This window comes from Taudactylus pleione, unplaced genomic scaffold (genome assembly GCF_031769625.1).
Source record: "Taudactylus pleione unplaced genomic scaffold, aTauple2 ptg000103l, whole genome shotgun sequence".
NCBI lineage: Eukaryota > Metazoa > Chordata > Amphibia > Anura > Myobatrachidae > Taudactylus > Taudactylus pleione.
In genome coordinates this window covers 418,435-684,865 of record NW_028284505.1, presented here as the reverse complement: position 1 = coordinate 684,865, position 266,431 = coordinate 418,435, and the positions used below count along the sequence as shown (strand labels likewise).

Genomic DNA, 266,431 nt, shown 5'->3' with positions numbered 1-266,431 from the left:
TCATATTTTGGTAGCTCTAACCTATATAGGTGACGCTTTATTGGATAGTCTCATATTTCAGCCTTAGCTGTTTCTGCCAGGTGTTCACTTTGGCTTAAAACATGGAAGGCAGACATAGAATTAAAACATGCTATAGAGGCATTGCCTTTTTGAAGGTAGGTCTTTGTTTGGTCCAGAATTAACACAAATTATTTCACAGGTTACAGGCGGTAAGACCTTACCTTCCTGTAACGACACCTAAAACTCCTAGGTTTCGTTCCTTTCAGAATAAAGGCAGGGGAAGTTTTCCAAGGTGCATCTAGAGGTCTCCGAAGAGGGACCTGTAGAGGACTGGGTGGTCCCGGCATCAGTCGACCTGCAGCTACTGTAAGGCAGCAGGTAGATCCACATGACTGTCACTGGTGCGAGGTCACTTACTCAAATTCCGTGAAACTTGGATACAATCCAATCTGGATTTTTGGGTCAGTTGAATAGTCACCAGGGGTTACATTTTGGATCTGGAGGGTCTTGATCCAAGAAGGTTTTTTTGCACTCCTCTCCCTGTTGATGGTTGCAAAAAGACTGCTCTCGTGCAGACCATTTCTGTGCTCACCGAATCTGAAGTAATTATTCCGGTTCCAGTACTACGGGAAGGTCTGGGGTTCTACTCCAATGTTTTTTTTTTTGTTTTTGTTTTTTTTTTAGTAGACAAGCCGGAAGGGTCATTCCGACACATTCTTAACCTCGGGGTTAAATGTGTATATTCACTTGGAGAATTTCAAGATGGAGTCAATAAGGTCAGTCATTTGTTCAATGGAAGAAGAGTTTTTTGGCTTCGATAGATATCAAGGACACCTACCTCCATATTCCTATATGGAGGGGTCATCAGCATCTTCGGTTTGCAGTGGGCCATTGACATTTTCATTTTCAGGCTGACATTCCGTTTGACCACTGCCCCCAGAGTATTTACAAAGGTGATGGCACATGATATTCCTACTCAGGAGAGGGGGGATAAATGTGTTGGGTTATGTGGACGATTTGTTGCTATGGGGCATCCTCAATAGCTCTATTGAAACAACCTATTCATATTACGTTAGACCTGCTCCAGAGATTCGGCTGGATCATCAATTTCCCAAATCAAATTTAATTCTATCTCAGAAGATGGTATTTTTGGGTTTGTTCTGTGACACCCAGTGTCAGTGTTTCTTCAGCAGGCAAAGATTCAGGATCTTCAATCCAGAATAAGGACCATTTTATAGATCTCTTATCTCAGTGGTAAGGGCTATGCAGGTAATGGGGAAAATGGTGGCTTCATTTGAAGCTGTTCCTTTTGCCAGATTTCACGCCTGACCTCTACAGAGCCATTTATTTCATTGGTGGGTAAAACCAGACCCTTGATTAAACAATCAGATGTTCAGATTATCACCACAGACCTGGCGGTCTCTCCGGTGGAGGCTGCAGGATGCAAATCTGAACAAGGGTTGCCAAATATCATTAAAGACTGAATCAGATGCCAGCCTAACAGGCTGGGGGGTGCTGGTTCTGGACAGACCGTTACAGGGTGTTTGGTCTGTCCAGGAAACTGTTCTTCCGATCAATATACTGGAACGAAGGGCAATTCGATATACATTGATTCAGGTTCAATGCGATCTAAAGAATTTACCAGTATGAATCCAATCAGACAATGCCACAGCAGTTGCGTACATAAACAAGCAGGGTGGCACACACAACTGGCAAGCAATGAGGGAGCTTTTTCACATTCTGAAATTGGATTTCAGCAGTTTACATTGCAGGGGTGGACAGCTGGAAGGCAGATTTAAGTCGCCACAGTATGCACCCAGGGGAATAGGAATTACACCAGGGGGTGTTTACGGAAATAGTTGCCAGATGGGGGATCGCCAGAAATAGATCTAATTGTTTCTCATCTCAACGAGAAACTACCAAGCTACAGCTCTCTGTCCTGGGATCCCCAGGCATCTCTGGTGGATGACATGACAGCACCTTGGGTGTTCCAGCTGGGTTACATATTTCCTCATCTGGTAATGTTACCAAGGGTAATTCAGCGGATTCAACAGGTAGGCCGGCCGGTTATTCTGGTGGCTCCAGATTGGACGCACAGTCATTGGTATGCAATTCTTCAGACCATGTTGGCAGATGTTCAGTATCGTCTGCCAGTGCGTCCAGATCTGTTGCTTCAGGGTCCATGCTGTCAACTCAATTTGCATCCCTTGGCTTTGACGGCATCGTTCTTGAATCCAAAATTCTGAGGGCCAAAGGATTTTTGGAATCTGTGGTGAAAACCATGACACAGGCTTGTAAACCAGTTACTTCCCAGATTTATCATCAGATATGGAAGAAGATATATAGTTGTTGGTGTGAGGCCTGAAATATTTCAAGTGTCTCATCTCTTGTCTTTTTTTCTTTTTTACAAGATGGGTTGGGTAAGGGTCTGAGATTGTCCTCCTCAAGGGACAAATTTCGGCCCTGTCAATGCTGTTTCAAAAGAAATTGGCCATCATTCCAGAAGTTCAGACCTTCTTACAAGGGGTTCTTCGCATACAGCCTCCTTATATACCTCCTGTTCCTCCTTGGAATTTGAATTTTGTTTTGGGGGAACTCCAAAAGGCAACATTTGAGCCTTTTGGAGTCTGTAGAATTGCGATCGCTCACTCTGAAGGTTGTTTTCTTTTTTGCCCATTGCCTCGGCCAGAAGAGTATCAGAATTAGTGGCTCTTTCCTGTAAAGATTTTTTTCATGAGGATAGGGTAGTGTTACGCACTAAGGCAGGGCCAGCTCCTGACAGGTTCTCTCAGTGCGGCCGCACACAGGAGCCGAGTCCGGCTGAAAAAAATCCCCGCTCTCCACCCACCTGCTGCAGGTATTATTTTATGGTCAGGAGGACGACACAGGGAAGGAGCGGGCAGAGGGGACGCACGGGATGGCGCTGGGTGCAGATACACCTAGCTCCAGACCTGCAGTAAGGGGCCTATGTATCAAAGCTTGATGAAATATAAACTTGTGAGAGAAAAAGTATTAACCAATCAGCTCCTAACTGTCATTTTTCAAACACAGCCTATAAAATGTAAGTTAGAAGCTGATTGGTGATTTATAGCTCACAATTTTCTCTCCTCAAGCTTTGATCCATAGGAAGGTTTAGGGGCCTTTCTGTCAAAGGTGGTATCTGCTTTCCACATTAACCAAGATATTGTCCTTCCGGCTTTCTGCCAGGACTCAGTGACTAGTGAAGCTTCTGTCTTAGCACTGTTGGATGTGGTACGTGCGTTTACTTGGACCGTATTGCGTCTTTGAGGCGTACAGATTCCTTGTTGGTGTTGATTGATGCACCAAAATGATGCTGGCCTGCCACTAAGGGATCCATCGCTACATGGGTTACTTCTGCCATTAGGCAGGCATATCCTCTAATGTCATGGTTTCGGCCTCAATTTGGGCTCACTTGACGCGTGCTGTCGGATCCTCTTGGGCTGTACGGGATGGTGCCTCAGGTGAACAGCTCTACAAAGCAGCTACCTGGTCATCTGTGCACACTTTCACAAAATGTTACCGCTTCTATACATCCAGTGCAAGGCATGCCAGTGTTGGGTAAAAAATTCTTTGAGTGGTCGGTTCTGATGCTCCCCCTTAATTAACTGGCTTTGGTATATCTCACAGATGTAAGGCATTCCCCAGATGGATGAAAAAGGAAACATGATTTTTGCTTACTGTAAAATCTCTTCCTTGGAGTCCATCTGGGGGATGCCAAAGACCCTCTCTCACTTGTGTGTTTTTTTTTTTCTTTCATACTGGATACCTGTTGGTCTCTAGTTTCTTAAGTTGAATACACCCACGGAACGATCTGTAACACCAACGACTTGAAAGATATCTTTCAGTGAAGTCATCCTGCCACATCTCTGACCAGGCAAAAGTTGACAATATCGTGCAAGTTGGCCTCATGTATGGACGATCATAGATATCGTTATCGTTCATGCGGGAACGCACATCGTTGGTTGTTCACTGCATAAAAATGAGCAATTTCTCGTTCATAGATATCGTACCGTGTACACACACCTATGGGGCACATACACTAGCAGATAGTGGAACGACAGTACGATTACAACATTGTAATTGTACAGTCGTTCCTCTTCCCCTGCAGTTCCTACACTGAATGATACGTCGTTCACTGTAGGCACCCTCCCTCATCCCTGACCATGGTCTATCTGTCGTTGGCAGCAGATTGACCGGCATGTTCAGGCGATGATTAATGTTGGAAACTACCATCAGGAGCGTGCATTGCTGGTAGTTTCTGACATTATAGTACACAATTAATGAGCGATTGAATAATAACGATGTTATCGTTCAATCGCTCATTCATATTGCCTAGTGGATGTGCACCTTTAGTCCTTTCCATGGCACACCTCCAGCTTTGCTGAACATTAGACTGAGCTTACGGTGGAAAGGGAGGAGTGATATAGGGGGGTGGGAGCCAGTTTTCTATTATCTAGTGTCTGACTCCATCCGTCACTATACAGAATCCAGATGTAAGGCATCCCCCAGATAGGACTGCAAGGAAGAGATTTTATGGTAAGTTAAACAGTTTATTTTTCCAGGAGCGTTTGGATATCCTTTAAAATATCACTAGCTCGCTCATTTCTCCTCACACAGTGAAACCAATCTACCTGAAGTGGCTAAAAAGTGTGTGCAATATATATATATATATATATATATATATATATATAAATATATATTTTTTTTTATTTTATTTTTTTTGGCGATATTTGCAAATTTAATAAAAAAACAAAACACTAAAGCTGCATACACACGATTTTTTGAATGATTATCGTTAAATTATATTGTTTAAAAAATTGTTTGAACGATTATCGTTGATGCGCGTTCACGTTTGTAGTTCAGTCAGACTTGTCAACTCAACGATTTTCATTAAGTTAATATGCAAAACTTGTGGTACAAAAACAATCGTTCATTACACTTTAAAAAAATCTGACAGATAATTGTTCATAAAATCGTTGGTAACATAATCGTTGGGTGTGTGTATGCAGCTTTAGAAATCACATGTACATAAGTATTCACGGCCTTTGCCATGAAGCTCAAAATTGAGCTCAGGTGCATCCTGTTTCCACTGATCATCCTTGAGATGTTCCTACAGCTTAATTGGAGTCCACCTGTGGTAAATTCAGTTGATTGGACATGATTTTGAAAGGCATACCCCTGTCTATATAAGGTCCCACACTTGACAGTGCATGTCAGAGCACAAACCCAGCATGAAGTCCAAGGAATTTTCTGTAGACCTCTGAGACAGGAATGTCTCGAAGCACAAATTTGGGGAAGGGTACAAAAAAAAAAATCTGCTGCTTGGAAGGTCCCAATGAGCACAGTGACCTCCATCATCCGTAAATGGAAGAAGTTCGGAACCATCAGGACTCTACCTAGAGTAGGCTGGCCGTCTAAACTGTGCGATCGGGGTAGAAGGGCCATAGTCAGGGAGGTGACCAAGAACCCGATGGTCACTCTGTCAGAGCTACAGCATTCCTCTGTGGAGAGAGGAAAACCTTCCAGAAGGACAACCAACTCTGCAGCAATCCACCAATCAGGTCTATATGGTAGAGTGGCCAGATGAAAGCCACTCCTTAGTAAAAAGCACATGGCAGCCCGCTTGGAGTTTGCCAAAATGCACCTGAAGGACTCTCAGGCGATGATGAGACAAAGATTGAACTCTTTGGCGTGAATGCCAGGCGTTATGTTTGGAAGAAACCAGACACCGCTCATCATCAGGCCAATACCATCCCTACAGTGAAGCATGGTGGTGGCAGTTTCATGCTGTGTGGATGTTTTTCAGCGGCAGGAACTGGGAGACTAGTCAAGATAGAGGGAAAGATGAATGCAGCAATGTACAGAGACATCCTGGATGAAAACCTGCGACAGAGTGCTCTTGACCTCAGACTGGGGTGACGGTTCATCTTTCAGCAGGACAACGACCCTAAGCACACAGCCAAGATATCAAAGGAGTGGCTCCAGGACAACTCTGTGAATGTCCTTGAGTGGCCCAGCCAGAGCTCAGACTTGAATCCAATAGAACATCTCTGGAGAGCTCTGAAAATGGCTGTGCACCGACGCTTCCCATCCATCCAACCTGATGGAGCTTGAGAGGTGCTGCAAAGAGGAATGGGCGAAACTGCCCAAAGATAGTTGTGCCAAGCTTGTGGCATCATATTCAAAAAGACTTGAGGCTGTAATTGCTGCCAAAGGTGCATCAACAAAGTATTGAGCAAAAGCCATGAATACTAAAAAACTTTTTACATGTTGGAATTGTGGGGTATTGTGTGTAGAATTTTGAGGACAAAAATTCATTTATTCCAGTTTGGAATAAGGCTGTAACATAACAAAATGTGGAAAAAGTTAAGCGTAGTGTGTATGTGTGTGTGTGTGTGTGTGTGTATATGTATATGTATATATATGTATATAAATAAAATATGCGTGTGTGTGTGTGTAATATATATATTATGTGTATGTATATCATTTTTTTTTTTTTTTTATTAAATTGGAAGAAACTTTTTCTAACCACCAAACTTTTGGAAATACTTAGTGGTTCTTGCTTCTGCACTATTCCATCTTTCCAAAAATCACACAAAATCCAGATTTAACACACAGGTTTTCATAATAAATTCTACACTTGAAAATGATAACGCAATTTCCCTTTTACGTTTGACTGAACTGCATAAAATGTGTAGGAATAATATGGTAGCCCAACACGACATAACATTTTGAAAACAATAGATAACCTACCACATCAAGGGGTCTATTTACTAAGCAGTGTTAGGAGACAGAGTAAAAAGTGATAAGGTACCAGACAATCAGCTCCTAACTGTCATTTTTCAAACACTGTGAGATGACTGTTAGGAGCTGATTGGCTGGCACCTTATCACTTTTCATTGTCTCCTAATACTGCTTAGTAAATAGACCCCCAAGTGAGGGGGACCCCTGTGTTTGTTGATGCCAGGGCGGAGTAGATGTAGGCAGTAGTGGATTTTATGTAGGGGCTGCAGCCCCCCAAGTAAAATCTGCCTCCCACAGGAACTACCTGGCAGTGGTTTCCCATTGAAAGAGCTTCCTGTTACTCGCCCCCCTCTTCCCCCCCCAAAAAAATCATCTCTGGATTTCCTAACACCTCCTGTAATATATTGGGGGGGTGGTATCTGATTACCAGACCATAACAAAGCAGGGGAGTCTCCCCTCTTTCAAACTAGGGTGCCTCTCTACTAAGTGCCACAATGGGCTACTGTAGTTCGGGAATGTTAAGTGTCTTCCCCTATCCACCGGCTCTTCTAGTATTTCTAAAGTGTAGGTTGTCATGGTCTGGTAATGACCAACTGCTAACCACTTAGCGACCATTGTATTTGAGGAAAGGGACTCTGGGCCTGATTCAGAGCCGGACGCTCTGACCAGAACACTCGCTCTGAATCAGTGCCCTCCTACCTAAAAATGGAGCGGCCTCCTGGCCGCTCGCATAGCTGTGGGTGACCACCCACAGCATATGCGAGCGGCCAAAAAGATGGTCGCGATGGTCAAGACCATCGCGACCATCGGGCTTGCGACGAGACTCTGCGGTAGGGTCTCTGTGACCACAAGCCCTGGAGTGATTTTGGCTCTATCAGAGCCAAAATCACTCCCACTGACATCACTAGTGATGTCAGTGGGGCCGGACCCAGACGGTAGGCGTTCCCATGGGAATGCCTCCGTCTGGCAGCCACGCCCCCTGCACGCCCACCAAAGGGGCGTGCTGTCAGTCACCATCGACAGCACGCCCCCTTTGATGCGAGACCCGGAGCGACTTGGCTGTCGCTGTCCGGGTCTTGCGCATGCGCACGACGGAGCTCCCTCCGTCGTGCGCATGCGCATTGGGGTAACATCGACCCGCTTGCGAGCGTCCTGCGCTCACGAGCGGGTCTGAATGACCCCCACTGCTCCTTAAATGCCCCATCCCCAGACTTCGAGATGATGGCGGCAGTCCCCTGGTGATCACTCGTGGTTGGCTGAAAACAACTTCTCGGAGGTCGCAGTTTGAAAGGGGCAATTCCTTCAATGAGGGCACCCCGAGTCTGTGGCTGCCAAGATGCTTAAGAGCGAGCGTGTGTGTGCGCGCCGTCAATGCTTTTACCCCTATTCCCTGGCTTGTAAAAGTGCTTTGCTTGGAAGGGTGGGCATTACTGATGTCATGATAATGTCCTAAAGCTCCTCCTGTCAGGTCTGAGCCATATCATCAACTAAAAGGGGGTCATTTTAGGTAAGTTCCCTCCCCCATTTCAAGGACCCTGCAATGCTTAGGGTGAGTCCTGCTCGTCCTTATCAGCAAAGGGTTTAAGCTGCTTTGATGTACAATCAGGATCTCTGCATTGACATATATAGGAGAAAAACATTTATATATATATAATTGGGATTGAAACTCTTTCCCTGTCCAGCAAATGCTGCATTCGCCATACACATTACTGGCTCCATTTGGCTGGGCTGCACCTTGGTATCCAACAGTCACTATGCTAAAGAAAACGGGCTGCAGCTCACGTGCTGTGTGCGCAAATGTGGCACGATATTCTCGGCACAGACTCAGCCAGCTCCTCTGTTACTGTGGGAGCAGAGACCGGTAACACGCTAGTACAAGGTATAGGCCTTTATCAGGAAAACCTGGCCTGGGTCTGATGATCTCTAGGACGCCACTCTCAAAACCCGTGGTATGACTGCGCTTACAGTGGAGAACCCTGTGATAACGGTGAAAGCCTTCCATCCTCAGTAGACGTTCCCATGTCATCTATAACCTCAGTGGCTAAGACGAGATAATCTGACGTGTCTTTGTAATGACCTCAGACGGAATGGTTATGAAATACCGCCGGGCGGCAGCCCGACAGGAGCAGAGTGCGACGCAGCGGAAGCCCGACAGCGCTGGAAATCCCGATCGTGGATAGGTAAGTATCCACTAACCTAACAACCCCCCTAACCCTAACTTCCCCCCCAAGTGCCTAACCCTAATCCCCCCTTCCCCGCTACCTAAACCTAAGTCCCCCCCCGGGGGTGCCTAACCCTAACCCTCCCTCCCCCTAGCCTAACCCTAGCCCTCCCAGGGGGGTGCCTAACCCTCCCCCCCCGTGGCTGTCCGCTCGCGGCGCCCGGCATCACTACGATCGTGATGCCGGCCTCCCGGCGTCTGGGAAATGCGGGCGTCTACATCTAGACGCCCGGCATTTCACCCATGCCGGGATAAGACAGTCGGGAAGCCGGCTGCCGGTATATAGGCAGTCGGCTACCCGATTGCTTCCCCCTCAGACATGTTCATACACGGTCATCAGGTCACTTCAAATGTAGGAGGCCGCTAGCTGTTACCATCCTACGCACACACAGGATACACACACGGGTCAGTGCCAGTCACCATCCTCTCCCCCCCACACACACACACACATACAAAGGGGTTAGTGCCAGACCCCCTCACCACATACACATACATAGGGGTTAGTGCCAGCCCACCTCACCACACACACACATACACAGGGGTTAGTGCCAGCCCGCCTCACCTCACACACATACATAGGGGTTAGTGCCAGCCCACCTCACCACACACATACACAGGGGTTAGTGCCAGCCCACCTCACCACACACATACACAGGGGTTAGTGCCAGCCCGCCTCACCTCACACACAAGGGTTAGTGCCATCCCCCTTCACCACACACACACACATACACAGGGGCTAGTGCCATCCCCCCTCACCACACACACACACACACACACAGGGGTTAGTGCCAGCCCCACTTACCCCACATACGCAGGGGTTAGTGCCAGCTCCCCCTCACCCCACACACACACGGGTCAGTGCCAGCCATACTTGCCGACAATCAGCTCCAGCCTTCCGGGAAGGAGCTGATTGTTGGCTAATAGCGGGGGGCGGGGCCGGCCATTGGGGCGGAGCGGCCATTTTGTGTCACACTGGGGGCGGGGCCGCACGATCGCGCCATCGTGACTCCGCCCCCTCTTCGCAATGCCGTGATTTTCGGCATTGTGAAGCAGGGGGCGGGGCCACAATGACGCGATTCTGCGCGAATCGTGTCACCAGGCCCCCCGCTGCGGGTATTTCTGTTTTTTTCAGGGGGGAGGTGGGGAGGGTCGGAGACTTCCGGGAGGCTTGCCTGCCTTTCCGGGGGGCCGGGAGCGGCACCTGAAAATCGGGAGGCTCCCGGCCAAATCGGGAGGGTAGGCAAGCTTGGTGCCAGCTCCCCTCACCCCACACACATACAGGACAGTGCCATGGAGCTGCTGGGGTAGAATCACAAACACTCACCTTGGGACCATGCACTTGTCCTCCTCCAGCCACTCCACTGAGCTCCAGGACCCAGCCGCCACTGCACAGGAATCTTCCCATCAGACAAGAGCTTCTCTCTGCACCCAGCCAGCTCCCCCATCACTCCTTCTCCATGTCTTACTACCCAGGCTCCAAACGTGCAGGGGGGAGGGGGGGAGGGATCCGCCGCCTCTGCTGCCACAGGAGACACACTGCTGCCTTACTTGGGCCACCCACAGGCACAGCTGGTTGGACGGCCAGCGCTGCCTACGGACCTGCGGTGCGTGGCCGACCTATTTTGCATGGTCGCGTCAAGCTCCGCCCCTGTCGACGCTGGGATCAAGCATGCGCGGTCTGGATTTAAGACGGTGCTCAGGGATTCCGGGGGATTGGGAGGGCTTTGCGGGGCAGCGGGAGACTGGTGGGTAAAACAGGAGATTCCCGCAGGATGCGGGAGTGTTGGCATGTATGCTCTGTCTCCTAACACTGCTTAGTAAATAGACCCCTAAGTAACTGTAGTAATGAGGCAAAGACGCACCCATCCAAAACTAATCTTAAATATAAAATTTGGGTAAATAATAGCATTGATTGTGCACTGAAATAATATATAATGCTGGGTACACACTACATAATGTGTGTACCCAATGACCAGTGGCGGGCTGGGCCGGGGGGCAGGGTGCCATGTGCCCCCCGGACCGCAGCGTCATGCGGGCCGCGGGCCGGTACTGTCTGTGTCACTGTGACACAGACTGCCCCGCTTGTGTAGCGCTGACCGGACGGAGTTCGGTCAGCGCTACACAAGTGACAAACACACAGCCGCCGGCTCCGGCAGCTGTGTGTTTGATCAGCAGCCAATGAGAGTCTGTCAGACTCTCATTAGCTGCTGCTGCGCCCACTGCAGGAGCCGCTCCATCTTCCGGCTCCCGCAGTGGGCAATGGGAGAGGCGTCATGACGTCATATGACATCTCTCCCATAATGCAGAGCGGCCCGGCCCGGGAAGGACAGACGGAGGAGTGGATGGCGACGGCGGGAGCGGGGATTCAGGTAAGTGTTTTTTTTTTGTTTTGTTTTTATATTACGTGTGTCTACTGGGGGGGGGGTCTGGCACTACTGGGGGCACTACAAAGTGGGGACTACTACTACTGGGGACACTACAAGGGGGATGGGGGACTACTACTACTGGGGGCACTACAAGTAGGGGACTACTACTACTGGGGGCACTACAAGTGAGGACTACTACTACTGGGGGCACTACAAGGGGGAGGGGACTACTACTGGGGACTACTGATACTGGGGGCACTACAAGGGGACTACTACTACTGGGGGCACTACAAGTGGGGACTACTACTACTGGGGGCACTACAAGGGGCAGGGGACTACTACTACTTGGGACTACTAATACTGGGGGCACTACAAGGGGACTACTACTACTGGGGGCACTACAAGGGGGGTGGAGGACTACTTCTACAGGGGACTACTAATACTGGGGGCACTACAAGGGGACTACTACTACTGGGGGCACTACAAGGGGGGTGGGGGACTACTACTACAGGGGACTACTACTATTGGGGACACTACAAGGGGGGGACTACTACTGGGGGCACTACAAGGGGGGGACTACTACTACTGGGGGCACTACAAAGGGGGGAGACTACTACTGGGGGCACTACAAAGGGGGGGACTACTACTACTAGGGGCACTACAAAGGGGGGGCTACTACTACTGGGGGCACTACAAAGGGGGGGACTACTACTACTGGGGGCACTACAAAGGGGGGGACTACTACTACTGGGGGCACTACAAGGGGGAGCTACTACTACTGGGGGCACTACAAGGGGAGGGGACTACTACTAGGGGCACTGCATAGGGGGGAGGGGACTACTATTGGGGGCACTGCATAGGGGGGAGGGGACTACTCCTAGGGGCACTACGTAGGGGGAGGGGACTACTACTGGGGGCACTGCATCAAGGGACCACTGCTGGGGGCTCTATATAAAGGGCAATACTGGGGGTACTGCATAGGGGGGAGATTACAACTGGGGCCACTATTTAAGGGGTATTGCATAAAGGTTACCACTATTGGGGGTACTGCATGGGGGGTGGACTGCTACTGGGGGCACTATATAAGGGGCACTGCATAGGGGGTACAACTATTAGGGGCACTGCATAAGGGTGTTCTCTCCTGTGGCACACGGGGGCATTGCATATGGGCACTACGACAGGGGGCTGCCCCTGATCTTTATTGTCACCTTACATTAATCCCATATGGACCCGTCTCCTCCCTGGAACACTTGAGGGGGGGCGGCGCCGTAGCACGCATATTCTCCGGACACCCTGGCTACACGCTACTCCTCTGCCAGGGCCGCCTGCATGCATTTGCCCCCCAGGCTAAAAGTTGCCAGCCAGCCCCTGCCAACGACAGCGCGGTGCAGAGGGTGACGGCGCGATGTGTAGTTCTCCTTTGCACGGTGTCGTTCATCGCATCATCCCATCAGCTGTGCTGCACAGCAGATGGGACGATGTGATGAACGATCCACGGGCACGCGCGATCGGGTGTACACACTATGTGATCTGCACGATATATTGCCCCGCGACAGAACAATATATCATGTGATCCGCACGATATATCGCTCCGATCCACGTCGGAAAAATATATTGTGCAATGGACCGCGTAGTGGGCACTCAGCTTAACTCACAGTTCTATCTTATATATCTCCGGTGGATACATGGTTGCTATTGGTGATTTTGTTCTTGAGCAAAGAGCAAAGCAAAAGGTATAAAATGAAGAGGTTGGGGAGAGCTAGAAATAGTTCTAGTTTTTCCATTTAATCAGATTAATAGCTGCCAAACATTAGGGACAAAGGGAAGGGATTCTACAGCAAACCCGTAATGCCCTCACAGCAAAGCAGTAGCAGGGTAAGCTGGAATGTGTAGTTCTACAGCATCTGGCGTGCCATCCGGGTACATCATAAAGATGTATTGTCAGTGTACACATTGATATTTGTGATCACCTTTGTGCTTCTGGATCGTAAGATGGAAATTTAGCTTTTTTCCAATTAGTTTGTCCTAGGCCTTTTGTAGTTTGATGATTGGCAGTCTCCCTGCTGATGGCCTATACGTGCCGGTAGCCTGGTGACTGATGGCGATCTAGAAGTATATATTATTGATCTTTTATGAACAAACTCTGAACGTTTTCATAGCAGATTCCTTTCCCTTAGCGCAGGGTTTACAGAACTCGGTCCTCAAGGCACGGCACCCTAGCATTCCTTGTTTTTAGGATAGCCATGCTTGTGCACATATGGTGTAATCAAAGTGACTGAGGTGCTAATTAAGTCACCTGTGCTTCAGCATGGGATATCCTTACAACCCGGACTGTAGCAGGCCACACATCAAACCAACTTTCTTCCAACCATTCAAATGACCAACCGTCCAACTTGTCTGTCCAACTAAAACGCTTCCCCACACAGCCCAGCATAGGGACACCCACTGCAGCCTCCTCACATCTGAACAGTGTAAGCACAGCCCAGCATAGGGACACCCACTGCAGCCTCCTCACATCTGAACAGTGTAAGCACAGCCCAGCATAGGGACGCCCACTGCTGCCTCCTCATATCCGTACAGTGTAAGCACAGCCCAGCATAGGGACGCCCACTGCTGTCTTCTCATATCCGTACAGAGTAAGCACAGCCCAGCATAGGGACACCCACTGCTGCCTTCTCATATCCGTACAGCGTAAGCACAGCCCAGCATAGGGACGCCCACTGCAGCCTCCTCATATCTGTACAGGGTAAGCACAGCCCAGCATAGGGACGCCCACTGCTGCCTCCTCATATCCGTACAGTGTAAGCACAGCCCAGCATAGGGACGCCCACTGCTGTCTTCTCATATCCGTACAGTGTAAGCACAGCCCAGCATAGGGACGCCCACTGCAGCCTCCTCACATCTGAACAGTGTAAGCACAGCCCAGCATAGGGACACCCACTGCTGCCTTCTCATATCTGTACAGTGTAAGCACAGCCCAGCATAGGGACGCCCACTGCTGCCTCCTCATATCCGTACAGTGTAAGCACAGCCCAGCATAGGGACGCCCACTGCTGCCTTCTCATATCTGTACAGTGTAATCACAGCCCTGCATAGGGACGTCCACTGCTGCCTTCTCATATCCGTACAGTGTAAGCACAGCCCAGCATAGGGACGCCCACTGCTGCCTTCTCATATCTGTACAGTGTAATCACACAGCCCAGCATAGGGACGTCCACTGCAGCCTTCTCATATCTGTACAGTGTAAGCACAGCCCAGCATAGGGACGTCCACTGCTGCCTTCTCATATCCGTACAGTGTAAGCACAGCCCAGCATAGGGACGCCCACTGCTGCCTTCTCATATCTGTACAGTGTAATCACACAGCCCAGCATAGGGACGTCCACTGCTGCCTTCTCATATCTGTACAGCGTAATCACAGCCCAGCATAGGGACGCCCACTGCTGCCTTCTCATATCCGTACAGCGTAACCACAGCCCAGCATAGGGACGCCCACTGCTGCCTCCTCATGTCCGTACAGCGTAAGCACAGCCCAGCATAGGTACACCCACTGCTGCCTTCTCATATCTGTATAGCGTAAGCACAGCCCAGCAGAGGGACGCCCACTGCTGCCTTCTCATATCTGTATAGCGTAAGCGCAGCCCAGCATAGGGACGCCCACTGCTGCCTCCTTATATCCGTACAGTGTAAGCACAGCCAGGCATAGGGACACCCACTGCTGCCTTCTCATATCTGTATAGCGTAAGCACAGCCCAGCATAGGGACACCCACTGCTGCCTTCTCATATCCGTACAGTGTAAGCACAGCCCAGCATAGGGACGCCCACCGCTGCCTTCTCATATCCGTACAGTGTAAGCACAGCCCAGCATAGGGACGCCCACTGCTGTCTTCTCATATCCGTACGACGTCGTCCAACATGGATGCACATCGGGCAGTCACACAGCATGTAAGGTAGGTCTGACCAGCCGCAATCACTGCAGCTCTCATACTGCGCAGGAGAACACAATGGATAATTTATGCACGCACACGAAACAGTGTTTAAATGGTCAGACACACCTGGTCAGTCACAGCGGTCAGGTACTATAAGGGCACACAGCATCACAGGGGTCAGGTACTATGTGGGCACACAGCATCATAGCGGTCAGGTACTATATGGGCACACAGCGTCATAGCGGTCAGGTACTATATGGGCACACAGCGTCACAGCGGTCAGGTACTATAAGGGCACACAGCATCACAGGGGTCAGGTACTATATGGGCACACAGGGTGACAGGGAAGAGGAGTCAGGTACTATATGGGCACACAGTATCATAGCGGTCAGGTACTATATCTGCACACAGCGTCATAGGGGTCAGGTACCATATGGGCACACAGGGTGAGAGGGAAGAGGAGTCAGGTACTATATGGGCACACAGCATCATAGCGGTCAGGTACTATATGGGCACACAGCGTCATAGGGGTCAGGTACTATATGGGCATACAGCGTCATAGGGGTCAGGTACTATATGGGCATACAGCATCATAGGGCTCAGGTACTATATGGGCACACAGGGTGACAGGGAAGAGGAGTTAGGTACTATATGGGCACAAAGCGTCATAGTGGTCAGGTACTATATGGGCACACAGCATCACAGCAGTCAGGTACTATATAAGCACACAGCATCACAGGGGTCTGGTACTATATAGGCACACAGCGCCATAGGGGCCAGGTACTATATGGGCACACAGCGTCATAGGGGCCAGGTACTATATGGGCACACAGCGTCATAGGGGCCAGGTACTATATGGGCACACAGCGTCATAGGGGCCAGGTACTATATGGGCACACAGCGTCATAGGGGCCAGGTACTATATGGGCACACAGCATCACAGCGGTCAGGTGCTATAAGGGCACACAGCATCACAGGGGTCAGGTACTATATGGGCACACAGCGTCATACGGGTCAGGTACTTTATGGGCACACAGTGTCACAGCGGTCAGGTACTATATAGGCACACAGCGTCCTTTTGTCAGGTACTATATGTGAGGAGACAAGGGAAAATGACTTCTAGGACTTGCCTGCATGTTGAAAAGAGTTAACCCAATGACCCAGTTCTGTGTTCTTAAATTGAAGCCCTCAGTCTGCATATTGCTGTCCAGGTAGGGAGGAGATATACAGCAGCTGGAAAAGACTTTGCTGAACCCTGCTGACTGGACTGTAATGATATAACTCTGCTTACTGTTTGCTGGAGTTCTGTGTCTCCATGAATAAAGTTCATCATTCCTTCATTATAACCTGCTCCACTGTGTGATCCCTGAACCCCAGGATACCCAGGTCACCCGGTATCCTCACATTTGGCGGCAGCGGTGGGACGTCACACAGTTACTGCAGTAATTCCAGGGGAGTGAGTAGAAGCAACACTAACACCAGAGAATATCAGCATGGAGAGTCAGTCAGGAGTTGCAACCGGCGGCCAAATTGAAAACGTCATGAGAGAGCAGGAGAAGTTTTACCGGACAGCCCGGAAACCGCACCTGCAAGGATTTTGCAGGATGAAGGGAATTGCTTATAATGGGACTGACACCCGGGAGATGCTGGTACTGCGGTTGTTGGAGTGGGATCGTGCACACCCAGAGGATCCCGACCACCTAAGTGATGATGAAGAAGGACCGACAGGCAGTGGAAGCACTTCTTCCAGTCAGTTACCCGAGTCAACCACCGCTACTCCTGCACTACTACAGAGCTGGCTGGGGGCGCTAGGTGAAAGTGTAACTACACAAGAGAGAGCTGGAGTGATCCAAGCAATATTAGGGGTACAAATCCCTACTAGCAGCGAAACTGTGCTGTCGCCCAGAGGGGCTGAACAAGAGAAGCGGCACTTGGGAATTAAGGATGTTCCCACATTTCGAGAGAATGAAACCTACATTGACACTCACCTCCAGATCTTTGTGAATCTCATGGGAGTGCACGGGATAGAGCCAGCTGAATGGCCCAAGTACTTGGGGCCAAGTCTCACTGGTAGGGCTCTGGAAGCCTACAGGGCTCTAACTCCCCAGGAATGTGGAGTCTACACCTGTATAAAGAAGGCATTGCTGGCTAAGTTCCAGATCACTGCAGAATCTTATCGTCTCAAATTCAGGACACTGAGCAAAAGTGGGACTGCTTCCTACCAAGAGTTTGCCAGTCAGCTACGCCAAGCCTGTGGAAAATGGCTCGAGGGTAGACAGGCCTCTACTGTGGAGCAGATTGTCAACCTAATTGTAGTAGAACAACTAATGATTAAGATGGCACCAGCTGTACAGGAGTGGATCGCAGACCGGAAGCCCAGCACACCTGAACAAGCTGCAGAATGGGCTGATGAATATATAGCTAACCGTCCCGAATGGAGAGTCTTCAATGCAACAGGTGGTACAAGAGCCCCACGAGTGGAGAAGCTCCCCAACAGAGAACCACGCATGAATGATAGTAGCAAAGGAGGCCCTATCAAAAGCATCTCTTATCAACCATCCAGATTCAAAGTGGCTAACCCAGAACCTTGTAAGTGTTATCGCTGCAATCAACCAGGACACTTGTTGAGGGAATGTCCACACACGCGAGGGCCATTCCCTGAGGCTAGACCGGCCCCAGTCTCTGTGGTATGTTACCCCATGGAGGATTATTGCGAGGAGGTCATCCAGTCAGATGCAGCAGAGATGATGGATGGGGTGTATATTGTAGACCTGGTTCTAGGGGAGGAGCAGGCAACTCCTCAGAATATGCAGGGGCACTTACAGCCTGTGTTGGTAGAGGACCAGCGGGTACAGGGCCTTCGAGAGTCTGGGGCCTCACTCATATTGATTGAGCCAGACCTGATTCCCACCTGCCGGGTGATTCCTGGACAGTATGTATGAATTGCCACCCCCGGGGGACAACATACCGATATTCCCGTTGCCAAGATACATCTCAACTGGGGAGCCGATCAAGGAATCGTGGAGGTCGGAGTACTCAAGGGGCTACCAGCCAAGGTCATTCACGGGAATGATCTGGGACAGGGACTGGTGACATGCTTCGTTCAAGTGGTGACCCGGAGCCAAACCCAAAGAGCAGTGACCCAGGTGACAGATACAGAACAGAACCAACCTACCCCGACCACAATGGTGAGTGATTCCAGTCCCTTGTCCAGTACTTCAGAGATAGACTTGGGGGAGGTGGACCAGAGCGAGTTTCGACAGGCCCAATGGACAGATCCTTCCCTAAGTAAATTAAGGAGCGCAGCCGACCTGGGGTTGGAAACAGCCGATGGGAGCAAGATAGTTTGGTAAGAGGAAGTGCTGTACCGAGTGGTCATTCTTCAATCTGGACAGGAAACAGTCATGCCTACTAAACAGTTGGTGGTACCTACACCGTACAGAACACAATTACTAGCCCTTGCTCATGACATTCCAGTGGCTGGGCATTTTGGCACCTGGAAAACACTGGCCCAATTGTTGCAGAATTTCTTCTGGCCACGGATCTCTAGAGACGTTAAGCAGTATCGAGACACCTGCGATACCTGCCAGAGACTGGGGAAGCCCCAGTGAAAAGCTCCTCTGCACCCATTACCTATTATAGGGGAACCCTTTGCCCGTGTTGCCATAGACCTAGTTGGACCATTAGCTAATCCCAGTCATACGGGAAAGAAGTACATCCTAACACTGGTGGACTTTGCTACACGCTATCCTAAGGCTGTGGCCCTATCATCTATTGACACAGAACACATTGTGCAAGCATTGATGGACATTTTCATTCGGCTTGGATACCCGCAGAAAGTTGTCACAGATCAAGGGCCCCAATTCCAAGGTGAACTAATGCAAACCCTGTGGAAAAGTGGGGGGTTCGACCTCTTCGGACCATCTTATCATCCACAGACGAACGGACTCTGAACGTTTCAATGGAACGCTAAAAAGACTTCTACAAGCTTACGTGCAGGTCGAGGGGAGGGACTGGGAGAGAGCCCTTCAACAGCTTCTATTCGCTTATCGGGAAGTCCCACAGGCATCTACTGGATATTCCCCATTTGAACTTTTGTACGGCCGGAAAGTGCGGGGGCCTCTAGGCCTGGTCAAAGAGAGCTGGGAGGGAACTTTCCAAGAACACCAGCAGCCCATTTTACAATATGTAGAGAATATGCGGAAACGCATGAGAAGATTGCTACAGTTAACCCAAGAGCATCTCAGGGAATCACAAGAGAGACAAAAGGAATGGTATGACGCCCACACTTATCCCAGTGTAAAGAAACAAACTGCAGACCACGTGGGAAGGACCGTATACCGTGGTAAGGTGCACCGGACCGGTCAATTACGTGATTGCCCTGGATAAGGGAGGGAAGTACCTACGCACCTTGCATATAAATCGAATTAAGGCCCATGGTGATTGTCAAGTAGTAACAATGGCGGTATGTTGTCCTCCAATGGAGACACCAGAAACTGATCCATTGCTAAAGAGAAGAAAGGAGTGGAATCAGTCCAGGTGGGACAACAGTTGAATGCAGCCCAGCAGCAGGAGATGTGGAGGATCTTAGAGGCTGAACAGGCCCAGTTTTCTTGTCTACCTGGTCGAACTCATCTGACTGCCCACCATGTGGACACTGGGAGTGCTAGGCCCATCCGACAAGTCACTTACCGGATGACTCCGGGTGTTATGAGGCAGGTAAAGGCTGAGATCGAGGAGATGCTAGCTTTGTGGGTTATAGGCCCTCATTCAGAGCCACTCGCTAGCGGCAGTACGCTCGTTCCGAGCGATGTTCTTACATCTGCGCATGCGTACGGATCGTTATACGCATGCGCGAACCAGTCAGTGCGGCCGAAATTCATGTGCTCGCAATATAGCGAATGCCTGCTATTTTGAGTGACAGAATGAGGCGTATGTGGGTGGTAACAGGGGAAGGTGCTTGAAAATGGTGAGTGGAGATCCGAACGCAGGCGTGCTTAAAGGTCAAAACGGGCGTTTTATGGGTGTGCATAATTAATACAGCAGCGTCATTGACCACGTCACTGGGTTATTTTATAGCCAGAACTGCTCGCAAGATTGTGGTAGCAAAAACCAACCACAAGAATAGCGAGCAGTTCATACGCTGGTCGATGTACTCGATTAATCTAATAAATAGCGGACATGACGTATGGTGCGTGCGGCCAGGGGTCGTTTTTAACAAATAAACGAGTGTATGTTTTGCTCGCTCATTCAGACTTAGAGGTGTGAACAGACTGCAATTTGCGAACTGATCATTTGAATAGCCACCCCTTGTTTTTGAACGAACGACCGCAAATAGCGAACGGCTCTGAATCAGGCCCATAGTGCCATCTAAAAGCCCATGGGTTGCTGGGGTTGTGTTGGTTCCCAAGAAAGATGGGACCACATGGTTTTGTGTGGACTATCGCAAATTGAACAAAGTCTCCACCACTGATGCTTACCCTATGCCCCGTGTTGATGAGCTACTGGATTGGATTGGAGGGGCTGAGTTTGTCTCAACACTGGACTTGAGCAAAGGCTACTGGCAAATCCCACTTACCAAAGAGGCACAGGAGCGTTCTGGCTTCATCACACCAGAAGGACTCTTTGAGTGGACTACCATGTCTTTTGGGCTGAAGAACGCCCCTGCCACATTCCAGCGAATGGTTAATGACCTCCTGGAGGGGTGTCAAGACTTTTCCCAAGCCTGCTTAGATGACATTGCCATCTTCAGCCATACCTGGGAGGAGCATTTAATTCAGGTGACAGAAGTGCTGAAGAGGATTAGACAGGTTGGACTCACCATACGCCCAGATAAGTGTCAGATGGGGATGGCTGAGGTTCAGTACCTAGGACATCGGGTCGGAGGAGGTGCTATCAGACCTGATCCGGCAAAGGTGGAGGCTATTGCCAAGTGGCCCCAACCTGTCAACCAAAAACAAGTGCGGGCGTTCCTTGGAGTCGCTGGCTATTAGAGGAAATTTATACCACATTACAGCACCGTGGCCAAGGCTCTGACAGACTTGACCAAAAAGAGATATGCTCGAAATATTGAATGGACTGTTGAATGTGAGCAAGCTTTCAATACCTTAAAAGACTTGCTGACTCGAGCCCCAGTGTTGGCTGCCCCTGACTACAACAGAAAGTTTATTGTGCAGACAGACGCATCAGGGTGTGGACTTGGGGCAGTGTTGAGTCAAGTGGGAGAAGACGGTAGAGAACATCCAATCGTGTATCTATCCCGTAAACTAGCTGACCGAGAGATAGCCTACGCCACTATTGAAAAAGAATGTCTAGCCATAGTCTGGGCCTTAAAGAAGCTACAACCATATCTTTACGGGAAGGAATTTACTGTTGTCACTGACCATAACCCGTTGTATTGGCTAAATAGAACTTCGGGGGAAAATGGTTGATTGTTGAGGTGGAGTCTGGCGTTACAAAGTTTCAACTTTTCCATTTCTCACAAAAAGGGACGAGAACATCACAATGCTGACGGGCTATCCAGATGTGAGGAAACAAATATCAAGCTTCGCAGACCCTTGGGCCGAGTCGACATTCAGGACTCCAACATTGGGACCATGTCTGTCTCCTCGATTTAAGAAGGGGGAGGTATTTGAGGAGACAAGGGAAAGGGACTTCTAGGACTTGCCTGCATGTTGAAAAGAGTTAACCCCATGACCCAGTTCTGTGTTCTTAAATTGAAGCCCTCAGTCTGCATGTCTCATACAGGAAGTTTGCCAGCAGCAGACAGCAAGGGAGTGTTCCTGTTACAAAGCCCTCCTCCTTCCTCTCTGGAAAGACTGACACCAGGGCCCACCAATGAGAGAGAAAGAGGGAAGTAGGGTGGGGCAGTAAGGGGAATTGAGGGTTAGTGTGTGAGTACTGTGTGACTCTGGAGGTTGGGGTGTTGTCCCCTCTCAGTGTCTTTAGATATATAGCAGCTCTGTGTGCCCTGTTACAGCTGCCATTGCTGTCCAGGTAGGGAGGAGATATACAGCAGCTGGAGAAGACTTTGCTGAACCCTGAGTGGACTGTAATGATATAACCCTGCTTACTGTGTGCTGGATTTCTGTGTCTCCATGAATAAAGTTAATCACTCATTCATTATAACTCGCTCCACTGTGTGATCCCTGAACCCCAGGATACCCAGGTCACCCAGTAGCCTCACACTATATGGGAACACAGCATCACAGGGGTCAGGTACTATATGGGCACACAGCATCATAGGGGTCAGGTACTTTATGGGCACACAGCGTCACAGCGGTCAGGTACTATAGGGGCACACAGTGTCACAGGGGTCATTTTTGCGAAAATACCGTGACTAGAGTGCGGAGGGGATTCGCAGGGACAGAGCTTTCTCACAAGCTCTGTCCCTGCAAGGGATTTGTAGTAAATCCCTGTGATATTGCCTGAGTTCGCAATGCGAATTCAGTCAGTAATATCACACTACAATCTGCATTACTAATGCGGATTGTAGTAAATAGAGCCCTAAATCCCAAGGGGAAAAGTCAGTCCATATGCTGGATATACAGCTCGGCAAACACTTTAGGCAGGATATTGTTACAGAATACTGTAGTCCCTTCTTTATAAGGAATGAGACAGCCACCTCCATCTCGGCTCCCGTCACCTCAGAAACAAGGAACGCAGTATCAGGATGATAGGGGGAAACACTGTGTAGCAGTGTTAGGTAAGAGAAGCTTACTTACCAGGGTGTAGTGACTACCGGTCCATCTCCTTACTGCGACCTTCTCTGTCGTGTGTGTGTCTGAGTGTGGGGCCCAAATAGTGAGAAAACTCACTGAGACTTGTAGTTAAAATGGTAAACCGGCTATTTTAATTGCAAGAAGTGATTAAATTTACAAGTACATATGCAGTAAAGGACATAACAATTTTGTCAGCTATGTGCATAAGTTTGTCAGTGGACCCAAAGCGTTTTGTCCCTATATGGGACTTTATCAAGGGCACGGGACACGGACGCACAGGTTTACAGACAGTACAGTGGGGACACATTGGGTAATCAGCTCATTCCCCATCTCTGACCCCAGCTTCCTCCTCACTCCCGGAAAATGGTTTAAACTATAGAAAAAAAAGGCTCATCCATTGCCTGCAACAGGTGCCATTAGAAGGGGAGGTGGGTGAGAATGGGGTACAGGAGGAGTTATTTGCTGCTTGTGGAAAGGGGGGTGGGAGCAGTCCATAGATGAAGCGCCCCTTAGACTGGGGGTGGGGGGAGTTGGGTGTCACCGGAGCTTGTACTGGGGGGGAGCAGGGAGTCAAGGGTCAGTGGGAATTGTATTAGGGGAAGTCGGGGGGAGTGTGATGGTGGGTGGCAGGGGAGAATGCGGAGGGCACCCATCACTGACCAGAGGGGTGTGCTACCCTCCTGGATCCACCTCTGAGGCTGTATGTTGCTGGCTCCTGACCCCCCTGACACAGGACCTGCAGCTGCCAGGTAGTGCCTGCCAACTTATCATTCAGTTGGAGGGGAAGGAAGTTACCCCTACACTAGAACGATTAGTTGGTGAAAATCAAACATGTTTGATTTTCCCAACTAGTTTGGAACAACAGTTTCTGGACGTTTCCCGGTGTGTGTGGGAGAAATCGGCTGATAATCCTTTCCTCCCACACACTAGACGATTATCATTCCTGGTGTGCGGCCAGCTTAACAATCCAGGTTTGTGGCCAGCATATAGTCCAGGTGTGTGGCCAGCGTATAGTCCTAGTGTGTGGCCAGCGTATAGTCCTAGTGTGTGGCCAGCGTATAGTCCTAGTGTGTGGCCAGCGTATAGTCCTAGTGTGTGGCCAGCTTATAGTCCAGGTTTTAAGGATACCCATGCTTAAACACCAGTGACTTAATTAGTACCTCAGTCAGTTTGATTATACATCTATGCACAAGCATGGCTATCCTTAAAACTTGGACTGTTAGGGTGCTGTCGAAGCTGGATAATTGGCTGAGACAGAATATGTTAAACTTAAAATCTGCACGACGCCATTTTGCGAATGGCCGCTCAACGCCATTTTAGCGAATCTCACACATTATAAGTACATACGGCGATGCTATTATTTAGCGTCGTGCGATAGCCACGCAATAGAACGATGTTAAAAGTCCTCATTATACAAATACATACATTTACTGAAACATAGAATATGACCAACCCTGTAAAACACATACCATGGTGTACTCCACAAACACATAGTCGCACAACGCTAACTAGTGTCTTTTATTAATATCCTTACACTTACACACTGCACACTTACATAAAAAGGTTCCCTAGCATAAAGGTTTATATTCAAGGTTTTATTTATTATTAAGTATGTAATAAAGCGACTGTATTTAAGATCTCAGGTTTAGTACATGATAAACAGACCGTGTTTGGTGCTATTCTAAACCACTTTGTACTTGCAGACTTCCGGTTCCATCGGCAAAGAAATCGCAACATGTGTCTGGGAATTATGGATCATAGAGAGATAGGCATTAAAATGTACTATGTAATGCAGCCAGTTTAGACACAAAAAAGCTATTGGAGGCTGAACTATTACAATACAAACTGACCTATGTACTGCATCGTAACAGGAGAACCAAAAAGAAGAACCAATGGGATTATGCCAACTTGTTCTATTGTATTGCCTATCTCTGCAAGGGTTTATATGCAAGCACCCTGAATCTGCCAGTCAGTCATCTTTTCTTTGCTGTTGACGGAGGTTTCATAGTTGATGCCAGGAATCTGGATTCAGAGCGTCTGCGTATGTATTGACTGTACCTTGTGATTGTATAATTTGTTTGCGCTAATTGTATTTAGATCACAGCGGGTAACTATCTGCTTTTTTGTGAATAATATCTTTTTGTGCTTTGGAAACACAATCAAAGTTTGAAGAGCAATTATTTCTGGTGCTACTTATTACGCTAAATAGCGACATTTTAGAATGTATAGATAGGTAGGAATCGATAGTTGGGGGCTCGTAGAGTGAGATCACGCTGCCAGTCACACGGTAACACACGATTATCGATCTCTCAGCAAAGGGTGGAGGCGCCATACGCAGGAAAGAACGTGCATTGTGCCTTTGAATACCTGCTACCACTTTTTTGCTGAGAGACCGCTATCCGTTATTATGTGAGTTCAAGGAGCGCTGATTAGAATCCAGGGACAAGGGAGGAAAAAGTTTGTTTTCCTCCGTTGAGAAAATTTCATGTTAAAAGGGGAAGTCGCACAATAGTGTAAGTGTATTAATACATTTTGTGTAGCGGTCGCACAATAGCGTATACGTATTTCCTGTATTGCTACCGCGTGTTTAAACAAAGCCGTTGAGATCGCATTGTGATATTGATAGGGTGATAACATTGTTGTAAGTATCTTAGTTGGTGCTGCCATAGTCTGGGAAAACGTGTATTTTTCTGCACAGTAAAAAGGTGTGTAACAGTGAACGTGTATTGGTAGGGGTAACATGTTCCCTAGCTAGGGGTATCGTAGGACCCTTAGGGGCTAGGTGCCTGGTGTCGGCCTAGTGGCTCGGTATTAGATACCGAAGTCTATACACATAGGAGGTGCAGTTGTTGTTTGGTGTTAGGTATCGGCTCTCAGTGTGATCGCAGCATCCAGTGATCAGTTAGGGTTATTGGGCATTGTGATTGAACCGCACAGTTGTGGCATATTGTGATTGTGAACTGAGTAGTGGTGGATGAAATCACTGAAAAGGGTAGGCATTATTGGAATGCTTAAATTCTAGCAGTGCAAAGTACTCGAAAAGGGCTTAGGTGCGTGGAAGCAGCCTGGTTATTCTTCCATAGGTGTGTGGGCGCATCCTGTTAATATCGTCCACAGGTAAGTGAAAGTAGACTTGACATTCTTTCACCGATTTAAGTCTCTATTGAAAAGTTTAGTGTTATTTTCCCAAGATGGGAGCCAAGCAAATGGTAGAGATGTTAGATGATGTGCTGCTTTTGGAACCGCCGATCGTGTCGGCACGGCATATTATGCATACTAGGTACGGTGCTTATGCAACTAGGTACTGTGATGTATGGTTTAAAATGACGTGGAAGAGTGTGAAACCGTTTCCCAGAATTAGCAGCTTTGATAAGGACGTATTGAACAATGTCCGAGATAGCATCTGTATGGTGCACTCTCGAAAGAAAAAGATAAAGTATAACGATTGTTTAAAGCTATGGCAGCACAAGGGAGATACGTGGCTTAGGGGTGTGCATGCGACGCAAACCAGCGTCGAGTGCACGATGCAGGGGAGTGCGCACGCATCGCTAAACAGTGCTGCATATGCGCCGCAAAATAGCTCGCACGCACAGCAAGGTAGCATTGCGGAAGGTAATGTCAGTAGTTCACGCGCACCAGCACCGCCCTATGTGGATGGGGGTGGAGGTACAGTCAATGTAAAAACTCACAAGGAAAATATTTCTGATGCGGATGATGAACATGTTATGTCTGCCATTTCCCATGCCGTACAAATGTTAGATGTTCCATTACAACGAGCACAGGAGGTGGCCCCATCCTCATCAGTGGTAGTACAGGAAGTGTTTACATCCGCCGTACCTGTAACGGAAGTTGTTAATCCTGTACTTAGCAGTAATAGACTGAATCTCCAGCCAGGTAACATCCAAAGGTAGCAGTGTGGCCGGTCTCCATCCCGTCTGGGCAATAACTGTTCCCAATGGGAATCCGGATGCGAATGGTGTGGTGCCCACAAGAGATGTAGTGATGCATTGTCCTTGGACAAGAGCTGAGCTAAATTCCATAATGACTGACTTCCCTGACCCTAAGAAGGAATTAGCAAAATGCCAAAGATTTGTGAAAAATTTGGGTAATGCTCACGAGCCAACCAATAAAGATTGGCGAGTGGTGTTAAGGGCCTGTCTTCCGCACAATACCGATGTGAAAAAGTTTATCATGGATTGCGTATTGGAGGGAGATGGTCCCTTAACAGACGGGGATAACCAAGGTAACATTACCCGCATAATAACTCAATTGGGTGTATATTTTCCTGTAGTAGTTAACTGGAGTAAAATTTTCACCATAAAACAAAAAGAGAATGAATCTGCAGAAGATTACTGTACCCGAGCTCTGCAGACTACCGCCCAGTACACTGGGATAGAAGATATTAAAGATAGCACTCACCATAGGGAAATGGTCATCATGGTACTTATGGTCTTAAAGACAATCTGAAGACCCGAGTCCAAACATCTCTACCTGGCTGGAGGGGAGTTACTGTAGACACACTCAGGGAATCTGCTATTTAGCTCCATAAAAACATCCTCAAGAAGAGATAGACCCACAGCGAGAAGCTAATGGCTGTTAGCATTCAAGCTCTAGAAGGAATGAATATACCATCACAGCCACCAGACACTCATGCACCTGCACAGCTACACGCCCTCACCAATCCTACACCACCACAAACACAGCCCTACCCCACTTATCACACACAACCAGCGCTGCATTAAGGTCTGTGGGGGCCCCTATGTACCACCGTCCCCTGTAGTAATGCCCCTTATGCAGTGCCCCCAGTAGTGGTCCCCCTATGCAGTGCCCCCAGTAGTGCCCCTTATATAGTGCCCCCAGACCCAGTAGTGGTCCCCCCTATGCAGTGCCCCTTATATATTGCCCCCAGAAGTAGTTCCCTCTTATACACTGCCCCCCTATGCAGTGCCTCTTATATAATGCCCCAGTAGTGGTCCCCCTATATTGTGCCCCCAAACCCAGTAGAGTCCCTCCCCATGCAGTGCCCCTTATATAATGCCCCAGTAGTGGACCCCCTATACAGTGCCTCCAGTAGTGCCCCCAGACCCAGTAGTGTCCCCCCCTATGCAGTGCCCCTTATATAACTCCCCAGTAGTGGTCCCCCTATACAGTGCCCTCAGTAGTGCCCCTTATATAGTGCCCCTAGACCCAGTAGTGGTCCCCCCCATGCAGTGCCCCTTATATAGTGCCCCCAGAAGTAGTTCTCCCTTATACACTGCCCCCAGTAGTAGCCCACCCCTATTCAGTGCCACCAGTAGTTGTCCTATGCATTGCCCCCATGAAGCGGCCCCCCCTATGCAGTGCCCCTTACACACACACACAAAAAAACACAACTTACCTGAATCCCCGTCCTGACGCGACCGCCGCTGTCCGCTCAAGCTCTTCTCCTGCAGTATGGGAGAGACGGCAGTGTCATGACATCACTCCCATCATCACCCGGGGGGGGAGCCGGAAGACGGAGCTCATGAGTGAGCTCCAGCCGGCTCCCTCCGTTGAAGCAGCAGCCGATGAGAGTCTGAGTGACTCTCATTGGCTGCTGTAACAAACACACAGCTACCGCCGGCGGCTGTGTGTTTGTCACTGTGTAGTGAGGCCGCGCTCACTGCGTGATCTACACTACACTAGCGGAGGGGACACTAGCGGTGGGTGAAGCCACCGGCTGCACTGCTGCTAGTGGGGGCCCCTCTGTGTGTGGGGGCCCAGGGACGACCCCCCCTTAATCCAGCCCTGCACACAACCACAAAACCCATACTACCCTCAGCCACCATATTATCCTCAAAATTCTTACCCACACTCACAATCTTTCTCTACCGCCCAACCTATACAACGACCTTTTCCCCCACCCCACTCACGAAGGCGTTTTAACTGCAAACAAGTGGGACATGTAAGTAGGAACTGTAAGGTGAAGAAAGTAGGACCCCCTAACCAGGGTGTACCTAGATATCCATATAAGGGATATATGCAGAATGCAGGGAATTCTCCACAGTCACCTGCTCCAATTGTGGCCTTAACTGCTGTATTGGAGAGTGAGAGTCAATGATAGGGGTCAAGTCATACCTGTAGTCTACAACTAGTCAGGTTAACTGGAAGTACTAGGGAAGAACCGATGATGATGGTTGATGTAGCTGGTACTAAATATCCTTTTCTTGAAGACACAGGGGCAACTAGATCAGTGATAAAATCTCCAGCTAATTTACATGCAACCAGCGAAACAGTAACAGCAATGGGTGTAACGGGTAAAGTGCAACATTATCCTTTAACCAAATCTGCAGAGGTTACTATCAGGCCATTGCATACCAGGCATTCTTTTCTCCTGGCAACAGCGGCCCCTACTAACCTGCTGGGAAGGGATTTGTTATGTAAGATGGGATGTGTTATATATTGCACCCCTGATGGTATATTCTTAGATATCCCAGAGAGAGTGGCAAACGAAGTGAGGGATATATTGGACACTCCCCAAAGGTTAATGTATCATTCTACTGGTTCAGGTAAAAATCCATCTCAGGTAGATCAAATGTTATCCCAAATACCAGATTCACTTTGGACCAAAGATGGACAGGACAATGGATTGATGGCAAATGTAGCTCCCGTAATGGTAAATCTAAAAAGTGGTAGGCAGGGTCCAAAAATTTCCTAGTACCCGTTAAAACAGGAGGTAGAGATAGGGGTTTATCCCATAATTGAGCGGTTATTACAACAGGGAATTTTAGTCCGTACAGCAAGTGTAGCCAACAGTCCCCTCTTTCCTGTGAAAAAGAGTGGTGGGAGGGGTTATAGGCTGATACAAGACCTTAGAGGGGTTAAAAAGGTGGTAGAGACCCAATTTCCCTAAGTGCCGAATCCAGCTGTCATTCTCATGCAGATCCCACCAAATGCAACCCATTTCACTGTCATTGACCTCTGTTCTGCTTTCTTCTCTGTACCTCTTCATCCTGACTGTCCGTACCTATTCGCTTTTACATATAGGGGTGTACAATACACATGGACACGATTGCCCCAGGGCTTCATAGACAGCCCCAGTATCTTCTCCCAGGCCTTACACGACTGTTTACAATCTTTTCAACCTGCCAATGGATCTGTTCTAATACAATATGTGGACGATTTATTGTTATGTTCTGATTCGATAATGTCATGTTTAAATGATACTAAACTTTTATTGCTTCATCTCTTGCAAACAGGACACAAGGTTGCTAAGGACAAACTATAGCCATGCCAGTCCAGGGTTAAATACTTGGGACATTGCCTAACCCAGGGGTTACGACATCTGACCACTGATAGAATCCAAGCCATACAGACCATGACACTGCAGCAGAACCAACAGCAAATCCGTACCTTCCTGGGAATGTGTGGATACTGCAGAATGTAGATCCCAGGTTTTTCTATTTTGGCCTTACCATTACAGGACTTAGGACCTCACTCATTGTTTGCGCTAATTGTATTTAGATCACAGCGTGTACCTATCTGCTTTTTGGTGAATATCTTTTTGTGCTTTGGAAACACAATCAACGTCTGAAGAGCAATTATTTCTGGTGCGACTTATTACGCTAAATAGCGACATTTTAGAGTGTATAGATAGGTAGGAATCGATAGTGCCTTGAGGACCAGTTTGGGAACCACTACCATTAACTGTTGGTGTGCTGGGAGAGGTTGTGCCTCTCCTGCACTCACGCCCCCCCTTCCTCTCTCAGGGTGTGTGTGTACTGTCACCCATAGATCATTACCTAAAATACAACCCAGGTGTTTTTTTTACATTTTGGAGCAAGCTCTTGGACATTTATATGTGGAGAGAATTCTGTCTAGGTTATGTGCAGCTACTGGTAAGGCACTTAAAACGGGGGAAAGTCCACATTTTACATAAAAAATACACAAAAACCAACGTTCTTGACCCTTTACAAAAAAATATAATATTCTGTATATACAATAGTTGCAGAACCCTGTCACTGCTTGTACTGAGTTTAAACCAACAATCAACAAGCACAGAGTACGAGTATACAATATATAGTGTCTTGACCTGTATGGTTATACAAAACTTTTCAGAGGCCTAGAACCTTTAGCGGTGTCCACCTGGTGTTATACTACAGAGACCATAGAACAATAGCAGCTTCTCCACTACCATGTTATTCTCTTGATCAAGGAAAGTGGGTTCAGCCACCGGTGGGGTTCCTGAAGGTTGTCCGTCTCCGATGTATCAAGTATTTTGTTTTCTGTCCTTCAGCACCACTCTTGGTTACGTGTGCCTATAAGCCTTTGGTATAAAATATACATACAGACGTGTTGTAACATGGGAGTAGACCACGGAGCCATCTCAGCTGTAGATTTGGCCCCCCGGGAGTCACTGCTCTTTTCTTGGGGCATTTTGCTTGTTCAAAATCTTCATCAGTGATTTATTCATAAAAAAGGGTTTTTCAGCGGATCCGTCATTTCGCTCTAGATCTTCCACTAGGAGTAAAAATTGATACGAAGTAAGTGACCCAATGACAAGTAACTTATAGCGAGACCGCCAACGATAATATCAGGATGTGGTGGAGTCTCGTTACAATAATGTTTGTGTCATTTATTGTATTGAAACATTTGTCAGTCATGTAAATACAGTATAATCTAGACATACAGTATCTGATAGTATCCAATCACCACTCTCTGCTGCAACCATTCCCCACACAGAAAATACATCTGGGAATGTTTATAAAGGAGACATCCACTGGATTTACCTCTCTGTCACAATTGGTGCCATCGTCCCTGCAACTTACTTACTGTACTTTGCTGACCCAGGCAACCTGTAACCTGTATAAATTACTTGGTTTCAGAGTCAATGAGACATAACACAGCTGGTGATCTTATTTCATCTGCAAAAGAGTAACAAAACACTCTATCTATCTATCTATCTATCTATCTATCTATCTATCTATCTATCTATCTATCTATCTATCTATCTATCTCTCTTTCATACTCTATCTCAAATCTATCTAATATCTATCATATCTATCTATCTATCTCAAATCTATCTATCTATCATATCTCTCATATCTATCTATCTATCTATCTATCTATCTATCTATCTCATATCTCTCGATCTCATATCTATCTATCTCCCATATCAATCTCTCATATCTATCTATTTATCTCATATCTATCTATCTCTCATACTTTCTCTATCTCATATCTATCTATCCATCTCGCTCATATATATTTCTCTCTCATACTCACTCTATCTCATATCTATCTCATATCTACCTATCTATCATCTATCACATATCTATCTATCTCATATATATTTCTCTCTCTCTCATATCTATCTATCTATCTATCTCATATCTATCTGTCTCATATCTATCTATCTCATATATATTTCTCTCTCACATCTATCTCATATCTATCTATCGCTCATATATATCTATCTATCTTATATCTATCTATCTCATATATACCTTTGTCTCTCATATCTATCTCATATCTATCTTTCTCTCTCATATATATTTCTTTCTCTCATATCTATCTATCTCATATCTATCTTTCTCTTTCATATATATTTCTTTCTCTCATATCTATCTATCTCATATCTATCAATCTATTCTCATATCTATCTATTGCATATCGATCGATCTCATATCTATCGATCTCATATCTATCGATCTCATATCTATCGATCTCATATCTATCTTTCTCTCTCATATATATTTCTCTCTCTCATATCTATCTATCTATCTATCTATCTCATATCTATCTATCTATCTATCTATCTATCTATTTATCTCATATCTATCTCTCATATCTATCTATCTATCTCATATCTATTTCTCTCTCATACTCTCTCTATCTTAAATATATCTCACATCTATCTATCTTTCTCTCTCATATATATTTCTCTCTCTCATATCTATCTATTTATCTCTCATATCTATCTCTCATATCTATCTATCTATCCATCTGTCTAATATCTATCTATCTCATATCTATCGCATATCTATTTCATATCTATCCATCTCTCATATCTATCTAATCTATCTATCTAATATCTATGCCATATCTATCGATCTCATATCTATCTATCTAATCTATCTATCTAATATCTATGCCATATCTATCGATCTCATATCTATCTAATCTATCTATCTAATATCTATGCCATATCTATTGATCTCATATCTATCTATCTATATCTCTCATATCTATCGATCTCATATGTATCTATCTATCTCATATCTATCTATCTATCTCATATCTATCTATCTCATATATCTATCTCTCATATCTATTGATTTATCTAATATCTATCTCTCTATCTATCTATCTATCTCAGTGACAATGTGACATATGTGTGAGAATGGCAATATATAGAATACCTGCATAGATACCAGATAGATACTGGTCCCAGGTACAAATACAAAGTGATCTAGCAGACCCCATGCCTGTAATATAAATGGTGACCTTATGACAGCTTTGCTGCGATCCTCATGCTATAGGGCAGGGGTAAGCAACCTGTGGCATTCTAGCTGTTGTGGAACTATACATCCCAGCATGCCTGGTCACAGTTTTAGCATGCCCTAACAGCAAAACTGTGGCAGGGTAAGCTGGGATGTGTAGTTCCACAGCATGTAGCTTGCCATTGGTTGCCTACTACTGATACAGAACACGTTTAAAGCTATGACCGGAGCAATATATGGTTTCTGAATTGCTTTACAAACCAGATCATTAGGCTTATAACATACGTGGTGGCTGTGGCGCGTTGGTTGGTCCGGTGTATAGAAGGGAACATTTTCCAAATGATGAATCCAGTTCAGGGGTTCTCTACTCCGGTCCTCAGGTACCACCAAGGGGTCATGTTTTGTGGATGTCTCTAATCTCGCACAGGTGATGGATTCTATGTTGCTGGGTCAGTAATTGTCCCACCTGCTCCCACAGGCAGAAATCCTCATAACATGACCTGTTGGAAATACTTGAATCCCTGATCTAGGTAAAATAACTGCACCATGTACTTTCCCAGAACCTGGGAGGTTACAAATGTAATCAGTGCTCTGTCTCTGTCTCAAGGCCCCATTAATCTACCAGCCGTTTCCTTGATCGACTGGAACCAGTGGTTGGAAATGCCGATGGGCAGCCATCGATGATCACCGATCCGTTGGGGAAACAGTGGAATTATTCATGTTAAAAATCCCCAATTTGGTGATACCGTTCATATTTTGGCTTGGGATCGGCAAATCAGTGAAATCCAACTTGCCCTGGCGTCTGGGGATCAGGGAATTGGCCCAATGCATTGCAGATGTTTGGGGGCTGTAACAGTGGTGTAGAGAACAGCAAAGTGACTGCTTAACCCTCCCCTTCCCCCTTTTACAAAGTGGTGCAGAACTGGCTGCAGAAGCATGATCAGGACCCCACAGGACCTCAGGCAAGATACTAGATTGGGCATTATTCAACGGGTTGGGTATGAAATCCCAACTGTTGGGATGCCGCTGGCCAGAATACCAACACCCATAGGGAAGACAGGTAAATGTTGCAAACCAACATACAGGAAAAAGAAAACTGGACACACAAGAAGGGGATGTAGGGGGGTGGGAAAAGCAAGGATTTAACACGGATTACGCCCAACACGTTGGGAGAAGGCATATTCAATTTGAGTAACACCACACTATCCAACGACCATATAAAAATATTGGCCTGAAATTCGCCCCGACAAACAACATGAACAAATTTCAGACCTATGTGGACTTACACAAGTTCACTAGGAAACTTACACTCAAAAAATACTTTGCCACGACAACACCGACAGAGATTAGAAATGCCAATACAGACTATCCCAATAAGTTGACGGAACAGAAACCACATTCCACTTTTTACCCCAGCCTCATGAAAGGGACACACATAGAGACTTTTACCAAATTAGTCAAGAAGGACATAGGAAACATCACTATCTGCAACACAAAACATAACAATTTAACGAGAAAAAGAACGATCAACATTACAAGAACTGCAGGACACCTATTCCATTATCATAAAACCAGCCGATAAGGGAGGAGACATTGTTATCTTGAATAAATCAGACTACTTATAAGAGGCTCACAGAATTTTAGGGGACACAACAACTGTAACCAATGATGCCACCAATTTATTCTAAAAATAACTTATTACCCATCTAAAGAAAGGTAGTTTAACAGGAGTACTAGCCAAACAGGAACACAAATTCATTGAAACACAACATCCCATAATTCCGGTGTTTTATTACTTGCCAAAAATACATAAAAATTCAGTAAAACCACCAGGCAGACCGATCATATCGGGCATTGGATCACTCACCTCCAACCTATCAGCATACTTAGACATAATATTGCAACCCTATGTCTGCAAACAAACGGCATACTTGAAAGACACCACTCAGATCCTCAATATCCTCAAAGATATCCAATGGGATGAGCAATTTTGGCTTGTAACTACAGACATCACCTCATTATATTCAGTAATAGACCACACACAAGGCATTTTAAGCATCAAATACCATCTAGGCAAATATAATTCCATGACAAAGATGCAACGAGATTTCATCATTTATAGCATCAATTTTATACTCAAACATATCTACATGTGGTTTGATAACCAGTTCTACTTGCAATCCAGGGGACCTGCTGTGGGTACGAGATTTGCCCCAAGCTATGCCAACCTATTTATGAATTGGTGGGAGGACCTTAACATCTGGGGTCAGGCGGAGCATGGGGCAAGTCTCGTACTCTGGAGAAGATACTTCGATGATGTGTTCTTCATTTGGCGGGAAGATGAACAATCACTACTCAATTTTCTAACTATGATCAATAACAACGACAATCATTTACACTTTACCGCAAATTACAGCAAGACTAAGGTCGAATTTTTAGATCTAAATATATTTATAGAAGAGGGGAGAATACATACAAGAAAATAGTAGACGTCAATAATTTTATTCTGTCTAGTAGCTGGCACCACCCCAGTTGGCTTGACACCATACCTAAAGGACAGTTTCTCAGAATGAGAAGGAACTGTTCAAAAATAGAAGACTTTCAGACACAAGGGCAGGAACTAGTAACTCAATTTCTGGATAAACAATACGATAAGGAAATAGTAGAACGAGCATTCAAAGAAGCCAAATGCCTAGAAAGAAAAGATTTACTTGATTACAAACATGACAAAAACCAAAAAAACCGCAGAAGAAGTGTTATTCATTACACAATATTCCAGACAAGAAAACAAATACAACAAATCCTAAAAAAACGATGGTCGATCCTACTTGGAGATGACACTTTGGCAGATCTCCTACCAACAAACCCGAGAATTATTTACAGGAAAGCACCTGACCTGAAATGTAAGTTAGTTCACAACCATATTCCACCCAAACAATTAAGACAAACCACCATCGGCAACAACACACCCAATTTAGGATTTTATCACTGTGGTTCATGCATGGGATGCAACAATATGGGACACAGAACAACCAAACCCACCATCACATTTAGATCAAACACCACAGGGAAAGAATATCCCATAAAAATCAGGATTACATGCCACAGCAAAAGGGTAATCTATTTGCTAGAATGTGGATGTCGCAAAATGAACATATTAGGAATATTAAAAAAGGAGTTGAAAAACATAATCTCTCGAACCATTTTAAGGTCTGCCACAATAGCGACCATAAATCACTCATATTCACAGGAATAGAAGAGGTCACACCGAATTGGAGAGGGGACGACTACGAACATAGAATTAACAGAAGGGAGCCGAAATGGATGTACGAACGCAATACATTTGCACCTAAAGGACATAATATGGATAATTAAATAAAATTCATAATCTGCAAAAAATGATCATAGGTTCGCACAGACATTGCACGATTCTGCACCTCAATACGAACGAACCATCTGCGTCAGTCATCTCCACACCATTTACCTCCAATCACCTGTTAGTTATGAGATAAGCTCCCGTTCACAGAACAAACTGTGTCCATTTGTATTCAATGTAATATATTTTATTCCTGTCTTCACTATCAACATTACTAAATTTAAGTTGCATGTATTCATTTTTTCATTTATTTCTATATTTATTTATTTATAATTATATTTATTTTTATCAGCATTAATACTATGTGTATATTGTTTGCAATTCCTTCCATGTATGTACATTTGCATCTATATGTGTGGCTATTATGCCAACTATATATATCCAATAATTTATGTACCACATATAGCTCATTTCCAGCATCTAGTTGGTTATACAGCCATATATACCAACTATAAATATGGGATAACAGAATGACCAATCAGAACACACTTAATTTGCATATGACCAATTCATGAGGAGGAGATCTCCCTTATAATCCCGCAGGAACTGATCCATATCAATCACACCAAACTCTTTGAAAAAGACCAATCTGGCTGAAACGCGTTGGGGACAAAAAACTTCAACATATACCTAAGGAGGAGATCTATATCTATTACCACTGCTATTTCAAACGGACATGTGCAGCTGCGGATGAATCACAACCACGTGATTGAACCCGGAAGCATCAGATGGACCACACACTCAGAGGAGAGGACTCGGACACGTGACTCAGCACAGAAGACCATACGGGAAGGAGGAAGAACACACATCGAAAGATACAACAGCCGGCTGGAGGTAGAAGCGGACAGCGGCGAGGCACAGGAAGGTAAGTATCCAGTGCAGAGGGGGTGCACGGTGAACGGCTTCAGCGAGCCCTAACTGTAACATCCCCCCACTTAGCGAAGCAGCCACTCCATCATGCACTGCTGGCAGACGTCTGGGACCAGATGTACTGCTGGCATATGCATCAGGAGTGAACAGCATGCTTGGGGTTCACCCTTTACCTTCCCAAGTTGGGTCCGTGCTACCTCCTCAAGAAGTTCACCCCGGGCATCCATCCAATAGCACTACATCTGTACTGTTAGCTACCAGCGGGACGCCACTGGTTGTCTTCACCACTTCACTCTGCATTATTGTATCCCGCATCCTCTATCCATTAGCAGTACTCTTCAAGTTTGACTTGGACATATCAGTCACATTATTACAGGACATTGGACAACTTTTCTATTGAGCAGTTTTTGTTTATTGATCTCTCCTTTGCTATTAGATTCAATTGTATACCATTGTATGTACTTACATGTTTTTGAGCATTCATTTTGTGTTACTTTGCCATTTATCTGTGTACCAGTAAACATTTTTTTTTATCCACTACTACAGTTTATATATCCATTATTGATATCAGTTAGATTAGTACCTGTGTTACTAAGATTATCTTAAATATTACCACAATTTCCACCTAATTTCTTTTCCCACTACCTCACCATGATCCACCAGGGATAGCATATTACACATCCTATTACTGCAATATCGTATTGTAGCATCAAGTTGTCATATACTGAACATCTCCCTACATTATTATATACCTACTAGAACGTTTAAGTTTGGAATAGATCCTACTATTAGAACAAATAGATCTAAGCGCAGTATATAATTTCATTTCATTTAAGATACTAGGTTGGTCATTATTCAACGGGTTGGGTATGAAATCCCGGCTGTCGGGATGCCGCTGGCCAGAAGACCGATAGCGACATCCCAACTGCCAGAATTCCGACACCCATAGGGAAGACAAGCAAATGTTTTTCTAACTCCTACCCTAACCCAAACCCTCTTTCCTTGGTGCCTAACCCTAACCTCCCCCTCCCCTCACCCTAAACCCAACACTCCCTCCCCGGTGCCTAACCCTAACCCTCCCCCTAGTGCCTAACCCTAACTCCTCACCCTAACCTCCCCCTAACCCCCCCGATACTTACCTTCGGGATGCCGGCTCCCTCTCCACTATACCTTGCCCCCAGCCACAGGCCAGCCAGTTTAAGTTTGCAAGCCAATGGCAGAAGCGAGCAGAAGAACCGGGAGAAGGAAAACCGTCTCACACTCAGAATCTTCAGAGAAAGGTGTGCCAAGAACCGGCATCAGAGGAAATAAACCACACAAGCCAGGTGCGTCAGGGGCCCCCTATGGAGTCGAAGACAAGGTTTTAACAAGGCAAGACCATGAATCCTCCTTTCTTCTTCCTCCACTTGGGGGCACACGGGTCCTATAGGATGCCCTGCACTGTCCGCTCTTTGTGTAAAGTAAAATAAAATCACCAGGGGGCCATTAAAATGGTGCCCTTGCTCCTTGCTCAGCACCAAACTTAAAAACTGGATGGCCGGTGGCTGAGGGTGGGGTATAGTGGAGAGGGAGCCAGGTGGCTGCTGGGAAGAAAATGATTAACTGTTTGGTGCCCAGATTCTCCCTCTCCAGGCTATACCCAGAGTGATCACTGTGCCCCCTAGTGGAGGAAGAAGAAATGAGGGACGTGCACTGAGAGTAAGGGGCAAATAATTAAAATGGACATTATTGTGTTATTGCTTTGTAGATTATTTTTGCTTTACACCTCTCCTATCATGCATTTGTGGAAGATAGACCCAAAACTTTGTAACTACGCTGGCTCACGGAAGTCCTAAAACCCACGAAAAACTAAAAACTCTCTCTTCAGCTACTGTATCAATATTCAATGTCTAAAAACATTACAGCATTATGGTAATTATATATTACGTACTAAAGCCTCCTATTGTCTTTCCCTCAAATCAGCATCTACAGTAGCTCTAGCACCAATAATTCAGTCAGAACAATACACCCACCGTAAATAACGTACAAATCAATAGGTTTCAATCCCAAACATTCCATACATTGAAATACGATTTTTGTATGTTTTGAAAAATTTAAAAAACATCCAGTATTTTATCAGCCATAAATATTTATTTACACGGTCATGTATAAAATACCCCTTATTCTCGTTACATTTTTTTTTTAACTAGACATTAAAAAACGTACCAATAATTATGAAAATGGTAGTTATCAAGCTTGCATAAAAATTGTTTGGCAGAACTGCGCAGTTAGAAACGATTCCTATAGATCTTTTCATACAATTAAAATTGTCACTTTAAATATCTGACTTTACTTCTAGACAATACAGTGATATCGGCGGTATTGCAGCCCCCTCCATTTCCTAAGTGCACTTATCATTGGCAGATAAAGTTGCTTGTTCTGGTAAACAGAGTTCTCAGGTTTTTACTTTCAATTGAAGAAAAAATAAAAAAGTTCATAATATAAAACGTCCCGGCAAACCTTGGATCCGTGTCAGCCAACCTGCGTCCCTCAATGTAACTATCAGTAAATCATAATCAGTATTTTAATAAGATTATTATTTAGGAGGTAAAAAAAAAAAAACAACTTTAAGGGCTTTACGGAAATATTTTAAATTGTGGATTGACAAATACTATTGTACTAGTAGGAGTGTCAGTTTTTCATACAGATGTGCCCTCGCAGTTAGCGATTAGCGGACTTTCATACTTATTTCTGAATTAAGGGGCCGATTCAGACCCCGGCGCTAAGCTGCGTTCGCTCGATATGGGCGGTTGTCGCCCGTCTGCGCAGGCGTATGCGGAAAAATACGCATGAGCGATCCAAGTCTGTACTATGGGGAAGTGCTCGCTCGAAGCCCGCAGACGGAACGCTCCTTTGAGTGACAGATAGTGCCGCATGTGGGTGGTAACAGGGGAAGGTCCAGGAAAACGGGGGAGTGGATGTGCGAACGCTGGCGCGTCTGAGCGTCAAAACGGAGTTCTTTGGGCATGCATAATTAGTATGGAAGCGTCATTGTACACGTCACCTGGTTGTATTCCAGCCTGCAGTGATCGCAGAGCTTGCGGCGGGGTAGGGTCTACCTTAAGGGCTGCGAGCAGCTCCGATGGCTCTCGATGGTCCTGATATTACATACACTTCCTGGAGATGACTTGTGCTAAGAATGAAAAGTGGGCGTCATTACACCGGCGAGCGTTCACTCTGCCATCGCTCTCTAAGACATAGAGGGCGTCCTTTAGCCTGGGTGTGTGATCGCGGCATTTGCCTATCCGCCCGCTGACGGCTGCGAGAGCGCGCAGCTTAGCCTCCGGGTCTGGATCGGCCCCTAAGTGTCTTATCTGCATTGTAGCTGCATCCACAGTCGCTTGTAGTATCCCGGGTACTTAGGATCAGTATATATGTCACAATGCAGTTGGTATAAAGTTGCAGATTAAGCACAACACTGCGTGGCACCAGGATAGCGTCCGAGTGGCAGCTGCATGGTATGCCAGTGTCCTGGGTACTCATGCATTGTACCTTTGCTGCATTAGTCATGTGAATAAGACACATGTTCCCTATGGCGTAGCTTAGTCGCACGGTCTGTGGGGCTATTTGGCATGATTTGGGGATAGGTGTATGTGGGCACATCTGTAGGTGATTAGAAGATATAAATGTCCCACATGTGGCCACATTCAGATGCTTGGCCGAAGCTACATGTGGGGGCAGTTAGATGAGATCGGATCAGGGAGCGCCCCTGGCTGATAGACATGATCATTATTAAATCTCATTTTCCAGCAGCCCCAAACCAACACTTATAGGAATACCGGGGCCGATAGTAATATTTCACCGTCCTCACCGTGTCATAATGTTCTGCTCCAGTGGTCCCCACTTATTGTCCTGTGCAGAATTAATTGGTGTTTAATACATTTCTTTAAAACAAAGTGGATTAAATCAGCCCAGGATCAGCCCAGTGGATATGGGTTCAGGGCTGTTCTGGAAAGGCAATCACTGTGGACCGTATTCTGTATTGAGGAACAGGTGGTAATAAAGACAGGTTACACTGGGGATCCTGTAGTTGCATCCGGTTTACTATATGCCTCTGTCTGTCCTGATGTCATACATTGGGCCGTGTTCAATTAGATTCGTGTACGTGATAAAGTTTCACCTGCCGTACTTTTCGCCTACATGGCATATTTTAGCTGCGGAAACTTATTGTGCGCGTACCCGCGATTCGCCTTATTCGATTCCAAAAGACGCGAAAACGCAACCCGGCGAATGCAAAACAGGCGAAAAGTGCTGTCAGAATTGGGGAAATCAGCCTGACACCCCCTAAAAGATGCACTAACATTGGGGATCAATGTACATACCCCCGATTAGCCCTAATAAAGCTATTTGGGGTACTTAAGGTGTGTCATTTTCTTCTAATTATCGTCTTTGCACTAGTGGTGAAGAATAGCATTAAGCAGTTTTTTTGGTGTAAATAAGTAGTTCTGTCAAATTTGGGGTACTTAAAAATGGGTGCAAGCATGGTGTAAAGTCGCTAAAGTAGTTTTAAAAAACTTAAAAAACGCACCTGAAGCAAACACCTGCAATCCAAAAAACACCTCCCCCATACTTACAGACCCCCCAAAAGTCTATTTTGCTAGTTTTTAAGTTTGTACCCCCACTTTGCACTTTTTCGCCCCCATTTTAAAAGTGTTTTTTTTTCGGGGGTTCCTCATTTTTTTAGGGTTTTTTTTTTTACGCAGTTATCCTTTGTAGGGCTGTCCCAAGGGTGCTGAGTGGTTTCCCCACCTTTGCACCCCAAAATAGAGATTTTGGACTCCACCTATTCAGAAGCAAATCTTTTTTGCCTATTACATTGCATTGCGTTTTCACGTACGCGAAAAGTGTTTGCAATTGAATGCGCAGATAAGTTTCCGCCTGGCGAAAAGTCGCCATCGGCGATACTTTTTTTGCGGATCTCGGCTTTTCGCTCCAAATTGAATACGGGCCATTGTAGGGGTAACAGTGGTGACAAGTGGACACCGCGCCCTGAGTGCCGGCCCACACTCTGCCATCCGAGGGAAGGTATATCTCTCACCACCTTAGCAGTCTCCTAACATGCACCCAGAAGTTCTGGCTTTGCAGAAGAGTTTTAGCTGTCCACTAGGGTCAGAGGACCTCATTCAGAGTCGGTCGCAAGCGGCCGCTCGGTCGTACACATCCGATGTTTCCAAACCACGCATGCGTACGGTTAGTTGTGTGCATGTGCGTACGAGACCTTGCGATCCAAAATGCTGTCGATCGTACGGCTTACGAGCAGGAAGTGGCTTCCCGAGAGTTGATTGACAGGAAAGGCCGTTTGTGGGTGTTGACGGGGGTGGTGGTCTGAAAATGCAGGCGTTCCTCACCGTTTTCAGGGCGTTTCAGGGGCGTACATAAATTTCCTGCTAAGACCGACATAGAAGGCCGGAAGTAGTAAAACGTCACTCTGCGAGCAGGTTAGAGGCCTGGCTGATCATACAGCTTGAGGTAGGGTAGGAGCTCCTGCAAACCCCACAGTACAATCGATACTTTCGAATGTAACTGATGTTAGGATTGATGTTTCTATTTTGGGCCACACAATTCAAGCAGCTAATAATCGATTGTTGTAGCTAATAACACTGCTAATTGGCTTGTAATTGATTCAGCTGCGTTTGTATTAGCGAATTATAAGAATAAATACATTTCATGGTGATGGCTTATTCTATGCGGTTTTTTTTACATTTTTTATGGGCATCAACACAACACAAGCGGCCGCAACCATCAGAAGAAAATTAACATACGCGACTGACAACGACTGACTAGATCGCTAACTGCTACCACTCGTTAGCTAGAGGAGGTGCATTGTTCACGTATGGGCGTCACTTTGGTTGCAACCGACCGGCCGTGCGATTGCTTCCTTTTTCAGTTTCTCGGTCGATAGGCGTACGACCGAGCGGCCGCTTACGACTGACTCTGAATGAGGTCCAGAGTTTCCGTATCTGGGGGTGTTACCCATGAAACGTCTAGTGCAGTTTGGCCGGATCTAGCGGAGTCCTGGGCAATTCCAGTCATGGCCAATTGCGTCATGATTATCTGCCCAGGGATGTTGGAATGTATGCTATGCGTTTAATGAAAGTAATTGCAGAGTTCCTATAAAAAAATATATATATATATATATATATATATATATTTCACACTAGTTTAATTTGCTTATATAAGACAACAAATGTTACACAGTACCGGTGCCTGCACTATATAAATCAAAATGAGCAGCTGATTGCACTTTTAAAAACTGACCTGCATCCTACATATATATCGGAGTAGCCACTTTGTGAATTGAACCAGCGTTAATTGGAATGCAGTCCGTCAATGCACCAGGGGCGGAGTACGTCACTGAGGGTGGAAGCCCTCTCAATAGTCATTATAATACAACCTGTAAATGTATTAATAAGAAATATTCTCCCGGATATTGGTCCAACCCTACGAAAATCAGTGTATAGGTAAATGGTACACTAAAAAGACATCCTGGGGTGACGACCTGGAGCTACTGTAACACACAACTACAAGGCTGTCATTGCACAATGCTCCACAGCAGGCTCTCTCAGCCTTGGCATCCTACCGGGAGGGATTAATAACTAAATGCTCGATCTGCGAAGTGCAAAAATTCCTTAGCACCAAATGTTCAGATAAGGTCAAGTTTGCGAAGCCAAATCTCTCTTTGTAAAGCAAAATACCAACGAGAAAAGCAAAGAAACCAAGATATGGCTAATATGTACCATTTATGTCAAGTATTTCTTCTATGAAAAGTGAAAGATTGTTAAATATAAAAAAGTGCAGATCCTATTATACAGAAACCAGCTTTACAAAAATATTAAAACCTCAAAAGCAATTTTAGGAAAAGCTATATATTGACATTGTTCCTGTTCATAGGCACTAAAATGTAATCTTCTTTTTGTACGATATACATTTCCAAGCTCAAGGACTCCCTCCACAGGGTCTTCATTCAGTCTTCAACCGGGAGGCTCTCACTTCAACATTCCCATGGGTGGTCCCATGTCAAGGACATCCTCACTGCTCAAAGAAGTCTCCCTGACAAGGTGGTCCTTAGAAACCGATTTACTTGCCATAGGTCTCCCTTACTAGCAGGTCTTTCCTGCATCATTCCTCTAAGGATACGTCCAAACCAAACCACTCTCCATCACCAGTGGCTGCAAGCTCAAGACCTTGGACACCACCAGGTCATTACTCCATGCCCTGACTTGTAAGTCCTTGTATCATTGCCCAAGTAAACCATCCTCATTATGATCTGAAATCACACGGAAACCAAATCTTCTGCCCAACCTTCATGTACCTCTCCGAAGCTTAGTTATTGGGTTAATTAGGCGCGTTTTGTTAGGAAAAGCCAGAGCTATACATTAGCGCTTCGACTTCTTAGAGCCAAGTTCCTTTTTCCTCAGAATCCTATGCAGCTCTGGTGACATGAAGTACGGTTTGGAGGCAGATCCGTTATTCCGCTCCAGATCTTCGCCTGAACGCCATAGTTGCAGTTGCAAGAGGCAAGAGAGAGAGAGAGAGACAGAGAGAGAGAGAGAGAGAGAGAGTGCGAGGGGGAGAGAGAGAAGCAGAAAAATCAGTGGCAGATTTCTACACCCCCTACAGACAGGGACTCAGTGAACCAAAGAACGCTGAGCGTTAATTCGGCGGATACTACACAACTCTTTAGCTGTTAGAACCACATGAAACGCGCCAATGGTCACTGAGTCTGTGTCTGTACATTCATTGTTTGCAAGTAAGAAGAACATAGACACATGCTGGGAGAAAAGTTTAGGAAAACTGGAAATGCAAAACGTAGAAGCAAAACTATCATAGGAATAATTTGCCGTAAACCAGGATGCTTGGTGTCAATATAATAACAAAGCTTCTAATAACGTTTACATATTATTCACCTTGTATTGCATATGTAATATATTACACCTGAAGTTTGAAGCAAAACATATCCCTTCATTTAAATGATAAAATTAGAGCTTTTACATATATATGTCACAGAATATTCCATCTATCAACCCATAAATCCAGGGTAACTATAGAAAGTAATGTTCTGTAATGACATGGGGTTATTGGGAGTGAGGGGTGTTAATCTTGTCAAGTAGAAAGGGGAGTAGGGCTTCCAGCTGAAAACTCAGATCGGAGGACGACACGTGAGGTCAAGGGGCCTGATTCAGAGCCGCTCGTAAGCGGCCGCTCGTTCGCTCTGAGCGATGTTTGCCCAACTGCGCACGCGTATGGATCGTTATACGCATGCGCGAACCAGTCAGTGCGGCCGAAATTCATGTGCTCGCAAAATAGCGAATGACTGATAATTTGAGTGACAGAATGAGGCGTTTGTGGGTGGTAACAGGGGAAGGTGCTTGAAAACGGGGAGTGGAGATCCGATCGCAGGCGTGCTTAAAGGTCAAAACGGGCGTTTTATGGGTGTGCATAATTAAAACAGCAGTGTCATTGACCACGTCACTGGGTTATTTTATAGCCAGAATTGCTCGCAAGATTGTGGTAGCAAAAACCAACCACAAGAATAGCGAGCAGTTCATACCCTGGTCGATGTACTCGATTAAACTAATAAATAGCGGACATGACGTAGGAAGCGAGCGGCCAGGGGGCGTAGTTTCCCAAAAAACAACCGCAAGTTTTGTTCGCTCGTTCAGACCTAGAGGCGTGAACAGACCGCAAAGAGCGAACGGTTCATTTGAATAGCCACCCCTTTTTTTTGAACGAACGACCGCAAATAGCGACCGGCTCTGAATCAGGCCCAATGTGTTTGGGTTGAAGGCACAGAAATAGCCTCAGTGATATCACAGGACGGGGGCTGAGGAGGAGGAGGAGTGATATTACAACATAACCTTGTAAAACTATTCTTAGTGTCAGCCTTTGGGGATCAATGTAAATACATGTGTTTGCATTTATTTCATGTGGATTGTTATATGCAAAGCACTGCGCCTTTTTATAGTAAATCAAACATCTAATGCATGGGTGGGGAACCTTTTTTCTGCAGAGGGCCATTTTGATTTATAAAATATTATTTGCGGGGTCGGTGCAGACCACGCCCCCTCTGTGTGATGTCACACGGGGGCGGGGCCACAATCGCCGGTGATTACAGCAATGGCCAGAGCATCCTGAGAATGCTCCTGGGAGCTGTAAGGGCAGCGATGTGACCGTCTGAAGTGTCCTAACGATACTCCAGGTGGCGCTGCTGCATAGATTCTGGCTGCAGGGGGCCATTCTAGGCACCTGCTAGCCAGATGAGGCTAACAGAATAAAGCTCTGAGGGCCAGACCAAATGATTCCACTGGCCTTATACGTTCCCCGGGCCTCAGGTTCCCTATCCCTGATCTAATGCTTGTCCTTGTGGTGCTAACAATCCATAGAAAAGGAGTTCTGCTTGGACGTGATAGCTATCTGCATGCTAGGGTGTGAAGTCACTTTGATTAATAAAGAGCATAAGCCACTATATATATATATATATATATATATATATATATATATATATACACATATGCGAGCCCTGGAGCGAGTGAGAAATTCACTCGCTCCGGGGCTCACTACAAACGGGGCGGCTGTCGATGTTGATCGACAGCTCGCCCCGTTTTGTAGGTGGGTAGGGGGTGGTGGCTTGCCAAACGGAGGCGTTCCCGAAGGAACGCCTGCCATTTGGGGCCGGCCCTACTGACATCACAAGTGATGTCAGTAGTGAGCTTCCGGCTCTAATACTCACTGGGGCTTGCGGCAGATGAGACCCTACCACAAGGGTCTTGACGCAAGCCCGATGGTCGCAACCACTGCGACCATCACCTGGCCGCTCGCAAAAGCTGTGGGTGGTCACCCACAGCTTAGCGAGCGGCCAGAAGGCTAGACCAAAAAAAAAAAACGCCCTTCAGACCTGCGAGCTGCCACCGGCAGCGAGCGGGTCTGAATCAGGGCCTAAGGCCGCTGACAAGCTGTGAACTGCTCTGGGTAGCCAATTACCTCCTCTGTGTACACAGACATGATATATAACATGCCTTATGATACTGTAGCTAGAATTTGGCATTAACCACAGGAACCGATGAAGTCCATTTTTTTCAAGGCTCTCTTAAAGGCCCTGGATAGTCGGTCCCTCTCCGAGTTCCCTAATGTGACATTGCAGCTGTGATCAGTTCCTACAGAGCATTACATACAGCCTATACCGTGTACTCTATATACCGTTGTTCCTAATAACTTGCTGTATTTGTAACTTGACCAACAAAAATGATTTAAACTCTTCTTGATGAAAAAGGGTGCAAGATATATACTAACTTAAACGGAATAATAATGTTAATAATTAGTGCACAAAACATGATCACGTGTCCACATACAGAGAAATAAAGGCTTTGGAGCACTGAGGGGCACATCCAGTTTCCGGCTGGCAGGCGCACCCCTGCGCTAGCTCACCGCGATGGATCGGTTATTTAATAAAGGCAGACTCTGCAAATGAGGTGAGGACAGTAAACTCGCCGTTACGTCATATACTTACAGAAGCACAGGAACAGGGTATCCACACACATTGCGTAGACACTGAAGAATCCATGGGCTATGAGATAGGATCCTATGATCACCGTCTGTGGATAACAAATAATGGTAATATTGCTAATGTGTTTATGATTCAGACATTATAAAACATTGGTATCAATGGAGATTACTGTGATAATTATCAACACCTCTATAACGCCGGCACATTCAAAGCGTAATAAAGAAAGTCTGGATCAGATGCCCATTATAAACCATTATATAACAGCGGCCAGTTTACGGGCATGTTACAGTCTCCTGTACACCGGTACAACCTGCAAAGTGAGCGGGTGATTCGCTGCGCACTTCTCTCCGCTGGAAAACAAATACACTCTGACAAACAAAAAGTTTCATGGGCATCATAAAAATGCGATCGCAGGGAAATGCTCAACACGTTCAACAGATGGCTGATAACAGAGGACAATAGTCTGCCACCAGCCACCTAACAAGTATATATACACTATAATGACTTAGCTTCAGTTCTGTCAGGTTAACTTAAAGCCGGTACACAATGAGACGACCGATCGATCAGCAGACCGATCCGCGCCAGAACTGCAGATTGGTAAGCTATACACACTTACCAATTGGCCGCTCGATATGTCACGGCTGACATCACAAATGGGCGAGCATTTACATTTGCCCGCACAGTTGTGATGTCAGAGTCGGCGGTCCCTGCAGCCTGTGTACGGGTGGTCAGTGAGTTGCACCGATCACAGACATATAAGGGTGTACACACCCGCCGATGCACTTGCGATATATCGCTTGTACGAACAATATTTAGAGTGTACCCAGCTTATATGTTTATGTTTGAACGTTGCTAAATATTTCCTAGTAAATGGAATTGTGTTATTGGCCCTATAAGGATAATAAGGTTCTATAAAGGAATAGCAAATCCACTAAACATGACCCAATCTAGTATGATTCCCGACAACTATTTACCTAATGCAAATTGATACATAGGCCAGATTTTATGATTTAAAATCAATTTATATTAAATTGTCTAACCTCTTTTATATGATTAATATTTATGGTTTTAGTCTCTAGTGGAATTAACTACTGACATACAGCATTCATGTAATGGATATTTACACCCATATCGTACACATAATGGGAACATCTGCAATTCATACGCCACCTTGTGCTTCACACCAGTACTACATCTTATGGAGCGTACACACGGTCAGATTTGTCAGACTTGTCAGATTTGTCAGATGAACGATTGAACGATTAAACGATCTGAACGATTTGAACGATTTTACCAAAGTTTTGAACGATTTGAACGATTGAACGATTTTTGACTGCATTAAAATGAATGGAATCGTCCAAGTCTGACTGCAAACCCATCAGATGTCAGATATCGTTATCTGACAAACGGGAACGCGCATCGTTGATCGTCCATCGTTCAGGCATGTCAGATATGAACGATTTTCCTTCAGATATGAACGACTGAACGATTTTTAAATCGTTATCGTTCATATCTGAAGGAAAAATCTGATCGTGTGTATGCACCATTAGTCCTATATCTGCTGTGATGCAGGAGAAAGTATTTACCAACACCGCACATTCCAACCAATCACCTTTTATCGATGGCTTTCAGCGACACTCCCATAACACGCCCATAAGACGGACCATCCCTATTACATATTCAAATCTTTTCTGAGACCGCGCGTTTCTTGTGCGCCTCTGCGCGCACGCTATCTTGGCTCATGCGCCGTGCAACATAGACGCATGCGTAAAAATCCATCCACTCCGCCCAACATCGGCAGCGCGCACTACTTACCAGGAGAGGCACCCAGTAGTAATTCAGCGTGGGAGCTTCATCAGTAATATACGGGATTTTTCTCGTGAAGAAGAAGAACGCTAGGACACCTTTATAAGGAAGAGGCCAGTTAGTATGTACGTCAGGGGGAGATCACATTTATTCAGCTTTACTCTACCCCAATTACTCAGCTGCCCCAGACCCATCACATCTGCTCAGAGAAGAGCAAGCTCCCTGTTTTATCTGGCAGAGGAAGGGGAGAGGATTACAGAGAGGAGGAGAACGGTCATTGCTTCCATTTAACATTGTTACAGATATTAACTTAACAATACAGTTGTTCGTGTGCTCGTATATTCATAATGCTTTTGTTTAATGCAGACAATAACTACCAGTCAAAGGCTTTAGAACATCCCCATTTTTACAGTTTCTATTGACATTTACGCAGATGAAAAAAGAACTCATAGAATCATTTTGTTTGATAAAGATTCATCTACAATTTTTTGACTCCTCCAAGCAGCCGCCTTGTGCAGATCTAACCGCGGAACTCACACCCGAGGCCTCTATCTACAATGGAAGTCGCATATTGTTCTACCCAGCTCTGCTGCAGATGTTCCGCACATGTGCTGCACTTGTAGGGTGCTTTCCTCTGACCTCTCTTGTCCAGTTCATCCCAAACCAGCTGATGGGGGTGTAAGCCTGGAGATTGTGCGGCCATTCCAGGATTTGTAGCCTAGTGTCTTGCTCTGTTCCTGGAAGGTAGCCCTGACCCAGCCTGGAGGGAGCTTTGGGTCATTATCTTTCTGTAGGATGAACCCCTTGGTCAACTAGGTGTAGACCTTAGGGTATTGCATGGTGCTGCAGAATGCTGTGGTGCCCTTTTGGTTCATGGTGCCAGTCACTCTGTGCAAGTCACTGACTCGGGATCCAGCAAAAGAGCCCCGGACCATCAGGTTTCCTCCTCCGTGTCTGGCAGTTGGTGTCTTATTGAGCGGCAGTTTGTAAAATCTCTGCTTGTTTCTTTAAGTCCTATATTTAAAAGGATAATGCTTGGGGTGTTTTGCTACTAGAAGGGCTTAAACACACTGGGAACCGGAGGCTTTTATGAGCCGCTGCTTAATAAATAACCCTACACACTTAGGAACCATACTTTTGCTTACTCAAAGGTGGATAAAGAAAACCCGGTGGGATGAACAAAAGATTTCACATTTTGATTCATGGGTCCATGAGACCCTCTTCCAGTCCTCAGTAGCCCAGTGGTGGTGCTTCATGTCCCAGACAGGCCTCGTAGTCATTGCTGCACCCATACTGTACTTTCTCAGCCCATTGCTCTGGAAAAAAAGTACTTTTTTATATAACTCTGACACGGACACTAGTTTTCAGTTATTGCTAAAAAAAAAAAAAAATTCTACGACCTCTAGCAAGGGTGTGAGTACTTCAATACTTGGACTTATTTTATACAATTTTTTACTACATGTTTTTTATCCGGATTTTTTTGTTTTATCGGCTTTTTTATATTTTTTTACTTTGCATGTTTTCTGAATCCTGGAATTTTTACATTCATATATTGGCTTTTGTTTACATTCACCATATGCTGAGGAGAAGCCATGATATAGAATTGATTTGCTTTATGTGTTTTAAATAATATCAAAATAAAAACAACTTTTTCTTTTGGACTGAAATATACGGGTTTGTCTACCTATAGTATCTATTGGAGCAACATTATTGGGGATCAACAAAAAAAAACGTTTGACCACCATCGTAAAGATACCTTTATGAAAGTATCGGCATCAGATACCGTGTGTGTTGGGGTATGCACCCGTATTTACCATATAAAGACACCTTTATGTGAATAATTGCCCATTTTGAAGTATGAGTTTGGAGTGAAACAGAAAGAAACCTTTATATGTTTATATGTGAGTTGGGTACGCAAATCTAAATAAGAAAGATATTCGTATACACTACTGAAATATAAAGATACCTCTTAGACCATCTTTCTCCTATCATTTATGTAAGCAGGGTACGCCACTTTCTGAAAGAATTAACACCTATCTTGCATGTTAGTGGTGTATATAAAATTACTATACATTGGTGCCTTTATACATTTGATATTTCTCCATGTGTCACGACTGAGTGGACATTGACTGCGGACTTCATCCAGAAGACGATCAATCTATGTGACTCTGCTTGAATATAGGACGATACCTTCCATACACAAATAACAAGGGATGTATTATCATTATTTAATGTAACTTTTATGAGCGCCGCAGGTTTTGTGATATATTGTGTTTTGAATTGTGGTGAGATTCTCTCTTAGAACATTGGCCCTCATTCAGACCCACTTGCGAGCGGCTGTACGCTCGCAAGTGGGTCGATGGTCCCCACTGCGCATGCGCACGACGGAGGGAGCTCCGTCGTACGCATGCGCGAGACCTGACGAGCGAAGGACTTTCCTTCGCTCGGAGTGTCTCATCAAAGGGGGCGTGCTGTCGATGGTGACTGACAGCACGCCCCCTTTGGTGGGCGTGCCGGGGGCGTACCTGCCAGACGGAGGCGTTCCCAAGGGAACGTCTACCGTCTGAAGCCGGCCCCACTGACATCACTAGTGATGTCAGTGGGAGTGATTTTGGCTCTGATAGAGCCAAAATCACTCCTGGCCTTGCGGTTAAAAAACTCAACCGCAGGCTTTTACTCGCAGTTCCGATGGTCGCGATGGTCAAGGCCATTGCGACCATCATCCTGCACGCTCGTATATGCTGTGGGTGGTGACCCACAGCTATACGAGCGTCCAGGAGGACGCTCCATATTAATGGAGCTGGGCCCTGATTCAGAGCGAGCGCTCTGGTCAGAGCGTCCGGCTCTGAATCAGGGCCATTGACAGAACCGTATGGCAGCTTTTATCTTTGCTCCCTAATTTGTGATCCATTTATCTTCTAGCAGTGAATGATTACCTCTGGACCATTTCTGGTTATTCCCTGGACTCAAGTGTTTAAAATTGAAAAAAATGGGGGTGTTCTAAAACCTTTGTCAGGTGATAAATACAAACATTAAAGTTACATGTACAGTCCTTGTGTAACACTCCTTTGTTGTATGATGTGTGTACGAGTGTGTCATGCCCTGATGTCTTACCAAAGAAAGAGAGTCAGTGCGGGCCCCCTCCTCTCTCTAGGTGGTCCGCGGCAGGTGTAGCAGAGTAGATTCTGGCTTAGTGCCAGAATCTGCTGCTCATGTGCGGGTCTTTGGAAAAATGACACCCAGCCGTTTTCCCGGGGACAGCAGTCCTGCGCATGCGCGAGTCACTGATAAAATAGCTGCGGCCATTTTCCCAGTGATATTTGCTGCTCTGCATTGCCGGCCTGGACAATGGACAGGTAAGTATAAAGACTATATGGCACCGCACACCCTGCACCCATTATAGATTCACCACTGCAAAGAGGGCATCCTCCAAAGGTGACAAAATGTTTAAACTTGCAGAGATGTTTATGTGTGATGTATGTAATGTGTGTAATACTGAAGTGTGATGTATGTAATGTAATGTATGTAATACTGATGTGTGATGTATGTAATGTAATGTATGTAATACTGATGTGTGATGTATGTAATGTATGTAATACTGATGTGTGATGTATGTAATGTAATGTGTGTGTAATACTGATGTGTGATGTATGTAAAGTAATGTGTGTAATACTGATGTATAATGTATGTAATGTGTGTATGTAATACTGATGTGTGATGTATCTAATGTAATGTATGTAATACTAATGTGTGATGTATCTAATGTAATGTATGTAATAGTGATGTGTGATGTATGTAATGTAATGTGTGTAATACTGATGTATGATGTATGTAATGTAATGTGTGTAATACTGATGTGTGATGTATGTAATGTATGTAATACTGATGTGTGATGTATGTAATGTATGTAATACTGATGTGTGATGTATCTAATGTAATGTGTGTAATACTGATGTATGATGTATGTAATGTAATGTGTGTAATACTGATGTGTGATGTATGTAATGTAATGTGTGTAATACTGATGTGTGATGTATATAATGTAATGTATGTAATACTGATGTGTGATGAATCTAATGTAATGTATGTAATACTGATGTGTGATGTATGTAATGTAATGTATGTAATACTGATGTGTGATGTATCTATGTAATGTATGTAATACTGATGTGTGATGTATCTAATGTAATGTATGTAATACTGATGTGTGATGTATGTAATACTGATGTGTGATGTATCTATGTAATGTATGTAATACTGATGTGTGATGTATCTAATGTAATGTATGTAATACTGATGTGTGATGTATGTAATGTAATGTATATAATACTGATGTGTAATGTAATGTAATGTGTGTAATACTGATGTGTGATGTATGTAATGTAATGTAATGTGTGTAATACTGATGTATGATGTATGTAATGTGTGTTATACTGTGTGATGTATGTAATGTAATGTATATAATACTGATGTGTGATGTATGTAATGTATGTAATACTGATGTGTGATGTATGTAATGTAATGTGTGTGTAATACTGATGTGTGATGTATGTAAAGTAATGTGTGTAATACTGATGTATAATGTATGTAATGTGTGTATGTAATACTGATGTGTGATGTATCTAATGTAATGTATGTAATACTAATGTGTGATGTATCTAATGTAATGTATGTAATACTGATGTGTGATGTATGTAATGTAATGTGTGTAATACTGATGTGTGATGTATGTAATGTAATGTGTGTAATACTGATGTGTGATGTATGTAATCTAATGTATGTAATACTGATGTGTGATGTATGTAATGTAATGTATGTAATACTGATGTGTGATGTATGTAATGTAATGTGTGTAATACTGATGTGTGATGTATGTAATGTAATGTATGTAATACTGATGTGTGATGTATGTAATGTAATGTGTGTAATACTAATGTGTGATGTATGTAATGTAATGTGTGTAATACTAAAGTATGATGTATCTAATGTAATGTATGTAATAGTGATGTGTGATGTATGTAATGTAATGTGTGTAATACTGATGTATGATGTATGTAATGTAATGTGTGTAATACTGATGTGTGATGTATGTAATGTAATGTGTGTGTAATACTGATGTGTGATGTATGTAAAGTAATGTGTGTAATACTGATGTATAATGTATGTAATGTGTGTATGTAATACTGATGTGTGATGTATCTAATGTAATGTATGTAATACTAATGTGTGATGTATCTAATGTAATGTATGTAATAGTGATGTGTGATGTATGTAATGTAATGTGAGTAATACTGATGTATGATGTATGTAATGTAATGTATGTAATACTGATGTGTGATGTATCTAATGTAATGTATGTAATACTGATGTGTGATGTATGTAATGTAATGTATGTAATACTGATGTGTGATGTATCTATGTAATGTATGTAATACTGATGTGTGATGTATCTAATGTAATGTATGTAATACTGATGTGTGATGTATGTAATACTGATGTGTGATGTATCTATGTAATGTATGTAATACTGATGTGTGATGTATCTAATGTAATGTATGTAATACTGATGTGTGATGTATGTAATGTAATGTATATAATACTGATGTGTAATGTAATGTAATGTGTGTAATACTGATGTGTGATGTATGTAATGTAATGTGTGTAATACTGATGTGTGATGTATGTAATGTAATGTATGTAATACTGATGTGTGATGTATGTAATGTAATGTGTGGAATACTGATGTGTGATGTATCTAATGTAATGTATGTACTACTGATGTGTGATGTATGTAATGTAATGTATGTAATACTGATGTGTGATCTATCTAATGTAATACTGATGTGTGATGTATGTAATGTAATGTATGTAATACTGATGTGTGATGTATGTAATGTAATGTGTTTAATTCTGATGTGTGATGTATGTAATGTAATGTATGTAATACTGATGTGTGATGTATGTAATGTATGTAATACTGATGTGTGATGTATGTAATGTAATACTGATGTGTGATGTATGTAATGTAATGTATGTAATACTGATGTGTGATATATGTAATGTAATGTATGTAATACTGATGTGTGATGTATGTAATGTAATGTATATAATACTGATGTGTGATGTATGTAATGTAATGTGTGTAATACTGATGTGTGATGTATGTAATGTAATGTGTGTAATACTGATGTGTGATGTATGTAATGTAATGTGTGTAATACTGATGTGTGATGTATTTAATGTAATGTGTGTAATACTGATGTATGATGTATGTAATGTAATGTGTGTAATACTGATGTATGATGTATGTAATGTAATGTGTGCAATACTGATGTGTGATGTATGTAAAGTAATGTATGAAATACTGATGCGTGATGTATGTAATGTATGTAATACTGATGCGTGATGTATGTAATGTACTGTATATAATACTGATGTGTGATGTATGTAATGTAATGTGTGTAATACTGATATGTGATGTATGTAATGTATGTAATACTGATGTGTGATGCATGCAATGTAATGTGCGTAATACTGATGTGTGATGTATGTAATGTAATGTGTGTAATACTGATGTGTGATGTATTTAATGTAATGTACGTAATACTGATATGTGATGTATGTAATGTATCTAATACTGATGTGTGATGTATGTAATGTATGTAATACTGATGTGTGATGTATGCAATGTAATGTATGTAATACTGATGTGTGATGTATGTAATGCAATGTGTGATGTATCTAATGTAGTGTATGTAATACTGATGTGTGATTTATGTAATGTAATGTATGTATTACTGATGTGTGATGTATGTAATGTAGTGTATCTAATACTGATGTGTGATGTATGTAATGAATGTAATACTGATGTGTGATGTATGTAATGTAATGTATGTAATACTGATGTATGATGTATGTAATGTAATACTGATGTGTGATGTATGTAATGGAATGTGTGATGTATCTAATGTAGTTTATGTAATACTGATGTGTGATGTATGTAATGTAAAGTATGTAATACTGATGTGTGATGTATTTATTTATTTATTTATTACCAGTTATTTATATAGCGCACACATATTCCGCAGTGCTGTACATAGAATATTCGGCCATTCACATCAGTCCTTGCCCCACTGGAGCTTACACTCTATATTCCCTACCACATGCTCACATACACACACTAGGGGTAATTTTTGTTAGGAGCCAATTAAGCTACCAGTATATTTTTGGAGTGTGGGAGGAAACCAGAGTACCCGGAGGAAACCCACGCAAGCACAGGGAGAATATACAAACTCCACACAGTTAGGGCTGTAATGTATGTATGTAATACTGATGTGTGATGTATGTAATGTAATACTGATGTGTGATGTATGTAATGTATGTAATACTGATGCGTGATGTATCGAATGTAATTTATGTAATACTGATGTGTGATGTATGTTATGTAATGTATGTAATACTGATGTGTGATGTATGTAATGTAGTGTATGTAATACTGATGTGTGATGTATGTAATGTATGTAACACTGATGTGTGATGTATGTAGTGTAATATATGTAATACTGATGTGTGATGTATGTAATGTAATGTATGTAATACTGATGTGTGATGTATGTAATGTAATGTATGTAATACTGATGTGTGATGTATGTAATGTAATACTGATGTGTGATGTATGTAATGTGTGTAATACTGATGTGTGATGTATGTAATACTGATGTGTGATGTATGTAATGTAATCTGTGTAATACTGATGTGTGATGTATGTAATGTAATGTGTGTAATACTGATGTGTGACGTATGTAACGTAATGTGTGTAATACTGATGTGTGATGTATGTAATGTAATGTGTGTAATACTGATGTGTGATGTATGTAATGTAATGTGTGTAATACTGATGTGTGATGTATGTAATGTAATGTGTGTAATACTGATGTGTGATGTATGTAATGTAATGTATGTAATACTGATGTGTGATGTATGTAATGTAATGTGTGTAATACTGATGTGTGATGTATTTAATGTAATGTATGTAATACAGAAGTGTGATGTATGTAATGTATTGTATGTAATACTGATGTGTGATTTATCTAATGTAATGTATGTAATACTGATGTGTGATGTATGTAATGTAATGTATGTAATACTGATGTGTGATGTATGTAATGTAATGTGTGTAATACTGATGTGTGATGTATGTAATGTAATGTATGTAATACTGATGTGTGATGTATGTAATGTAATGTGTGTAATACTGATGTGTGATGTATGTAATGTAATGTGTGTAATACTGATGTGTGATGTATGTAATGTAATGTATGTAATACTGATGTGTGATGTATTTAATGTAATGTATGTAATACTGATGTGTGATGTATGTAATGTAATGTATGTAATACTGATGTGTGATGTATGTAATGTAATGTGTGTAATACTGATGTGTGATGTATATAATGTAATGTGTGTAATACTGATGTGTGATATATGTAATGTAATGTGTGTAATACTGATGTGTGATGTATGTAATGTAATGTGTGTAATACTGATGTGTGATGTATGTAATGTAATGTGTGTAATACTGATGTGTGATGTATTTAATGTAATGTATGCAATACAGAAGTGTGATGTATGTAATGTAATGTGTGTAATACTGATGTGTGATGTATGTAATGTAATGTATGTAATACTGATGTGTGATGTATTTAATGTAATGTATGTAATACTGATGTGTGATGTATGTAATGTATGTAATACTGATGTGTGATGTATGTAATGTAATGTATGTAATACTGATGTGTGATGTATGTAATGTATGTAATACTGATGTGTGATGTATGTAATGTATGTAATACTGATGTGTGATGTATGTAATGTAATGTGTGTAATACTGATGTGTGATGTATGTAATGTAATGTGTGTAATACTGATGTGTGATGTATTTAATGTAATGTATGTAATACTGATATGTGATGTATGTAATGTATCTAATACTGATGTGTGATGTATGTAATGTATGTAATACTGATGTGGGATGTATGCAATGTAATGTATGTAATACTGATGTGTGATGTATGTAATGCAATGTGTGGTGTATCTAATGTAGTGTATGTAATACTGATGTGTGATTTATGTAATGTAATGTATGTATTACTGATGTGTGATGTATGTAATGTAGTGTATCTAATACTGATGTGTGATGTATGTAATGAATGTAATACTGATGTGTGATGTATGTAATGTAAGTAATACTGATGTATGATGTATGTAATGTAATACTGATGTGTGATGTATGTAATGGAATGTGTGATGTATCTAATGTAGTGTATGTAATACTGATGTGTGATGTATGTAATGTAAAGTATGTAATACTGATGTGTGATGTATTTATTTATTTATTTATTACCAGTTATTTATATAGCGCACACATATTCCGCAGTGCTGTACATAGAATATTCGGCCATTCACATCAGTCCTTGCCCCACTGGAGCTTACACTCTATATTCCCTACCACATGCTCACATACACACACTAGGGGTAATTTTTGTTAGGAGCCAATTAAGCTACCAGTATATTTTTGGAGTGTGGGAGGAAACCAGAGTACCCGGAGGAAACCCACGCAAGCACAGGGAGAATATACAAACTCCACACAGTTAGGGCTGTAATGTATGTATGTAATACTGATGTGTGATGTATGTAATGTAATACTGATGTGTGATGTATGTAATGTATGTAATACTGATGCGTGATGTATCGAATGTAATTTATGTAATACTGATGTGTGATGTATGTTATGTAATGTATGTAATACTGATGTGTGATGTATGTAATGTAGTGTATGTAATACTGATGTGTGATGTATGTAATGTATGTAACACTGATGTGTGATGTATATAATGTAATGTATGTAATACTGATGTGTGATGTATGTAATGTAATGTGTGTAATACTGATGTGTGATGTATCTAATGTAATGTATGTAATACTGATGTGTGATGTATGTAATGTAATGTATGTAATACTGATGTGTGATGTATGTAATGTAATACTGATGTGTGATGTATGTAATGTAATGTGTGTAATACTGATGTGTGATGTATGTAATGTAATGTGTGTAATACTGATGTGTGATGTATGTAATGTAATGTGTGTAATACTGATGTGTGATGTATGTAATGTAATGTGTGTAATACTGATGTGTGATGTATGTAATGTAATGTGTGTAATACTGATGTGTGATGTATGTAATGTAATGTGTGTAATACTGATGTGTGATGTATGTAATGTAATGTGTGTAATACTGATGTGTGATGTATGTAATGTAATGTATGTAATACTGATGTGTGATGTATGTAATGTAATGTGTGTAATACTGATGTGTGATGTATTTAATGTAATGTATGTAATACAGAAGTGTGATGTATGTAATGTATTGTATGTAATACTGATGTGTGATTTATCTAATGTAATGTATGTAATACTGATGTGTGATGTATGTAATGTATTGTATGTAATACTGATGTGTGATGTATGTAATGTAATGTGTGTAATACTGATGTGTGATGTATGTAATGTAATGTGTGTAATACTGATGTGTGATGTATGTAATGTAATGTATGTAATACTGATGTGTGATGTATGTAATGTAATGTGTGTAATACTGATGTATGATGTATGTAATGTAATGTGTGTAATACTGATGTGTGATGTATGTAATGTATGTAATACTGATGTATGATGTATGTACTGTATTTAATACTGATGTGTGATGTATGTAATGTAATGTATGTAATACTGATGTGTGATGTATGTAATGTAATGTGTGTAATACTGATGTGTGATGTATGTAATGTAATGTGTGTAATACTGATGTGTGATGTATGTAATGTAATGTATGTAGTACTGATGTGTGATGTATTTAATGTAATGTATGTAATACTGATGTGTGATGTATGTAATGTAATGTATGTAATACTGATGTGTGATGTATGTAATGTAATGTGTGTAATACTGATGTGTGATGTATATAATGTAATGTGTGTAATACTGATGTGTGATATATGTAATGTAATGTGTGTAATACTGATGTGTGATGTATGTAATGTAATGTGTGTAATACTGATGTGTGATGTATGTAATGTAATGTGTGTAATACTGATGTGTGATGTATTTAATGTAATGTATGCAATACAGAAGTGTGATGTATGTAATGTAATGTGTGTAATACTGATGTGTGATGTATGTAATGTAATGTATGTAATACTGATGTGTGATGTATTTAATGTAATGTATGTAATACTGATGTGTGATGTATGTAATGTATGTAATACTGATGTGTGATGTATGTAATGTAATGTATGTAATACTGATGTGTGATGTATGTAATGTATGTAATACTGATGTGTGATGTATGTAATGTAATGTATGTAATACTGATGTGTGATGTATGTAATGTAATGTGTGTAATACTGATGTGTGATGTATGTAATGTAATGTATGTAATACTGATGTGTGATGTATCTATGTAATGTATTGTATGTAATACTGATGTGTGATGTATGTAATGTGTGTAATACTGATGTGTGATGTATGTAATACTGATGTGTGATGTATGTAATGTAATGTGTGTAATACTGATGTGTGATGTATCTATGTAATGTATGTAATACTGATGTGTGATGTATGTAATGTAATGTAATGTATGTAATACTGATGTGTGATGTATGTAATGTAATGTGTGTAATACTGATGTATGATGTATGTAATGTAATGTGTGTAATACTGATGTGTGATGTATGTAATGTATGTAATACTGATGTGTGATGTATGTAATGTATGTAATACTGATGTGTGATGTATCTAATGTAATGTGTGTAATACTGATGTATGATGTATGTAATGTAATGTGTGTAATACTGATGTGTGATGTATGTAATGTAATGTGTGTAATACTGATGTGTGATGTATATAATGTAATGTATGTAATACTGATGTGTGATGAATCTAATGTAATGTATGTAATACTGATGTGTGATGTATGTAATGTAATGTATGTAATACTGATGTGTGATGTATCTATGTAATGTATGTAATACTGATGTGTGATGTATCTAATGTAATGTATGTAATACTGATGTGTGATGTATGTAATACTGATGTGTGATGTATCTATGTAATGTATGTAATACTGATGTGTGATGTATCTAATGTAATGTATGTAATACTGATGTGTGATGTATGTAATGTAATGTATATAATACTGATGTGTAATGTAATGTAATGTGTGTAATACTGATGTGTGATGTATGTAATGTAATGTAATGTGTGTAATACTGATGTATGATGTATGTAATGTGTGTTATACTGTGTGATGTATGTAATGTAATGTATATAATACGGATGTGTGATGTATGTAATGTATGTAATACTGATGTGTGATGTATGTAATGTAATGTGTGTTATACTGATGTGTGATGTATGTAATGTAATGTATGTAATACTGATGTGTGATGTATGTAATGTAATGTGTGTAATACTGATGTGTGATGTATGTAATGTAATGTATGTAATACTGATGTGTGATGTATGTAATGTAATGTGTGTAATACTAATGTGTGATGTATGTCATGTAATGTGTGTAATACTAATGTATGATGTATCTAATGTAATGTATGTAATAGTGATGTGTGATGTATGTAATGTAATGTGTGTAATACTGATGTATGATGTATGTAATGTAATGTGTGTAATACTGATGTGTGATGTATGTAATGTAATGTGTGTGTAATACTGATGTGTGATGTATGTAAAGTAATGTGTGTAATACTGATGTATAATGTATGTAATGTGTGTATGTAATACTGATGTGTGATGTATCTAATGTAATGTATGTAATACTAATGTGTGATGTATCTAATGTAATGTATGTAATACTGATGTGTGATGTATGTAATGTAATGTGTGTAATACTGATGTGTGATGTATGTAATGTAATGTGTGTAATACTGATGTGTGATGTATGTAATCTAATGTATGTAATACTGATGTGTGATGTATGTAATGTAATGTATGTAATACTGATGTGTGATGTATGTAATGTAATGTGTGTAATACTGATGTGTGATGTATGTAATGTAATGTATGTAATACTGATGTGTGATGTATGTAATGTAATGTGTGTAATACTAATGTGTGATGTATGTAATGTAATGTGTGTAATACTAAAGTATGATGTATCTAATGTAATGTATGTAATAGTGATGTGTGATGTATGTAATGTAATGTGTGTAATACTGATGTATGATGTATGTAATGTAATGTGTGTAATACTGATGTGTGATGTATGTAATGTAATGTGTGTGTAATACTGATGTGTGATGTATGTAAAGAAATGTGTGTGTAATACTGATGTGTGATGTATGTAATGTAATGTATGTAATACTGATGTGTGATGTATCTAATGTAATGTATGTAATACTGATGTATGATGTATGTAATGTAATGTGTGTAATAGTGATGTGTGATGTATGTAATGTAATGTGTGTAATACTGATGTATGATGTATGTAATGTAATGTGTGTAATACTGATGTGTGATGTATGTAATGTAATGTGTGTGTAATACTGATGTGTGATGTATGTAAAGAAATGTGTGTGTAATACTGATGTGTGATGTATGTAATGTAATGTATGTAATACTGATGTGTGATGTATCTATGTAATGTATGTAATACTGATGTGTGATGTATCTAATGTAATGTATGTAATACTGATGTATGATGTATGTAATGTAATGTGTGTAATACTGATGTGTGATGTATGTAATGTAATGTGTGTGTAATACTGATGTGTGATGTATGTAAAGAAATGTGTGTGTAATACTGATGTATAATGTATGTAATGTGTGTATGTAATACTGATGTGTGATGTATCTAATGTAATGTATGTAATACTAATGTGTGATGTATCTAATGTAATGTATGTAATAGTGATGTGTGATGTATGTAATGTAATGTGTGTAATACTGATGTATGATGTATGTAATGTAATGTATGTAATACTGATGTGTGATGTATCTAATGTAATGTATGTAATACTGATGTGTGATGTATGTAATGTAATGTATGTAATACTGATGTGTGATGTATCTATGTAATGTATGTAATACTGATGTGTGATGTATCTAATGTAATGTATGTAATACTGATGTGTGATGTATGTAATACTGATGTGTGATGTATCTATGTAATGTATGTAATACTGATGTGTGATGTATCTAATGTAATGTATGTAATACTGATGTGTGATGTATGTAATGTAATGTATATAATACTGATGTGTAATGTAATGTAATGTGTGTAATACTGATGTGTGATGTATGTAATGTAATGTGTGTAATACTGATGTGTGATGTATGTAATGTAATGTATGTAATACTGATGTGTGATGTATGTAATGTAATGTGTGGAATACTGATGTGTGATGTATCTAATGTAATGTATGTACTACTGATGTGTGATGTATGTAATGTAATGTATGTAATACTGATGTGTGATCTATCTAATGTAATACTGATGTGTGATGTATGTAATGTAATGTATGTAATACTGATGTGTGATATATGTAATGTAATGTATGTAATACTGATGTGTGATGTATGTAATGTAATGTATGTAATACTGATGTGTGATGTATGTAATGTATGTAATACTGATGTGTGATGTATGTAATGTAATACTGATGTGTGATGTATGTAATGTAATGTATGTAATACTGATGTGTGATATATGTAATGTAATGTATGTAATACTGATGTGTGATGTATGTAATGTAATGTATATAATACTGATGTGTGATGTATGTAATGTAATGTGTGTAATACTGATGTGTGATGTATGTAATGTAATGTGTGTAATACTGATGTGTGATGTATGTAATGTAATGTGTGTAATACTGATGTGTGATGTATTTAATGTAATGTGTGTAATACTGATGTATGATGTATGTAATGTAATGTGTGTAATACTGATGTATGATGTATGTAATGTAATGTGTGCAATACTGATGTGTGATGTATGTAAAGTAATGTATGAAATACTGATGCGTGATGTATGTAATGTATGTAATACTGATGCGTGATGTATGTAATGTACTGTATATAATACTGATGTGTGATGTATGTAATGTAATGTGTGTAATACTGATATGTGATGTATGTAATGTATGTAATACTGATGTGTGATGCATGCAATGTAATGTGCGTAATACTGATGTGTGATGTATGTAATGTAATGTGTGTAATACTGATGTGTGATGTATTTAATGTAATGTATGTAATACTGATATGTGATGTATGTAATGTATCTAATACTGATGTGTGATGTATGTAATGTATGTAATACTGATGTGTGATGTATGCAATGTAATGTATGTAATACTGATGTGTGATGTATGTAATGCAATGTGTGATGTATCTAATGTAGTGTATGTAATACTGATGTGTGATTTATGTAATGTAATGTATGTATTACTGATGTGTGATGTATGTAATGTAGTGTATCTAATACTGATGTGTGATGTATGTAATGAATGTAATACTGATGTGTGATGTATGTAATGTAATGTATGTAATACTGATGTATGATGTATGTAATGTAATACTGATGTGTGATGTATGTAATGGAATGTGTGATGTATCTAATGTAGTTTATGTAATACTGATGTGTGATGTATGTAATGTAAAGTATGTAATACTGATGTGTGATGTATTTATTTATTTATTTATTACCAGTTATTTATATAGCGCACACATATTCCGCAGTGCTGTACATAGAATATTCGGCCATTCACATCAGTCCTTGCCCCACTGGAGCTTACACTCTATATTCCCTACCACATGCTCACATACACACACTAGGGGTAATTTTTGTTAGGAGCCAATTAAGCTACCAGTATATTTTTGGAGTGTGGGAGGAAACCAGAGTACCCGGAGGAAACCCACGCAAGCACAGGGAGAATATACAAACTCCACACAGTTAGGGCTGTAATGTATGTATGTAATACTGATGTGTGATGTATGTAATGTAATACTGATGTGTGATGTATGTAATGTATGTAATACTGATGCGTGATGTATCGAATGTAATTTATGTAATACTGATGTGTGATGTATGTTATGTAATGTATGTAATACTGATGTGTGATGTATGTAATGTATGTAATACTGATGTGTGATGTATATAATGTAGTGTATGTAATACTGATGTGTGATGTATGTAATGTATGTAACACTGATGTGTGATGTATATAATGTAATGTATGTAATACTGATGTGTGATGTATGTAATGTAATGTGTGTAATACTGATGTGTGATGTATCTAATGTAATGTATGTAATACTGATGTGTGATGTATGTAATGTAATGTATGTAATACTGATGTGTGATGTATGTAATGTAATACTGATGTGTGATGTATGTAATGTGAGTAATACTGATGTGTGATGTATGTAATACTGATGTGTGATGTATGTAATGTAAGTAATACTGATGTGTGATGTATGTAATGTAATGTGTGTAATACTGATGTGTGATGTATGTAATGTAATGTGTGTAATACTGATGTGTGATGTATGTAATGTAATGTGTGTAATACTGATGTGTGATGTATGTAATGTAATGTGTGTAATACTGATGTGTGATGTATGTAATGTAATGTGTGTAATACTGATGTGTGATGTATGTAATGTAATGTATGTAATACTGATGTGTGATGTATGTAATGTAATGTGTGTAATACTGATGTGTGATGTATTTAATGTAATGTATGTAATACAGAAGTGTGATGTATGTAATGTATTGTATGTAATACTGATGTGTGATTTATCTAATGTAATGTATGTAATACTGATGTGTGATGTATGTAATGTATTGTATGTAATACTGATGTGTGATGTATGTAATGTAATGTGTGTAATACTGATGTGTGATGTATGTAATGTAATGTGTGTAATACTGATGTGTGATGTATGTAATGTAATGTATGTAATACTGATGTGTGATGTATGTAATGTAATGTGTGTAATACTGATGTATGATGTATGTAATGTAATGTGTGTAATACTGATGTGTGATGTATGTAATGTATGTAATACTGATGTGTGATGTATGTACTGTATTTAATACTGATGTGTGATGTATGTAATGTAATGTATGTATTACTGATGTGTGAAGTATTTAATGTAATGTATGTAATACTGATGTGTGATGTATGTAATGTAATGTATGTAATACTGATGTGTGATGTATGTAATGTAATGTGTGTAATACTGATGTGTGATGTATATAATGTAATGTGTGTAATACTGATGTGTGATATATGTAATGTAATGTGTGTAATACTGATGTGTGATGTATGTAATGTAATGTGTGTAATACTGATGTGTGATGTATGTAATGTAATGTGTGTAATACTGATGTGTGATGTATTTAATGTAATGTATGCAATACAGAAGTGTGATGTATGTAATGTAATGTGTGTAATACTGATGTGTGATGTATGTAATGTAATGTATGTAATACTGATGTGTGATGTATTTAATGTAATGTATGTAATACTGATGTGTGATGTATGTAATGTATGTAATACTGATGTGTGATGTATGTAATGTAATGTATGTAATACTGATGTGTGATGTATGTAATGTATGTAATACTGATGTGTGATGTATGTAATGTAATGTATGTAATACTGATGTGTGATGTATGTAATGTAATGTGTGTAATACTGATGTGTGATGTATGTAATGTAATGTATGTAATACTGATGTGTGATGTATCTATGTAATGTATTGTATGTAATACTGATGTGTGATGTATGTAATGTGTGTAATACTGATGTGTGATGTATGTAATACTGATGTGTGATGTATGTAATGTAATGTGTGTAATACTGATGTGTGATGTATCTATGTAATGTATGTAATACTGATGTGTGATGTATGTAATGTAATGTAATGTATGTAATACTGATGTGTGATGTTTGTAATGTAATGTGTGTAATACTGATGTATGATGTATGTAATGTAATGTGTGTAATACTGATGTGTGATGTATGTAATGTATGTAATACTGATGTGTGATGTATGTACTGTATGTAATACTGATGTGTGATGTATCTAATGTAATGTGTGTAATACTGATGTATGATGTATGTAATGTAATGTGTGTAATACTGATGTGTGATGTATGTAATGTAATGTGTGTAATACTGATGTGTGATGTATATAATGTAATGTATGTAATACTGATGTGTGATGAATCTAATGTAATGTATGTAATACTGATGTGTGATGTATGTAATGTAATGTATGTAATACTGATGTGTGATGTATCTATGTAATGTATGTAATACTGATGTGTGATGTATCTAATGTAATGTATGTAATACTGATGTGTGATGTATGTAATACTGATGTGTGATGTATCTATGTAATGTATGTAATACTGATGTGTGATGTATCTAATGTAATGTATGTAATACTGATGTGTGATGTATGTAATGTAATGTATATAATACTGATGTGTAATGTAATGTAATGTGTGTAATACTAATGTGTGATGTATGTAATGTAATGTAATGTGTGTAATACTGATGTATGATGTATGTAATGTGTGTTATACTGTGTGATGTATGTAATGTAATGTATATAATACTGATGTGTGATGTATGTAATGTATGTAATACTGATGTGTGATGTATGTAATGTAATGTGTGTTATACTGATGTGTGATGTATGTAATGTAATGTATGTAATACTGATGTGTGATGTATGTAATGTAATGTGTGTAATACTGATGTGTGATGTATGTAATGTAATGTATGTAATACTGATGTGTGATGTATGTAATGTAATGTGTGTAATACTAATGTGTGATGTATGTCATGTAATGTGTGTAATACTAATGTATGATGTATCTAATGTAATGTATGTAATAGTGATGTGTGATGTATGTAATGTAATGTGTGTAATACTGATGTATGATGTATGTAATGTAATGTGTGTAATACTGATGTGTGATGTATGTAATGTAATGTATGTAATACTGATGTGTGATGTATGTAATGTAATGTGTGTAATACTAATGTGTGATGTATGTAATGTAATGTGTGTAATACTAAAGTATGATGTATCTAATGTAATGTATGTAATAGTGATGTGTGATGTATGTAATGTAATGTGTGTAATACTGATGTATGATGTATGTAATGTAATGTGTGTAATACTGATGTGTGATGTATGTAATGTAATGTGTGTGTAATACTGATGTGTGATGTATGTAAAGAAATGTGTGTGTAATACTGATGTGTGATGTATGTAATGTAATGTATGTAATACTGATGTGTGATGTATCTAATGTAATGTATGTAATACTAATGTGTGATGTATCTAATGTAATGTATGTAATAGTGATGTGTGATGTATGTAATGTAATGTGTGTAATACTGATGTATGATGTATGTAATGTAATGTATGTAATACTGATGTGTGATGTATCTAATGTAATGTATGTAATACTGATGTGTGATGTATGTAATGTAATATATGTAATACTGATGTGTGATGTATCTATGTAATGTATGTAATACTGATGTGTGATGTATCTAATGTAATGTATGTAATACTGATGTGTGATGTATGTAATACTGATGTGTGATGTATCTATGTAATGTATGTAATACTGATGTGTGATGTATCTAATGTAATGTATGTAATACTGATGTGTGATGTATGTAATGTAATGTATATAATACTGATGTGTAATGTAATGTAATGTGTGTAATACTGATGTGTGATGTATGTAATGTAATGTGTGTAATACTGATGTGTGATGTATGTAATGTAATGTATGTAATACTGATGTGTGATGTATGTAATGTAATGTGTGGAATACTGATGTGTGATGTATCTAATGTAATGTATGTACTACTGATGTGTGATGTATGTAATGTAATGTGTGTAATGCTGATGTCTGATCTATCTAATGTAATACTGATGTGTGATGTATGTAATGTAATGTATGTAATACTGATGTGTGATGTATGTAATGTAATGTGTTTAATTCTGATGTGTGATGTATGTAATGTAATGTATGTAATACTGATGTGTGATGTATGTAATGTATGTAATACTGATGTGTGATGTATGTAATGTAATACTGATGTGTGATGTATGTAATGTAATGTATGTAATACTGATGTGTGATATATGTAATGTAATGTATGTAATACTGATGTGTGATGTATGTAATGTAATGTATATAATACTGATGTGTGATGTATGTAATGTAATGTGTGTAATACTGATGTGTGATGTATGTAATGTAATGTGTGTAATACTGATGTGTGATGTATGTAATGTAATGTGTGTAATACTGATGTGTGATGTATTTAATGTAATGTGTGTAATACTGATGTATGATGTATGTAATGTAATGTGTGTAATACTGATGTATGATGTATGTAATGTAATGTGTGCAATACTGATGTGTGATGTATGTAAAGTAATGTATGAAATACTGATGCGTGATGTATGTAATGTATGTAATACTGATGCGTGATGTATGTAATGTACTGTATATAATACTGATGTGTGATGTATGTAATGTAATGTGTGTAATACTGATATGTGATGTATGTAATGTATGTAATACTGATGTGTGATGCATGCAATGTAATGTGCGTAATACTGATGTGTGATGTATGTAATGTAATGTGTGTAATACTGATGTGTGATGTATTTAATGTAATGTATGTAATACTGATATGTGATGTATGTAATGTATCTAATACTGATGTGTGATGTATGTAATGTATGTAATACTGATGTGTGATGTATGCAATGTAATGTATGTAATACTGATGTGTGATGTATGTAATGCAATGTGTGATGTATCTAATGTAGTGTATGTAATACTGATGTGTGATTTATGTAATGTAATGTATGTATTACTGATGTGTGATGTATGTAATGTAGTGTATCTAATACTGATGTGTGATGTATGTAATGAATGTAATACTGATGTGTGATGTATGTAATGTAATGTATGTAATACTGATGTATGATGTATGTAATGTAATACTGATGTGTGATGTATGTAATGGAATGTGTGATGTATCTAATGTAGTGTATGTAATACTGATGTGTGATGTATGTAATGTAAAGTATGTAATACTGATGTGTGATGTATTTATTTATTTATTTATTACCAGTTATTTATATAGCGCACACATATTCCGCAGTGCTGCACATAGAATATTCGGCCATTCACATCTGTCCTTGCCCCACTGGAGCTTACACTCTATATTCCCTACCACATGCTCACATACACACACTAGGGGTAATTTTTGTTAGGAGCCAATTAAGCTACCAGTATATTTTTGGAGTGTGGGAGGAAACCAGAGTACCCGGAGGAAACCCACGCAAGCACAGGGAGAATATACAAACTCCACACAGTTAGGGCTGTAATGTATGTATGTAATACTGATGTGTGATGTATGTAATGTATGTAATACTGATGCGTGATGTATCGAATGTAATTTATGTAATACTGATGTGTGATGTATGTTATGTAATGTATGTAATACTGATGTGTGATGTATGTAATGTAGTGTATGTAATACTGATGTGTGATGTATGTAATGTATGTAACACTGATGTGTGATGTATGTAATGTAATGTATGTAATACTGATGTGTGATGTATGTAATGTAATGTGTGTAATACTGATGTGTGATGTATCTAATGTAATGTATGTAATACTGATGTGTGATGTATGTAATGTAATGTATGTAATACTGATGTGTGATGTATGTAATGTAATACTGATGTGTGATGTATGTAATGTGTGTAATACTGATGTGTGATGTATGTAATACTGATGTGTGATGTATGTAATGTAATCTGTGTAATACTGATGTGTGATGTATGTAATGTAATGTGTGTAATACTGATGTGTGACGTATGTAACGTAATGTGTGTAATACTGATGTGTGATGTATGTAATGTAATGTGTGTAATACTGATGTGTGATGTATGTAATGTAATGTGTGTAATACTGATGTGTGATGTATGTAATGTAATGTGTGTAATACTGATGTGTGATGTATGTAATGTAATGTGTGTAATACTGATGTGTGATGTATGTAATGTAATGTATGTAATACTGATGTATGATGTATGTAATGTAATGTGTGTAATACTGATGTGTGATGTATATAATGTAATGTGTGTAATACTGATGTGTGATATATGTAATGTAATGTGTGTAATACTGATGTGTGATGTATGTAATGTAATGTGTGTAATACTGATGTGTGATGTATGTAATGTAATGTGTGTAATACTGATGTGTGATGTATTTAATGTAATGTATGCAATACAGAAGTGTGATGTATGTAATGTAATGTGTGTAATACTGATGTGTGATGTATGTAATGTAATGTATGTAATACTGATGTGTGATGTATTTAATGTAATGTATGTAATACTGATGTGTGATGTATGTAATGTATGTAATACTGATGTGTGATGTATGTAATGTAATGTATGTAATACTGATGTGTGATGTATGTAATGTATGTAATACTGATGTGTGATGTATGTAATGTAATGTATGTAATATTGATGTGTGATGTATGTAATGTAATGTGTGTAATACTGATGTGTGATGTATGTAATGTAATGTGTGTAATACTGATGTGTGATGTATTTAATGTAATGTATGTAATACTGATATGTGATGTATGTAATGTATCTAATACTGATGTGTGATGTATGTAATGTATGTAATACTGATGTGTGATGTATGCAATACTGATGTGTGATGTATGTAATGCAATGTGTGATGTATCTAATGTAGTGTATGTAATACTGATGTGATTTATGTAATGTAATGTATGTATTACTGATGTGTGATGTATGTAATGTAGTGTATCTAATACTGATGTGTGATGTATGTAATGAATGTAATACTGATGTGTGATGTATGTAATGTATGTAATACTGATGCGTGATGTATCGAATGTAATTTATGTAATACTTATGTGTGATGTATGTTATGTAATGTATGTAATACTGATGTGTGATGTATGTAATGTAGTGTATGTAATACTGATGTGTGATGTATGTAATGTATGTAACACTGATGTGTGATGTATGTAATGTAATGTATGTAATACTGATGTGTGATGTATGTAATGTAATGTGTGTAATACTGATGTGTGATGTATCTAATGTAATGTATGTAATACTGATGTGTGATGTATGTAATGTAATGTATGTAATACTGATGTGTGATGTATGTAATGTAATACTGATGTGTGATGTATGTAATGTGTGTAATACTGATGTGTGATGTATGTAATACTGATGTGTGATGTATGTAATGTAATGTGTGTAATACTGATGTGTGATGTATGTAATGTAATGTGTGTAATACTGATGTGTGACGTATGTAACGTAATGTGTGTAATACTGATGTGTGATGTATGTAATGTAATGTGTGTAATACTGATGTGTGATGTATGTAATGTAATGTGTGTAATACTGATGTGTGATGTATGTAATGTAATGTGTGTAATACTGATGTGTGATGTATGTAATGTAATGTGTGTAATACTGATGTGTGATGTATGTAATGTAATGTATGTAATACTGATGTGTGATGTATGTAATGTAATGTGTGTAATACTGATGTGTGATGTATTTAATGTAATGTATGTAATACAGAAGTGTGATGTATGTAATGTATTGTATGTAATACTGATGTGTGATTTATCTAATATAATGTATGTAATACTGATGTGTGATGTATGTAATGTAATGTATGTAATACTGATGTGTGAGGTATGTAATGTAATGTGTGTAATACTGATGTGTGATGTATATAATGTAATGTGTGTAATACTGATGTGTGATGTATGTAATGTAATGTATGTAATACTGATGTGTGATGTATTTAATGTAATGTATGTAATACTGATGTGTGATGTATGTAATGTATGTAATACTGATGTGTGATGTATGTAATGTAATGTATGTAATACTGATGTGTGATGTATGTAATGTATGTAATACTGATGTGTGATGTATGTAATGTAATGTATGTAATACTGATGTGTGATGTATGTAATGTAATGTGTGTAATACTGATGTGTGATGTATGTAATGTAATGTATGTAATACTGATGTGTGATGTATCTATGTAATGTATTGTATGTAATACTGATGTGTGATGTATGTAATGTGTGTAATATTGATGTGTGATGTATGTAATACTGATGTGTGATGTATGTAATGTAATGTGTGTAATACTGATGTGTGATGTATCTATGTAATACTGATGTGTGATGTATGTAATGTAATGTAATGTATGTAATACTGATGTGTGATGTATGTAATGTATGTAATACTGATGTGTGATGTATCTAATGTAGTGTATGTAATACTGATGTGTGATGTATGTAATGTATGTAATACTGATGTGTGATGTATGTAATGTAATGTATGTAATACTGATGTGTGATGTATGTAATGTAATGTGTGTAATACTGATGTGTGATGTATGTAATGTAATGTATGTAATACTGATGTGTGATGTATCTATGTAATGTATTGTATGTAATACTGATGTGTGATGTATGTAATGTGTGTAATACTGATGTGTGATGTATGTAATACTGATGTGTGATATATGTAATGTGTGTAATACTGATGTGTGATGTATCTATGTAATGTATGTAATACTGATGTGTGATGTATGTAATGTAATGTAATGTATGTAATACTGATGTGTGATGTAAGTAATGTATGTAATACTGATGTGTGATGTATCTAATGTAGTGTATGTAATACTGATGTGTGATGTATGTAATGTGTGTAATACTGATGTGTGATGTATGTAATGTAATGTATGTAATACTGATGTGTGATGTATCTAATGTAATGTATGTAATAGTGATGTGTGATGTATCTAATGTAATGTATGTAATACTGATGTGTGATGTATGTAATGTAATGTGTGTAATACTGATGTGTGATGTATGTAATGTAATGTATGTAATACTGATGTGTGATGTATCTATGTAATGTATGTAATAGTGATGTGTGATGTATGTAATGTAATGTATGTAATACTGATGTGTGATGTATGTAATGTAATGTATGTAATACTGATGTGTGATATATCTATGTAATGTATGTAATAGTGATGTGTGATGTATGTAATGTAATGTATGTAATACTGATGTGTGATGTATGTAATGTAATGTGTGTAATACTGATATGTGATGTATGTAATACTGATGTGTGATATATGTAATGCTGGGTACACACGTGACATGTCTGCACATGATGGTTGCTCATACACACTGAACAACCATCACCTGTCATCTGGAAGCGCGTCGCACTCCGCTCCCCACGGCCTCTGCTGTAAATGTACCGGTGGTCGGCTGACGGCCCGCACACACAGCACAATGCCCCTATATATCTGCCATCGGCTGTGCAGCACATTGTCATTAATAGACATATCGTCTGTACACACATTGGCCGACGGGCACACGATATATCGGCCAGTGTGTACCCAGCATAAGTCATTCATTGTTACCCCTCCATGTATTGCTGGAAATGCTACACAGGTCATCATTATACATTAGGTACCCAGATTGTGACTCTTCCTCAAACCCCCTAAGCAATTTACTAACCCCATTATATTTTATACATGAAATCACTACTTACCGATAGAACCGGCAACAAAAATCTTCCCTAGAAAGAGCAAGAAATCTGTTACTTTGTCCAGAACAGCCACCCTGTGAAAATACAGGTAACAAGCGTAAAGTCTCTCAGCATCATGCAGTTCCCAGGGGGTCATGTAATGGGTTGGGTATGGATTGCCGGCGGTCGGTATTTAGACCTGCACGCCGGGAAGCCGACTAGATCTCCATGTAATATTGCCTTGACTGATAGATGCCAGCACCTCCTGCTGGAGATCACAGGAACTGCAGATGGTTGCACATACACATCTCACCAGCTACAGAATATTTGATTTTACATTTATATTTACTGTAATTACTTTCAGTTATTAGCGTCCGAACGACTTACCGCACAACATTCCTCATCAATAGGAAGAATGCATCTCTTGCTGAAGTACAGAAGTTTTTCCCATAGATGGCAATCTGTAAAACAATTATCAGTCAGGTGTAATCAGGTAGATATAACAGAAATAACGGGGGTGTAATCTACTTAATACAGCACAATAAATCTACAATTCAGATGTAATCAGGTAAGACATAACAAATCTGGGAATTGGTGTAATCAGGTAAATCTAGGAACCTAGGCCCTCATTCAGAGCCGTACGCTCTGAGCAGAGCGCACGCTCTGAATGAGGGCCGTCCTCCATAATTATGGAGCGTCCTCCTGGACGCTCGTATAGCTGTGGGTCACCACCCACAGCCTATACGAGCGTGTAGGTTGATGGCCGCGATGGTCTTGACCATCGCAACCATCGCCACTGCGAGCCGGAGCCTGCGGTTGAGTTTCTCAACCGCAAGGCCCGGAGTGATTTTGGCTCTATCATAGCCAAAATCACTCCCACTGACATCACTAGTGATGTCAGTGGGCCGGCTTCTGACGGTAGGCGTTCCCTTGGGAACGCCCCCGTCTGGGAGGCACGCCCCCGGCACGCCCACCAAAGGGGGCGTGCTGTCAATCAACATCGACAGCACGCCCCCTTTGATCAGACACAACGAGCGAAGGAAAGTCCTTCGCTCGTCGCGTCTGGCGCATGCGCACGACGGAGCTCCCGCCGTCGTGCGCATGCGCAGTGCACACCATCGACCCACTTGCGAGCGGACAGCCGCTTGCGACTGGGTCTGAATCAGGCCCCTAAACAATGACAATTCGGCTCTAATTAGGGAAATATAACAGACCTAGGAGTTCCTGTTATCAGGGGTTCCAGTGAGAATGTCGACAGGTTCTGATTGCTGTCAGTCAGAATGTCGCCACGGACGTTAGGTCGAAATGTAGAATGAGAGTCACAAATGTCGTTAATGTCGGCAGTAAGTTTTTATTTTATTTTTAGGGTTAGGTTTAGGGGGCTATGGGTTATGCTAAAATAAGCAAAAAAAAACCTATTAGGTGTCAATATGTTAAATGTCGACATTATCAACATGTGGACATTTTGACCATGTCGTCAGTTATGAATGTCGACAGTTTCCCGTCGAGCTAACGTCCATGCTGGCATTTAAACTCTCAACATTCAGAATCTGTTGACATTCTAAATGTCGACTTTTAATGCTCTCCCATTATCAGGTACAGGACAGGAGGCTTGCTGTGGATGGAACCTATATAGAGCAGATATAGGTATATACCTACCATGATATATGCATTCCGGTTTATAAACTTTATGAACTTTTCCAGGCACCAGAAGCAGCATTTCAGGCAGCACAACAAGAACTTAGCGCAGGAATTCTCAGACGCTGCACAAACGGGAAAGATTAACACAATGAAGAAATCCTATAGCTGGAAATGGCTGGGATAGTGTCCATATCATTAGCTATCGCTCTAAGTTATGTGTTACCTATTTTACTAATCATATTCATTGACCTGGAGCTGTGTAACGGGGATCTCAGCACTGAGAGAGCGATATCGCACTGACATGCTTATTCTCATTTCCATTACATGCGACAACAGCTAAGATCAAAATAGCGCATTGGATACAATCTAAACCACATATCCTTTGTCGGGTTGGGTATATCTTGCCGACATGAGAATGTCAACAAGGTCATGATGTCAATATCAACCACGTCGACTTTCATCATCTGTACACTGATGAAATGGTGACATGATTAGAATGTCGACAAAACATTCCTGGTGTCTAGTGGTCACTTACCTTGTCCAGCGGTTTCGTCAGGGTCCGGTGGTCAGCTAGTAGTACCGGCGGTAAATAATGCTAATCCCTAACCCTAATCCTCCCCCCTCAGCCTAACCCTAACCCCACATTCCTGCTGCCTAACCGTAACTACCCGGTCCTGCAGCCTAACCCTAACCCCCATTACTGCAACCTAACCCTAACACCTCACTCCTGCTGCCTAACCGTAACTACCCGCTCCTGCAGCCTAACCCTAACCCCCATTCCTGCAGCCCAACCCTAACCCCCATTCCTGCAGCCTAACCCTAACCCCCATTCCTGCAGCCTAACCCTAACCCCTCACTCCTGCTGCCTAACCGTAACTACCCGCTCCTGCAGCCTAACCCTGACCCCCATTCATGCAGCCTAATGGTGGGTACACACTGGGCGATATTACTGAGCGACTGCAAGATTACGACATCGTAATCGTGCAATCGCTCAGTAATCGTGCACAAATCGCGCACTTTTATGTCGGAAACTACCAGCGATGCGCACTCCCGCTGGTCGTTTCCGACATTGTCCATCGCCTGAACATGCAGCACAATCTGACGATGTCGTCAGGTTGCTGCATGTTCGGGAATGGGGGAGAGAGCCCGGCGCTGAACGATATCGTTAATGATATCGTTCAGCGGGTGTGCTCAATGTCATGAATGACATTGGGCACAGCCTGCCGGGGACACACTACACGATATCGCTCAGGGAGCATAGCGTCTAGTGTGTACGCACCTTAACTCTTCACTCCTGAAGCCTAACTGTAACCCTCTCACTCCTGCTGCTTAACCGTAACTACCCGCTCCTGCAGCCTAACCCTAAATGTCAGCACTCTGAGAATGTCGACTATTTCACATGGTGACTTCTCAGATGTTGACATTATGAACATGTTGACATTCGGTAGATGTCCCCCCTGGATCCGCCTCTGCTTCTCTTACACCAGTTTATTCCCACAATCCAAAAAGTTAAGTGTAGGTTAATTAGCTTCTCTCAAACTGAACCCGACTGTGTATATGGGAGGGAATATAGATTGCAAGCTCCACTGAGACAGGGACTGATGTGTAGGACTAAAAATAAAATAGACCAATGTGTATACATTACGCTCCGCAGCTGACGCGATCTACATAATCTAGTACTTATGTGTACGTGATTTATTCATGTGATTAAACTCTGTCCTGGCCTAAACACTTTTGCATAAATCAGTAATAAGATCTCGCCGCTGTCAGGTGATTACAAGTGCAGCGTTCGCGCCGCTGGCGGGTAACACATTTCTTACCTTTAAGTTTATGGTCTAAATACTCCAATATAATTCGAATGAACTGTACAAGAGCCAGGATGAGAGACCCAAACGCCAGGGATCCGGTGTGATATCTGTCACAGACAAGAAGCAAAACTTCATTATTTAAAGGGCACTAACCCTATATTTTCATCATTATTATTAACACTTATAAACGTGTTCCTCCCCAGCAATCTCACTTGTACATGCGCAGTATGACAATTGCGCATGCGCGGAAGCTGTGCTGGGCTCCGAACCCAGAAATGAAGTCACGATCCTCGATCGTAACTTTACTTACGATAACACCATTTCCCACTGCCCTAATGATAGTAAGGGGTAAATTTACTAAGATGGGAGTTCTATTTAAGAAGTGACGTTGCCCATAGCAACCAATCAGATTCCAGGTATTATCTTCTAGAAGGGGCTAGGTAAATGAGAAGTAGAATCTGATTGGTTGCTATGTGCAACGTCACTTCTTAAATAGCACACCCATCTTAGTAAATTTACCCATAACTGTTTTAGATCTGTGAGACATACTTACGTACTCTCCCAGAAGGTGCGGGAGACTCCTGTTTTCCAGGTAGTCCCCCGCACTCTCGAAAGGGTGGGTGGATCGCTATCATCTCACCGACTTCCTAGTAAAGTGGGCAGGATGGGGAGATAGTACCGGGAATCGCGGGTCCATATGGCGGGGATGGGGCTAAAATGAGACAAATAGCTCCCTTTTAGCCACGTCCGTCCCCAAGAACATGTGATTTTCCCGCAACGGAGACTGAACCCTAATGACGTCCAGGCTTCTCCCCCCGGATGAGGAGAATAAAAATGTGGGCAAGTATGGCGTGAAATGAACCTCACAGAGGGGAACTATTAAAGTTATTAGAGAAAGCAGATACAAAGTTGCAGTACCACTTATGACCACTTGGTGCTGAGCCATCTTCATTCATTAGCATTGTGTTAGACAAGATGAGTAACTTGCAGTACCACCTATGACCACTTGGTGCTGAGCCATCTTCATTCATTAGCATTGTGTTAGACAAGATGAGTAAGTTGCAGTACCACTTATGACCACTTGGTGTTGAGCCTTCATTCATTAGCATTGTGCTAGACAAAATGAGTAAGTTGCACTCTGCCTGCATAAATCTCACATAAAGGAGCTGCCCTGCTCCAATCACCTTATTGCTCGTCCAAACGATGAGAAGAGGGGACATGCTGGGATGTCAGCTGGTTTTTTAAAAGCCCAATAATAGGAGGCGAAGGCACCGGCCAGCGTACACTGCCCCAGGGCGATGGAGAAGTTCACCAGCCACAGGAACACAAAGACGTTGCACAGCTGAAAGACCAGGATGTAGCGATAGTAAAAGTTTTCGCCCCCATAAAAAGCAAAGGTGCACTGCGCCCCAGGACACAGCGTGGGCACATCGGTGGTATTGAAAGTCTAGAATATAAAAAAGAAACACAAAAGGGATATTAAACAAAAAAAAAGAGGGCAAATATACATACAATGTACTTTTATGCCAATGGAAATCACTGCAGATGAACCACAACTCCCAGCACTACACTGAAGTAGGTAAGACGGATGGACGAATGTTGCTGCATTGGGCAATACTATAGATTGGGAGACATTACTTAACATTTAATTTAGCAGGATATCTCCAGGGACCCCCTTAGAAATGTCAGGTCCTGGTAACAAGGAGGGGAGGGGGAGGGACACACTTGATGAAGCATATGGAGGCGTGGCCATGCCACTTGTGAACATCGAGCCCCTTTTGTAGACTGTGCCGCTGAAGGGGGCGTGTCCATGTCCTTGTACCCGCCCCCTTTCAGCATGCTGGATAGCTGCATTGCTTTTCTGCTTGCCAGAGCAAGAGAGAAATTAATGGACTGTATCAGATTTGGTCCTGTTTCAGCCCCAGCCGGCACAGTAGGAGTAGAGATGGATTTAGCGTTGACACTAGGGCAGACGCCAGATTGGAATGGGTTAAAAGGCCATTGCTGAGGTCTCCAGATATAGCAAAATATTATCAATAATTGTACCCATGCTACCCTGTGCTAAAACGAAAAAAAAAAAAACTTTATTATCGTCATCGGAAAGTGGTTTGTAAAGACCAAATGTAGCAAAGAAATTAATTTAAAAGAAACAAACAGTAAAATGGATACAAATAACATAAAACTATTTTATATGCTGTTTCAGGCAGGTCCCAAGTTGGCGGATGTATAATACACAGTCCTGACTCGGGCCATAAACCGCTGCGGAGCCCGAACGCAATACAACACCGGTGCCATGACTTACTTCAGGGGTGCAGACGGCGTCTGCGTGCTGGCAGAGGGTCTTGTTCGCCATAATTTTATATACAGCATCCCCAGACGTGGCCAGGAATCTTTACGCTGAGCGTTAAGGATAAATCCCATCATTATGCGCCATCACTCCCATAGCGCCCCCCATCTAGTCTGTAATGTGACAGGTGCGGAACACGTAGGTGACATAAAGGATACACAGCGGTGACAGCCCAGTACGAGATACAGATGGAGATCAGGATGAACGTGATGATCGGGTAAAACAGAGTGGACATGATGTGCCCGATAGCCCTGTAAAATAAAATGTTACATTGTTACACAGAACCCCCTTCATTCCATTTATTGTAGCGTTCCTGAGTACCAGAGCTAGAGATGAACAGGCCGCCATATTACTGCGGCACGTATCCCAGGCAACCGCTAGCTGTAATGTGAGCAAGTCATGTACGGAGGAGGCAGCCATTTTGTGTGCTGGGGCAACACTAAAGAGTCTACCTTACTAGAAATGTTGTGCCTCGTGCCTCAGTCATGTTGTTAGATTATTAGTGAATTGATAGCCCAATATGTCTGCCACCAGTATGTGTAGCTTATGGGCATTCTTGAAGGAATATTATGGAACGTGGCATGGCGTGCTGATTAACTTGGTCCTCCGTCTCATCATTTGTAGATGTTATAGACACATAGTTGAACGTACGCCCCTTTTGTGTGACGTATCTTTTGTAAATTCGCTATGCACACTCTCAGAAAATGCAATTACGACTATGCAGTCATATGCAAGTTGGGCGCAATGATCCTTATAACCGAAGTGGCGCAAATGGAGTGGGAAGAGGCGTTCAGTGTTCATTGAGGGCGTTTTCACGCAACCGCCGGCCATGAACGCCAGCACGTAAGTGAAAATAGGCCAGCTAGTAGGCGTATCTATTGTACTAGTGCAAGTGCAAGTACAGACGAGAGATGGTGACCTGTGGTAAGCCATGCGCACGTGCAGCCGATGACGTCTGCCTACAAGTCCGTATATGGGCGGATACAGGCTATTTTCCAGTACTTCTAATCTAAGACCTTCAAAACGATACTTTCTACAACTAGCATAAATCCAGTTTGCACTACACAGTCTTTTTGCACCAGACATCAGCGTAGCTTTGGCAGACCAAGGCGGCCAGTTCTGTGGGGGTGCACAAGGGAGGAGCCGGGTGGATCTGGTGCGCTCCTGCATAAGAGCAGATTAGGTACACAAGGGAGGAGCCGGGTGGATCCGGTGCACTCCTGCATAAGAGCAGATTAGGTGCACAAGGGAGGAGCCGGGTGGTTCCGGTGCACTCCTGCTTAAGTGCAGATTAGGGGCACAAGGGAGGAGCCGGGTGGATTCGGTGCACTCCTGCATAAGAGCAGATTAGGTGCACAAGGGAGGAGCCGGGTGGATCCGGTGCACTCCTGCATAAGAGCAAATTAGGGGCACAAGGGAGGAGCCGGGTGGATCCGATGCGCTCCTGCATAAGAGCAGATTAGGGGCACAAGGGAGGAGCCGGGTGGATCCGGTGCGCTCCTGCATAAGAGCAGATTAGGGGCACAAGGGAGGAGCCGGGTGGATCCGGTGCGCTCCTGCATAAGAGCAGATTGGGGCACAAGGGAGAAACCGGGTGGATCCGGTGTGCTCCTGCATAAGAGCAGATTAGGTGCACAAGGGAGGAGCCGGGTGGTTCCGTGGCGCTCCTGCATAAGAGCAGATTAGGTGCACAAGGGAGGAGCCGGGTGGTTCCGGTGCGCTCCTGCACAAGAGCAGATTAGGGACACAAGGGAGGAGCCGGGTGGTTCCGGTGCGCTCCTGCACAAGAGCAGATTAGGGACACAAGGGAGGAGCCGGGTGGTTCCGGTGCGCTCCTGCATAAGAGCGATTCCTTTTACACAGAAGTGGAAAACTAAGATTCACTTTGAAGATATATAAATGAGCCGGCAGATGTAATATAAGACACAGATAAGGGTGACGTTCTTTCTCCATTGTATGCGTGGGCCTGCGGCCGTCTTCTCCCTCACAGAGACCTGATTTGCCCAGCCAGTCAGAAATCCGCGTATACATTTCAAGGGAAAATTTTGCACCTTCCGGCTGCACTAGCCGCGTATTTCTAGACGCGCTTCATACCAGTGTAATCGAAAGAAAAATAAAACAGACAGTCCTGATGTTCTTGTGATTAATTTGGGACATAAATGAGGATAAACTCAGCAATATTTAAGGAGTCAGAAACATTTGAATTCCCAGAGAGTGGTGTTTAAGATGAGGTCTCTCCGCTCGCCACCAATGAGCGTTTTCATGTGGACGCCCAATACCAGGAATAGCGTGATTTTATGGGAGCACTTCCAAGGGATTGGAATTGGGTCACCGTGGAATTGAATGCAGTCTATAGAACCAGCAGCTCACGCACACTTCCATATTTTAGGAAAAGTACATTCCTAAATAATATAAAAGTTATCAACACTCAATTTGGCTTTTATTTTATTTTTTATTGCTTACAACAGTGGTTCTCAAACTGTGCGCCGTGGCATCCTGGGGTGCCTCGGGACACTTGCAGGGGTACCTCAGGTTGTTGGTCCAGCACCAAGTCAAATTATTTATGGCCAATGTAATGTAAATATGTGGACAAGCAGATGCACAAAAATGTCCACAACCACATAACTGAGCCTAAGAATAACAGGTCATCACAACTTACTTCACTTTACTACTTCACTACATTTTATTCTGAATTTCTCAATAACAAACTTTTGGCTTAGGGGTGCCGTAAAAACAATGCCGATACTCTGGGGTGCCGTAAAAACAATGCCGATACTCTGGGGTGCCGTAAAAACAATGCCGATACTCTAGGGTGCCGTAAAAACAATGCCGATACTCTAGGGTGCCGTAAAAACAATGCCGATACTCTGGGGTGCCGTAAAAACAATGCCGATACTCTAGGGTGCCGTAAAAACAATGCCGATACTCTAGGGTGCCGTAAAAACAATGCCGATACTCTAGGGTGCCGTAAAAACAATGCCGATAGTCTGGGGTGCCGTAAAAACAATGCCGATACTCTAGGGTGCCGTAAAAACAATGCAGATACTCTGGGGTGCCGTAAAAACAATGCCGATACTCTGGGGTGCCGTAAAAACAATGCCGATACTCTGGGGTGCCGTAAAAACAATGCCGCTACTCTAGGGTGCCGTAAAAACAATGCCGATACTCTGGGGTGCCGTAAAAACAATGCCGATACTCTGGGGTGCCGTAAAAACAATGTCGATACTCTAGGGTGCCGTAAAAACAATGCCGATACTCTGGGGTGCCGTGATTTAAAAAAGTTTGGGAACCACTGGCTTACAACATATTACTGCCTCACAGTTATGTTAAAGGTCCTGCTGTAATGTTCTGAACATGAACCTAAACAGCGCCATCATGTGGTGACGTGTATTTTCAGTATAGATTATGAATATAGGGGCTCATTCAGACCCGTTCGCAAGATGCGATCGCTCGCTGACAAAAAGGGGCCGGATATTTAAATTAACGCTCGCACTGCGTCACGTAAGAACGTCCACTATGTTTTAGCGAACTACAGCAAAGTGCGCTCGCAAATGTCTGAAGACGCCCCCTTGCCACTCGCAACAGACGTCATCTCTGGGAAATGAAGGATTAATCAGGACCATCGTGAGCCATCGGAGCTGTTCGCAGCCCTTGGGGTTGCCTTTCCCCGCCGCAAGCACAGCGATCAGTGCTGGCTGAAATACATGCAGGTGACGTGTACAATGACGCTACTTTGCTAATTATGCACGCCCTTTAAACGGCGTTTTGGCGGCCTGACACGCCTGCGTTCGCACATCCACTCCCCCGTTCACAAGCACCTTCCCGTTACCACCCACAAACGGCGCTATCGGTCACTCAAAGCAGCGACCTGATAGTGGCTTACGACCAACCAAAATCAGATCGCAACGAATGGCTTGCGCACCCGCATCTGCGAATTATACGCATGCGCAGAAGGGCGAAAATCGCTCAGAGCGCACGATCGTGCCTTAGCGAGCGGGTCTGAATCAGGTCCATAGCACTAAGCTGTTAATTTGTAGGACGAGTATTTTACACCACTGCAACATTTTTTTTGTCTGCCCTAATTTGAAAACAAATATTGCACTTGAAAAGCTGCTTTGTTTTAGCAAGAAAAAGAAAAGTCAAGCTGTGAACTGTGTGCCGGCAGCGTGATGAGGGATGTGCTGGTTTATCACTTATCTCATAGGCCATTGTCATGCGGAGTAACGTATAGGCAATCCAACGTTTGTCCCAATGCAGGTACTTGCATGCACCTAGTTTAGCTGGTAACATCATGATAGTAGCCACTGTAAGGGAATATAATTTCTCTTCTGCCGATTTCAATAGCGGGGCCGGCCTGGAGTTCCTTGCTAAATGTGTATAGGGTACAGGATTGCACCTTGTATTGTACAGACGTGCAAAACCGACATTTTTTTTTGCAGGAAGAGATAATTTAATGAGGTGCGAAGATTTCACATTTCAGGGTCTCCAGGCCGCAGACCCTCTTTCGATGTTATGCCTTTTATACAGACCAGCAGCGATTCATATGGGGGAGGGGCATCCGTCAGCCCAAACACAACATTGTAAGAAAAGACAATGAAACGTCTAATGCAGAGCTGAAAGGAAATCCGGCTCCAGAACTGCGCACAGAGAGAAAATGTGCACATTCCCCCGATGCCGCTGCCCCTATGCGTATGGCTGGTTTGCTACAAGTCATCATTAAGTTCATACTTATACCTACGCTATACGCCTCCTAATGCGCACTTACTCGTCCGTCAAGCTCTGCATGGCCGCAGTTGTGCCGACTTTGCTTATGCGAGAACGCTCAGTTATAGCCCAGTTCTGTCTCTTCAATTCAAATGCGTACGATTGTGCATTGCCCGTTCTTGCGTGCACTCTGTTCCGGAGCACGCACAGTGCAAAAAACATCCAGAGCAAACTCTGCAAACAGACCTGGGTGTCACCAGACAAGGGTAACCCTACTGACATTGCGATATTAATTTAAATAAAGACTTTTTACAACTGCTCCCATATATCAGGGTGAATTACCTGCTTCCCTCCTGCAACAGTGCGATTGCAATTTGGATTCTGTTTCTTAAGAAGATCAGCATGAGAATGATGACAACTTCCACAATACAGAGAATGATCACTGTGTAAGAGACAGGACAGGTTTATTAGATGCACAATCATCTCTCTCACATTTCTGGCTCGTTATCAGCACAGGTCAGACTCTGTCAGTCTAATAGGTTCGGATATTACAGAACAGATGGAATTTCAGTGAGCAGCGCAGTAACAGGGCTGAAACGCCCCCCTGAGCTTCTGACATTGCGTTCACCGGTAAGTGCAGCGCTGACCTGGGTGTCCTGAGGACGCTCCGATCGGCTGTACAGGGTGCCTGCCTGGAGCATCTAAAGGATGGACCGTAGGTGCAGCAGCAGTGCGCCTGGCTGCAGGGTGATGTTCCTGGCACCCTGCTAGCCAGAAGCAAGGGCCGTTGGGCAGAGGCGATACCACCCACCGAGACTTGCACTCCGTGTGGCAGCACCGGTCACACACCCCTAGTTATGGGCCTGTCAGCGAGACAGAAGCTGAATTTATAGTGCAATCAGTAATAAGGCTGAACTCTGCGTTTGGCTAGTGATTCGGGCGGTGTGACTATAGGCTATAGTACATAGTTACCTGCCTTTTGTATTTCCCTCCGGGAGATCCCAGAAGGGAGGTACAAGGACGAAAAGAACATGGTGACGCAAATTTGTATAATCGTGCAAAAGGAGTGGAGGCCATAATGGTACAATTCATCTCATCAGGTCAGTTCAACTTTTTGGGATGTTATCATTAGGGTTAGGCACTAGGGGGAGGGTTAGGCTGCGGTGAGGTGAGGGTTAGGCACTAGGGGGAGGGTTAGGCTGCGGTGAGGTGAGGGTTAGGCTGGAGGAGGTGAGGGTTAGGCTGGAGGAGGTGAGGGATAGGCTGTGGGAGGTGAGGGTTAGGCTGGAGGAGGTGAGGGTTAGGCTGCAGGAGGTGAGGGTTAGGCTGGAGGAGGTGAGGGTTAGGCTGGAGGAGGTGAGGGTTAGGCTGGAGGAGGTGAGGGTTAGGCTGCAGGAGGTGAGGGCTAGGCACTAGGGGGAGGGTTAGGCTGCGGTGAGGTGAGGGTTAGGATGCTGGAGGTGAGGGTTAGGCTGCAGGAGGTGAGGGTTAGGCTGGAGGAGGTGAGGGTTAGGCTGGAGGAGGTGAGGGTTAGGCTGGAGGAGGTGAGGGTTAGGCTGGAGGAGGTGAGGGTTAGGCTGTGGGAGGTGAGGGTTAGGCTGGAGGAGGTGAGGGTTAGGCTGCAGGAGGTGAGGGTTAGGCTGCAGGAGGTGAGGGTTAGGATGCTGGAGGTGAGGGTTAGGCTGCAGGAGGTAAGGGTTAGGCTGCAGGAGGTAAGGGTTAGGCTGCAGGAGGTGAGGGTTAGGCTGCGGTGAGGTGAGGGTTAGGCGCTAGGGGGAGGGTTAGGCTGCGGTGAGGTGAGGGTTAGGATGCTGGAGGTGAGGGTTAGGATGCGGGAGGTGAGGGTTAGGATGCGGGAGGTGAGGGTTAGGCTGCGGGAGGTGAGGGTTAGGTTGCGGGAGGTGAGGGTTAGGATGCAGGAGGTAAGGGTTAGGCTGCAGGAGGTAAGGGTTAGGCTACAGGAGTTGAGGGTTAGGCTGCAGGAGGTAAGGGTTAGGCACTAGGGGGAGGGTTAGGCTGCGGTGAGGTGAGGGTTAGGATGCAGGAGGTGAGGGTTAGGCTGCGGGAGGTATGGGGTAGGCTGCAGGAGGTGAGGGTTAGGCTGGAGGAGGTGAGAGTTAGGCTGGAGGAGGTGAGGGTTAGGCTGCAGGAGGTGAGGGTTAGGCTGGAGGAGGTGAGGGTTAGGCTGGAGGAGGTGAGGGTTAGGCTGGAGGAGGTGAGGGTTAGGCTGCAGGAGGTGAGGGTTAGGCTGGAGGAGATGAGGGTTAGGCTAGAGGAAGTGAGGGTTAGGCTAGAGGAGGTGAGGGTTAGGCTGCAGGAGGTGAGGGTTAGGATGCAGGAGGTGAGGGTTAGGCTGGAGGAGGTCAGGGTTAGGATGCAGGAGGTGAGGGTTAGGTTGCGGGAGGTGAGGGTTAGGATGCGGGAGGTGAGGGTTAGGATGCGGGAGGTGAGGGTTAGGATGCAGGAGGTGAGGGTTAGGCTGCGGGAGGTGAGGGTTAGGTTGCGGGAGGTGAGGGTTAGGATGCGGGAGGTAAGGGTTAGGATGCAGGAGGTATGGGGTTGGCTGCAGGAGGTGAGGGTTAGGCTGGAGGAGGTGAGGGTTAGGCTGGAGGAGGTGAGGGTTAGGCTGTGGGAGGTGAGGGTTAGGCTGGAGGAGGTGAGGGTTAGGCTGCAGGAGGTGAGGGTTAGGCTGCAGGAGGTGAGGGTTAGGATGCTGGAGGTGAGGGTTAGGCTGCAGGAGGTAAGGGTTAGGCTGCAGGAGGTAAGGGTTAGGCTGCAGGAGGTGAGGGTTAGGCTGCGGTGAGGTGAGGGTTAGGCACTAGGGGGAGGGTTAGGCTGCGGTGAGGTGAGGGTTAGAATGCTGGAGGTGAGGGTTAGGATGCGGGAGGTGAGGGTTAGGATGCGGGAGGTGAGGGTTAGGATGCGGGAGGTGAGGGTTAGGATGCGGGAGGTGAGGGTTAGGATGCAGGAGGTAAGGGTTAGGCTGCAGGAGGTAAGGGTTAGGCTACAGGAGTTGAGGGTTAGGCTGCAGGAGGTAAGGGTTAGGCACTAGGGGGAGGGTTAGGCTGCGGTGAGGTGAGGTGAGGGTTAGGATGCAGGAGGTGAGGGTTAGGCTGCGGGAGGTATGGGGTAGGCTGCAGGAGGTGAGGGTTAGGCTGGAGGAGGTGAGAGTTAGGCTGGAGGAGGTGAGGGTTAGGCTGCAGGAGGTGAGGGTTAGGCTGGAGGAGGTGAGGGTTAGGCTGGAGGAGGTGAGGGTTAGGCTGCAGGAGGTGAGGGTTAGGCTGCAGGAGGTGAGGGTTAGGCTGGAGGAGATGAGGGTTAGGCTAGAGGAAGTGAGGGTTAGGCTAGAGGAGGTGAGGGTTAGGCTGCAGGAGGTGAGGGTTAGGATGCAGGAGGTGAGGGTTAGGCTGGAGGAGGTCAGGGTTAGGATGCAGGAGGTGAGGGTTAGGTTGCGGGAGGTGAGGGTTAGGATGCGGGAGGTGAGGGTTAGGATGCAGGAGGTGAGGGTTAGGCTGCGGGAGGTGAGGGTTAGGTTGCGGGAGGTGAGGGTTAGGATGCGGGAGGTAAGGGTTAGGATGCAGGAGGTAAGGGTTAGGCTACAGGAGTTGAGGGTTAGGCTGCAGGAGGTAAGGGTTAGGCACTAGGGGGAGGGTTAGGCTGCGGTGAGGTGAGGGTTAGGATGCAGGAGGTGAGGGTTAGGCTGCGGGAGGTATGGGGTTGGCTGCAGGAGGTGAGGGTTAGGCTGGAGGAGGTGAGGGTTAGGCTGGAGGAGGTGAGGGTTAGGCTGCAGGAGGTGAGGGTTAGGCTGCAGGAGGTGAGGGTTAGGCTGCAGGAGGTGAGGGTTAGGCTGGAGGAGGTGAGGGTTAGGCTAGAGGAGGTGAGGGTTAGGCTAGAGGAAGTGAGGGTTAGGCTAGAGGAGGTGACGGTTAGGCTGCAGAAGGTGAGGGTTAGGCTGCAGGAGGTGAGGGTTAGGCTGGAGAAGGTAAGGGTTAGGCTAGAGGAGGTGAGGGTTAGGCTGCAGGAGGTGAGGGTTAGGCTGGAGGAGGTGAGGGTTAGGCTGGGAGAAGTGAGGGTTAGGCTGCAGGAGGTGAGGGTTAGGCTGCAGGAGGTAAGGGTTTGGCTGCAGGAGGTAAGGGTTTGGCTGCAGGAGGTAAGGGTTTGGCTGCGGGAGGTGAGGGTAAGGCTGCAGGAGGTGAGGGTTAGGCTGCGGGAGATGAGGGTTAGGCTGCGGGAGATGAGGGTAAGGCTGCAGGAGGTGAGGGTTAGGCTGCAGGAGGTGAGGGTTAGGCTGCAGGAGGTGAGGGTTAGGATTATGCACTAGGGGGAGAGTTAGGGTTATACACAAGGGGGAGGGTTAGGCACTAGGGGGAGGGTCAGGTAAAAGGGGGAGGATTAGGGTTAGGCACTAAAGGAAAGGTTAAGATTAAGTAGTAGATGGAGTGTTAGGGCTACACGCTAGGGCAGGGGTGGGGAACCTTTTTTCTGCTGAGAGCCATTTTGATATACATAACATTATTCGCAGGCCTGGTGCAGGCCACGCCCCCTCCACGTGACATTACACGTTGATCACAATTGCTGGTGATTACAGTAATGCCCGGAGCATCCTGAGGATCCTCCGGGGAGCTGTAAGGGCAGTGGTGTGTCTCAGAGGGCCAGACCAAATGATTCTGTGGGTCTTTTATACGGCCCCCGGGCCTGTGGCTCCCCGTCCCTGCACTAGGGGGAGGGTTAGGGTTAGGTACTAGAGGGCTGGGACGGACTGGTATTGCAATACAGCCTTGACATAAGTCCCTGATAGTCGATCACGATAAGGGGGTGTGCCTTTAGCGGAAAGGGTGTGGTCTAATTGGGCAGAGCATGTCTCACCACACGGGGGTGAGGTTTGGCTGCCTCGTCGAAAGCCCCCATCTCTGTGTCCCAGCTGAGCAGTGCGCCGGGAGGCGGAGCTTCTCGGGAAGGGTATCAGTCCGGACCGCCCCATCAGGCCATCAGCCCTTCTGGAATTTTCCAAAAGTGTCAGATGGCCAGTCCGGCCCTGCTAGGGGGGATTAGGGTTTGGCACTAGGGGAAGGGTTAGCATTAGACACTATGGGGAGAATTAGGGTTATGCACTAGGGCAGGGAGCTGTTCCCCATGGACTGCCGATGGTTAGTATAGTGTGGCCTGCACTACACAGAAACAAACACCACCGCCGGCGCTGGGTAGTACACTCGTACTTCCCGGCAGCAGTGTGTTTGTATTAGCAGACAATAAGAGCTACACCCACGGCCGGAGCCGGGCTGGAGCTCCGGCTCCTGCATTGGGTGATGGGAGAGACATCATGACGTCTCTCCCATAGTGCAGAGCGAGTCAGGAACCTGAGGAGAAGACAGCAGCAGGGGATTCAGGTAAGTGTTTTTTTTTCTTCTTGTCTTTGTCCTATATATGTAAGGGGCACTGCATAGGGGGGACTACTACTGGGGGCACTGCATAGGGGGACCATTACTGGGCATACTGCATAGGGGGGACCACAACTGGGGGCACTGCATAGGGGGGACTACTACTGGGGGTACTGCATGGGGGGATTACTACTGGGGGCACTGCATGGGGGGACTACTACTGGGGGCACTGTATTAGGGGCACTGCATAGAGGGGACCACTACTGGGGGCACTGCATAGGGGTACCAATACTGGGGGCACTATATAAGGGGCACTACTGGGGACTCTGCATAGGGGGACCACTACTGGGTGCACTGCATAGGGGAGCCACTACTGGGGGCACTGCATAGGGGGGGGGCACTACTTGGGGCACTGTATAAGGGGCAATGCATAGGGAGGACCACTACTGGGGGCACTGCATAGGGGGGACTACTACTGGGGGCACTGCATGGGGGGGACTACTACTGGGGGCACTGCATGGGGGGGACTACTACTGGGGGCATTATATAAGGGGCACTACTGAGGGCACTGCAGAGGGGGGCAGTTTTGGGACATAATTGTTTGAGAATGGGGGCAACTATCTGACATAATTAATGGAGCAGGAGGGACAGTTATGGGGCATAATTATAATTGTGGGAGGAGGGGAGTCGTTCTGGGACCTAATTAAAATTGTAGGAGGGAGCAGTTATGGGACATAATTGTGTGAGGAGGGGGCAGGGTCTAAATACCGAAGTATATCTTAGTGGCCCTCGGACTTCGTTTCATTTATTTATGTGGTCCACACTGTCTTAGAGGTTGAAGACTCCTGCACTAGGGGGGAAGGTGAAAGTTAGGCAATAGGGGGAGGATTATGATTAGGCACTAGGGGGGGGATTAGTGTTAGGCACTAGGGGGTGGATTAGTGTTAGGCACTAGGGGGAGGATTAGTGTTAGGCACTAGGGGGAGGGTTAGGGTTAGGCACTAGGGGGGATTAGGGTTAGGCACTAGGGGGAGGTTAGGGTTAGGCACTAGGGGGAGGGTTAGGGTTAGGCACTAGGGGGAGGTTAGGGTTAGGCACTAGGGGGAGGGTTAGGGTTAGGCACTAGGGGGAGGTTAGGGTTAGGCACTAGGGGGAGGGTTAGGCACTAGGGGGAGGGTTAGGCACTAGGGGGAGGTTAGGGTTAGGCACTAGGGGGAGGGTTTGGGTTAGGCACTAGGGGAGGATTAGGGTTAGGCACTAGGGGGAGGTTAGGGTTAGGCACTAGGGGGAGGTTAGGGTTAGGCAATAGGGGGGATTAGGGTTATGCACTAGGGGGAGGTTAGAGTTAGGCACTAGGGGGAGGTTAGAGTTAGGCACTAGGGGGAGGTTAGGGTAAGGCACTAGGGGGAGGTTAGGGTTAGGCACTAGGGGGAGGATTAGGGTTAGGCACTAGGGGGAGATTAGGGTTAGGCACTAGGGGGAGGATTAGGGTTAGGCACTAGGGGGAGGTTAGGGTAAGGCACTAGGGGGAGGTTAGGGTAAGGCACTAGGGGGAGGGTTAGGGTTAGGCACTAGGGGGAGGTTAGGGTTAGGCACTAGGGGGAGGATTAGGGTTAGGCACTAGGGGGAGGTTAGGGTTAGGCACTAGGCCAGGTTGAGGGTTTGGTACTAGGGGGAGCATTAGGGTTTGGCACTAGAGGGTGGATTAGGAATAGGCACTAGAATAAGAATTAGGGTTAGGCCCTAGAGGTAGGGTTAGGCACTAGGGGAAGATTAAGGATAGGCTCTGGGACAGGAGGTTAGGTTTAGCCACCGGAAGCACCGCAGGAACTGCTAGGAGTCACAGTCATCTGACCGCCGGACCAGTGAAACCCTGCTGGAGGACCGGACCTGCTGAACCAGGTAAGTCACTGCTAGACCACCAAGAACGTTTTGTTGACATTCTAACATTTCATCAGTGTCGACATGATGAATGTCATTTTGGTCAATGTCGACATGCTACATGTCAACATTCCGACATGACAAACGTTGACAAAACATACCGAACCCGTCCAACGCTGCGCAATGATACTAATCACGTCACCAAAGCCCTGGCCCATTCACGGGAAAGAAAACAGGAACCATAGGGCTGGCCTGACCTTCAGGAGTCAGCCGGACATTGCCGGGGAATCACCCCGGGGAGTTACCCGGGGGGACTTAGGTTTAGGCACCCCCGTGGGAGGGTTAGGGTTAGGCTAGGGGGAGGGATGGTTAGGGTTAGGCACCCCCCGGGGGAACTTAGGTTTAGGCAGCGAGGAAGGGGTGGGTTAGGGTTAGGCACTTACAGGGAGGATTAGGGTTAGGCACTTGGGGGGGAGGTTAGGGTTCGGCACCCCTAAGGAGGGTTAGGGGGATTAGGTTAGTTATTACTTACCTGAGGACGATCGGGATTTCCATGCGGCCGGCGGTATTTCTTACCGATTCCATATAAACCTTGTCCTTGTCCTGCATTGTTTTGTAGTACTATTAACTGTTTTTCTTGTGTGCTCATTTATGTACTGTGTAAGGAACCTTTGTGGCGCCATATAAAGGATAATAATAATAATAAGGTACTCACTGAACGCCAACCAGGTATCCCTCAGCTGTAGGTAGACTCTGAAGTCTGTCTGCAGCCCAATGTCATATATGGTTAGGTCGGCTCCAGGTACGCCCTTCAGGCTGTCGTATTCCCAGAAACAGTGCCAGATGCCTAGAGGTGAGGACAGGGCGAGTCACATACAGTACAGATCACTGACAGCAGCAGCACTACATGTACAGGGGGCCACGTCAGGCATGTGGGGCACCCACCGTGTAACTAATCCCATGATGTGTGCAGTGATAAGCTGACGGGGGGGTTTAACTATTAAGTGAGGTGATTGACAGATGCCGTCCTTCTATGACCTTGCCATTGTAAGGTCAAACCTAGGCACCATTAGCACGAGTCACATGTAACACGTCCTTCACAAGGTCACATGATATATAGGTGAAGGAAGCAATTAACATAATTGATACTAAGGCAAATATTTATTTTCTTGATATTAAAAATAGGATATGACTAGTGACTCCAATATGTGGAAACTAACTTTTCAATATTATGTGATGTATTTGTATTGTATAGTGCCGCAATATTACACCGTGCTTTACAGGGCGTATTTAGTAATTTACCTGAGCATTAGATGTAAACAGCAGCACAGACTATTTCAGCTCGGTCAACTTCTCTGCGCCTACTGTATGTGAAGGTACGTCCGCGGTGGGAGGGGCTAGACCCACAGAGGAGCATCTAATCACACGGCAGAGCAGACAGATCTCATGGATCAAGGATAGCGCTGGCACGAGTGCGCACTGGTAACGATAACTCTGCAAAACCGCCTGTTATACGCATTTCCTTCTGTGTACGCAAGGCGGGCGTGACTGGTCTCTTACGCTGCATCTGACTCTAATTGTGCATTTTACCAGAAGGTTGACGGCTGCAAGTTTACTAAAATGTTTCCGTTAAAATACTACTGATGGGAAATGTGGTATACGGATTACGGTATAGGGTATACGGAATACGGTATGGGGTATACGGAATACGGTATGTGTATGGAAATGGAAGGGCGGATATTTTTTTAGTTTGCGCCACACCGATTTAAACCACTTACCATACCCCACAACTCCAATCACGCCAACTATGAAAATCCAGAAAAATACTCCAGCCGTGAATCTTAGAAGTATGAGAAAGAGGAGACTGATGACCATCGCAATAAAGAGGGCGCTGCCGGGAGGAATAGAGGAGAACACGTTAGGAAAGGCTTTTGTTTTTTCTCTCTTAGGTTGAATTCAGAAGACGGCGTGTTTGTTTAGAATTACGACAATCTAGGAAAAGTCGTCTACAGCGTCTAAAAGATAAGTTATCGGCTCCGCAGCTTTCTGAGTAAATTAGATTATTTGCTCTTTGCCGTAGAACTTGACATAATAAAAGCGGATTTGTTAAACATGACTGTTCTGAGATCAAAAAACTCCCTTCTCCTAATTGTATTTTGAGAAACTGTTACAACCTGGAGATCATTAAGATTGGGCCGTATCCTGCTTCTAACTGCTCCGGAAACGTAATGAGGATATTACTTACATTAAGATCCAGTACCAGGAACTGGCGTAGTCTTCAAAAATCTTCATACCGATTGATCTGGCGTCCAGCACGCTGTTTATGCCACTAAGGAAAACAAAACACACAAATCATCTGCTGAGTTCTGGGCAATAAACATTCTGCGTATTTACGTACGCAAGTGGCGTTCTTCTGGCAGCCTGGGTTAAAGGCATAAATTAGTACAGTGCCGCTACCCACAGCCAATCGGCATCTATGCGTCAGGGGTTATGTGCAAACGGGGAGAAGATTTCGTTATTTCAGGCAGAATGTTAGGAATATCGAGTACAACTATTAGTGCCCTAATTAATATAGAACTCTGCAACATTGTATCAGAAAAGCTATAGCACAGGGAGGTAGGGTGGGGCATTTTACAGGGTGTGGTATTAAAGGACTACAGTAAAGAGGTCGACATTCTGTAAACATGTATTTAGGTCGACAGAGTTAGCTGGTCGACACAATCAAAAAGTCAACTGTTTTTTTTCAGCCTAGCACTATTATAATAAAACTGTGGCCCTGATTCAGAGTCGGTCGCTCTGACAGAGCGCTCGCTCTGAATCAGGGACGTACTTATTATTTATTTTAGAACGGCATCCTGGCTGCTCGCATAGCATCGCATAGCTGTGGTCAAGACCATCGCGACCATCGGGCTTGCGACGAGACCCTTGTGGTAGGGTCTCGTTGCCGCAAACCCCAGAGAGATTTCGGCTCTAACAGAGCCGAAATCTCTCCCACTGACATCACTCGTGATGTCAGTGGGGCAGGCCCCAAACGGAGGCGTTCACAAGGGAACGCCTCCGTTTGGGCAGCCATTCCCCCGGCCCGCCCAGCAAAGGAGGCGTGCTGTCACTCAACATCGATAGCACGACCCCTTTGGTACGAGACCCGGAGCGACGGATTGCCAGTCGCTATCCGGGTCTCGCGCATGCGCACGACGGAGCCGGCTCCGTCATGTGCACATGCGCTCTGGGCCACTATCGACCCGGTTGCGATCGCTCAGCGCTTGCGACCGGGTCTGAATCAGGCCCTGTGTTTCAATATTTTAGTGTCGACATGTTAAATGTCAAACCTTTAGACTATTAACCATTTAACCCTGTCAACCTAAAGAATGATGGTTGACCTAATGACCATGTTGACCTTTTTACTGTCGACACTCAGAATGTGTCGACCTTCTGAATATCGACCTTTTTTTTTTATTGTCGATCAATCGACCAGTAACTGATTATACATTATACCTTCAGGACAGCAACACGTGACCCTTATATAGCACACGGTTATCAAACTTCTTTTTTTGGAGGATCAGTCACTATGTTTACCACAAATACCTCCAGTTTGCGTTGCGTCTGATGGATTAATATGTACTGTATTAATGAGCAGGGCAGCAATATTTGTATTATCTGGTTTATGTGTCTTAGTGGTGTTTGTAGCTGTGGACAGTATGTTGCGTTTTATGCATGTTTCTTCACCCAGTTTGTTTTAGAGATTTGCAAATGCAGCTGGAATTACAAAAAGGACATTTGATGCCTTCTGGTGGAATATAATGAAACATTTAAATGGTTTCCAATCTACAGTATCTACCGATGTGCTGGATATTTCAGCCAGCATGCGTCACGTCATTCAGAGATAACAGCAGCCTGTAGCAGTATTTGTTTATTGGCACAGACAGGCGACCGCTAAGAGACTCAGTTGCGTCCAACCCCTGAATCAGCCTCACTAGGTACCTGTGCTGTATTCTCCTGGAATACTGGATCAGCCCATAGTGTCACTAGTTACCTGTGCTGTATTCTCCTGGATAACTGGATCAGCCCATAGTGTCACTAGTTACCTGTGCTGTATTCTCCTGGATAACTGGATCAGCCCATAGTGTCACTAGTTACCTGTGCTGTATTCTCCTGGAATACTGGATCAGCCCATAGTGTCACTAGTTACCTGTGCTGTATTCTAGTGGAGTACTGGATCAGCCCATAGTGTCACTAGTTACCTGTGCTGTATTCTCCTGGATAACTGGATCAGCCCATAGTGTCACTAGTTACCTGTGCTGTATTCTCCTGGAATACTGGATCAGCCCATAGTGTCACTAGTTACCTGTGCTGTATTCTAGTGGAGTACTGGATCAGCCCATAGTGTCACTAGTTACCTGTGCTGTATTCTAGTGGAGTACTGGATCAGCCCATATTGTTACTAGTTACCTGTGCTGTATTCTAGTGGAGTACAAGATCAGCCCAGAGTGTCACTAGTTAACTGTGCTGTATTCTCCTGGAATACTGGATCAGCCCATAGTGTCATTAGTTACCTGTGCTGCATTACCCTGGAATACTGGATCAGCCCATAGTGTCACTAGTTACCTGTGCTGTATTCTCCTGGAATACTGGATCAGCCCATAGTGTCACTAGTTACCTGTGCTGTATTCTCCTGGAATACTGGATCAGCCCATAGTGTCACTAGTTACCTGTGCTGTATTCTCCTGGATAACTGGAGCAGCCCATAGTGTCACTAGTTACCTGTGCTGTATTCTCCTGGATAACTGGAGCAGCCCATAGTGTCACTAGTTACCTGTGCTGTATTCCCCTGGAATACTGGATGAGCCCATAATGTCACTAGTTACCTGTGCTGTATTCTCATGGAATACTGGATCAGCCCATAGTGTCACTAGTTACCTGTGCTGTATTCTCCTGGAATACTGGATCAGCCCATAGTGTCACTAGTTACCTGTGCTGTATTCTAGTGGAGTACTGGATCAGCCCATATTGTTACTAGTTACCTGTGCTGTATTCTAGTGGAGTACAGGATCAGCCCAGAGTGTCACTAGTTAACTGTGCTGTATTCTCCTGGAATACTGGATCAGCCCATAGTGTCATTAGTTACCTGTGCTGCATTACCCTGGAATACTGGATCAGCCCATAGTGTCACTAGTTACCTGTGCTGTATTCTCCTGGAATACTGGATCAGCCCATAGTGTCACTAGTTACCTGTGCTGTATTCTCCTGGATTACTGGATCAGCCCATAGTGTCACTAGTTACCTGTGCTGTATTCTCCTGGAATACTGGATCAGCCCATAGTGTCACTAGTTACCTGTGCTTCATTCCCCTGGAATACTGGATTAGCCCATAGTGTCACTAGTTACCTGTGCTGCATTCTCCTGGATTACTGGATCAGCCCATAGTGTCACTAGTTACCTGTGCTGTATTCTCCTGGAATACTGGATCAGCCCATAGTGTCACTAGTTACCTGTGCTGTATTCTCCAGGATTACTGGATCAGCCCATAGTGTCACTACTTACCTGTGCTGTTTTCTCCTGGAGTACTGGATCAGCCCATAGTGTCACTAGTTACCTGTGCTGTATTCTCCTGGAATACTGGATCAGCCCATATTGTTACTAGTTATCTGTGCTGTATTCTAGTGGAGTACAGGATCAGCCCATAGTGTCACTAGTTACCTGTGCTGTATTCTCCTGGAATACTGGATCAGCCCATAGTGTCATTAGTTACCTGTGCTGCATTCCCCTGGAATACTGGATCAGCCCATAGTGTCACTAGTTACCTGTGCTGTATTCTCCTGGAATACTGGATCAGCCCATAGTGTCACTAGTTACCTGTGCTGTATTCTCCTGGAATACTGGATCAGCCCATAGTGTCACTAGTTACCTGTGCTGTATTCTAGTGGAGTACTGGATCAGCCCATATTGTTACTAGTTATCTGTGCTGTATTCTAGTGGAGTACAGGATCAGCCCATAGTGTCACTAGTTACCTGTGCTGTATTCTCCTGGAATACTGGATCAGCCCATAGTGTCATTAGTTACCTGTGCTGCATTCCCCTGGAATACTGGATCAGCCCATAGTGTCACTAGTTACCTGTGCTGTATTCTCCTGGAATACTGGATCAGCCCATAGTGTCACTAGTTACCTGTGCTGTATTCTCCTGGAATACTGGATCAGCCCATAGTGTCACTAGTTACCTGTGCTGTATTCTAGTGGAGTACTGGATCAGCCCATATTGTTACTAGTTACCTGTGCTGTATTCTAGTGGAGTACAGGATCAGCCCAGAGTGTCACTAGTTAACTGTGCTGTATTCTCCTGGAATACTGGATCAGCCCATAGTGTCATTAGTTACCTGTGCTGCATTACCCTGGAATACTGGATCAGCCCATAGTGTCACTAGTTACCTGTGCTGTATTCTCCTGGAATACTGGATCAGCCCATAGTGTCACTAGTTACCTGTGCTGTATTCTCCTGGATTACTGGATCAGCCCATAGTGTCACTAGTTACCTGTGCTGTATTCTCCTGGAATACTGGATCAGCCCATAGTGTCACTAGTTACCTGTGCTTCATTCCCCTGGAATACTGGATTAGCCCATAGTGTCACTAGTTACCTGTGCTGTATTCTAGTGGAGTACTGGATCAGCCCATATTGTTACTAGTTACCTGTGCTGTATTCTAGTGGAGTACAGGATCAGCCCAGAGTGTCACTAGTTAACTGTGCTGTATTCTCCTGGAATACTGGATCAGCCCATAGTGTCATTAGTTACCTGTGCTGCATTACCCTGGAATACTGGATCAGCCCATAGTGTCACTAGTTACCTGTGCTGTATTCTCCTGGAATACTGGATCAGCCCATAGTGTCACTAGTTACCTGTGCTGTATTCTCCTGGATTACTGGATCAGCCCATAGTGTCACTAGTTACCTGTGCTGTATTCTCCTGGAATACTGGATCAGCCCATAGTGTCACTAGTTACCTGTGCTTCATTCCCCTGGAATACTGGATTAGCCCATAGTGTCACTACTTACCTGTGCTGCATTCTCCTGGATTACTGGATCAGCCCATAGTGTCACTAGTTACCTGTGCTGTATTCTCCTGGAATACTGGATCAGCCCATAGTGTCACTAGTTACCTGTGCTGTATTCTCCAGGATTACTGGATCAGCCCATAGTGTCACTACTTACCTGTGCTGTTTTCTCCTGGAGTACTGGATCAGCCCATAGTGTCACTAGTTACCTGTGCTGTATTCTCCTGGAATACTGGATCAGCCCATATTGTTACTAGTTATCTGTGCTGTATTCTAGTGGAGTACAGGATCAGCCCATAGTGTCACTAGTTACCTGTGCTGTATTCTCCTGGAATACTGGATCAGCCCATAGTGTCATTAGTTACCTGTGCTGCATTCCCCTGGAATACTGGATCAGCCCATAGTGTCACTAGTTACCTGTGCTGTATTCTCCTGGAATACTGGATCAGCCCATAGTGTCACTAGTTACCTGTGCTGTATTCTCCTGGAATACTGGATCAGCCCATAGTGTCACTAGTTACCTGTGCTGTATTCTCCTGGAATACTGGATCAGCCCATAGTGTCACTAGTTACCTGTGCTGCATTCCCCTGGAATACTGGATCAGCCCATAGTGTCACTAGTTACCTGTGCTGTATTCTCCTGGAATACTGGATCAGCCCATAGTGTCACTAGTTACCTGTGCTGTATTCTCCTGGAGTACTGGATCAGCCCATAGTGTCACTAGTTACCTGTGCTGTATTCTCCTGGATTACTGGATAAACCCATAGTGTCAAAAGTTACCTGTTCTGTATTCTCCTGGAGTACTGGATCAGCCCATAGTGTCACTAGTTACCTGTGCTGTATTCTCCTGGAATACTAGATCAGCCCATAGTGTCACTAGTTACCTGTGCTGTATTCCCCTGGAATACTAGCTCAGCCCATAGTATTACTAGTTACCTGTGCTGTATTCTCCTGGAGTACTGGATCAGGCTATAGTGTCACTAGTTACCTGTGCTGCATTCCCCTGGAGTACTGGATCAGCCCATAGTGTCACTAGTTACCTGTGCTGTATTCTCCTGGAATACTGGCTCAGCCCATAGTGTCACTAGTTACCTGTGCTGCATTCCCCTGGAATACTGGCTCTGCCCATAATGTCACTAGTTACCTTTGCTGTATTGTCCTGGTATACTGGCTCAGCCCATAGTGTCACTAGATACCTTTGCTGTATTCTCCTGGTATACTGGCTCAGCCCATAGTGTCACTAGTTACCTGTGCTGTATTCTCCTGGAATACTGGATCAGCCCATAATGTCACTAGTTACCTTTGCTGTATTCTCCTGGAATACTGGATCAGCCCATAGTGTCACTAGTTACCTGTGCTGTATTCTCCTGGAGTACTGGCTCAGCCCATAGTGTCACTAGTTACCTGTGCTGCATTCCCCTGGAATACTGGCTCTGCCCATAATGTCACTAGTTACCTTTGCTGTATTCTCCTGGTATACTGGCTCAGCCCATAGTGTCACTAGTTACCTGTGCTGCATTCCCCTGGAATACTGGCTCAGCCCATAATGTCACTAGTTACCTGTTCTGTATTCTCCTGGTATACTGGCTCAGCCCATAGTGTCACTAGATACCTTTGCTGTATTCTCCTGGTATACTGGCTCAGCCCATAGTGTCACTAGTTACCTGTGCTGTATTCTCCTGGAATACTGGATCAGCCCATATTGTTACTAGTTATCTGTGCTGTATTCTAGTGGAGTACAGGATCAGCCCATAGTGTCACTAGTTACCTGTGCTGTATTCTCCTGGAATACTGGATCAGCCCATAGTGTCATTAGTTACCTGTGCTGCATTCCCCTGGAATACTGGATCAGCCCATAGTGTCACTAGTTACCTGTGCTGCATTCCCCTGGAATACTGGATCAGCCCATAGTGTCACTAGTTACCTGTGCTGTATTCTCCTGGAATACTGGATCAGCCCATAGTGTCACTAGTTACCTGTGCTGTATTCTCCTGGAGTACTGGATCAGCCCATAGTGTCACTAGTTACCTGTGCTGTATTCTCCTGGATTACTGGATAAACCCATAGTGTCAAAAGTTACCTGTTCTGTATTCTCCTGGAGTACTGGATCAGCCCATAGTGTCACTAGTTACCTGTGCTGTATTCTCCTGGAATACTAGATCAGCCCATATTGTCACTAGTTACCTGTGCTGTATTCCCCTGGAATACTAGCTCAGCCCATAGTATTACTAGTTACCTGTGCTGTATTCTCCTGGAGTACTGGATCAGGCTATAGTGTCACTAGTTACCTGTGCTGCATTCCCCTGGAATACTGGCTCTGCCCATAATGTCACTAGTTACCTTTGCTGTATTCTCCTGGTATACTGGCTCAGCCCATAGTGTCACTAGTTACCTGTGCTGCATTCCCCTGGAATACTGGCTCAGCCCATAATGTCACTAGTTACCTGTGCTGTATTCTCCTGGTATACTGGCTCAGCCCATAGTGTCACTAGATACCTTTGCTGTATTCTCCTGGTATACTGGCTCAGCCCATAGTGTCACTAGTTACCTGTGCTGTATTCTCCTGGAATACTGGATTAGCCCATACTGTCACTAGTTACCTTTGCTGTATTCTCCTGGAATACTGGATCAGCCCATAGTGTCACTAGTTACCTTTGCTGTATTCACCTGGATTACTGGCTCAGCCCATAGTGTCACTAGTTACCTTTGCTGTATTCTCCTGGTATACTGGCTCAGCCCATAGTGTCACTAGTTACCTGTGCTGTATTCTCCTGGAATACTGGATCAGCCCATAGTGTCACTAGTTACCTGTGCTGTATTCCCCTGGAATACTGGATCAGCCCATATTGTTACTAGTTACCTGTGCTGTATTCTCCTGGTATACTGGCTCAGCCCATAGTGTCACTAGTTACCTGTGCTGTATTCTCCTGGAGTACTGGATCAGCCCATAGTGTCACTAGTTACCTGTGCTGTATTCTCCTGGAATACTGGCTCAGCCCATAGTGTCACTAGTTACCTGTGCTGTATTCCCCTGGAATACTGGATCAGCCCATAGTGTCACTAGTTACCTGTGCTGTATTCTCCTGGTGTACTGGCTCAGCCCATAGTGTCACTAGTTACCTGTGCTGTATTCTCCTGGAGTACTGGCTCAGCCCATAGTGTCACTAGTTACCTGTGCTGTATTCCCCTGGAATACTGGATCAGCCCATAGTGTCACTAGTTACCTGTGCTGTATTCTCCTGGTATACTGGCTCAGCCCATAGTGTCACTAGTTACCTGTGCTGTATTCTCCTGGATTACTGGCTCAGCCCATAGTGTCACTAGTTACCTGTGCTGTATTCTCCTGGAATACTGGCTCAGCCCATAGTGTCACTAGTTACCTGTGCTGTATTCTCCTGGTATACTGGATCAGCCCATAGTGTCACTAGTTACCTGTGCTGTATTCTCCTGGAATACTGGCTCAGCCCATAGTGTCACTAGTTACCTGTGCTGTATTCTCCTGGAATACTGGATCAGCCCATATTGTCACTAGTTACCTGTGCTGTATTCTCCTGGAGTACTGGCTCAGCCCATAGTGTCACTAGTTACCTGTGCTGTATTCTCCTGGAATACTGGCTCAGCCCATAGTGTCACTAGTTACCTGTGCTGTATTCTCCTGGAATACTGGATCAGCCCATAGTGTCACTAGTTACCTGTGCTGTATTCTCCTGGAGTACTGGCTCAGCCCATAGTGTCACTAGTTACCTGTGCTGCAGAGATGCCGAGTGTTACTCTGCCAGCCAGAGATGTATCGCGCTCACTAAGACCACATATTATCGCCATTATTAACGTGGCAGATGGAATATGAATATAAAGTGCACGACATATCCAGGTGCAGAATGTGGTCAGTCCCGCCAAATCTATACATTCAGCTCTAGAATACACCTCATCTCTCCTACATATTGGAGAGTTCTCAAATCTTGTCAAATACAGGAACATGTTGGTATTCCCAATCCAGCCTAAGCCGCATTTATAACATACTGAGCACTAATCACTTAGGGTCACAGGAGTCTACAGCTGAACCCATGCACGGACTCCCAGCTCGCCAGACGCGAAGCGAGACAAACAATGGTCCTTAAACCAGGGCTGGACAAATCCTGGCCACCTAGTCTTGATGGCGACTAAATACGTCCCACCCTCCTATTATCAAACAACTTGTAGAGATAGCCCCTCTATAAGCTTCTATCAGGAACCATTGCGGCAGGTCCTAGGTGACCAGAGTGTGCAGGGCAGGCGGAGAGCCGATACTCGCTTCCATCACAGTATTCATGATCATGAAGTATTGAAACTCGGAAGCTGTCATGATTAGGGTGACTGTCACTAAATGAGAGGGTGCCCCTGATTGCTGTGACAGTACAGTGTAACATAATGCTGCACCTGCAAGTGTTAATCGCAGAACTGGTTCCCAGCAGGTGTGCTGTACGATGTGGGAGGACAGACTAAGGATGAGCAAATGAAGGGCCCATATCGGCAATCGCACCAGGATATCATCAGTTTAGAGCAGGGGTGGGGAACCTTTTTTCTGCTGAGGGCCATTTTGATATATAGAACATTATTCTCAGACCCGATGCAGGCCACGCCCCCTCCGTGTCACATCACGCGGGGGCGGGGTCACAATCGCTGGTGATTACAGCAATGCCCGGAGCATCCTGAGGATGCTCCGGGGAGCTGTAAGGGCAGCGGTGTGATCATCTGTAGTGTCCTAAGGATGCTCCAGGTGGCACTGCTGCATAGATTCTGGGTGGAGGGGGCCATTCTAGGTACCCTGCTAGCCGGCTGAGGATAGCAGAAACAAGCTCAGAGGGCCAGTCCAAATGATTCTGAGGGCCTTGTACAGCCCCCGGGCCTGAGGTTCCCCATCCCTGGTTTAGAAAGATATTTGCAATGTCCATCCCTAACACAGGCTGGAACAAAGTGCTAAGGGATGCACAGGAATGAGCAGGTTGGTAAGGGGCACAAGTAAAGTGCGTCCCCCCACTATCATACTTTAGGTGTGACAGTCTTCTTTTTAGGGGAAAGTCTCACTGTCCCACATATCTTGCCCATCCCCTTAAATGACGCACGTACCTGCAACAGGTGCATGCAGAATTAAAGAGGCGCGTTTAGCGGGGGGGGAAGAGGGCTGGCTAATGTAATGTGACCCCACCCCGTGTACCTGGACCATGCTCCCTTTACAGGCACTCTGTTCACTGTAGTCACAAATTGTATGGGGGCCGGGGGTATGTCCCTATAGGTGGCACAGTCTGATACATAGTGCCTCATGCCTCAGTGATGGGGTGCCTCTAGTTTCTATTGTATTAATAAGCTGCATTCTTATACATATTGGTTCAGCCCATGAAATGCCCAAACCCAATGTGTGCAGGTGACAGGTACACGTACATACATGTAGTACATGTATGTACATGTGACCCTTCTCCATCATGTATTCAGCATGTGACCTGTGTGTGCTTCTGCTTCCTTCACGCTGACAGACAATGATTATTTCCCCATTTTATTAACACGCGATACAAGAGGTTATTCAGAAGTCGGCTAAGTGATATATTATGTTATAGCGTAAGCATTGCTCCATTCCAGCCCAGCAAATATAAGCCATACACATAACATTAGACAATGTGCTTTGTAACCTTTTACTCCCATGTTGTATGACAGTTACATGTCTATAAAACAAAATAAAGGTGGTTATGAAAATGAAATCAAACGATCTGTTTTAGATGTTGATACAATTAATAGTACATTCTATACGAGACATGGATGGAAAGCAACAACAATAACATAACAAACTGATATAGAGGAGTCAAATTTTGTGGCTAGTAATTATAAACCTCTATTCTGGTGATTACTATACACTATACATAGCAGACCACCATTATGGAGGCCAGAAACACATCCAAGCCTTTTCTGGAGGCTAGTAACACATCAGAGCCTTTTTACTGGAGGCAAGTAACGCATCAGAGCCTTTTTACTGGAGGCTAGGAACACATCCAAGCCTGATTCTGGAGGCCAGAAACATATCAGAGCCTTATTCTGGAGGCAGTAAACACATCATAGCCTTATTCTGGAGGCTAGTAACATATCAGAGCCATATTATGGAGGCTAGTCATACATAAGAGACTTGTACTAGAGGTTATAAACACATCAGAGCCTTATTCTGGAGGCTAGTAACATATCAGAGACTTCTTCTGGAGGCTAGTAACAAATCAGAGCCTTCTTCTGGAGGCTAGTAACACATCAGAGCCTTATTATGAAGGCTAGTAACACATCAGAGCCTTATTCTGGAGGCTAGTAACATATCAGAGACTTCTTCTGGAGGCTAGTAACAAATCAGAGCCTTCTTTTGGAGGCTAGTAACACATCAGAGCCTTATTATGGAGGCTAGTAACACATCAGAGCCTTATTCTGGGCTAGTAACATATCAGAGGCTTCTTCTGGAGGCTAGTAACACATCAGAGCCTTCTTCTGGAGGCTAGTAGCACATCAGAGCCTTCTTCTGGAGGCTAATAACACATCAGAGCCTTATTATGGAGGCTAATAACTCTTATTCTGGAGTGGAGTCTAGTAACACACCATAGTCCCATTCTAGAGGCTAGTATACACAGCAGAGCTCCATTATGGAGACTAGTATAAACAAACATCCATTCTAGTGACTCTCATATACCTGGCAAAGCCAGAGAGTATTGTATACAGCAGAACACCACAATGAAGCTAGAATGATGCATGAAAACTGCCCATGATACATTCGCTGTGAGCTGTGCACAGGCATGTTTACAGGGGGAGAGAAGTGCTTACATGTTTCTAGAAATCCTTTCCTAGCTGGAAATTACATAAGAAATGTATGTTAAAAAAACTTCAGAGAAAAAACTCCTAACTCTGGGCGACGGGGTTGAAGTTCTGCCACCTGCGTATGCAAACTTCTTAAGTTGGGTACACACTGTGCCACGTGTGTACCCGGGACGGCAGATGCGACGGCACAATATATCGGGCGGTCCGGAAACACTGCATGATCTGGTGTATGACCACCCCATATATATCGTTCCCCCGTCGCATCCAGAAGCATAGAGTTGTCTTCCTGATCTTCCAATTAGCCTACACTGCAAGGAGATCTGAAGATACGGCAGACGATGCAGGGTAGCGTGCAATAGTGCGTACGCACTGGATGATGTGGGCGATTTGTTGCTCTGATGCGCCTCAAAATGACAAATCGTCCAATATATCGTCTTGTGTGTATGTGTGTACCCAGCTTTATTCTTATTGACAATATCCATCCAGATGTATCAGAAGTTTGGGTTTTGGCAAAACGATCGTTCAAAGTTGACTTTTGTAGCAAAACAAATAAAAAGTCTCTCTATGGAAACTTTTTAAGCACTACTGTATATGGGTTATCAAACATCAAATGGGTTTTCTTTGAATTGCAAGGCTAAAACCAACGTCATTTGGGGGTCATTCAGACCCGCTCGCGAGCGCAGGACACTCGCAAGCGGGTCGATGTTCCCCCACTGCGCATGCGCACGACGGAGGGAGCTCCGTCGTGCGCATGCGCAAGACCCGGCGAGCAACGAGGAATACGTCGCTCGGGGTCTCGCACCAAAGGGGGCGTGCTGTCGATGTTGATTGACAGCACGCCCCCTTTGGTGGGCGTGCCGGGGGCGTGCCTGCCAGACGGAGGCGTTCCCATGGGAACGCCTACCGTCTGAAGCCGGCCCCACTGACATCACTAATGATGTCAGTGGGAGTGATTTTGGCTCTGATAGAGCCAAAATCACTCCAGGGCTTGCGGCAGCGAGACCCTACCGCAGGGTCTCCGTCGCAAGCCCGATGGTCGCGATGGTCAAGACCATCGCGACCATCATCATGGATGCTCGCATATGCTGTGGGTGGTCACCCACAGCTATGCGAGCGGCCAGGAGGCCGCTCCATTTTCATGGAGGAGGGCCCTGATTCAGAGCGAGCGCTCTGGTCAGAGCATTCGGCTCTTAAACAGGCCCTTAGTCCTCTATTGCGACATCATATGATTATATTTTTGTACAAGGGCGCCTAACTTTACAGAGAATCACATGGATTTGTGGAACAAATGATCTGCAGTACTTTGATGTAAGATTTGGGCAGCCAGGGGCAATCCCTGCTAAGTGCATTAGTGTCCAGCACTTAGACCATTACCTGACATAAACATAGCTAAAATGAGCAGTATTTTTGGAGAAACACACAGAAGTTTTACATGAATGAGGGAGCGATCCTAAAGTGTTAGAAGGGATTCGGATGTGACGCGTCTTCTATTTTGTACCCTGCACATTTTCATAAGATGTACCAGCAACCCCTACACGCACTTGTGACCATAGAGAGGCATTGCAGATTTAGAAGATCGTAGATTACCGTTATTTAGTGCTATACACGGGTAACATACAGATGAATCTATAAATAGTTACAACAAGCTGTATATCATGTGCTGCATATAACAAAATAAAGTTACAGGACTGCGTAGAAAGACCATTAAATTCAGGTCCATACTACCGAAAGTTAAAGTAGGTGACCTGAGACTGTCCAGGCAATGCAGAACTAAATGTCCCAGCATGCCCAGTCAGCCACAGGCGTATGACTAAAGCCTATTCTGGAGGATAGGTGATAATACGCTCCTTTTCAGAGGCTATCATAAGAATTAATGCTGATCCTTACTTGGCAGCCTCTCGCAGGTCTGTCACGTTCCTCATCTGTCCAATTCCATCCTTAAACAGAGTCTTGTTTGCGACAGTGAGAACCCCATTCCTAGTGGAAAAGTCGGGGAAGCACCTCTGCAGGACTATCGTGGGAAGACAAGGGAGTGACAGCAATAAGTATGTTTGAGTTCTGTCTTTTGTACATTGAAAACCTTACATTTATTACCAATGTCAGATAAATCATTCAGTGTGAGCTATATGTTCTGGACTTACAGGTATGGGGAGAATACTTAATAATAAACTTTTGAATAAAGCCTCCATTAGAAGATTCCTGTATTTTCATCACTGACTGTCCAGTGTATTTCTGCTCATACGTTTAAGGGGGCAATTAGGTGCGAATTGCGAGGTGCCGATTTCTCTTCAAATTCACATAGTGAATTAATTTTGTATTCAAATTAGCAACTCGCACTGAACCAGTCAGAATTCACAATTTTCTATTCACACCTCCCTGAGGGTGAGAAATGGAAAGGAAAATCTTTATTTTAATGTAAAAATGTCGGGACACCGTGCCCTTGGACACCCCCCTTAATGGCTAATTAGGCAATTGGCAGTTTCCAATTAGCTTAATTAGTCAAAGAATTACATGTAATTTTTTGAAGTTCCAAAAATTGCCTTATATTACCCCAAATATCAACGTTTTCGTTAGTTTAGGCACCCCAAATTTAATTACAATATTTTTTTTTAATTGAAAAATAGTTGATTTTTTTTTTTTTATATACTTTTTTTTTTACAACTTTTCAAAGTGCCCTCAAAATACTCCACAATCTCCTTTATTTCCTACTTTTTTTTTTTTTTTTTTTCATTTTTCATTAAATCGTTTAGAGATTAAACAAAAAAAGTTAGCTTTTAATAATTTTTTTTTTTTTGCGATTTAAAAAAAAACAAAACACAAATCAGCTATTTGACACCATTTAAAAACCTTCAGTACTTTCCTAAAGCCCACAAACAGCCTTCTATACAGTCCTGCTAAAATAATTAGGAATTTTGGGGGGTCCAGGATGGTCTCCCCACTACTTCATTCACTTCTCTTACATCGCATTTGGCAGTCAATTCACAAACCTCCACTGCAAGTACTGCGAACAGGCATTTTTAATTGTATTGGAGAATTCTCAGGTGTGCGCATTCTTGCGAAGTCTGCGAGTTTCATGAAACAAACTCGTTACTCGCAATTCGCACCTAATTGGATTGCCCCAGAAGACTCCTCACCGTGTCTTTATTACCTGCAAGACGCTTTCTGCAGCAGGCTCTAGTTATCACTGTCACCGGAGGCTAAAAGAGCACGGTAAGACCTGCATGCTTGGCTAATTCAGCAGTCACTCACCTCAATCCACAGCAGTTGCTCTCTATGGGGCCCACTTGCCAGTAATGTGATCTGGGCGTGATATTAGCGCCCATGATCACATTGCAGTATGCGAGAATAGCTCCGTAATGTATTAAAGAGCCTGTTTCCTATGATATGCTCGGAGTCTACAGACCACACATGTGCATCGGCCATTGCCGGGAAAGGTTCTCCGGAGGAATCCTCTCCGAGTAATTTCTGCAAAACAGTGCTACAGCTGCACAACGGCATCTTCCGATGGGGTAAGCTGCGGGGACCAAACTCCGGAATACTTAGCATTCTGCAGCTTGGTAAATCAGACAGCATCGCATCCTATGGGGGTTGCAGAAACGGAGATATCTGCTGCGATCCCTTCACAGTACATTTAGGAGACACTTTATACAGTATTTGCAGATGTCCCTCAAAAAAACGAAAAATGATAAACAGACCCCGATGTCATAAAACAGAAAAATAACAGAGGGACTTTAATTAGGGGACTGGATGCCAACCAAAGCAATGCCATTTACAGGCTATGGGACAGATTTATCAAAGGGAGAAGATTCCTAAATACTGCAAAAAGGTAAATTTAGAGCCGTAATTAGATAAGGACCACCGGTGTCATCGCACAGAGCGCAGGAACGGCGCCCTGCAGGCAGGATTGCTGCTGCAGGCATCTTGGACGATGTTACAGTGATGGATAAATTTTTGGATTGTGTTCTTTAGGTCTTTCTGCATTCCAATAAAAAACATACTTAAAAAAAAAAAAAAAAAAGTGGTCTGTCCTCCGCCCAGCCCGATCATGGAGGCAGAGCGCCCCCCCTCCCTCGTCGGAGAAGTATTAAAAGAGAGAAGAGGTTCTAGTGGTCAGAGACAAAGGTTAGTCAGGGCCCAGTCATTCCCCACGTTTAATCTTTGTTTGCAAAATATATTACCAACATGTGCTATTAAGTTGCAGAAAGGTGAATGAAAAAGCACTGCAGCTAGTCGCTTGGGCTGAGTAACATCGTTCAGCGGGACACTCTGCCTCACGCTGCGTCCGCACAAAGGGCCTGATACAGAGACTGGTTGTATCGCAGAGTGGCACACAAGCAGCTGAGCAATACTGTCCATCTGAAATGCTAATGCTGCAGGAGGCATCTGAAGACATGAGACACCTCCTGCCGGCATCTGTGATCCCAGCGCTGCGACCAAAGCTTACTCAGGCTGGTCGGCTCCTTGCTGTTTGCTAGGCCAGAAAGTCTGCGTCCGTGGGCGCTGACCCTGGTCTCAGCACTCCCAGAAACGGGGGGGGGTGGCCTGTCCCCGTTTCCGGGAATGCAGGCCATCCCTGCCCCTGCACCGCGCCCCCAAACCCTTCTGCATGTCAATCAGATAAAGGCTTAGGGAAAATGTGTGAGAGATCGCAGAACGGGTCCGGCACAAGACCACACTCCCAAACTCCTAGTTGGCTGTTCAGTTCAATGCCAAAGGAGGGAGAGCAGAATCTTTAGAGCATATATAACCGGGGCGGGGGGGATTCTGAGGTGCGACCCCTGAGTTTATGTATTTGGCTGAGTGGCATCGATTTTATGCTTTTACGTCTTTTTTTGATCCTCTCCCATAGACTCAACGTTTAAAATAATAAAAAAATGTCGCTGGACAAAAGAGGGAATAGAGAGAAAAACGTCCATTTCATTATCCTCGCTCGGCTGATAGGAGACCATTCTCTGCTTTCTTTAGCAATTAGGACTTTTGTTATGTTTTACTTTGTTGCAACAATGTGGTTGCTTTATGCAAAACAGCTATCACTCAGCAAAACAGATGAACTTGTTTTCAATCATATGGCAGCAGAAATATGTATCCAAAATCTATGCAGATCGATTATCAATTGGGATTGGGATAAGCATTTAAAATGACCAGAGTAAGGCCGATAAACGATTGGGGTTGCGTGAAACAACAGTGACACCGCATGTCACATATGATGGCGTTTCACACGCAATCGTTAAAAAGCACAGTTGTGGTGGTGGACAAGGAGGAGGGGTCATTGGGAACCCCCCCAATTGACACCAATGGGGTAACGTGGTGAACCAGAGTAAATGCAGCAGGAGGCAGTGCCAGAAATAACATCTAGCAGTTGATCCCCACTACTGAGTACAAATTCTAGTGTGTACGGAGTCATTGGAGCTAATGGGTTCCATCTTTTACAAACATTGGGCCCGATTCAGCAATGGATCGCTGATGCAATCGCGCACGCAGTTCTGCTGCAAAAGTATGCTAATAATGCATTCGAGAAGCACTCGCACGGACAACTTGCAGGCGCCCACTTCCCCTCTCGCACAGCCGTAATACCTTGCAATCCAGCCAAAACATCGGTAACATCGAAGTACATCGGAGCCTCTCGCACAATTACGGCAGGTCAGACTTCACTTATAAATTGCTAACGTTCCTGTAGGTTGCGTATGCCGTTGCAGTGGCTAATTTATGCACACCCCTGTAACGGCGTTCAAACGCACTGGCACGCCTGCGTTTCTCCGACCACCCCCCCCCCCGTCACCACCGCAAAAACGCTCTCTGCCTGTCAATCACTCTGAGATTCCTCTGCGTGATCGCAGTGAAGCATTCGTGCACGCACACTGCGATGCATTCGCAGTACGCAATAATCAGCCGTCTGCGGACGCAATTGCAACAGCAATCCTTGCTGAATCAGGCCCACTGAACGCCAATGTCAAATTTAAAAAAGCATGTACTTTGACACCCATGTGTAAAGGCCATGAGACTACAAGGTCTCAAGCTAATTTCAGAATAATATACAAATCTGAACGAATGAACTCCTAGCTCCTGTACGGCTGACAGACAGGAATGATGGACAGCAACTAACTTCATTTAGCTTTTTCCAATCGTATTTCAGCTTCTTTTGAGCTCGGCCTGTATGAATGCGCCATTGATAAATTGCCAAGCAGAAAACGACTTACACGGCCTGCTGGGAATGATCATAGATGGGCAGTCTTCATCCCGTAGAACTTCTGCAATAGACTGAGATAATCACAGATCAGGTAAAGCTTTTACATGCACGGAACGTGGACACCACTAGGAAACTGCTCCTCGGTATTGGTCAGGGGGCCCTCATGGGTCTTTAAATGCATCGCGGGGGTGTTGCTCACTATTCTGAGACATGTGTATGCATTCAGACACAGGGCCTGATTCAGAGCCGCTCGTAAGCGGCCGCTTGTTCGCTCTGAGCGATGTTCGCTCAATTGCGCATGCGTATGGGTCGTAATGCGCATGCGCCAACCAGTCATTGCGGTCGGAAATCGTGCGCTCGTAAAACAGCGAGGGGCTGCTAATTTGATGGACAGAGTGTACCGTTTGTGGGTGGTAACAGGGGAAGGTACTTGAAAACGGGGGAGTGGAGATCCGAACGCAGGCGTGCCAAACGGTCAAAACGGGCGTATAATGGGAGTGCATAATTAACAAAGCAGCGTCATCGACCACGTCACTTGGTTGTCTCTTAGCCTGAACTGCTCGCAGTGATAGCGGGAAGTAAATCCTACCACAAGCACTGCCAGCAGTTCAGATGCCTTTTCGATGTTCCCGATTAATCTAATAAATAGCGGAGATGACGTATGATGCGTACGGCAAAGGGGCGTCTTTACAAAATAGCGAGCGCATTTTTCGGACGCTCGCTCAGACATAGGAGGCGTCCACAGACCGCAAAGAGCGAACGCTCAATTTAAATATCCGGCCCCTTTTTCAGAACGACCGTCCGCAAATAGCGTCCGGCTCTGAATCAGGCCCAGAGCTCCTGCACCTGGCATGGGGTGGGTATAAGGGCCGATGAAAATGGGGATGACTGCTCGAGCGTACAGTAAAAAAGTGGGACAGTGCGATGTGTACACATTAGGACGTGCGTGTAGCGGCATCAGCATTTTGCTCACAATCCATTGGCATTCAGAATGCGGCCACATTTGGACCTCGCTATACGGCTCTATATACTCATTCTGCTCTCAAAATGCTTGCAAGAAGGAGCCAGGGAAATGACTCTGGTGCAAGATATATAAGTGGAGCAGTCTGACACTGATAGTCTTATTGCTACATCAGGATTACGGAGACGTTAAACACATTTCATGAAACCAGATATATTATACATTATTCATATCCACTCACCTTTCTTGGGTTATTAAAGCCAGGTTTGCAGAACTGCCTGTAGTAGTCCCATTGGTTGGTGAACCTGGTGTCCAGGTATGTAGCGAATCTCTCCGGGCATTTGGTGACGCACAGCTGGGGAGAGGACGTGGGCATTAGTTTAGAAACACCTAAGGATACATATTATCCCCCATCACAGAGTCCCCTCACCCCACTTCAGGACCAGTTAAACTCTTAGGAGTAAATTTACTAAAGTGAGAGTTTTTCGAAGTGAGTTTTAGAAGAGATGTTGCCCATAGCAACCCATCAGATTCTACTTAACATTTAACTAGCACATTTTAGAAGATAATAGCTAGAATCTGATTGGTTGCTATGGGCAACATCACTTCTAAAACTCACTTCTAAAAACTCTCACTTTAGTAAATTTACCCCTTAGGATTAGGGTGCATCTGTTTTGTTAGGAATAACTTTTTACCAAAGTAAAGTTTATAGGTTGTTTTGCAGGCAGAGAGGGAGATTTACTTTTATAGTGTATTGGAGTAAATCTGATTTTTTTTCCCATGACGTACGAAAGTCAGGGATTCTTTTACAAGTAGGGCCGTAACAAGGGGTGCGCGACCGGCACTGTCGCCCAGGGCGCAGGGCACTAGGGTCGGCATCTGACTAACAGGGTGTCTGCATACCTCCCAACATGACCCTCTCCAGGAGGGACACAATGCTCCGGTCCTGGACTTCCCTGGTAAGAGGCGGGGCTGCAGCGCAGTTCAAAATTCAAATAGGGGAGTCACACCAACTGTCACTTCACACACTGCCAAACATCAGTGGCTGGGACTCACTGGCAGTTGGTGTGACTCCCCTATTTGAATTTTGGACTGTACTGCAGCCCCGCCCCTGGAGCTGACACCAATCATAAATTACCAGGGAAGTCCAGGACCAGAGTATTGTGTCCCTCCTGGAGAGGGTCATGTTGGGAGGTATGGGTCTGGATGCTCCGAGCACGCAGCCTGTACAGTGACGTACTTCCTGCTGCTGGCCACGCTCAAGGGCCGGCCCAGGGCCGCAGTGCTGAGCCGGTTATGGCGCGGTTTACCAGATCCTGCTTTTTATGCTTTTACAGATAGTCCAAGTCCATTAAGTTACATAAATGTAAATCAGCCAGATCTCCCGAATAGTGATACAAAGATTATTGTGTTCTTCACTCTACAAGTGAAATGAGTGAGGGGGCTGAGAATGCAAATTGTATTTATTACTTGTATCAAAAAATATTTCAGCAGCTTTTTCTTGTCTCTGTGTTTAACCGGAGAAGACCCTGGTTTGCTAACACTAAATATTCACCTAGAACACGTAGATCTGCTTCTACTATATCCGGTTTCTCTGGATGAAATGGAGCTCGCAGGGAGGAGACCTGATACGTCCATAATCCATTAATTTTCCTAATTGCTAATAAGATAAGTTGCTAAATTGCGGGGGAAAAAACACATCAACCCCTTACATGTGAACAACCCCTTACATGTGAACAACCCCTTACATGTGAACATCTCACTCCCTGGGGTAAATTTAATAGCCTGCGACTTGCAAGCATCAGCGAGTTCCCTGGCGAGTCTGCCCAATGTTTTAAAGGGGCAATCATTTAAAAGGCAAAACCAAGTTGGTTTTGTCTATTAAATGATTGCCCCTTTAAAACATTGCGCAGACCCATCGATGCCTTCAAGTCGCGGGCTATTACATTTACCCCCATGTCTGTTTCATCAAGGGATTTAAAGGTGTTTAAAGGCCTATTTCACTGTTACCCCTAGCAGTGACCAGTAGAGGTGCCACAAGAAGGATTACAAAGTACCCAGGCCCCGGCCCGTCTGGGGGCCCAGGGCTTCATGGAAGGGGCAAACACGCTACCAAGATGATATGATCATAGCCCTTTCATCATGGAAGCAGTGATGTAATAAGGGCACAGATGCATGCGGCCACTCACCCACATACATATGTGGCCCCACCCCCTTGTGCCGGGGCCCAAAAGATCTCCTGGTAGCCCGGCCTGGTCGCCAGACTCAAAGTTGTTTCTAACCTATAACTAACAAGAGAGCTGGAGATTTAAGCCACAATGGGCCGTATTCAATTAGCGGCGAAAAGTCTGAGGTCGGACTTTTCACCGTCATCACCATTTTTCCAGGGGATAAAGTGTTGGGCGCGTGCCCGCTTATCCCCGTATTCAATTAGGAATCGGTGAAAACGGGACCCGGCGGAAAGGTATTGAAAAGTCCTGTCACTTTTGAGGAAATCAGCCTGTCACCCCCCAAAAGATGGTCTGACATGGGGGATCACTATGGGTACCCCCGAATTGGCCTGCTAAAGGTATTTGGGGGTTTTAAACGGCCACGACAGGTGCTTTAATGAGTCTTTAAAGAAGTGGTGAAGAATAGCGCTTAGCTTTATTTTATTTTTTTAAATAACTAGTCCAATCAAATTTGGGGTACATGAAAATGGGTGCAAGCATATTTTTAAGTCCCTAAAGTGATTTTTAAAAATTCTTAAAAAATCCACCTGCCGCAACCAACCGCATTCTAGAAAACACCTGCCGCATACATGGGGACCCCACCCTGAGGCTATTTCGCTAGTTTTTAAGTTTGTTCCCCAACTTTTAGTTTTTCGCCCCCAAAACGAAACCACTATTTTTGGGGTGTCCTATGCTATTTTTTTTTTTTTTTGACACAGATAACTTTTAGGGGACATTCCAAGGGGTGCAGGGTACTTTTTTAAAGTCTGCACCCCAAAACCGCAATTCTGCACTTTTTTTCGCCACCTATTCTATGGTGAAAACTTATCCCCGTTTTTTAACAAAGACTTTTTCGCACCCGCGAAAAGTCTTTGAAATTGATTATGGGGATAAGTGAAAATGGCGAAAATGACATCATCGGCGATAAATTATCGGCGATAACGGACTTTTCGCTCTAATTTGAATATGGCCCATTGTGTCATCTGCTCCCACATTCTCCTTCATTCCCCATTCACTACGATAGTCATTTGCATGCAGATAGGAGTACTATTTTTTACTTTATAAAAGAACGTTCTGCGATTCAGCCGCACCATTAGCAGCTAGTGCCGCGGTGATGCTAATATCTCTAAGGGGTAGATTTACTAACACACGTGGTAGAAATAAATACTAAATCTAACTTAACATTTATTTCTCTCGCTGTTTTAAAGATCGGTCAATGCGCCAATGATCAGCAGCCTTGAACCCATAAAAACACCCATAAACCAACTTATCCTGACCTGGGCATTAGGAACTTTAAATGTGAACAACCCCTTTAAAACAGAAAAATATCGTATAAGCTAATGCATTGCGTTCCTTGTCTTTGTGGTTCCTGGTGGTACATGGGTCATCATATTATAAATATATACAGTACATTAGCACATCATTTAACAGAATGAATTTGAAGTTTCCCTACTGAACGTAATGCTGATGGTCCTGAGACAATGACATGGGATTTACTAGCGTAAGGTAGAAAACAGGGCCCGCCGTACCTGGGTCGTAGGACACTGTAGGTTTATAAGCACCACAGGACTTGCACATTTCAGAATATTAAAATACATTAAGACGGTCTTGTTCCTAGAAGGAATAAGAATGTGACAACATTACACCAATGACAGATCGGGACATACATGCAGATTTTACAGCCTACACTGAGGTTCTGATGCAGAATCGCATGCAAGTTAGGCGCAATTACACTCACATTGCGCTTGCGGAGCTAAACGCTATTGGTCGCCCATATTTTATGTTTCCTGCTTCTATACAAATGCACCGGCCTGATAATTACACATAGTCATTATCAGCGCCCACATGCGCCAGTCCAATATCTTGGTGCAAGAAATCCGCCTACATGCCCACAAGACTTCCCCACTCCTTAGCCCACCTATAAATTCCCCATTGCATTGTTACTCCCCTTCCGACACATTAATGCCCATCGTGGCTCATAGCTGCGTACACGTGCTACAAATAATGCGCATTGCTAAGATTCGTAAGATCCATCCGCAAATTAGTCTTGCATGCAACCCTGCAATAGACCCCGTACATCTAGTAAATATAGTCATCTACAAGGGTCCCTAAAGGAAACTGTCCCCTGAAATACATACATAGAATGTGACAGCTATTGCTGGGCGCCCCGGGGCCGATCTTGCCACTCGGTCTGAGTACTGAAAGGCAGGATCCATGTGTGTGACCAGAGCTTGAGATAAGAGGCAGGGTGATGAGCCCGGTCACTGCAGTGGTGATGGCCAAGAACAGCCCAATATAATGACATTGTGCTGATATTAGGGCACTCTTTGCCATCTTAGTGAGATGTGTGAACATTAAGAAGGAACATTATTTCCGTGTTGTCATGGCTTTTGGTGCAGACCACAAAACAGTTGTCTCAGCGATGTTACTGGTAATCCCGGCACGCAATATACAATTTCTGGAATAGTCAGCGTAGCGAGGAACCCTCTCCATTCAAGTCCAAGACAGATGTCTAGTATAGTGTACTACATTAATATAGTCTACATCAGACGTAGGAAGCTCTTGTGTGGTCACTGAACTACAAGTCCCAGCATGATTTCCAATGTGGTTCACAAGCAGCAGTAGTGCCCCAAACACTAGGATTTCCGGTGTGGATTAACAGATAGACAGTAAAAAGGTGGACAATGTCTTGATAGACACCAGATGTTAGACAGTCAATAGGTCGACTGGGACAAAAGGTCGACAGCGGCAAAAGGTCGACACACTACATGTCGATATGGTCAAAATGACGACATGAAAATGGTCAACTAAAAAAAAAATGGTTGACACATGATTTATTTATTTTTTAGCCCTAATCTTCACCCTAACCCTCCCTCCTGGTGCCTAATCCTAACCCTCCCTCCTGGTGCCTAAACCTAACCCTCCCTCCTGGTGCCTAATCCTAACCCTCCCTCCTGGTGCCTAAACCTAACCCTCCCTCCTGGTGCCTAATCCTAACCCTCCCTCCTGGTGCCTAAACCTAACCCTCCCTCCTGGTGCCTAATCCTAACCCTCCCTCCTGGTGCCTAATCATAACCCTCCCTCCTGGTGCCTAATCCTAACCCTCCCTCCTGGTGCCTAATCCTAACCCTCCCTCCTGGTGCCTAATCCTAACTCTCCCTCCTGGTGCCTAATCCTAACCCTCCCTCCTGGTGCCTAAACCTAACCCTCCCTCCTGGTGCCTAATCCTAACCCTCCCTCCTGGTGCCTAAACCTAACCCTCCCTCCTGGTGCCTAATCCTAACCCTCCCTCCTGGTGCCTAAACCTAACCCTCCCTCCTGGTGCCTAATCCTAACCCTCCCTCCTGGTGCCTAATCCTAACCCTCCCTCCTGGTGCCTAAACCTAACCCTCCCTCCTGGTGCCTAATCCTAACCCTCCCTCCTGGTGCCTAAACCTAACCCTCCCTCCTGGTGCCTAATCCTAACCCTCCCTCCTGGTGCCTAAACCTAACCCTCCCTCCTGGTGCCTACTCCTAACCCTCCCTCCTGGTGCCTAAACCTAACTCTCCCTCCTGGTGCCTAATCCTAACCCTCCCTCCTGGTGCCTAATCCTAACCCTCCCTCCTGGTGCCTAATCCTAACTCTCCCTCCTGGTGCCTAATCCTAACCCTCCCTCCTGGTGCCTAATCCTAACCCTCCCTCCTGGTGCCTAATCCTAACCCTCCCTCCTGGTGCCTAATCCTAACCCTCCCTCCTGGTGCCTAAACCTAACTGTTGGGGTAGGTGCCTGACCCTACCATCCCTTCTAGTGCCTAACCCTCCCTCCTAGTGCCTAACCCTAACCGTCGGGGTAAATGCCTAACTCCAACCGTCGGGGTAAAAGCCTAACACTAATCGTCAGGGGAAAATCCCTAACCATAACCATCAGGGTAAGTGCCTAACCCTAATCCTCCGGTAAGTGCCTAACCCTAAAAAAAAAAAAAAAAAGTGGGTCGACCATTTTAATGTAGACATTTTGACCCTGTCGACCTTCTTACATGTTGACCTTTAGTGTGTCGACCTTTTGTCCCAGTTGACCTATTGACTGTCTAACATCTTGTGTCTATCTAGACATTGTCCACCTTTTTACTGTTAATCCACACCCGAAATCCTACTGTTGGGGCACTAATGCTGCTTGTGAACCACATTGGAAATCATGCTGGGACTTGTAGTCCAGTGACCACACAAGAGCTTCCTACGCCTGATGTAGACTATATTAATGTAGTACACTATATTAGACATCTGTCTTGGACTTGAGTGGAGAGGGTTCCTCCCTTCGCTGACTATTCCAGAAATGGTAGAATGCGTGCCGGGATTACCAAAACAGTAACATCGCTGAGACAACGGTTTTGTGGTCTGCACCAAAATCCATGACAACACGGAAATAATGTTCCTTCTTTTCTTTACTTCTCTTCTGTCAGATATTGTCAACCTTTTTACTGCCTATCTATATAGTACGGAACCCGAAAATTTCAACCATTAAATGCAGGGCCAGAATACCAATGGGGCAGATGGAACTCCAGCTCCAGGCCTCCAAATAAAAATAGGTCCATCATCATAAATATTAAAATTGTACTTCTAGTTTCTCACAAAACTATGCAAGCTTTCTATTTGTATGTATTTAAGGAGAAAGAGGGACGGATAGTGTTGCGGTGAACACACACCCACACAGCGCTGGCCACAGCTCCACCCTTTCTCAATATAGGCCCTTTAAAATGGTCAGCCCCAGGCCCATGTGGCCCTTAATCCGTCCCTGATCAAATGACAGCATCTACAGACAACACAGGAGTTATCATAACTGTAAGATAAAGGTGACATTTATTACCTAGCTGATGTTTTCCCTTTAATACCAATTACTGTAGGACTTACTCATTCGCAGTCCCCTTTTGGCCACAAAATTGCCCATAGCTGTCTGTTGCGTACACAATCTTCCTGGGGTCTCCATGAATCCAGGCTGAAAGGAAAAAACACAGCTGTAAATATGGTAAGAAAGTGACCCAAAGTGGACAGAGATGTATTGGGGGCAGGAATTAAACCTTAGCATTGGAGGGATAGGGCTGGATTTGAGGAGAGGCCACATAGAGGCATTGGGGATAGGGCTGGAATTAAGTGGAGGCCACAGAGAGGCATGGGGGATAGGGCTGGAATTGAGGAGAGGCCACAGAGAGGGATGGGGGATAGGGCTGGGTCTGAGGAGAGGCCACAGAGAGGCACTGGCGATAGTGCTGGGTCTGAGGAGAGGTCACAGAGAGGCATGGGCGATAGGGATGGATCTGAGGCGAGGCTACAGAGAGGCATGGGCGATAGGGCTGGATCTGAGGAGAGGCCACAGAGGAGCATGGGCGATAGTGCTGGGTCTGAGGAGAGGTCACAGAGAGGCATGGGCGATAGGGATGGATCTGAGGCGAGGCTACAGAGAGGCATGGGCGATAGGGCTGGATCTGAGGAGAGGCCACAGAGAGGCATGGGGGATAGGGCTGGATCTGAGGAGAGGCCACAGAGATGCATGGGGGATAGGGTTGGATCTGAGGAGAGACCACAGAGAGGCATGGGGGATAGGGCTGGATCTGAGGAGAGGAAATAGAGAAGTATTGGGGACAGTCAGGTCTAACCATTGCACATCTATGTTCTGGTTGCAATTCCATTTTATTTATTCTACTTTCCAAATTACAGTGTAATGGTTATTTGGCTCGGGATGTAGTTAGCAGACCGGTGCCCGGGATGCCGCCAGCGCACACATGGGCCCCATGCCATTCCTTTCACTAGAACTCAATTTATCTTCTCCTTGGAGGGGGGCTTGAAAATGAAAAAGGCTCTGCATCCATTGGTAAGCGCAAGACAGGCTTCTCAATTTCAACAATGAATTGTATTCTTGCTCATTTAAATAAGATACAAAGTATTTTTATAGGTCGAAACCTTAGAGTCAATGCTCAGCCATTTTTTCTTTTTTTAAGGAGAAGATTCTATACTGAATAAACAGAGCTGGGGCTCACGCCGTTCCTGAGAATATCAGACCAGCGACGCCGCTATCGGCAATCTCTCAGGGGCTCAGACTATGGTGAAGATTCTATTAGTTTGGAGAAAGTTTCACTGAAATCTGAGTAAATGGGAAACTTGTTGAACACATTTTATTATCTGTATAATTCAGGCGGTGGGCACAGGCTGCAGGGGTGACACCATAAACAGCAGCCCCGCTGCTCACATTCATTGTTGTGGGTGTAATATATGTGGCTCAGAGACACCATGTAAATGTGGTGACAAGGGGAGGAAGTGCTGAGACTTATTCTGTTCCTCCTAATGAAATAACAGCTCTTTGTCACCTCCATCGCTTGCTGTCTTCTTAAATCATATTTATGTGACACATAGGTAACATTGCTTTTATTAGATGGAACAGGGAGGATGTGTTATGTCGCAGGAGTTCTATTAAGGGACATGACCGGCGTTATCAATGTACTATGTAATACTGCTGGTTCTTCTGCTGAGCCCAAGTAGGTAAGTAGATAATAAATATGTACATAGGTTCCCATAATATCAGCAGGCAAATGTATACTCTTACTACTATCTAGCCTTAGGTCCGATCTTTATAGTACACATATATATATTTTTATTTATTTATTTAATTTGTCTGCGGACCTGATGCATGTTTCATCCAGAAAAGAATCACTTTTCTCTGCTTTATTATTATCATTATTATTATTGTTAAGGGGAAAATTAATTAGCCGTGGGACATTATTATTATTATTATCATTATTATTATTATTATTATTATTATGGGGAAAATAAATTAGCCGTGGGACTTACCACAGGACGTTAGCTCCCTAGTTATTATTATTATTATTATTATTATTATTAAGGGGAAAATAAATTAGCCGTGGGACTTACCACAAGACTTTAGCTCCCTAGTTATTATTATTATTATTATCATTATTATTATTAATAAGGGGAAAATAAATTAGCCATGGGACTTACCACAGGACTTTAGCTCCCTAGTCATTATTATTATTATTATTATTATTATTTTGGGGAAAATAAATTAGCCGTGGGACTTACCACAGGACGTTAGCTCCCTAGTTATTATTATTAAGGGGAAAATAAATTAGCCGTGGAACTTACCACAGGACGTTAGCTCCCTAGTCATTATTATTATTATTATTATTATTAAGGGGAAAATAAATTAGCCGTGGGACTTACCACAGGACGTTAGCTCCCTAGTTATTATTATTAAGGGGAAAATAAATTAGCCGTGGAACTTACCACAGGACTTTAGCTCCCTAGTTATTATTATTATTATTATTATTATTATTATTATTAAGGGGAAAATAAATTAGCCGTGGGACTTACCACAGGACTTTCGCTCCCTAGTTAAGGTATTCCCCATAGCTAACGTGCACTGAGGCATAGATTTTGGGTGAAGCACCAGACCTATGTAATTACCGTGTGCAGTAAGCCCGTGACTATCCCAGAGTCTGGGTGTTGGAACCCCCACTGCTGTGTGCAGAATTGCTGCTGCCATTAACTACTTGTCCCACTGTTCAACATGGTGAAAAACGGAGACAGAGGGGCGTCAGATATAGGACCCCATTTATGAATGATCGCATTTGCAGTGCGATCTGGGCGTAACATTACCGCTCGTGATCGCATTGCAATATGCGATCATAGCGCCCGGTAGATTCATCCGGCACACACAGGGACAGGGGCTCTGAAAGGAGCCCGTCCCTGTGATGTGTCCGGGGAGATGCCGGGGGCCGCTGCACATGTATGGCCGCCATTGCTGTGGTGGGTCTTGGGGGAACCTCTCCCAGCTAATGATGTGATGTGTAGCCCATAGACTACACATCACATCATAACTAGCTGCGGCAGATAATCTCTGCAATGCATCACATTCCGGAAGATGGTAAATTTGTCAGCATCGCATCCCCCATAGAAACCTATGGCCGCATAAGGGGCACTGTAAAGGGAACACTACTGGGGGCACTGCATAAAGGGCACTACTATTGTGGGCACTGCATAAGGGGTACTACTGGAGGCACTGCATAAAGGCCGCTACTACTGGGGGCACTGCATAAGGGGCACTACTGGAGGCACTGCATAAAGGGCACTACTACTGAGGGCACTGCATAAGGGGTACTACTGGAGGCACTGCATAAAGGGCACTACTACTGGAGGCACTGCATAAGGGGCACTACTACTGGGGCACTGCATAAAGGGCACTACTACTGGGGGCACTGGATAAGGGGTACTACTAGAGGCACTGCATAAAGGGCACTACTACTGGAGGCACTGCATAAGGGACACTACTACTGGGGGCACTGCATAAGGGGCACTACTACTGGGGGCACTGCATAAAGGGCACTGCTACTGGGGGAACTGCATAAAGGGCATTACTACTGGAGCACTGCATAAAGGGCACTACTACTGGAGCACTGCATAAAGGGCACTACTACTGGAGCACTGCATAAAGGGCACTACTACTGGGGGCACTGCATAAAGGGCACTACTACTGGAGCACTGCATAAAGGGCACTACTACTGGAGCACTGCATAAGGGGCACTACTACTGGGGGCACTGCATAAAGGGCACTACTACTGGGGGCACTGCATAAGGGACACTACTACTGGGGGCACTGCATAAGGGGCACTACTACTGGGGGCACTGCATAAAGGGCATTACTACTGGAGCACTGCATAAAGGGCACTGCTACTGGGGGCACTGCATAAAGGGCACTGCTACTGGGGGCACTGCATAAAGGGCACTACTACTGGAGCACTGCATAAAGGGCACTACTACTGGAGCACTGCATAAAGGGCACTACTACTGGGGGCACTGCATAAAGGGCACTACTACTGGGGGCACTGCATAAGGGACACTACTACTGGGGGCACTGCATAAGGGGCACTACTACTGGGGGCACTGCATAAAGGGCACTGCATAAGGGGCACTACTACTGGGGGTACTGCATAAAGGGCACTGCATAAGGGGCACTACTACTGGGGGCATTAAGGTGCATACGTAAAGGAAAGGAATGTTCCCAGAGTTATTTAAACTTTGATAAAGCTCCAGAATTGTGGAGCGAAACGCGTCAGTGATCTTATCCAGGACAGATCGGGACATCTCCATAATACACTCCTGTCGTATAGCAGCTGGGACGTGTCACCAAGCAACCCCGGAGGACTCGCGCTGGAAGTCGGAGTGGAGGCTGGGATTAAGACGCACTGGATCATCATCACCGCACCGCTAGGTGAGCCGCTGCTACACTGTCTCTCCGTTGACAAAGCCTCCTCCGACCCGTACACGTTTTCACTTACTTGGATATGGACACAAAAATATATCTGTCCTAACGGAGCTTTATATCAGATGTCCTCCAGGATACTCAGCCCTACGGAGCAGGTTTTTATGGCCAGCACTTTTGGTGAGATCATTGCATCAGGAACACACGTTCAGTGTGAACTCATATAGATCATTACCCCTGTGAACTGAATGTTGTATTCATTCTACTGATATTACTTATGAGAGCTATATACATTTAGCCACCATTTACATACTTTTTTTGTATTTTTGGGATTCACCTCTCTCAGCAACTTGTTTCCGTTATAAACAGGATATTGTATTTAACAAATTAAACTATTGCTAAGTTTTTCTTATATTGATGCTTTTAATGTGTTATATATTTGACCGGTCAATTTAAAATAATATTATTAGTAAAGATACTTATTTAATATTGTGTTGATTGTCAGTTCATTTATATCAATCTTCTTGCAGTTTAAATAAGCGCAGAGATCTTTCACATTTTTATTTCTGGATACACCTGAAATTCAGGTGTTTATTTGTGCTACCACAAGCACATTTTTTGTCTTTGCTGCTAAACACATTTTGATCATTACATTGTTATTTAACATTGGTACTATATATTGTATTTTTCATGAGCCTAGTCTATTAGCGCTACATGGTCTTTTTTCTTGTTTGGAATGTTCCCAGAGTGACAAGAAACAATGGGGGCATGTCATGTTGACATGCCCCCATTGTTCAGTGACTACACCCACTGGGTATTTTTGAACGCACAGACAAAGTGTGGTGGGGGTTCATTTTTCATCTTGCCCTGGGCACCAAAGACCCTAGTTAGGCCACTGCCCTTTAGTCAGTGCAAACTGTCCCTATCGCAGATGACGCCATCTTGACCCACAAATCATTTTCGACTTCCTCCGTAATTGTGGAAATTTGTCCTGCGCTTTCATAAATGACCCTTACGGGAAGAGCTGTAAAGCATTTTCTATTTGACTTAAAATATGTCCTGTGGCAAATTGCTGCAGAAATCGTTCATAAAACGCTTATTAAATTGCAATTACTACAGACGCACTGCGCCAATGGGCAGGCGGTGTCCAAGGCTTAGCAGAATCACCTGTGTGCCCAGATGGAGGCTGCCTGCTGTGATCTGGCTGCAAATGACACGGCATGGAGGCACAAGACGTGGCATCTGGGCATTGCGGCATGTTTTGTAATTAGCCAGTGATGGCAAGCATTAATGGCTACTGCGACATCTAACATAGTATAACAGGAAGCGTTGATGAGCGACTGACAGCACATGCCGGAATTATATTAATAACTATGGGGTGTATTCACTAAGCCTTGGGGAGAGATAAAATGGAGAAAGATAAGCACCAGCCAATCAGCTCCTAACTGTCATGTTACAGGCTGAGTTTGAATAATGACAGTTAGGAGCTAATTGTACGTAATAATAACCTGTAGACAAAATATGTAACACACAGTTAGACATTTGCATTACAAACGTACACACACACATATGTATATACAGTATATGATTGCGACATTCACCATCACTTACCTACAATGCCCAGCGCGATGTAGCCCAGGATCACCACTACGAATATGATGCAGCAGACGACATCTGTACAGTGTCTGGATACAAGGAGTAAAACGTATATTAGAGCCACAGAGAGAATTCATCGTCATGTACAGTAAGTAGATCTAAGTAATGGTTACACAGTCAAAACAATTATTGCTGAAAAGGGTTTATTTTATGAAATATGAAATTACGGCATAAAAACATCATTTTAGGATTTTAATTTAATTAGATACTTTTCCTGTTTTTAATTATTAATTTAACTTGCACACCTACAGCCTATTCTGTCCAAATTAAATAGCCTCTAAAGTGCTTCCAAATAAATATATATATTTCTGTAACACACACAAATGCATCACAGTATCATTGAGACAGTACCTAATATCACTACTCTGTGCTGCTGGGGGACCCTGCTCCACCCACTATATAACTCGCAGGGGTCTATTTACTAAGCCTTGGATGGCGATAATTAAACGGAGATAAATTACCAACCAACCAGCTTCTAACTGTCACTCTACAAACACAGCCTGTGAAATGGCAGTTAGGAGCTGATTGGCTGGTCCTTTATCTCAGTTTACTTTTTCTCCACAAGGCATAGTAAATAGACCCCCTTAGTCTGTGGCACCCTGCTGACTCCATTCTCCTCCTCACATCATGTCACTACCCCTGTCATATGCAGCCCTGTCCTCGCTAACACATCACTCATCTCCTGATATACTCTGTGCTGCTGGGGACCCTACTCATCCCACTATATAACTCTCAGTCTGTGGCTTCCTGCTGCCTCCAATCCCCTCCTCACATCATGTCATTGCCCTTGACACATGCAGCCCTGTCCTCACTGCATACATGCCTACCCTCCCGGTTTCCGCGGGAGGCTCACGATTTTTCGGGTAACCCCCCGCACCCCCGGAAGGGTAGGCATTTCCCCCTGCATTCTGCCCACTTCCTAGTGAAGTGGGCAGAATGAGGAGAATACCCGCAGCGATCGCGGGTCTCCGTGAAGGGGGCGGGGCTTAAGATGTGATTCTGCATGAATCACAGCATATGGCCCCGCTCCCATGTAAACTGTACCCAAACGCGGCAGTTTTGCCATGAGGGGGCGGGGCTTAATGACATGAATCGTTAGGCCCCGCCCCCATCGGACCCCTGCTGCTTCTCTTACCCGGGCTTCTCCCGGGAAGAGATTATTAAACGTAGGTAACTATGCCTCACTGATACATCACTCATCTCCTGATATACTCTGTACTGCAGGGGGGCCGTGCTCCACAGTTCTACAGTGAACCATCGATGGCTTGCACCAGGTGATGGCCATCGCTGTTAGGGGGCATGGAGGACTGCGCCTGCGGGCCAACTAGAATAGGTGGTGGGGCTTAGTGGCTTGCCGGGGGGGGGGTTGTTGGGGCTACGCTCCATGCCAACAAATGTTTTTTTTAAAGAGCATTGGGTTCTATTCTGCCATCGTTAGTAGAGAACCATCGATGGCGAAAAAAAATCAACCATCGGGAGTAAACCATCAATGTTTGATAACGGTCGATTGGCATCCCTAATTTGAGGTGCAATGTCCCTGGGAGGACTGTCCAGAATGCTACTGATAGCAGAACAGCAGGGAACGGGTGCCACACACAAAGTGGCATATCTATAATGGGTGCAGGGTGTGTGGGTCCCGTATATGGGGGTCCCGTACTGCACACCCTGCATCTTGTGACGTATTGGGTAAAATAGTGCAGGTGATAGAATCTGTTCTAGCACAGTGCTAAGGTTGTTACTATCTCCTATGCCATCTTCTGAAAAATCATACGGATAAGGTGTGTGGTTTTGGTTGGAGGGTAGCAGCACCTGGGCCCCCAGGCACTAACAAGTCTCTGCACACGCACCAGACATGGCATGGGATATGTCTCCGGTGGGGGGCACCCAGTGCTTGGGAAGTGCTGGATACACTTGAATAAGCTATGGTATAATATGCCAATCACATGCCCAACATACCAGCTTCAGGAAGTGACAGGCGCCTCCCAATGTGCACAGCACTATAATAGCTGTTCTGTGACATTCAGGGATATTTCACAGCAGAGCTTTTAATAAAACCAGACTCCCTCACGTTCTCCGCTCCCTGACAGCTCGTCTCTCAGCCGAAGCTTCTGCTGCGCACATCTTCCAACTTTCATTCGCAGTTTCGCATTAATTGCCCTCAGGCAAGAAATAGGAAGTGTCACAAAAAAACTTAACATGCAGCGTTATTAAATATTAAAACCGTGCTTTGTAACGGCAGAGAGAACGAGGGCTGTCAGGCTGGGGTTTGATTCCGTCGAGAACCCGCCACGGAGCCGATATCAGCCAGGATGTGGAGTAAAGCGATTAGATCTTATCACAAGGTGAAAGCAGCATTTCCCAGTCCTAAATAATTCCTGACAATTCACTTCAACCACAAAGAACAGCAAAAGGTTCGGGGAATGCATTTAGCCAGAGAACCAAGATTTAACTCCATAATATACAGAATGAGGAGAATTACTAAATGTAACTATTATTTACTAACACAAAGAAATAAGACACAACTAGTCCTCGCACACAGGTAAAGCCATCACCTAGTGACATTCGCAGAGATGTCCGATTACTGTATAAGAAAGAAGAATGAGAGATAGAAATCATTTTAACCATGGGATAATTTACCAATTGATTATAGTATACCTAATACCTATAGGGGCCTAATTCTGAGCCGCGTACAAAGCGGCCACAACTGCGAACGCTTTGCTGCTTGGAAATGTCGCTGACTTCCGTCCCTATCCAGGGCCCCATTGATCAATGCTGCATAACTCCTTAAGCGCTCGCTAAAGGGCTTATAGGTCTTTATGCAACAAACAGCGGTAATCTAAAATTATCGCCATATGTCACCGCATCGCTCTCGCCATCTTTAGATGGCGAGAGTGATGTGGTCGCCATTGCTGGCAATGGGGACTATGCGCTGCCTTACCGGCTTCAGCAAAGCCTTTCAGACACTGGCCAGGTCGGTTGTTGCTAGATCCAACTTGGCAAAGTGACATCTGACATCGCAACCATTTGATCGCTATGGCAGGGCCGGTCAACTACCACTTCTACTATTCACGTGGGCATAGAGGGGGAATATAAACCTGTGGCGAGCAAAATGAGCCACCATGCCTGAAGCGTAGCGAGCAAAGCGAGCCCATAAGGGTATGCTTTTGGCCCCCTGTTCTGAACGTTGCTCCTCCCCCTGTTGTCGCTAGTCACATGGTTGTGATGTCAGAAGTCCTGTAAACCACTTCACTTTAGACCTAACCCTACTGGGTCCCCGTCGGGTTAAAGTGCCATGCACATGCACAAGGACCCTCGTGCATGCGCATTACACAGTAGCCCGACGGTGGCAGTGTTAGGCTGCCAGCAGCTGAGCGGAGGACCTCGTTGACAGGAGGACTTCGCTGGACCTCGCCGGAGTATTGATAAACAGTAGTGGCATTTTCGTTTGTATCACTGCGATACTAAACGAAAAATGCCACTGGTATTAAACTTCGTTGTTAAATGAGGCCCACAGTTGGCATTCAGGACCTCATTCAGAGCCGCACGTAAAATGTGAGTGCTCGCTCTCTATGAGGGCAGCCGCATCTTTAAAATGAGCCGGCTTCCTGGCCGCTCGCTAAGCTGTGGGTGACCACCCACAGCTTTAGCGACCGGCCAGGTTGATGGTCGCGATGGTCAAGTCCATCGCGACCATCGGGGGGCTTGCGACAAGACCCTTGTGGTAGGGACTCGTCTGCCGCAAGCCCCAGTGAGCTTTCGGCTCTAATAGAGCCGGAAGCTCACCACTGACATCACAAGTGATGTCAGTGGGGCCGCCCCCAAACGGCAGGCATTCCTTTTGTAGTGAGCCATCGACAGCCGCCCCTTTTGTAGTGAGCCCCGGAGCGAGACAGTTTCTCTCTCGCTCCGGGGCTTGCGCACGCGCAGTGTGGCCGCTGCGCGTGCGCAGGGCCTCAACATCGACCCGCTTGCGAGCAGGTCTGAATGAGACCCACTGAGTACATCTGCTAATGAGATCAGCTGTAGTTACTATGAGTACGGATTTGCACCAGCGCCATCCAGCTGAACTGGCCGCACCTTTGCATTCGCTTACAGTACCTCCGGATAAACCACAATTCTGTTCCAGAATGGCATGGCAAGCTTACGGTAACTGACAGTGACCCACTGGCACCCAGCTACATCCATTTAGCACCCAAATGGTTATTAAACTATACCAATAAGACGTTTGCATTGTACAGCATTATGTGAACTACTAATATATATATATCTAATAAATTAAAACTGTTTTGTGGCTAAGGGGCTTACTACCGGTCATTGCGAAAAGCTGTTACTGTACGGTATACCTGGGGTTAATTTCGGGACTTGGTGGCCACTTGGCCCGGCACTGGCATATATACTCTTTAGAAACTCTCGGTTGGTGAGTACACCCCTCCCCTTAAGGTTAAAATTGGAAAGCAATAATCCTGTGGCCATACGAATACTCGGTGGTGTAATTTATTATGGGTGTAATAAGGATGATGGTGCAGATAGGGATGAACCTATATTAAAGCAGAAATGCGGCACTGCAGGTTTGGGTCTTTATTACGTTACTCAGTACGGGCAGGATGCAGCACGAGGCACAGACTGTTTGGTGGAGAGGCGGCATATACATTGCCAGGCAATGTCATTAAGTGATTGCAATGTACCAAGCAGATAAACTGACATCACTCTCCCTCTGTCACTTACACTGTTCATAAGGCTGATGCCAGCAGCGAATGACTTACAGTATAGAAGTGGTAACTTTTTATGCTAAGTGCTGTATGTGAGGTGGAAAAACAGTGACTTCTGAGCGCGCTGCTGCGAAATGTTGCAGAACTAAAAATAACCTCTAATATACTTCATTTTACACATTTTAGGATTAGCACATCCTTATCGACAGCAGTTTCATATGGTCTCTAATTACCCAACGACGGTTAGATACATTTTGTACGAGGGTGGGTCAAAAATGATCCGCACTCTGGCTGTAGAATTTATTTGAATCAATTTGCAGAAAAGTCAAATACATTATTTTTCAACATAATCTCCCTGCTTTTCAGTACACTTTGGACCTCATGCAGAGCCGCTCGCAAGATGCGAGCGCTCGCTCTGAATGAGGGCGGCCGCTTCTCTGTAATGAACCGGCCTCCTGGCCGCTCGCTAAGCTGTGGGTGCCCACCCACAGCTTTAGCGAACAGCCAGGTTGATGTTCGCGATGGTCAAGACCATCGCGACCATTGGGGCTTGCGATGAGACCCTTGTGGTAGGGTCTCGTCTGCCGCAAGCCTAAGTGAGCTTTCGGCTCTAATAGAGCCGGAAGCTCACCACTGACATCACGAGTGATGTTAGTGGGGCCGCCCCCCCAAACGGCAGGCGCTCCTTCGGGAACGCCTCCGTTTGGCCAGCCACCCCGCCTACAAAACGGTGCGAGCTGTCGATCACCATCGACAGCCGCCCCTTTTTGTAGTGAGCCCAGGAGCGAGAGAATTTCTCTCTCGCTCCGGGGCTTGCGCGTGCGCAGGGCCTCTACATCGACCCAGCACTTGCGAGCGGGTCTGAATGAGACCCTTTGTCCATCTGTCAACAAGCTTTCGTATTCCCTCATTCAAAAATGTTTTAGGCTGAGCTGCGAGCCATGAATGCACCGCTGTCTTCACCTCTTCATCAGACGTAAATCGTCATCCTCTTTAGGCTTCTTTCAGGGGACCAAACAGGTGATAGTCCGATGGGGCAAGATCAGGACTATAGGGAGGATGCTTTAACACTTCAAATCAAAGTTTTGGAGAGTGTCAGCGGTATACGGACAATGCATTCTCATGCACCAACACAACATCCTTGGATAGCAATCCTCTGGGTTTTGTTTGAATTCTAGGCTTCAGTTCTTCAATGAGCCTCTCACTGTAACGAGCACTGTTGATTGTTGAACCTTTTTCCCGATAATGTTACAATACTGGGCCTTGAGAATCCCAGAAAACTGTGAGCATCAATTTTCCAGCTGATGTTTGATTTTTGAACAATTTTTTTTGGTCGGCGACCGAGGATGTTTCCATTCCATACTCAGCTGTTTACTCTCAGGCTTGTAGTGATGAATCCATGTCTCGTCACCAGTAATGATTCTGTTTAAGAAACTTTCACTTTCCTTAGCGTATCGGTCCATGGCTGATTTGAAAATGATTTGCAACATAAACCCACTGTCACTCGTCTATCCAACAGCATCAGTTCACGTGCGCGCTCAATGTTCTCATCAGACGTGGATGTGGATGGGCGTCCGGCTCGTTCTTCATGGCTGACACTTGTGCGACCTTCTTGGAACTTCTCTGTCCATTCATACACACTTCTTCGCATCAAAACACTTTCTCCATACTGTGCACAAAGCCTTTGATAAATATCAGCACCAGACACACCCTCAGACCAAGTAAAAACGCACGCTGCTCGCCATTCGTGCAAATCACAAGTGGGGCAGCCATTTTTTTGCACTGCAGTCGCAAATTAACTGATTTAACACGATCAAACCTGCAAAGCAGTGACTGGGGAGACAGCGACCAGCGACCAACAGAACTTTGATTATAACTGGAGTGCGGATCATTTTTGGCTCAACCTCTTATGGTGCATACACACGATCAGATTTTTTCTTCAGATATGGACGATAACGATTTAAAAATCGTTCAGTCGTTCATATCTGAAGGAAAATCGTTCATATCTGACATGCCTGAACGATGGACGATCAACGATGCGCGTTCCCGTTTGTCAGATAACGATATCTGACATCTGATGGGTTTGCAGTCAGACTTGGACGATTCCATTCATTTTAATGCAGTCAAAAATCGTTCAATCGTTCAAAACTTTGGTCAAATCGTTCAAATCGTTTAGTCGTTCAGTCGTTCATCTGACAAATCTGACAAGTCTGACAAATCTGACCGTGTGTACGCTCCATTACAGATTTGTCAGATTTGTCAGATGAACGACTGAACGATTGAACGATTTGAACGATTGAACGATTTTTGACTGCATTAAAATGAATGGAATCGTCCAAGTCTGACTGCAAACCCATCAGATGTCAGATATCGTTATCTGACAAACGGGAACGCGCATCGTTGATCGTCCATCGTTCAGGCATGTCAGATATGAACGATTTTCCTTCAGATATGAACGACGATTTTTAAATCGTTATCGTTCATATCTGAAGGAAAAATCTGATCGTGTGTATGCACCATTATATAGAGATCTTTAGTGAGAAGTGTTCACAGTGCAATGTTTGTATACCACACAGAAGTCGTCACCTGCAAACGGAGAGCAATGTGTAAGCAACACAGCGCTTCATTTGGCCCAAATGCACCTAATTATGTTTTTTAATATAGAAGTGTATCACAGTGTACAGAGCAGGATCAAAACACATCGGGCCTCATTCACAGGTGCATGTTTTTGCAGCCGTGACTGCGTCATTTGCCGCAGCGCGACTACATCTTTATACAAATGCCACAGTCGATAGTATTCGTACAGAGTCGCCCACCGGCTGCAGCGGCTGTGCGTATTGAGACACACCATCAGACGCATCGAACATTGCGCCAGTCCTATGGTGGTGCAGATCTGAACATGACCGACTGTGTCAGTGCAACTGCATCTAAAAGCGCAGGCGCTGACCTGCGACACGCCAGCATCTGGCAAGCCTCCCCGCTACCACCCAAAAACGCCCACTGAAACTGCTTCCAAATATGTGCTGCGGCTCTCGCTGGTAACCACAGGGACGCATGCGCAGTACAACTCGGACACATGAGGGGACTTGCGTGCGTGCTGAATCGACACTGTGCGCACCCTGTATATGGCCCATTGTCTGGCTGCTACACAGACTCACAGCTCTCAGTATGTCATGTGAAAGCAATGGCATGAGAAGGAGGGGTGAGGATGTAACAGTGCACACAAAGCTCAGAGTAGTTTTCCAAAGCCTCTCTGCTCAGAACACAAATCAAGGGAAAAATGTATTTACAAAGCTGCTTCTTATAGCCTGCCACATTGATTAATGTGTACAGTATATCCCACTTCACTGACTCTTCCTCCCATCATTCTAAAATACCCTTGAATTATTGCACCCACTGGAAGCACCGTAGTGACCAGAGACATAGGGCCTGATTCAGAGCCGCTCGCAATCGGCCGCTCGTTCGCTCCGAGCGACGTTCGCACAACTGCGCATGCGTAAGGGTTGTAATACGCATGCGCGAACCAATCATTGCGGTCGGAAATTGTGTGCTCGCAAAATAGCGAATGCCTGCTAATTTGAGTGACAGGAGGAGGCGTATGTGGGTGGTAACAGGGGAAGGTGCTTGAAAACAGGGAGTGGAGATGCGAACGTAGGCATGTCAAACGGTCAAAACGGGCGTTTTAAGGGTGTGCATAATTAACAAAGCAGCGTCATCGACCACGTCACTTGGTTGTCTTTTAGCCTGAACTGCTCGCATGATTGCGGTAGGAAAATGCTACCACAAGCACGGCGAGCAGTTCATAAGCCTTTCGATGTACTCGATTATCTAATAAATAGCGGAAATGACGTATTATGCGAGCGGCCAGGGGGCGTTTTTTAAAAAATAGCGAGCGCATGTTTCGTTCGCTAGTTCAGACATAGAGGCGTCAACAGACCGCAAAGAGCGAGCGCTCTGTTTAAATATCCGGCCCCTTTTTCTGAACGAGCGAGCGCAAATAGCGTCCGGCTCTGAATCAGGCCCATAATACCCAACTTCCCATAAGTCAGGATGAACATTGCTATTGCGATCACGGCTGTGATTACGAATGCAGGTCAGCTGCGAAAATATGCTAATGACTGCAATTGCATAGCCACTTTCCCTATCACGTTATCACATATTAGCATGCATATAGCGACCTCCTGATGGGGCGAGTATAGGGAACCAGCATAGGGAGCGATAATACAGGTTTATTCCATTTACCATCAGCTTAGCTGGTCTCAGACATGGCACCGCACATGAAGAAAATCCATGCACCCGGTGCCCAGGAATAGATCAACGCATGAGAGGCAGGGAAAGATGCCAGAATACAGGAGGTGCCACCATGCCAGTTAGCTAAAGATGAGTCAAAATTGTATTTTTAAAGGAGTTCTTCGCTTTCGGAGAATTATTTATTATTATTATCATCATCATCTTTGGAAACAATCAGTTAAGGTAATTTCTCTGCATTGAGCACATTTATATAATTACAGCACATTGCAGATCTCCTGCCGTGTGTGTTAGGGCACCTCAGTGCCGGCTAGAAGGTTGAGTTCTCCTTTAGTGTCAACCTATATTGGGTCACAATGATTGTCTGGTACCATTGGAGTTTTCTTCCTCTTTATAACTATGCAGCACAGAGAACACTTACCCTCTCTATAACTATGCAGCACAGAGAACACTTACCCTCTCTATGACTATGCAGTACAGAGAACACTTACCCTCTCTATGACTATGCAGAGCAGAGAACACTTACCCTCTCTATGACTATGCAGCACAGAGCAGAGAACACTTACCCTCTCTATAACTATGCAGCACAGAGCAGAGAACACTTACCCTCTCTATGACTATGCAGCACAGAGCAAAGAACACTTACCCTCTCTATAACTATGCAGCACAGAGCAGAGAACACTTACCCTCTCTATGACTATACAGCACAGAGCAGAGAACACTTACCCTCTCTATAACTATGCAGCACAGAGCAGAGAACACTTACCCTCTCTATAACTATACAGCACAGAGCAGAGAACACTTACCCTCTCTATAACTATGCAGCACAGAGCAGAGAACACTTACCCTCTCTATAACTATACAGCACAGAGCAGAGCACACTTACCCTCTCTATAACTATGCAGCACAGAGCAGAGAACACTTACCCTCTCTATAACTATGCAGCACAGAGCAGAAAACACTTACCCTCTCTATGACTATGCAGCACAGAGTAAAGAACACTTACCCTCTCTATAACTATGCAGCACAGAGCAGAGAACACTTACCCTCTCTATAACTATGCAGCACAGAGCAGAGAATACTTACCCTCTCTATAACTATGCAGCACAGAGCAGAGAACACTTACCCTCTCTATAACTATGCAGCACAGAGAACACTTACCCTCTCTATGACTATGCAGAGCAGAGAACACTTACCCTCTCTATAACTATGCAGCACAGAGAACACTTACCCTCTCTATGACTATGCAGCACAGAGAACACTTACCCTCCCTATAACTATGCAGCACAGAGAACACTTACCCTCTCTATAACTATACAGCACAGAGCAGAGAACTCTTACCCTCTCTATAACTATGCAGCACAGAGCAGAGAACACTTACCCTCTCTATAACTATGCAGCACAGAGAACACTTACCCTCTGTATGACTATGCAGTACAGAGAACACTTACCCTCTCTATGACTATGCAGAGCAGAGAACACTTACCCTCTCTATGGCTATGCAGCACAGAGCAGAGAACACTTACCCTCTCTATAACTATGCAGCACAGAGCAGAGAACACTTACCCTCTCTATAACTATGCAGCACAGAGCAGAGAACACTTACCCTCTCTATAACTATGCAGCACAGAGCAGAGAACACTTACCCTCTCTATGACTATGCAGCACAGAGCTAAGAACACTTACCCTCTCTATAACTATGCAACACAGAGCAGAGAACACTTACCCTCTCTATAACTATGCAGCACAGAGCAGAGAACACTTACCCTCTCTATAACTATGCAGCACAGAGCAGAGAACACTTACCCTCTCTATAACTATGCAGCACAGAGCAGAGAACACTTACCCTCTCTATAACTATGCAGCACAGAGCAGAGAACACTTACCCTCTCTATAACTATACAGCACACAGCAGAGAACACTTACCCTCTCTATAACTATGCAGCACAGAGCAGAGAACAATTACCCTCTCTATAACTATGCAGCACAGAGCAGAGAACACTTACCCTCTCTATAACTATACAACACAGAGCAGAGAACACTTACCCTCTCTATAACTATACAACACAGAGCAGAGAACACTTACCCTCTCTATAACTATGCAGCACAGAGAACACTTACCCTCTCTATAACTATGCAGCACAGAGAACACTTACCCTCTCTATAACTATGCAGCACAGAGAACACTTACCCTCTCTATAACTATGCAGTACAGAGAACACTTACCCTCTCTATAACTATACAGCACAGAGCAGAGAACTCTTACCCTCTCTATAACTTTGCAGCACAGAGCAGAGAACACTTACCCTCTCTATGACTATACAGCACAGAGTAGAGAACACTTACCCTCTCTATGACTATGCAGCACAGAGTAGAGAACACTTACCCTCTCTATGACTATGCAGCACAGAGCAGAGAACACTTACCCTCTCTATGACTATGCAGCACAGAGCAGAGAACACTTACCCTCTCTATAACTATGCAGCACAGAGCAGAGAACACTTACCCTCTCTATGACTATGCAGCACAGAGCAGAGAACACTTACCCTCTCTATAACTATACAGCACATAGCAGAGAACACTTACCCTCTCTATAACTATGCAGCACAGAGCAGAGAACACTTACCCTCTCTATAACTATGCAGCACAGAGCAGAGAACACTAACCCTCTCTATAACTATGCAGCACAGAGAAGAGAACACTTACCCTCTCTATAACTATGCAGCACAGAGCAGAGAACACTTACCCTCTCTATAACAATACAGCACAGAGCAGAGAACACTTACCCTCTCCATAACTATGCAGCACAGAGAAGAGAACACTTACCCTCTCTATAACAATACAGCACAGAGCAGAGAACACTTACCCTCTCTATAGCTATGCAGCACAGAGCAGAGAACACTTACACTCTCTATAACTATGCAGCACAGAGCAGAGAACACTTACCCTCTCTATAACTATACAGCACAGACCAGAGAACACTTACCCTTTCTATAACTTTGCAGCACAGAGCAGAGAACACTTACCCTCTCTATGACTATGCAGCACAGAGAACACTTACCCTCTCTATGACTATGCAGAGCAGAGAACACTTACCCTCTCTATAACTATGCAGCACAGAGCAGAGAACACTTACCCTCTCTATGACTATACAGCACAGAGCAGAGAACACTTACCCTTTCTATAACTATGCAGCACAGAGCAGAGAACACTTACCCTCTCTATAACTATGCAGCACAGAGCAGAGAACACTTACCCTCTATAACTATGCAGCACAGAGCAGAGAACACTTACCCTCTCTATAACTATGCAACACAGAGCAGGGAACACTTACCCTCTCTGTAACTATACAACACAGACCAGAGAACACTTACCCTCTCTATAACTATACAGCACAGAGCAGAGAACACTTACCCTCTCTATAACTATACAGCACAGAGCAGAGAACACTTACCCTCTCTATAACTATACAGCACAGAGCAGAGAACACTTACCCTCTCTATAACTATGCAGCACAGAGCAGAGAACACTTACCCTCTCTATAACTATGCAGTACAGAGAACACTTACCCTCTCTATAACTATACAGCACAGAGCAGAGAACACTTACCCTCTCTATAACTACACAGCACAGAGCAGAGAACACTTACCCTCTCTATAACTATGCAGCACAGAGCAAAGAACACTTACCCTCTCTATGACTATGCAGCACAGAGCAGAGAACACTTACCCTCTCTATAACTATACAGCACAGAGAACACTTACCCTCTCTATGACTATGCAGAGCAGAGAACACTTACCCTCTCTATGACTATGCAGCACAGAGCAGAGAACACTTACCCTCTCTATAACTATGCAGCACAGAGCAGAGAACACTTACCCTCTCTATAACTATACAGCACAAAGCAGAGAACACTTACCCTCTCTATGACTATGCAGCACAGAGCAGAGAACACTTACCCTCTCTATGACTATGCAGCACAGAGCAGAGAACACTTACCCTCTCTATAACTATGCAGCACAGAGCAGAGAACACTTACCCTCTCTATGACTATGCAGCACAGAGCAGAGAACACTTACCCTCTCTATAACTATGCAGCACAGAGCAGAGAACACTTACCCTCTCTATGACTATACAGCACACAGCAGAGAACACTTACCCTCTCTATAACTATACAGCACAAAGCAGAGAACACTTACCCTCTCTATGACTATGCAGCACAGAGCAGAGAACACTTACCCTCTCTATGACTATGCAGCACAGAGCAGAGAACACTTACCCTCTCTATAACTATGCAGCACAGAGCAGAGAACACTTACCCTCTCTATAACTATGCAGCACAGAGCAGAGAACACTTACCCTCTCTATAACTATGCAGTACAGAGAACACTTACCCTCTCTATAACTATACAGCACGGAGCAGAGAACACTTACCCTCTCTATAACTATGCAGCACAGACCAGAGAACACTTACCCTCTCTATGACTATGCAGAGCAGAGAACACTTACCCTCTCTATAACTATGCAGCAGAGAGCAGAGAACACTTACCCTCTCTATAACTATGCAGCACAGAGCAGAGAACACTTACCCTCTCTATAACTATACAGCACAGAGCAGAGAACACTTACCCTCTCTATAAATATGCAGCACAGACCAGAGAACACCTACCCTCTCTATAACTATGCAGCACAGAGCAGAGAACACTTACCCTCTCTGTAACTATGCAGTACAGAGAACACTTACCTTCTCTATAACTATACAGCACAGAGCAGAGAACACTTACCCACTCTATAACTATAAAGCACAGAGCAGAGAACACTTACCCTCTCTATAACTATGCAGCACAGAGCAAAGAACACTTACCCTCTCTATGACTATGCAGCACAGAGCAGAGAACACTTACCCTCTCTATGACTACACAGCACAGAGAACACTTACCCTCTCTATAACTATGCAGCACAGACCAGAGAACACTTACCCTCTCTATAACTATGCAGCACAGAGCAGAGAACAATTACCCTCTCTATAACTATGCAGCACAGAGCAGAGAACACTTACCCTCTCTATAACTATACAACACAGAGCAGAGAACACTTACCCTCTCTATAACTATACAACACAGAGCAGAGAACACTTACCCTCTCTATAACTATGCAGCACAGAGAACACTTACCCTCTCTATAACTATGCAGCACAGAGAACACTTACCCTCTCTATAACTATGCAGCACAGAGAACACTTACCCTCTCTATAACTATGCAGTACAGAGAACACTTACCCTCTCTATAACTATACAGCACAGAGCAGAGAACTCTTACCCTCTCTATAACTTTGCAGCACAGAGCAGAAAACACTTACCCTCTCTATGACTATACAGCACAGAGCAGAGAACACTTACCCTCTTTATGACTATGCAGCACAGAGCAGAGAACACTTACCCTCTCTATGACTATGCAGCACAGAGTAGAGAACACTTACCCTCTCTATGACTATGCAGCACAGAGCAGAGAACACTTACCCTCTCTATGACTATGCAGCACAGAGCAGAGAACACTTACCCTCTCTATAACTATGCAGCACAGAGCAGAGAACACTTACCCTCTCTATAACTATACAGCACAAAGCAGAGAACACTTACCCTCTCTATGACTATGCAGCACAGAGCAGAGAACACTTACCCTCTCTATAACTATACAGCACATAGCAGAGAACACTTACCCTCTCTATAACTATGCAGCACAGAGCAGAGAACACTTACCCTCTCTATAACTATGCAGCACAGAGCAGAGAACACTAACCCTCTCTACAACTATGCAGCACAGAGAAGAGAACACTTACCCTCTCTATAACAATACAGCACAGAGCAGAGAACACTTACCCTCTCCATAACTATGCAGCACAGAGAAGAGAACACTTACCCTCTCTATAACAATACAGCACAGAGCAGAGAACACTTACCCTCTCTATAGCTATGCAGCACAGAGCAGAGAACACTTACACTCTCTATAACTATGCAGCACAGAGCAGAGAACACTTACCCTCTCTATAACTATACAGCACAGACCAGAGAACACTTACCCTCTCTATAACTTTGCAGCACAGAGCAGAGAACACTTACCCTCTCTATGACTATGCAGCACAGAGAACACTTACCCTCTCTATGACTATGCAGAGCAGAGAACACTTACCCTCTCTATAACTATGCAGCACAGAGCAGAGAACACTTACCCTCTCTATGACTATACAGCACAGAGCAGAGAACACTTACCCTCTCTATAACTATGCAGCACAGAGCAGAGAACACTTACCCTCTCTATAACTATGCAGCACAGAGCAGAGAACACTTACCCTCTATAACTATGCAGCACAGAGCAGAGAACACTTACCCTCTCTATAACTATGCAACACAGAGCAGGGAACACTTACCCTCTCTGTAACTATACAACACAGAGCAGAGAACACTTACCCTCTCTATAACTATACAGCACAGAGCAGAGAACACTTACCCTCTCTATAACTATACAGCACAGAGCAGAGAACACTTACCCTCTCTATGACTATACAGCACAGAGCAGAGAACACTTACCCTCTCTATGACTATGCAGAGCAGAGAACACTTACCCTCTCTATAACTATACAGCACAGAGCAGAGAACACTTACCCTCTCTATAACTATGCAGCACAGAGCAGAGAACACTCACCCTCTCTATAACTATGCAGCACAGATCAGAGAACACTTACCCTCTCTATAACTATACAGCACAGAGCAGAGAACACTTACCCTCTCTATAACTATGCAGCACAGACCAGAGAACACTTACCCTCTCTATAACTAAGCAGCACAGAGCAGAGAACACTTACCCTCTCTATAACTATGCAGTACAGAGAACACTTACCCTCTCTATAACTATACAGCACAGAGCAGAGAACACTTACCCTCTCTATAACTACACAGCACAGAGCAGAGAACACTTACCCTCTCTATAACTATGCAGCACAGAGCAAAGAACACTTACCCTCTCTATGACTATGCAGCACAGAGCAGAGAACACTTACCCTCTCTATGACTATACAGTACAGAGAACACTTACCCTCTCTATGACTATGCAGAGCAGAGAACACTTACCCTCTCTATGACTATGCAGCACAGAGCAGAGAACACTTACCCTCTCTATAACTATGCAGCACAGAGCAGAGAACACTTACCCTCTCTATAACTATACAGCACAAAGCAGAGAACACTTACCCTCTCTATGACTATGGAGCACAGAGCAGAGAACACTTACCCTCTCTATGACTATGCAGCACAGAGCAGAGAACACTTACCCTCTCTATAACTATGCAGCACAGAGCAGAGAACACTTACCCTCTCTATGACTATGCAGCACAGAGCAGAGAACACTTACCCTCTCTATAACTATGCAGCACAGAGCAGAGAACACTTACCCTCTCTATGACTATACAGCACACAGCAGAGAACACTTACCCTCTCTATAACTATACAGCACAAAGCAGAGAACACTTACCCTCTCTATGACTATGCAGCACAGAGCAGAGAACACTTACCCTCTCTATGACTATGCAGCACAGAGCAGAGAACACTTACCCTCTCTATAACTATGCAGCACAGAGCAGAGAACACTTACCCTCTCTATAACTATGCAGCACAGAGCAGAGAACACTTACCCTCTCTATAACTATGCAGTACAGAGAACACTTACCCTCTCTATGACTATGCAGAGCAGAGAACACTTACCCTCTCTATAACTATGCAGCACAGAGCAGAGAACACTTACCCTCTCTATAACTATGCAGCACAGAGCAGAGAACACTTACCCTCTCTATAACTATGCAGCACAGAGCAGAGAACACTTACCCTCTCTATAACTATACAGCACAGAGCAGAGAACACTTACCCTCTCTATAAATATGCAGCACAGACCAGAGAACACCTACCCTCTCTATAACTATGCAGCACAGAGCAGAGAACACTTACCCTCTCTGTAACTAAGCAGTACAGAGAACACTTACCTTCTCTATAACTATACAGCACAGAGCAGAGAACACTTACCCACTCTATAACTATAAAGCACAGAGCAGAGAACACTTACCCTCTCTATAACTATGCAGCACAGAGCAAAGAACACTTACCCTCTCTATAACTATACAGCACAGAGCAGAGAACACTTACCCTCTCTATAACTATACAGCACAGAGCAGAGAACACTTACCCTCTCTATGACTATGCAGCACAGAGCAGAGAACACTTACCCTCTCTATGACTACACAGCACAGAGAACACTTACTCTCTCTATAACTATGCAGCACAGACCAGAGAACACTTACCCTCTCTATAACTATGCAGCACAGAGCAGAGAACACTTACCCTCTCTATAACTATACAGCACAGAGCAGAGAACACTTACCCTCTCTATAAATATGCAGCACAGTGCAGAGAACACTTACCCTCTCTATAACTATGCAGCACAGAGCAGAGAACACTTACCCTCTCTATAACTATACAGCACAGAGCAAAGAACACTTACCCACTCTATAACTATGTAGCACAGAGTAGAGAACACTCACCCTCTCCATAACTATGCAGCACAGACCAGAGAACACTTACCCTCTCCATAACTATGCAGCACAGACCAGAGAACACTTACCCTCTCTATAACTATACAGCACAGAGCAGAGAACACTTACCCTCTCTATAACTATACAGCACAGAGCAAAGAACACTTACCCTCTCTATAACTATGCAGCACAGAGCAGAGAACACTTACCCTCTCTATAACTATGCAGCACAGACCAGAGAACACTAACCCTCTGTATAACTATGCAGCACAGAGCAGAGAACACTTACCCTCTCTATAACTATACAGCACAGAGCAAAGAACACTTACCCTCTCTATAACTATGCAGCACAGAGCAGAGAACACTTACCCTCTCTATAACTATACAGCACAGAGCAGAGAACACTTACCCTCTCTATAACTATGCAGCACAGAGCAGAGAACACTTACCCTCTCTATAACTATGCAGCACAGAGCAGAGAACACTTACCCTCTCTATGGCTATGCAGCACAGAGCAGGGTACACTTACCCTCTCTATGACTATACAGCACAGAGCAGAGAACACTTACCCTCTCTATGACTATGCAGAGCAGAGAACACTTACCCTCTCTATGACTATGCAGCACAGAGCAGAGAACACTTACCCTCTCTATAACTATGCAGCACAGAGCAGAGAACACTTACCCTCTCTATAACTATACATCACAAAGCAGAGAACACTTACCCTCTCTATGACTATGCAGCACAGAGCAGAGAACACTTACCCTCTCTATGACTATGCAGCACAGAGCAGAGAACACTTACCCTCTCTATGACTATGCAGCACAGAGCAGAGAACACTTACCCTCTCTATGACTATGCAGCACAGAGCAGAGAACACTTACCCTCTCTATAACTATGCAGCACAGAGCAGAGAACACTTACCCTCTCTATGACTATGCAGCACAGAGCAGAGAACACTTACCGTCTCTATAACTATACAGCACAGAGCAGAGAACACTTACCCTCTCTATGACTATACAGCACAGAGCAGAGAACACTTACCCTCTCTATAACTATACAGCACAGAGCAGAGAACACTTACCATCTCTATAACTATGCAGCACAGTGCAGAGAACACTTACCCTCTCTATAACTATACAGCACAAAGCAGAGAACACTTACCCTCTCTATAACTATGCAGCACAGAGCAGAGAACACTTACCCTCTCTATAACTATACAGCACAAAGCAGAGAACACTTACCCTCTCTATGACTATACAGCACAGAGCAGGGAACACTTACCCTCTCTATAACTATGCAGCACAGAGCAGAGAACACTTACCCTCTCTACGACTATACAGCACAGAGCAGAGAACACTTACCCTCTCTATGACTATGCAGAGCAGAGAACACTTACCCTCTCTATAACTATGAAGCACAGAGCAGAGAACACTTACCCTCTCTATAACTATGCAGCACAGAGCAGAGAACACTTACCCTCTCTATAACTATACAGCACAGAGCAGAGAACACTTACCCTCTCTATAACTATGCAGCACAGAGCAGAGAACACTTACCCTCTCTATAACTATGCAGTACAGAGAACACTTACCCTCTCTATAACTATACAGCACAAAGCAGAGAACACTTACCCTCTCTATAACTATGCAGCACAGAGCAGAGAACACTTACCCTCTCTATAACTATACAGCACAGAGCAGAGAACACTTACCCTCTCTATAACTATGCAGCACAGACCAGAGAACACTTACCCTCTCTATAACTATGCAGCACAGAGCAGAGAACACTTACCCTCTCTATAACTATGCAGTACAGAGAACACTTACCCTCTCTATAACTATACAGCACAGAGCAGAGAATACTTACCCTCTCTATAACTATACAGCACAGAGCAGAGAACACTTACCCTCTCTATAACTATGCAGCACAGAGCAAAGAACACTTACCCTCTCTATGACTATACAGCACAGAGAACACTTACCCTCTCTATGACTATGCAGAGCAGAGAACACTTACCCTCTCTATGACTATGCAGCACAGAGCAGAGAACACTTACCCTCTCTATAACTATGCAGCACAGAGCAGAGAACACTTACCCTCTCTATAACTATACAGCACAAAGCAGAGAACACTTACCCTCTCTATGACTATGCAGCACAGAGCAGAGAACACTTACCCTCTCTATGACTATGCAGCACAGAGCAGAGAACACTTACCCTCTCTATAACTATGCAGCACAGAGCAGAGAACACTTACCCTCTCTATAACTATGCAGTACAGAGAACACTTACCCTCTCTATAACTATACAGCACAGAGCAGAGAACACTTACCCTCTCTATAACTATACAGCACAGAGCAGAGAACACTTACCCTCTCTATAACTATGCAGCACAGAGCAGAGAACACTTACCCTCTCTATGACTATACAGCACACAGCAGAGAACACTTACCCTCTCTATAACTATGCAGTACAGAGAACACTTACCCTCTCTATAACTATGCAGCACAGACCAGAGAACACTTACCCTCTCTATAACTATACAGCACAGAGCAGAGAACACTTACCCTCTCTATAACTATGCAGCACAGAGCAGAGAACACTTACCCTCTCTATGACTATACAGCACACAGCAGAGAACACTTACCCTCTCTATAACTATGCAGCACAGAGCAGAGAACACTTACCCTCTCTATAACTATACAGCAGAGAGCAGAGAACACTTACCCTCTCTATAACTATGCAGCACAGAGCAGAGAACACTTACCCTCTCTATAACTATACAGCACAGAGCAGAGAACACTTACCCTCTCTATAACTATGCAGCACAGAGCAGAGAACACTTACCCTCTCTATAACTATGCAGTACAGAGAACACTTACCCTCTCTATAACTATACAGCACAGAGCAGAGAATACTTACCCTCTCTATAACTATACAGCACAGAGTAGAGAACACTTACCCTCTCTATAACTATGCAGCACAGAGCAAAGAACACTTACCCTCTCTATAACTATGCAGCACAGAGCAGAGAACACTTACCCTCTCTATAACTATGCAGTACAGAGAACACTTACCCTCTCTATAACTATACAGCACAGAGCAGAGAACACTTACCCTCTCTATGACTATACAGCACATAGCAGAGAACACTTACCCTCTCTATGACTATGCAGCACAGAGCAGAGAACACTTACCCTCTCTATGACTATACAGCACAGAGAACACTTACCCTCTCTATAACTATACAGCACAGAGCAGAGAACACTTACCCTCTCTATAACTATGCAGCACAGACCAGAGAACACTTACCCTCTCTATGACTATGCAGAACAGAGAACACTTACCCTCTCTATAACTATACAGCACAGAGCAGAGAACACTTACCCACTCTATAACTATACAGCACAGAGCAGAGAACACTTACCCTCTCTATATCTATGCAGCACAGAGCAAAGAACACTTACCCTCTCTATGACTATGCAGCACAGAGCAGAGAACACTTACCCTCTCTATGACTATACAGCACAGAGAACACTTACCCTCTCTATAACTATGCAGCACAGACCAGAGAACACTTACCCTCTCTATAACTATGCAGCACAGAGCAGAGAACACTTACCCTCTCTATAACTATGCAGCACAGAGCAGAGAACACTTACCCTCTCTATAACTATACAGCACAGAGCAAAGAACACTTACCCTCTCTATGACTATGCAGCACAGAGCAAAGAACACTTACCCTCTCTATAACTATGCAGCACAGAGTAGAGAACACTCACCCTCTCCATAACTATGCAGCACAGACCAGAGAACACTTACCCTCTCCATAACTATGCAGCACAGACCAGAGAACACTTACCCTCTCTATAACTATACAGCACAGAGCAGAGAACACTTACCCTCTCTATAACTATACAGCACAGAGCAAAGAACACTTACCCTCTCTATAACTATGCAGCACAGAGTAGAGAACACTCACCCTCTCCATAACTATGCAGCACAGACCAGAGAACACTTACCCTCTCCATAACTATGCAGCACAGACCAGAGAACACTTACCCTCTCTATAACTATACAGCACAGAGCAGAGAACACTTACCCTCTCTATAACTATGCAGCACAGGGCAGAGAACACTTACCCTCTCTATAACTATGCAGCACAGAGCAGAGAACACTTACCCTCTCTATGGCTATGCAGCACAGAGCAGGGTACACTTACCCTCTCTATGACTATACAGCACAGAGCAGAGAACACTTACCCTCTCTATGACTATGCAGAGCAGAGAACACTTACCCTCTCTATAACTATACAGCACAGAGCAAAGAACACTTACCCTCTCTATGACTATGCAGCACAGAGCAGAGAACACTTACCCTCTCTATAACTATGCAGCACAGAGCAGAGAACACTTACCCTCTCTATAACTATACATCACAAAGCAGAGAACACTTACCCTCTCTATGACTATGCAGCACAGAGCAGAGAACACTTACCCTCTCTATGACTATGCAGCACAGAGCAGAGAACACTTACCCTCTCTATAACTATACAGCACAGAGCAGAGAACACTTACCCTCTCTATAACTATACAGCACAGAGCAGAGAACACTTACCCTCTCTATAACTATGCAGCACAGAGCAGAGAACACTTACCCTCTCTATAACTATGCAGCACAGAGCAGAGAACACTTACCCTCTCTATGACTATGCAGCACAGAGCAGAGAACACTTACCCTCTCTATAACTATACAGCACAGAGCAGAGAACACTTACCCTCTCTATAACTATACAGCACAGAGCAGAGAACACTTACCCTCTCTATAACTATACAGCACAGAGCAGAGAACACTTACCCTCTCTATAACTAGACAGCACAGACCAGAGAACACTTACCCTCTCTATGACTATACAGCACAGAGCAGAGAACACTTACCCTCTCTATAACTATACAGCACAGAGCAGAGAACACTTACCCTCTCTATAACTATACAGCACAGAGCAGAGAATACTTACCCTCTCTATAACTATGCAGCACAGAGAACACTTACCCTCTGTATGACTATGCAGTGCAGAGAACACTTACCCTCTCTATAACTATGCAGCACAGAGCAGAGAACACTTACCCTCTCTATAACTATACAGCACAGAGCAGAGCAGAGAACACTTACCCTCTCTATAACTATACAACACAGAGCAGAGAACACTTACCCTCTCTATAACTATGCAGCACAGAGCAGAGAACACTTACCCTCTCTATAACTATACAACACAGAGCAGAGAACACTTACCCTCTCTATAACTATGCAGCACAGAGCAGAGAACACTTACCCTCTCTATAACTATACAGCACAGAGCAGAGAACACTTACCCTCTCTATAACTATACAGCACAGAGCAGAGAACACTTACCCTCTCTATAACTATGCAGCACAGAGCAGAGAACACTTACCCTCTCTATAACTATGCAGCACAGGGCAGAGAACACTTACCCTCTCTATAACTATACAACACAGAGCAGAGAACACTTACCCTCTCTATAACTATGCAGCACAGAGCAGAGAACACTTACCCTCTCTATAACTATGCAGCACAGAGCAGAGAACACTTACCCTCTCTATAACTATACAGCACAGAGCAGAGAACACTTACCCTCTCTATAACTATGCAGCACAGAGCAGAGAACACTTACCCTCTCTATAACTATGCAGCACAGAGCAGAGAACACTTACCCTCTCTATAACTATGCAGCACAGAGCAGAGAACACTTACCCTCTCTATAACTATGCAGCACAGAGCAGAGAACACTTACCCTCTCTATAACTATGCAGCACAGAGCAGAGAACACTTACCCTCTCTATAACTATACAACACAGAGCAGAGAACACTTACCCTCTCTATGACTATGCAGCACAGAGCAGAGAACACTTACCCTCTCTATGACTATGCAGCACAGAGCAGAGAACACTTACCCTCTCTATAACTATGCAGCACAGAGCAGAGAACACTTACCCTCTCTATAACTATGCAGCACAGAGCAGAGAACACTTACCCTCTCTATAACTATGCAGCACAGAGCAGAGAACACTTACCCTCTCTATAACTATGCAGCACAGAGCAGAGAACACTTACCCTCTCTATAACTATGCAGCACAGAGCAGAGAACACTTACCCTCTCTATAACTATGCAGCACAGAGCAGAGAACACTTACCCTCTCTATAACTATGCAGCACAGAGCAGAGAACACTTACCCTCTCTATAACTATGCAGCACAGAGCAGAGAACACTTACCCTCTCTATAACTATGCAGCACAGAGCAGAGAACACTTACCCTCTCTATAACTATGCAGCACAGAGCAGAGAACACTTACCCTCTCTATAACTATGCAGCACAGAGCAGAGAACACTTACCCTCTCTATAACTATGCAGCACAGAGCAGAGAACACTTACCCTCTCTATAACTATGCAGCACAGAGCAGAGAACACTTACCCTCTCTATAACTATGCAGCACAGAGCAGAGAACATAACCTAGACCATTTATCCTCTGCTGTAAATGTTATATCTCTCATTTGGCCTCTCGCACAGCCCTGTAGTATATTGGCGGAGCTGTATGCATTAAGCTGTGTGGAGTACTGTGAATCCCAGGGAAACGACACAATATCAGTTAGCGCTAGGAAGGGAGAGGAATGAATCAGTCATTGTAATTTTAGAGAGAACGTGGGGGCATCAGTGCTACAAAATATGTTCCAATAGATACATTTTTGGAATTCTTCCGGATCCCTTTAAATGGCGGCATCTGTCGGCTTCTCACTATTCTGCCACTTTGGCAAAGGAAACAGATCAGACAGCTTGATGGTTGTTTGTGAAGAAAGCGCGGGGCATGCAAACTGGTCATATTGGGATTTGTTAGTCACTAAATATCTCATTCGGCTGCCAATTGCATGCCCTCCCTGCACCCGGTATTAAGTGGTGGAAATGGTTTCAGTTTTAATTAGGTTGATTTTAGAATCTTGGAGAAATCAATAAACCTCCAAAACGTGCCTCATGCCTCGTGCCATAGGATGTCATTAGGAGGTAGTGCCATGATCGGGTGAAAATCAGTCCCGTCTGCACTGGGTATAGGTGCGGGTAAACTTTAATGTCCCGTAGGAGGGTATCTAGTCATTTTTTCACTATGTCGAAACCAGAATGCAGGTGCCATTATCCCGACACGGTTGTAATGCCACGCAACCTTATACCGTGCGGCCATTGTACCGCCATATTTAAGGTTAGGATGCCGCACGTTTAATATGCAATCAGTAGCAGTACTACCATGGGTGGGGTGCATCAATGTGAGAAATGCAGTCAAACCCCTGAAAATTCAGTTTTTCGGGGGTTTCACCGCATTTTCGATATGCACCAGGTGCTTGCATGCAGTGGGCAACGCCATCTTTAGCTGGCATTGCCCAATAGAAGCTTATGGGCTTCTATTCGCAGCTCCCCACTGGGAGGGATCCAGTCGGATCCCTCCCAGAACCCCCCACGGCGCCCACGTCAGAGGGACTTCTGGGTAATAGACCCGGAAATCCCTCACTCGCAAAGGACTCGCATGCATGCTGGCATTATTAATACCGGCCGGCATGCATGCGGAGTCGCGGGATGCTACGCATGCATATTGCGGTGCGTCACTGGAAACAACGTTTGTACCCTGGTTCCGGAGATTGGCCCCTGCAGCGACTGCCATCGGAAGATGGTGCTAACCCACTATAGCCTATGGGCCACACATCGCAGAACTGGCTGGGAGACAGTTCCATAGGAACCCTCCCCTGGCAATGGCTGCCGCGGGAATGCCAGCGTGGTCAGTAGGCTGCACATGCGCAGGAATCCCGGCACACATACTGGCGAGGTCACTTCACTCCCAGCCCACTGCAGAGCCCCTGTGTCTACGGGGACTTTTTGTTACATCCGGGTGCTAAGATCGCATCCTGCAATGCAATCATGGGCGCTAATATTGCGCCCAGATTACATTGCAAATGCGGCCATTAAGAAATGGGCATCTTGTGAGAGGTGTAATAGAGAGGCCTAGCTCGTGTGTATCTGGTCAGTGTTGGGGTTAGTAGGGAGCACTGGTGAGAGGTGTAACAGAGAGGCCTAGCTAGTGTGTATCTGGCCAGTGATGGGATTAGTAGGGAGCACTGGTGAGAGGTGTAATAGAGAGGCCTAGCTAGTGTGTATCTGGTCAGTGATGGGGTTAGTAGGGAGCACTGGTGAGAGGTGTAATAGAGAGGCCTAGCTAGTGTGTATCTGGTCAGTGATGGGGCTAGTAGGGAGTACTGGTGAGAGGTGTAATAGAGAGGCCTAGCTAGTGTGTATCTGGTCAGTGATGGGGTTAGTAGGGAGCACTGGTGATGGGTGTAATAGAGAGGCCTAGCTAGTGTGTATCTGGTCAGTGATGGGGTTAGTAGGGAGCACTGGTGAGAGGTGTAATAGAGAGGCCTAGCTAGTGTGTATCTGGTCAGTGATGGGGTTAGTAGGGAGCACTGGTGAGAGGTGTAATAGAGAGGCCTAGCTAGTGTGTATCTGGTCAGTGATGGGGTTAGTAGGGAGCACTGGTGAGAGGTGTAATAGAGAGGCCTAGCTAGTGTGTATCTGGTTAGTGATGGGGTTAGTAGGGAGCACTGGTGAGAGGTGTAATAGAGAGGCCTAGCTAGTGTGTGTCTGGTCAGTGATGGGATTAGTAGGGAGCACTGGTGAGAGGTGTAATAGAGAGGCCTAGCTAGTGTGTATCTGGTCAGTGATGGGGTTAGTAGGGAGCACTGGTGAGAGGTGTAATAGAGAGGCCTAGCTAGTGTGTATCTGGTCAGTGATGGGATTAGTAGGGAGCACTGGTGAGAGGTGTAATAGAGAGGCCTAGCTAGTGTGTATCTGGTCAGTGATGGGGTTAGTAGGGAGCACTGGTGAGAGGTGTAATAGAGAGGCCTAGCTAGTGTGTATCTGGTCAGTGATGGGGTTAGTAGGGAGCACTGGTGAGAGGTGTAATAGAGAGGCCTAGCTAGTGTGTGTCTGGTCAGTGATGGGGTTAGTAGGGAGCACTGGTGAGAGGTGTAATAGAGAGGCCTAGCTAGTGTGTATCTGGTCAGTGATGGGGTTAGTAGGGAGCACTGGTGAGAGGTGTAATAGAGAGGCCTAGCTAGTGTGTATCTGGTCAGTGATGAGGTTAGTAGGGAACACTGGTGAGAGGTGTAATAGAGAGGCCTAGCTAGTGTGTATCTGGTCAGTGATGGGGTTAGTAGGGAGCACTGGTGAGAGGTGTAATAGAGAGGCCTAGCTAGTGTGTGTCTGGTCAGTGATGGGGTTAGTAGGGAGCACTGGTGAGAGGTGTAATAGAGAGGCCTAGCTCGTGTGTATCTGGTCAGTGATGGGGTTAGTAGGGAACACTGGTGAGAGGTGTAATAGAGAGGCCTAGCTAGTGTGGATCTGGTCAGTGATGGGGTTAGTAGGGAGCACTGGTGAGAGGTGTAATAGAGAGGCCTAGCTAGTGTGTATCTGGTCAGTGATGGGGTTAGTAGGGAGCACTGGTGAGACGTGTAATAGAGAGGCCTAGCTAGTGTGTATCTGGTCAGTGATGGGGTTAGTAGGGAGCACTGGTGAGAGGGGTAATAGAGAGGCCTAGCTAGTGTGTATCTGGTCAGTGATGGGGTTAGTAGGGAGCACTGGTGAGAGGTGTAATAGAGAGGCCTAGCTAGTGTGTGTCTGGTCAGTGATGGGATTAGTAGGGAGCACTGGTGAGAGGTGTAATAGAGAGGCCTAGCTAGTGTGTATCTGGTCAGTAATGGGATTAGTAGGGAGCACTGGTGAGAGGTGTAATAGAGAGGCCTAGCTAGTGTGTATCTGGTCAGTGATGGGGTTAGTAGGGAGCACTGGTGAGAGGTGTAATAGAGAGGCCTAGCTCGTGTGTATCTGGTCAGTGTTGGGGTTAGTAGGGAGCACTGGTGAGAGGTGTAACAGAGAGGCCTAGCTAGTGTGTATCTGGTCAGTGATGGGGTTAGTAGGGAGCACTGGTGAGAGGTGTAATAGAGAGGCCTAGCTAGTGTGTATCTGGTCAGTGATGGGGTTAGTAGGGAGCACTGGTGAGAGGTGTAATAGAGAGGCCTAGCTAGTGTGTATCTGGTCAGTGATGGGGTTAGTAGGGAGCACTGGTGAGAGATGTAATAGAGAGGCCTAGCTAGTGAGTATCTGGTCAGTGATGGGGTTAGTAGGGAGCACTGGTGAGAGGTGTAATAGAGAGGCCTAGCTCGTGTGTATCTGGTCAGTGATGGGATTAGTAGGGAGCATTGGTGATGGGTGTAATAGAGAGGCCTAGCTAGTGTTTATCTGGTCAGTGATGGGGTTAGTAGGGAGCACTGGTGAGAGGTGTAATAGAGAGGCCTAGCTCGTGTGTATCTGGTCAGTGATGGGATTAGTAGGGAGCACTGGTGATGGGTGTAATAGAGAGGCCTAGCTAGTGTGTATCTGGTGAGTGATGGGGTTAGTAGGGAGCACTGGTGAGAGGTGTAATAGAGAGGCCTAGCTAGTGTGTATCTGGCCAGTGATGGGGTTAGTAGGGAGCACTGGTGAGAGGTGTAATAGAGAGGCCTAGCTAGTGTGTATCTGGTCAGTGATGGGGTTAGTAGGGAGCACTGGTGAGAGGTGTAATAGAGAGGCCTAGCTAGTTTGTATCTGGTCAGTGATGGGGTTAGTAGGGAGCACTGGTGAGAGGTGTAATAGAGAGGCCTAGCTAGTGTGTATCTGGTCAGTGATGGGGTTAGAGGGACACGGGGGGATAAGCTGCTGGTGGGAGGGGAGACACAGGGGCAGGGAGCTGATGCTAGAGGGACACGGGGGTTATAAGCTGCTGGTGGGAGGGGAGACACAGGGGCAGGGAGCTGCTGCTAGAGGGACACGGGCGGATAAGCTGCTGGTGGGAGAGGAGACACAGGGGCAGGGAGCTGCTGCTAGAGGGACACGGGGGGATAAGCTGCTGGTGGGAGAGGAGACACAATGACAGGGAGCTGGTGCTAGAGGGACACGGGGGGTATAAGCTGCTGGTGGGAGGGGAGACACAGGGGCAGGGAGCTGCTGCTAGAGGGACACGGGGGGATAAGCTGCTGGTGGGAGAGGAGACACAGGGGCAGGGAGCTGATGCTAGAGGGACACGGGGGGATAAGCTGCTGGTGGGAGAGGAGACACAGGGGCAGGGAGCTGCTGCTAGAGGGACACGGGGGGATAAGCTGCTGGTGGGAGAGGAGACACAGGGGCAGGGAGCTGATGCTAGAGGGACACGGGGTGATAAGCTGCTGGTTGGAAAGGAGACACGGGCAGGGAGCTCCTGCTAGAGGGACACGGGGGAGTAAGCTTCTGGTGGGAGAGGAGACACAGGGGCAGGGAACTGATGCTAGAGGGACATGGGGGGATAAGTTGCTGGTGGGAGGGGAGACACAGGGGCAGGGAGCTGCTGCTAGAGGAACACGAGGGGGGATAAGCTGCTGGTGGGAGAGGAGACACAGGGGCAGGGAGCTGATGCTAGAGGGACACGGGGGGATAAGCTGCTGGTGGGAGACAAGACACAGGGGCAGTGAGCTGGTGCTAGAGGGACACGGGGGGGGCATAAGCTGCTGGTGGGAGAGGAGACACAGGGGCAGGGAGCTGATGCTAGAGGGTCTGGGGGGGATAAGCTGCTGGTGGGAGAGGAGACACAGGGGCAGGGAGCTGATGCTAGAGGGTCTGGGGGGGATAAGCTGCTGGTGGGAGATGAGACACAGGGGCAGGGAGCTGATGCTAGAGGGACACGGGGGGATAAGCTGCTGGTGGGAGACGAGACACAGGGGCAGTGAGCTGCTGCTATAGGGACACGGGGGGGCATAAGCTGCTGGTGGGAGAGGAGACACAGGGGCAGGGAGCTGATGCTAGAGGGTCTGGGGGGGGATAAGCTGCTGGTGGGAAGGGAGACACAGGGGCAGGGAGCTGATGCTAGAGGGACACGGGGTGATAAGCTGCTGGTTGGAAAGGAGACACGGGCAGGGAGCTCCTGCTAGAGGGACACGGGGGGATAAGCTGCTGGTGGGAGAGGAGACACAGGGGCAGGGAACTGCTGCTGGAGGGACTGGGGGGTATAAGTTGCTGGTGGGAGAGGAGACACAGGGGCAGGGAACTGCTGCTGGAGGGACTGGGGGGTATAAGCTGCTGGTGGAAGAGGAGACACAGGGGTAGGAAATTGCTGCTAGAGGGACACGGGGGGAAAGCTACTGGTGGGAGAGGAGACACAGGGGCAGGGAGCTGCTGCAAGGGGGGGTGTAAGCTGCTGGTGGGAGAGGAAAGCGGGGAAGTAGAGAAGTTCCACCACCTCTCAAGGACCACTGTGAGCCCTGATTATATCCACATCCCAGCACAGACAAGTGTAACAGTATCGGCTCCTGTACACACAGAATAAGATGCTGAGAGTTGCAGACAACATACAGAATATAAGGTAATGCGGAGAGCTGTCAGTATAAAGAAGGAAATAACTTCTACATACATACAGAGTAAGAACAGACAGTGAGTAGCATCCAGACCAGCACACAGTGTAAGATAAGTGGTTTTGTGTAGTTTTATGTTTATTACAGAAACACCATCGGATCTAAATGCTTCAGGGACAGAATTGCAAAAACTGGGAATGTCCTTGACCATGAGTAGAAGCTGCCAGCTCGGAGCATTGTGTGAAGATAATACACATTGTAATGTTACAAGCTTGATAGGAACTTACCTGTTACCAATAGGTCCTTTAAACTTTGAGTCGAACTTCCTTGGTTCACCTACAAAACAGAACAACAAATTGACATATTAATAATCACGTTCTGTTGGGTTTGGCCAACATGTGGCGCACTATGTTTTGGGCTACCATAATCTGGCTGTCAGAGTATGCTGGTACTTTTGGTTCCACATCAACTGGGCTGCCAAAGGATGCAAGAGACTAAGGGGTAAATTTACTAAAGTGAGAGTTTTTAGAAGTGAGTTTTAAAAGTGATGTAGCCCATAGCAACCAATCAGATTCTAGCTATTATCTTCTAGAAGGTGCTAGTTAAATGTTAAGTAGAATCTGATTGGTTGCTACCGGTATGGGCAACATCACTTTTAAAACTCACTTCTAAAAACTCTCACTTTAGTAAATTTACTCCTAAGAGCCTAATTCAGAGATGGACGCTAATGTAATATTTAGGCAGATTGAGAGATTGTTTGCCAGTGCGCACGCGTATAAGCCGCACTGTGCACGCGCTGCAATTGTTTCGCGCGCGATTACACAAGCACAGCGTATCTTACGCTTACGCAGAGTGAGTGACGGGGCCAGATGTACTAAGGGCCTGATTCAGAGCCGGACGCTATTTGCGGACGGTCGTTCCAAAAAAGGGGCCGGCTATTCACAACACACATCATCTCCGGTATTTATTAGATTAATCGGGTACATCGAAAGGCATCTGAACTGCTCGCAGTGCTTGTGGTAGGTTTTTCTGACCGCTATCACTGCGAGCAGTTCAGGCTAAAAGACAACCAAGTGACGTGATCGATGACGCTCCTTTACTAATTATACACTCCCATTAAACGCCCTTTTGACCGTTAAGCACGCCTGCGTTCGGATCTCCACTCCCCCGTTTTCAAGCACCTTCCCGTTACCACCCACAAACTGTACATTCTGTCAATCAAATTAGCAGCCCCTCGCTGTTTTGCGAGCGCACAATTTCTGACCGCAATGACTGGTTTGCGCATGCACATTACGACCCATACGCATGCGCAGTGGTGCGAACATCGCTCAGAGCGAACGAGCGGCCGCTTACGAGCGGCTCTGAATCAGGCCCTAAGCTCTGAAAAGTGATAAACTGGAGAGTGATAAACCACCAGCCAATCAGCTCCCAACTGTCATTTTTCAAACACAGCCTGTAACATGACAGTTAGGAGCTGAGTGGCTGCTGGTTTATCACTCTCCAGTTTATCACTTTTCAGAGCTTAGTACATCTCCCCCAGGTAGTCAGCGTTTGGGGGAAGGAAATGGGGGGGGATTAATAATACACAGGTGTGTCGGACCGTTTAAACGCCATTACATGTATAAATTAGCCATTGCGATCCACTGCGCAGCATGAGAGCGCTCTGCGTGTCAGGAGAGCTGCAGTGTATGCTGCTGGTCAGACCTGCCACAAGGGCAAGATGGCTGCTCGATGTTACCGATATTTATGCAGGTAAGCGACAGCGTACGCAGATGAGAAGGCAGCAGTGGGCGTCCCTATGCTCGGGTGATCTTAGGAACTATTAGCATGTTTTTGCAGCTGCGTACCGTGCGAAAACGTAGCTGCGATCACATCATCTGTGAAGCAGGCCCTTAGTGCCCGATTGATTACGGATCGCTACTGCGATCACGCACGCAGACAGCCGATGGATAATAATAATGAGTGTAGGACACTTGGGTTCTCTCTGCAATGAGTCCGTAAAGTACACAAGTACCGTTTTTATAGTTACATTTTGCAGCAGCTTCAGATTTGGTACTCTGCTTCATGTTAGTCAATTCCCACTATTGCCCTAACTGTGTGGAGTTTGTATATTCTCCCTGGGCATGCGTGGGTTTCTTCTGGGTACTCCAGTTTCCTCCCACACTCCAAAAATATACTAGTAGGTTAATTGGCCACCAACAAAAATTAACCCTAGTGTGTATGTGTGTGAGCATGTGATAGGGAATATAGGGCCTCATTCAGACCCGGTCACAAGCGCTGAGCGCTCGCAACCGGGTTGATGTTTACCCACTGGGCATGCGCACAACGGAGCCGGCTCCGACGTGCGCATGCGCAAGACCCGGCTAGCAACGGGTGCTCCGTCGCTACGGGTCTCGCACCCAAGGGTTCGAGCTGTCGATGGTGATTGACAGCTTGCCCCGTTTGTGATGCGGGCAGGGGGGGTGACCGGCCAAACGGAGGCGTTTCCCCGACGGAGCGCTTGCCGTTTGGGGGCGGCCCCACTGATATCAGCAATGATGTCAGTCGGGAGCTTCCTGCTCGAGCAGGAAGCTCCCTGGGGCTTGCGCTTGCCGAGACCCAACCTTAGGGTCTCGTCGCAAGCCCCGATGGTCGTGATGGTCCTGACCATCGTGACCATCAACCTGGTCGCTCGCTAGAGCTGTGGGAGGCCGCACTTCACACCACAAGCGGCCGCCCTCATTCAGAGCGACCGCTTGTATCTAGCGATCGACTCTGAATGAGGGCCATAGAGTGTAAGCTCCACTGGGGCAGTGACGAATGTGAATGGCTAAATATTCTCTGTAAAGCGCTGCGGAATATGTGTGCGCTATATAAATAACTGGCATATTAAGTTTTATATTTGACAATTGGTGTCTTGTGTATTGGTCAAGACTAACGTGGGAACCCAATGAAGACAACCCCAAAGAAATAACAGAGAAAGCTTCTTCCCTCAACCAGTTTCATGTTTGTCCTCCTAGAAATGAAAAACGGGGACATCTATGTGACCTGACGTTTGTTACAGCCTTATACTGTAATACACCCCATGCTTCCTAAATAAGGCATAACAGTCATAGGAACTTTTCACAACTTGTTCTGTTGATTTGGGCTCATGAGGAGTTTGAAATAAATGAGTTTTAATTTTTATTAGACGTTTCTATGCTGCCCTGGGCTAGTTATCTAGAGTATTCCTAAACACCAACTAGGACTGTTGCCACATAGCCATGCATTTTGGGATACAGAACATACTATCATTAACTCAATGTTAGAACAAGCTATGTAAGAAATCCATAGATGTTTTTCACTTTCCCTCCAGCCACCACATTAACTAAACAACCAAACCCCCAAAAAGTGGCTTCATGTGTATTAGTGGCTGCAAGTCCGGTAAAAACTGTACACAATTGGAACTCGTCTCTGTCTCAGGCCTTAAGACCATGGTCTGGCACATCGGGACCAGCCGGTGGCTGTTTACCCGTTGGATCAAATACCGACAGCGGCAGCCTGGAGGGTCGAAATCCCAACATCTTGAGGTAAGTACCCTAACCCTCCTTTCTGCCCCCCCTAACCCTCCCTTAGGGATGCCTAACCCTAACCTCCCCCCCTAGTGCCTATCCCTAACCTCCCCCCGTTAGTGCCTATCCCTAACCTCCCCCCGTTAGTGCCTATCCCTAACCTTCCCCCGTTAGTGCCTAAACCTAACCCCCCTCCCTGCACCCTAAACCTAACCCTCCTGGGGGGTTGCCTAAACCGAACCCCCCTAGTGGTGATAAAAGCCTAACCCCCCCTTCCCCTACCCTAACCCTCCCGGGGGGTGCCTAACCTTAAGTCCCCCTGGGGTCCTTAAACCTAATACCCGCCCCCACGGGGGGTCCCCACACACGGCTAGACGCTATGACACCCGGCATACCTTCATTCGGTATGCTGGGTGTCGGGATTCCGTAGTGGGGCTAGTGATAGGCGTTGGGATTTCGACGCCTATCTTTAGTCTCATGTCGGGACGTGTGTGTCGGGATATCGGCGGGCGGGATAGGCAGGGGGATAATAACTTACAGCTGTTATGATAACAATGCAAATAGGATGCTTTGTACTTTCAGGACAGGAGGAACTCCCCACATTCTCTGTGACATTAACTCATACTTGCCAACTCTCCCTCATTGTCAGGGAGACTCCCTGAAATAGCAGCAATCTCCCTGTCTCCCTGAAGAGTCTACCAATCTCCCTCATTTCATCCTTACCCCCATTATGACACTGTTATATAAAAGAAAAAACAGAGATATATACATTCAAATGGGTTCATTAGTATAATTTCCCTGCATTGGTTATAGGGCACAATGATCCCTATGGCTACATGTATTTTCTGAGAAGTATCAGTGTGTTTTCATCAACAAGTAGATCTTACTAACTGCTATGGGGCTCATTTACATGTGGATGTAAATCAATTTTATGACACGCCTCTCAATTGTAGCAGTACACGCCCACTTTACCGCCGCGCTCATAGGTGCTGCTTTCACAATCTCCCTGAAATGCTTTTTCAAAAGTAGGCAGGTATGCAATGCATTAACTTATCCTTTACTACTAGAGACACAACGTTTTGTCATCAACAATAACAATGAACAAATGTCAGGGCTCATTCAGATCCCCTGCAGAGACAGCCTTATGGAGCACACACACGGTCAGATTTGTCAGATCTGTCAGATGAACGATTTGAACGATTTTAAAAAGAATTTGAACGATTTGAACGATTTTTGACTGCATTAAAATGAATGGAATCGTCCAAGTCAGACTGCAAACACATCAGATGTCAGATATCGTTATCTGACCATCGGGAACGCGCATCGTTCATCGCCCATCGTTCAGGCATGTCATATATGTCAGATTTTCCTTCAGATATGAACAATTGAACGATTTTTTAAATCGTTATCGTTCAGATCTGAACAAAAATCTGACCGTGTGTATTCACCAATACATGAGAGATCCCAGCCTAGAGAGTATACTCAGAGTTATTAATACAGGTTGAGTCTCCCATATCCAAAATGCTTGGGACCAGGGGTATTTTGGATAACGGAATATTCAGTATTTTGGAATATTTGCAGATCAAAATGAAATATTTTGGGAATGAGACCCAAATCTAAGCACAGAATACATTTATGTGTTATATAATACACCTTATACACAGCCTGAAGGTAATTTTATACAATATTATTAATAATTTGTGCCTTAGACAAAGTTTGTGTACACTGAGCCATCAAAAATCAAAGGATTTATTATCTCAGTCACGCCAAAAAAATTCTGTGTTTTGCAATATTTGGACATGGGAGACTCAACCTTGTATTTTTCAAAACAATATTGAATGAATGATACTAATGTTTTGTGCCCCATCGCCCCCTCACTGAAGGCTTTAAACTTTCTTTCCTTCCCCCGTATTACCTTGCTAACCACAATTTGTTTAAAATAAAACAAATTATATTGCAAATCTTTTTTTGTACACTGTGTTACATATTTCATCAATATATAAAATGAAATAAAATAAGTTTAAAAATGTAGGTGGAAAAATGGCGACTGTCTTGGGAAATACCAGCAAATTCTAATTTATAAACTCTAGTATCTGACGCCTAATGGCGGGCCCCTTGTTGCATACCCCCCAACTGTCCGGCATTCAGCGGGACAGTCCCGTTTTTCTGGGACTGTCTCGCTGTCCCGCCTGCGGGTCGCAGTGTCCCGTGGTGGGGGGGAAGTTGGGTAGAGCACATACCGCTGCTCAGCGGGTGTGCAGGAGGAGAATAGATGCCAAACAGCAAAATTAAGAGAATAGCAGCCATTTTCCTCTGCCGCAATAACCCGGGTTATTGCCGAGTCTACCCGTGTTGCGGCTCAGTGGAAAAGGGTCCCAAATAAAATAACTTGTGTCCAACAGGGATGCAGTCAGGAAGCTGACGGCCGAAATGACGACCGCCGGCTTCCCGACATACCGAACGAAGGTAAGCCGGGTGGTGGGTGCGGGGGGGGTTGTTAGGTTGGGGGCTCCCGGGGGACTTAGGATTAGGCACCCCCGTGAGACAATTAGGGTTAGGCACCTTACCAGGAGGGTTAGATTTAGGCTGCGGGGACGGGGGTTGGGTTTAAGCACTCACAGGTGGGTTAGGGTTAGGCACCCGTAAAGGTGAGTTAGGGTTAGGGGGGGAAATATTAGGGGTAGTTAGTTACCTACCTTGTCGGGATCTTCCTGCTGCCGGTCTTCTGGCGTCGGGATTTGAACCGGCGGTCATTCATACCGATTCCGTCCAACATGGGTAGTGAACAGTGTTGGACACGGGAAGGGCCCAAATTAAGGGCCAGTGTAAAAGGGTAACCCGGGCTGGTGAAGGTGATTGTCTTCTGAAAACCTATCTGTTACATGTAACACGTTAGAACGGTTACATGTTCAGTTCATGTATTAGCAAAGTCTCTGTAACACGCACAGAAACATAGATGAAGATGTTTGTTAAACTATAGCTGAGCGGATATCTCAGGCGCATCCTGTTGTCAGCACTGTGTGACGTGTATACCATAGAACAGAAACTATTATACATATGATATCACAATAATATGACACAGATATTACACTAAACTCTAACCTACAGCTCTGACCGGCTATAAAAGGCGATTCAGCCATCACTGCTGTGTAACTTCTCTCCTTTACACATTAAGAGAAGAGCAAACTTTCTGCAGGAATAATACTGATTACTGTGACTGGGTGTGGGAGGTCTGAGTTGGGGCTGTACCCCTCTCATTAGTGCATTAGTCACAGCTTGTGTTTGCTCTGCAACCAGTAATTGTAAAACGGTACTATAAGGCTTGGAAGGCGGGGAGCTGAAATCGCTGCTCAATCTCAGGTCTGTGAATACACACTGGGAGTGACTGTGTATATATATGGGTGTGGATCATTAGGTCTACAGTACATATTTAGACAATGTTTGGGTTTTTTTTCTAGCTATAATCTTCACCCTAACCCTCCCTCCTGGTGCCTAACCTTAACCGTCCCTTCTAGTGCCTAACCCTAATACTCCCTCCTGGTGCCTAACCCTAACCCTCCCTCCTGGTGCCTGACCCTAACCCTCCCTCCTGGTGCCTAACCCTAACCCTCCCTCCTGGTGCCTAACCCTAACCCTCCCACCTGGTGCCTAACCTTAACCGTCCCTTCTAGTGCCTAACCCTAATACTCCCTCCTGGTGCCTAACCCTAACCCTCCCTATTGGTGCCTAACCCTAACCCTCCGTCCTTGTGCCTAACCTTAACCGTCCCTTCTAGTGCCTAACCCTAACCATCCCTTCTAGTGCCTAACCCTAACCCTCCGGTAAGTGCCTAACCCTAACCGTCCCTCCTGGTGCCTAACCCTAACCGTCCCTTCTGGTGCCTAACCCTAACCCTCCCTTCTGGTGCCTAACCTTAACCATCCCTTCTAGTGCCTAACCCTAACACTCCCTCCTGGTGCCTAACCCTAACCCTCCCTCCTGGTGTCTAACCCTAACCCCCCCATGGTGCCTAACCCTAACCCTCCCTCCTGGTGCCCAACCCTAATCATCCCTTCTAGTGCCTAACCCTAACCCTCCAATAAGTGCCCAACCCTAACCGTCCCTCCTGGTGCCTAACTCTAACCATCCCTTCTAGTGCCTAACCCTCCGGTAAGTGCCCAACCCTAACCGTCCCTTCTGGTGCCTAACCCTCCGGTAAGTGCACAACCCCAACCGTCCCTCCTGGTACCTAACCCTAACCATCTCTTCTAGTGCCTAACCCTAACCCTCCGGTAAGTGCCCAACCCTAACCGTCCCTCCTGGTGCCTAACCCTAACCATCTCTTCTAGTACCTAACCCTAACACTCCCTCCTGGTGCCTAATCCTAACCCTCCCTCCTGGTGCCTAACCCTAACCCCCCCATGGTGCCTAACCCTAACCATCCCTCCTGGTGCCCAACCCTAATCATCCCTTCTAGTGCCTAACCCTGACCCTCCTATAAGTGCCCAACCCTAACTGTCCCTCCTGGTGCCTAACTCTAACCATCCCTTCTAGTGCCTAACCCTAACCATCTCTTCAAGTGCCTAACCCTAACCCTCCGGTAAGTGCCCAACCCTAACCGTCCCTCCTGGTGCCTAACCCTCAGGTAAGTGCCTAACTCAGCCCTAAAAAACAGAAAAAAACATGTGTCCATATGTGTGAAGACCTAATGACATTGTCGACCTTCAGACCCTGTCGACCTATTGCCTGTCTAACTTCCATTGTCTACCCAAACATTGTCTATCTAGTTACTGTAGACCTAATGACCGGATACCGTAAAATATATCTACAGGTTTCACACACTGTAGGGATGTCATAACACAATCATGCATACTCAGCCCTGGTGAAAGTGTTTCCTTACACTGATACTTTGGCCATATAGTAGTCATTGGGTTTGATTCGAAGTTGTACACTAATGTCACTGCTGTGTGTGTGTGTGTACACTAATGTCGCTGCTGTGTCTGTGTACGCTAATGTGGCTGCTGTGTGTGTGTACACTAATGTTGCTGCTGTATCTGTGTACACTAATGTCACTGCTGTGTCTGTGTACACTAATGTCACTGCTGTGTGTGTCTGTGCACGATAATGTGGCTTCTGTGTCTGTGTACACTAATGTTGCTGCTGTGTCTGAGTACACTAATGTCGCTGCTGTGTCTGTGTACGCTAATGTCGCTGCTGTGTCTGTGTACACTAATGTCGCTGCTGTGTCTGTGTACGCTAATGTGGCTGCTGTGTCTGTGTACACTAATGTGGCTGCTGTGTCTGTGTACACTAATGTCACTGCTGTGTGTGTCTGTGTACACTAATGTGGCTGCTGTGTGTGTCTGTGTACGCTAATGTCGCTTCTGTGTCTGTGTACACTAATGTCGCTGCTGTGTCTGTGTACGCTAATGTCGCTTCTGTGTCTGTGTACACTAATGTCGCTGCTGTGTCTGTGTACACTAATGTCACTGCTGTGTGTGTCTGTGTATACTAATGTGGCTGCTGTGTCTGTGTACACTAATGTGGCTGCTGTGTCTGTGTACACTAATGTGGCTGCTGTGTGTGTCTGTGTACACTAATGTCGCTGCTGTGTGTGTCTGTGTACACTAATGTCGCTGCTGTGTGTGTCTGTGTACACTAATGTCACTGCTGTGTGTGTCTGTGTACATTAATGTCGCTGCTGTGTCTGTGTACACTGTCGCTGCTGTGTCTGTGTACACTAATGTGGCTGCTGTGTCTGTGTACACTAATGTCGCTGCTGTGTCTGTGTACACTAATGTCGCTGCTGTGTCTGTGTACACTAATGTGGCTGCTGTGTCTGTGTACACTAATGTCGCTGCTGTGTCTGTGTACACTAATGTCACTGCTGTGTGTGTCTGTGTACACTAATGTGGCTGCTGTGTCTGTGTACGCTAATGTCGCTGCTGTGTCTGTGTACAGTAATGTCACTGCTGTGTGTGTCTGTGTACACTAATGTCGCTGCTGTGTCTGTGTACGCTAATGTCGCTGCTGTGTCTGTGCACACTAATGTCGCTGCTGTGTCTGTGTACACTAATGTTGCTGCTGTATCTGTGTACACTAATGTGGCTGCTGTGTCTGTGTACACTAATGTAGCTGCTGTGTCTGTGTACACTAATGTGGCTGCTGTGTGTGTGTGTCTGTGTACACTAATGTCACTGCTGAGTGTGTCTGTGTACACTAATGTGGCTGCTGTGTCTGTGTACACTAATGTGGCTGCTGTGTGTGTCTGTGTACACTAATGTCGCTGCTGTGTCTGTGTACACTAATGTCGCTGCTGTGTCTGTGTACGCTAATGTCCCCGCTGTGTCTGTGTACGCTAATGTCACTGCTGTGTCTGTGTACACTAATGTCACTGCTGTGTCTGTGTACACTAATGTCGCTGCTGTGTCTGTGTACACTAATGTCGCTGCTGTGTCTGTGTATGCTAATTAGAGATGAGCGGTTCGGATTCTGTGGAATCCGAACCGCTCCGAACATTGGGGATCCGAGTCCACCCGAACCCTGTTCGGGTGTTCACCGCCTGACTCGGATCCCCGTTCGGGGCCGAACGGCGGCCGCCTGATGTCGGATTCTCACTAGAGAATCCGACATCAGGGCTCCTATTGTGTAGGGCAGAGCGCTGTGATAGCGCTCTGCCCTACACAGACACAAACACACAGCCGCCAGTGGCAGCTGTGTGTTTGTCACAGCAGCCAATGAGAGTCACACAGACTCTCATTGGCTGCTGCACGGAGGGAGCCGGCTGGAGCTCACACATGAGCTCCGTCTTCCGGCTCCCTCCGCAGCGTGTGACAGCAGAGCGGACGGCGCGGGAGCGGGGAATCAGGTAAGTTTTTTTTTTTTTTTACTTGTCAAAGGTCCAGGGGCGCTACTGGGGGGGTCTGCTACTGGGGGGGCCTGCTACTGGGGGGGGGCTATACTACTGGGGGGGTCTGCTACTGGGGGGGCTATACTACTGGGGGGGTCTGCTGCTGGGGGTCCATACTATTGAGGGGCCTGCTACTGGGGGGGCTATACTACTGGGGGGGGTCTGCTACTGGGGGGGGTCTGCTACTGGGCGTCCATACTACTGAGGGGCCTGCTACTGGGGGGGCTATACTACTGGGGGGGGTTTGCTACTGGGGGGGTCTGCTACTGGGGGGGCCATACTACTGAGGGGCCTGCTACTGGGGGGGCCATACTACTGGGGGGGCTTACTACTACTGGGGGGGGCATACTACTGGGGGGGCTTACTACTACTGGGGGGGCCATACTACAGGGGGGCCATACTACAGGGGGGCTACTACTGGGGCAGCCTACTACTGAGGGGGGCCTGCTACTGGGGGCAGCCTACTACTGGGGGGGGCATACTACTGGGGGGGCCATACTACTGGGGGGCCATACTACTGGGGGGCCATACTACTGGGGGGGCTGCTAATGGGGGGCATACTACTGGGGGGGCCTGCTAAAGGGGGGCATACTACTGGGTGGCATGCTAATGGGGGGCATACTACTGGGGGGGCCTGCTAATGGGGGGCATACTACTGGGGGGCATTCTACTGGGGGCACTGCATAGGGGACCCTACTACTAAGGGGACTGCATAGGGGGCACCACTGCTGGGGGCATTGTGTAAAGAACACCGCTACTGTGGGCATTGTGTAAAAGGGACACTACTGTGGGCATTGTGTAAAAGGGTCACTACTGTGGGCATTGTGTAAAAGGGGCACTACTGTGTGTCGTAACATAAATAAGAGACACTACTTTATGGTGTAATGTGAATCAGGCCCTACGTGCGGTGTAATGTGAATAAGATTGTGCACTGTGACTCCTTGGGCCGTAGCCCACTATGTAAACAAGTACTGTAACTCTGCTGGCCGTACCCCACTGGGTGGGTGCACTACTTTTCATTTCTGCCACTGCTGTGTGGCAATGTGTCATAGATGTACTTTATACTGTGGTGTCTGTGTCGTTGTGCCGCTGCTCTGTCGCTTAGGAACCAGTCAGCTCACTGCAACCTTTGGCCAATAATGTTGAAAACAATATTATGAGCTGTGATATGGTCTAAACTGACTGGAAATTAATGTTATTGAGGTTAATAATACTCTAGGAAGAAAAAAAAGACCAATTTATGTGATTTTAGCTTTTTTGTCACTTTTTGTAAAAAAATCAAAATCCAAATCCAAAGCCAAAGCCGGACGACGAATTAGAACCAAATCCAAATCCGGCAAAAATGGTCCGGCGCACATACCTAATGCTAATGTCCCTGCTGTGTGTGTGTATCAATCCTTGGAGAGAACCAAAATACAAACCAATCAGCTTCTGTCATTTTACAGGCTGTGTTTGATAAATGACAGTTAGGAGCTGATTGGTTTGTACTTTCTCTCTCTCCAAAGTTTGATACATCTCCCCCTTTGTGTGCAATGATTAAGGCCACAGACTCAAAGCTGCAATTCTCCCTACTGCGCCATTTTATTCAGCCGTAGATACTTGTGCGATAAGGCCTAGAAGAAGATATATGGATGGATATGGATGCACCACAGAGGCAGACAGCAGCAGGTGGCTGCCATTGATATCAGCGCCAGGCGAGTGTGCGTGCCCCTGCATACAGGGCATTACAGCCACAGATACATAGGGAAGCCCTGTAAAGTCTCCATACAGTATAGGAACGAGTGGGAGTTCTGCAGAGGCAGAATGAGGGATTGTATCTCTATAACAGAATATTGCATCCACTAATAACGGCAGCAGAGTCCGGGCAATGCAGGATCACTCACTCAGTTATGGGGTAATGTCTCCTACTCACCAGCTAAAGTACTGATCCTCGGGCATGGGCAATGCTTCTTCATGGGCAGAACTGGCGCACAAATTCACGCCCTTCACCCTAAAACCGGAGCCATCGCACAAAAGTAACCGAGCTGCAGTTTTTAAATTTTTATTTCTGGCTTTCTGCAATTCTGCCGCATTCACAAATGATCTTTCATGTGTTTTTCTGAATATTTACATAACGACAAAGAGGAAATGTGGGCGTGACTCAGAGACGTGCGCAAATGCCATCACAGCTGCGATCCCCTACGCAGCCGCTGTGCAAACATCGCAGGCGCAGAGGAATGTATTGAAACGCCCGCCTGCGGCTTTGCAAAGCCACGCATCTGTGTACAAAGACGCGTCATCAGTGGTGGATCCTGCGAATATCATAGTTCTGAGTAACCCTGGCTGCTCAAAATGGCCGTGGAAACAGAAGTCGGAGCAACCTTCACTGCGTACGGGATCGCTGACGCAGGCTGTGACATGCCCCCGAAAACGGTCACGACGCCCCTGCGTTCTTTGCAGCCACTCTCCGTTACCTCCTTCAAACGCTGCCTGCCAATCACACTGCGAGTAAAAGGTCGCTGCGAGTGACTACGGTAATGCACCTTGGCGCATGCGCGGTCTACCAATAATCGCTGAACTGTGTAAGTATCGGTGTTACGTCCATCTCTGAATCACACCCTGTGTGCTAGTTATTCCCTAGGATATAATACACCTATGAATACACCCGCCTCTCCACTGCGTGCCGTGCACCTTTCCATGTGTCGCTTTCAGATATTTTACTGATTAACTAAGAGACTTTGTACCTTATTGTTGTAACAAAAGCCCTTATCAGCCCCAGACCAGACCGGAGAGATCCCGGGAGCTGATGTACCTGCATCACGTGAGGACGCAAATCCAGAACACCAACAGCAACGGCGTTAGTGCGCTAGGAAACGATGAGACTATCAGACAGGAAATGCACTAAGCCAGATGTTTAGCTGTCACTGGTTTTGACCGAGGACGTAGCCTTAGGGTGAAGACAGCTGTTGTGCATTGTTCCATAGGTTACACATCTATCCAAAATATGATTTATCTGGAGCCTGCTGTGCCCCCCGGGTACTAAGAGTCTGCGGTGCCTGCTGCATCTGGCGATGTTTCCTTTTGCCCCCCCACCAAGGCTTACCCATCAGGCAGCAGGATGTTCATCAACAACACGCTACCAGTATTAGTAAGAAAGTATTGCCAGTTTTGCCACGCCATGGCAGGCGTCAGTGATCAGACAGTGGGCATTACTTTCATTATACACGGGCGATGAGTTTCTAGTCATCTCTAAGTCCCTAATTTACCTTCCCGCGCTCTAGAAGGAGCTCCAATTAGCTAGTGTGCTCATTTTAAAATTATTTACAAGGAATGTTATAAATGCAAATGACAGAATCAAATATTTAGCAAACTCCCTGACATTTCTAATGAGCGTCTTCTCGCTGACAGTTTTCCTAACTTAGCGGTGAATATTAAAGAGGTCATGCGCGCCTGCGATAAGATGTATATATCATGAACTGGCCAGATAACATTTAAGACGGATATGTGAGGTACAATACAAGATAACCCCCGGCGCTGACTTTAGTGTATATAATTGTCATTTAGCGAAAACACCTTAAATGTGGATAAATATTAAATAGTGCCCTGTATGACCAGGAATTTGTCTGTCCTATGAACAACCTTCTTTACTCGCTGTACGTGAGCGGCGCACACAGGAAAACGTGAGCGGCGAACACAAGAAAATGAGAAGTGTCCATTAGGAGTGAGAGACATTTCTTTTATGTGAAATGACACAGTATATAAGATATAAATAGGTCTTAGGACTCAGGGCCTGATTCAGAGCCGGACGCTATTTGCGCTCGCTCGTCCAGAAAAAGGGGCTGGCTATTTAAATTGAACGTTCGCTCTTTGCGGTCTGTTGACGCCTCTATGTCTGAACGAGCGAACAAAACATGCAGACATTTTTTTTTTAAAAACGCCCCCTGGCCGCTCGCATCATACGTCATCTCCGCTATTTATTAGATTAATCGAGTACATCGACCAGTGTATGAACTGCTCGCTATTCTCGTGGTTGCATTTTCCTACCGCAATCATGCGAGCAGTTCTGGCTAAAAGACACCCAACTGACGTGGTCGATGACGCTGCTTTGTTAATTATGCACACCCTTAAAACGCCCGTTTTGAGCTTTTGGCACGCCTGCGTTCGGATCTCCACTCCCCGTTTTCAAGCACCTTCCCCTGTTACCACCCACAAACTCCTCATCATGTCACTCAAATTAGCAGGCATTCGCTATTTTGCGAGCACACGATTTTCGACCGCACTGACTGGTTCGCGCATGCATACTAAAACCCATACGCATGCGCAGATGTGCGAACATCGCTCGGAGCGAACGAGCGGCCGCTTACGAGCGGCTCTGAATCAGGCCCTCAAGGCCTCCTCCTAAGATGTACACAAACTCGATGGTTTGCGTACATCACCAATGTTAGACGACGCAGGATCTGTACCGTGCATGAGCCAGTCTTCTACTGCAAGATCTCTCGCAATTCCTCAAAGCCGCAGCGATATTCAGGGGTGGGGAGTGGAGGGAGCCTGCCTGCCTTCCCGGGAACAAGTCGCCCCCGATTTCTGAGAGTCCAGGGTCTTCCAAAGCAGACTTCCTGACCCCATCTGAGCAGTTCTGCTGCCTTTTCCGGTTACAATGGTGATCCTACGCTGCGTCTTCAAATGCAAAACTGGGGTCGCAGATGCTGGCAGGCGGTGCCTATTACCTACAGACGCCGCCTGCTGCATTACCATATGTTATCATCGCTGCTGCGTCCAAAAATGTGCATCAATTGAAAGAAAAAATAACACATAAAATAATGAAGACAGAACGAGACGGTCTGACGACGCGGCTGAGGCGTGAAACATGTTACAAGATTGCAAATTAGTGAGACTCATTCCGTTTTTATTATTTTATGTTTATCGCTAATAAAAGAATCAACTAAACATCTGGTATACTGGTTTTACTCGTAATTGTACAGTATTCTCAGCTGCATATAAAACATGCTCAATTTTGTATCTCTATATTATATACAGTATATATACACCGGTGCTTACAGTTCCACTGCAATTCCTGCCTGTTCACACGCTACAATCAGTCTTATTTTATACTTGGAGTGAGATAGTGTTGCTCATTTTGTTTAATTATGATACACGCAAACCCCCAAATACACCTAACGAGATCCAGCGTCAGCGCTGTGACTGTTCTTACAGGGATTCATTTTGCTGCTCATAAAATAAGTGTAACCTTATTAACAGCTGATCAGTGAGGGAGATTCTCTCCTACATGTTGCCATATGAGTGGTTTCATATGCTGGCCATACACTAGCACCATTTCAGGCCGATTGCCCGATTTTCGATGCGTCGTAAGATGAATTTGTGTATTTTTTAAGTAAGATACGATCCGATACGCGCTCCCGCAGCTCCTAAAACGTATCGTATGATCAGATGTGCAGCCCATATGATCCGTCGTATTCGTATGCTGATCGTGCCGTGTTTTTCGCCATGCGATGAACCGTGCGTCCGACCGCTGTCATTTCAGTGACATTTTGAAGAATGATGATCAGTTTTTCAGCAGGCACACGATCGATCGTAATGTGAGATCGTATGTACATCGTGTGTCCAAAGTGCGTACGGGACCGCCAGGGAGCTGCTGGGGAGTTCAAGGGAATCGTAAGATGAATCTTATCTTATGCTGCTCATACTAGTGTGTGGCCAGCATTACACAGAAAGGGACTCCTGTGCCCAACCCGCCTATTTTGTTATATTTTCATCACATTTAGCGCGTGCTTCAATCTTTTGCAAGTTTATACAAAGAGATGATACAAAAAAGGTAATATTAGATTTTTTTTTTAAAAAGTCTGGGTGATTTTATGTCCAACAGAGTAACGTTTCTAAAGTATGTACATATTCTCTAGGACTAAAAAAAAGCTAATATATATAGCAAGAGACACTGCCCTATTTTGTACACATTATAATTCTTATTGTTGTTGATTAGTACTAGCATTATTAGTACATACAGAGTATTTGAACACCGCATAATTGCATTTTTCTGAAATCAAATGCTAAATCGGGGTTATTTATCAGGCGAATATGCAGAACCAAATAGCTGGGATTCCTCCAGTGTCAAACGGAAACATCTGATTGGCTGCCATAGATTACTGTACAAGGACACGTTCTTAGTAAATAGCCAACTCTACTAATCCACTTCTCGGAATGCTCAGTGGAAGGACACGGAAGTGATTTACAGAGTAGGAATCTTAACGTTCTGAACTTTATACGGTGACCTGTAATATTACTAATTAGTATTAAAGTGGATGTTTTACCGTGTTTGCCGTAGTAGTTGTCTTCGGGCTGGATGGCCATATTCCTCTCCGCTCTTCTCTCCTCCAAACTATTTTTAGTTAATGTATTAACTGGCGTTTCCAGCACACGAGCAGACGTACAAAACACTCTTTAACTAGGTTATAAATAAACCTGCCTGAGAGGCTCTGTCTGCTGCAGGGAAGAGTCAGGGACTGCAGGAGCCTTCTGTACACAAGTGTAATATCCACTGACTGTGGCCAGCCCACACACGGATAACTCACACCTTCCCTCACTGGCTACATACTGCACTAGGTAGTGCTGTAACACACAGGTCACAGTATTATTCCGGCCATGCACCCAAAGGCGTTTCCAAGGCTTTTTTCTTTATTTTATTTTAAAGCAAATTAAAACATTCATATTTATTACTAGTTACTTAAGTAGCGCTCACATATTCCATAGAGCCTTACAGAATAATATTCCAGTCATTCACATCAGTCCCTGCCCCAGTGGAGTTTACAATCTATGGCCCCCATTTACCAACGAATCATAACACCTTTAGCGCTTCTGCGCTCGCTAAAGGGGTTAAGTCCTCGTTTCTGCATTTAACAAACAGCAGTAATCTAAGATTATCTGTTTGTTACAGCATCGCTCTCGTAATCTGTTAGATGGCGAGAGCATTGTGGTCCCCCATTGCCGGGAATGGAGACCCGGTAGTTCCTTTCCGGCTTTAGCGAAGCCTTCCAGGCACTCTATGGGGCCCCGTGTCATGCACATGCGCAGATGGACCGTCGCGCATGCCCCGTCGCTAGCAGTGTTAGGCTGCCAGCAGCCCAGCGGAGGACCGAGGATGGGGACTTAGCGGGACCTCGCCGGAGGGGTAAGTATTGGTAAATACCAGTGAATTTTTCGTTAGTATCACAGTGATACTAAACGAAAGATTCCGCTGGTATTTGCCTTCATTGGTAATTGAAACCGCATTGGGTTTGTTTATACATAGGATATGCATGTAGCATAATTACCTACTCCTGGAAGTTGGGGGAGGTTACCGAATTTTCAGGTAGCCCCCCTCCCCCCAGAACCCCGAAAGAGTATCCAGATCTCCAGCATCCCACCCACTTAATTTAGCCCCACTCCATCATCGCGGTCCCACGAGTCATGGCAGTTTCCCGTGACGGGGCCTAATGACATGGGAACCTGGTCCCGCCCTGTGAAGTGCCCGGCTGTTTTCTGAGTACATGCGTCTTCTATTCACCAAAATCGCAAATCCGGCCGTGGGCGCACGCTATCTAGACGCATGCACAGAAGAGAAAAATTGCTCCAGTGCGTCCTACAATGCATGGAGAAGGCCCAAAGCCCAATGAGATAGAAAAAAACAGGATACGGGGGAGAGATTGGATCTGCACTCCCAGTTATTGCCAACAGGTGGCAGGGCAGAGCTTCCCCAATTTTAAATTACTTTAACTTAAGGGCAGCCAGTACTTTGAAATGTGACGTGCCCATGCCCCAATGTAGCGATACCATGTCCTGTTTTGTGTGAAGAAGCTGTGCGCACCCCTTCTCATTAGCAATGTTGGGGGAATGGGGGTGTGGTGTCACAGGATCACTAAATATATTTAAATACTGTGCTAAATATGTCTAAATGTCTGACAAAAGACTATTAACAGTACCTAGAATCTCCCAGAATTCGTCTGGGGGTTGAGCTTTCCGTTTTGGGGCTCCGACTCTATGGAACTCACTTCCCCGCACAGTTCGAGAGGCCTCCACTCTTGAATCCTTAAAAAATAGTCTCAAGACTTCACCCAGCATTTCACTAATGTCCCTTGTTTAAACTTATTTTGTATTTTGTACTGTAAAGGCAAATATAAAGCACTTTGAGTCCTTTAGGAAAAAAACGCTATATAAATAACATTATTATTATTATTATTAATTATTATAATTATGTGCTAAATATGTCAGCAAAACAAATGTTAGATGCAAAGTATCAGCATTCACTAAGAGTACTCTGCAGTCTGCACAGGATTATCCCTAAGGAAACGCAAAACACACTGACCTATATCCCCATATATAGCTGTAGGTATGTACAAGCAGATAAACCATCTGTCTGTATATTCCTGAATCCCAGCACCGGATTCATATCGTGCTGACAGAAAGGTGGCTGTCATAACGCCGGGGATAAGCTGAGCGTCAATGTGTACAGCAGGGATATCGCCCTTCGTCTGTATTCTGTGTGTAAGCATGTATTTATGTGTATATGTATATACTGTATAATATGCACACACATTAGCTGCTGTGACTGCTAGTGCCTAGTATTTTGGTATTTATCTTCCCCTCTCTCTCTCCCATTACCCACACTGAGGGCTCGCAGTCACTCTCTCATTACCCACACTGAGGGCTCGCAGTCACTCTCTCATTACTCACGCTGAGGGCTCGTAGTCACTCTCTCATTACCCACACTGAGGGCTCGCAGTCACTCTCACATTACCCACACTGAGGGCTCGCAGCCACTCTCCCATTACCCACACTGAGAGCTCGCAGTCACTCTCCCATTACCCACACTGAGGGCTCGCAGTCACTCTCCCATTACCCACACTGAGGGCTCGCAGTCACTCTCCCACTACCCACACTGAGGGATCGCAGTCACTCTCCCATTACCCACACAAAGGGATCGCAGTCACTCTCCCATTACCCACACTGAGGGCTCGCAGTCACTCTCTCATTACCCACACTAAGGGCTCACAGTCACTCTCTCATTACCCACGCTAAGGGCTCACAGTCACTCTCTCATTACCCACGCTAAGGGCTCGCAGTCACTCTCCCATTACCCACACTGAGGGCTCGCAGTCACTCTCCCATTACCCACACTGAGGGCTCGCAGTCACTCTCCCATTACCCACACTGAGGTCTCGCAGTTACTCTCCCATTACCCACACTGAGGGCTCGCAGTCACTCTCCCATTACTCACACTGAGGGCTCGCAGTCACTCTCCCATTACCCACACTGAGGGCTCGCAGTCACTCTCCCATTACCCACGCTGGGGGCTCGCAGTCACTCTCCCATTACCCACACTGAGGGCTCGCAGTCACTCTCCCATTACCCACACTGAGGGCTCGCAGCCACTCTCCCATTACCCACACTGAGAGCTCGCAGTCACTCTCCCATTACCCACACTGAGGGCTCGCAGTCACTCTCCCATTACCCACACTGAGGGCTCGCAGTCACTCTCTCATTACCCACGCTAAGGGCTCGCAGTCACTCTCCCATTACCCACACTGAGGGCTCACAGTCACTCTCTCATTACCCACACTGAGGGCTCGCAGTCACTCTCCCATTACCCACATGAGGGCTCACAGTCACTCTCTCATTACCCACGCTAAGGGCTCGCAGTCACTCTCCCATTACCCACGCTGAGGGCTCGCAGTCACTCTCCCATTACCCACACTGAGGGCTCGCAGTCACTCTCCCATTACCCACACTGAGGGCTCGCAGTCTCTCTCCCATTACCCACACTGAGGGCTCGCAGTCACTCTCCCATTACCCACGCTAAGGGCTCGCAGTCACTCTCCCATTACCCACACTGAGTGCTCGCAGTCTCTCTCCCATTACCCACACTGAGGGCTCGCAGTCACTCTCCCATTACCCACACTGAGGGCTCGCAGTCTCTCTCCCATTACCCACACTGAGGGCTCGCAGTCACTCTCCCATTACCCACGCTGAGGGCTCGCAGTCACTCTCCCATTACCCACACTGAGGGCTCGCAGTCACTCTCCCATCTCCCACCCTGAGGGCTCGCAGTCACTCTCCCATTACCCACACTAAGGGCTCGCAGTCACTCTCCCATTACCCACACTAAGGGCTCGCAGTCACTCTCCCATTACCCACGCTAAGGGCTCGCAGTCACTCTCCCATTACCAACACTAAGGGCTCGCAGTCACTCTCCCATTACCCACGCTGAGAGCTGGCAGTCACACTCCCATTACCCACGCTGAGGGCTCGCAGTCACTCTCCCATTACCCACAATATGGGCTCGCAGTTACTCTCCCATTACCCACACTAAGGGCTCGCAGTTACTCTCTCATTACCTACACTGAGGGCTCGCAGTCACTCTCCCATTACCCACACGAGGGCTCACAGTCACTCTCCCATTACCCACATGAGGGCTCGCAGTCACTCTCTCATTACCCACGCTAAGGGCTCGCAGTCACTCTCCCATTACCCACGCTGAGGGCTCGCAGTCACTCTCCCATTACCCACGCTAAGGGCTCGCAGTCACTCTCCCATTACCCACGCTAAGGGCTCGCAGTCACTCTCCCATTACCCACGCTGAGGGCTCGCAGTCACTCTCCCATTACCCACACTGAGGGCTCGCAGTCTCTCTCCCATTACCCACACTGAGGGCTCGCAGTCACTCTCCCATTACCCACACTGAGGGCTCGCAGTCACTCTCCCATTACCCACACTGAGGGCTCGCAGTCTCTCTCCCATTACCCACACTGAGGGCTCGCAGTCACTCTCCCATTACCCACACTGGGGGCTCGCAGTCACTCTCCCATTACCCACCCTGAGGGCTCGCAGTCACTCTCCCATTACCATCACTGAGGGCTCGCAGTCACTCTCCCATTACCCACGCTGAGGGCTCGCAGTCACTCTCCCATTATCCACGCTGAGGGCTCGCAGTCACTCTCCCATTACCCACACTGAGGGCTCGCAGTCACTCTCCCATTACCCACACTAAGGGCTCGCAGTCACTCTCCCATTACCCACACTAAGGGCTCGCAGTCACTCTCTCATTACCCACGCTAAGGGCTCGCAGTCACTCTCCCATTACCCACACTAAGGGCTCGCAGTTACTCTCTCATTACCTACACTGAGGGCTCGCAGTCACTCTCCCATTACCCACACTGAGGGCTAGCAGTCACTCTCCCATTACCCACACTGAGGGCTCGCAGTCACTCTCCCATTACCCACACTAAGGGCTCGCAGTCACTCTCCCATTACCCACACTGAGGGCTCGCAGTCTCTCTCCCATTACCCACACTGAGGGCTTGCAGTCACTCTCCCATTACCCACACTGAGGGCACGCAGTCACTCTCCCATTACCCACACTGAGGGCTCGCAGTCTCTCTCCCATTACCCACACTGAGGGCTCGCAGTCACTCTCCCATTACCCACGCTGAGGGCTCGCAGTCACTTTCCCATTACCCACACTGAGGGCTCGCAGTCTCTCTCCCATTACCCACACTGAGGGCTCGCAGTCACTCTCCCATTACCCACACTGAGGGCTCGCAGTCTCTCTCCCATTACCCACACTGAGGGCTCGCAGTCACTCTCCCATTACCCACGCTGAGGGCTCGCAGTCACTCTCCCATTACCCACCCTGAGGGCTCGCAGTCACTCTCCCATCTCCCAACCTGAGGGCTCGCAGTCACTCTCCCATTACCCACACTAAGGGCTCGCAGTCACTCTCCCATTACCCACACTAAGGGCTCGCAGTCACTCTCCCATTACCCACGCTAAGGGCTCGCAGTCACTCTCCCATTACCCACGCTGAGAGCTGGCAGTCACACTCCCATTACCCACGCTGAGGGCTCGCAGTCACTCTCCCATTACCCACAATATGGGCTCGCAGTTACTCTCCCATTACCCACACTAAGGGCTCGCAGTCACTCTCCCATTACCCACACTGAGGGCTCGCAGTCTCTCTCCCATTACCCACACTGAGGGCTCGCAGTCACTCTCCCATTACCCACGCTAAGGGCTCGCAGTCACTCTCCCATTACCCACGCTGAGGGCTCGCAGTCTCTCTCCCATTACCCACACTGAGGGCTCGCAGTCACTCTCCCATTACCCACACTGAGGGCTCGCAGTCTCTCTCCCATTACCCACACTGAGGGCTCGCAGTCACTCTCCCATTACCCACGCTGAGGGCTCGCAGTCACTCTCCCATTACCCACACTGAGAGCTCGCAGTCACTCTCCCATTACCCACACTGAGGGCTCGCAGTCACTCTCTCATTACCCACGCTAAGGGCTCGCAGTCACTCTCCCATTACCCACGCTGAGGGCTCACAGTCACTCTCTCATTACCCACGCTAAGGGCTCGCAGTCACTCTCCCATTACCCACGCTAAGGGCTCGCAGTCACTCTCCCATTACCCACACTGAGGGCTCGCAGTCTCTCTCCCATTACCCACACTGAGGGCTTGCAGTCACTCTCCCATTACCCACACTGAGGGCACGCAGTCACTCTCCCATTACCCACACTGAGGGCTCGCAGTCTCTCTCCCATTACCCACACTGAGGGCTCGCAGTCACTCTCCCATTACCCACGCTGAGGGCTCGCAGTCACTTTCCCATTACCCACACTGAGGGCTCGCAGTCTCTCTCCCATTACCCACACTGAGGGCTCGCAGTCACTCTCCCATTACCCACACTGAGGGCTCGCAGTCTCTCTCCCATTACCCACACTGAGGGCTCGCAGTCACTCTCCCATTACCCACGCTGAGGGCTCGCAGTCACTCTCCCATTACCCACCCTGAGGGCTCGCAGTCACTCTCCCATCTCCCAACCTGAGGGCTCGCAGTCACTCTCCCATTACCCACACTAAGGGCTCGCAGTCACTCTCCCATTACCCACACTAAGGGCTCGCAGTCACTCTCCCATTACCCACGCTAAGGGCTCGCAGTCACTCTCCCATTACCCACGCTGAGAGCTGGCAGTCACACTCCCATTACCCACGCTGAGGGCTCGCAGTCACTCTCCCATTACCCACGCTAAGGGCTCGCAGTCACTCTCCCATTACCCACGCTAAGGGCTCGCAGTCACTCTCCCATTACCCACGCTGAGGGCTCGCAGTCACTCTCCCATTACCCACACTGAGGGCTCGCAGTCTCTCTCCCATTACCCACACTGAGGGCTCGCAGTCACTCTCCCATTACCCACACTGAGGGCTCGCAGTCACTCTCCCATTACCCACACTGAGGGCTCGCAGTCTCTCTCCCATTACCCACACTGAGGGCTCGCAGTCACTCTCCCATTACCCACGTTGAGGGCTCGCAGTCACTCTCCCATTACCCACCCTGAGGGCTCGCAGTCACTCTCCCATCTCCCACCCTGAGGGCTCGCAGTCACTCTCCCATTACCCACACTAAGGGCTCGCAGTCACTCTCCCATTACCCACACTAAGGGCTCGCAGTCACTCTCCCATTACCCACGCTAAGGGCTCGCAGTCACTCTCCCATTACCAACACTAAGGGCTCGCAGTCACTCTCCCATTACCCACGCTGAGAGCTGGCAGTCACACTCCCATTACCCACGCTGAGGGCTCGCAGTCACTCTCCCATTACCCACAATATGGGCTCGCAGTTACTCTCCCATTACCCACACTAAGGGCTCGCAGTTACTCTCTCATTACCTACACTGAGGGCTCGCAGTCACTCTCCCATTACCCACACTGAGGGCTAGCAGTCACTCTCCCATTACCCACACTGAGGGCTCGCAGTCACTCTCCCATTACCCACACTAAGGGCTCAAGGTCACTCTCTCATTACCCACGCTAAGGGCTCACAGTCACTCTCCCATTACCCACACTGAGGGCTCGCAGTCACTCTCCCATTACCCACATGAGGGCTCACAGTCACTCTCTCATTACCCACGCTAAGGGCTCGCAGTCACTCTCCCATTACCCACGCTGAGGGCTCGCAGTCACTCTCCCATTACCCACGCTAAGGGCTCGCAGTCACTCTCCCATTACCCACGCTAAGGGCTCGCAGTCACTCTCCCATTACCCACGCTGAGGGCTCGCAGTCACTCTCCCATTACCCACACTGAGGGCTCGCAGTCTCTCTCCCATTACCCACACTGAGGGCTCGCAGTCACTCTCCCATTACCCACACTGAGGGCTCGCAGTCACTCTCCCATTACCCACACTGAGGGCTCGCAGTCACTCTCCCATTACCCACACTGAGGGCTCGCAGTCTCTCTCCCATTACCCACACTGAGGGCTCGCAGTCACTCTCCCATTACCCACACTGAGGGCTCGCAGTCACTCTCCCATTACCCACACTGAGGGCTCGCAGTCACTCTCCCATTACCCACACTGAGGGCTCGCAGTCACTCTCCCATTACCCACACTGAGGGCTCGCAGTCACTCTCCCATTACCCACCCTGAGGGCTCGCAGTCACTCTCCCATTACCCACACTGAGGGCTCGCAGTCACTCTCCCATTACCCACACTAAGGGCTCGCAGTCACTCTCCCATTACCCACACTAAGGGCTCAAGGTCACTCTCTCATTACCCACGCTAAGGGCTCAAGGTCACTCTCCCATTACCCACACTAAGTGTTCGCAGTCACTCTCCCATTACCCACGCTGAGAGCTGGCAGTCACACTCCCATTACCCACACTGAGGGCTCGCAGTCAATCTCCCATTACCCACACGATGGGCTCGCAGTCACTCTCCCATTACCCACACGATGGGCTCGCAGTTACTCTGCCATTACCCACACTAAGGGTTCGCAGTTACTCTCTCATTACCCTCACTGAGGGCTCGCAGTTACTCTCCCATTACCCACACTGAGGGCTCGCAGTCACTCTCCCATTACCCACGCTGGGGGCTCGCAGTCACTCTCCCATTACCCACGCTGGGGGCTCGCAGTCACTCTCCCATTACCCACACTGAGGGCTCGCAGCCACTCTCCCATTACCCACACTGAGGGCTCGCAGTCACTCTCTCATTACCCACGCTAAGGGATCGCAGTCACTCTCCCATTACCCACACTGAGGGCTCACAGTCACTCTCTCATTACCCACGCTAAGGGCTCGCAGTCACTCTCCCATTACCCACGCTAAGGGCTCGCAGTCACTCTCCCATTACCCACACTGAGGGCTCGCAGTCTCTCTCCCATTACCCACACTGAGGGCTCGCAGTCACTCTCCCATTACCCACACTGAGGGCTCGCATTCACTCTCCCATTACCCACACTGAGGGCTCGCAGTCTCTCTCCCATTACCCACACTGAGGGCTCGCAGTCACTCTCCCATTACCCACGCTAAGGGCTCGCAGTCACTCTCCCATTACCCACACTGAGTGCTCGCAGTCTCTCTCCCATTACCCACACTGAGGGCTCGCAGTCACTCTCCCATTACCCACACTGAGGGCTCGCAGTCTCTCTCCCATTACCCACACTGAGGGCTCGCAGTCACTCTCCCATTACCCACGCTGAGGGCTCGCAGTCACTCTCCCATCACCCACACTGAGGGCTCGCAGTCACTCTCCCATCACCCACCCTGAGGGCTCGCAGTCACTCTCCCATTACCCACACTAAGGGCTCGCAGTCACTCTCCCATTACCCACACTAAGGGCTCGCAGTCACTCTCCCATTACCCACGCTAAGGGCTCGCAGTCACTCTCCCATTACCAACACTAAGGGCTCGCAGTCACTCTCCCATTACCCACGCTGAGAGCTGGCAGTCACACTCCCATTACCCACGCTGAGGGCTCGCAGTCACTCTCCCATTACCCACAATATGGGCTCGCAGTTACTCTCCCATTACCCACAAAAAGGGCTCGCAGTTACTCTCTCATTACCTACACTGAGGGCTCGCAGTCACTCTCCCATTACCCACACTGAGGGCTAGCAGTCACTCTCCCATTACCCACACTGAGGGCTCGCAGTCACTCTCCCATTACCCAAACTAAGGGCTCAAGGTCACTCTCTCATTACCCACGCTAAGGGCTCGCAGTCACTCTCCCATTACCCACACTGAGGGCTCGCAGTCACTCTCCCATTACCCACATGAGGGCTCACAGTCACTCTCTCATTACCCACGCTAAGGGCTCGCAGTCACTCTCCCATTACCCACGCTGAGGGCTCGCAGTCACTCTCCCATTACCCACGCTAAGGGCTCGCAGTCACTCTCCCATTACCCACGCTAAGGGCTCGCAGTCACTCTCCCATTACCCACGCTGAGGGCTCGCAGTCACTCTCCCATTACCCACGCTGAGGGCTCGCAGTCTCTCTCCCATTACCCACACTGAGGGCTCGCAGTCACTCTCCCATTACCCACACTGAGGGCTCGCAGTCACTCTCCCATTACCCACACTGAGGCCTCGCAGTCTCTCTCCCATTACCCACACTGAGGGCTCGCAGTCACTCTCCCATTACCCACACTGAGGGCTCGCAGTCTCTCTCCCATTACCCACACTGAGGGCTCGCAGTCACTCTCCCATTACCCACGCTAAGGGCTCGCAGTCACTCTCCCATTACCCACGCTGAGGGCTCGCAGTCTCTCTCCCATTACCCACACTGAGGGCTCGCAGTCACTCTCCCATTACCCACACTGAGGGCTCGCAGTCTCTCTCCCATTACCCACACTGAGGGCTCGCAGTCACTCTCCCATTACCCACGCTGAGGGCTCGCAGTCACTCTCCCATTACCCACACTGAGAGCTCGCAGTCACTCTCCCATTACCCACACTGAGGGCTCGCAGTCACTCTCTCATTACCCACGCTAAGGGCTCGCAGTCACTCTCCCATTACCCACGCTGAGGGCTCACAGTCACTCTCTCATTACCCACGCTAAGGGCTCGCAGTCACTCTCCCATTACCCACGCTAAGGGCTCGCAGTCACTCTCCCATTACCCACACTGAGGGCTCGCAGTCTCTCTCCCATTACCCACACTGAGGGCTTGCAGTCACTCTCCCATTACCCACACTGAGGGCACGCAGTCACTCTCCCATTACCCACACTGAGGGCTCGCAGTCTCTCTCCCATTACCCACACTGAGGGCTCGCAGTCACTCTCCCATTACCCACGCTGAGGGCTCGCAGTCACTTTCCCATTACCCACACTGAGGGCTCGCAGTCTCTCTCCCATTACCCACACTGAGGGCTCGCAGTCACTCTCCCATTACCCACACTGAGGGCTCGCAGTCTCTCTCCCATTACCCACACTGAGGGCTCGCAGTCACTCTCCCATTACCCACGCTGAGGGCTCGCAGTCACTCTCCCATTACCCACCCTGAGGGCTCGCAGTCACTCTCCCATCTCCCAACCTGAGGGCTCGCAGTCACTCTCCCATTACCCACACTAAGGGCTCGCAGTCACTCTCCCATTACCCACACTAAGGGCTCGCAGTCACTCTCCCATTACCCACGCTAAGGGCTCGCAGTCACTCTCCCATTACCCACGCTGAGAGCTGGCAGTCACACTCCCATTACCCACGCTGAGGGCTCGCAGTCACTCTCCCATTACCCACAATATGGGCTCGCAGTTACTCTCCCATTACCCACACTAAGGGCTAGCAGTTACTCTCTCATTACCTACACTGAGGGCTCGCAGTCACTCTCCCATTACCCACACTGAGGGCTAGCAGTCACTCTCCCATTACCCACACTGAGGGCTCGCAGTCACTCTCCCATTACCCACACTGAGGGCTCGCAGTCACTCTCCCATTACCCACACTGAGGGCTCGCAGTCTCTCTCCCATTACCCACACTGAGGGCTCGCAGTCACTCTCCCATTACCCACACTGAGGGCTCGCAGTCACTCTCCCATTACCCACACTGAGGGCTCGCAGTTACTCTCCCATTACCCACACTGAGGGCTCGCAGTCACTCTCCCATTACCCACACTGAGGGCTCGCAGTCACTCTCCCATTACCCACCCTGAGGGCTCGCAGTCACTCTCCCATTACCATCACTGAGGGCTCGCAGTCACTCTCCCATTACCCACACTGAGGGCTCGCAGTCTCTCTCCCATTACCCACACTGAGGGCTCGCAGTCACTCTCCCATTACCCACGCTGAGGGCTCGCAGTCACTCTCCCATTACCCACCCTGAGGGCTCGCAGTCACTCTCCCATCTCCCACCCTGAGGGCTCGCAGTCACTCTCCCATTACCCACACTAAGGGCTCGCAGTCACTCTCCCATTACCCACACTAAGGGCTCGCAGTCACTCTCCCATTACCCACGCTAAGGGCTCGCAGTCACTCTCCCATTACCCACGCTGAGAGCTGGCAGTCACACTCCCATTACCCACGCTGAGGGCTCGCAGTCACTCTCCCATTACCCACAATATGGGCTCGCAGTTACTCTCCCATTACCCACACTAAGGGCTAGCAGTTACTCTCTCATTACCTACACTGAGGGCTCGCAGTCACTCTCCCATTACCCACACTGAGGGCTAGCAGTCACTCTCCCATTACCCACACTGAGGGCTCGCAGTCACTCTCCCATTACCCACACTGAGGGCTCGCAGTCACTCTCCCATTACCCACACTGAGGGCTCGCAGTCTCTCTCCCATTACCCACACTGAGGGCTCGCAGTCACTCTCCCATTACCCACACTGAGGGCTCGCAGTCACTCTCCCATTACCCACACTGAGGGCTCGCAGTTACTCTCCCATTACCCACACTGAGGGCTCGCAGTCACTCTCCCATTACCCACACTGAGGGCTCGCAGTCACTCTCCCATTACCCACCCTGAGGGCTCGCAGTCACTCTCCCATTACCATCACTGAGGGCTCGCAGTCACTCTCCCATTACCCACACTGAGGGCTCGCAGTCTCTCTCCCATTACCCACACTGAGGGCTCGCAGTCACTCTCCCATTACCCACGCTGAGGGCTCGCAGTCACTCTCCCATTACCCACCCTGAGGGCTCGCAGTCACTCTCCCATCTCCCACCCTGAGGGCTCGCAGTCACTCTCCCATTACCCACACTAAGGGCTCGCAGTCACTCTCCCATTACCCACACTAAGGGCTCGCAGTCACTCTCCCATTACCCACGCTAAGGGCTCGCAGTCACTCTCCCATTACCAACACTAAGGGCTCGCAGTCACTCTCCCATTACCCACGCTGAGAGCTGGCAGTCACACTCCCATTACCCACGCTGAGGGCTGGCAGTCACACTCCCATTACCCACGCTGAGGGCTCGCAGTCACTCTCCCATTACCCACAATATGGGCTCGCAGTTACTCTCCCATTACCCACACTAAGGGCTAGCAGTTACTCTCTCATTACCTACACTGAGGGCTCGCAGTCACTCTCCCATTACCCACACTGAGGGCTAGCAGTCACTCTCCCATTACCCACACTGAGGGCTCGCAGTCACTCTCCCATTACCCACACTGAGGGCTCGCAGTCACTCTCCCATTACCCACACTGAGGGCTCGCAGTCTCTCTCCCATTACCCACACTGAGGGCTCGCAGTCACTCTCCCATTACCCACACTGAGGGCTCGCAGTCACTCTCCCATTACCCACCCTGAGGGCTCGCAGTCACTCTCCCATTACCATCACTGAGGGCTCGCAGTCACTCTCCCATTACCCACGCTGAGGGCTCGCAGTCACTCTCCCATTATCCACGCTGAGGGCTCGCAGTCACTCTCCCATTACCCACACTGAGGGCTCGCAGTCACTCTCCCATTACCCACACTAAGGGCTCGCAGTCACTCTCCCATTACCCACACTAAGGGCTCAAGGTCACTCTCTCATTACCCACGCTAAGGGCTCAAGGTCACTCTCCCATTACCCACACTAAGGGCTCGCAGTCACTCTCCCATTACCCACGCTGAGAGCTGGCAGTCACACTCCCATTACCCACACTGAGGGCTCGCAGTCACTCTCCCATTACCCACACGATGGGCTCGCAGTTACTCTGCCATTACCCACACTAAGGGCTCGCAGTTACTCTCTCATTACCCACACTGAGGGCTCGCAGTCACTCTCCCATTACCCACACTGAGGGCTCGCAGTCACTCTCCCATTACCCACACTGAGGGCTCGCAGTCATTCTCCCATTACCCACACTAAGGGCTCGCAGTTACTCTCTCATTACCCACGCTAAGGGCTCGCAGTCACTCTCCCATTACCCACGCTGACGGCTCGCAGTCACTCTCCCATTACCCACACTGAGGGCTCGCAGTCACTCTCCCATTACCCATGCTTGAGAGCTGGCAGTCACTCTCCCATTACCAACACTAAGGGCTCGGAGTTACTCTCCCATTGCCCACACTAAGGGCTCGCAGTCACTCTCCCATTACCCACCCTGAGGGCTCATAGTCACTCTCCCATTACTCACCCTGAGGGCTCGCAGTCACTCTACCATTACCCACGTTGAGAGCTCGCAGTCACTCTCTCATTACCCACACTCAGGGCTCGTAGTCATTCTCCCATTACCAACGCTGAGGGCTCGCAGTCAATCTCCCATTACCCACACTAAGGGCTCGCAGTCAATCTCTCATTACCCACACTGACGGCTCGTAGTCACTCTCCCATTACCCACACTAAGGGCTCGCAGTCAATCTCCCATTACCCACCCTGAGGGCTCGCAGTCACTCTCTCATTACCCACGCTGAGGGCTCGCAGTCACTCTCCCATTACGAACACTAAGGGCTCGCAGTTACTCTCCCAATACCCACACTAAGGGCTCGCAGCCACTCTCCCATTACCCACACTAAGGGCTCGCAGTCACTCTCCCATTACCAACACTAAGGGCTCGCAGTTACTCTCCCATTACCCACACTAAGGGCTCGCAGTTACTCTCCCATTACCCACACTAAGGGCTCGCAGTCACTCTCCCATTACCCACACTAAGGGCTCGCAGTCACTCTCCCATTACCCACACTGAGGGCTCGCAGTCACTCTCCCATTACCCACACTGAGGACTCGCAGTCACTCTCGCATTACCCACACTAAGGGCTCGTAGTCACTCTCCCATTACCCACGCTGAGGGCTCGGAGTCACTCTCCCATTACCCACGCTGAAGGCTCACAGTCTATCTCTCATTACTCACACTGAGGGCTTGCAGTCACTCTCCCATTACCCACACTGAGGGCTCGCAGTCACTCTCCCATTACCCACACTGAGGGCTCACAGTCAATCTCTCATTACTCAAACTGAGGGCTTGCAGTCACTCTCCCATTACCCACACTGAGGGCTCGCAGTCACTCTCCCATTACCCACACTGAGGGCTCGCAGTCACTCTCCCATTACCCACACTGAGGGCTCGCAGTCACTCTCCCATTACCCACACTGAGGGCTCGCAGTCACTCTCCCATTACCCACACTGAGGGCTCGCAGTTACTTTCCCATTACCTACGCTGAGGGCTCGGAGTCACTCTCCCATTACCCACGCTGAGGGCTTGCAGTTACTCTCCCATTACCCATGCTGAGGGCTCGGAGTCACTCTCCCATTACCCACGCTGAGGGCTCACTCTCCCATTACCCACGCTGAGGGCTCGGAGTCACTCTCCCATTACCCACGCTGAGGGCTCGCAGTCACTCTCCCATTACCCACACTGAGGGCTCGCAGTCACTTTCCCATTACCCACACTGAGGGCTCGCAGTCACTCTCCCATTACCCACACTGAGGGCTCGCAGTTACTCTGCCATTACCCACACTAAGGGCTCGCAGTTACTCTGCCATTACCCACACTAAGGGCTCGCAGTTACTCTCTCATTACCCACACTGAGGGCTCGCAGTCACTCTCCCATTACCCACACTGAGGGCTCGCAGTCACTCTCCCATTACCCACACTGAGGGATCGCAGTCATTCTCCCATTACCCACACTAAGGGCTCGCAGTTACTCTCTCATTACCCACGCTAAGGGCTCGCAGTCACTCTCCCATTACCCACGCTGAGGGCTCGCAGTCACTCTCCCATTACCCACACTGAGGGCTCGCAGTCACTCTCCCATTACCCATGCTTGAGAGCTGGCAGTCACTCTCCCATTACCAACACTAAGGGCTCGGAGTTACTCTCCCATTGCCCACACTAAGGGCTCGCAGTCACTCTCCCATTACCCACCCTGAGGGCTCATAGTCACTCTCCCATTACTCACCCTGAGGGCTCGCAGTCACTCTACCATTACCCACGTTGAGAGCTCGCAGTCACTCTCTCATTACCCACACTCAGGGCTTGTAGTCACTCTCCCATTACCAACGCTGAGGGCTCGCATTCAATCTCCCATTACCCACACTAAGGGCTCGCAGTCAATCTCTCATTACCCACACTGACGGCTCGTAGTCACTCTCCCATTACCCACACTAGGGGCTCGCAGTCAATCTCCCATTACCCACCCTGAGGGCTCGCAGTCACTCTCTCATTACCCACGCTGAGGGCTCGCAGTCACTCTCCCATTACGAACACTAAGGGCTCGCAGTTACTCTCCCAATACCCACACTAAGGGCTCGCAGCCACTCTCCCATTACCCACACTAAGGGCTCGCAGTCACTCTCCCATTACCAACACTAAGGGCTCGCAGTTACTCTCCCATTACCCACACTAAGGGCTCGCAGTTACTCTCCCATTACCCACACTAAGGGCTCGCAGTCACTCTCCCATTACCCACACTAAGGGCTCGCAGTCACTCTCCCATTACCCACACTGAGGGCTCGCAGTCACTCTCCCATTACCCACACTGAGGACTCGCAGTCACTCTCGCATTACCCACACTGAGGACTCGCAGTCACTCTCGCATTACCCACACTAAGGGCTCGTAGTCACTCTCCCATTACCCACGCTGAGGGCTCGCAGTCACTCTCCCATTACCCACGCTGAGGGCTCGCAGTCACTCTCCCATTACCCACCCTGAGGGCTCGCAGTCACTCTCCCATCTCCCACCCTGAGGGCTCGCAGTCACTCTCCCATTACCCACACTAAGGGCTCGCAGTCACTCTCCCATTACCCACACTAAGGGCTCGCAGTCACTCTCCCATTACCCACGCTAAGGGCTCGCAGTCACTCTCCCATTACCCACGCTGAGAGCTGGCAGTCACACTCCCATTACCCACACTGAGGGCTCGCAGTCACTCTCCCATTACCCACAATATGGGCTCGCAGTTACTCTCCCATTACCCACACTAAGGGCTAGCAGTTACTCTCTCATTACCTACACTGAGGGCTCGCAGTCACTCTCCCATTACCCACACTGAGGGCTAGCAGTCACTCTCCCATTACCCACACTGAGGGCTCGCAGTCACTCTCCCATTACCCACACTGAGGGCTCGCAGTCACTCTCCCATTACCCACACTGAGGGCTCGCAGTCTCTCTCCCATTACCCACACTGAGGGCTCGCAGTCACTCTCCCATTACCCACACTGAGGGCTCGCAGTCACTCTCCCATTACCCACACTGAGGGCTCGCAGTTACTCTCCCATTACCCACACTGAGGGCTCGCAGTCACTCTCCCATTACCCACACTGAGGGCTCGCAGTCACTCTCCCATTACCCACCCTGAGGGCTCGCAGTCACTCTCCCATTACCATCACTGAGGGCTCGCAGTCACTCTCCCATTACCCACACTGAGGGCTCGCAGTCTCTCTCCCATTACCCACACTGAGGGCTCGCAGTCACTCTCCCATTACCCACGCTGAGGGCTCGCAGTCACTCTCCCATTACCCACACTGAGGGCTCGCAGTCACTCTCCCATCTCCCACCCTGAGGGCTCGCAGTCACTCTCCCATTACCCACACTAAGGGCTCGCAGTCACTCTCCCATTACCCACACTAAGGGCTCGCAGTCACTCTCCCATTACCCACGCTAAGGGCTCGCAGTCACTCTCCCATTACCAACACTAAGGGCTCGCAGTCACTCTCCCATTACCCACGCTGAGAGCTGGCAGTCACACTCCCATTACCCACGCTGAGGGCTGGCAGTCACACTCCCATTACCCACGCTGAGGGCTCGCAGTCACTCTCCCATTACCCACAATATGGGCTCGCAGTTACTCTCCCATTACCCACACTAAGGGCTAGCAGTTACTCTCTCATTACCTACACTGAGGGCTCGCAGTCACTCTCCCATTACCCACACTGAGGGCTAGCAGTCACTCTCCCATTACCCACACTGAGGGCTCGCAGTCACTCTCCCATTACCCACACTGAGGGCTCGCAGTCACTCTCCCATTACCCACACTGAGGGCTCGCAGTCTCTCTCCCATTACCCACACTGAGGGCTCGCAGTCACTCTCCCATTACCCACACTGAGGGCTCGCAGTCACTCTCCCATTACCCACACTGAGGGCTCGCAGTTACTCTCCCATTACCCACACTGAGGGCTCGCAGTCACTCTCCCATTACCCACACTGAGGGCTCGCAGTCACTCTCCCATTACCCACCCTGAGGGCTCGCAGTCACTCTCCCATTACCATCACTGAGGGCTCGCAGTCACTCTCCCATTACCCACGCTGAGGGCTCGCAGTCACTCTCCCATTATCCACGCTGAGGGCTCGCAGTCACTCTCCCATTACCCACACTGAGGGCTCGCAGTCACTCTCCCATTACCCACACTAAGGGCTAGCAGTCACTCTCCCATTACCCACACTAAGGGCTCAAGGTCACTCTCTCATTACCCACGCTAAGGGCTCAAGGTCACTCTCCCATTACCCACACTAAGGGCTCGCAGTCACTCTCCCATTACCCACGCTGAGAGCTGGCAGTCACACTCCCATTACCCACACTGAGGGCTCGCAGTCACTCTCCCATTACCCACACGATGGGCTCGCAGTTACTCTGCCATTACCCACACTAAGAGCTCGCAGTTACTCTCTCATTACCCACACTGAGGGCTCGCAGTCACTCTCCCATTACCCACACTGAGGGCTCGCAGTCACTCTCCCATTACCCACACTGAGGGCTCGCAGTCATTCTCCCATTACCCACACTAAGGGCTCGCAGTTACTCTCTCATTACCCACGCTAAGGGCTCGCAGTCACTCTCCCATTACCCACGCTGACGGCTCGCAGTCACTCTCCCATTACCCACACTGAGGGCTCGCAGTCACTCTCCCATTACCCATGCTTGAGAGCTGGCAGTCACTCTCCCATTACCAACACTAAGGGCTCGGAGTTACTCTCCCATTGCCCACACTAAGGGCTCGCAGTCACTCTCCCATTACCCACCCTGAGGGCTCATAGTCACTCTCCCATTACTCACCCTGAGGGCTCGCAGTCACTCTACCATTACCCACGTTGAGAGCTCGCAGTCACTCTCTCATTACCCACACTCAGGGCTCGTAGTCACTCTCCCATTACCAACGCTGAGGGCTCGCAGTCAATCTCCCATTACCCACACTAAGGGCTCGCAGTCAATCTCTCATTACCCACACTGACGGCTCGTAGTCACTCTCCCATTACCCACACTAGGGGCTCGCAGTCAATCTCCCATTACCCACCCTGAGGGCTCGCAGTCACTCTCTCATTACCCACGCTGAGGGCTCGCAGTCACTCTCCCATTACGAACACTAAGGGCTCGCAGTTACTCTCCCAATACCCACACTAAGGGCTCGCAGCCACTCTCCCATTACCCACACTAAGGGCTCGCAGTCACTCTCCCATTACCAACACTAAGGGCTCGCAGTTACTCTCCCATTACCCACACTAAGGGCTCGCAGTTACTCTCCCATTACCCACACTAAGGGCTCGCAGTCACTCTCCCATTACCCACACTAAGGGCTCGCAGTCACTCTCCCATTACCCACACTGAGGGCTCGCAGTCACTCTCCCATTACCCACACTGAGGACTCGCAGTCACTCTCGCATTACCCACACTAAGGGCTCGTAGTCACTCTCCCATTACCCACGCTGAGGGCTCGGAGTCACTCTCCCATTACCCACGCTGAGGGCTCACAGTCTATCTCTCATTACTCACACTGAGGGCTTGCAGTCACTCTCCCATTACCCACACTGAGGGCTCGCAGTCACTCTCCCATTACCCACACTGAGGGCTCACAGTCAATCTCTCATTACTCAAACTGAGGGCTTGCAGTCACTCTCCCATTACCCACACTGAGGGCTCGCAGTCACTCTCCCATTACCCACACTGAGGGCTCGCAGTCACTCTCCCATTACCCACACTGAGGGCTCGCAGTCACTCTCCCATTACCCACACTGAGGGCTCGCAGTCACTCTCCCATTACCCACACTGAGGGCTCGCAGTTACTTTCCCATTACCTACGCTGAGGGCTCGGAGTCACTCTCCCATTACCCACGCTGAGGGCTTGCAGTTACTCTCCCATTACCCATGCTGAGGGCTCGGAGTCACTCTCCCATTACCCACGCTGAGGGCTCACTCTCCCATAACCACGCTGAGGGCTCGGAGTCACTCTCCCATTACCCATGCTGAGGGCTCGCAGTCACTCTCCCATTACCCACACTGAGGGCTCGCAGTTACTTTCCCATTACCCACACTGAGGGCTCGCAGTCACTCTCCCATTACCCACACTGAGGGCTCGCAGTCACTCTCCCATTACCCACACGATGGGCTCGCAGTTACTCTGCCATTACCCACACTAAGGGCTCGCAGTTACTCTCTCATTACCCACACTGAGGGCTCGCAGTCACTCTCCCATTACCCACACTGAGGGCTCGCAGTCACTCTCCCATTACCCACACTGAGGGCTCGCAGTCATTCTCCCATTACCCACACTAAGGGCTCGCAGTTACTCTCTCATTACCCACGCTAAGGGCTCGCAGTCACTCTCCCATTACCCACGCTGAGGGCTCGCAGTCACTCTCCCATTACCCACACTGAGGGCTCGCAGTCACTCTCCCATTACCCATGCTTGAGAGCTGGCAGTCACTCTCCCATTACCAACACTAAGGGCTCGGAGTTACTCTCCCATTGCCCACACTAAGGGCTCGCAGTCACTCTCCCATTACCCACCCTGAGGGCTCATAGTCACTCTCCCATTACTCACCCTGAGGGCTCGCAGTCACTCTACCATTACCCACGTTGAGAGCTCGCAGTCACTCTCTCATTACCCACACTCAGGGCTCGTAGTCACTCTCCCATTACCAACGCTGAGGGCTCGCAGTCAATCTCCCATTACCCACACTAAGGGCTCGCAGTCAATCTCTCATTACCCACACTGACGGCTCGTAGTCACTCTCCCATTACCCACACTAGGGGCTCGCAGTCAATCTCCCATTACCCACCCTGAGGGCTCGCAGTCACTCTCTCATTACCCACGCTGAGGGCTCGCAGTCACTCTCCCATTACGAACACTAAGGGCTCGCAGTTACTCTCCCAATACCCACACTAAGGGCTCGCAGCCACTCTCCCATTACCCACACTAAGGGCTCGCAGTCACTCTCCCATTACCAACACTAAGGGCTCGCAGTTACTCTCCCATTACCCACACTAAGGGCTCGCAGTTACTCTCCCATTACCCACACTAAGGGCTCGCAGTCACTCTCCCATTACCCACACTAAGGGCTCGCAGTCACTCTCCCATTACCCACACTGAGGGCTCGCAGTCACTCTCCCATTACCCACACTGAGGACTCGCAGTCACTCTCGCATTACCCACACTGAGGACTCGCAGTCACTCTCGCATTACCCACACTAAGGGCTCGTAGTCACTCTCCCATTACCCACGCTGAGGGCTCGGAGTCACTCTCCCATTACCCACGCTGAGGGCTCACAGTCAATCTCTCATTACTCACACTGAGGGCTTGCAGTCACTCTCCCATTACCCACACTGAGGGCTCGCAGTCACTCTCCCATTACCCACACTGAGGACTCACAGTCAATCTCTCATTACTCAAACTGAGGGCTTGCAGTCACTCTCCCATTACCCACACTGAGGGCTCGCAGTCACTCTCCCATTACCCACACTGAGGGCTCGCAGTCACTCTCCCATTACCCACACTGAGGGCTCGCAGTCACTCTCCCATTACCCACACTGAGGGCTCGCAGTCACTCTCCCATTACCCACACTGAGGGCTCGCAGTTACTTTCCCATTACCTACGCTGAGGGCTCGGAGTCACTCTCCCATTACCCACGCTGAGGGCTTGCAGTTACTCTCCCATTACCCATGCTGAGGGCTCGGAGTCACTCTCCCATTACCCACGCTGAGGGCTCACTCTCCCATTACCCACGCTGAGGGCTCGGAGTCACTCTCCCATTACCCACGCTGAGGGCTCGCAGTCACTCTCCCATTACCCACACTGAGGGCTCGCAGTTACTTTCCCATTACCCACACTGAGGGCTCGCAGTCACTCTCCCATTACCCACACTGAGGGCTCGCAGTCACTCTCCCATTACCCACACTGAGGGCTCGCAGTTACTTTCCCATTACCTACGCTGAGGGCTCGGAGTCACTCTCCCATTACCCACACTGAGGGCTCGGAGTCACTCTCCCATTACCCACGCTGAGGGCTTGCATTTACTCTCCCATTACCCACGCTGAGGGCTCGGAGTCACTCTCCCATTACCCACGCTGAGGGCTCACTCCCATTACCCACGCTGAGGGCTCGCAGTCACTCTCCCATTATCCACGCTGAGGGCTCGGAGTCACTCTCCCATTACCCACTCTAAGGGCTCGCAGTCACTCTCCCATTACCCACCTTGAGGACTCGCAGTCACTCTACCATTACCCATGCTGAGGGCTCGTAGCCACTCTCCCATTACCCACGCTATGGGCTCGTAGTCACTCTCCCATTACCCACACTGAGGGCTCGCAGTCACTCTCCCATTACCCACACTGAGGGCTCGCAGTCACTCTCGCATTAAACACACTAAGGGCTCGTAGTCACTCTCCCATTACCCACGCTGAGGGCTCGGAGTCACTCTCCCATTACCCACGCTGAGGGCTCACAGTCAATCTCTCATTACTCACACTGAGGGCTCGCAGTCACTCTCCCATTACCCACACTGAGGGCTCGCAGTCACTCTCCCATAACCCACACTGAGGGCTCGCAGTCACTCTCCCATTACCCACACTGAGGGCTCGCTGTTACTTTCCCATTACCTACGCTGAGGGCTCGGAGTCACTCTCCCATTACCCACACTGAGGGCTCGGAGTCACTCTCCCATTACCCACGCTGAGGGCTTGCAGTTACTCTCCCATTACCCACGCTGAGGGCTCACTCTCCCATTACCCACGCTGAGGGCTCGCAGTCACTCTCCCATTACCCACGCTGAGGGCTCGGAGTAACTCTCCCATTACCCACTCTAAGGGCTCGCAGTCACTCTCCCATTACCCACCTTGAGGACTCGCAGTCACTCTACCATTACCCATGCTGAGGGCTCGTAGCCACTCTCCCATTACCCACGCTATGGGCTCGCAGTCACTCTCCCATTACCCACACTGAGGGCTCGGAGTAACTCTCCCATTACCCACTCTAAGGGCTCGCAGTCACTCTCCCATTACCCACACTGAGGGCTCGCAGTCACTCTCCCATTACCCACATGAGGGTTCACAGTCACTCTCTCATTACCCATGCTAAGGGCACGCAGTCACTCTCCCATTACCCACGCTGAGGGCTCGCAGTCACTCTCCCATTACCCACACAAAGGGATCGCAGTCACTCTCCCATTACCCACACTAAGGGCTCGTAGTCACTCTCCCATTACCCACACTGAGGGCTCGCAGTCACTCTCTCATTACCCAAACAAAGGGCTCGCAGTCACTCTCCCATTACCCACGCTAAGGGCTCACAGTCACTCTCCCATTACCCACGCTAAGGGCTCGCAGTCACTCTCCCATTACCCACACTAAGGGCTCGCAGTCACTCTCCCATTACCCACGCTAAGGGCTCACAGTCACTCTCCCATTACCCACGCTAAGGGCTCGCAGTCACTCTCCCATTACCCACACTGAGGGCTCACAGTCACTCTCTCATTACCCACGCTAAGGGCTCGCAGTCACTCTCCCATTACCCACGCTAAGGGCTCGCAGTCGCTCTCCCATTACCCACGCTGAGGGCTCGCAGTCACTCTCCCATTACCCACGCTGAGGGCTCGCAGTCTCTCTCCCATTACCCACACTGAGGGCTCGCAGTCACTCTCCCATTACCCACACTGAGGGCTCGCAGTCACTCTCCCATTACCCACACTGAGGGCTCGCAGTCTCTCTCCCATTACCCACACTGAGGGCTCGCAGTCACTCTCCCATTACCCACACTGAGGGCTCGCAGTCACTCTCCCATTACCCACACTGAGGGCTCGCAGTCACTCTCCCATTACCCACACTGAGGGCTCGCAGTCACTCTCCCATTACCCACACTGAGGGCTCGCAGTCACTATCTCATTACCCACGCTGAGGGCTCGCAGTCACTCTCCCATTACGAACACTAAGGGCTCGCAGTTACTCTCCCAATACCCACACTAAGGGCTCGCAGTCACTCTCCCATTACCCACACTGAGGGCTCGCAGTCACTCTCGCATTACCCACACTGAGGGCTCGTAGCCACTCTCCCATTACCCACGCTATGGGCTCGTAGTCACTCTCCCATTACCCACACTGAGGGCTCGCAGTCACTCTCCCATTACCCACACTGAGGGCTCGGAGTCACTCTCCCATTACCCACTCTAAGGGCTCGCAGTCACTCTCCCATTACCCACCTTGAGGACTCGCAGTCACTCTACCATTACCCATGCTGAGGGCTCGTAGCCACTCTCCCATTACCCACGCTATGGGCTCGTAGTCACTCTCCCATTACCCACACTGAGGGCTCGCAGTCACTCTCCCATTACCCACACTGAGGGCTTGCAGTCACTCTCGCATTACCCACACTAAGGGCTCGTAGTCACTCTCCCATTACCCACGCTGAGGGCTCGGAGTCACTCTCCCATTACCCACGCTGAGGGCTCTCAGTCAATCTCTCATTACTCACGCTGAGGGCTCGCAGTCACTCTCCCATTACCCACACTGAGGGCTCGCAGTCACTCTCCCATTACCCACACTGAGGGCTCGCAGTCACTCTCCCATTACCCACACTGAGGGCTCGCAGTCACTCTCCCATTACCCACACTGAGGGCTCGCAGTCACTCTCCCATTACCCACACTGAGGGCTCGCTGTTACTTTCCCATTACCTATGCTGAGGGCTCGGAGTCACTCTCCCATTACCCACACTGAGGGCTCGGAGTCACTCTCCCATTACCCACGCTAAGGGCTTGCAGTTACTCTCCCATTACCCACGCTGAGGGCTCACTCTCCCATTACCCACGCTGAGGGCTCGCAGTCACTCTCCCATTACCCACACTGAGGGCTCGGAGTCACTCTCCCATTACCCACTCTAAGGGCTCGCAGTCACTCTCCCATTATCCACCTTGAGGACTCGCAGTCACTCTACCATTACCCATGCTGAGGGCTCGTAGCCACTCTCCCATTACCCATGCTATGGGCTCGTAGTCACTCTTCCATTACCCACACTGAGGGCTCGGAGTCACTCTTTCATTCCCATGCTGAGGGCTCGTAGTCACTCTCCCATTACCCACGCTGAGGGCTCGCAGTCACTCTCCCATTACCCACACTGAGGGCTCGCAGTCAATCTCTCATTACCCACGCTGAGGGCTCGTAGCCACTCTCCCATTACCCACACTAAGGGCTTGCAGTCACTCTCTCATTACCCACGCTGAGGGCTCGGAGTCACTCTCCCATTACCCATGCTGAGGGCTCGTAGTCACTCTCCCATTACCCACGCTGAGGGCTCGTAGTCACTCTCCCATTACCTACCCTGAGGGCTCGCAGTCACTCTCCCGTTACCCACCCTGAGGGCTCGCAGTCACTCTCTCATTACCCACGCTGAGGGCTCGCAGTCACTCTCCCATTGCGAACACTAAGGGCTCGCAGTTACTCTCCCATTACCAACACTAAGGGCTCGCAGTTACTCTCCCATTACCAACACTAAGGGTTCGCAGTTACTCTCCCATTACTCACCCTGAGTGCTCGCAGTCACTCTACCATTACCCACGCTGAGGGCTCGCAGTCACTCTACCATTACCCATGCTGAAGGCTCGCAGTCACTCTTTCATTACCCACGCTATGGGCTCGCAATCACTCTCCCATTACCCATGCTGAGGGATCGTAGTCACTCTCCCATTACCCACGCTGAGGGCTCGCAGTCACTCTCCCATTACCCACACTGAGGGCTCGCAGTCAATCTCCCATTACCCATGCTGAGGGCTCGTAGCCACTCTCCCATTACCCACGCTATGGGCTCGTAGTCACTCTCCCATTACCAACACTAAGGGCTCCCAGTCACTCTTCCATTACCCACACTGAGGGCTCGCAGTCCCTCTCCCATTACCCTTAGTGAGAGCTCGCAGTCACTCTACCATTACCCACGCTGATGGCTCGCAGTCACTCTCCCATTACCCTGCTGATGGCTCGCAGTCACTCTCCCATTACCCATGCTGAGAGCTCGCAGTCACTCTCCTATTACCCACTCTGATGGCTCGCAGTCACTCTACAATTACCCACGCTGAGAGCTCGCAGTCAATCTCCCATTACCCATGCTGATGGCTCGCAGTTACTCTACCATTATCCACGCCGCGGCTCACAGTCACTCTCCCATTACCCACCCTAAGAGCTCGCAGTCACTCTACCATTACCCACGCTGAGAGCTCGCAGTTACTCTCCCATTACCCACGCTGAAGGCTCGCAGTCACTCTCCCATTACCAACGCTAAGAGCTCGCAGTAACGAGAGGAGAGTTACGCTGGTAATGGGACTGTTTATATATAGGGCAAACATTTGCCGTAACTTTAGGATTGTCTGACTTTAATTTCCTAATGGTAGATCGCCATTACTCATTACTCTAACTATTAAAATTTGGGGGTTAAGGTTCGTTGTCACATTAAAACCACAATTATAGTGTTCGGTAATATTTTTTTTCCCCACTGAATCAGCGCTGCACATTAAAAATATAGGAAATGATCCTACGTGAGAAGAATATTAAGACTATAAAACGTCTGTTTCTTTAATGCCAAACTGTCAGCTCCCAGCCGGCGTAAATGGAGATTGCAGAGCTGGTAGCAGAAGGCAGCTTCTAATCTATACGCTGAGCACTTACATGAGCAAAGGGATTTACCTATTTTAGATGAAGTGTAAGCTATGTGGGGTCTTCTAGTGGAGTTCCTGAGTCTATATTTGGGGTCCCCTGCCTGATTGTTTAGATATGAATTATATTTTCTATTGATAATTTCCTCGAGATCCCAGAACAATTGCGCACTGCACCTTGGAGGTCCTGAGCAACAGCGTCCTGACGATTAGTTGAGTAATGGAATTATTGCCAATTCTATATGTATCGCTAACTTCAGAGTTAGATGGGCGCAAGCACTTCTCCAGCTGGAACAGAACTTGCATTCATAGCTCTTAATCACACCTGTGCCAACATTTGCACATGGGGGGGCTCCTAGACTGTCACAAAGCAGAGATGTATGAGTATAATAACAAAGGATGTCCGTCAACCATTGATGGATTCGCAATGATGGTCGATGGACTTGTCATCGATGGCGGAGGTCTGATGTCTAAGATTCCAACCATCGATAGCAGAGATCCGATGGAGACACGGCAATGGGCACGGCGCTTAGCCTTGCACCCATTGTGTGCCACTTTGCCACGCCCTCCTTTGCTGACTGACCTACCAACATTCACGTGTCTCACAGGAGTGATGCCTATCGATGGTGCAAACCATCAATGATTTTCTGCCAATGGATTCCTGCCATCGATGTAAAGTATCAAAGGCACCATTGAGGGTGAACCATTCCATGTTGATCCCCGGTCATCACTCCAACATAAAGTAATGGGGAGAAGTGTCCACCAGTCGCCGTGGGAGGATTTTTGTGCAGTGATCGCTAAACTTGCTTATCTGATAAATCCCTTAAAATAGTCAATAAAAAAAATAAAATAAGAATCAGTAATCCCCCTGAAACAGTTACACTAATGTCAGGAATCATTATCAGATGAGGGGTTGTGAGAACTGAATCATATTTTACTTCTGATATAAAATGATTAATTCATTTTCTTTAAGAAGATGTGTCAAATTATTCAAATCTATGTAAATGTTTTAGCGACTCATGTTCCCTTGTGACCTACACAGCGCAGGGTATGCGTGGTAGAGTTACGGCTCTGACTGCTCTACCGCTCACCTGAGTGTGGCGCTGAGGGTATGAATTAACCCCTGAGATACCGCAGGTGCATTGAATGCTGTGGAATGGGGAGGAGGGGTGGTATTGTTGCCCCCTCCCCAACCTCTGAATCCCATATTGGTCAGAAGCTCAGCACCCGCTACAGTTCCGCTAATGTCTTCCGTTACATTCACATTGGCATCAGCGCTCCAGTTTTCCTACGCACGATGACCGCACCGCGGATGCGAGTGACCACTAAGATTCAATTATCTGCAAGCAGTGGGCCTGATTTAGAGCCGGACGCTAATGGAATCGCAGCTTGGGTTCCGCACGGAACATAGCTGCGAAAATATGATACCCGAGCATAGGAACGCCGACTGCTGCCTTCTCATATCCGCCCAATGTCGCGCTCCCCTGATCATCAGAAACATCGGCGCACATCAGCCAATCACGCAACATGCAAGTCAAGTCGGACCGGCCACAAACACTGCAGCACGCAGCACGCTCTAATGCTGCGAAAGCGACCGCTAATTTATGCACACCCATGAAACAGCATGTAAACGGTCAGACATGTTCGCCTAACCACCTCCCCAAACGTTAACGGTCACTCCCTGTGAGAACGCAATCGCAAAACAATCGCTACACTTGCGCAGTTCAACTTATACGCCCGCTCAATGGCAAACAATCCCTCGATTTGCATAAATATCGTCACTGCGTCTGTCTATGAATCAGGCCCAGTATAAATACAGGCCGACAATCCTGCAAGTGATGTGATGGGAGCACCCTGAGCTCTACTTGTTGCATTTTTTAGGGGGGTAAATTTACTAGAGTGAGAGTTTTTAGAAGTGAGTTTTAGAAGAGATGTTGCCCATAGCAACCAATCAGATTCTACTTAACATTTAACTAGCACCTTCTAGAAGATAATAGCTAGAATCTGATTGGTTGCTATGGGCAACATCATTTTTTAAAACTCACTTCTAAAAACTCTCACTTTGGTAGATTTACCCCTTGGTGCGTTCAGTAATTTCGTAATTGTCAGTTTCTACTGATAAGACATTTTCTATTGCGATCACAAGGGCCCATCGTGCAGTTGCTCGCAGTGGGGTAACCACAGATATTCTCAAGCCTTGCAGCCAGTATGTGCCATTATGGTGATAAGCAGCATTTAGCCACCAGCGCAAGAGGAAGCATCACACAGGCGCTTTCCTGCTTTAGCCGCGCTCAGGACGTACTGTCAGACGCTTTCCTGCTTTAGCCGCGCTCAGGACGTACTGTCAGACGCTTTCCTGCTTTAGCCGCGCTCAGGACGTACTGTCAGACAGAAGCTTTCCTGCTTTACCTGCGCTCACAACATATAGGGGAATTCAATATGGAGCGAAAACTCAGTTTTTACGTTAATATCGCAGCTATGACGTCATTATCGCAGGTTTTGGTTTTACACCGTATTCAATTTCAAAGACTTTTCGCAGGTTCGAAAAGTCTTTGAAAAAAAACGGAGATAACTATTCACCACTGAATAGGTTGTGAAAAAAAGTGCAGAATTGGGGTTTAGGGGTGCAGGCTTAAAAAAAATAGCCTGCACCCCTGGGAATGACATTTTAAAAAGAACTGTGTTAAAAAAAAAATAGGGACACCCCAAAAAAATAATAAAAAAATTGGGGTGAAAAAAAAAATGGGAAACAAGTGTTTAAAAATAGGGCAATAGGTTCAGGGCTATTCTGCAAATATGCGGCACGTGTTTTCTAGAATAGATTATTAGCGGCAGGTGCACAAATGCAGAATTTTTAAATACTTACTTTAGGGACATAAAAATATGCTAGTACCCATTTTCATGTACCCCAAATTTGATGGGGCCACTTAAAAAAATGAAAAAAATAACCTAAGTGCTCTTCTGCAACACTTCTTCAATGTCGGGACAAAAACACCTGCTGCGGCTATTTAAATCCCCGACTTTCATTTGCAGGCTAAAACGGGGGTACCCATAGTGATCCCCCATGTTTTTACAGCTTTAGGGGGGTCCTACAATTTTTTCCAGGAAAATTTCGTAGTTTATCGCAAATCCCACTTTGCCAGGTCCCGTAGATTTTATATTGAATACGGGGATAAAGCGGGCGCGGGCCCGATACTTTATCCCTGAAAAATCTCCGATGTGGAGCGAAAAGTCCAGCACAGACTTTTCACTCCCATATTGAATACCCCTAATAGTGTCAGACAGGTGGTTTTTGCAGCTGGAAACTAGGAATCTTACAAATCTATCATTGATCCCTATGTTGAGCACAAGCATCATTCCCAAGAACATGCCGGGGAAAGTAAAGTGAATGCCCGACAGAGTATAGAGAGAAAAATACTGCGTGTGTCCTCCTGCCCTTGCAATCCCAGATAGGATCAATTATCCCTTCTGTTCGATTCAAAGGCAACTGAACGGACAGCAGCATCTAGTGGAGGGGCAACATGTGCTAAACGCCCTATTCCCACTCACCCTAAGAGTACAACGTATCAAATATCATTTTGTAGCGCTTTTGGTGATACCAGTATGCATTTGACTCTCTTATTATTATCTTTTATTTTTATGGCGCTTCCGATTGTCCGTAGCGCCATACAAGGAAAAGTGCAGTGGCACAAAGTATACAAAATGAAATGGTTCAAACAGACAGTCCATATAGGCCCTGATTCAGAGCCGGAAGCTCTGACAGAGCGCTCGCTCTGAATCAGGGCCGTCCCTCCTCCTTTTTGGAGCGGCCTCCTGGCCGCTCGCATAGCTGTGGGTGACCACCCACAGCTATAGCGAGCGGCCAAAATAATGGTCGCGATGGTCAAGACCATCGCGACCATCGGGCTTGCGACGAGACCCTTGCGGTAGGGTCTCGCTGCCGCAAGCCCTGGAGTGCTTTTGGCTCTATCAGAGCCAAAAGCACTCCCACTGACATCACTAGTGATGTCAGTGGGGCCGGCCCCAGACGGTAGGCGTTCCCATGGCAACACCTCCGTCTGGGCAGCCACGCCCCCAGCACACCCACCAAAGGGGGAGTGCTGTCAATCATCATCGACAGCACGCCCCCTTTGGTGCGAGACCCATAACGACGGCTTGGCCGTCGTTATCCGGGTCTCGCGCATGCGGACGATGGAGCTGTCTCCGTCGTGTGCATGCGCACTTTGGCAACATCGACCCGCTTGCGAGCACTCAGCGCTCGCGAGCGGGTCTGAATCAGGCCCATAGAGTCCATATACAGTACATATAGAGTCCATATACAGTACATATATTGGGGAAACTGAAGCAGTGAGACAATTATACAACTAGGTGAGTGAGAGATAATAACAGTAGCGCTCAATGACACAGTGCCCTGGGAAGGGTAGACAGTTGCTCAGTGTGAGTGAGACACCCTGGAGACCACGATAGTGCAGGGAGAGAACCAGGAGGGTGGAGTGCCCTGCACGTGAGAGCTTACACTCTATGGATCATCTACTCTTAGCAGACAGACACTTAGAAGTTGCTAAACAAAGCTTCAACAATTAGCAGCTAAGAACTCTCAGGACAGAAATAATCCAGATCTCGTGAGTGAGATCTCATGCTGACTATAAACCTATTTTAGGATTAGGGAAGAAAGCCTCTTCTGCATTATGGAGCAAACCATACCCTGGCACTGCTATTTCCATGGCGTGCACCCTCGTAGCGCCCGATTCTGAGTTTGACGCAGTTATGGCTGTCTATGCATCTTTTGTTGTGTCTGCGACTTCCCCTGGTGTACATCTGTGCATCTGAAGGTACAAGGGCTGAGATGGCCACTCGCTAGGTCTATAAACGCTGCGTTACCGTTGGGTGCGTCTTTTGTTGTGTCTGCGACTTTCCCTTGTGTACATCTGTGCATCTGAAGGTACAAGGGCTGAGATGGCCACTCGCTAGGTCTATAAACGCTGCGTTACCGTTGGGTGCGTATTTCGGTGCACCATAGAAACCTGCTCCAGTCTAATGTCAGCTGCAGCTTCTCCATCTATGTATGGCGTCCTATGTCAGCGCTGTGTGTTCCTCTACGTAACTTCTCTGTGCGTCTTATTACCACCTCCGTTACCTCCCAGCCACCACCCAGGAACGCCCCTTACATTACTGCTACCGTCTCTCTAAATTTGTTTTGCGAGTCTGTATGAACACCTTCGGGACACATGCCTAATGACTCTGTATGAACACCATCGGAACTATGGCCCTGATTCAGATCCGCTCGCTGCCAGAGGCAGCTCGCAAGTCTGTTGGGCATGTTTTTTTGGGGGGGGGTCCGGCCTCCAGGCCGCTCGCACAGCTGTGGGTGACCACCCACAACTTGTGCGAGTGGCCTGGCGATGATCGCGATTATCGCGACCATCAGGCTTGCAACGAGACCCTTGTGGTAGGGTCTCGTCTACCGCAAGCCCCAGGCAGCTTCCGGCTCTAATAGAGCAGGAAGTTCACTACTGACATCACTTGTGATGTCAGTAGGGCCGCCCACAAACGGCAGGCGTTCCTTCCTGTGAGCGGTATGTGCTTGCGAGCGGGTCTGAATCAGGCCCTATGTGCAATGACTCTGTACGAACACAATCGGAACTATGCGCAGTGACAGTGTATGAACACCATCGGAACCATGCGCAATGACTCTGTATTAACACCATCAGAAAAATGCGCAATGAATCTATATGAACACCATCAGAACCATGCGCATTGACTGTGTATGAACACCATCAGAACTATGCGCAATGACTGTGTATGAACACCATCGGAACCATGCGCAATGAATCTGTGTGAACACCATCGGAACTTTGCGCAATGACTCTGTATGAACACCATCGGAACCATGCGCAATGAATCTGTATGAACACCATCGGAACCATGCGCAATGAATCTGTATGAACACCATTGGAACCATGCGCAATGAATCTGTGTGAACACCATCGGAACCATGCACAATGAATCTGTGTGAACACCATCGGAACCATGCGCAATGAATCTGTATGAACACCATCGGAACCATGCGCAATAAATCTGTATGAACACCATCGGAACCATGCGCAATGAATCTGTGTGAACACCATCGGAACCATGCACAATGAATCTGTATGAACACCATCGGAACCATGCGCAATGAATCTGTATGAACACCATCGGAACCATGCGCAATGAATCTGTATGAACACCATCGGAACCATGCGCAATGAATCTGTATGAACACCATCGGAACCATGCGCAGTGACTGTGTATGAACACAATCAGAACTATGAGCAGTGACTGTGGACCTGATTCAGAGCAGCTCGTAAGCGGCCGCTCGTTCGCTCCGAGCGATGTTTGCACAACTGCACATGCATATGGGTCGTAAAGCGAATGCACCAACCAGTCAGTGCGATCGGAAATGGAGCGCTCACCAAATAGCGAGTGCCTGCTAATTTGAGTGACAGAATGAGGCGTTTGTGGGTGGTAACAGGGGAAGGTGCTTGTGAACGGGGAGTGGAGATCCGAACGCAGGCGTGCCAAACGGTCAAAACGGGCGTTTTAAGGGTGTGCATAATTAACAAAGCAGCGTCATCGACCACGTCACTTGGTTGTCTCTTACCCTGAACTGTTCGCATGATTGCGGTAGGATAAACCTACCACAAGCACTGCGAGCAGTTCAGATGCCTTTCGATGTACTCGATTAATCAAATAAATAGCGGAGATGACGTAGGATGCGAGCGGCCAGGGGGCGTCTTTACAAAATAGCGAGCGCATGTTTCGTTCGCTCACTCAGACATAGAGGCGTCAACAGACCGCAAATAGCGAGCGCTCAATTTAAATAGCCGGACTCTTTTTCTGACCGAGCGAGCGCAAATAGCGTCCGGCTCTGAATCAGGCCCTGTGTATGAACACCATCGGAACTATGCGCAATGACTGTGTATGAACACCATCGGAACTATGCGCAATGACTCTGTATGAACACCATCGGAACCATGCCCAGTGACTGTGTATTGATAAATCTGTTATTACGCTATCCACATAAGACTCGGGACCTCATTCAGAGCCGCTCGCGAAATGCGAGCGCTCGCTCTGAATGAGGGCGGCCGCATGTCAAAAAATGATCTGGCCTCCTGGCCGCTCGCTAGGCTGTGGGTTACCACCCACAGCCTTGGCAAGTGACCAGGTTGATGGTCGCGATGGTCTCGCGGGGCTTGCGACGAGACCCTTGAGGTAGAGTCTCATCTCCCGCAAGCCCCAGAGAGCTTTCGGCTCTAATAGAGCCGGAAGCTCTCCCACTGACATCACTGGTGATGTCAGTGGGGCTGCCCACAAACGGCAAGGATTCGCTTGGGAACGCCTCCGTTTGTGAAACCACCCCCCTGCCACGCCTACAAAACGGGGCAAGCCGTCCCTTTTATAGTGAGCCCCGTAGCGAGAGAGTTTCTCTCTCGCTCCGGGGCTTGCGCATGCACAATGCGGCCGCTGCGCGTGCGCACAGCCAAACATCGACCCGCTTGCGAGCGCTCAGGCGCTTGCGAGCGGGTCTGAATGAGGTCCGCCATCTTGTTACACGATGGTGTGTGCCTTTAAGTATTCATAGCTTTAAATGTGAAATATTACACAGAGACTGATTTCTGGTGAGCTTTGAGTTGTAGAACCTTGAAATGTATAAACATGCAGATAGTGTTATGAATAAAACTGTGTTTCCTTCCCCCCCCCTAACACTCCCACATGTACAGATAATAATGTAATGAATGCTAACAATGACTACTGTAGTGAGATATAATGTGAATATTCTGATATGTTGCAAAGTAAGGGCCCGAATCAGAGCCGGACGCTCTTTCAGAGCGCTCGCTCTGAATCAGTGCCCGCCTATTGTATTTTTAGAGCGGCCTCCTGGCCGCCCGCATACCGCCCGCATAGCTGTGAGTGACCACCCACAGCTAGTGCAAGCGGCCAGGATGATGGTCGCGATGGTCAAGACCATCGCAACCATCGGACTTGCGACGAGACCCTTGTGGTAGGGTCTCGTTGCAACAAGTCCCAGTGGACTTCTTGCTCTTACAGAGCAAGAACTCCACCCACTGACATCACTTGTGATGTCAGTGGGGCCAGCCCTAGACGGTAGGAATTCCCAGTAATGTCCTTAGTAGTGCCCCTTATGCAGAGCCCCCAGTAATGCCCTTTATGTTGTGCCCCCAGTAATGCCCCTTCATGCAGAGCCCCAGTAATGCCCTTAGTAGTGCACCCAGTAATACCCCTTATGCAGAGCCCACAGTAATGCCCCTTTATGCAGAGCTCCCAGTAATGCCCCTTATGTTGTGCCCCCGGTAATGCCCCTTATGCTGTGCCCCCTCCCAGTATAGAACAGGCCCCACTCACCTGTCTGTGCAGTACTTACCTTTCTTAACGACGGCCGCTGGACACCACTCCAGTCCACGCTGTCATGCGTAGACGCTGCCGCTGACTCGATCTATTTAGATCCAGAGCGGCAGGCGCAGGCTCCGCTCGTCGCGAGTGACGTCAACGCTGGCCACTGAAACGATCAGAGGCATCTCATCGCTTCAGAGACCACTGTTGCCAGCCTGTACTGCCCGATCGGAGCTGTGCTCCAATCGTGGCAGAGGTGTGGGCCACATATTATACACATGTGAGCCCACACTCTGGGGCCGCAGAAAATGTTTATTCGGGCCGCATGCAGAAACAACCAAGTGACGTGGTCGATGACGCTGCTTTGTTAATTATGCACACCCTTAAAACGCCCGTTTTGACCGTTTGGCACACCTGCGTTCGGATCACCACTCCCCGTTTTCAAGCACCTTCCCCTGTTACCACCCACAAACGCCTCATCCTGTAACTCAAATTAGCAGGCACTCGCTATTTTGCGACCGCTCGATTTCCGACCGCAATGACTGGTTGTCGCATGCGCATTACGACCCATATGCATGCGCAGATGTGCGAACATCGCTCGGAGCGAACGAGCGGCCGCTTACGAGCGGCTCTGAATCAGGCCCTGAGGCCCCGATTCAGAGCCGGACGCTCTGACAGAGCGCTCGCTCTGAATTAGGGCCGTCCCTCTGAATTTTAGAGCGGCCTCCTGGCCGCTCGCATAGCTGTGGGTCACCACCCACAGCTATAGCGAGCGGCCAAAAAGATGGTCGCGATGGTCAAGACCATCGCGACCATCGGGCTTGCGACGAGACCCTTGTGGTAGGGTCTCGTTGCCGCAAGCCCTGGAGTGCTTTCGGCTCTATCAGAGCTGAAAGCGCTCCCACTGACATCACTTGTGATGTCAGTGGGGCCGGCCCCAGACGGTAGGCGTTCCCATGGGAACGGCTCCGTCTGGCCAGCCACGCCCCCGGCACGCCCACCAAAGGGGGCGTGTTGTCACTCACCATCGACAGCACGCCCCCTTTGTAACGAGACCCATAGCGACGGCTTGCCCGTCGCTATCCGGGTCTCACGCATGCGCACGACGGAGCCGCCTCCGTCGTGCGCATGCGCACTGGGCTAACATCGACCCGCTTGCGAGCGCTCAGCGCTCGCGAGTGGGTCTGAATTAGGCCCTTAGAGCACAACTATTACACAGTGACAGCTCTCAGCGTAAATTACATGAACAATCCCTGTAGAAGAAAAAAGCCTATTTACAATGTTATTTTCCACCCCCGTTGCTCTGTCCCGTCTGACTGAGCCAGGAGTCAGGAAACCATCGTTGTCTGAGGGCACAACATGCGCATGGTTGCACTAAATGACTGCAAGACATTATACAACGCGCACACAAAGTTTTATACTGACACTGCAAAGAGCTGGAAATGCCACATTTAGGGTTTGTGACCTACAAAATCCCCCAATGCTTTTTGTTGCTATACTACATGGAGCTTGCGAATTATAAGGTTGGTGAAAACCCCCCAAAAAACAAGGTTCTCCCATGACTCTAACGGTCCAGGACAGCGCCTTCAGGCTCTCGGGCTGCACCACGGATTTAGAATCAGACGCAGGCGCGTCTTTTCAAGCAGTCGTGTCCGAGTCTTTATGCCAATGTCACTACTAAGCTCCGCCCTGGTGTACATCAATGCGCAAGGATAGAGAAGCCCACTGTCAGCATCTTTAGGCTCCAAAATACCGCTTGGTGCGTCTGTAGATGCACCATCGAAGCTTGCACCAGTGATACTGCAGCGTCTGACTATGGCCTCCTATGTCAGCGTTTCAGCTTCTATCTGCGCAATCGGTTTCAGCGACATTCCCATACGATGCAACATCTCCGTGTGTCTTTTTAGCCAACCCCCTGTTATCGACCAGTCACCACCGTCCAGGAGCGCCCCTCGCATTTTTGCTAACGTGCGTCTAAATTTCAGCTTCGACTCAAAATCGTGATGCATGCACTGTGCGATTCACACGTATGCGCAGAAGAATAAAATAATGACCATTTGCATGATTACCGGCATAGAGTGCGTCTCTGAGAGCGCACCCTATGTACTAAAGTGGCTATAAAAAAAAAAATATAATAAAATCAGAATTTCTTTTTAATATAACATCGGTTCTTTTCTCATTTTATCGCAAATATCATTTCCTTTGTCTTCTTACTACGAATGGAATGAATTCATTATAAAATACATCAGTGCTCAGGGTCACTGGTCACATAATAATTATACAGTATGTCCTCATCGCATTATAAAAATCTCACGTTATATATTACTGTCTTCATCGGGTGTCTCTCTCTCTCTCTCTCTCTCTCTCTCTCTCTATAGCATCATTGCAGGACCTCTCACTGTCAGGCCTTCAGCCAAACTGCTGCATCCTGGGATACCTCACCCTACGACTCGAGTGGATGACATCATTCTACCAATTTAAAGCAATGACCTAATTCAACAAAGACTAGACACCGATAATTAACCAACTCTGGTATTATCTGCATTATGTAGGTGATATCACATGAAGCATTGGCAACAGAAAGAAATACAGTAATTGTTAAAGACATATTGCTGTTGGGAAGGTAAATCTATACATATACTAATTCCCTAATACAAAGCAGATGACCTGACACTGTACATGCATATAATACACATATATTACACTGTATACAGACATAGGACACTACACCCCCAACATGACCTGACCACTGTACATGACCATAATACACATCTATTACACTGTATACAGACATAGGACACTACACCCGCAACATGACCTGACCACTGTACATGACCATAATACACATCTATTACACTGTATACAGACATAGGACACTACACCCGCAACATGACCTGACCACTGTACATGACCATAATACACATCTATTACACTGTATACAGACATAGGACACTACACCCCCAACATGTCCTGACCACTGTACATGACCATAATACACATCTATTACACTGTATACAGACATAGGACACTACACCCCCAACATGACCTGACCACTGTACATGACCATAATACACATCTATTACACTGTATACAGACATAGGACACTACACCCCCAACATGTCCTGACCACTGTACATGACCATAATACACATCTATTACACTGTATACAGACATAGGACACTACACCCCCAACATGTCCTGACCGCTGTACATGACCATAATACATCTATTACACTGTATACAGACATAGGACACTACACCCCCAACATGTCCTGACCGCTGTACATGACCATATTACACATCTATTACACTGTATACAGACATAGGACACTACACCCCCAACATGTCCTGACCGCTGTACATGACCATATTACACATCTATTACACTGTATACAGACATAGGACACTACACCCCCAACATGACCTGACCACTGTACATGATCATAATACACATCTATTACACTGTATACAGACATAGGATACTACACCCCCAACATGACCTGACCACTGTACATGACTATAGTACACATCTATTACACTCTATACAGACATAGGACACTACACCCCCAACATGACCTGACCACTGTACATGATCATAATACACATCTATTACACTGTATACAGACATAGGACACTACACCCCCAACATGTCCTGACCACTGTACATGATCATAATACACATCTATTACACTGTATACAGACATAGGACACTACACCCCCAACATGTCCTGACCACTGTACATGACCATATTACACATCTATTACACTGTATACAGACATAGGACACTACACCCCCAACATGTCCTGACCACTGTACATGATCATAATACACATCTATTACACTGTATACAGACATAGGATACTACACCCCCAACATGACCTGACCACTGTACATGACCATAATACACATCTATTACACCGTATACAGACATGACCATAATACACATCTATTACACTGTATACAGACATAGGACACTACACCCCCAACATGTCCTGACCGCTGTACATGAGCATAATACACATCTATTACACTGTATACAGACATAGGACACTACACCCCCAACATGGCCTGACCACTGTACATGACCATAATACACATCTATTACACTGTATACAGACATAGGACACTACACCCCCAACATGACCTGACCACTGTACATGACCATAATACACATCTATTACACTGTATACAGACATAGGACACTACACCCCCAACATGTCCTGACCGCTGTACATGACCATAATACACATCTATTACACTGTAGTGTATACAGACATAGGACACTACACCCCCAACATGTCCTGACCGCTGTACATGACCATAATACATCTATTACACTGTATACAGACATAGGACACTACACCCCCAACATGTCCTGACCGCTGTACATGACCATATTACACATCTATTACACTGTATACAGACATAGGACACTACACCCCCAACATGTCCTGACCGCTGTACATGACCATATTACACATCTATTACACTGTATACAGACATAGGACACTACACCCCCAACATGTCCTGACCACTGTACATGATCATAATACACATCTATTACACTGTATACAGACATAGGATACTACACCCCCAACATGACCTGACCACTGTACATGACTATAGTACACATCTATTACACTCTATACAGACATAGGACACTACACCCCCAACATGACCTGACCACTGTACATGATCATAATACACATCTATTACACTGTATACAGACATAGGACACTACACCCCCAACATGTCCTGACCACTGTACATGATCATAATACACATCTATTACACTGTATACAGACATAGGACACTACACCCCCAACATGTCCTGACCACTGTACATGACCATATTACACATCTATTACACTGTATACAGACATAGGATACTACACCCCCAACATGACCTGACCACTGTACATGACCATAATACACATCTATTACACCGTATACAGACATGACCATAATACACATCTATTACACTGTATACAGACATAGGACACTACACCCCCAACATGTCCTGACCGCTGTACATGAGCATAATACACATCTATTACACTGTATACAGACATAGGACACTACACCCCCAACATGGCCTGACCACTGTACATGCCTATAATACACATCTATTACACTCTATACAGACATAGGACACTACACCCCCAACATGGCCTAACCACTGTACATGACCATATTACACATCTATTACACTGTATACAGACATAGGACACTACACTCCCAACATGACCTGACCACTGTACATGACCATAGTACACATCTATTACACTCTATACAGACATAGGACACTACACCCCCAACATGACCTGACCACTGTACATGATCATAATACACATCTATTACACTGTATACACACATAGGACACTACACCCCCAACATGGCCTGACCACTGTACATGACCATATTACACATCTATTACACTGTATACAGACATAGGACACTACACTCCCAACATGACCTGACCACTGTACATGACCATAATACACATCTATTACACTCTATACAGACATAGGACACTACACCCCCAACATGTCCTGACCACTGTACATGATCATAATACACATCTATTACACTGTATACAGACATAGGACACTACACCCCCAACATGTCCTGACCACTGTACATGACCATATTACACATCTATTACACTGTATACAGACATAGGACACTACACCCCCAACATGTCCTGACCACTGTACATGATCATAATACACATCTATTACACTGTATACAGACATAGGATACTACACCCCCAACATGACCTGACCACTGTACATGACCATAATACACATCTATTACACCGTATACAGACATAGGACACTACACCCCCAACATGACCTGACCACTGTACATGATCATAATACACATCTATTACACCGTATACAGACATAGGACACTACACCCCCAACATGACCTGACCACTGTACATGATCATAATACACATCTATTACACCGTATACAGACATAGGACACTACACCCCCAACATGACCTGACCACTGTACATGATCATAATACACATCTATTACACCGTATACAGACATAGGACACTACACCCGCAACATGACCTGACACTGTACATGATCATAATACACATCTATTACACCGTATACAGACATAGGACACTACACCCCCAACATGACCTGACCGCTGTACATGATCATAATACACATCTATTACACCGTATACAGACATAGGACACTACACCCCCAACATGTCCTGACCACTGTACATGACCATAATACACATCTATTACACTGTATACAGACATAGGACACTACACCCCCAACATGACCTGACCACTGTACATGCCTATAATACACATCTATTACACTGTATACAGACATAGGACACTACACCCCCAACATGTCCTGACCGCTGTACATGACCATAATATACATCTATTACACTGTATACAGACATAGGACACTACACCCCCAACATGTCCTGACCGCTGTACATGACCATAATACACATCTATTACACTGTATACAGACATAGGACACTACACCCCCAACATGACCTGACCACTGTACATGCCTATAATACACATCTATTACACTGTATACAGACATAGGACACTACACCCCCAACATGTCCTGACCACTGTACATGCCTATAATACACATCTATTACACTCTATACAGACATAGGACACTACACCCCCAACATGACCTGACCACTGTACATGCCTATAATACACATCTATTACACCGTATACAGACATAGGACACTACACCCGCAACATGACCTGACACTGTACATGACCATAATACACATCTATTACACTGTATACAGACATAGGATACTACACCCCCAACATGTCGTGACCACTGTACATGATCATAATACACATCTATTACACTGTATACAGACATCGGACACTACACCCCCAACATGACCTGACCACTGTACTTGACCATAATACACATCTATTACACTGTATACAGACATAGGACACTGACCGCTGTACATGACCATAACACACATCTATTACACTCTATGCAGACATAGGACACTACACCCCCAACATGACCTGACACTGTACATGGCCATAATACACAACTATTACACTGTATACAGACATAGGACACTACACCCCCAACATGACCTGACCTCTGTACATGACCATAATACACATCTATTACACTGTATACAGACAAAGGAAACTACACCCCCAACATGACCTGACCGCTGTACATGATCATAATATACATCTATTACACTGTATACAGACATAGGACACTACACCCCCAACATGTCCTGACCGCTGTACATGACCATACTACACATCTATTACACTGTATACAGACATAGGACACTACACCCCCAACATGTCCTGACCACTGTACATGACCATAATACACATCTATTACACTGTATACAGACATAGGACACTACACCCCCAACATGTCCTGACCTCTGTACATGACCATAATACACCTCTATTACACTGTATACAGACATAGGACACTACACCCCCAACATGACCTGACCGCCATACATGACCATACTACACATATATTACACAGTATACAGACATAAAACACTATACCCCCAACATGACCTGACCGCTGTACATGACCATAATACACATCTATTACACCCTATACAGACATAGGACACTGCACCCCCAACATGATCATAATATACATCTATTACACTGTATACAGACATAGGTCATTACACCCCCAACATGGTATACAGACATAGGACACTACACCCCCAACATGACCTGACCACTGTACATGCTCATAATACACATCTATTACATGACCTGACCACTGACAGGACCATAATACACTTCTATTACACTCTATCCAGACATAGGACACTACACCCCCAAAATGTCCTGACGACTGTACAGGACCATAATACACATCTATTACACTGTATACAGACATAGGACACTACACCCCCAACATGACCATAATACACTTTTATTACACTCTATACAGACATAGGACACTACACCCCCAACATGACCCGACCCCTGTACATGATCATAATACACATCTATTACACTGTATACAGACATAGGACACTACACCCCCAACATTACCTGACCACTGTACATGATCATAATACACATCTATTACACTAAATACAGACATAGGATACTACACCCCCAACATTACCTGACCACTGTACATGATCATAATACACATCTATTACACTCTATACAGACATAGGACACTACACCCCAACATGACCTGACCACTGTACATGGACCACTGTACATGATCATAATACACATCTATTACACTGTATATAGACAAAGGACACTACACCCGCAACATGGCCTGACCACTGGACATGATCATAATACAATTCTATTACACTCTATACAGACATAGGACACTACACCCCCAACATGACCTGACCACTGTACATGCCTATAATACACATCTATTACACCGTATACAGACATAGGACACTACACCCGCAACATGACCTGACACTGTACATGACCATAATACACATCTATTACACTGTATACAGACATAGGATACTACACCCCCAACATGTCGTGACCACTGTACATGATCATAATACACATCTATTACACTGTATACAGACATCGGACACTACACCCCCAACATGACCTGACCACTGTACTTGACCATAATACACATCTATTACACTGTATACAGACATAGGACACTGACCGCTGTACATGACCATAACACACATCTATTACACTCTATGCAGACATAGGACACTACACCCCCAACATGACCTGACACTGTACATGGCCATAATACACAACTATTACACTGTATACAGACATAGGACACTACACCCCCAACATGACCTGACCTCTGTACATGACCATAATACACATCTATTACACTGTATACAGACAAAGGAAACTACACCCCCAACATGACCTGACCGCTGTACATGATCATAATATACATCTATTACACTGTATACAGACATAGGACACTACACCCCCAACATGTCCTGACCGCTGTACATGACCATACTACACATCTATTACACTGTATACAGACATAGGACACTACACCCCCAACATGTCCTGACCACTGTACATGACCATAATACACATCTATTACACTGTATACAGACATAGGACACTACACCCCCAACATGTCCTGACCTCTGTACATGACCATAATACACCTCTATTACACTGTATACAGACATAGGACACTACACCCCCAACATGACCTGACCGCCATACATGACCATACTACACATATATTACACAGTATACAGACATAAAACACTATACCCCCAACATGACCTGACCGCTGTACATGACCATAATACACATCTATTACACCCTATACAGACATAGGACACTGCACCCCCAACATGATCATAATATACATCTATTACACTGTATACAGACATAGGTCATTACACCCCCAACATGGTATACAGACATAGGACACTACACCCCCAACATGACCTGACCACTGTACATGCTCATAATACACATCTATTACATGACCTGACCACTGACAGGACCATAATACACTTCTATTACACTGTATACAGACATAGGACACTACACCCCCAACATGACCATAATACACTTTTATTACACTCTATACAGACATAGGACACTACACCCCCAACATGACCCGACCCCTGTACATGATCATAATACACATCTATTACACTGTATACAGACATAGGACACTACACCCCCAACATTACCTGACCACTGTACATGATCATAATACACATCTATTACACTAAATACAGACATAGGATACTACACCCCCAACATTACCTGACCACTGTACATGATCATAATACACATCTATTACACTCTATACAGACATAGGACACTACACCCCAACATGACCTGACCACTGTACATGGACCACTGTACATGATCATAATACACATCTATTACACTGTATATAGACAAAGGACACTACACCCGCAACATGGCCTGACCACTGGACATGATCATAATACAATTCTATTACACTCTATACAGACATAGGACACTACACCCCCAACATGTCCTGACCACTGTACATGATCATAATACACATCTATTACACTGTACACAGACATAGGACACTACACCCCTAACATGTCCTGACCACTGTACGTGATCATAATACACATCTATTACACTGTATACAGACATAGGACACTACACCCCCAACATGACCTGACCGCTGTACATGATCATATTACACATCTATTACACTGTATACAGACATAGGACACTACACCCCAACATGACCTGACCACTGTACATGATCATAATACACCTCTATTACACTGTATACAGACATAGGACACTGACCGCTGTACATGACCATAACACACATCTATTACACTCTATGCAGACATAGGACACTACACCCCCAACATGACCTGACACTGTACATGGCCATAATACACAACTATTACACTGTATACAGACATAGGACACTACACCCCCAACATGACCTGACCTCTGTACATGACCATAATACACATCTATTACACTGTATACAGACAAAGGAAACTACACCCCCAACATGACCTGACCGCTGTACATGATCATAATATACATCTATTACACTGTATACAGACATAGGACACTACACCCCCAACATGTCCTGACCGCTGTACATGACCATAATACACATCTATTACACTGTATACAGAGTACAGACATAGGACACTACACCCCCAACATGACCTGACCGCCGTACATGACCATACTACACATCTATTACACAGTATACAGACATAAAACACTATACCCCCAACATGACCTGACCGCTGTACATGACCATAATACACATCTATTACACCCTATACAGACATAGGACACTGCACCCCCAACATGATCATAATATACATCTATTACACTGTATACAGACATAGGTCATTACACCCCCAACATGGTATACAGACATAGGACACTACACCCCCAACATGACCTGACCACTGTACATGCTCATAATACACATCTATTACACTGTATACAGACATAGGACACTACATCCCCAACATGTCCTGACCACTGTACAGGACCATAATACACATCTATTACACTGTATACAGACATAGGACACTACACCCCCAACATGACCATAATACACTTTTATTACACTCTATACAGACATAGGACACTACACCCCCAACATGACCCGACCCCTGTACATGATCATAATACACATCTATTACACTGTATACAGACATAGGACACTACACCCCCAACATTACCTGACCACTGTACATGATCATAATACACATCTATTACACTAAATACAGACATAGGATACTACACCCCCAACATTACCTGACCACTGTACATGATCATAATACACATCTATTACACTCTATACAGACATAGGATACTACACCCCAACATGACCTGACCACTGTACATGGACCACTGTACATGATCATAATACACATCTATTACACTGTATATAGACAAAGGACACTACACCCGCAACATGGCCTGACCACTGGACATGATCATAATACACATCTATTACACTCTATACAGACATAGGACACTACACCCCCAACATGTCCTGACCACTGTACATGATCATAATACACATCTATTACACTGTACACAGACATAGGACACTACACCCCTAACATGTCCTGACCACTGTACGTGATCATAATACACATCTATTACACTGTATACAGACATAGGACACTACACCCCAACATGACCTGACCACGGTACATGATCGTAATACATATCTATTACACTATATACAGACATAGGACACTACACCCCCAACATGACCTGACCGCTGTACATGACCATAATACACATCTATTACACTGTATACAGACATAGGATACTACACCCCCAACATGTCCTGACCGCTGTACATGACCATAATATACATCTATTACACTGTATACAGACATAGGACACTACACCCCCAACATGTCCTGACCGCTGTACATGACCATAATACACATCTATTACACTGTATACAGACATAGGACACTACACCCCCAACATGACCTGACCACTGTACATGCCTATAATACACATCTATTACACTGTATACAGACATAGGACACTACAATTCAATGACACTGAACTGACTTCACGTGTGGCAAGTTCGAAGGGCTGGAGAACCTTGCACAACACGAAATCATTCTCCACTGCGCTTGAGTCAGGTGCATACCCCCTCCTTTGCCTATTTCATAGGTGGATGTATAGGCTTGTATGGCCTTTTGCTGCTCCTCCATCCTCTGAAGCATATAGAGGGTTGAGTTCCACCGCGTCACAACCTCTTGCTTCAGGTGATGGCGGGGCAGGTTCAAGAGTGTTTGCTGGCGCTCCAGTCTTCGGCACGCAGTCGCTGAATGGCGAAAGTGGCCAGAAATTTTTCGGGCCACCCAAAGCGTCTCCTGCACGCCCCTGTCGCTTTTCAGAAAATTCTGCACCACCAAGTTTACTGTGTGAGCAAAACATGGGACGTGCTGGAATTTGCCCAGATGTAATGCCCGCACAATATTGGTGGCGTTGTCAGATATCACAAATCCCCAGGAGAGTCTAAGTGGGGTAAGCCACTGGGCGATGATTTCCCTCAGTTTCTCTAAGAGGTTGTCGGCGGTGTGCCTCTTACTGAAACCAGTGATACACAGCGTAGCCTGCCTTTGAACGAGCTGGCGTTTCTGAGATGCTGCTACTGGTGACGCTGCTGCTGTTGCTGCGTAAGGTGATACATCTACCCAGTGGGCTGTCACAGTCATATAGTCCTTAGTCTGCCCTGTTCCACTTGTCCACATGTCCATGGTTAAGTGGACATTGGGTACAACTGCATTTTTCAGGACACTGAGGACACTTTTTCTGACGTTTCTGTACAGTCTCGGTATCGCCTGCCTAGTGAAGTGGAATCTAGACGGGATTTGGAACCGGGGACACACTACCTCCATCAATTGTCTAAATCCCACTGCACTAATGGCGGATACCGGACGCACGTCTAACACCAACATAGCAGTCAAGGCCTCAGTTATACGTTTTGCTTCAGGATGACTGCTGTCGTACTTCATCCTCCTCGCTAAGGACTGTTGGAGGGTCAATTGTTTAGTAAAAGTAGTGATGTTCCTACTTCCTCTCTGGGATGATGAACGACTCCCAGCAGCAGCAACAGCAGCAGCGGCAGCAGGAGGCGTAGCAATGCAGGATCCTCCGGAGGAATCCCGGATAGGAGAGTCAGTCATGCCAGTGACATGGCCTGCAGGACTACTTCCGATCCTAACTAAGGAGGAAATTGACGAGGAGGGAGTTGACGGTGTGGTTTGCAGGCGCTTGGATACAACAGGACAACGGGATTTAGGTGTCCCTGGACTGCTTACGGTCTTAGCCAAAGTTTCTGAACTTGACAGTAACTTTTTATGAACGCGCTGCAGGTGCCGTATAAGGGAGGATGTTCCTAGGTGGTTGACGTCCCTACCCCTACTTATTTCACCTTTACATATGGTACATATGGCAAGACAGTTGTTGTCCGGATTTGGGTAGAAATATTGCCAGACCAAAGAGGTGGAATGTTTGGTCTTCTGCCCAGGCATGACCGTGATGGGCTTTTTCATCCCACGGACAACAACTGTCTCCCCAGGAGCCTGATTTAAACAAACCACATCACCATCAGAATCCTCCTCGCCAACTTCCTCCTCAGCGCCAGCTACACCAGTATCCTCATCCTGTTGTACGTCAACAGTGACATCTTCAATTTGCATATCAGCAAGTGGACTGTGGGTGCTCCTTTCAGCACTTGCAGGGGGCGTGCAAATGGTGGAAAGAGCCACCTCTTCCCGTCCAGTGCTGGGAAGGTCAGGCATCGCAACCACCACCACACTTGGACTCTCCTTGGGGATTTGTGATATCTTCTTAGAAAGCACAGTTCTTCGCTGTGCTTTTGCCAGCTTAACTCTTTTGATTTTTTTAGTGGGAGGAGGGCTTCCATCGTCATGTGAAGCTGAACCACTAGTCATGAACATACTAGGGATTGGCCTTAGCCGTTCCTTGCCACTTCGTGTCGTAAATGGCATATTGGCAAGTTTACGTTTCTCTTCAGATGATTTAAATGTTTTTTTCAAGGTCATTTTCCTGAACTTTGTCATTTGGGATTGTATGTGCCCTCTACTATGACATTGGGCATCGGTCTTGGTAGTCGACGTTGATGGCATTTTATTTTCTATGTCATGACTAGTGGCAGCAGCGTCAGCACTAGGAGGAAGTGGTTCTTGATCTTTCTCTATTTTATTTTTATCGGAGAAAGTTTGGTCCTCCATTTATGTTATATCGATTTGATATATACGTGCGGCTAAACACAGAAAATATTTTTTTATTTTTGCTGGAGAGTAGTGCACTTTGTGGGTTACACCACCCTTTAAGAAATGAGCCAGCCGGCTCTTTACTTATGAGACACAGGCGCACGCTTGGCGCTGCTCCTTTGTTGATGCACGTGCGGCTACTGCGCACACAATTCACAAACACAGAAAATATTTTGTTATTTGGTTTGGAGTGTACTTTGGGGGTTACAGCACCCTTTAACGGTCAAGCCAGCCGGCCCTTTACTTATGACACAGGCGCACGCTTGGCACTACTTTGTTGATGCACGTGCGGCTACTGCGCACACAATTCACAAACACAGAGAATATTTTTTTTTTTGGTTTGGACTGGAGTGTACTTTGGGGGGTTACAGCACCCTTTAACGGTCAAGCCAGCCGGCCCTTTACTTATGACACAGGCGCACGCTTGGCACTACTTTGTTGATGCACGTGCGGCTACTGCGCACACAATTCACAAACACAGAAAATATATTTTTTTTTTGGTTTGGACTGGAGTGTACTTTGGGGGTTACAGCACCCTTTAACGGTCAAGCCAGCCGGCCCTTTACTTATGACACAGGCGCACGCTTGGCACTACTTTGTTGATGCACGTGCGGCTACTGCGCGCACAATTCACAAACACAGAAAAAATATTTTGTTATTTGGTTTGGAGTGTACTTTGGGGGTTACAGCACCCTTTAACGGTCAAGCCAGCCGGCCCTTTACTTATGACACAGGCGCATGCTTGGCACTACTTTGTTGATGCACGTGCGGCTACTGCGCGCACAATTCACAAACACAGAAAATATTATTTTTTTTAGCACTTGGGGGGAGCACCCCTGATGGACAGAGCACCCCCTGGACAACACTACAGCACCCCTTTAAGACTGGGACACTGCACAGGACTCTGGAGAACTGACTGCACAACACAGTCCAGCCAGCCCCTATGGACTTTGAAGTAGTGGACACAGCCCCTATTAACAGCAGCACAGCACAACACAGCCAGCCCCTATGGACTTTGAAGTAGTGGACACAGCCCCTATGGACAACAGCAGCGCAGCACAGCACAGCACAGCACAACACTACTCTGCACTACACTACACTACACAGCCCAGCCAGCCAGCCCTAACTCCCACCCTCCCTCTTCACTGTCCACAGCCGAGTGAGAAAATGGCGCCGACGCGGGTACCTTATATAGGATCCAAAACCCGCGAGACCCGGAAGGCGGGATGATGACGTTTTGCCTCGATTTCAGATCCGAGTCAGGCGGGAAAAGTCGAGCCTGACTCGGATCTGCCTCGGATCGGGGGGGCTCGGGGGGGTTCGGATTTCAGAAATCCGAACCCGCTCACCCCTAATATGTATATGTAGCACTGGAACTACCTTATTGCACTTGGGGTCATATTTATCAAAAATACTTATCCAGGGGCGTCGAGGTGGGGGGGGGAACGAGTACAGTATACCCGGGCGTGGGCTTCCAGAGGGGCCACCTCCCTTCCTCCCTCCCTCACAGCAGCCGATGCAATCTCCTATGCCAGAGGGGGGGAGCGATCACACTGATCACGCCCCCACCCTGGCTTTGCGCTAGGCTGAGGGGCTCACAGCGCCGCTACGCCGCGCTGCAAAAGTATGTTTTTGGGGGTATTTTTGCTCAAGGGGGGCCTCCCGCGAATAGGCCACGCCCCCCTTTACCTGGGCCCGGCGGAGCTCTCTACGCCCCTGGGGATATCCCCTGAAAACACCAATTTTGGGGAGCATCTGCAAACATTAAGCATCCCTGGAATGTATCGGGGGGGGGGGTTTGGGGGGGTCGGAAGCAGATATTGGTGAAATCTAGCTTTAGTCCTGCACTTTCAACCACAAAATCATCCCCTATAGGTTTTTAGGACGCTGCTAAAATGTCGACTTTACCAATCTCACATATACAAAGAATTCCGGAGTTTGAACCTGATGGTTTATGTACAAATCCGTTGGTGGGACACCTGCGTATGTGCAGAACGGGTCCAGTGTGATCGGACATAATGCTCCCTAGCCGCAGCATAAATCTAACATGCCGCGGACATTTGGGGGCTGGGAGGGAGTGGCACCGGCCGGAACTCCTGACATGTGACGCTGCGGGTCTTCTCCTCCCGGTCAGTTTTACGTTGGACGTGTAGCGCTTGTCTATGATGTCACAGTTTGCAGTCCCAGGAGGAGAGGATACTGCACCCACCTTCCACCTGGTCAGGTAAGAGGCACAATGAGGGGCCATTTCTGATAAGGAGAAAGAGCCCAGCCATGGTGCCCCCAGTACATATGACTGACTGCCCCACCGGTCATTCAAACATTATTAATTTATATTATTTATCACCAGTTATTTATATAGCGCACACCCCCCCCCCCCCTCGGTGGGAGATTCCACTGTAGAGGGGGTGAAAGCGGGAGTCCCGGGTTGTGGAAGGAAACGTAGGCGTGGGGCCTGTATATAAGACTTCCTCATCCACGGACGTCAGATGTTGACGAGACCAGTGCAAAGGTGCGGAGTCTAACCAGCCGGGAGGTGTTCACCAGTGACCCCTACCAATCGGGATATGGGTTTTGCTGCACCCAACTGGCAGGTCGCGGTCCTTTGCACTGGTGTCTGACTCCGTGGGAAATGGAGTCGAATATACAATGGCCCTGGAGAACGCACTTCTAAATAGAAGTGTCAGCCAGGAGGGAGAGGAGAGCCCTTTGAGGCCAATTGCTGGAGACAGATATAAATAGCAATCCGGAGGGTTCTTGGACGCTCCCTTGCGTCGAGGAGGTGAAAACCTTGCACACAGGTAAGATGTTCCGTACACTGCTGCAGAGAGGTAGTAAATAAATTGCACACAGGCTAGGTAACAATCGCACTGCTGCGGGGAGAGATGGTAATCGTCCGGCACACAGGTAAGATGGTAACTACACTGTTGCAAAGGATGTCAGCAATAATCCACAAAAGACACAGGAGAACCTGGAACGAGGCAGCAGCAAAGAAGCACTCGTAGCAACAACGTTGCACAGGCAACTTCCTGTGATCCGGAGTCTGGCTTTATCCCCAGCAGTAGCAGATCATTGGTGTACAGCGTCACCTGACCAGCAGCAGCTACCATTGGGTATGGAGTCGTCAGGTGATGCAGACTGTCATAGCTGCATCCATGCTGGCAACCGCAAAAACCAGGCATGGAGCAAACTAAGGCAGTCCACATGGCACTAAGCAGAATACTCAGCGCGTTACTCTCCGCATGACCACATGGGAGATCAGGGGAAGCCAGCGCAGAGGTGAGCAACCGCCGATCCTAGGCCGCAACCTGACACTAACCTAGCAGTATATTTTTGGGGTGTGGGAGGAAACCAGAGTTCCAGAGCAAACCCACAAAAGCACGGGGAGAATATACAAACTCCACACAGTTAGGACCATGTTGGGAATTGAACCCAAGACCGCAGTGCTGTGAAGCAGAAATACTAACCATTACACCATCCGTGCCGCACAGACCTTTCCTCACTGCTGAGCACATTATTTTGCATACATCCCCCCAATGAGGAACCAAAGTGCATAGAGTTTGAGTCAAACAACAATGAATCTGCCTGTCTGTGTGCACAGCTTGGATTGTTCCCCAACCACGTACAGAGGGACAGGATGACCAATTGTGCTTCAAATGGCTCCACGCTGTCCCATCTGCTGTTCTGCACGGCAGGTGGGACGATGCAATGAACGAGATGTTGTCGTACACTGGATCCTGCGGTGTGTACTGTGCGCACGATGTGTAGTTACATCGCATCGTATCGTCGCTGGGTACACACATCGTATCGTGAATCCAGCTTAAGATGCTCCCAGATCCTTCCACGGTGTTTATCGTAGCTTACAATAATCTTTTGCATTTGGAGCACCAAAGCAGTGGCACATTGATTCTTGGGGCCCCAGCACAGTGGCACACTAGCACTTGGGACCGCAAGACACTGGCACACGAGCACTTGGGAACAACAGAACACAGGTGCATTGACACTTGGGCCACAGAACAGTGGCACACTGGCACTTGGAGCACCAGAGCAGTGGCACATTGATACTTGGGGCACCAGCACAGTGGCACACTAGCACTTGGGACAGCAAGAAAGTGGCACACTAGCACTTGGGACAGCAAGAGAGTGGCACACTAGCACTTGGGGGAGCAAGAGAGGGCACACTAGCACTTGGGACAGCAAGAGAGTGGAACACTAACACGGGACAGCAAGAGAGTGGCACACTAGCACTTGGGGGAGCAAGAGAGTGGAACACTAACACTTGGGACCGCAAGAGAGTGGAACACTAACACTTGGGACAGCAAGAGAGTGGAACACTAACACTTGGGGGAGCAAGAGAGTGGAACACTAACACTTGGGGGAGCAAGAGAGTGGAACACTAACACTTGGGACCGCAAGAGAATGGAACACTAACACTTGGGACAGCAAGAGAGTGGAACACTAACACTTGGGGGAGCAAGAGAGTGGAACACTAACACTTGGGGGAGCAAGAGAGTGGAACACTAACACTTGGGACCGCAAGACAGTGGCACACTAGCACTTGGGAACAACAGAACAATGGTGCATTGACACTTGGGTCCACAGAACAGTGGCACACTGGCACTTGGAAGCAACAGAGCAGTGGCACATTGACAGTTGGGTCCACAGAACAATGGCACACTGGCACTTGGGAACAACAGAACAATGATACACTGGCACTCGGGGCTACAGAGAAGTTGTACTTGGGGCCTCAGAACAATGATACACTGGCACCCGGGGCTACAAAGAAATTGCACACTGGCACTTGGCGCCCTGAAACCATGGCACAAGCTTGAGCACTGCAGCTTTAAGAGACACAACATTGTTTCAGGAGTACAGAATAAATATAATTCATTTATCAACGTATATGTCTACACATCACAGCCAGTATAATGAAGTGATGCGTCTTGTGAGATATTGATCCCATGAATATGTAAATGACGTTAATTCTCCCATCTCTCTGCACTTGTACTGGACGTATTTGGATGATAAGAATTTAAATACATAGATGTCACAAGTCTTTGCAAAGGTCACGGTCGTTGCGCTTTAAATGCAGCACGCGGCTCTTTGTGTGGCTCATGTGTACAATATGCCATTACCCCATTGCTGATGGAACAAGGGACTGACCAATAAGATTGATTCGCTGGCTGTTTATGTCTATCTGTAGATGCATTACGCAATTAATGAACCGTGACAAATGTGCCTTTTCTTCTGAGCAAGAGGAAAACAATTCTTTTTATTTGCAAACAGTAATCACTTGTATAGCAGCAGCAGCAGCTCTCATTCATCGGAGGAGACTAAAAGGCTTCCTGAGCTGATAGATTGGCCCAAGTGCCTTAGCGATTTCATCCGGACTAAAATAATGAGAATAGCTTGGAAAGTTCCGAGGAGTTATTTTGTTTGAAATGTTCTGTGTAAACCCTTCTGTCACTCCAGCTTAGCGATCTCCCTAATAACAACCCCCTTCCTGCCCTGTACTGACCGATTCACCTACCCCCTATCCCATTCCCCTACTCTAACTGACCTCCTACCACATATCCGGGCTGGTGCAGATAATTACAGCTAGGCATGCACCGTAGCCGAGCGTGCGCAACTATCCACGTTTATGCGCGATTCAGAATCTACGCAAATCAGCTGTTCTACACTTGTGGCTAAAGGGTTGTAACTGGGTGGTAATGGGGCATGCAGACGTAGGCTAAGTGGAATGAGAGCGCGTCACGGTTGTGTAGATGGAATTGCGGGCTAGGCCGAGCTGTGTGTACGCAGAGACCCGACTGCTTTCACACTGATCACTTGTACCAGGTATAGGGGCATGCAGTATCGCCCATGATCGCATTGCAAAATGCGATCATACCCAGTCACGAGGACTGCACATGAGCGGCGCCCATTGCCGGCGGAGGGATCTGGAAGATCCCTCCGCCGGCTCAAATGCGGTAAGTGCCCATAGGACACAGCGGCTAACGCTATCTGCAGATTTTTTTTTTTTTTTACAGATACCGCAGCAATAGGTGGAAATGTTAGTAAATAGGTACCTAAGTCTTGCAGAGAAACAGTCCTGTCCCGAGAAATAGGAGAAGCTGAGATGGCGCGATGCAATATCTACTACGTCATTATCATCGTGTAACCCGTTGATTAGCGGTGAAACAAACCATTCGGGATAGCTCTGAAAACCAGGAGGCCTCCAGCCCAGGTCAGAGTGACAATTCTCGTAGCGCTGGACATACAGCTGAGTCAGCAGACCAAGGGCCTTATGTAATAGCCTGCAAGGTACAGGCAGGAGGCACGAATCTGGCGTAATGTTAAAGCCTCAATCCTTTAAAAGGCAAAACCAGGTTGGAATAATAGATGTGTAAATCAATGACACAAAAAGTTGCGCGTCATCAGTTTGCGAGGATCAGTCAGGTCCCTGATTCTTAGCGAGTTGATAGGCTGCAGGAATATTGGGCCACCCCACAATACTATACCCGGGAGACAGGGTCACCTTAATCATTTTCCCTTGTAGAATGTTGTAAGGAATTGATGTAAGTTTTTCTTCTCAGCGTTTCTCAGCCATTTCTTCCCTGTGATAACCGTGCGGCTTTCCCGCAACATGGACCTGCAGCTGTATATCTGCATTGTGTGACTTTTATTTAACATTATTGTGCTAACACGTACTTGAAATTACCTTTGTGATGTGTGTTTTCCTCGTGGAGCAAAGCCTTGTCTGATTGAAAGAGCCGCGATATGATCAGCGCAGACAAGCGTTGCTGTAAATTGAAGGAGGTGGTGTACACGGAATACAAAGTATCAGATCGTCTTTATAAACCTGCTTCGGCCTCTCCGAGGAGTCTATCGGTGTTCACTCATTCTGCTTTGTTTATACAAGTAATAGGAAAAAAAAGATTAAAAATTTTTTTTTTTTTTAAGTTTTTTTCTTTTATGTCCCCATTCTTTCTTTCTACCATGACTTGTATCATCTCTGCGTATTTATACTCTCCAGTCACTACCTTGCATTTGTCCTTTTTTTTTTGGCTTCAAAATGTCAGAATTTTAATATATACATAGTCCCTGACAAACTCTTTGGTGTCAAAAACTCCTTGATTTTTCAAAAACAGTCTAATTTTTGCATCCGACAATCTCTGAATGTACATAAACAAATGACAGCTATAACTAATTCATACATTCCAACTCTACCGGAATATCAAGCAGAGTCTGGCAATCACCCGGGAGCCGGGCCAGACTGTTGCGCTGTGAGCGGAACATTGTGCGATGAACGCGCAATTTGCATTGTCACTCTGTTCATCGTCATCACGTTCTGCCCACTGACCAATTTTGTATTGACACAAGTCATTTAGCTCATTCAGACCATGACTTCGAGGAGCTAAACCTCACACTCTCCCGGAATAGTTGTCTGAAAAATTTGCAAATATCCATAATTCCCAGGTATACGCCCAGGATTTAAAAAATGTATCCCTTAAATTATTACCATTGTCCTCCGAGGCAATATCGGGCATAACTTAAGTAAATGGTTCTGCAGCAATGGGGTATATCTACTAAAGTGAGAGTTTTTGGAAGTGGTGATGTTGCCCATAGAAACCAATCAGATTCTAGCTATGATCTTGTAGAAGGTGCTAGTTAAATGTTAAGTAGAATCTGATTTTTGCTATGGGCAACATTGCCACTTCTAAAAACCCTCACTTTAGTAAATATACCCCATAGTGTAACTTAATATGCTGGCAGCTCTATGGCCACCTGGCAAATGCCAGATGGGCAGATAGCCTTATGGGCTGGACCAATGAGTAGTCAGAGGCTGAGCTTTTCCGAGGCCTGACCAAGCAGCTCGGCCTCCCAACACTCTGCTTGGCTGGCTTTCTGGATGTGGGTGGGCACAGGCCCTGATTCAGAGCCGGACGCTCTTTCAGAACGCTTGCTCTGAATCAGGAGGTTTTGTTTTATTTTTTGGAGCTGGCCTCCTGGCCGCTTGCATAGCTGTGGGTGACCACCCACAGCTTTTGCGAGCGGCCAGGCGATGGTCGCGACCATCGGGCTTGCGACGAAACCCTTGTGGTAGGGTCTCATTCCCGCAAGCCCCAGTAAGCTTCCGGCTCTAATAGAGCAGGAAGCTCAACTACTGACATCACGGGAACGCCTCCGTTTGGCCAGCCACCCGCCCTCCCCGCCTACAAAACGGGGCGAGCTGTCGATCAACATCGACAGCTGCCCTGTTTTGCTGCGAGCCCCGAAGCAAGTGACTTCTCGCTCGTTCCGGGGCTCGCGTAGTGCGCACGCAGCAAGTGCGCACTGCCCGGCCATCGACCCGCTTGCGAGCGCATAGCGCTTGCGAGCGGGTCTGAATCGGGCTCACAGTCAGCAGCTAGAGGCCAGCAGATAGAGGCTGAGCTTTCTGGATGCCCTCTGGAACACTGCTCGGCAGGATGATGGAACAAGGAGGCTGGGAGCCACTGGAGGAGCCCAGAGTAGGATGCCAAAAGCCGGATAACGTAGATGAAATGGACCTGTATGCTGTAAATGCCATGGCTAAATTTTTAGCCCCAGTTCGGCCTTGTCCTTGTCAACCCCCCTTTCTTGGACTTGAATCCCCCCGTCCGTCTTATTCAACACTTTGGTTGACATAAATATCTCTTAAAAGAGTGAACTATAAAAATGGTGACATTTCCGCACATTCCTAGAAATGTATAAAAATTTCCCTTATCGTGGTGACAAGACTTTATTTTATCAAACCTTAATCTGGCAAAATAAAACCGCTGTGATTTACCAGAACAAACTCTGCAAGGCAGCTGAGCGCTAATCATTCACTACTGGCCGAGAGCAGCAAGAGTCAGCACATAAGATGTAAGATTGGAGCACAAGAGTAATTCAGCTTAGTAAGCTTGCAAGCAGGGCCCTCCTACCTCTCTGTCTGTTATTATTACCTATTTTCTATCGTCTCCAGGGCACTCTAGGAGGGTATACAAGTATGGGAAAACCTGCACAGATCCGACAATAAAGAGAAAGGATCTAATATAGGGGCTGATTCTCAATCGGATGTAGATTCGGCTACTTTGCCGCAGCTGCGACTGCATCTATATACTAAGCAGCGAGTGCTGCTAGAAAGTCTTTCCCTGGTGTACATCTGTGCCTCCGAATGTGCAAGGACTGAATCGCCCACTGTCAACGTCCGCAGACACTGAAAGAACGCTTGCTGCGTCTTTAGACGCACATTTCGAAACTTGCAACAGCCCTACGGCAGGAGCAGTTTCACCGTCTGAGCAGGGGCGTTTCAAGAGAGGAGGGGGCCCGTGTGCAGCCCCCTCCTCTCCGCCCGGCAGCCGGCAGCGCACTGAGTTGTGCGCGCCCAGCGCCGGAGTTATAGACTCTGGGCATTACAGTGTGCCAGAGTCTATAGTGTATGCACAGGTCACCGGGAAAATGGGCGCCACAGCCATTTTCCAGTCGTTTTACAGCACCGGACCCCCGCGACGGCGTGGGACTTTGGAGAGGTAAGTAATATTATGGGTGTAGGGTTTGCGGTGCGGGGCCCCCCTGGACCCAGGGGCCCGTGTTCCCCGCACACCCTGCACCCATTATAGATACACCCCTACATCTGAGTATGGTTCCTATAGAGTTCAGCGTTATTTTAAACCTAATCCTCGCCCTAACCCTCCCACTGGTGCCTAAACCTAACCCTAGAGCCGAACTCTAACCAACCCATTCCGCAGCATAACCCTCACCCTCCGCCAAGTGCATAACCCTAGAAATCATGGAAAACTATGTGTCCAGGGGCGTATTTATAATGGATGCAGGGTGTGCGGGGCATACGGGCCCCTGGGTCCAGGGGGGGCTGCACCGCACACCCTACACCCATAAAACTTACCTCTCCGGAGTCCCACGTCGGCTCCGGTGTCTACGTCTGTAAAACGGCAGCAAAATGGTCGCCGTGGCCATTTTACAGTCATTTGCGCATGTGCAGTACAGGGAACATGGCCACCATTTTCCCGGTGACCTGTACATGTGCTATAGACTCTGCCCAAAGTCTATAAGTGCGGCGCTAGCCGCGCAATGCTCAGTGCGCAGCCGGCCACCGGACAGAGAGGAGGGGGCCCGTGTCGGAGACTGCTCGCGGGCCCTCTCCTCTCTAGAAATGCCCCTGCATGTGTCACCATATTTGTGTCGACATTTTTACACTGTCGTCCTAAGTTCACGTCGACATTGTATCTGTCAACCTTTTGCATGTTGACCATCTGGTGTCGACCTATTGACTGTCTATCTAGACACTGTAGATCTTCCATCCCTATTACCATCAGGTTCATCATGTGTATCGTTTTCAACTAGCAGGTGAATGAATGGAGGCTCACCAAATGTATAGGTGACACTTTAAGAATCACACCGTGTCCCTTTGTGGACCTAGCTACCAGCGGGTTGTCATGAAAAATCAGAGTTTTCTCAGCATAACGCCACCTTCATAACCCGTAATGGCGGCGAAGCATGCTGGCAACCTATCGGCGATGAAATGCCTCCTTCATTGCTTGTCGTGTAACAAATAACGCCATGGCGTCATGGTTACTTACAGTCCTGATGCCGCCTTTGGACCCTCTTGCTGGTGTGGCCGCATGCGCGATCGTTCAATGTCACATCTCATCGTTTTTCCTGAAATCTCGTTCATCCGCATTAAGGCCGTCCAGTAGCCATTACATATTACATGAGCGCTATTCTGAAGCGATGCAGAGGGAGAGAGATTACGGAGAACTTGTCTGGCAACTTTCTTACTACATTGCAGTGATAAGACATCCCGCATCGCGGTCTCTGAGCGCTGAGATAAGAGTCATTTTAATATATCTCCCTCTATATAGCAAGGGAGCACCGCCTATGATAGCCAAGAAAGATTTGCAGTATTCCTGAGACAGCTTATGACAGAGGTTTCCAAACTCGGGGCCTGATTCAAAGCCGCTCGCTCTGACAGAGCGCTCACTCTGAATCAGGGCCGGGCTTTTTTCTTTTGGAGTGGCCTCTTGGCCGCTCGCATAGCTGTGGGTGACCACCCACAGCTATAGCGAGCGGCCATAATGATGGTTGCAATGGTAAAGACCATCGCGACCATCGGGGCGTGCGACGATCCCCTTGTGGCAGGGTCTCGTTCATCGCAAGCCCCAGAAAGCTTTCGGCTCTAACAGAGCGGGAAGATCTCCACTGACATCACTTGTGATGTCAGTGGGGCCGCCCCCAAATGGCAGGTGTTCTCATGGGAACGCCTCCGTTTGGGCAGCCACCCCCCCCCAGCCCGCCCACCAAACGGAACGAGCTGTCACTCAACATCGGAGTGCCCGTCGCTAGCCGGGTCTCGTGCATGCGCACGACGGAGCCGGCTCCGTCGTGCACATGCACTGTGGGCCACCATCAACCCGGTTGCGAGCGCTCAGCGCTCGCGACCGGGTCTGAATCAGGCCCTTGGTCTTCAAGGCACCCCAACAGTCCAGGTTTAAAGGATAACCAAGCCTTGACACAGATGACTAATACCCCTTTTCCACCTAAATTCCGGGTCTGACCTGGAGTTGGAACAAAGGGCCTGATTCAGAGCCACTCGTAAGCGGCAGCTCGTTCGCTCCGAGCGATGTTTGCCCAACTGCGCATGCGTACGGATCGTTATACGCATGCGCGAACCAGTCAGTGCGGCCGAAATTCATGTGCTCGCAAAATAGCGAATGCCTGCTAATTTGAGTGACAGAAAGAGGCGTATGTGGGTGGTAACAGGGGAAGGTGCTTGAAAACGGGGAGTGGAGATCCGATCGCAGGCGTGCTTAAAGGTCAAAACGGGCGTTTTATGGGTGTGCATATTTAAAACAGCAGCGTCATTCACCACGTCACTGGGTTTTTTTTAAGCCAGAACTGCTCGCAAAATTGTGGTAGCAAAAACCAACCACAAGAATAGCGAGCAGTTCATACCCTGTTCGATGTACTCGATTAATCTAATAAATAGCGGACATGACGTAGGATGCGAGCGGCCAGGGGGCGTAGTTTCCCAAAAAACGACCGCAAGTTTTGTACGCTCGTTCAGACTAGAGGCGTGAACAGACCGCAAACAGCGAACGGTTCATTTGAATAGCCACCCCTATTTTCTGGACGAGCGAGCGTTAATTGCGTCCGGCTCTGAATCAGGCCCAAAGTTACTATTTGGATCAGACCCGGAATTTTGCCGGCGCTGACTCGGGATATTCCCGAGTCAGCGCCGCTCACACCGCAGTCGGGTCTGCATAGACCCGGCTTTTGCGGAGTGAAAGTGGACGCTTGGAGATGACGTCATCTCCAAGCGCCACTGAAGCCGGACCAATCGGCCGGCTAGCAGCGCACTCCAGGTCATCGTGACCCGGAGTGCGCTGTTCCCATTGCAGGGTTTCACGGGCTACGCCCGTGTTAAACCCTGCTAGTTACCGGGGTTGGATTGCCGGGTCACTCGACCCGGCGATCCAACCCTCTGCCCTTTTACACCAGGGAGCTGCCCGGATTAACCCTTCAAAAACCCGGGTTTTAGCTCCGGTGTAAAAGGGGTATTACAGTAATTAGTACCTCATTCTTTCGATTTTACCATCTATGCTTAACTATGGCTATCCTTAAAACCTGGGCCGTTAGGGTGCCTTGAGGACAGCGTTTGGGAACCTCTTGTAATATGAATCACAGCTGCTCCTTATTTTATTAGTAGATCTGAAAAACACTCACCTGGGCACTCACTTCCACAGTGCATATGCCAACTGGCTAGATGAATTACGCATGCATATACAGTATATACTGGCGAGACAATAAGTTATCTCTTAATACTTCGGGTCAGCGTCACGGAGGCAGCCGGGTATTAGGGACAGTTTATAGATAAATTGCAGCGATAAAGTTTTTTTTTTAAGCACTGCGATAAACGGGTAAATAAATCATCACAGCATATTAATAAATAGGCCCCTATACCCTGTATAAGAAAGTAATACAGGAACAAATAAGGAGGCACTGAATGGGGTGAAATACGGAAATAGAATAGGCTCCTAAGGGATTGATTTACTAATGTGGTAACAGCTTATTAGATCCACGAATAATAATAAATCACCACCAAGCTCGTCTGTGGGACTTCAATGATTTTACCACTGAAATTAACCACTTGAAGACTTTCTACTGCGTTTTCAGGAGGAATTTTTGAATATCTGTAATAATGAGCTAATTTCCAATTCTAGAGAAGGATTTATGGTTTGGTCTAATTAATACAGTAGATTAATTTGTATAGTGCGGATTTATCGCTATGTTTTACTGAAGCATTATTGTTTTAGAGACAGGTTTTTATAATTAATGCCTCCTCTACAGCGTGATTCTTATGGGGCTGTGAGTGCACAGAGGGCCGGATTCAGACCCGCTCGCAAGCGCATAGCGCTCGCAAGCGGGTCGATGGTGGCCCAGTGCGCGAGCCCCGGAGCGAGCGAAAAAATGGGCGGCTGTCAATGTTGATCGACAGCTCGCCCCGTTTTGTAGGCGTGGCCGGGGGGGTGGCTTCACAAATGGAGGCGTTCCCGAGCGAACGCCTGCCATTTGTGGGCGGCCCCACTGACATCACCAGTGAAGTCAGTGAGAGAGCTTCCGGCTCTATTAGAGCCAGAAGCTCTCTGGGGCTTGCGGCCACGAGACCCTACCACAAGGGTCTCGTCGCAAGCCCGATGGTCGCGATGGTCTTGACCATCGCGACCATCATCCTGGCCGCTCGCAATAGCTGTGGGTGGTCACCCACAGCTATGCGAGCGGCCAGGAGGCCGTAACTAAAAAAAACAGCGCCCGCCCTGATTCAGAGGCGAGCGCTCGCTTTTTGCGAGCGCCTCTGAATCAGGCCCAGAGAGCGTCTCACTATGCAGGAAATTGTGGTTCTGCCACCTTTCGATAATACATTTTACCATCTTATAGTGAGCAGGACCCCGGGTTCTATAAGGAGCGTGTGACCGAGATCGGAGCACCTTACTGTAATTACATTACAGGTTGAGTCTCCCATATCCAAAATGCTTGGGACCAGGGGTATTTTGTACATTGGAATATTCCGTATTTTGGAATAATTGCATATCATAATGAAATATCTTTGAGAATGGGACCCAAATCTAAACACAGCCTGCAGGTCATTTTATACAATATTATTTAATAATTTTGTGCCTTAAGCAAAGTTTGTGTACATTGAACCATCAAAAATTAAGAAGGTTTCACTATCTCAGGCATGCTAAAAAAAGAATTCTGTATTTCTGAATATTTGGATATGGGAGACTCGACCTGTAGTTACCTGGTCTATAAGCCAATGCGAATGAAGGTTAACAAACTTTTTGTATGTTTTCACAGCAGCAAAGGTAATTTCCAGAAATAAGAGTGATAATCTGGTCAGGGGCAATGACTTCTCCACTCATAGGGCTGCATGCGACATGATGTGAGGAGGGGAAAGGAGACAGCAGGAAGCCACAGACTGAGAGTTATATAGTGGGAGGAGCAGGGTCCCCCAGCAGCACAGAGTGTATCAGGAGATGAGTGATGTGTCAGTGAGGACAGGGCTGCATGTGACAGGGGCAGTGACATGATGTGAGGAGGGGAATGGAGGCAGCAGGAAGTCACAGACTGAGAGTTATATAGAGGGAGAAGCAGGGTCCCCCAGCAGCACAGAGTGTATCAGGAGATGAGTGATGTGTCAGTGAGGACAGGGCTGCATGTGACAGGGGCAGTGACATGACGTGAGGAGGGGAATGGAGACAGCAGGAAGCCACAGACTGAGAGTTATATAGAGGGAGAAGCAGGGTCCCCCAGCAGCACAGAGTATATCAGGGGATGAGTGATGTATTAGTGAGGACAGGGCTGCATGTGACAGGGGCAGTGACATGATGGGAGGAGGGGAATGGAGACAGCAGGAAGCCACAGACTGAGAGTTATATAGTGGGAGGAGCAGGGTCCCCAGCAGCACAGAGTATATCAGGAGATGAGGGATGTGTTAGTGAGGACAGGGCTGCATGTGACAGGGGCAGTGACATGACGTGAGGAGGGGAATGGAGACAGCAGGAAGCCACAGACTGAGAGTTATATAGTGGGAGGAGCAGGGTCCCCAGCAGCACAGAGTATATCAGGAGATGAGGGATGTGTTAGTGAGGACAGGGCTGCATGTGACAGGGGCAGTGACATGACGTGAGGAGGGGAATGGAGACAGCAGGAAGCCACAGACTGAGAGTTATATAGAGGGAGAAGCAGGGTCCCCCAGCAGCACAGAGTATATCAGGAGATGAGGGATGTGTTAGTGAGGACAGGGCTGCATGTGACAGGGGCAGTGACATGATGTGAGGAGGGGAATGGAGACAGCAGGAAGTCACAGACTGAGAGTTATATAGAGGGAGAAGCAGGGTCCCCCAGCAGCACAGAGTGTATCAGGAGATGAGGGATGTGTTAGTGAGGACAGGGCTGCATGTGACAGGAGCAGTGACATGATGTGAGGAGGGGAATGGAGGCAGCAGGAAGTCACAGACTGAGAGTTATATAGTGGAAGTAGAAGCCGTAATATTTATTATCAAATAGACTGCAAGTACTATATCCTCCTTTTATTGAGAAGCTCAGTGTGATTCCTCAGTACAGGGGTGGCCAACCCACGGCTCTCGAGCCACAAGTGGGTCTTTTGAGTCTCCGATGCAGCTCGTAGCTCGGCAGACCCCCACTAGTACTGAGAGCGCTGGTCTCTGAAGCGATGAGAGACTAAAGAAGCCCCTGATTGCTTCAGAGGCCAGTGTTCCCAGTAATGCAGTGCGCTGGTGACGTCATGACATCACCCGCAATGTGAGGAGCCCGCGTGCCTGCTAGATCCAGTTAGATCCAGTTAGATCCAGCAGGCAGCAGAAGCAGCATCGACAGCGGATTTGGGAGCCCTGACGACGTGGAATGGTGTCAGCGTGAGGTATGCAGTCGGAAAGCCGGCTTCCCGACTGTCATATCCCGGCAAGGGCCTAAAGACAGGCATCGATATGACGACTTCTGTCAGTAGACATACGCCGGGAGCCCAACGCCCGTCATCCCGATCGAAGGGACACTGGGCGCTGAGCGCAGATAGCTGCGGGGGGGGTTAGGTTTAGGGTTCCCGGGGGGGACTTAGGGTTAGGCACCCCCCTGGGAGGTCAGGTTTAGGCTAGGGGAAGGGGGGTTAGTGTTAGGCACCCCCAGGGGGGGACAGGGTTAGGCACCCCCCCAGGGGACTTAGCTTTAGGCGGCGGGGAAGGGGGGGTTAGATCTAGGCACTTAGAGGGGGGATTAGGGTTAGGCACTGGAGGGGAGGTTAGGGTTAGTCACCCCTAAGGGAGGGTTAGGGTTAGGGGGGTAGAAATAGGTTAGTATATATTTACCTTGGACAATTAGGATTTCCTCCTCTGCCGGGATGCCACTGTCGGGATTCCAACCGCCGGGCATGGGTCCGGCGGTAAACCATTCCGATTCCCAGGATGAAGACAGGTAAGTTTCTTCGTAGGGGTGTGGACAGGGAGGGGGAGCTAGTACTGGGGGCACTACCTTAGGGGGCACGACTACAGTGAGAATTGCAGAAGGGGCAAAACTACTGGGGGCATTGCTTAATGGGCACAACTACAGGGGGCATTGCAGAAGGGGCACAACTACGGGGGGCATTGCATAATGGGCACAGCTACAGGGGGCACTGCATAAGGGCCACAAATACTGGGAGCACTGCTTAATGAGCACAACTAAATGGGGGCACAACTTACAGGGGACACAGCATAATGGGCACTGGCTTTCTCAATGTATTTTATGTGGTTCTGGATTTCAATATGTATTTTATTTGGATGTGTATTTTAAATGTATTTTATGTGGATCTGGCTTGTTTCTGTGTATTTTATGTGAACGTGGCCATGTCAATGTTATCTACATTGCTCTGGCTTTTTCTTTCACTTCAACAGTTAAAAAATTATGGCCCAGAGTCAGAGCCGGACGCTCTGACCAGAGCGCTCGCTCTGAATCAGGGCCCACCTCCATTAATATGGAGCGTCCTCCTGGACGCTCGTATAGCTGTGGGTCACCACCCACAGCATATACGAGCGTGCAGAATGATGGTCGCGATGGTCTTGACCATCGCGACCATGGAAACTGCGAGCAAAAGCCTGTGGTTGGGTTTTTCAACCGCAAGGCCAGGAGTGATTTTGGCTCTATCAGAGCCAAAATCACTCGCACTGACATCACTAGTGATGTCAGTGGGGCCGGCTTCAGACGGTAGGCATTCCCTTGGGAACGCCTCCGTCTGGCAGGCACGCCCACCAAAGGGGGCGTGCTGTCAGTCACCATCGACAGCACGCCCCCTTTGATGAGACACTCCGAGCGAAGGAAAGTCCTTCGCTCGTCGGGTCTCGCGCATGCGCACGACGGAGCTCCCTCCGTCGTGCGCATGCGCAGTGGGGACCATCGACCCACTTGCGAGCGGACAGCCGCTCGCAAGTGGGTCTGAATGAGGGCCTATATTGGGAACTTTACGTAAATTGTGTATTTTCAATGTGCTGGGCTCGCCGCCAGCGTGACCAAAAACGGGGGTGTGACACAAGGTCATGCTCCTGCAAATGTCATACCAAAGGCGTGCGCACAAAAATGGGGCGTGGCCTTGTGACAGCTAGGCCATGCCCCATTTTTGTGCGCGCACCTAAGGTGCGCGCATGCGATCGGCTCTTTAGTTTGACCACAGATATTTTTGGGCACTGTGCCTCTGACTGGTTGGCCACCCCTGCCTTAGTCTATAAGCTGTTATGGGCAAGGACCTCCATGTCACCATCCTCCCATTTGCCACTCTGGCTCTGTCGCCCAAACGCTGGGTAAAGGATCAATGCGTACTGAACTGATTCCCACCCGTGACTCCTGCTAGCTCCAGCAAGTTGCCCAACCCATGCCCCAGGCATCTGTCCTTCCCAGTCGGGTGTAATGATAATGTTTGGCACTTATGTGAGGGCATTCCTTTGCATGTTCCATTTAAGATCTAATACCCTGTAAGGGTGGGTACACACTGTACAATCACATTGTAGATAGGATTTTACTTTTGATTTCACTTACGTTCAGAAGCCCCAATCACAGTGCTGATACCTGCGTGCACACCTATACAATCTCACCTGCGATGTTCCACCACCATCTGTCTAAATATCACATGAAAAGTCACAAAGGCAGCGGCAGCATAGGCAGAACGCTCGGCAGTGCCGACACACTTCACTCTTGGTCCGATATTGCACCATCGAATCGGATGAAAATTACACTGCACATAAAACCTGATTTGTCGATGCAACCAGTTTTACATGATGGTAGATGAGTACACACTGGACCATTGTATAAGCGTGTACCCAGCTTTACTGAGAAATGACTTATATGTTTACCCTGTACAGTGCTGCATACATTTTATGGGGCTTTAGAAATAAGATAATAATTATCCCTAGGGGTCATCGTACCGCCCAGCGTCCTGATCTACAGGAACAGACGGTTCCCAGATATCTCAGAGTATCATTGGCATAAACAGGGAGTAGTGTTCACCTGGTTCTGCATAGACAGGAATGAGATTTCCAGAAATAGTGAAAGGTTTGGCGAGAACTGAAAGATTTCTATGAATCAATGGACCTCATTCAGAGGCGCTCACAAAATGCGAGAGCTTGCTCTGAATGACGGCGGCCGCATCAAAAAAAATGTTCCGGCCTCCTGGATCACCCACAGATTTAACGAGCGGCCAGGATGATGGTCGCGATGGTCAAGACCTGCTTGTGGCAGGGTCTCGTGGCCGCAAGCCCCAGAGAGCTTTCGGCTCTAATAGAGCCGGAAGCTCTCCCACTGACATCACTGGTGATGTCAGTGGGGCCGCCCACAAAACGGCAAGCGTTTGCTTGAGAACGCCTGCGTTCGTGAAGCCACCCCTCCGGCACGCCTACAAAACGGGGCGAGCTGTTGATCAACATCGACAGCCGCCCCTTTTGTAGTGAGCCCCGGGGGGAGAGAATTTCTCTCTCGCTCCGGGGCTTGCGCGTGCGCACAGTCAAACATCGACCCGCTTGCGAGCGCTCAAGCGCTAGCGAGCGGGTCTGAATGAGACCCAATGTTCAAACTAGTAACTGTCCGCAAGATAGCAGGCCATCGCGGAGGGTTGGGTATGAAATACCGAGAGCTCAAAAGCCGCCGATTCAAAGTCCCAATGTCGGTTGGTAAGTATATTTAACCCTCCCCTTTCCCACCACTAACCCTTAGAAGTGTCTAACCTTACCCCCCCCCCAGTGCCTAACCCTAACCTCCCCTCAGGGGTGCCTAAACCTAACCCCCCCTTCTCACACCCTAAACATCCCGGGGAGGTGCCTAGTCCCGCGGCTAACAGCTCGCGACGCCCGGCTAACCTACGTTTGGTATGCTGGGCGTCGGGATTTCGGCGTGGGGCTAATGATAGGCGTCGGGCTTTCAGTGTCGGGATTCTGGCGGTCGGCATTTCGACCACCGGCATCCTGACTACATCCCATCCTGTGATATGTAGTACAACAACAACTGGGTAGTCAGAAGTTGCCTTCAGACATAGGAATTCTGATGCAGAATCCTCTTGCCGCTGTAATTTGTATAACAATTCTCCCATTTCATCATTCTCGGCTGTTAATAAGCCTGAAATAAGTCTGTATCTGCGCAGAGAAAAAGCTGCCTCCTAAGTATAATAATGTCCCTGTGCTGACAGACTATAATTCCTTCTAGATCTGTATAATCACTTACACCCCTGTATTGTATGAAAGTTTTCTTCACAGCAACTAAAAGCACATTTACTCTAGAAACTCATCTCCTCAGAGTTTTATCACAAATCAATATGCACTTAGGTATCGAGTGTCTTATTTCATATTTTTTTTAGTACAATACGTCTCATTTTGTAGCAATCTCTCCTTTCTTCAAGAGAAGCCGCAGAAGTCACAGAATTTCCCCCCTCAACGACCGTAGAATTAGAATATTTAACAAAAAGCAAAAAAGAGACCCTTTCATTCATATTGCAAGTTACTAATAATGTATCAGCCACTGTCAGGTGGCTGGTGGGTTATCCAAAAATAATACGATCCTTCACTGAACGTAGGGGACGCATCATAGTAGGAGACCAGTTATGCAAAAGTAGACTATGGGGGGGTATCGAAATAGCCGCGGGGTTTACACCGCAAGTAATTACCGACCAAAAAATCCCTGCGGCGCAGGGAAAGGCTACTCAATGAAATAGCCTTTTTCCCGTGCCGAAAAATCGGGATTCAGGCACAGAAACCCACCGATTCTACGTAAACTGCGAAATCAATGGGGTTTTTCCCCAAACTAACCCTTTTTTTCTGTTTTTTCTTTCCATAGACTTTACCTCGTACCTCCATAAGCTGTGAGGTTCAGTCCGACTGCGGGGGCTCGCGCGTGGGGTAATTCCCACTAAGTGAATTGCTCCGGAGAGAGAATTAGCTGCAAAATTGAATACCCCCCCATGTGCTAGGTTTGCGCCGCCGCTGCGAGTAATAAAAGCACAGAGATGGGGAGTGACAGCATTAGCAGTAAATGCTGAAGACACATTACCCTATTTGTACACAATATAGCGCCTGATTCAGAGGCACGCAGTCGCCAATGCTTATTAAAAAGGGAGGTACCAAGCGCCAAGGGGGAAATAAGGGCAGTAAATAAGATAAAAATGTGTATACAGCTTATATGCCTTTTTGATAAAGCTGCTGTTTGCAGTGAAACGCGTTAAAGGATTACAGGAATTCCCTCCACACTTTTGTCACTCTGCCGCCTGGATCTCCAGCTTTGGAAAAACTTCACCCACGGATTCCACCTACATCATTATCCAGAGCCTGCACCGGGACTACCTTTTCCCTGTGGCTGTCTCCAGCTGCGAATCAGCCTGGCTCGCCAGGTTTGACGCCGCATCACCCCTCTGGAGCGAGCCAGTAACACTGCTGGGGAACTCACAGCTATCACAACTAGCCAGTGATACACAGCGCTGAACCCGCTTGACGCCAGGACTCACCAGCCGATATTCTTCATACTCACCTGTGCCTGCACTGGGACCACCACCATATCCACGGCACCCTCCTGCCGCGATTCAGCCATCCACATCTAGGCTGACAACGCGTCTCAGATTTGGAGAGCGCATTTGCCATGTCGGGAGTTAGGTGAACATCCACAAACTCCAGTGAACAGGTACAGTGCCCACAGTGCATTTCCTATTTGGCACCAGTGTCAGCCTGATTACACTTAAGGCTAGTGTTCCATTATAACACGATCAGCCTATGCCATTGGTTGGAACTTTGGGCCTGATTCAGAGCTGAACGCTCTGACCAGAGCGTTCAGCTCTGAATCAGGGCCCTCCTCCATGAAAATGGAGCGGCCTCCTGGCCGCTCGTATAGCTGTGGGTGACCACCCACAGCATATGCGAGCGGCCAAAAAGATGGTCGCAATGGTCTTGACCATCGCGACCATCGGACTTGCGACGGAGACCCTGCGGTAGGGTCTCCCTGCCACAAGCCCTGGAGTGATTTTGGCTCTATCAGAGCCAAAATCACTCCCACTGACATCACTAGGGATGTCAGTGGGGCCGGCTTCAGACGGTAGGCGTTCCCATGGGAACGCCTCCGTCTGGCAGGCACGTCCCCGGCACGCCAACCAAAGGGGGCGTGCTGTCAATCAACATCGACAGCACGCCCCCTTTGGTGCGAGACCTGGAGCGATGGAAAGCCCGTCGCTCCCGGGTCTCGCGCATGCGCACAACGGAGCTCCCTCCGTTGTGCGCATACGCAGTGGGGAACATCGACCCGCTTGCGAGCATCCTGACGCTCACGAGCGGGTCTGAATGACCCCCTTTTGCCACTTGGATATTGATACCATCCCCACACCAGCGATCACAATGGCACAGTGATTCGCATTCCATGTGACCTTCCATTCATGTGATTTTTAGTACACGTTGCAGTGAGACCTCATTTCTAAACAGACGATACATTTGTTTCACGATTTGGTATATTGTATCTATGTGGAGGTTGAATACTTAGTACCCATGCTCATTATTTTCAGCTCATGGTCAGAGTACTTATTATTGTCATGTGATATTGTTATTTATTTTATACTCATTTGTTCATTTTTTCATTAAATACATTTTTATATGATCTGTCATATTATGTGCATCTAGCGCATTTCCACCTATTTGCTCCTGCCAATGCATATTATTGCAAAACCGCTGCGGGGATAATACGCAAATTCTAGAGACGCTCACTTTCAGGGTCTGTGCACGCTGCAACTCCGCCGGTGCTTCTGGAAAATCAGCCATCGCGTGCACCATCCATGCTTGCAACGGCCCTATAGTATGTGCAATATCTCCATCTGAACATGGCCGCGACTCTGCGTCTGAAAGCGCAGCCGCTTTTACTGCGACGCTCCAATAACACGCCCACGCAGCTTATTTTTGTTGCATTTACTTCAGGCCGCCTCCCAGTCACCACCCAGGAACGCTCATGGTTTTCCCTCGCCATGTCGGATACCGGTCATCGCATACAAAACAGCGCATTTGTGCGTATACTCAGGGTAACATTGGCGCCATAGGAATTTTTGCGCGCAGTTATCGCCCAGCTCTAAATCAGGCCTATAATAGTGTAATGAAGGGTCATATACATACGGACATTTGCATTTACCATGTAAAATACAATTAAATGCAGATACAAATACCAAAAAATAAAAGTACAGATTAAATACAAATATCCATCGTCCTCCCCTCTAAAAATTAAATTGGAATTAACTTGAATTATTTGCACGCAGTGGGAGGAGCCCAGAGGCAGATCAGGAGCCGTTTCTGATCATCATCATTAGTGTGTATTTTGCACCAAGCGCATGTGTGTCAATGTCAGGTCTACCTTGTTGGCATTTACGTAAACACGTCCATACTGTACACGGACCATGCTTGCCCACCCGTTTCCACCTCTTCTATGCAAATCCACAGTACAGTATTATGTATCTTACACCTAAATCGCTGCTCGTCGTGTCGCGCTTGGAATAAACACTCACTTGCAATTTAGGGGGTCTATTTATGAAGCTGAGGAAAATGCTGTATAAAGAGCTTTTTTCAGATACTCCCAGCTTATACAAATGTTAACACCAGATTAGGGATGACCATCAAATAGTTAACAATTGATGGTTATCATCGATGTTGCAATCGGTGCTTAACATCGATGGCCTTAACCCATCAATAGAGAGCCATTGATGGTTTGCACCATCAACTGCCATTCCTGCTTTGGGGCATGGCGGGTCGTGGGCCAATCAGGTACAGGACTGGGCGGGGCTAAGCTCGTGCTCCCTGCATTGGGAAAAAAACAAACCATCACTGACAGGCTGCCATTAATGGCGGGCATCCATCGGATCTCTGTCATTAATGGCAAAACCATTGATTACTGTAAATCACAGCCATCCCTATACCAGAGAAATCAGAGATTTGGGGACGGCAGCATCTTGCAATTCATCGCTAGTTAATGCCACCTTAGGTGATCCACTCCGGGTCAAACCACTCTGCGTAGATGCATCTAACTGTGACTCTTTGCAGCAATACAGATTTTAGTAGTGGCGCTATTCAACAATCCGGGTATCCGGCGAAAACCCCATAGGGTTTTTTGTGATACATAGGAAGCCCAGCCGAAGGGCCGTAGCTAGGGTAGTGCGGCCGGTGCCGTCGCACAGGGCACCACAGGGCAGGGGGCGCTGTTTGGGCCTGTCAAATTTCTGTTTATTATTATTCTTGCTTGTAGTTTCCTCTTATTTCATCCCCAGCATCTCCTGGCCTCCCCTATCTCTTCCCTGGCCCTTCCCCATGAGGCCATGGCCCTCTCTCAGGTGCACTATATTATGTCCCTATTTATCCCCAGCATCTCCTGGCCTCCCCTATATCTTCCCTGGCCCTTCCCCATGAGGTCATGGCCCTCTCTCAGGTGCACTATATTATGTCCCTATTTATCCCCAGCATCTCCTGGCCTCCCCTATCTCTTCCCTGGCCCTTCCCCATGAGCCCATGGCCCTCTCTCAGGTGCACTATATTATGTCCCTATTTATCCCCAGCATCTCCTGGCCTCCCCTATCTCTTCCCTGGCCCTTCCCCATGAGGCCATGGCCCTCTCTCAGGTGCACTATATTATGTCCCTATTTATCCCCAGCATCTCCTGGCCTCCCCTATCTCTTCCCTGGCCCTTCCCCATGAGCCCATGGCCCTCTCTCAGGTGCACTATATTATGTCCCTATTTATCCCCAGCATCTCCTGGCCTCCCCTATATCTTCCCTGGCCCTTCCCCATGAGGCCATGGCACTCTCTCAGGTGCACTATATTATGTCCCTCTTTATCCCTAGCATCTCCTGGCCTCCCCTATATCTTCCCTGACCCTTCCCCATGAGGCCATGGCACTCTCTCAGGTGCACTATATTATGTCCCTATTTATCCCCAGCATCTCCTGGCCTCCCCTATATCTTCCCTGGCCCTTCCCCATGAGGCCATAGCCCTTTTTTGGGTGCATTATGTCCCTTTGAAAAATGAGGGGGGCGCCAATGCTCTTCCTGGCACAGGGCACCAAAAAGCCTAGTTACAGCTCTTCCCAGCCCTGGCAGCGAAATGTCACTGTAAAATGTACATGTACTGCCAGACACCATCGTCCCTATAGCAGGCTGGCGGGATGCGGTAATCTGCAAAAAATACAGGGACCACAAGAGAAATCCATGATGTCTCTGTGGTACCCCTGTTGCTAAATCGGAGGATTCGGGGAGAAGCACTTTCTTTGGGACAAAAATCAAGAGAAAGGGGTTATCACTACTTCATAAAGAGAGCCATTAAGCTTGTGCAGCTGTAAAGTATGTGAATACAATGCTATACACTTTGCCACCAGATCTGAAGGTTAATGGTATGTGCTATTGTGCTTAACATTGCTGCAAGGATAAACAACGTGTGACATCTATCAATCCTCCTTGAAAATAACGAGATTCCATTGTTATATGTAGTTATCTATAAACCTCACTTGTATATATGGATGCTACAATATTACAAGTAACAGACAAGGGGAAAAGAAAGAAAGGAGCTTCAGGAAAATTCATACAGAAGTAGACGCAAGAGCTTACAATCTAAATGGTATGCCTGAGAAACATAGACAAACCAGACAGCAATTCGAAGTGAATTTTATTGAAACAAATACACCAAGGAGATCATTCAGCTCATACTTCAAACCAGCAAAGTATCCTTGGAAATTATACGGAAACGTTGGCAGCCTCGCTGGGACCCGCGGGATCCTGAAATTTACATGTCCTGTTAGTTTAAGCTCGTTAAAGACTGCGGTAATAACTTGAGACACATCTAAAGCTATTATGAGCTATCTTGCATTCATATGAGTAAGAGGTCAGAATATAAATATTAATAGACATGTAAGTAGTGATGCGTCTGGGTGTTTATGTGCATACAGCAACCGTGCAGCCATTTTTTTTACTTTACTCTGAAATTGTCATCAAATGAATGTAGTGGCAGCTCAGGAGATACATAATTAATCTACTGATTTAAAGCACCTTTAAAACGACACAATAAACGCAGAAAAATGTCCCATGTATATCAGCAGAACATAAATGCAGCTACACGCAAAGTAATGTTAAGATTTCATTGTCAAATCTCTGGGGATATATAAAGCGCAATCGTATATCCGAGAAATGATTATTTTCTTTTATTAAAGATGCCGCCAGTGTGCGCAAACATTGATCTGAGCCAACAACATTAATGACGTTTCTCCAAGTTAGCAACATTTTGTCCATGGCGTTTTAGTCCAGTATTAATGGCGTGCAGGCGTGTTAGGCCGTCTACAGCACAGCATTGTCCAATCTGTTACCCCGACTCACGCAGGGTCTCGGGTGCCGTGTATTGCAGTTATCATTCCTGCATACACACTTTCAATTACTTATAAATCCAACTCACTATGGCTGGCGCAGTGTCTCCTTCTGAACTTTCTCTAAACATGGCTTCTGTGGCTCCAGCTCCAGCTCGAGAACACAGTCGCGTTCACTGATACGCTCGCGACCAGTGGCGGCTCCAGGGGTGGGGCTGCAACGCTGTCCAAAATTCAAATAGGGGAGCCACACCAACTGCCAGTGAGTCCCGGCCATCTATGTTTGGCAGCGTTTGGAGTGGCAGTTAGTGTGACTTCCCTATTTTAAAAAAGAGAAGAAAAGTAGAAGAGACTATATTGCCACATATTGTTCCTCCTGATCCCGGGGTTTGTGAAATACAAGACACTTTTACACAACGTCGTTCACGGATCAGCTTCAGAGTAAAATGACTGAGGGGCCTATTCATCAACACTAAAATAACATTTTTAAGGACATTTTCCTTAAATAACGTTATTTTGGTATTCATGTAGCCACTTAGCACAGGAGATATCACAGATATCTCCTTGCTAAGTTCCCCTGCGTTAATTTCCACACTCCCCATACATTAGTACATTAGTATGGGTACATTAGTACATTAGTATGGGTATATTAGTACATTAGTACATTAGTACATTAGTATGGGGATGTGGAAATTGTGGTATTCATCAAATTCTGAAAATTATAAATTTTCGGAATTTGATGCAGTTACTATTCGCCACTGTGAGGTGGTGAATAGCAGAACCGACTTACCTGTATCCGCGTGTGCAGGTCCCCCGACGAGTCCCTCCGGCGCTCTGCTCCGTCCTCAGGCTCCGGAGGCTGGTCTGTCATGTGGTTCCCCAGCAGAGTACAAGAAAGTTTAGTCAAAAAAAAAAAAGTTTTTTTTTTTTCTAATCTGTCATGTGGTCTGCTGGGAAACCACATGACAGACCAGCAGGACGGAGCCGGAGGCTGCTGCGCGGACAGGTAAGTCGGGGGGGGTAAGGTGAGCGGAGGGGGGAGGGGAGTGGGGGGGATCGGGGGGTGTACGAAACTTACCGCATCTGTAGGCAGTGCTGCGCATGCGCTGGTTTTACAGATGTAACAGCGCATGCGCAGCACTGTTTCCAGATGCGATAAGGTAGTGTAGGCAGGAAAAGTGTCTATTTCCCGAAGAGCTGTCATCGCAAAAATGACAGCTTTCCGGAATAGATACTTATGGAGAGGTGGAATGATGAATTCCACCTATAATTAGCTAGAACTCCATGAGAGTTCTAAAGCTAATTATCTCCAGAGAAGTTTTCCGTTTAATGAATAGGCCCCTTAGAGTGATAACAAAACTGTGCCATTGCTGCAGAGCGAATACAGACATTGGCAGATGGAGGAGATCCTTTCATAGCTGGGAAACTCATCCTATTCTCAGCATTCGACCAACTAGTTACATATGTCACTATGCAACTGGCCACCTACACTGACTACGCACAGATACAGAGATATTCACCCAACGTACAGCATAAGAGAAATGTTACCGTGCTGCTGCTATCACATACGAATATATACTGAGACTTGCTGCTTTAGGGGGCCTATGGATTAATATTCGCAGAAATGCCCCAATTATTATCAGTCCATTTCGTGGCAAGATTTATATATTATTTTTTTTCAGTAAACTTTCCCAGCTAAATATGAAGTAAATTGCAAGACAGTGGTTGAAAATAACCGCTGTCACTGCGAGTTACGTCCCGGAGCTGCGGGAGAGGGAAGGTAAGAACCCTTTTTAGCTGGTTAATGTCAGCTACATTTTTTGCCATTTGATACATACAGTAGTCGGAAGGCGCAGACCGTCATCGCCATGGTTGCAGCATTGGCCATCTGAGTAAAGGCTCATACACACTTGCCGATAAATTGAACGATATGGATGATCGTTATGGATGATATGGATATATACTATCGTTCATCGCGTTCAATATTGGCCAGTGTGTATGCAACACATCATTAACGATGCGCGCTCCAGCGAATCGTTAATGATGTCTTTCATTGCCTGAACTTGCAGAGAAACCTGACAATATCGTCAGGTTGTGCATGTTCAGGGATTAGAGAGGGTAGGGTCACTGAATGATATCGCTACCAATATCGTTCAATGGGCCTGATTCAGACCCAGTGCGCTCACAACCGGGTCAATGGTAGGGCAGTGCACATGCACACGACGGAGCCGGCTCCGTCATGCGCATGCGCGAGACCCGGATAGCGACGGGCACTCCGTCGCTCCGGGTCTCGTACCAAAGGGGGCGTGCTATCGATGTTGAGTGACAGCACGCCCCCTTTGGTGGGCGGGCTGGGGGCGTGGCTGCCCAGACGGAGGCGTTCCCATGGGAACGCCTACCATCTGGGGCCAGCCCCACTGACATCACAAGTGATGTCAGTGGGAGAGCTTTCGGCTCTGTTAGAGCCGAAAGCTCTCTGGGGATTGCGGCAACGAGACCCTACCACAAGGGTCTCGTCGCAAGCCCGATGGTCGCGATGGTCCATCATAATGGCTGCTCGCTATAGCTGTGGGTGGTCACCCACAGCTATGCGAGCGGCCAGGAGGCCGTTCTGAAAAAAAAAGCGATGTTTGCACATCTGCGCATGCGTATGGGGCGTAATGCGCATGCGCCAACCAGTCGTTGCAGTCGGAAATCGAGCGCTCGCAAAATAGCGAGTGCCTGCTAATTTGAGTGACAGGATGAGGCGTTTGTGAGTGGTAACAGGGGAAGGTGCTTGAAAACGGGGAGTGGTGATCCGAACGCAGGCGTGCCAAACGGGCGTTTTAAGGGTGTGCATAATTAACAAAGCAGCGTCATCGACCACGTCACTTGGTTGTTTCTTAGCCTGAACTGTTCGCATGATTGCGGTAGGAAATTCCTACCACAAGCACTGCGAGCAGTTCAGATGCCTTTCGATGTACTCGATTAATCAAATATCTAGCGGAGATGATGTAGGATGCGAGCGGCCAGGGGGCGTCTTTACAAAATAGCGAGCGCATGTTTCGTTCGCTCACTCAGACATAGAGGCGTCAACAGACCGCAAAGAGCGAGCGCTCAATTTAAATAGCCGGCCCCTTTTTCTGAACGAGCGAGCGCAAATAGCGTCCGGCTCTGAATCAGGCCCTCTGTCAGAGCGTCCGGCTCTGAATCAGGCCCAGTGTGTGTGCTCAATGTCATTCCCGACATTGATCCCGGCAGTGCAGGGAAAACACTTAACGATATGCTTCATGAGCGATATCGTTAAGTGTGTGCGTGTGTGTGCGGCTTAAGCCTACGGTTGCTCAGATTGGCCGCCACATCTGCGCTGCCGAGCCCAGTACATCTGGGTTGGAAGATGCAGACACTGGCACTCTCAGAAAACTGGGACTACACGTCCCCGTTTTCGGGAGCGCTGCTCAATGCTGCCCCCAGCCTGTCAGTCAGATTGCCGCTTAGTTTGCGCTGCGTGCAATGATGCGGAACCCGTTCTGCACATGCGTAGTCCCGTCATCTGAATCAGCCCCTCAGTACTTTCCAAATCATTTTTATATTTTTCACATGAACTACAGGCAGCTCTGACGTCCATGTGCTGCTCTCATTACAGTCACAGAGACTGGGTTCTGTTTTTATCTTCTGCTCCCAAAGTCATTTTTTGTGCCATCTCTGCCATAGCTCTGCGCCATCCAACCCCCTCTGCCTGGCGGAATGAATATAATATGTAAGTAATAAAATAAAGGGCCTGATTCAGGGGGTGGACACTTATTTTGGCCATCTGAGACTTTATGCGAATGACGCTACAAAGCCCAGTTACCCAAATGCACAGGAGGTATCAGAGAGTCTGCGTCACGATCACATCTACATTGGAGGAGACGCAGGTTCCGGAGCAGGGACGACCGGAGAGTCCCCTTGGTCGCACATCGTGTGGACATTACAGCAGTTATGATACATAATTGTACTATTGTTACTCTACGAGGCCTCAGATGGTTCACTAAAGAGTCTTTGTGCTTCCAAACAGAGCGCTTGTGTCCCCGTTAGAAATGCCACCACACTGTTGTGATCTGACGTCTCAAGGCATCTCTGTGGATAAACAAAGTCCAGTATGAGGACGCGAGGAGACGCCGTTCATATAGAGATGACGCCTAAGCGCCCCTCTAACGTACCAGAAGGACCAACCTGTGCAGCCCATATACAATGTGACACACACGTCTTACCCCAATCATTAGAACGAGTCTTTTAGAGTCTCCGCTTTTCCCAATGCAAGAAATGGGATACAACTGGCACTAGAACAATATTCTAGCAGTAACCCTGCTGGCGATAAAGCTCACTGGCTTTACCAGCGAAAGATTATGAGGGATAAACTATTTAACAAGTATACCGGTCACGTTACCGCCAACTCAGGATGGTGAGAAAAGAACAAAATGCTTTATCGATTGAACAAAGCATGTTTTACAATAGTTTTTATTTCTTTATCGATTGAACAAAGCATGTTTTACAATAGTTTTTATTTCTTTAAGTACATTGAAAACATTTTTAAACTTGGCTTTTCATATTATGTAATCTGGGCTTTCAGTTCCTCGTGCGCATACACAAACTAGCGAGCCGCCTCTCAACTGCGCACAACTACCGACACTAGCCTTGCCAAGCTCTTACTACTCTTGGCGGGGGGGAGGCAGCTGAATGGGGGAGGGAAAGGCAGCTGAATGTTTTGGTTAAACTCTGGTGAGAAGAGATTTTTATTTATTGCTAAAACAAGTAAAACGATTAGGAACATTGTAATAATAAATGCATAGATCTGTACACCACGATGGCAGCACTCATCATGTCGGGCCCTCTAATAAACTACAGGGCCACCGAGACTTCCAGTGGGCAGGGTGCTTGGTGTGATGGTGGTCCAGCCATGCCCCCTAATTCAGTATGTACCTATACGGCGGCATGTGTCCTGGGGGTGGCACAGTTACACCATCACTGGAGACAAGGTTACACCTCCCCTGCACTCCGGCCTAGGCATGGGTCATTTGTTATTAGAGATCTAGGGGCCTATTCACCATTCAGTGTTCTCCCCAGAAATTTTTTCCAGCCGGGTGGCATCTAAAAGTACCCGGGTGGGGGCCTTCACAATTGCTCCCCCACTGGCTCTCAGTCAAAAGTGCCCATTATACAGTGCCCCCTGTAGTTTTCCCCTTTATGCATTGCCCCCTGTAGTTTAACTTTGCCCTTATGTATTGCCCCCTATAGTTTTCCCCTTTATGCATTGCCCCCTGTAGTTTAACTTTGCCCTTATGCAGTGCCCCCTGGCTGAAGTAGTGCCCCTATGTAGTGCCCCCAGACTGGTCCCTTATGTAGTGCCCCAAGGCTTAAATAGTGCCCCCAGACTGGTCCCTTATGCAGTGCCCCCAGGTTTAATAGTGTTCCTTATGCAGTGCCCCCAGGATGGCCCCCTATGCAGTGCCCCCAGGTTTAATAGTGTCCCTTATGCAGTGCCCAGCACTTACCTTTACTTGCTGGCCGCTCCCGCTCCCACTGCCATGAGCTGACTGGATCTAACCAGATCCAGCAGACGCGCGGGGCAGGCTCCTCACGTCGCGGGTGACGTCATCACATCACCCGCGCAGTGCATCACTGGGAACGCTGGCCTTTGAAGCGATCGGAGGCTTCTTTAGCCTCCGGTCACTTCAGAGGCCAGCGTTCCACAGCAGGGGACATCGGGGGTCGGCGGGGAAAAGTGCCGGGCGGCAGACTGTTCTGCCGGGCGATGCGCCCGCAGAAAACAGCCTGGGGAGAACACTGCCATTACTAAAAACTCTATGGAGGTAATTAGGATTAGAGCTTGCATGGAGTTCTACCCAATTACCGGAGGGATTCATCATTCCTCCCTATAAGTATCTATCCCAGAAAGCTGTCATTTTTGCGATAACCGCTTTTAGGAAAGTAGATACTTTTCCCTGTCTGTTCCTACCTTACCGCAGCTGGAATCATTGCGCCGCTTCTATTCGGAGAAGCAGCGCATGCTCAGCACTGATTACAGCCGCGCTAATTGAATATATATATTGTTTCGAAATACTAATCTATGCTCTGCCCGCCGCTGCTGACGGGACACGTCTCCGCTCTGTTCCCCGGTGGCACTTATAAGTGCTTCTTCAATTGTTAAGCTTAAGTACCACCGAGGAAGAGAGGGGAGACGCTTTCCGTCAGCAGTAACATGCACCGGCGGGGAGAACACACAAGTGCCGCTGGAGCTGGAGAACGCAGCCGGAGGGGAGACCCGGAGGACGGAGCAATGGAGGAGGACCTGCTCATGCTGAAAGCAGGTAAGTATTCTCCCTTTCCTACACAAGCTGCCATGTAGACGGCAGCTTGTGTACACTATTGGGGTCTGTACGTCATCCGAGTCTTGTGTACAGTAACACCATCAAATTCCAAATATCCTTAAAACCGTTTGGTGTTGATGAATAGGCCCCTCAGTCTTCTCGCCAAGTTCAGAACGCTGATCTCAAAAGGATCTTCCGTGTTTTGGATTGCATGTAAGTCACCCCCTTGAGATCACAGGTGCCATGTCAGACAGGAGAGTGTATGGAGAGGATGTGGGCATGGGCGTATCTACACATTGGCCAGGATGGCAATCGCTAGGGTCGCGAACCAAGGGAGGGCGCCACCCAGTGGTGCCATCCTTGGCCAGGTGGTAGATACGCGCTGGGTCTTCTCTTAAAGAAAAAACCCCTTCATCTCCTGGCGCCGGTAGGCGTGCACTTCGGGAAGCTGCACAAGCCCAGGGAGGGCTGGCAGCAGTAGCCTCATCCACACAGCTTCCTGTAGTACGCGGCTACGCACCTGCTGGCGCCGTGAGATGAGGTTTCTTTTTTGTGTGGAGAGAAGACCCGGCGCGCGTTACCAGTGCTAAAGAGAGGACAGAGGGGCCGCAGCCCGCGAGACCACTGCAACAACAAGGTAAGTGGGGATTGGAGGCATGGCATGGGACCTGTCAGGGTTGGCTGGGGAGTGGGGACTTTAGAATGGGGGCTGGCTGCTGAGTGGTGTCTTAGAAGGGGGGCTGGCTGGGGAGTGGGGACTTAGAAGGGGGGCTGGCTGGTGAGTGGGGACTTAGAAGGGGGGCTGGCTGGGGAGTGGGGTCACAGAAGGTGACCTGCTAGGGCTGGCTGGGGAGTGGGGACTTAGAAGGGGGGCTGGCTGGGGAGTGGGGTCACAGAAGGTGATCCGCTAGGGCTGGCTGGGGAGTGGTGTCTTAGAAGGGGGGCTGGCTGGGGAGTGGTGTCTTAGAAGGGGGGCTGGCTGGGGAGTGGTGTCTTAGAAGGGGGGCTGGCTGGGGAGTGGTGTCTTAGAAGGGGGGCAGGCTGTTCTTTTTCCATGTGGAAGTAAAAATGTGTTTTTTTTACTATTAAAATAGTAAAACCTGTGTGAGGGGGGAGAGCTGGGGGAGGTGGGGGGAGAGCTGGGGGGAGGGGGCCACCAGTCGATTATTTTGCCAGGGGCGCTCTGACCCTTACATACACCCCTGGGTGTGGGCTGTAGTTCATGCTGCAATATACTACTGTGATCACCATTAGAGAGAGTTGTAGGTAGATGGAGTGGGTGGGAAACTTGTAAAAGACTGCCGGCATTCACTCTGTATGTCTATCAGACAACACTGTAGAAGCACCTGTGGTGTATTGGTGAAACCGGGCGCTCCTGTTGAGGGTAAGCGGGCCGTGAATGGTAATGGGTTTTCCCTAGTAGAAGCACCTGTAATCCAGTGCAAACAGGCTCTTATGTGTGTTTGTTAAAAGTGAACTTAAAGTGAGCTGCACTTACTCACAATTGGTTTTCCTAGATGTCCTATAGTCTGTTACACTGACGGGTGTTTGTGCCGCTGCTCTGTCTCTTAGTTTAGCAGAGTCAGCGCGCTGCAGCCTTTGGCCGATATAGGAGATAATATTTTCTGGTGGTCAAAATTGTCTGGAAATGACTTATTGATGATGATGATGATGATGATGATGATGATGATGATGATGATGATGATGATACTATAGGAACAAAAACAGGTCCATGTTACATTATTTTAGCTGTTTTTAAAGAAATCCAGGTCCGAAGCCAAAACACTTGAGGGTGGTTTTGTCAAAACCAAAACTCGACGATGATTTAGAATCAAAACATAGGGGTCTGCACAATTTGTACCTGCGCCTCTGATTACATTTTTGCCACCCTTTCCATAGAGCAGGAACAATGACAAAAGCAGGCAGATGGTACTAGAAGGATTTGCAGGTTACACTGCCTGGAGAAGGCTGAGACCAGGAAAAAGCCAGATTAAGATGCCACAAGGCGCCGCCCTGGGCAAGCAGGGTGCCAGTGGAGGGGGGGGGGGGTACTAATTAGAAGCCCGGGCCAGCTATGGAGGTGGACAAATGCCTCCCTTTGCAGCACATAGTGCCACTTCCCTGAACCGTGCATGGTTTGGACCTCCGTTCCACCCTTGGGCCTTATTCAGAGAAGGACACAATACATAATTACCAACTCTCCCTCATTATCAGGGAGACTCCCTGAAATAGCAGCAGTCTCCCTGTCTCCCTAAAGAGTCTAGAAATCTCCCTGGAGAGTCTAGCAATCTGCAGCTAACTGCTTTTGGGCTCATTACATTTGGATGTAAGGGGTCTATTTACTAAGCAGTGTTAGGAGACAGTGAAAAGTGATAAGGTGCCAGCCAATCAGCTCCCAACTGTCATCTCACAGGCTGTGTTTGAAAAATGACAGTTGGGAGCTGATTGGCCGGCACCTTAACTGTCATCTCACAGGCTGTGTTTGAAAAGTGACAGTTGGGAGCTGATTGGCTGGCACCTTATCACTTTTTCACTCTGTCTCCTAACACTGCTTAGTAACTAGACCCCTACGTCACTCAGATGTAGCAGGACAGGCCCACTTTGCCGCCACGCTCATAGGTGTTGCTATCACAATCTCCCTGACATGCTTTTTCAAAAGTAGGCAAGTACGACACAATGCATATAGTTACGCAGATTGAGCGATTGTTTGCCATTGTGCACACGTGAAAGACAGGATGCGCACGTGCTGCGATTGGTTTGCAATTACGCTCGCACAGAGGATTCACTTGCAAAGTGAGTGACAAGCAGTCAGCGTTTGGGGGAGGTGAAGGGGAGTGGTTAAGGAAACGCAGAGGGGATGAGACTATTTAAACGCGTGTAATGGGCGTGTATAAATTACCCATTGCGAACTCCATCGCAGCATAAGAGCTCTCAGCGTGTCAGGAGACATCACTCAGAAGCTGCGAGACTGCCCGATCTCAGTTGATGTTCCCGATTTTTGCGCTGATGCACTTTGTTGGATGGATATGAGAAGGCCGCGGTAGGCGTATTTACGCTATAGCGTTCCATAAGAGATTACATCTGTGATTGCATCAGGCCCTTAAGTTTGTATAAAGCAAAAACCCATATAAATGGGTTTGAGTAAGTGTAGCCCCTTAATGCCCACTGGTCCTTAGGCAGGAGCCTAGGATGCAAAATTGATCATTCTGCCCTGTCGCAGGGTCTCCATGTTAGTGATCATAATTCCTCTACTTAATATCAAAAGACCACATGTAACTATGGGCCTGATTCAGAGCCTCTCGCTGCTGGCGAGTGCTCGCTCTGAATCAGGGCGTGCTTTTTTTTTCCTCCAGCCGGCTCGCAAAGCTGTGGGTGACCACCCACAGCTTGTGCGAGCGGCCTGGAGTCTGTCTTGATTATCGCGACCATCGGGCTTGCGACGAGACCCTGTGGTAGGGTCTCGGCTCCCGCAAGCCCGAGTGGACTTCCTGCTCTGACAGACGCCAGGCCCACAAACGCCAGGCGTTCCTAAGGGAACGCCTGCGTTTGTGCAGCCACTCCCCCTCCCCACCTACAAAACAGGACGAGCTGTCACTCACCATCGACAGCCGCCCCGTCTTGTAGCGAGACCTGTAGCGACGGAGCTGCCGTCGCTGGACGTGTCTCGCGCATGCGCACGCCGAAGGCGGAGCATGCGCAGTGGGGGACCATCGACCCACTTGCAAGTGCTGTGCACTTGCGAGCAGGTCTGAATCAGGCCCTATATGCGATGTGAAACTCTTTTAAATAGTGAACATGCTGGATGGTCCTTTTCCGCTGTGCAACTGCTACTAAACCATGAGAACGCGCACTGGATGCTTAATGAGCTGAGAGCGCCCAAATATTCCTTTCCTCATTTATTTTTCCCATTGTATTAAAACTGAATTACACAAATCTGCTTTGAGTTTTGCACTGGCCTGTTCCCGGTTCTTAGGAAGGATTAATCTGTGTAATGCTAATGTAACTGTACTAGATATTGACCAGGAGAGTCTCCAGCTTCCCAGCGCAGAGGAGAGCTGGTCTCGGTGACCTTCCCCGTAAAGGTCCCAGCATCACTATACCACGTCTCCAGGTTACAGGAGGATTTCATGGAGGAGTGCGGGAACTTTCCAGGGTAATCTCCAGCCATTGAAAACCAATTTATAAAATCCATTTACAATGGATGTGGGCAGAATATATACCTATGTAACCCATTTTCTGACTGCCGCCTGCTCACTACACACGGAATTGGAGAGATAATGTAACAGTTTTATCCAATCAGAAAAAAAAAATCCTTGAACGTTACAAACTGATAAATATTCCAACTTGAAACAAACGAGACCTTTTATATGGTCCTCAGGGTCATCAGCCCCTTTAGAAACCTGTTATTTAATGGGGGTCAGAAGGAGGCGGAAATAGCGGGTGGCGACGGTCAAAGGCGCTGGCGAACCATGTGCGATTGGCTGTTTGCAAACACTTCGCTGACACTGACTGGTGCTTGGGCATAGATTATGCTTTTGAGAGAGTTGTTTCCGCACATTTTTTAGGTTTTTGTTTACACCCGACAGTGTTATTCCTGCTGTATTAGAGAGGGCTTAGCAGTTTTATGGATGCCTAATAGAGAATGCGCTTGTTGTACACAATTCAACACGGGCGCAAATGGAATCTGCCTGTGACAGGTCCCTGGCGTAAACCAGACACGTGCTACCTTTCTGACCGGAACGCATCTCGTGCCAATGCGTATGGCCAGAAATATACTATTTTAAGGCACACTTTTTTTTTCCCGTCATATACCCGTTTTGCGTCCAACTGTGCCCCACTGTGAGCTGTGGCACGCCCCACCTATTTGCTATAGCAGTGAGCAGGTTTGGGTTGACTATATAACCACTTTTAAAACGCTAACATGTCTGACATGCGGCAGGTAACGTGCATTTATACGCATTATGAGAGCTCAGCAGAGAACCCCCACTGACCACATTGAAATAAACACCCACTCCAAAAAAATGGAGTAGACAACGTCCGAAAAAAGCAGAACAAGCGTTGCTACCAGACGCAAGTACGAGCGCGAACATGATTGGTGACAGTGTAAATCATACCGTAGGATCTAATGTCACCCACTCTATACTAGCATAAGAGCCCTAGTAAATACATGTATTGTGACCCCAGTGGGTACGAGGCCTTATGCAGCAACATGAAGATTTCAAAGGCGTCTGAATTTTTAGTACCAGACTAAGCATCACAGAAACTTCATAGGAAAATGTAAGGGGGGGGGGGTTCTGGTTGCCTGGAAACCCCCCTCCCCAGTCCACACCATGATAACCACAATAGAATTAGCATAAAATAATAAAGTTGCATGTTTTTAAGATCCCCTCAGCGTCACGAACGAAATAATTAGCACCACCTGTTGATCTTTTAAAATGTATGAGCCAGAAATGAATACACTTGTGCGGCAACTAGGAGATCTGGAAAACATGCACTGTTAGGGGTGCACTGATATAGACCATCTATTCTATTGGGTCAATTATTAATATTGTATAATACACTATCCAGTGCATATGTAAACCAATATATACATATATGTACAGGGCAGTGCTAGGTTTTTATGCTGCTCCCCCAGACTCCCGGACTTGCTCCCATGCCCTGGAATGGAGCCCACATCTCATATAGAACACTCAGCTCATGCAGGATGGATCTACTGCCGCATCTAATGGCTGGTCCTGTATATGCTGGAATTATTACATACACTATACTGCTTATGACATATATTATGGCTGGTTAATTGCATTGTTGTTCATATGCCCTCTAGACGTCCTGCGTTTGCTCCTGAATTTACATGACAATGTACGAGGAGGCAGAGCTGGGGTAAGGCTTGTGGTGGCCCCAGTGCAACTAATTTGTGGGGGCCCTTAGCAATAAAATTGGCAATAAAATAAGCTGGCAATGTTCTTAATTAGGATAATGTTTAACTACTCCCAGCACCACGTGTTACTGTAAATACACCGTACTGACCACAGTTCACATTATGCCACACAGATCATACAGTTCACATAATGCCACAGCGCCCTCCACGCTGGTGATATAGCTATGTGTCGAGGCCCCTTGGCAAGAGCCCCCGTCTGCCCTGTTGTTAATCTGACATTGCCAGCAGGAAACCAGGGGGGGGGGTGTCACACAATTTCCTTTCATCTTCTTCCTCCTCTCACCGATATCCTCACATAGTTCACACAGTGATTATCTGGCAGGAAATGCTCCTTGTCCTGATTAAAGTGTCGCTTTATTTTATGCTTAACCAATACGTTTTCTGTACATTTATCTGCTGTACGTTTTCGTAACAAAGTCTGACATAAACACAACACCATCTGTACAATGCACAGTGTTACCCGGGGTTCACCTGCCTTGGCAGATACAGACCTTCATAATACAGAGTGGGCTACAAAACATTTACTATCCCAGGTCCCAAAGACCCTGCAATCATGTATTAGAATGGTGGGATATGGAGTACACTACACCTAGCAGTATAATAATGTGTAAGCATCTGGCAGCGAGCCTCACTGGAATTACAGAAAGTTACCCCAGTTATGAGTAATACATGATATGAGTTCAATTTCCGATCTGTGTGGAGTTTGTATGTCCTTCCCGTACTTGTGTGGGTTTCCTCTGGGTGCTGCGGTTTCCTCCCGCGCTCCAAAAAACATCCAGGTAGATTAATTACTGTGCGACAAATAATTAAACCTAGTATGTATGTGTGTGTACATATAGGGCAGAGGTTCTCAAACTCGGTCCTCAGGACCCCACACAGGTCACATTTTCCAGGTCACCCAGCAGGAGCACAGGTGTAGTCATTACTCACTGACACATTTTAAAAGATCCACAGGTGGAGCTAATTATTTTACTTGTGATTCTGTGAGGAGACCTGGAAAACATGCACTGTTTGGAGTCCCGAGGACCGAGTTTGAGAACCTGTGATATAGGGAATAGATTATAAGCTCCACAGGCCAGGATAAATAAAAACCCTGCAGCATGCATATTTTATTTCCTACCCTGTATGTAACCCTGAGTGTACAGCCACATGCCACTGTCACTGCAGACCATTTATAAGGAGGACCTGAATCAAAATGGGACTAGGTGTGCTGGGACTTGCTGTGCAGCTTAAAAGCCAAAGGCTAAATCCTTCCGCCTAGTATGTATTAATCGGTAGCACACACTGCCTTGATATGCATAGAATGGGCCACTTTTTGCCTCGCTGTAGCACACTGATCCAGCCGACATGGCATTAGCAATACATATTCCCTGTGATAGATTGCAAGCTCTTCTGCCAAGTGTTGTGAATGGTTTGGTAATAGTTCATGCTGTTGGGAGATTGATATATGCAATATATCTGAATGAGTGATTGGACTGCAAGGCTGGAAAACAAATCATTCCCCCTCCTGTGCAGCAAGTCTCCCCCAGTGCACCTGTCACGGGTCCCCCAGTACAAGCAGCAGGCCGGTGCCAGGTCCTGCAGGGAGCAGATTGCACACTGACAGCAGACACAACTGAGCTCTTTGTTGTGGTACTGGGAACTTTCACGCTGCAGGCTGCTGGCGGCTCAGGCATCACAATGCATTGTCCTTACTAAATGAGCTGTGCACAGGGATGTATGAGAGCCCTGCCAAGTCCTGTACCCAGGGCATCACTGCTGATGAATGGACGTGGGCACAGGCCGAGCTTGTAGTGCAGCATCCCCACTCTCTGCACTGCAATCACTGGACCCCAGGAGCAAACACACAGCAGATATCAGAGCCACCATGCACAGACTGAGGCACATCACAGACAGCATCCTATAGCGGGGAGAGGACTTACCGAATGGAGAGGTGGGGGAAGCCCCCCTCCGAGCCATCTTCCCCAGGCTGAAGGAGACAGTCTCCTGGCTGAGTCAGGGGGCCCTTTGTTGGCGCTCGGGTTGCATGTGAGGGTCCCTGGCTGCTGGGTGACAGTTCTGTGTTTGTACTGAGGAAGGATGAGGCTGTGGGGCTGGGAAAGGGAGGACTGACTATAGGAGGCGGAGAGACTGTATGTATGGAGAACAGCTGTGTGACTGTGTGTGTATGGTGGCAGTGTGTGATTGTGTGTATTGTGGCAGTGTGTGATTGTGTGTGTATGGTGGCAGTGTGTGATTGTGTGTATATGGTGGCAGTGTGTGATTGTGTGTGTATGGTGGCAGTGTGTGACTGTGTGTATGGTGGCAGTGTGTGATTGTGTGTATTGTGGCAGTGTGTGATTGTGTGTGTATGGTGGCAGTGTGTGATTGTGTGTGTATGGTGGCAGTGTGTGATTGTGTGTATTGTGGCAGTGTGTGATTGTGTGTGTATGGTGGCAGTGCGTGATTGTGTGTATATATGGTGTCAGTGTGTGATTGTGTGTATATGGTGGCAGTGTGTGATTGTGTGTATGGTGGCAGTGTGTGATTGTGTATATATGGTGGCAGTGTGTGATTGTGTGTATGGTGGCAGTGTGTGATTGTGTGTATGGTGGCAGTGTGTGATTGTGTATATATGGTGGCAGTGTGTGATTGTGTGTATAGTGGCAGTGTGTGATTGTGTATATGGTGGCAGTGTGTGATTGTGTGTATGGTGGCAGTGTGTGATTGTGTATATATGGTGGCAGTGTGTGATTGTGTGTATGGTGGCAGTGTGTGATTGTGTGTATGGTGGCAGTGTGTGATTGTGTATATATGGTGGCAGTGTGTGATTGTGTGTATAGTGGCAGTGTGTGATTGTGTATATATGGTGCAGTGTGAGACTGTGTATAGTGGCAGTGTGTGATTGTGTGTATATGGTGGCAGTGTGTGATTGTGTGTATTGTGGCAGTGTGTGATTGTGTGTGTATGGTGGCAGTGTGTGATTGTGTGTATATATGGTGTCAGTGTGTGATTGTGTGTATATGGTGGCAGTGTGTGATTGTGTGTATGGTGGCAGTGTGTGATTGTGTATATATGGTGCAGTGTGAGACTGTGTGTATGGTGGCAGTGTGTGATTGTGTGTATAGTGGCAGTGTGTGATTGTGTATATATGGTGGCAGTGTGTGATTGTGTGTATGGTGGCAGTGTGTGATTGTGTATATATGGTGGCAGTGTGTGATTGTGTGTATGGTGGCAGTGTGTGATTGTGTGTATATGGTGGCAGTGTGTGATTGTGTGTATTGTGGCAGTGTGTGATTGTGTGTGTATGGTGGCAGTGTGTGATTGTGTGTATTGTGGCAGTGTGTGATTGTGTGTGTATGGTGGCAGTGTGTGATTGTGTGTATATGGTGGCAGTGTGTGATTGTGTGTGTATGGTGGCAGTGTGTGACTGTGTGTATGGTGGCAGTGTGTGATTGTGTGTATTGTGGCAGTGTGTGATTGTGTGTGTATGGTGGCAGTGTGTGATTGTGTGTGTATGGTGGCAGTGTGTGATTGTGTGTATTGTGGCAGTGTGTGATTGTGTGTGTATGGTGGCAGTGCGTGATTGTGTGTATATATGGTGTCAGTGTGTGATTGTGTGTATATGGTGGCAGTGTGTGATTGTGTGTATGGTGGCAGTGTGTGATTGTGTATATATGGTGGCAGTGTGTGATTGTGTGTATGGTGGCAGTGTGTGATTGTGTGTATGGTGGCAGTGTGTGATTGTGTATATATGGTGGCAGTGTGTGATTGTGTGTATAGTGGCAGTGTGTGATTGTGTATATATGGTGCAGTGTGAGACTGTGTATAGTGGCAGTGTGTGATTGTGTGTATATGGTGGCAGTGTGTGATTGTGTGTATTGTGGCAGTGTGTGATTGTGTGTGTATGGTGGCAGTGTGTGATTGTGTGTATATATGGTGTCAGTGTGTGATTGTGTGTATATGGTGGCAGTGTGTGATTGTGTGTATGGTGGCAGTGTGTGATTGTGTATATATGGTGGCAGTGTGTGATTGTGTGTATGGTGGCAGTGTGTGATTGTGTGTATGGTGGCAGTGTGTGATTGTGTATATATGGTGGCAGTGTGTGATTGTGTGTATAGTGGCAGTGTGTGATTGTGTATATGTGGTGCAGTGTGAGACTGTGTGTATAGTGGCAGCGTGTGATTGTGTGTATATGGTGGCAGTGTGTGATTGTGTGTATTGTGGCAGTGTGTGATTGTGTGTGTATGGTGGCAGTGTGTGATTGTGTGTATATATGGTGTCAGTGTGTGATTGTGTGTATATGGTGGCAGTGTGTGATTGTGTGTATGGTGGCAGTGTGTGATTGTGTATATATGGTGGCAGT

General features: G+C 46.7%; 1 protein-coding gene and 1 pseudogene across 5 annotated transcripts; one reads left to right on the top strand and one right to left on the bottom strand.

Annotated features, from left to right (window-relative positions):
* The first annotated feature begins 16,768 nt into the window (after positions 1 to 16,768).
* LOC148525587 (uncharacterized) lies at positions 16,769 to 21,898 on the top strand (annotated as a pseudogene).
* Positions 21,899 to 30,813: 8,915 nt separating this feature from the next.
* SLC44A5 (solute carrier family 44 member 5) lies at positions 30,814 to 264,168 on the bottom strand. 5 transcript variants are annotated; one of them, XM_088470761.1, is made up of 23 exons: positions 174,451 to 174,617; positions 158,014 to 158,062; positions 127,669 to 127,742; positions 121,698 to 121,782; positions 118,339 to 118,423; positions 114,841 to 114,954; positions 113,649 to 113,709; positions 109,339 to 109,462; positions 106,296 to 106,328; positions 95,829 to 95,912; positions 95,362 to 95,474; positions 94,299 to 94,430; positions 86,667 to 86,766; positions 81,779 to 81,871; positions 81,576 to 81,663; positions 80,458 to 80,720; positions 79,286 to 79,380; positions 77,484 to 77,587; positions 76,212 to 76,285; positions 75,849 to 75,919; positions 50,067 to 50,155; positions 48,255 to 48,339; positions 30,814 to 31,480 (listed from the first exon to the last, which is right to left on the bottom strand). In XM_088470761.1, the coding sequence occupies exons 1-23, from the start codon at positions 174,488 to 174,490 to the stop codon at positions 31,374 to 31,376; spliced, it is 2,163 nt and encodes a 720-aa protein (XP_088326887.1). In that variant the 5' UTR covers positions 174,491 to 174,617; the 3' UTR covers positions 30,814 to 31,373. The 5 variants fall into 5 exon arrangements, with proteins under 5 accessions (XP_088326887.1, XP_088326890.1, XP_088326886.1 ...); XM_088470760.1 differs by lacking the exons at positions 30,814 to 31,480; positions 174,451 to 174,617 and adding exons at positions 39,836 to 45,236; positions 264,009 to 264,168; XM_088470759.1 differs by lacking the exon at positions 30,814 to 31,480 and adding an exon at positions 39,836 to 45,236.
* Positions 264,169 to 266,431: the final 2,263 nt, after the last annotated feature.

Excerpts from the sequence above, each read along its gene's own strand:
- SLC44A5 (XM_088470759.1), bottom strand. The coding sequence starts at position 174,490 with ATGGCCATCCAGCCCGAAGACAACTACTACGGCAAACACG. Across the intron at positions 81,872-86,666 it reads CTGTTGCAGGAGGGAAGCAG|GGCTATCGGGCACATCATGT; the intron begins GTAATTCACCCT and ends TTTATTTTACAG. Across the intron at positions 45,237-48,254 it reads TACCCTGTTCCTGTGCTTCT|GCGAAGATCTGGAGCGGAAT; the intron begins GTAAGTATATGA and ends TATGGCGTTCAG.